Source organism: Myotis daubentonii, chromosome 7, assembly GCF_963259705.1.
Source record: "Myotis daubentonii chromosome 7, mMyoDau2.1, whole genome shotgun sequence".
Taxonomy (NCBI): Eukaryota; Metazoa; Chordata; class Mammalia; order Chiroptera; family Vespertilionidae; genus Myotis; species Myotis daubentonii.
Genome location: NC_081846.1, coordinates 48,335,191 through 48,615,405, shown reverse-complemented (window position 1 = coordinate 48,615,405; position 280,215 = coordinate 48,335,191). Strand labels below are relative to the sequence as shown.

The 280,215-nt window shown below is 40.7% G+C and overlaps 2 protein-coding genes, 1 long non-coding RNA gene and 1 pseudogene across 4 annotated transcripts; 1 reads left to right on the top strand and 3 right to left on the bottom strand.

The window, feature by feature from the left end:
• The first annotated feature begins 14,663 nt into the window (after nt 1–14,663).
• DHRS9 (dehydrogenase/reductase 9) lies at nt 14,664–36,571 on the top strand. 2 transcript variants are annotated; one of them, XM_059704196.1, is made up of 5 exons: nt 14,664–14,813; nt 26,209–26,584; nt 27,720–27,978; nt 31,472–31,635; nt 35,428–36,571. In XM_059704196.1, the coding sequence occupies exons 2-5, from the start codon at nt 26,266–26,268 to the stop codon at nt 35,649–35,651; spliced, it is 966 nt and encodes a 321-aa protein (XP_059560179.1). In that variant the 5' UTR covers nt 14,664–14,813; nt 26,209–26,265; the 3' UTR covers nt 35,652–36,571. The 2 variants fall into 2 exon arrangements, with proteins under 2 accessions (XP_059560179.1, XP_059560180.1); XM_059704197.1 differs by lacking the exon at nt 14,664–14,813 and adding an exon at nt 20,872–20,980.
• A 15,523-nt stretch (nt 36,572–52,094) lies between these two features.
• LOC132238563 (uncharacterized) lies at nt 52,095–53,104 on the bottom strand. Its single transcript, XR_009453825.1, has 2 exons — nt 52,581–53,104; nt 52,095–52,376 (listed from the first exon to the last, which is right to left on the bottom strand). It is a non-coding gene; the product is annotated as an uncharacterized LOC132238563 (long non-coding RNA).
• A 454-nt stretch (nt 53,105–53,558) lies between these two features.
• On the bottom strand, nt 53,559–253,959 carry LRP2 (LDL receptor related protein 2). Its single transcript, XM_059704195.1, has 79 exons — nt 253,724–253,959; nt 214,738–214,860; nt 212,795–212,917; nt 208,292–208,408; nt 195,643–195,753; nt 194,966–195,079; nt 193,635–193,751; nt 192,353–192,505; nt 190,638–190,757; nt 181,485–181,613; nt 179,451–179,620; nt 178,554–178,777; nt 177,233–177,439; nt 174,663–174,865; nt 172,828–172,968; nt 172,035–172,238; nt 170,270–170,462; nt 168,157–168,282; nt 167,232–167,362; nt 164,283–164,420; nt 163,492–163,773; nt 161,959–162,201; nt 159,532–159,651; nt 159,323–159,439; nt 157,315–157,692; nt 155,869–156,117; nt 154,877–155,088; nt 153,946–154,130; nt 152,687–152,915; nt 151,156–151,333; nt 148,016–148,144; nt 144,434–144,600; nt 143,335–143,478; nt 139,250–139,359; nt 134,919–135,096; nt 133,361–133,574; nt 131,595–131,834; nt 128,877–129,065; nt 125,940–126,860; nt 125,652–125,817; nt 125,125–125,283; nt 123,731–124,020; nt 122,589–122,792; nt 121,431–121,673; nt 120,814–120,939; nt 118,010–118,129; nt 114,851–114,982; nt 112,929–113,130; nt 108,599–108,894; nt 107,198–107,714; nt 105,874–106,026; nt 105,230–105,400; nt 102,077–102,300; nt 99,909–100,086; nt 98,745–98,941; nt 97,516–97,761; nt 96,687–96,815; nt 94,816–94,935; nt 93,400–93,516; nt 92,561–92,677; nt 91,594–91,731; nt 88,384–88,506; nt 85,169–85,297; nt 77,788–77,919; nt 76,614–76,745; nt 74,507–74,650; nt 72,610–72,775; nt 70,220–70,348; nt 68,942–69,162; nt 67,995–68,171; nt 64,747–64,866; nt 62,653–62,743; nt 61,749–61,816; nt 61,447–61,564; nt 60,843–60,972; nt 59,277–59,378; nt 57,176–57,283; nt 54,027–54,098; nt 53,559–53,840 (listed from the first exon to the last, which is right to left on the bottom strand). Exons 1-79 carry the CDS (start codon nt 253,797–253,799, stop codon nt 53,679–53,681), a joined length of 13,974 nt encoding a protein of 4,657 aa, XP_059560178.1. The 5' UTR covers nt 253,800–253,959; the 3' UTR covers nt 53,559–53,678.
• Nucleotides 253,960–260,593: 6,634 nt separating this feature from the next.
• Nucleotides 260,594–261,999, bottom strand: LOC132238841 (interferon-induced protein with tetratricopeptide repeats 1-like; annotated as a pseudogene).
• Nucleotides 262,000–280,215: the final 18,216 nt, after the last annotated feature.

The following is a 280,215-nucleotide window of genomic DNA, read 5'->3' as shown; positions in this document are numbered from 1 at the left end:
ATAAAACCGAAAAGAGAGCTGCAGGATTGTAGATGTGATTGGGAGAAAATTCTCAATAAAATTTTGCTATCTTTGTTATGGCAAAGTTATTGACAACAGTTAAAAGGTGAAAATGCTACGGAGAAAACTGTCACCTCGGAGCCAGAGGGGAGCGTCTCACTGGTCCTAGCACCCTAAGACTTCCTTTGCGTGGCATGTAGACCTAGGGGAAGATGAAGCATAGAGCTTTAGAGCGGGAAACATTGCAGATACAGTAAGTCCTCACTTAACATCATCAACAGGTTCTTGAAAACTGGGACTTTAAGTGAACCAGTGGATAATGAAACCGATTTTACCATAGACTAATTGATACAAACAAGAGTTAAGTTCCTAGGGCATATTTCTGGTCATAAAAACATCACCTACATATTGAAATAAATGTGTGCTCCACATAAATTTAAAAGAAATGAATAAAAACATTATTTTCCAACCCACTTATCCCCAGTTCACTGTCAGGGTGGCCAGAGCCTCTCCCAGCAGCTCAGGCCACCAGGAAGGAGTCCCCTTGAACAGGACCACACACATACATACACCCCACCTCCCACACACACATACATGCACACACACTCATTCAGTCTGGGACAATGGAGACACACCCATTCACCTCACATACTCATCTTTGAAGTGTGAGAGGCAACCAGAGTCCCCAGAGAAAATGCAGACATGGGAGAAGTTGCAATTTCCACACAGACAGAGGCCCTGTCTGGGAATCAATTTTTTCCTCCTCATCAACTTTGTAATGAAAAGACATTGGGTGGAATGATGTTATTCAAGGACATGTTGTTTTTCTTCTCTGACCACCTCATCTTGTAGATGAGAAAAGGAAGGAAACAGCAGCAACCTATCCTGAACCCCTCGGAGGGCTAATGGTGTCTTCCTTTTCTCCTTCAGTCTGGCCCCTGACAGGCCTGGGGGAAGAGGGTATCGAGTTAATCATTCCTAATTTGTTTCAGCAGTGGGCGAGTTTTCTTTATGATTTATGGCCTGAAAATGGGTAAGGTTACATTTCCTGCTGTCCTCCCATTAAAACAACTACTTTTTGAGTGCTTACTATGTGCCAAAACTGTTCTAACCTCTGGGATGCAGGAAAGATCAAAACAGATGAGAATCCCTGTCCTCTGTAATTTACACTCTAGTGGGGCAAGGAGTAAGCAATGAACGAATAAGTAAAACATAAGTGAAGACAAACAAAGAAGGGTTTTCAATGCCAGTAGAATGAGCCCCAGACAGTCTACAACTGGAACTCCAGGTCAGGGGAAGTCTTGCACATGTACACCAATGACAGACTCAAAGATGAGTATGTGAGGTGAATGGGTGTGTCTCCATTGTCCCAGACTGAGTGAGTGTGTGTACATGTATGTGTGTGTAGGAGGTGGAGTGTATGTATGTGTGTGGTCCTGTTCAAGGGGGCTCCTTAGCTTGATCATCACCACCATGGAAATCAATATAAGTTGTAAAAAGCCAGATTGACATAATATAATTGACTGTGTTTTGTGGCTGAAAAATATGTCTAAATTAAAGCTTCCTTGGGTAGTTTGTGTTTTTAAAGCAGAATGTGTAGAAGGATACAGTTTCTGTAGTTTACCTCAATTCAGAGGGAGGTAAAATGGAGCAGTGCAAAGAGCACAAGACCCCCTTTGCTCAGTGGACAGTCTGTCCCCACCCTATGTCATGGCCTTGGCTCCTGGAACTCCTCTAAGCACCACTTGTTGGGCTATTTAGAGTAAAACATTTGACACATGCAAAATTTTATCATGGTCTTCAAAGCATGGTTTCTTCAAGATGATCATGGGGACAAAAGTTGAAAGTAGTGAGTTGAGTAACTTCAATATATATTTTAGATGTTTATATTCCCTCTATAGAAAAAATAACATGAAATAAGACCATTTAATCACACTCTTATCAAGTTGTAATTTATAATTATCGAAATGAGATGTAAACATTGATCTTATCTACTTTGGCACTCAATATATGGTCAGCATTTCTGTTTTTGTTTGCCTCTCTAGTGAGAAAAACTGGCATAGACTATAGACTTCATTCATAAGCAAGTATTTTCTCACATTTTTAGTGTAGTTCTTATCTCTTCCTAAAGGCTCATCATTGTACACATCATGTCAAATACTAAAAGAAAAACTTATAAGGGAATATCAGTAATTGGAGAAGGGAGAGGAATAGGTGAACTAAATAAGAAGGAAAAAAAAAACCCAGAATAAAATTGATTAATAAGTGGTTGTGCCTATGGTGCTGAGTAGACATCTGACATGTCAAATGAACTCATTTCTCACTGGAAAGCAGCAAGCCTGCCTGAACCTTGGGGTGGGTTGAGCTTTCATGCCTCAGCTTCTTAAGGTGATGCATCAGTCTTGGGAACCATTCCTTTGTTGGGATATTAATAGTCAAGCGTAGGTCCTGGTGATCTATGCTAAGTAGTTATATTTTTAAGGTGTGAGTGGTATCTAGTACCCCCTAGCCTAAAGCAAGGCAATTCATTGCTAATACAACCTACCATGCCAACAGTAAACCAGTTTCACCAAATTAGTCAATCATGTCTTTGGACAACAATCCCATAGCCCCATAAATCCAAAATCCAGTTATCTATATAAACTTTTCAATCCAGATGGATGTTGGTAAACTAAAATTTTTAACTTTGAGGGGAAAAGATGAAGGGAGCTACATTATTTTTATTGCTATGTTGCAACTGGCTGTTCAGAGCTCCCCACTTCCACTCTTGCTATCTCTGGGTGACTCCTTAATACATCAGGACACATAACTTGTGAAAGTCTGCTCTAAAGTAGTCAGCTATCTAGACCTGATTCACTAATTCATTGCTTCTCACTTGGGAATGTCACAATTTTAAATAATAATTAAGAGTGATCAACTAGGGGATCCTGGTCATGAGCATCAAACCTCAAACTGAGGTAGGATAAAATAAAAAAATAAATTAATTAAATTTTAAAAAAATCTGAGTTTGGCAGCCTGGTCTGATAAAGATGTCAAGGTGGCTACCATTACACTAGGGACTCTTTCCCCGTTCAGCCCAAGAGTTTCAGCAGACCTCCTGGGGGAGCCCACACTTATCTCTCCCAGGATGCATTACTCATCCTTATTTTTAGACCACAGCCATCCAACCTTAGCTGATTTCCCACATCCTTACCTCCTTATTGGATATGGAAGTGTGGTTGCCTGCACTCTCAGGAATTCATTTCAGACCCTCACCTGTTATTATGGGCATATAAACTAATGACAGTTCTGGTGTTTATTTTCTTTTGGGCTATTATATATGCCTTTATTTTTATTTTTTTAATCCTCACCTGAGGAAATGGAGAGAGAGAGAGAGAGAGAGAGAGAGAGAGAGAGAGAGAGAGAGAGAGAGAGACATCAGTTGATTGCCTCCCATATGTGCCTGGACTGGGATCGAACTCACAACCTTTTTGGTGTACTGAGCCATCCAGTCAGGGCTATGTCTTTATTTTTAGTACTAATAAATGTGGTGTGTGTGTGTGTGTGTGTGTGTGTGTGTGTGTGTGTGTGTGAAGCAAAAGCAAACACATCATGTATCATATTCTAAGTTATAGTACTTGCCTCCAAGTCAGAATTTAAGGACTTATTTCTGGTGATTATGAGGTGACATACTGAAAAGTGAAGAGCCACATGCTGAGGATAGCAGGGTGGAGAGGTGGGAAGAGCATAAGCTTTGATGATATGACTGAGCCACTGAACCAACCCTGAAATGAAATGCTTCCAGATTTCATATAATGTGAAATAATTGCTTTTATTACCTAAGGCATCTTTACCAGGATATTCTTTCCTGTGCAACTAGATCTGTGCTCACTGATATCCCTTATCACTCCTAGATAGCTCCAGAAACTAAAGTGCATCATTACTTCTTGAGAGGATATAGGAAAACACATATCGACAGACACACGCATGCACACTCAATTTTAGACATTCTGAAGATATGATCACAAGGAATTCAGAAAATAACACAAGAAAGTAAGAAAAAAAGAGGAAGAAACAGTCTAAATGACTCTTCAATGATTCATCTCAAATCTTGATTGCAATGACTTCTCATGGCTTCTCTGAGTGATTCCCCCCCTAAGTGATTACTGACTTCCCTCCCTCACCCTGACTGCCGGTGTGTCACTGCCAACTCAAATCTGTTAAAACATGAAACCGTTTCCCCTCCACATCTCTACTTGCTGGCCCTCCTTCTTATAAAATATCTATACTTAACTCAGTCAGCCCTTCTGGGTGACAAAACTGTCCATCCTGGAGCCGTGGTTAACTGCCGAGAAGGCTCTGGTGTGAGAAATGTTGCTGTAACTTAAAGCCTGGATTAGCCACATTTTGCATGACCTTAAGGTTGAGCTGGTTTCTCTAACCACTGCTGAGATTCTTACAGCTAATTAGAGCTAAATTTCCTATGCCATTTAAGAAAATATCAAACAACTAGCTGACTACTAAGCAAAAGAAATAGAGATTGTAGGGATCAACCAAAAAAATACATTCGTTACTAAGATAATTTAGAAAAGTCATTCAACAAACAACTACAACCCACAAGGAAAAAAAATCACACAAGAGATTCTAGAAAGAGGAAAACCTGATTTTCAGAGTTTTAAATGGAGAAAAAAACACAAATGGTCTTTTCAACAAAGGATGCTGGAACAACTGGATACCCACCTACTTCTACTTGAACTTCTACTTAATTTTCAGAGCTTCTCTTATGTCCACTGTTTCTTAAAAATAACCAGCCTACAATAATCCAATGCCCAAGAGACATATTTTGGTGGCAAATTCTGCTCCCCTACACTCATGTTTGGTGGTTTGGTGCTGGCAAATGGCTGTGCCACACGACTCCAGCAACCTAGCCCAGACTTTCTATGGTGGCAGCATTACACAAGGCAGGTTTTTTAGCATGCCCCTGCATCACTTCTGCCAATGCCCCATTTTCTGAAACAAGCCCTATGGCCAAACCCAGATTCAATGTGGGAAGGGACAACACACAAGGGAATGGTTAGGGAGGAGGCTTGTCCATTACTGAAACAATATACCACAAACTTCAACCATATTCAGATGCTTAAATCGTATAAACTCTAGGAATGTATTCTAAGTAAACAATCAGAGGTATGAAAAGACGTTCATTTAAATGTTCTTCAAAGCATTTTTCATGATAATGAAAAATTTGAAGCGGTCTAAATGCTCAATTATAAGAGGTTGGACAAGCATACCCATATGATGGAATATAATAAAACCTTTTAAAAATCACTTAACAAAATAATAGTTATTAATATCAGAAAATGTTTACAATAAGTTGATGGTAAACCTTTTAGAAAGCTGCCATCCAGGAAGTGCTCCCGGTACATAGTAAATATAAGGCACAACGTTCATATGGGACATTTACTTAACAAATGTTTGGCACTGCACTGGAGGGCCACTGATAGCTGGGAAGTTAACCTGCATTAGGAGAGATCTACTTCACCATGAGACGTTATCTGTGCCTCCAGCCGACCAACTTCAGCAGGGGACTATAACAACACCACTTTTACTTTTGGTAAGTTTTGTTAACAACATGGCCATTTCTAGAATGTGATGTTTTGCACTCAGTTTAGTGTACAGGCAGTTTGCTTTCAAACAAATAATACCTATCTTACATATAAATAACAAAGTGTAGTTATATCATGTTTTAAACTTTTTATAATAGAACTAGAAGCCTAGTGCATGAATTCATGCATGAAATTCATTCATCCCCTCAGCCCAGCCTGCACCCTCTCCAATCTGGGACCGCTTGGGGGATGTCCGGCTGTCGGTTTAGGCCTGATCCCAGGGATCAGGCCTAAACCCACAGTCAGATATCCTTCTCACAATCCTGGACCACTGGCTCCTAATCGCTCATCTGCCTGCCTGCCTGGTTGCCCCTAACTGCCCCCCACTGCTGGTCTGGTCTCCCCCAACTGTCCCCCCTGCTGGCCTGGTCTCCCCCAACTTCAGCCCCGCTCCCCCCCCCTCCCGCCAGCCTGGTTGCCCCTCACAGCCCTCCACTGGCCTGGTCCCCCCACACAGCCTGCTGTTTAGTCATTTGGTCATTTCTCACTAACCCCCCCTGCCAGTCTGGTTGTAGGCAGCCATCTTGTGAGGGTATGAGGGTTAATTTGCATATTACCTCTTTATTATATAGGATATTTCAAACATACATAAAAGTAGATTAGTATTCTGATCTCCCATGTACCCTTCACTAGCCCCACCATACATCCATGGCTAATCCTGGCTCAGCCACACCTGCATCCTCTCCTGCCACACTTGTAGATTTTAAAACAATTTCCAGCCATCATATTACTTCATCCCTTAATCTTTCAGTAATTAGCCTAAACAATAAAGGCTCTTTTTTTCTTTTAGCCTCTCCTGGGGATTTTTTTAAATTGATTTTTAAAGAGAGAGGAAGGGAGGGAGAGAGAGAGAAACATCAATGTGAGAGAGAAACATCAATCAGTTGCCTCCCATACATGCCCCAACCAGGGATCAAACCCTTGTAGTAGGAAGTTAGATAGGCATGAGCAGAGCAAGGACAATGGGCCAGGTACAGAAGTCACTAGGGTGGAAAGTCCTGGGTGCTTAACAAGCACAATTGTAAGGTGGGACCTCACCTCCAGGGTGACATTTCCTCCCCTAGCATATCGTTGGCAATTCAGTTTAGACCCCCTGACCCTTCCTCCCTAGAGATAACATCTAGGCCTCAGTTGTATTTCAGCTCCAGGCTCAGAATAGCAGCAAAACCAGACCAATGACACCAAGGCTGACCTCAGGACCAGCTGCATTGGATAATGGCTCCCTCCCCCAGCACCAACGAATCAATCAGTAGAGACCTAGACCCTGAAAGGACACCTGGAAAGCTATTGAATATTCCATTAAGATCTTCCTGTGGGACCTACCCTGAAATCCCTTAAAACCCAGGACCCAGGGCGCTCTCCCTCCCAGGAGCATGCCCCAGCCTTTCTCTTCCCTTTCCCAGGCACCTACCATTACCTTCCTCGCTCCCCAGATCCAAGGGCCCTTCCTTTACCTCTATATCTTGTTTCCTAAACCCATTTCTTCTACAAATTACTTCTTTTATCTCAGTGATTTTACAAATAAATGTTATCTTATAGTTTCATTCTGGGCTCTGAATTCTTTCTTAGCCAGCTCCACAGGAATATGAAGCAGAATCTCTGGGCACTGGCCTTTGTCTTGGCCTTGCTGAAGAGAGATTAGACTTTTTCCACGGTGGGACGGAGACAGAACATTGGAAGTGCAGGGGCAGACATCCCGAATAAATCTTTCCATGAGGCCACAATCTCCTGTGCATGGATCCTTGCAAAGCTTTTGATCCTGAGGAAGATCCTGTTTTCCACCCACAACAGTCACACCAAAAGGAGCATCCACCTCCCCCCTGTTAGGTCTGATCAAATAATTGAATTGATACCCCTTCCCCTGGGAACTGACCTTTTGACCACTTCACAACCAACATTCCCTTTCACTTAGACCATAGTCCACTTGCTAAGACCATTATCCTTCCCCTCGGGGCCCTCCCAGGAGCAGGACCCACCCAGAGAGTTGCCCACTGAAAAAGCCCATCTAGGGTCTTTTAACACCTCTGACTCCCCATCCTTGGGTGCTGGTGCCATATGGGGACTCAGCCCATCTGGTCCCCAGATGACCTAATAAATTTGTAATTCTTTACTTCTTTGGGCCTCTTACGTTCCTTCTTCAGGGATCCTAACACGCTCCTCTTGAGAGTCACATTTTTCTTATTAAGGCTCCCATCTTATTTCTTGCAAGTCTCCCTGTTTCCAGGCATCCCTAGTGTTTCTGGTCCTTTACCTTCCTTCTCACCCACCTCTCTTGCTCCTTTTCAGAACAATGCTCTCCAATATAATACTCCTCACCCTACCTTTTAAACTAAGATCTCTTGTTTGAGTAAGCTAAAAGGTTGTGTGTTCTGCAAATAAGAAAAATCTTTCTTCAAAGAATCTACCAAAAGTTCTCATGACTCAGTCCCTAATAGTATTTCCAAGAATCTTACAGTGTAGAGGAACAAAAGATTAGCCCAGCTTCATTTTACAGTTGGGAGAGTCAGGAAATGACAAATGAGTAACAAAGCTCCTAGTTTTGACCAAGCCTAGCTATGCATTCATGGGCATCATTTACAATTGACCTGCTCTGCTCCAATGTCAAAGGTATTGTTGATGTAGCAAGGGAGACTTCTATAGTGGAAATAAAAGCTGTTCTGTTGATAAAGGGAGGAGATAGAAATTACAAAATGCTCTTTTAAAAATATAAAGTCAAATGCCACATGATTGCCTTTATAGGTGGAACCTAAAGAACAGTATAAACAAAACAAAATAGAAACAGACTCAGATACAGAGAACAGAGTGATGATTGCCAGAGGGGAAAGGGTTTGGGGAACTGGATGAAAAGGTGAAGGGATTGAGAAGTACAGTCATTAATATTGTAATCACTACATGTGGTGCCTGTTGGGTATTGAAAATTTTTGTAAAGTATATGAATGGCTAACCATTACGCTGTACAACTGAAACTAATACAAAATGATATTGAATGAAAACTGTAATTTAAACATTTCAAAAATGCAACAAAAAATTTTAATAAAAATATACAGTCCTAGTACCAATTCATAGTTATTCAGAGAAATGCACTCCACTGAGGGTGACCTTGGAGAGAGGATTCTATTATTATGCCAGGAAGGGGGAGGTCAACATGCACACCCCATGACAGCCTTGGCCCCCACCATCCTTACAAGAGTAGCACCAGCCACACTCCTGCTGGAAGTGCTTTTCTCCATTCGACTCCCATTTCAGGATTATCTGTGGTTTTCTCCATGTCCAGCCCTGTGCAGTTACCAAATGTGTGTCATCTGAGAAGCCCAATGCATGTCATCTGAGACAGCCAGGAATCTAAATATTCTCCTTGTATTGTGGTGTCTGAAATGGGTGGAGAAGGCACCTTTGGAGGGAAACATGGGGGTCTATGAATTTAGAAGGAAAAGGAGTTAGTGTTTTGCAGTATCTAGCCTTACCCCTCTATAATTACCGTTTGTCAACATTTACATTTGCATTTAAATGAAATCCACTGTGCAATCTTCTGTTTTAAAAAGGAATTAGGAAAAAAATACTATGGCAATTCAGTTCTGGATTTTTTACATCACCTTGGATGGCCAGAAGTCTAATGTAGAGTGAGTTCTGAACAAAATAGCACTTTCATAGGTTGTCTTATTACAGAATGGAATGAAGGAAAAATTAGCACTTAAGAGGTGAATTTGAAGGCAGATATAGTTACAGGCCGGATAAAGTGCTGCTGGCAAATGATTCCATTAACTGAACAGCTAAATAGGATCATTTGACCAGAGAAGCAAATGTTCCAACCCTGGTGCCAGGGCTACGAAAACTGAACTCTTAAAAACCTGGGTGCACTGGAATTGAGGGATTTAGACATAGCAAGAGTTCTAGTTCTAGTTCTCAATACACAAATCAGTCAAAACATCTTTTTTTTTTAAGTGTATTTGGTATTGATGTAAGAAATGTCTAAACCTATACAGAATTTTTATGAGTGTTTTTGAGCCAAACTGACAACAAATGCCAGGAGGCAAAATCTCAACAGATTGAGAAAATGGCAGTTTTGCAGCTTATTTTATGTTTGAATCAAAGAAGGGTTGCATGAAAGCCATTGGTGGTAGATTAAGGGGGCAGGAGAGATCAAATCAGGGGATATCTCTGGGATTGGATAAAAAATAAGATGGAGAGACATACCGTTCTTTGTTGTTGTTGTTGTTGTTAATCCTTACCCGAGTTTCTTTTTCCATTGATTTTTATTTTTATTTTTAATTAAATCTTTATTGTTCAGATTATTACATTTGTTCCTTTTTTTTCCCCCCTCATAACTCCCCTCCTCCCAGTTCCCGCCCCACCCTCCGCCCTCACTCCCCACCCACTGTCCTCATCCATAGGTGCACGATTTTTGTCCAGTCTCTTCCCACATCTCCCACACCCCTTTCCCCCCCAAGAATAGTCAGTCCATTCCCTTTCTATGTCCCTGATTCTATTATAATGAACAGTTCATTCTGTTCATCAGATTATTTATTCACTTGATTCTTAGATTCACTTGTTGATAGATGCATATTTGTTGTTCATAATTTGTATCTTTACCTTTTTCTTCCTCTTCCTCTTCTTAAAGGATACCTTTCAGCATTTCATATAATCCTGGTTTGGTGGTGATGAACTCCTTTAGCTTTTCCTTATCTGTGAAGCTCTTTATCTGACCTTCAATTCTGAATGATAGCTTTGCTGGATAAAGTAGTCTTGGTTGTAGGTTCTTGGTATTCATCACTTTGAATATTTCTTGCCACTCCCTTCTGGCCTGCAAAGTTTCTGTTGAGAAATCAGCTGACAGTCGTATGGGTATTCCCTTGTAGGTAACTGAGTTTCTTTCTCTTGCTGTTTTTAAGATTCTCTCTTTATCTTTTGCTCTTGGCATTTTAATTATGATGTGTCTTGGTGTGGTCCTCTTTGGATTCCTTTTGTTTGGGGTTCTCCGCGCTTCTTGGACCTGTAAGTCCATTTCTTTCACCAGGTGGGGGAAGTTTTCTGTCATTATTTCTTCAAATAGGTTTTCAATATCTTGCTCTCTCTCATCTTCTGGCACCCCTATAATTCTGATGTTGGTGCGCTTGAAGCTGTCCCAGAGGCTCCTTACACTATCCTCGCATTTTTGGATTCTTTTTTCATTTTGCTTTTCCGGTTGGATGTTTTTTGCTTCCTCGCATTTCAAATCATTGACTTGATTCTTGCGCTCCTCTGGTCTGCTGTCGGGCGTCTGTATAATATTCGTTATTTCAGTCTGTGTGTGCTTAATTTCTAGTTGGTTCCCCAATATAAGATCGAGGGTCTTATTAGTTTTCGTGTAGATCTCATTAAGTTTATCGGCAGCTTCTAAACAGTTCTTGAGAGACCTTAAAAGTGTGGTTCTGAACTCTATTTCTTCCATTGACAATTTTGTCCTGTTTCTTTGTCTCCGCATTTTGTTATGCTTCCTTGGTGCACCCCCTAGTGGTCTTTGTTCGCAGTCTTATAGATAAATCTTGATTGTTGTAGCTAATTCCAGGGAGGGTTTGACCTCCAGGCCAAGTGGCTATGAGAATCAGCTGTGTCAGCAGTGAGAGAACTTCTGTCCTCTAGGGAGGTGCTAATCTAGCCTTTGCCTGAGGCTATCCGGCAAATGCCTCTGTGCAGGGCTTGGGCGGGGCGGGTCGCACAGGATCAACAGGGTGGGCCGGAGAGAGCAGTTATGGCGGCTCTCAGTCCTGTCCCCAGGGGCTCTGCCTCTCTGAGTCCCAGCACCCGCTGCAAAGCTCGGAGAGAAAGCTGCACTCGCTCTGACCGAAGCCAGACAGTCCCGCTTCTCCTGTTTGAGTCTGGGTCCCTAAAGACTCGCCCGGATCTGGTGCTCAGAGTCTGCGACTCCCTCCCGATTGAAAACAACAACCGCGCCCTCCGCCGCCAGCCCGCTCCGCGCACTCCGCACCTCAGAATTTGACTTCAGCACTGCGCCTCCTCTGAGTGTCCGTGTGCGTTTCTCTTTCCTCCTAGTTGTAGGACTTCCACTCAGCCAGCGTTCCTGTGGCTCTGGGTGATGTCCCTTCCCTTTTTTGGTTTCACTTTTGAAGTAGTTGTTCAAAGCAGCAAACTCCGGCGTTAACCTATGCCGCCATCTTGGTTCTCCTCCATTGATTTTTAGAGAGAGTGGAAGGGAGGGGGAGACAGAGGGAGAAACATTGATGTGAGAGAGACACATCAATTGGTTGCCTCCTGCACCTGCCTGACTGAAGCAGGGATTGAGTCTGCAACGGAGGTACATGCCCTTGACCAGAATCGAACCCGAAACCCTTCAGTCTAAGGTGGGGGGAGGGGATACTCTATCCAATGAGTCAAACCGGCTGGCTAGCGTGACACAGGTTTCTTTTACCTTGGGGGTTACAGGGTAATATTAATAATTATCATGTACAGCATATACTAGTAGAGTTGTTATTCTGGGAACAAAATAACAATGAGGATTCCTGGGATCTGGTGCTAGAGTAGAGAGGTTGTGCCCTGAGGGGGTCTAGAAAAGATTACTCTGATATTTCAAAGGTATGTTATCTTGGACCAGGGGTGGGGAACCTTTTTTCTGCCAAGGACTATTTGGATATTTATGACATCATTTGAAGGCCATACAAAATGATCAACTTAAAAATCAGCCTGCTGTATTTGGTCCAACATTTAATTAACTCACCCCTAACGCCTTGGCAGGACCAGACATTAGTGATTTCTCCGGCCTCATAGGGCCAGCAGGCCGGAAGTTCCCTATCCCTATCTGAGATGCAAAAGGACAATAGGCAGGCTCACTCAAGATAAAGATTGACCTTTGTTAAGGAAGCAACAGGCCCGGGACGTGACTACACACCACGACCTGCTTTTAGTTAGAATGTGTATGATCAGACCATCCTATGTGGGTACTTCAGTCTCTGAGTTTGTAAGGCTCACCATGCTGGCCTCTCCTGAGTTTGTCATGTTTAGTATGTGGTCCCTTTTTTGTCCGTATTGGGATGTTTTTGAAACAGACCTACTCTAGACTAGAGTATTGAATCAGCAAAACTTAAATAGCCTTTCCTTTGTCCTTCGCCCTTCTCTACTTCATGGCTACCCAGGTGCCTGCAACGCTCTCCACCTCTCAGTGACAATAACTTGCTCACAAGAAGGGTCCAATATTAATCATTTATATCTTTCCTCATGTGGATTTAAGTCAATGTATTATTTCTCTAAAAGGTTTTCTCTTTAAGTCTTACTCTGACTTATGGGATGTTAAAGGGGAAATGTATATTTGGCACATGTTTGGTACCCTAATCTTTACCTGAGTAAACGAAATTCTTTTGGAGAAAAAAGATCCCCCACTTAATTTATAGGATAATAGCAATGTCTAGACTTAACCTAGATAGACAGATATATTTATTCATCCACTCACCCCAACTAAATCTTAATAAACTGCATTTTTAAAAGAAGGAACACAAAAGAAGCCTGGGGAATCTGAGATGTATAACCATAAACTGGTATATTAGGAAACTGAAACTAAACAGCTTCAGTGGAGTGTATACCCATCCATCAGCCTGCGTGCCTAAGGGCAAGGTGCAAGCCTGGAGGGGTGGCGAATATTAGCAGCATGACTTCCCCCTCATCACCTGTAACCTCAATACTTTTCAGGATATGCCTGGTCAATTATAATACACTCTGAAACAGATCAACTCTGGGGAGGGACGGGGCGTCCTTTCCTATTCTCAGTGATCTCAGTTCCCATGACCACTTCAGAAAGATCTTTTTGTCATACTTTAAAACACTCATTAAAGTAAGACTCAAAATAAATCCAAAGCCTTGTTTCATTAAATTGTTTTGGTCTCCTTGCTCACCAATAGTTTTAATAAAAGTGGTAATAAAGCCCATATAATAAAAGCCTAACAGCAGAACGACTGGTCGCTGTGACATGCACTGACCACCAGGGGGCAAACGCTCAACACAGGAGCTGCCCCCTGGTGGCCAGTGCGCTCCAACAGCCAACCTCCCGTGGTCCCCCCCCCCCAGTCGGTGGGTCCCAATCTGGACTGGGCAAGATGGCCCCAATTGGCCCCGATTGCCGGCCAGGCCCAGGGACCCCACCAGTGCATGAATTCATACACCAGGCCTCTAGTAAATAAATAAATAATCAGAGACTCATTTCCCCTACCAACTCTCCTAGGACTGAAAGAGTACTAAATCAGTAAAGGCACAGTAACAGGAAGGAAGGAAGGAAGGAAGAAAGAAAGAAAGAAAGAAAGAAAGAAAGAAAGAAAGAAAGAAAGAAAGAAAGAAAGAAAGAAAGAAAGAAAGAAAGAAAGAAAGAAAGAAAGAAAGAAAGAAAGAAAGAAAGAAAGAAAGAAAGAAAGAAAGAAAGAAAGAAAGAAAGAAAGAAAGAAAGAAAGAAAGAAAGAAAGAAAGAAAGAGAGAGAGAGAGAAAGAGAGAAAGAGAGAAAGAAAGGGAAAGGAAGGAAGGAAGGAAGGAAGAGAGAGAGAGAGAGAGAGCGAGAGAAAGAGAGAAAGAGAGAAAGAAAGAAAGGGAAAGGAAGGAAGAAAGAAAGAAAGAAAGAAAGAAAGAGAGAGAGAGAGAGAGAGAGAGAGAGAGAGAAAGAAAGAAAGGGAAAGGAAGGAAGGAAGGAAGGAAGGAAGGAAGGAAGGAAGGAAGGAAGGAAGGAAGGAAGGAAGACAACAAACAACCTAGAGATCATGAACAATAATCACAACTCAAGCCTGGTGCCAGGCATTTTACAAAATGCTTCAATGATATAGTATTTCAGCTCCCTAATTTGGCCAAAAAATTGTCCTCACAGTTAAAGGAAAGTTATTGGTCATTTTTAAGTCCCATCTAAAATTGCTAAATTTAATTTGCTAAAAATACTGTCTTTTGGAAACACATGACCCACAGCTTCATGGCTTTACTTCATCCATAGAAGGCTTAGTCATCATCAAGTGTCACAACACGGGTGACTCACAGAGTGAGGAGGGAGCCTGACACTTCCTTACACATGTAGGTACTCAGAGCACCTCCACTTCCAGAGATCAGCCTGGCCAGAGTGACACAACCCTTCCTTCCCCAGCACAGACGACAGATCGCAATCAGCCCAGCAAGTCCACAGCAGCTTCCACTCCCAGGTCGTCTTTAAAAAGGTAACACATGGCTCAGCTTTGTTATTTATTCCTTCACTGCTCATGTCAATCTTCAAACTGTCTTTGATGTTGTGGTTTAGCCTTTGTCTTTCATGTTGTGGTGACTGTTGCTTTAAACAGAAAAAAATTAAAATGTTGTGAGGCAGTACTGGGTCCACCTCACAATAGAAGTGATCTGAGTGTCACCTGGGACCTAGCCTTGAGCTCCGCAGTCTCTCTTTGAATGTTCTTTAGCTCCCTACAGTTACAATTAAACTGATGTCTAGTTATTTTCTCAGGGACTATTCAGTACCGTCTGTGAAACTGCAGTGAGGAGGGGCTCCAAAACAATAGGAAATCTTAGCTGAGTTTCTTACTGGAACAACACATTTGCTCCCAGCTGCAGGGCTGATGTGTATCTATCTGCTTCACCAGTGCTGTCAGACGTCCGTGTGGAGTTGTAGACGAATGTGCACACACACCAAACTGGTGCGAATGCCTGCTGGGTGCGCGGACAGGGAGATTCCTCCCTGTGCACACAGGGCTCCTGGGTCCCGGGCTGACAGCAGTAAACCTGCTTCAGGTTTTACTCTCCATTTTTATAGGATGCAGTGGTGGATGTTTTCACTTCGACTTCTTTTAAAGGAGAAAGTTGGGTTAGTGGTTTTGTTGCTATTTAATCCTGGCAGCACTTGTTTAAGGCTGTATGATTCAAGCGGTGCTGTGATGCTTTCTCTCCATGGGCTGATTTTAGCAGTTGCAGAAAGAGTTTAAATAAAACACATTGAAATTAAAACTCAGTTTGGGGCTGTACAAATGGCTCTGAAATGTCCTGCTATACTATTTGCTCAAAGATAAGGACTATGCTTATCTTAGTATCCTTTGGCATATATTAGGTGCTCTAAAAATATCCTTGGCTAATTGCTGCATAAAATGAAATTGAAATGTTATATCATCTTTGCATTGTATTTTTGAGATTTGAAAACTGTGCCCAATTTTTAGAACAAACCTCAATGTTTAAATGTAAGAAAAAATTATTATTACATACATTTCAAATGGGGAAAATGGAAATTGGTCTTAAAACTCTCACAACAAATTCCATTTTCTTAAGATACCATCTTTAAAAACTCAGATCTTTTCTTCTGCTGAAAGATAACTATGATTGAAAGAAATATATTGAATATTTGAACACACTTTCTGCATCTCTCTATAGCATTCTCCCTAGATTCTAAGCTTTCTTTGAAGCCTTGTAACTATCATGTATAATAAGATACAATATATAATCTCTTCCAGTTAGCAATTTTAAAAAAAGGATCTGTGGCTTTGACAATAATTCTTAACCTGCCAGTACTGTCAGGGGGCATACTGACAAAATAATAAGCCCAGGAGGGACTGGGAATAATTAATTAATATTTATGGGTGTTATGGTGAATATAAGTTAAGAGTTTTGAGAGGAGGCAGGAGGAAATCAGAGATACTTTTATCCTTAGAACTAAAAATGCCAAGCATACATCCAGCAGGTCTTCTACACTGAGAGCGGCTGGCACGCCTCTGTGCAGAGACTGAATGAGTCTGCAGAGGAAGAACTACTTCTCCACGCCTCGCTGGCCCCCCACCGTCATCCCCCGCCCCCACCCCTACACAAAAGGCACGCAGAGTACCACAAGCCTCTCTCTGCTGCAGGAAGCAGGATGCAAGGGAAATGTACTGGGTGCAGGAGCTTCTTCATCCCATTGAGTGAGGGATCAACTCCATATAAGTAGCATCATAATCACTATTACTGTCATTTTAATCAGATCCTCAAGAGAGCATTTGTTGCTTAATGTAAACATATTCCATGTAGAACCCCTTGGCTCCATCTCAAATTTTTAAAAAAATGTTTATTTTTATTTTTATTGATTTCAGAGAGGAAGGGAGGGGAATGAGAGATAGAAACATCAATGATGAGAAAGAACCATTGATCAGCTGCCTCCTGCACGCCCCCTACTGGGGATTGAGCCCACAACCAAGGGGTATGCCCTTGACTGGAATCAAACCTGGGACCTTCCAGTCCACAGGTCGACGCTCTATCCACAGAGCCAAACTGGCCAGGGCTTCATCTTAAATTTTTATTGAGCTTTCTGGTGCCTAACTTAAACATTTTTTCCCCATAGAAACATAATTCATTAGTCATTTAGCTTGTGTCATTTGGCCCAAATGTGTGTGTGTGTGTGTTTGGCCCAAATACATCAGAAATCTGTGAAAGGTTACTTGGGTTTTAAAAAACACAGAATTTCTTACTTCATTGAAAAAGGAAAAACAAAAATGAATTCCAAGGTAAGTTACCCAGATTTACAATATTTAAATGTTCAAGAGACTGACATGTCTAGACCACTGTCAGTATTAAGAAAGCCTGTGCAAGAAAACCTCAAAAATAGAGTATTTTAGAAAGCAATTGTTAAATGCTCTCTATTGAATGTAGATAAATAACTTAATTGTTGATTCAAGTTAGGCCACGGTTACAATAAATTAAAGGTAAATAAAGATGGTACAGATTCCTATCAGTGTTGACAGTTTTAGTACTGCTTTCTCAAACAAAGCCCTCTGTGGACCTATGTGGAAATAAAATCAAGTGATGTAGAAAGAACTCAATGTTTCATATAAAAAGTATACTTCATAATGCCATCGAGACATTATTTTCCATTTGTGTGTGTGTGATTTATTGTTAAAGGGCAGAGGACGATGAATAAAGGAAGTGAAATCAAAGGATCTTATTTTAGATTTTCTACTAGGAAAAGAAAGCCAGAAAGAGAAAGTTAGAAGAAGCAGAAGTGAGCATGGACAGCAATCAAGTTGCAACATTTTCCCATAGCTGCAGTCCGCTGGCTACTCTTTAAGCACTTTGCATGGCAAATGAAAGAGAAAATTACTTCTCCTTTCTCTGTTCCTTTGGCACCTTTGTGACATGGTAGAGAATTTTGATGAAGTATCTTCATTCTTCCTGTTGGCTGATGATGTGTCCATCTCTTTGTAGTTCTTCCTTCTCATTTTACAGTTTAGTTCAGAGATGGAAGTTTTAGTTCTAGCCATTCTCTGGCAAATAAACTTACCTATGATACCTATCCTACTTGGCTCACAGAGCTAGTTTGACAATTAAATGATATAAATATTACTTGAACACTTTTCAAAAATTTCTGAAGTTATCTAATTGGAAGTGTGAATATTATTATTATTATTATTATTATTATTATTATTTATTCCCTGATAACTGAGAGGGCTCAAAGATTAATCCGGTTATCACCAATCCAATTCTGGAGTTAGAGTGGAAACTTCTTTCTTTTTATCCTCTCTTTCCTTCCACAGCATGTATTTAGTTAATGCCAAGTATCACAAAAGACACTGGCCATGTAGAAGGGTGTACACACAGCCAGACTTCCAGAGCTGGGGATCCAGGGGGCAGCGGAGCAGAGGATGAAAGCGTGATGGTGGAGTAGAATGGCCTAGAAATCAGTTCCAGAAACAGACTACAACTGTATCTTAAGCCAATTAACCTGCTTTTCTGAATTTGTTTCCTTGTCTGTAAAACGGAGATCATTTTATTATAAGGTTTACATGAGATAAATATTTACAGATCTTAGCAGAGGGCCTGGAACACGGTAAGCTTTCAATAAATTATAGCCATTCCTATCTGATGCGGTCACCTCTTTACATGGGTTGGTCTGTCTAGGAGCATATTCTGAACTCTGTAGAGTCAACAGGCCACCCATCTGCAGGGCACCCCCAGAGGAGTCTATAGTGACCCAAACTCAAAAGCTTCAGCCAGAATGTAGGCCTCACAAATGCAGCGAGTACTAATTTAGTAATTTCTAAATTCAAAAATAGTGTCTGGTGCTAATTCAGTTTTGTTCACTGCTTCCTGTCCTCCTGATGGCAAAAAGGCTTTTATTTTAATCCTAGAAATTAATACTTACAGCAGCAGGATATGAGTACCATTTATAAGTAACAAAACTTTTCTGTTAAGGCCATTAAAAAGTAATCTCTCATCAATACGGCATTACCAAGGAATTAATGACTGAGTTTCCAGAAAAGCAGTTCTGGATGCTGTGAAGCTCTGGGCCCCAAAGGTGAGGAAGCTCTAGACCAGTGGTTCTCAACTTGGGGTGATTTTGACCCCCAGGGCACATGGCAATGTCTGGAGATATTTTTGGTTGTCACAACTAGGGAGAGGGGGCTACTGGCATCGAATGGGTAGAGGCTGAAGGTGCTGCTAAACATCCTGCAATATACAGGACACGTAATTTCCAGGCCAAAATATCCAACCTGCTGAGGTTGAGAAACCTGTGCCTAGATATGAGCAGTACATAGAGCAGACCCTTCACACAGTGAGAGCCACTGATCCTGACATCACCATAAAGGTCTTCCTGCGTAGCAGGCGTTTAGTCATCTTAGTTTGCCAGGCACGCTCCAAGGTCGCTATTATCTCTATTTTACAGATAGGAAAGTAGAGTCTAAGAAATGATAATTTTCCCAAAGACCTTCTGATGATAGAGCAACTGGGACTGGACTTCTGCTAGCCAGATTCTGAGGCCTGGGCTCCTCACCTGCTCTAGTGTGTGCGGGTGTGTCTATACGTGTGTGTGCTCATGTGCATGCGTGGTGTCAGTCCTTGTTGCCAGATTTTACTAGTGAAGTGGCTAGTGCTCATTGTGGCTTAAGAAAAATCTCCATGGCCAGTTCATCGGAGGAGGCACATTTAGTGCTGCACCTGTCCTCAGGCACTGCGGCCTGGGGCTGCAGATCTGCTTTCTCTTTGTTCCCAAACTTGCCCAGTGCCTAGGCTCACAGCCACGGGGTGCTAAGAGAACTAGGTTATAGACCGAGGTGCTTATTCCCTTGAACCAAGAGATTTGTACTTTACTAAGCAGTTTTCTGTGAGATAAATTGGAAGATAGAAAAATAAGCAAGCAACCCAAGCAACTAAGGTCAGTGTCCTGAGTCTCTGAATTGCTGGGATTAGGGAGCCATGTGGAGGTGACCACAGGGGCAGGGTATGGTTGAGGCAGCCCTGTTAGTCACTGTTACTCATTTACTTCTCGGTGGTCAATGAACCAATGGGCCGTCAATCGGCTTCTGTGTAAAGGTCATGTTCCCAATGACTCTGACCGAGGGCTGCTGCTCAGCGGTGGCATCGTGGCTAAAATACTATTAGAGGTCAACGTTGGTTTTTAGCTGACTTGGTCCAATGACCTAGAGCCGTGGTCGGCAAACTGCGGCTCGCGAGCCACATGCGGCTCTTTGGCCCCTTGAGTGTGGCTCTTCCTAAGCCTTAGGAGTACCCTAATTAAGTTAATAACAATGTACCTACCTATATAGTTTAAGCTTAAAAAATTTGGCTCTCAAAAGAAATTTCAATTGTTGTACTGTTGATATTTGGCTCTGTTGACTAATGAGTTTGCTGACCACTGATCTAGAGGAATGTGAACCTTAGGGACTGAGGAAGAACCAGTATTTTTTTAACAATAATATTTGAGTTAAGGATAGGCTTTGCAAAATTCTAGGTCAGGTTGGCAGTCCCTTGGATGCAGGATGCAGGCTGCAGGCTGGGACACTAGCATATGAAATGACCCTGAGCCCAGAGGTGAACCTCATAAAGACAACACAATTTTTTTCCCCTTTTGTTATTGATTGATTGAAAGAGAGAGAGAGAGAGAGAGAGAGAGAGATCAACTTGTTTTTCCACTCATTCATGTATTCACTAGAGGTCCAGTGCACGAAATTTGTGCACAAGGGGGGCGGAATGGTGGTCCCTCAGCCTGATCGGCACCCTCTCCAATCTGGGAGCCCTCAGGTGATGTCCTACTGACGGCTTAGGCCCACTCCCCGTGGTTCTCTGCTGTCTGAGGGGCCCGCTTGGTCGCTCCCGGGTCGCTGCTGGTGACGGCTAAGCAGGCCCTGCTCTCAGCGGCTGCTCCCCAGGACTGGAGAACTCCAGTGGGGCTGAGAGGATTGTGCGCTGCCATCTTGTGGCTATGGGCACTGCCATCTTTGTGTCAGAGTGATGGTTAATTTGCATATTACTCTTTTATTAGATAGGATTGGTTTCTTTTCGTATGTACCCTAACTGGGAATTAAACCTGCAACCTTGGAACATTGGAACAACATTATAACCAACTGAGCTAACTGACCAGGACCTGACAACACAATTTAATGTGAGCCCATCTTTAACAACTAAAATGCTCCTCTCTGTTTTCTTGTTACTAGATAAAAATGGGTTTGGCTAGGTAAGGAGTAGGCTGAGAGGGAGATGGAAAGGAAGGGAAGAGAAGAGAAGAGAAGGGAAGAGAAGACAAGAGAAGAGAAGAGAAGAGAAGAGAAGAGAAGAGAAGAGAAGAGAAGAGAAAGGGAAAGGGAAGGGGAGTGGGAGAGAGGGGAGGGGAGGGGAGGGGGGAAGGGGAGGGGAGGAGGGGGGAGGGGATAGGATGACTGCTTTGGCTTGAGTTTTTGTTTTTCTCCAGAAAGTGTGGAGGTGAACTTACCAGAAAGTAGAAGGCAGAAAACTTGGTGCACAAAGTCACTAGATACTGAAGTCCTGGAGTTCTTACCTATTTCATGCATGAGACACAAAGCAATCCAATGAAGTCTTTTCTTAGAAAAATGTTTTATTTTCCCTTGCCAAATTTTCCACCTTTTATTTTGAAATAATTTAGAACTTATGGAAAAGTTCTACCTAGATTTTCTAAATATTAGCATTTAATCACAGTTTTATTCTCATTCTTTCTTTATGTACATATATATGTGTTTTTATATGTTTATTTGTGTACATATTCTTATTATTTTCTAAATTAGTTGAGTGTAAGTTGAAGACACAGTGCTATTTAATCTTCAAATATTTCAGTGTGTATTTCCTAAAAAGCAGGACACTTTCAAAATAATCATAGTAAATCTTCAAAATTGGAAAACTAATATTAAGGCAATATTATTTATCAGACCTACAGATCTCACTCAAATTTCACTAGTTGACCCAGTGAAATGTTCTTTTAGGTGAAAGAAAAAAGATTTTCTGGTCCAGGATCACGTGTTGCATTGGGTTGTCACATCTCTTTAGTCTTCATTTACCTGGAACAGTCCTCAGTCTTCCTTTTCCTTCATGACTTTGATGTTTTTGAAGAGTACAGACCATGTATTAAGTAGAACTGAAAGATTTGTCTGTGCATGATTAGCTTCTGGTTATGCATAGGTGTGCTCTGCATCCTTCCCAGTGTAGCACCTGGTACAGTTCTAAGTCTTTCTTTTAACAAACAAAAAAAAAAAATAAATACAAAGTTCATTATTTGAGATCAGAATAAAGGAGTGAAGTGGAAACCATGCTCCTGAGAAGTCGCCGTGATGAGACACGGAGGCTTTGCAGGCCGCTTCATGAGCTCTTGCATCATGGTCACGGTGGTAGCCGTTTCTCAACTTCGCTACAAGCTGCAGCATCTCCATGCTCCAGGGCAGTGGCCGGCAAACTGCGGCTCGCGAGCCACATGCGGCTCTTTGGCCCCTTGAGTGTGGCCACGAAGTTTCAATCGCACTGTACGTGCGGGCCCGCACGTGGTATTTTGTGGAAGAGCCACACTCAAGGGGCCACAGTTTGCCGACCACTGGTCCAGGGCTTCAGGCTGACATCACTAGTAACTGTTCCTGATCTCTGAGCTTCATCCTTCCAGGCCCTCACTCCCCCACAACCACTATAACCATGTAATCCCTGATTCCCATATTACACTCCTTGTTTCTATCATTCTTATAGTGACTCTCATTTTATGATCACACTCAGACTGACACAGCTGTATTCCTATCTTTCTTTGCCTTCCTGACTTTGAGGGTTCTGAAGAGTGTTCCATACCAGGAGGCACATGACCTTGGTTTGTCCCATAACCAGTGGTATTAATTTTTATTTCATATGTAGAGATTTTAAGGAAATTTTATATTTATAAATTCAACTAGTGTATGTTTTGCTTAAGTGTGGCCTGGATAAATAATCTTTGAATAAATCAATATTGACTGTATTCCCTGAATGGAATCTGTAGGCTTCATTGCAATTCAAATTCCATGGAAATTATTTGAAAAAGGCAAATTCTCATGGGGTTTAATGTCTCCTAGAGACGGGAGTGGAGACTCTGTGTTGTCATGTTTTGCCAGGGGCAAGCATAAGGGGAGTAACAGTAAAACAATGGCTTACCTTTGTGAAACCTTCTACACTGCACTTTTACATGTAAGTTGATTCAGGTGGTGGTCTGTTGGATTTCTCCACTGTGAAATTACTATTGCTCTTTTTTTTAAGTTAGTATGCATCTTATGGGGAGATTCTTTGAAATTCTATAATTATTTTTTTTTTCTCATCAGAATTTCACCCACTAGTTTTAGCATCCATTGAACATTCTTGCCTGAAAAAATTGGTGGTTTTCTAATTCCATCATTCCTTTTACATTTATTAGTTGGAATATTAGTTCTTCTGTAAAATGAGGCAAATAATGTGCCCTGTCTAACTCACAATGTTGTTGAGAGGATCAAATGAGTTAAAAGTAAACGTGCAGTGGAGAAGGCTTCAGAAAGGCGAGCCATTGTTTTATTGTGACTCCCCTTATGCTTTTCTCTGGCAAAACAGGACAACACAGAAAGTCTCACTCTCTGCTTCAGGACACATTAACCTGTGTGAGCATTTGCCTTTTTCAAATAATTTCCATGGGATTTGAATTGCAATGAAGCCTACAGATTCCATTCAGGCAATGCATTCAATACTGTATTTAGTTATTTGATAATTATTTACCAAGGCCAAACTTAAGCAAAACACTATTCTAGTTGAATTTATAAATATAAAATTTCCTTAAAATGTCTACATAGGTAATTTTATAAAAATTAGTTACACCCCCCACCCCCAAATTATACATTTTAATGTATTTATATATTCGAGAAGGGGAAATCCTGCTACGTGGACAGTGATTTGCAACAAATCAGTAACTCCTACACAGGGAAGATTTGGAGAAACTACACCAAATTATTAAGTCAGTATAGTCTAAAAACTTGACTGCTTTAGAAATAATCACAGCCATACCACAAGAATCAACTAGTTTGCCCAAACCTACCTTTTTTTGTAGGTTAATCCTCACCCGAGGAGATTTTTCCATTTAATTTTTAGAGAGAGTGAAGGGGAAGGGGAGAGACAAAGAGAAATATCCATGTGAGAGAGACACATTGGCTGGTTAGCTCCCATACACACTACAACCAAGGTACATGCCCTTGACTGGAATCAAACCTGGGACCCTTCAATCCACAGGCCGATGCTCTATCCACTGAGCCAAACCAGCTAGGACCAAACCTACCATATTTTAATATTTACCTCTGAATAATTTTTATCAATTGACAGGTTTTTTTTACTCTTTCTTTCTTTAGCTATAGGTCTTTTGTTAGGGGGCGGAAATGAAAGCAGAACCTAAAATTTCCTTGAGAAGTGAAGAAGTTACATTACATTGAGTCATTTTTCATCTGAAATGACCTGTTCCTTATAAAGCAGTAGAAATAAAATTGTCTGTATGTGTGCACATGAGTGTGTGTATGTTTAATTTTATCTCTCTGTGTGTGTTTAAAATCCTTATTATGTGGGGAATATTTATATGCAAAGGAAAAAAACTAGAAAAAAACCCATAAAATATTAAGAGTCAAATGTGATAATCATTACTTTCTCTTTTTTTCTGCATTTGCTAAATATTTTTTACCATGAGCACAAGTCACTTTTACAAGCTGAAAAAAAAGAGCAATTTTAAAAAATGATTCAAAGGAAAAGCCAGAAAATCATTATATATATTAAAAAGCCCAAACGAAATTTATAAAATTTCTTGGCCTTGCCAGTACTTTTTGAACACAGTGTCTATGAGCAGCCATGATTCCAGAAGCATCCATAAAGCCTAAACTTGAACTCAGGGCCTATCTATCCATTGTCCTCAATGAGGTACTTAAGGCCTCTCTTGATTCTAAGGGTGTTTCCGGGTCAAGGGTAAAGGTGTGTGTGGACCTACGGCAAAGTGAGGGAACTCTGAGGCTCCATGGGGGAAGGAATAAGGTCTTTCTCACATGGGATATTCTCTGTGGCCTCTCTTCCTTCCATAAGCAGAGAGAGCCAATACAGGCCATGGCTGCTCCTCTGTGCGGGGGGACCTGATAAGCTTCCTGTGGGCTGCCTTATAGCTGTGAGGTAGGAGGCCTGGGCTGCCTTGATGCACAGACCTGAGGCAAGTAGGCAAAGCCCTACAGCTCTTATTCATTTCCTCCTACCAGATGGCTTGCTCTTCCCCAGACATCATTACCCACAGTAAAAGTAATAGGGTTGGCTGTCTTTGTGAATAACACTGTATGATATATGGAATTTTATATTCTAAGATAGTCTGAAATCTTTTCCTGTGATAGTTTTGATATTACACTTCCAAATTAATATTATACTTGTTTTCAATGAGATAATGCCTCCTTCATCCACAACTATTATTTTACTAGAGGCACAACGCATGAAACTCGTGCAAGGGTCTTGGCCCTCACAGCCCCAGCTTCATCCTGAAGGTCGCCCGGAAGGTCGTTAGGCTGTTTGGTCTAATTAGCATATTACGCTTTTATTATTATAGGTAGCCAAACCCTGTACAATATTTAGTGGACCTTTCAAGGTGGCATATACATTTAAATGGTCAAGACTATAAAATTCCTATAGTACTGTTTCTTTAACATTTGTTCTTAATCTAAAAATAATTGTGAGAATTCTAAATTGCTGCAGTAAGTGTTCATGAAATAATAAAATTTTCTTTAAAAAAAAAAAATTAAAGTGATTTATGCCCAGGGTTCTCTCTGCCTGTTTGATTTTAGGCCCGAGGTTGTCTCCAGTCCTGACAAAATTAGTTTTCCAGGTCAATCTCCTGCATCTATGGTCAAAGCCTCACAATTTTAAAGTATGAATTGGCTCTACTTTGTCCTCTGTACATGTGATTTTTTTTCTCATTGGAAGCTGGAATCCAGAGATGTCAGAATCTGAGGATTACTGATTGTGGTTTAGGATTCTGTGCCCTTGGCCATCATCTGTCTTTCAATCTCTTCCTATTCATCTCACCTTCTCTCAATGAACTCACTGGGCCTTGCACTTCAACACTGTCTGCCACTGAGTTGTAAGGGTCTCAGAGTTCTCTCTCTCTCTCTTTCTCTTTCTCCCGCTTACTTTTTTTTTACTATTACTTGGTTAATTTTTGTGTAACTTTAGAGAAGTGGTTTAGCACTTAAATGGCCATCTTCCTAAGCAAAGGAGTTGTTTTAAAAACTATGTATCCACTCAAATGTCTTAAAATACCTCAAGTTCATCAATCCTGGGTCTGATGCTTTGATGGTCCTAATTTGAATTTTCTTTCTAATTCTGTACACTCAGGACAACATCTTATTTTATTGTTCAAGAAAGAAGTAATCTTGTGGATACAGGAAAACAATGCTCTTATGGGTGTTAGCCCTCCTAGTCCTTTGTGGTTTTCTATGGAACTATGCTGGTAAAAGACAACCAAAGATTGCAGACATCGCTGATAAGTACATTTTCATTACTGGCTGTGACTCGGGCTTTGGAAACTTGGCAGCCAGGACTTTTGATAAAAAAGGATTTCGCGTGATTGCTGCCTGTCTGACTGACGCGGGATCAACAGCGTTAAAGGCGGAAACCTCTGAGAGGCTTCACACTGTGCTTCTGGACGTGACTGACCCAGAGAATGTGAAGAGGACTGCCCAGTGGGTGAAAGACCACGTTGGGGAAAAAGGTGAATGACGTGGGGCTGGGAAGAATGGAAGGGGTGTTGCGAAGTAACTACAGCCAGTAAAATGTGTTTGGATATTAAGTGGCCTTTCAAGAAAATGTCTCATAAATGCCCACTATACACTGGAGAAGATTGGAGAAATCTTAGGATAGCCCCTGAATAGTCCCTGGGCGTACAGGAGAAACACAGCTCAAGCTATCCTCAGTCTTAAGTCCCACTGGTGAAGGTAGAACTGAGGTGGGCGTTTAACTTTTCCTGGTCTTCTCCAGTGAAGTGCTACTCTAGCCACATACACAGCAAAGGAACTTGGGGTTAAAATCTACAGGAGAATATGGGAACAATTCCCAAACTGTCATCTGGATACCTGAAATCTGCTTCTCACTGCAAAATGGCCAATGTAGAAAATGGTCTCAGAATTTCAGTAAAGGTGTCTTTCATAGTCATGGTAGAGTAGTGAGCCATTGGGCCTCATTCTGCTAAGGTGGCAGCATTCTGAACTCGAGGACTTTTACTGGCTTGAATGAAGTTTGAAATATTCTCATGGATGAAGATATTTAATAGGCCCACAAATGGAAAAAAAAAAACCACAAATGTTTTTCTCTAGCACATCTTCATCATATAGTTAAGAGTCTATTCCTCAAAAACAATGGTTTGTTAGACTCCACATAATTTTTAAAGCTTGAATTCCAAACACCTTTGCACATATTAAATGTTTCCCAATATAAATAAGCCAAGTGAATGATGGAATTTTTTGCCAAAAATTAAGGTGAAATAGATGGATGCAGCTCTTCATCCATATAAATAGTTTATCAATATGCTCTGGCCTTGCCATCTAGAAAGGTAGAAAAATAGACCAATTTATCTATATCTGAGATTAAAAAACAAAAAGGTCTCACTGAGTAGCAGCATTTGACATTCAGAACCAAAAAATAGAATAACTGTGATACTGGCTTCCAGTAACAGAAGTTCAACTATTTCAATTCAGCCTCCCACACTTCCTGCTGTCACTTCCCAAAACTGTAGAGCATTTCAAAGCAAGAGTATGACTAGAGGAGGAAATGGCACCATTGTGAAAAGCAGAGGTTATATTTCCATTAAGGATGCTTCTACCACGTCTCCTTTCCTTCCTCTGTTCTAGGTCTCTGGGGGCTCGTCAATAATGCTGGTGTTCTCGGCGTGCTGGCTCCAACCGACTGGCTGACGGTGAAGGACTACAGAGAACCCATAGAAGTGAATCTGTTCGGACTCATCGACGTGACCTTAAATATGCTTCCCTTGGTCAAAAAAGCTCGAGGGAGGGTTATCAATGTCTCCAGCATTGGGGGCCGTCTCGCATTTGGTGGAGGAGGCTATACACCATCCAAATACGCAGTAGAAGCCTTCAATGACAGCTTAAGGTAAAGCAAATATATTAAGAAATAATAGCAGCTAACATTTATTGAATGTTTATTATGTACCAGACATTCTATTTAGTGCTTTAAATTATTCCCAATATATAGCTTATCACAAGCATGTCAAACTCAAAGGCTAACCCCGGCCAGGTAAACAAGGTTTAAGTTTATGTGCGTTGCAAAAAAAACAAAACACACCACAGGTTTTTTTCAATAGAGACATGCTGAATACAAAGGGCTGAAATAAATGAGTAATCGTTAACATAAAACAATAGAACATTTTAGTAAAAATTAATATTTTTTTCTTGAACATTAACTTACCAGACACTGAATAACTACACAAATTAATAAGCATAATGCAAATAAATCTAATTTTCTTGTTCTCTAAAAGCGAAATATTTCCTGTTGCTCACACCAAGACTAATGACGTGGCAATCAGCTGCTAAAATATTCACTGCTAGTATTAGTGGAGAGAAATGGTGCGCCTGCGCGTAAGGCGCATAAAGGGAAATGAACGCAACATGATTATAGAAGTCAGTCATTAGTGAATGTTGTAGTTCATTATTAATAATTATGTAGGATATTGTAAAAATTAAGTTACAACATTTTTATTAAAAAGTTTCTTACATACGCTATATTGGCTGGGCCCCAAAAATATTTGTTGCAGGCCACGAGTTTGACATGGTTGGCTTATCACATCATTTGGTTATGTGTGAACCCCTGAGCTCAAAACAAAGTACCAGTTTAACAAATAAATGCCCCAACTCAGTGCCCCCCAAGCATGTGTGAGGTTTACAGGGCTTCTTAAATCTGTAGGTTTATGTATTTTGCCAGATTTGGGGAGTTTTCAGCTATTAATTTTTTCAAACTTTTTTTGTAATCCAATCTTTCTTCTCCTTCTGAGTCTCTATAACACAAACGGTAGAACTTTTGGGTTGTCCCACAGATCCCTAAGGTTCTTTTCACTTTTTCCATTGTTTTCCTCTCTGCTGTTCAGATATGTCTAATGATCTATCTTTAAGTGCACCGACTTTCCTTCACTTTTATCCTGCTATTGAGCCCAACAGATAAATATTTCATTTTGGTTATGGTATTTTTCTAGTGGTTCAGTGGCACTTCAAAACATGGTCTTCTCCCCTCCCTTGCCTACTAACATCTGCATTTTAGAGTTCTTAAATAGCTGCTCCATGCATTCTGTCCAGGTTTTGTAGCTACATTCAGTGGGAGAGACGGGGGAAGTAGTCTATCTTACTTGGAACCAGAAACTGTCACTTTCAGTTCAAAGCCCCTAAATTGCAAGAGGTTGTATCAATCAAGTTTCTGGTAGGAAAGGGAGGACATTAAAACTGGGTAAATGGAGCAGAGTTTACTTAAAGGACTATTGGCAAGCGTGGAGTCATGTAGTGAAATCCCAAAGGGTAGTGTAATGTCCAGGGAATTAATGACAGCCGGGGCATCTCTACCCACAAGACTGAAGGGAGAAGAAAGGGCAGTTTCTAGAACCTGCATACATAGAGGCAGTCACCTTCAGTTGAGGGATAAAATTAACCAGTGTCAACATCACAGGAGTAATAACTTGTCCAACCTCTTCCCATTGCTTCCTCTGCTCTTCCTCTGTTGCTCCCAATTGACTGAACCAAACAGAAGCTAAAATATAGTTAATGCAGGCAGGCCTCCCAGCGTGGAGAGCAGACACAGGTTGGAGGACACAGTGGAGCAAATGGAAAGTATCCAGTAGAGTGTGCTGTGACAGGCAAGAGAAAAGATGAAATTACATACAGTCTTTTCTTCAATTCAACCATTTATTTATTTAACTAGTTGCAGGTACATGTTAGAGTTATGATCTACACCATGGATCTAGGTGCAGCTTACTAGTAAAAGGTTAGAGTATTCTATAGAGATTAATAGAGACAGAGCAACTCCATTTTGCAATTTGGAGTCAGGTTGCCAGGTTTGATTCTTTCAGGAAATAAACACACAAGACAATGTCAGAACAATGCTTCTTCAATGTTAATGTGCATATGAATTGCCTTGATCTTTTTCAAATGCAGGTTCTGATTCAGTGGGTCTGGGGGTGGGTCCTGGGTTTCTGCAGTTATAACAAGCACCCAAGTGCTTGCTGCCCCTGGTTGAGAGATTACACTTTGAGTAGCAAGGTCATGGAGAACCTCCATCAGTCTGCTTGGTTGCCCTTTGGTTCCACTCTCTCAGCAACAGTATCATAATAAAATGTTAGTACACTTAGAGACATACTTAATTTTAAAAAGATATTTCAACGGAAGGGTTTGTGGGATTGCAAACGCAGCTGGGCTATGCCTGAAATTAATCAGTAGAGAGTGTTCCTAAGTTTCTAAGTCATGGAACGAGAGTTGGAAATGGTGTTGTGCATGCAGGCCACAGTCCAGTGGCAGCTCCAGGAGGATTTGGGGGCAGCTGTCCTATTGGGAAAGGGTTGGGGCTCTTTAAAGCTGTATTTGCCCAGCAACATACTGGTTTCATACTGGTTTTACTCACCTGGTAAGGTTAGTTGGATGACTTAAAGCCATTTGTCCCTGGAGGATGTTATTTTCATGAGTAGATGGAGAGGAAAGTCTTCCCATATGCCCCTTTAGCACTGATACTTTCCAAACCCACAGGAGATCAGAAGATAGACGAGAAAAATACAATCAGGTTGAAAAAATAATCTTTTTCATTTCAATGCAAGCAACGTACCCTTAAAACTATTTCAAAATCAAGCTAATTTGCATTTTTTAAAAATATACTTCAAACTAAACAATAGGTGTGTTACTAGAAAGCCAAATATAAGATCAATTAAATCATAATTTAAGGTTACTGGTAAAGTTCTTAGTAAGTCTTATGGTTGGTAGAGTCTTCTGTAAAATGAATAATTACTTCCTTATATACTCTTGATAGAAATATAAATTAAATATAGGAAATAATTATTCACATAACTGGATTTAAAGAAACGGGGACCATGATTTCGCCAAAACCCTGTTGCCTGGTAAATGCATAGGTTTGGGTTTTCTGCAGTGAAATGATGAAAGAGCTTGCTGAGTGGCCTAGGGAACAGGTTAGTCAAGTCATATTGTGTCCCTCAGCATATCCTCGTTCATGCTGCAGTCTCCTCACGTTCCTAGAATGGAGGTAAACTTGTCCAGCCAGACCAGTCATCGGTCAATTTCACCATAAAGTATGCTATGTACTGAAAAGAAACCTGTCCTCAGCCCAAATGCTTGTCAATTCGATGAGAGTAGGCTCAGGGGGAACACTGGGCTGGGGGTGGGTCTACCCAGGTCCCTGTCCTGTTCTGTCACTAAACCAGCCCTCACTTCACCACCCTGACCTTCAGATCCGCAAACTGAGAGGGCAGAACAAGAAGCTCCTGTCCAATGCACCTGATTCTCTGATCCCGTGAAAAGTTTCACAAGAGAATGTCACGAGCATTTTCCAAATGAACCTCCACTGAACATCATCAATGGCTTGTTTGTTTGTTACTCAGACGGGACATGAAAGCTTTTGGTGTGCATGTCTGTTGCATCGAACCTGGATTATTCAAAACAGGATTATCAGATCCAGTAAAGGCTGCTGAGAAGAAATTTGCCATTTGGAAGGACCTGTCTCCAGATATCAAACACCAATACGGAGAAGGTTACATTGAAAAATGTGAGTTTTGGGGATGGACCCAGGGTCCTCTGGGATTCATTGTCATAGGCAGTATGCAGGAGACTCAAACATATATTTAAAAAATGAGGTTCCATAGTAATAGTGATCTTAAATATGGATCAGGTGTTCCTAATAATTCCAGTGTCATCTCTTGATCCTCTGAACATTTACTAAGTGCCAAGTTCTATACTGAGCACTTTATAAATTATGTGTATCATTTACCCCTCAAAAAAACACACAACACTATAGGAATAGTAAACAGAGGCTTGGGAAGGTGAAATGCCCTACCCAATGCAATACAACTTCTCCTGGTCTTCACCTCTACCCAAACTCCTCTACCAATCAATCACTTAACATTGTTCCAGGATTTATGGAGGTCCCAAAATATAAAGACTTAGACTCTGACCCTTAACTAGCTTATAATCTAGTTGAAAACAAAAAGTAACCAAGAGAGACTGTAAAACAATGAGACTGTACAGCATAAAGAAAATCAATCCTTTACTTCTTAGACATAACCCTATAGTCCAGAAGGGTGCTGTATGGTGTGGTCTCTAATTGCCCAAAGAATTCAGACCAAGAAAAAGAAAATACTGGCTGAGAAATCTTTATGGGACAGGTCAGGTTTGAATAAAGCCCGAAGTACAGGAAGGAATTATTTGGGTAAAAACTTTCTGGAGCAGGAATGCACGGGGAGTGGAGATAGAAGAAGTAACTAAGTCCAGAGACTGAGTCAGGGATGGAGAAATAATAATGTGTACTTGTCCCCACTATAAGAACTTTACATGAACTTTCATTTAAAATGTTTAAATAAAAAGTAAATAAATAAAACGCCCAAATAAACCGTATGAAATAGATACCACCTTAATTTTATAGAAACAGAGAAGTAAGTTGCCCAAAGTTGCAGAGTTATATAAGTTGGAAGTACTAGATTTAAACACAGGTAGCCTGACTTTGCACCACACTATAATGTCAACAGGCATTAAGGAGCTGGTTGAAGTTCCTGTATCAGGATTGTGCCTCCACCTCAAACTTCCTGGCCCTGCCCCACCTAACTTTGTGTCACTCTATTCCTCCAAGCTGCAATCCAGCCTCTTCATCAATGGGCTTGGTAAGACAGCCAACTGTGGTAAGGTTCAAGGCCAGTAGTTCACAAGGTGGAGCAAAGACCAAGGCAGATCCACCTAGGGAGGTTTTTAGAATGACTGACTCACTCAACCACCCCACCCACTACACATACACACACACGCACACACGCACACACGCACACACAGATGCAAACATATACACATATACAGGGTGTCCCCCCAAAAATGAATATGCACTTTTAATTATTATAAAGTCAGTGTTTATTAACATACAGTTCATTTTCAAAATTTAAAATAATCCGCAGAAATGAATAATTTTTTTGTCAATGCCTGTTTTCAAACTAATGACCATTCTGATCCAGCCATCACTGATAACTCGAAGCAATGGAATGGCAAACATCAAGAATCATTTTGTTCAGTATTTATGTGCCCTTGATTCTTCGACTGTTGCCTTGATTCTTTGACAGCTTTGTACCATAAACTTTATCTTTTATGTATCCCCATAAAAAAAAAAGTCTAGCAGCACTTTAGGATAAATTTTCTTTGTTCAAAGTTTAGTCTGGCTTCACCCATTATTTCAAGTCAGTTAAACCTGAAAAGGAGTGAAAATTAAGTGAATTATCAGCTGTTAATATAAATATATACATCATTGGGGGACACCCTAAATATCAACTGTAACTTCTGGTCTGACAAACCTCCCAGTGCTGACATGTCACTATAGATTTAAAACCTCTGCCATTAAATACTATTCCTCACTCACCAACTCTGAAGGTTCTAAGTAGATTCAGAAACAAAATGCTCTTTCAAAAGTGTTCTCTCCATTTGATACTAACATTGATACTTTATAAATGCCTATGAGTATATCACCAACTTCCATCTCAAAATTATTTTTGCACTAGCCCCTGGTTCAAATGTCCTGTCTCAGAAGTACCATGTGGCTTTGAGCCCAATGTTACACTGATTGTTCTTTTTAGAGTTTTCCAAGTCAGGTTTTGGAGATCAGCCAGACTCACTGTTCCGAAGTAGACCACAAACTTAAGCTCACCTTTCGTTGTTTCCCAAGCTGGAGTAATAGGAGTTTAAAATAGCCACTAAGGCTTATTAGGTAACCTCATTTAGACTCTTTGATCAACTTGTGGCTACTGGGGCCTGAAGTTGAAAGGAAGATTTAAAATAATAGTTTTCTTTTGAGAAGACACAACTCAGGTATGTTTTTTTCTTTTAAAATATTTTTATTATTTCAGAAAGAGAGAGGGAGAGAGGTACATCAATGATGAGAGAGAATCATCTATCGGCTGCCTCCTGCAGGTCCCACTGATGACCGAACCTGCAACCTGATCATGTGACCTTGACCAGAATTAAACCTGGGACCCTTCGGTCCCTCGGCCAATGTTCTATCCACTAAGCCAAACCAGCCAGGACCTCAGGTATGTTTTAAGAGCACAGGAGGCCCTAGCTGGTTTGGCTCAATGGATAGAGCATCAACAGACTAAAGGGTCCTGGGTTTGATTCCAGTCAGTTGAAGGCTTGGTCCCTGGCCCAGGTTGCATGTGGGAGGCAACCAATCCATGTGTCTCTCTCACATCGATGTTCCCCTCTCTACTCTCCCCATACCTTCCACTCTTTCTATAAAACAATGGAAAAATATCCTTGGGTGAGGATTAGCAACAACAACAACAACAACAACAAAAAGAGCACAGGAGGAATGTTCCAAGTCATTACCAATCCCTTGATGACACACCAGCCTCTTCAAAAGTGTCTTAGCTCATTACTCAAACACTTCACTTACCTGTGAAGGTGGATCTCTTCAGCTTCCTGAGTCAGGGCTTTGGAGTGATGATTCTCTATTTATTCACTGGATTACAGAGGCACATGACACATGAGTGCACGCACACACATGCTTAAGTGCACATGCATTCCCACATTTCCTGTAAACATGGGACTCCCTCGAAACACACCCAAAATCAAACCCATAACTCCGTGGGCTCAGGAGCCTCATATACTTTATGACATTGTTTCCCTTGTTGCTTTAAAGTAGTGCCTCTCCGAGTTTGGTCTCTGGACCAGTGCCATCAGCATCACCTGGAAACTTGATAGAAATGCAAATTCTTGGGCCCCACCTTACACCTGCTGCAGGTGGGACCCATGGATCTGGGCCTTAACAAGCCCTCCAGAGAATTCTGCTACCCACTCAGTTTTGACAGCCAACGGTCTAGAGCAGCGGTTCTCAACCTTCCTAATGCTACGAACCTTTAATACAGTTCCTCATGTTGTGGTGACCCCCCAACCATAAAATTATTTTCGTTGCTACTTCATAACTGTAATTTTGCTACTGTTAGGGATCATAATGTAAATATCTGATATGCAGGATGTATTTTCATTGTTACAAATTAAATATAATTAAAGCATAATGATTAATCACAAAAACAATATGTAATTATATATGTGTTTTCCGATGGTCTTAGGCGACCCCTGTGAAAGGGTCGTTCGACCCCCAAAGGGGTCTCGACCCACAGGTTGAGAACCGCTGGAGAAAGTATTGCTGCGTTATTTCCTGATAAATAGATAGAAACCCATCACAGTGGGCCTCTATTATAATGGCAAATTCAAAATTCCCACTAACACATCTTCCCCTTTGTACCCTCACCTCTACAGACTCCTTTTCCCCTTTCGCCAAAGAGTAAACACACTTGTTCTCTTTGTACAGGTATGGACAAGCTGAGGGGCACTGTTTCCTTTGTGAACGTGGACCTCTCCCTGGTGGTGGAGTGCATGGACCATGCTCTCACAAGTCTCTTCCCTAAGACCCGTTATGCTGCTGGAAAAGATGCCAAGACTTTCTGGATACCTCTGTCTCACATGCCAACAGTGTTGCAAGACTTTTTATTGTTGAAACAGAAAGTAGAGCTGGCTAATCCCAAGGCAGTGTGACTCAGCTAACCACAAACGTCTGCTGCGGGCTATGAATTTGGCTGATATCAAGGACATATCTCCTTTTTAATTTTATTCCTTACCTAATCCAACCTGGACTCATTTAGATCATGCTTCTTTTGATAAATGAAGAGATCCCACCAACCCTGGTGCTATCCCAGAGTCCCTTCTCAAGCCTTCCTTGAAAAGAAGGGCAGGAATGGTACCTGCCCAATATTTAGACTTTGCCTGCTTGGTCTGATGTAAGAAAAATGTAAAGGTTTCCCCATCCAAAATGATCTCTACCACTGCTTAACTCATACTCCCCACCCCCATTCCTGAATGTTTAATATATGTCCCTTATCAAAATGTTCAGAGATAACTAGACTACTTTCATAAGTGAATTAGATGTGTTCTGTTATCTTACTGAGAATAAGACTCTGAAGGACTGGAACTCCATTCTGTGAGCTTTGATGGGGCAGGAGAAGAAGGGTTATGAAGTGTTATGTGACTGGTATAAGTTAAAGGGCAGCTTGGCCCTGGCCCTAAAGACAGTTCATCTGTTTATCTCTAATTTCTTCTGGTTACATTAACCACCAATCAACCCTCACTCGATTTGTCCTTGGAACTGAAGTTCATTAATGTTGTTTGCCGGGGCTCTTTCTTCTCACCTTGAATTCCCAGACCTTGGCTTTTTACTGCTTTAAAATTTTACTTTCGTCAAAACCGGTTTGGCTCAGTGGATAGAGTGTCGGCTTGCGGACTGAGGGGTCCCAGGTTCGATTCCGGTCAGGGGCATGTACCTGGGTTGCGGGCACATCCCCAGTGGGAGATGTGCAGGAGGCAGCTGATCGATGTTTCTCTCTCATCGATGTTTCTAACTCTCTATCTCTCTCCCTTCCTCTCTGTAAAAAATCAATAAAATATATTTTTAAAAAAAATTTACTTTCATTTTATTGCTTTAAAAATGTCTGGCCTGCTGCTCTCTGACCTTCCAGGGCTCCAGGAAGACTTTTAGAACCTGAAAGAACCTCCTTTGCTGAATTTCAACCATTCTAGTACTGTTTGGGGGCCTACCTAATAGTATTATATCCTTTGTTCTGCCTAGACCTGCTTTCTTTGCTCATTTCTCCCAGTAGTTACAATTGTTAACTCCCTGTTTCATCTAACGAAAGAAAAGTTCTACTTAAATGAAAGCTTCCAAATATGATAGCACCTCAAAATAAAACCAAATATTTTCACCCAACAGCTTTCAAAGCTTTTAAAACTAAATGAAAAGGTGGATGTTTGGAGTATAAAAGCATAAGTCTCAACAGAAGCACAAGACCAGAGAGGGAGGTGATAGGAACATCGGAAAGCCGCTGCACCAGGAGGCTGAGGTGTGAGTTCCTATATCTTGCCATTGCTTATGTTCTTCTCTGTGCTCTTGGGAAAATTATTTTTATCTATAATATTTTTGGAGACATATGTGCTGGGAATTCTTCTAAGCACTGGCCTGCAGTATGGAACACAGTGGATATGGTCCCTTCCTTCACAGAACTTACTATCATCCAAAAACTGGGAGCCACTACTCAGGATGCGTTGGAGGAGCTTCTCCAGGAACCTATGACCAAGACGAACGCAGATGCTGTCTTCTACCACCTCTAGCCTGGGGGAATCCTTCCTCATTTATTTTGGAGGAACCTGGATAATCTCTTGGACTTTCATTCTGATCTGATCTAAAAATGCACCAGTGTCCTGTATGTAGACACCCACAATGTAAACAGATCTGAAGTCTCTAGCTCCTTTACCCCAAATACACTTTCCCAGTCCAGCACCAACTACTGTTAATTTTGTCTCCTAAGGAAATCTCAAGTCCCTCTACTTCTCGTCACCTTCAGTGCAATCATCTGTTCAAGCTTCCGTCATCTCTTATCTCAACGTAGCATATTCATCCCTGTGTACCTTCAGAGATTTTCCCTCACAGTCAGAATTGTTCAAAATTGAAATCTGATCGTTCCACTCTTCTCCTCGCCACCACTTTCTGAAACCCTCGAATGTGTTCCCATTGCACTTCGGCTAAAGACTAAAATGCATAATATGCACTACCTTGCCCTGGCACTCCTCACGAACCTCATTTTAGGCTGCTGTCCTCATTTTGCCACCTCAGGGTCTGTGCCCATGATCCTACCTGGAATGTTCCAATTTTACCTGCTTGTCCAGTTTCCTCCTCCTACAGATCTCATCTTCTTCCTTGGAGAAGCCCGTACAATTCCAAATTCTGACCACCACCTTTTCATCCCAGCTAGGTTCCCATCTTATACATCCCACTGTGTCCTGTAATTTACACTTACCAACTCTGTAATTATTTGTGTGGTTAGTTAGTTTATATTAGTCTCCCATATCAGATGTTAAGTTCCACGAAATCAGGAGCCATGGTGTTTGCTTATTTTTGTATTCCCTTTCATAGTACATTTGGCACATAGACCTGTGTCCAATAAATATTTGTTGAATGCATTCAGAAATCAGCCTCTATCAGCCTTTCTGGCGAAGGGGCAATCTATCACTTAAGGTCAAGCTTGCCACCCTCATTAGTTGTGCCATCAATGTGTCAGTTCATTTAAAATCCTGTAGCTTCCTTAAGCCGTTGAGTGCTTCTACAGGGACTCCTTACCTATGGTTTCTCAGAGACTATTCAGTGTTGCCATAGTGATTTCTCATGACCTGCTAGTCCAGAAACACTGCGGTGGAGCCTCCCTCCATGGTGAGCCGTCTGGGACCCAGTGGTCACAGAACAAAGAGCTTCAGGGATCATTGTATCCATTTCTCTGTCTGTGGACAGGACATGGCCAAGCCATCCAGACTGAAGAAAAGCTCTTCAATTTAAAGTCTCCCCAGAAACTCCATAACTTCTTTGGCAACCCAGCCCATATTTAATGAGGAGAACTTGTAAGAAAAGTGATCAATTTGGGATCTTTTCCATACTATTAATCTCAATAATTCTCAAGAGCATGAGAGATTATAGTCTCATCGGTAGAGGAAATAGCTAAATATTCTCAAAATGAAAAGCTTTTTAATATCTATAAATCAATTGTGACAACTTAAGTGCAGCCACAATTTATGAGGATGAGGGAGGGGAGAAGGGAGGAAGGAAGGGAAGGAAGGTAAAATTAGACAGTGGGTTTTAAAAGCCAAAATGCTTTCTTAAACTTCATTCAGGGTGTGGAGCCATCCTAAAGGAACAACTCTGAAATTCTGAGTGTTGAAAGCACAAGACAAGCCTCCTGGCCAGTGATCCCCTGTCAGCTTCTGCATGCTCTTGGACCTTTGAGAAAAATGATAACCAGTGTATATAGACACTTCTCATTTTCCTACTCACTTTCCGCCTCCTGCTGCTAACACCCTTTTAACAAATAGGGTGTTTCTTCATGAGCAGAAATGTAAACAGCTATCTCCATACTTTACAAATTGCAATGTATATTCTGAATAAAGTAAATAAAAGTGTCTGGTCAGAAAACTCTCTAAGCACTCAAGTCTTCCTTGGGAACCCCTGCTCCCACCGGCCACTTCACCTCCAAAGTGGACTGGAATCTGACCTGAGTTCTGTCCTTCACAGGAGCACTTGTTGTCATTGATTTAAATAAAGACACAAAGGCAGGTTTGTAAACCCACCAGGGGAATACATGAGGTGATAGAATCTGGATCTAAATGTTTCTGAGTTCTAACCATGGGTTAACAAGATGGAGTGATAGCGGGAGAAACCCGGGGCTTTGCTGTGGCTCCCAAAAAAGCAAGCATGGGATCCAGAGCCACATCGTGGAAATGATTGAGGTATTTTATGCAATAGACACCCTAAGTGAGTCAACAGAGTGATGCAATGCTATGATGTAACTGCCTACCCCGACCCTGTCCCTGCAAGGAAAAAAAAAGAAAGAAAGTAAATGATGTTTTGATCTTGGTTTAAATTTTAAACTAGCAACATATAGAGCAAGGTTGGTGATGGTTATGTGTACTTGCAACTGCTCAGAGCATGGTAAACTTTTGCCATTGCCGCTGGGAAGCTCACTCTCATGTAGCCACAGACATGCCAGAGAGGGTGGCCAGAAGATCAAGGTTATCTGAAGATCAGTTTAGCTGCAATAGAACTAAAGACTCTGCAGTCGTTTTCTTGGAAGAAGAGCTTGCTGGGAGACAGGGCAGCCCACTTGAAGGGCCCTCACAGGAATTCAGCTCATTCCAGGTGGCATAGAATGGTGTCCTTGACCAGAGTCATGGAAGGAAGTTACATAGAGTTCAAGTTTAGCACCATTTAAGGAGGAGTTCTTTGGCCAGTAAGAACTTGACAGAATGGCAAGCACAGCTGGTGGGCAAGCACAAGAAAGACAGCCCTTTTCCTTCCCAGGAGTGGAGATGCTGGGAAGGACTCAAGCAATATGAGGTCAGGGTGGCTGACTTGAATGACATTTGAAGATTCTCACAAACCTAAGATTCTGTGTTTGGGGCCAGAAGCTCTCCTCAAATAGAACACATCCTAGTATATGTAGAATTTCCAGTCTCTAAAGCCTGAGGAAGACACAAGGCCTGGCATTTTATTTCCTTAAGCCTTTGAAAGCTTGTCTTAGCCTTTGGCAAGGAGAAAGGAGAGAATGAATGCTCATGGGGGAGATAATAGACATCAAGATGAACTTGAGAAAAACTTCAGTCTAGGCTCAGAGGTAGCCCCAGGGTCAGCACAGGGAAGGGGAGGCTTATGTGGCGTTGGCTTGGCAGAATCACGGAGTAAAAGCAATCTTAGGAGCTTATCTAGTCCATCTTCTTGCTTCTAAGCATCTTTCCCAGATGACTGCCTTTTAAAAATTGTGATAAATCTGTCTAGAATTGATTCACGAGTGGTGAAGAACAAAGACTCCTGGATCACGTTGCTGGAGTCAAACCTCATTTCTTCCCTTAGCATTGGCTTCACCATTGGCAGGTCACTTAATTTCTGTAAACCTTAGTTTTCTCATCTGTAGACTGGGGATAACAAGAGTGCCTACTTCAGACAGTATAAGAATTAATGAATTCACCTCAAAGCTGAGTGCTCAATAAATGTTAGCTACTGTTATTTTCATCTTGTTGGCACATTTTGTTAGCTTAGGTACATGGCAGAACTTAGCTGTAGGTCAGCCCTATCTTGGCCTGGCATTTGAAATGGATTGGCCAAAGACAAGGACAAGAGCAATTTTTGTTCTTAATTTTATAAGTTTAGTATGATAAGAAGGGATTAGACCTCCAAGAGAGTACTCAGTGATGAAAAGTAGAACAGCCACACAGAACATCTGCTGGTCACAATTTCCTCGGCATCCACTGTGTGGAGAGTCCTACCTGATGTGCTGTCATTACAAAGGACCAAGTCTGAGCCCTCGCTGGTTTTACTCAGTGGATAGAGCATCAGCCAGTGGACTGAAGGGTCCCAGGTTCAATTCCAGTCAAGGGCACATGCCTGGGTTGTGGGCTTGATCCCCAGTGGGGGGCATGCAGAAGGCAGTCTATCAGTGATTCTCTCTCATCATTGACATTTCTATCTCTCTCTCCCTCTCCCCGCCTCTCTGAAATCAATAAAAATATATTTTAAAAAAGGCCTAAGTCTGAGGTGAAGGACTGGCTTGACAGAGCCTTCAGTTACTTGAAGGTGTTAGAGTCAAGAGTGGCAGAGTTGCAGGGCCGTTCAGATCTTTGACCTATCGTCTCATTTTAAAGAAAAGAGAATAGAGACCCTGAAAGGTAGGGAGACTTGATAAGATTATCTGTCAGATTACAAAAGAGCAAGGAAATAGGCTTCCCCTGTGGTGAGAAAGATAAGAGAGTTCTATTATATAGAAGGAAGACTGACCCCAGAGAATGACTAAATAAAAATCTAAGAGCCCAACATCATTGTCCCTCAAGGGCTGCAGAAATGATAATGATGATGATGATAATATCACCAAATATACCTAACACTGAGCAACTACCACATGTATGGTACTGTGTTAATTGCTATGTATATATGATTACCTCATCTTAATTCTCATACAACAATATTACAAAGTGGTTACAAAGAAAATCAGAGCTCATATAGGGTACTCAACTTACCCAGTGCCTAGAGCTGGGGAATAGCAGTGAGGACCATAGCGCCTACTTTGGATAGCCTCTTAGAGGCAGCCACCAGCAACAGAAGCTTGCTCTGTGAGTATATATTTTTAGAACATCCAACTCAGCAATAAGAAGTTGTATATTTTTTTATCAGTGAAGTATATTCATGTGGTCTTCCATATAGAGTTTGTGAAGACTAACATTATCAAAGGTAACCACCACAACCATCTTGGTTCTCATACAAAATCTTTGGTGACATTGGTTCTGGTATTGCTTGCTTTTGTGCTACCGTAAACTTGCTGAAATCTTCACTTTTCATCAAGATAATGACATAGCAGTATTTCCTCTTGTACTTTTCTAGTAAGGTGCAATGAAATTAAGTGGCAGGAAATACTGTGGCTAGGTGTTGAACTTGGGCTTAAACACTGCAGAATAAATAAATGGGGTAACATAATGAAAGGTTCTGGTCCTTCTTTAGGTGACAAAGCAGTGCCTGGGGATGACAAATGAAACATTGCTTGGAGAACCTGACTTATGGCACTTAATGACAAATGTCTCCATTTGAACCCAAACTAAGAGCATACCAGGGGCACCCCATTTGGGACAACCCTCAGCTCCCAGAAGCAGTGTGCTGGCAGAAGAGAACATGGGAAGATGACTGCATGTGTAAGTACTGGCATGTTTTCTAACAGTTAGCATGCATTTGGCTCTAAATTAAGAGACAAGCATTTCCTCAGCACCTTCTGTTTTCAGAGCCAAGTGGAGGGCTGGCAGAATTGTGACAAGATTGCTTAAGACCTCCCTCTACATCTCATCCCTAGGTGGTTAAAGTAGCAGCTGCTCTTCAATTGCAGCAGGAAGTGAAGTAAGGCCACCTTTACTTCTGTAAATTGCCAAGGAAACTTGTGAAAGGTACATTATGAACCCAAGATAAGTTAATGAAGAAAATGTGAATGAATAATAGTAGACATACATTTATTGAACAGTTTTTATGTGAATGTGCGCCATAATGCATTATCAGATATCATTTCCTCAGCAACCTTATGGTAGGCACTATTATGATGCCTCATTTTCCGAAGAGAAAACTAGGGAATTAGGAGAGGTTGAGTATCATGCCCAAAGACATGCACAGACACACACACACACCTGAGCGACCTGGAACTCAGTGCTGGTGCATCAGACACTAGTGGGTGCCCTGCTGCCCCTTCCCTTACACACGAGGCAAGTTTTCAAAGTGATCTATTCATGTGTTCTAATTCACTCCCCTTTCTTTTAAGGCTACAGTAAAAGAAGTAAATCAGTAAAATATTTCTGCATTTAACTCTACCATGTAGGCTTACCACTGATTCCTCTTTCCTCCCTCCTTAGTAAAACTGGAGGGCAAAAGAGTCCTTTCTCTTTTCTTTCTTTCTTTTTTCTTTTCCTTTTTTTGTTTGTTTGTTGTTTTTTGTTGTTGTTGTTGTTGTTGTTGTTGTTAATTCTCACCCAAGGATATTTTTTCCCCATTGATTTTTAGAGAGACTGGAAGGGAGGGAAAGAAAGAGAGAGAACTATCCACTTGAGAGAGACACAATCGATTGGTTGCCTCCTGCACGCACCCTGGTTGGGGCCGGGATCAAACCTGCAACCCAGGTATGTGCCCTTGACCAGAAATCGAACCCACAACCCTTTGGTGCCTGGTACTCTAACCACTGAGAAACACCTCCCAGTGTAGAAAAGTCTTCTAATCCATCTGGGCTCTTCTGTGATAGAAAGCTGCCCCAAATAAAAATAAAAGTAAAAACTAACCAGATTTGAAACCTGTTAGGAAAATATTTTGATGTTACATCAGAGTGACTTACTAGGAAAATCTATTCCTGACTTTTAGTGAAGCCACAAGCACTATGGCAGCCAGGGGAGAGCTGTGGCTGTTGCTGTCAGAGAGTCTGTTGGCAACTCCAGGGCAGCCCATTAAGCAAGTGCATCACCTCATTTGACCGCTGGCTTGAAAGCTCAGCAGTTCCTCATAATCGTCAAAGAGCAAATGGCCACATCTCAGCTGGAAATGGTTGCGCGAGCTATTTCAGGGTCAGGTTCGAGGGAGATTTACTGTTTAAAATCAATGAAACCAGCAAAAAAAAAAAAAAATAATAATCCACAAAACCTCACAAATCTTTATAATATCTTTATAGGTAGAAATAGCACGTTCATGAAGCCAGCCCATGCCTGTGTGTCGAGGCAATTGGATCTAGGAAGCTGTTTCAAATGTGGGGTGCGGGGCAGGGAAGAGACACAGGGGACTAGGATTTACTGAGAGGCACTTCCCACCTTCTCATCCTCACAGTAACCGGGAGCCACCTTATTCCCGCCCATGGTGAAGGGGCCGCTCTCCTAAAGGGTAAGTGCTTGGTGCAAAGTCACACTGTCTGTTAGTGGCTGAACTAGAGATTGAGCGCTAGTATCTTTAGTTCCCAAATCCAGCCTGTCTCCACAGTATGGGCCTGGTCTCCGTGCGGTCAGAGTGAATGAGGAGCCATGGGCACTGTTGGCTCTTACTCCTAGGGGTCTGGGTGCAGGACAGCATCCAGGGGACTGGATAAGCCACATTCTGAAGCCGGCTCCCTCTGTCCTGTTACTCCCCACAACCTCCCCGGCCCCAGGCACAAATGAAATTGAGATTAGCCCTCCTTCCCCTGCGCTGTTTTGGTCAGAATTAAAAACAAGGAAACCCACTCTGCCACTTGGACACCAGGGGGCGCCTGGTGCTCACAAAATCCCTGGGATTTCCAAGAAGGGTCCTGCAGTTCCTGTTTATGTTACTGGAACGGAACATAATCTATCCCTCTACCTCTAGGAAGTGTCACTTCTAATGGATCAAAATCTACCATGTTTTCCAACACACTCGTGTCTTTGTTCAATAGCTTTTCCTAATGGAGAAGGCTTCCTATTAGACCACCTGAATCCAATATGCCCGTAGCTCAGTGCTATGCGAAGACCGTGTAAGAACAGATCCCTCTGTCTCATAGAAAACCATCCTCCTCCCAGCCCCGCTACTGCTGGTCTCGGGGATGAGCCAGTACGCTCTAGCCGGTTTGGCTCAGGGGATAGAGCGTGGGCCTGTGGACTGAAGGATCCCAGGTTTGATCCTGGCCAAGGCCACATGCCCAGATTTCAGGATCAATCCCCAGTAGGGGGCGTGCAGGAGGCAGCCAATCAATGATTCTCATCATTGATGTTTCTATCTCTCCCTCTCCCTTCCTCTCTAAAATCAATATATATATATTTTTAAAGGATAAGCCAGTATAATACAGATCACAAGCAACCAATGATAAATGTAACTTTTTAAAAAGGAGATAAAACATACTCCAAGGCACAGAAGGAAAATTACCCCCACCTCCAAGGCCTTGCCCATCTCCTGTGCCCATCGCTGGCTGTGCTTACATGTCTGAGCAAGGGGTGAGGATGGGTGAAGCCAGCCACTTGGAGAAGCTGTTGTGCTTCCCGCCCAGAGGAGCCCAGGGAGCCGCAGAGAGAAGGGGAGTGGCAGGGTGTCCTCATCCTGCAAAGCCCCCTGCAGAGGCCCCAGGTGCCCCCCACAGGCTGCCTTTCCAAGCTGGGCTCTCGGCAACACCCTTTGAAATCCTGTGCTGGCAACACAGGTTTGACATGAATATGCAAATAAGAACACTCACGTCTCCCACTGCATGCCTTTGGATCTTTTTAAAAATTCAGCCACTAACCATGACTAACAAAAAATAGAGGAGAAAGAAAAAGTGGTCTGACCTTCCCTTCGTTTCTCCCACTGACCTTCTTGTGCTGGAGCCAAAGCACTTTTCAGAAGAGAGAGAAAGACGGCTGGGGTCTCCATGAGGAGATGGGGCCGCTAAGTGCTACAGACACTTCCACCTCCCCTCTGACAAAAGCTGCGGGGTGGATAAATGGGCACCACTCAGCTCCGTCAATCAGCCGTCGTTGCTCCGTTTTCACTGCCACTAAGATGCATAAAAGCTAAAGTTGGCCACAAAGCCCCCATCAACGTATCCAGGGAAATCATGGCGAGGCTTAATGAGTACTGTCTGTAAACTTGCCAGGCCGCTAATTGTGCGTATCATTTCCTTACAGCCTCTCCATCCTGTCACTCTGGTCCCAATAATCACTTTGGCTTCCATACTCCTTCTTTGTGTGTCCCCTCCCCTGAGACGGGCTTGGAGGGAGGCACCTCAGGGGCAGGCGCGTCTCTATAACAAGAAGCGACAGTGAGTTTGGGGAATGTGCCGGCTGACCGTAACCATGAAAGAGAAGTTTGCATCATTCCCCACCGCTTTCCCAAGGCAAGGGCGAGTGGTGAGGCCCCCCTGTCCCCACCACACTGAGGACAGGGGCCGGCACACAGCAGGTACTGACGCACTGACCCACCCTGCCTGTGGGGAAAGGGACATGTTTAAATAAGGCCTGATTCAACTGTCAGACCAAGCCCAATACAAACAGCTGAATGCTGACGAAACAAAAAGCTTGTTTAGAAGATGAATTACACCCGTATTCAAAATTCCTGGCACCCTTTGAGAGGAATTAGCATTTGGGACATTTCTCAGCCTTGATATTGGTAAGTGGGGGATTTCAACCTTTTGCCGCAAGGAGAGGGTCATGAGAGGCAGGGCGGGAGATGGGGCCGAGGCTGTACTTTATGCGCTGGAGCAGAACCGGACGAGGTGGCCTTGCTGTCAGATGGAACGTGATCATTGTACCAACAGGAATGAAAGAGAAACCCTCCCAGGCCCCAGGCTGGTTGGCATGTCCCCAACCCACACACACCCTTCCAACAACATTCTCCAGCTCCCAGCCCCAGATTCTCCTCCTGGTTTTGATAGCTGACCTTGACTTGGGTATGAAGCACAAACAATATGCACCTGCTGCTTCTTAGGCACCACCCTTCCCAGAAACCTTCCCTGAGCCTTCAACACCTTTTAATGTTTCTTGGGCTTTATCTCCTTATTGAGATCGGCACAGGTATTAGGAGTCACATGTTTTCGACGGGAAAAGTGAACCCAGGGACCACACATGACCTTCTCAGGGCACAGAGGATCAGCGCAGAGGGCAGCACTGGCGCGAGAGGATCTCCAGGCCACAGTTAACTCCCGATTGAGGGGACGTGCCCTTGGCCCGTGTCCTTTTGTCTCTCCCTGAAGATCATTTGAGTCACCTCAGGGCCTTAGAGCTTCCACTGGGCTGTGGACACACGTGGCTTTTTTTCTGGCAAGTCTCCTGATGGGGTGGGTGCAAGGGTGTGGGTGGGGTCGAAACCACTTGTTAGTTTTAGGCTTAGGACTTACCTTTTAACGTCTCTCGTGCAATTTCCCCCCTCCGCCTTCATCATCGGGATTAACTGGGACGCGCTGGCATGCTTTTGAGAGATAACTTAATGTTTTATAATCTGTCAAAGGAACTGCGATGCTCTAGAGACACACAAGGTCCACACAGCACGTTGGGAGCTCTGCTCGCTGGGTCAGCCCCCAGTGCCCCGTGTCTCTTTCCCGTTGGCAACAATTCCTAGCCTTCTGACTGAGGGCAGGAAGGGAGAAGGAGGCGGTGGGAAGCAAGCCGGCTGTCCTTTGGGTGAAACTCCATCAAAGCAGTTTGCTGCAGCTCACGAGGGGAGGCAGGGAACCAACAGGACACAGTCTTGCTTTATGCAACCTGTTTGGTCCATTAACATTTTGCCCATCTGACCTGCTCCTCATGAGAGGGGAAGTGGGAGGAGACCCGACACTGAAATCCGTAGGTAAATCCCCACATTTTAAAAGCTGTGTGTTCCAGAAATCTCTTTGTAAGAATAGCTCCAGTTCTGAAAGGAGCCACAGAGGTTACACTCAAGCGGGTGGGTGAGGCTCTAGGTCCTTCAGGCAACCCGGAGACTGTCGGGACCTATGTCTCCTCTCTCAGCCGCCCTCATCCCTGTGCTGACCAGGTGAGTCCTCCACTGCCGAAGCGTGATCCGGTCATGGTCCACCATCCCCCGCACCCTCCCCAACCCTGATGTGGCCCCAGTGTCTGCTCTCCCAAGTGAGAGGGCCCCGCCCACTAGCATGATCAACCTTTGATGGGATCCCTAAAAAAGGACTTCCTTCTCTGGGTTTCTTGATCACCCATCATGTTGTACGTCTTTCCTTGGCCTTCCCTGCCATTTAATGTCTTTCCCCAGGCATGTGCTCCGGGCCCCTTAGGCGCCTGGCTGGGAGAGAATATGAACACTTACATGGCCACTCTTGCTGCTGAAACTCAGCTAGAACACTTTCTAGAATGTTTGCACCCTCCAATTTATCAAATTTCCTGCCATGGGGCTGACTGTCAGCTCTGCCTCCACTCTCCCTGGGGGCCTGCCAAGTCTTTACTATGCAAACAGAACTCCCAATGCCCACCACCCAAAACAAGTCCTGGTTTGCCTGGACTGATCCAGGACAGGGTACAGAAAGGGCTTCGTTCTGAGGCCTAGCCCATTAATCATATGTTTGGAACTGAAAGTAAATTTCTCATGGAAACAATGTGTCATCTGGAGGTTGGGTCCCTGTCCAGCTAGCGAGAGCCCATTGAACCAAGTGTGGCTCAGCTGTACAACTAATGCAATCAGCTCTGTTCTGTGATTTGGCTACAGAAGTCACACAACCAAGAGAGAGGGGAATATAGAAGAAAAAAAAATAGGAAAACATCTTTCTCCTTTCTTGCATACAGGGCTGGTCCTGGGAAAGTTCCTAAAACAAACCAAGCACGTAGTATCTTTGGCTTCCTGCCATCTCTCCTGTGCACCCCTCCCCCGGGACCTAATGGCCCCACTCAAGCATTCTGGGACTCCCGCTGTTTGAAATCCCTCAGCTAGTCACCCCTCCCAGGCTGGCCTACGCCAGAGCATTCTGCAGGCACCAACATTAGACCTGCTGCTCCACCTCACAGACCCTCTAACAAAGAGGACCCCACCCACCAGCAAGATAAGTCTGAGCCCTCTCTCTGAATTGTAGACGGAAGGCAGCAAAATCAACTCTTGATCAAGTATGAGGCTGACTGTGCTTTGGCCTCCCACGTGGGGAAGCAAGGATGGAGGAGCTCCAGGCCCTGGGCTAAGTGGTATGTACTACGTAATTCATTCAGCAGGATTTGGGAACTAAGAGCAATGAGCACTAGGACTATCGCACAAATGAAAAAGGTCACTGTCCTCATGGAGCTTACATTCTTGTGCATTCTCTCATTCGGTTTCACAATTACCTAGACCCATGGTCGGCAAACTGCGGCTCGCGAGCCACATGCGGCTCTTTGGCCCCTTGAGTGTGGCCACAAAGTTTCAATCACACTGGTATTTTGTGGAAGAGCCACACTCAAGGGGCCACAGTTTGCCGACCACTGACCTAGACGCTTGCTACTGCCATGTCCTGTGACCCTGAACTGGAATAAGCAGGTTGGAAAATCATTACCTTACTTGTTTTTATGAATCTTTCTTAAGTGTATATATAGCACACATTTTAATGTCTAATATTAGGAGTGTTTGGGGTCTTTAGTTAGTGCTTGGTGATGTTTTTTGCGACCAGAAATATACCACAGGAATTTAACTCTTGTGTCTATCAATGAGCCTATGGTAAAATTGGTTTTGTTGTAAGTCGTTTTGCTTAGAGTCGCAGTTTCCAGGAATTTTCACACGACGTTAGTGGGCCCCCTGTACTGTCTACAGAACAGCACGTGCTGACTGTTGGGTGGACACCAGCTACCAGAGCCTGGGCTCAAAAGGCCAGAACCCAGAGTGGTTTCGTGAGTGGCTCTCAGCAGCCCTCTTCTGGACAGGCTCACTGGTAAGTTTTAGGGATTAAGTGACACGGAAGATGGAGCTTCCTACCTACATCCAGGTGGACTTTTAGTAATGTCTCCTTTCTTCTCAGGAATCTTTCTGGAATGGTCTGATGTTAACTCTTCAGATGTCTTTTAAACAACATTTTACCATCTTAGTCAATCAAACGCCTTTATAAGTCCCAGGAGCTTAGAAGAAGAAAAAAGTCAAGCTATAAGGGTCAATGGTGCCTATGGTGACCAGCACAGCATCATACGCATTAACTCCTCTGAGCCAGCCTGTGAGGCAGGCAGGACAAATGTATGCCCATGACATCATTCCTCTTTCCCTGCAAGCTCCAGATTCATTGAGAGGATTTCTTTCTTGCCTTAGCCTTAAAGTACTTCTTTTACAGTCATGAGCCACATAATGACGTGGTCCCACAAGATTATAATAAAGCTGAAAAATTCCTATGGCCGGGTGGCATCGTAGCCATCACAGCACAATGCTGGTGATGCTGGTGCAAAAAAATCTGCACTGCTAGTCATATAAAAGTACAGCAATACAATTATGGAGAGTACCTAATAGTTGGTAATAGTAATAAATGACTATGTTACTGATTTATGTATTTATTATACTACACCTTTTATCATTTTAAATATATTCTTTCTACTTATTAAAAAAAAAGTTTGCCCTAAAACAGTAGCCACCTCATACATCTTCACTGTGCCTCCTTATTGCATCATTTTCTCTTGTGTTTGATTTAACTTCATGTTTGTATAGTAACAGGCTTATAGAATAGGAGCAACAGGCTATACCATCGAGGTTTGTGTAAGGGCATTATATGATGTTCCTATAATGAGGAAATCACCTGACAATGAATTTCTCAGAACATATCCCCATTGTTAATCAGTGCATGACTGTATTTATTTGTGGAGCTAATGTTCATTCAGCATTGATTAAGTGGCAGGTGCAATAGTAGGGGCTATGGGATACAGGAGTGGAAGCTAGCCATTGTCCCCGATATACTAGTACTCACACAGGGTAGGAGAGAGATTCTGGAAGGACGATTATAATGTGTGACAAGACTAGAATGGAGGTGAAGTTGGAAGGTCTGTTAGAGTGCAGAAAGGACATGCATCCACTTGATTAAGGAGAGACCGCCCAGGAAATTACAAATAAAAATTAGGATAGGTTAGCTAACTGAGCTGTTTGACTCCACCCTCCATTTCGAAGCAGAGCTCAGAAAAACTCATATTTGCCTGCCTCTTTTGTTTCCCGGGAACCGGCGTCTTGCATAATCAGACACAGCAGGAGGCAGACCACTAATAGTCAGCCTGTCCTGGCAGATTTATTTCTCTACAGAATAAGCCAAGGCATTGGTTTGTTATGTATGTAAATGCTAACAACTCATGCAAAGAAGAAGTTACTGCTAGTGGCAGCTAGTCAGGGCTGGCTTGGCCCTTCATAGCGGGAGAAGCCAGCACCCACTGGGAAGGAGCACCCCAAAGCCAGTCCAGCACAAGGAGGTCCCTCATGTGAGCGAAGCCCTCTCCTCCAAGAGCTTTTATCAATTTGCATTCATGTTAACTGAAGGCAAGATAGTGGTGGACATGGGCCAGCATCGATTTCTCTGCCTTCAATAGCCTCCAAGTCACTGCAGGCTTCCTCTGGACAGGAAGTTTTGCTAAGAGTTAAGAAAGGTTTTAGGACTAGGAAGCTGCTGGGCAGTAACCCAGAAATGAACTTAAGCAGGAAACTCTCAGAAAATAGATTCTCCAGAATAATTCTTATTGAGCTTAAAGCTCCAGACAAATATGAAAGCTGGCGATTGCCAGCATTTTCAAGAACAGGTTCTCTCGGCTCCTTTTCAGTCCTGATATTCAATTCCTGATACAGCGCTCACTCCCCAGAGTGAGGACATCAGAATGCACCCACTGACGTGGAATCCCAGTTTGAACCAAACCCTCCCCAGCTGGGACCATCGCCACGACCCTCAGCAGTGGGTACTTAATGCTAAGCCCTGGGACACAGTTAGAGACAAAATGGGGAACCTGGTTCCCGGCCTAGGGTATAAGGAAGGAAAAGGCGCGGTGGGACTTGGCTTTGAAAGGCAATTAAAGGGGCTGCCCACTCAGAGTCCAGGTGGGAACCTAGAGGAAGTCTTTAGGCTGGCTTATTTTTTTTTGTAAGAGAACTCCTATTAGGTAAATTACAGAGGTAGAAAAAGTAGTTCCTAGAAGAAACAGGCTTAGGAAACAAGTTCTAGAGGTAAAGGAAGGGCACTTTGAGCTTGGGAGTGAGGAAGCTAATGGTAACGTGACTGGGGCCAGAGGGAGAGGAGAAGAGGGAAGGGATGGGAAGGGCATGGGCTTGCTCTGGCGGGGCGGGGGGAAGGTGGGGGGGGGCAGGTTAGCTGACTCTTCTTTCTGAGAGCTCCCCCGCCGGGCCCATTGTGGCTGAATGCTCACAGTCCCTCTGCTTCTGCCTGGACCCTCTCTCAGGTTCCCTAGCACTCAAAGCCCCAAGCTCTCTGCACAGCAAAACACAAGATTCATAGCCCAGGCTTGAGAATTACACAAAAGAAGTCTGATAAAATACACATTTATTAGAAAATTTTCAGCAGCATCATTTCCATTTGCTTTTCTAATCAAAATACATTTCAAAGTAATTACAATGAGCCCTCAAAATTTGAGCAACAAATATTTTGAGAGCTCAGGAATAATATAATCAGTAGTACATGTTTCATTCATTCGTCCATCCGTCCATTCATTCATTCATTGTTTTTAAAATGTGCAATATTAGCACAGAGAACCAGGAATGCTACTTATGACAATGGGATATTCCTGCCATTGTTCTGGTTGTAGAGACTAGACCAGGGGTGGGCAAACTTTTTGACTCGAGGGCCACAATGGGTTCTTAAACTGGACCGGAGGGCCGGAACAAAAGCATGGATGGAGTGTTTGTGTGAACTAATATAAATTCAAAGTAAACATCATTACATAAAAGGGTACAGTCTTTTTTTTTTTAGTTTTATTCATTTCAAACGGGCCGTAGTTTGCCCACGGCTGGACTAGACCCATTACTCAAGGGCAGAGCTGGACTCTACAGTGCATTCTGATAGAAATGTATGATTTAGCCAAAGAACCTTACAAAAAGGCTCGATAAGAACAGTTTCCCTTTCTATTCATGTTCAACTTAGGAAATAAATAGTCATTATAATGATATTTTCACACACAGAAACAAAAACCCAGTTGAGGCCTTGCTTAGCTGGTAGCTGTTTCGCACCTTACTTTATGAAGTCACAGATTTGGTTTTAATAATTCAACTACTGAGCTCGTGTCTAGGGCAGGTGACCACCTGAGAAGCCAGGCCAGGACATGAGTCACCCTGTGGTCCGTCAAGGGAAACAAGTCATTCGATTAGACACAGACTCTCTGCAAACTAACTTGTGCTTAACGACATGGGATTTTTTCATAGACACGACAAATAAAAATGTCGCCTTGGTGACTAGTGAGATAACGTGAAACAGCGTTCTGGTTAGACAATGCAAATACGCGGGAGGGAGAAATGAAAGCGCTTTTTCCACCTTCTTGCATTAGCTGAGGTGCAACACACAGTGCCCTCTGCCAATGTGCTTATTAATCAGGTTACCGGTGATACTGAACATTAGGTGCTGATGTGTAAACATGGACCTCATGGTGGGGCCCGGATTCCCTTCCTGGGCAATTCTACAGGGAGTACGAGTGGAGCCTCTTCTTAGACTCGGCTAAGGACCGCAAGTCCATCCCTCTCCTCATTGGGTCATTTTCTGGGGTGACCGCCGACCAATTCAGCAGGTAGTTTCCTTAGCAAATTTAATGTTGTGATCACCTTTCCCAAATTTACAAATGTACAATATATTTATAGCATTACCTTTAGATAGAGCTTCAGTGCAAAGATATACATATAGTACATTGTGATAATTATTTTTAAAAATAGGAGATGGCATTAAGTAAAAAAAAAAATAAGACACACAAGGCATAGTTTCCACAGACATTTCCAACTACAGGTGAACAGGGAAAAAATATATTTTTTAATAAAGTACTGAATGTTAACATTTTTTATCTGTTTGTAAAAAACATATGTGCAAAAGTGTGTTCCTAATTATTCCCTAAATAACTGTAGCACAGCTACATCTCGGAGTCCTCTCTAACAAGGGTTGCTGTGTCTTTAAAAGTGTCTTCTGTGGCGGTATAGGCAGGCGCTGGGGCTCCTTTCGCAGGCACTTTCGCAGGGGGCGAAGGGGATGGAGGTGGAGTCCCAGCAGCACTTTCCTTTTTCTCGTTCTCCATCTGAGACCACAAGGAAACACGAATTAGCCACTTACTCCCCCAACCTGACCAGAAACAGCTTTGTGTAAAGAAGATGGATCTTTGCCAGTTTGCTCAGAATATTCTGATTGTATGTCCAAGTCAGCCAAGCAAGTGATTATTGCTAAGAAGGAACACCTGTGCTAAGAAAAATTGTTAAAAAATTACCTCTGCGTAGATTGGATTTTCAAAGTTGGTAGTTTGTTTCAGTTTTCGTTTGAAGATATTCCACTTTGTTGCCTAAATGAAAAAGAGGAATCAGAAAACCTTCAGTAATTTTTTTATGGGTTTCCTCCACCCTCCCCACCTCCACCCCTGTCTAGGTTTTAACATTTCTTCTCACTGAAGCAAAAGGCAATTTGGGAGCTAGGACCATGTGACCTGGCTCATGTGGTGAACGGTTCAATTCCTCTTCCAATGGTCCCTGAACAGTAACTGAAACTCTTTGGGCTCTTTTCATTGAATAATTTTAAAACATTTCCGTGGTTTGAACTTTATAGTTCATAGGATGTGTATCTATAATATCTAGAAGCTTTGATAGAGATAGGGAAGAGGTTTCTTCTGGGGCTGCTGAAATTTTAAAGAAAAAGTCATATTGTAACTCATTTCATAAAATATCTTGATCCCTGGTCAACTCAAGCATATCCCTTCTTCCCTCGTCATTTCCTTCTGTAATTATAGTAATAACAGGGATAACAAACACAACTAACATTTACTGAGAGCTTGCTACGTGTCAGGGACTTTCTGTTGAATCTTCCCAATAATTCTGTGAGCCAGGTGCTCTTTATTATCTTTATTTTACAGATGACAACATGGAGTCACAGCAAGATTATATAACTGAATTGTAGGTAGAAGAGTAGGCAAAGACTACAGGACTCAGAGCCCATAAACAAAAGAATCCCAAGAGAAATCATCCTAGGCTATGATGGGCGGGCCCTGTCTTGCTGAAAAGTTGCTGGTGGCGGCAAAGCTGGCACAGGTCTGGCTGCCCGATGAAAGTGGACAGGGAAGGGCAGACAGGGAACAGACAGTCTCTCAGGTAGCTAAGGTATCTCATTTTATGGGGTGCCTCTTGCTCTGTGAAAATAGGAGACCAATATGCAGAGCGGGGAGCGCCTGACTATAGGAGAAGTAGAAGAGACCATTCCCTTCAACCCACATTAAGTGTGGACCTATGCTACACATGGCCACCACCAAGGGGAAGATGAAGGCATTCGTGTCAGAGCCCACCCTCTGGAAACTTACACTTAAATGGGAAAGGCCCAAACTCTTAAAAGTCATTGCTTTAGTATGGAATGGCTGCCTAGAATTAAGCAACTACTAACCAAAGAAATGGTGGTGATTTTCATTTTTTAAAATATATATTTTATTATTGACTTTTTTACAGAGAGGAAGGAGAGAGATAGAGTGTTAGAAACATCAATGAGAGAGAAACCTCCTGCACCCCCTCCCACCCCCCACCCCTGCCCCCACCCCCACTGGGGATGTGCCCACAACCAAGGTACATGCCCTTGACCGGAATCGAACCTGGGAACTTTCAGTCCACAGGCCAATGCTCTATCCACTGAGCCAAACCAGTTAGGGCATGATTTTCATTTTTATATCCTTGGGAAATCCAATGCAGGTCAACACGACTTTTAGAAAATGACAGAGCTTAGGTATAGTTCATGTTCTTTGAGTCACTTGAGCAGATTTACTGATGAAAGATAAATTTATGAGCCTCTTTGGTACATTAATGTCAACCTAGGGCAGTGATGGCGAACCTATGACACGCGTGTCAGAGGTGACACGCGAACTCATTTTTTGGTTGATTTTTCTTTGTTAAATGGCATTTAAATATATAAAATAAATATCAAAAATATAAGTCTTTGTTTTACTATGGTTGCAAATATCAAAAAATTTCTATATGTAACACGGCACCAGAGTTAAGTTAGGGTTTTTCAAAATGCTGACATGCCGAGCTCAAAAGGTTCGCCATCACTGACCTAGGGTGATCCTCTAGGTCACCTTCTACTTTTATTTTGACCTGAACAAGAAGAACAAAAGTTTGAGGTACTGAGAAATAAGGATTATATAAAGTGATAAAATTTCTAACTACCCTTAGACTTGTGTTCGTTTGTATTACTTCACAGAAGAGGACATAGAACTTTAGAACTGAGACATTCAGATCCTATTGTTTTCAGCCTGGCATCACAGTGCATTGTGGGACACTTGATGATACTTAGTGGACAGGAGCCAGGAATTCTAAAATGCCCGAAAATGCATAGAATAGTTTCATACCACAAAGAATCATCCCAACCAATTTGCCAATGGTGCCCTCAAGGGGAGACATTAGGGACTCTAGTGCTCAGAGGTAAAAGAGTTTGCTCAGAATCAAACAGCTAGATCTCAGATACCTTCTTATGTGTCCAAGAAAACTAGTGATACAAAGTTTTACATAAAGCCCTGGCTAGTTTGACTCAGTGAATACAACATCAGCCTGTGGACTGAAGGGTCCCAGGTTCGAGTCCAGTCAAGGATACATGCCAGGGATATGGGCTCTATCCCCAGTAGGGGGTGTGCAGGAGGCAACCGATCAATGATTCTCTCTCATCATTGATGTTTCTATCTCTTTATCCCTCTCCCTTCCTCTCTGAAATCAATAAAAACATTTTTTTAAAGTTTTACATAAATTTATTTATTGAATTTCTCTCTGTAGACCAAATCTAAAAATTTCAAGGGACTATAGGAATGATAGGGAAGCTCTATATAATGGTTAGTTTTTTCTTTTAATCTCCAGTATTAAACACTGTGTCTGGCACAATGAGGGCAATAATGGTTGGACAGTGGACAGATAGATGAAGAGGGTATAAATTAGTGCCATCTAGTGGTGAACATAGGTGACAGTAGTAGAACTAAGAACAACATACATTATTAAGGGAATATGTACACTTAGAAAAACTACATTACGCAGGAAAGGAAAGGGTCTTTTCTATGTATGTATCCTTGACGCAGGGAGCTCTTTATTAATATTCAGTCATTCTCTCAAATTAAATGCCTCTGGTCTGAAGATGCTGGACCCAGAAGTCTGTTGCCCTTCTCTTCTGTGTGATCTCCCATGTCACAAAGAACATCATTCCCATCTCAGTGTTAGAATGTAGATTTATTTGGTGGGGAAATGTTAACATAATTTCTCAAAAATTATCTTTATTAACTGCCTACACATCTTGGGCTCTATGAGCCTATTGGGGTCTCCCTAGTTTGCTTAGGATAAAAAAACCCCAGCAATTCCAAAGTCCTCTCCAAATCCCATGTCATTTCAGAGATTAGCCCATTACCTGAGTTCCTTCAGCACTTGGGGGAGTTGGCTTTGTGTCTGGAGCTATCTCAGAAGGGTTTATGGGACATTCATAGTTCTTGTTCTCCACATTTTCCGATGCAGTCACCTGCGTAAACATTAGAGGCCGTTATCCAGTTTTGAAACAATTTTTGCTGTAAAGTTTCTTATCGAGTCCTTGGTTCGGTTTTGCCCACAGACAAGGTCAGGCACCAATTTTATTATAGGAGGCTAACCTTGGAAGCCAGGAATAAATTCCCCTCCCATTTCCCCAGAGTCAGGAGCACCAGCCACTAAGTCATCTATCTCATGCCTTAATCCTGGGAGGCAAATACATCCACCACTGGTCACACTCTCGCTCAGTAACAGCAATTTCTGTTATTATCTCCATGCCCCCTTCTTCCCACTGTGGACCATAGTTTGGGATAAAAGATACTCTGGTTGTACATTGGCAGCCAAAATCAGCATAAATTATTACCAAACTCATTAGTAAACTAAGAATCTTATCTTTGGATATTTAGAATAAAATTAATAATTTCAGCAGACTGCTTAACAGGGGTTACATTTTTATATTTTTTAAATTTTTTATTACAGTTTACATTCATTATTATTCTGTATTAATTTCAGATGTATGGCATAGTGGTTGAAAAAAATCATGTACTTTATAGAGTGGTCCTCCCAATGTTTCAAGTACCCACCTGGCACTACACATAGTTATTATGGTACTATTGACGATATTCCCTATGCTGTAATTTACATCTCTGTGACTATTCTGTAACTACCAGGGGTTGCATCTTTTAAATGAGGTATAATGGAATTACTAGTAATATTCCTCCACACATTCCCTCTTAAGCCCAAACTACCATGGATATATGTATAATCAATAAATTACAGGATAGAAATTCCCTCCTTTTCCTATATTTTTGCATTCACCCCCTTCATTTCTTCTTGAACTTGGGTATGTGTTTGTAAACATGGCCTCATTTTATTTCAAGTGAAAATGTCAAATTAAATATCATATTGATCTTACCATGCAACCAAAGCTTTGCTACCTGGCTGCCAAAGGATTAGGTGAAATGCTTTCAAGATTCAAACATTTCTGATCTTAAGGAAGCTATTCATAAAATAAACATTCCTATCTTGTGTTAAAATGTACCATTATCTTGTGATTACAAAAGAAGTTTAGGTGTTAACACTAAAACTGTATTTCACTGAGGCCACAGTGGTTTTGACAAAGGAAGCACAGGCTAACCTCGGACACGCACTGGAAGTGGTGTTGGGGCTCCTTCTTAATGAAAAGTTTTTCCCTTCATGCATACACTGCCTCATCTCCCTGCTCCTCTGCAAGATAAGTGAGCAGTGGGGCTTCATCAAAGAAATGTCAGTATCTGCCTCTTTGGAGATGTTTTTACTTTTCAGAAAAGTATGAGAAAGGCAAGCATCGGGAGATCACCTCAAATCACACATTTGTGATACCAGTAAGAACCCAGAGAGTACAGCCCAAATCTCTGCATGATGACCTGTCGATCATTCACTCATTTACTTCTCTAATATTTATAGGGAGCCCCGTGAGTCAGGCACTGTGTTTGCCAAGCCTCTGAATGGATTCAGAGTGCATCCTCTTGCTTTGACCACTCAGAATAAACAGGGTCTCGCCAGGCCGGTGTGGCTCAGTTGGTTGGGCGTTGTCCCATGCACCAAGAGGTTGCTGGTTCGATTCTGGGTCAGGGCACATGCCTGGGTTTTGAGCTCAATCCCCAGTGTACAGGAGGCAGCCAATGGATGTTTCTCTCATCAATGTTTCTATCTCTCTCTCCCTCTCCCTTCCTCTCTCTAAAAATCAATAAAAACATTTTTTTTCCCAAAATGAAAAGGTTCTTGGTCAGCACCCCCAGAATGGTTGCCAAAAATCAACAACTGTACGACAGAACAGGATTCTGGTTCTATTCAGGTCTCATGTCCTTGGGTCAGTCTTGTGACTACAGATAGTGAAGCTGAGGACTGGACCACATGCTTCCTTCCATTTGGGGAGCATTCATTCCTCAAAAGAACAAGGTCCAGCAGTCGTAGCACCTGAAAGAAAGGCCCGTGTGACGGCTCACCTGGGCTTGCGGAGCCTCTTTGACAGCACTGTCCCGGGTTGCATACATTGGGTTTTCAAAGACTATGGGCTGCTTCCCCATCTCCATGGTAAAGTGGTCACTCTGGTAAAAGAAGAAAGGTTATGCCATACTGACCTGATTCACACATACAGGAAGGTGTTCTCCTCATGCCGAGAGGCATGCTAGGTGCTATGTCAAATTTTCCCCCAAATGGCAAAAATACGTAAATAAATAACCCCCAGCAGAGATATAAGACCTATACCCAGCAAACCACTATGTAAAGCAGTGATTTTCAACCTGTCTCATCTCATGGCACACATAAACGAATTACTAAAATTCTGCAGCACACCGAAAAAGAGATATTTTTGCTGAACTGACAAAAAAATAGATATAATTTTGATTCGTTCACATCAAATGGCTATTGTTGTGTTGGCTGCTGTCATTTTTTATTTTATTTTACCAACTAAAGGAAAAGAGGTCAGTGCCCCTGACTAAATTATTAAGCATGGCATGTTTTAAAAATTCTTGCGGCACACGGGATGAAAATTGCTGATGTAAAGTAACATAATGGACTAACCAGTCAGCTCAAGAAAATGGAAACACTCTTCCTATGTCTAGGCATCTTAATACTTGGGGGTTGGGTTTGAACAACAGAGAAAAGGGTGGGTAGTGGAAAAAGAGCAAAGTAGAGAAGAGGGAGGGGGAAAGAAGGGATAATTGTGTGCTTTTAGGCAGGGGCAAAAATGAAAGCTTGGGGGAAAGGCAGAATGCTGAAACTGCTTTCCCTATACAGTGGGGCCTTGACTTACGAGTGTCCCGGCTAACGAGTTTTTTGAGATACCAGCTGTCTCTCGGCCGATTTTTTGCATTGAGTTGATAGAGTAATTTGAGTTAACCAGCTCCTTAACGAGCTCAGTCTCGGGAGGAATTAAACTCCTAAGTCAAGGCCCCACTGTACTGATTAACCTGTACTAGCCCACTCATGAAACATCTATTTGGTCCTCACAGGAGGCATTTTGCAGGTGGAGGCAGGTATTATTGTACGCATTGTGCAGAGCGGTCGAGCTCCATGCCTATTAATACATATTTAGAAGGAAGCAGAGTTATTATTGCAACCAACTGCTGACTCTAAAATCACTGTTTATTCCATCACTAATCATTGGTGGGAAAATAAACAACACCAGGGAACATGTAGTTCCTTATTCCTTCCTTTAAAAATACAAAGATCATCAAATAAGAAGAGAATATCATGCTCTCTTTCCCCTCCTCTCCCAAAAATCTGTTTAAGATTCTAATTAAACTTAATTGAGACTGCTTAGGATTCCAATTCAACAGAGTGGCACAGAGCAAAAAAAGTTTCAACTTTACCATTTTTCGGCACATTTCTGTCTGCAACAAACCTGATGTTTCCTAGTTTGTATGTATAGTGAAGAGTTTCTTCTGAGAGGCATACAATTTTGTTTTTGTTTTCTAGCTTAATTTTATTCTTTATTTTTTAAAAAGTGCTTCTTTTGTAAAACAGTAAAAATGAGAACCTCCACATAGTCATTTTGAAACCACACTCACCATCACCATTGCTCTGTCAATAGCAGACTCAGGGCCAAAACCAGACACTCCAATATCCATGTTAACATCGGCCCCTGATCTGAAGGTCACCCCATTCCCAGTTTCAGAGGATTTGACCAGACTGCTTAAGCTGAAAAAAGAAGCCATCGAAACAGTGTTATTGTTTTTTTTAACAGCCTTTTGCAAGAGTACCCTTTCCTCCATATTGCTAAGTCTTACTAAAAGGAAGACAGTTCAGGGTTCCCACTCTAGTGCATCCTCTGGGCCCCCTGGAAGTGGCAAAGCTTGAGATCTAACAGAGGGCCAGCCTCGCCCGTCACACAGCCGACTGCTCTCCGCCTAACCTGAATGCCCACCAGCAGGCACAACCACGTGGACTAGAAAATGTGATTTGCCTTCAGGTTTCTTTGAAGCACTTGATTAGGAAGTTGTGATTTGAAGTGACTGCTTTAAGTTCCCTCCCTTTGGTTTCTGCAGAACAGGTGAGCTATGTATTGTGCTTTTTTTAACTTTAAAAAAAAAAATACACAACCAAGTTCGTTGTTTTCGCGTGGTCCCAATCACACAGGCTTCTAAAATAAATGCTCCACATAATGGAACTGACCTTGGCAGCTTGGGCAGAGAGGGCAGAAGGGAGCCAGTCTTCCTGTAGTGGAAAAATCCTAACGCTGCCAGAGCTCCAATGATGATGATCAGGATGACTGTCAACAGCACGGCCATTGCTGCCATCGAGGAGGGGAGAAGAAGCGAACACATTAACATGGGAAGGAGAAGAGCCAGTCTTAGCTGTAGAAGCTGGGGACTAGCACCATCCATTCTTCAAAGACTGGGTCACACAGAATATAAATAGCACTCAATTTAGGCACTGGGAAGTATTTCCAGATAGCTCATATTCTTCAAACTTACTTGTTCCTGGAGAAATGCCTTTTGAAAGCCCTATTTCACAGTAATTTCCCATGTAGCCACTGGGACACCTGAAAGGAAAAGAAGAATTGTTCACAAGATGTTGTGTTCTTAGGCATCTACTGCAATTTTATAAGCACATCTTGAGGTAGAGAGAAGTTTGACTGAGTAAATTATATGTTGAACAATATATCTCGCATGACTTCCATTTATTCTGCCAAGAGTGGAAGAGCAGAATGAACAATAATCTGACTTTGGAAATTCACTTTCAATGAAATAGCTGTGGCATCTATAAGGTCAATCTCATCAAATAAACCTATTGGTGTCTTCTCTAATCCATCAGCCTTTTCCTTAAGGAGTAAAAATGGAAACCATTTTGTGTCCTTTCCTTTGATGTGATTTCATTACTTTTAAATACCTCCATTTATCTTGTTCTGTGTTAGAGCTTTCTCAACAATTCTCTCCTTCCCGAGTCTTGAGCTCAGTCTCTGCCCCTCATGTATGCCTGGTCTTAAAGCAGCTCTGCTGAGCAGCCCCTCTCCCATAATCCAGTTGTAATTGACAAGACCAGATGAGTAGGAAAATGTGGTAGTTGTCATTTCTCTAACTCCTTTCTCCCCACAAGGGTGGCCCACAATGCTGTGGTACCTCCTGGGAGCTTGTTAGAAATGTGGGATCCCTGTGAATAAAATGGATGGGGCATTGGATCCAGACTCCAGGTGGTCCTTAGGTGCCGTACAGTTTGAGAAGCACTGCCTTAGTTGTCTGTGGATTCCCCAAGGGAGGGCAAGCTGGTTAAGATGGGATAATTAGTGAACTGGCAAGGTTCCTATCTTTGTTTTTCTATAAGGTCTAGAATTACCCCAAAAGCAAATCCTATAGCTCAGACCTCAACATTCAGACTTACTTGCATTTGGGGAGGTCATTCTCATCAAAATAGCAATTTCCTCCGTGCATACACCTGCATGGGGGCGGCATGGTGATAGGATTGTCCACAGCTGCAGAAAGGGAAAGCCATGCACGTGTTAGTGTCGGCTGTACTCAGCAAAGCACCCACACTAGGCAATCCTGCTTCCAGCCTAGGGTGGGGGTGGGGTGGTTGGGGCAGGACGTCTAATTACTCTCCCTATCAAAACCTTCCCTTCCCCTTCAGTCAGATGAATTTCCTTATCAATAATAAGGTCTTGGAGAGTAACATACATTTCGTGGGAAAAGGAGGCAATTTATATAATTTCACTCAAAAACAATTAGACCCCAGCACATACATTAATAGTTCAAAGGAACTATGGTTAAAAAAAAAAAAGTTTCTTAGGAATTCCCTTCTCATTCAAATTGTTCATAATTCTCTTCTGTCAACCCCATTAAGATCAAGAGTTCAATTACACCTCCAAACTTCAACTAAAGGCTCCAAAGTATCAGCAAGCCATTAACCAATAAACAGACATGGAGATGCTTGACAGACAGCTGGTTAGAGACCTCATTTTTTAAGTCTTCCAAAACTGCCCTTGCTCTGGGTCCCTGCACCTAAGTACTCCCCGGATGTGTCTGATGGGTCACTGGTGTGTCCATGTGTAACACTTAGAAGATACTCAATAAGTACTATGTGTTTATTCAAATACCGTTCTGGCACAGTTACTCAATTTGAGTCTCTACTCAAAGGACTCCTTATCAGAGAGGCCTTCTGGAACTCTCTATCCCATCCTACCCCACCCTCACCCCTCTTACCCTGCTTTAGTTTTCTCCTTTCACCACCTGACATCATATATTTATGGGGTTCTCTATTTATTGTCCTGTTAGGATATAAGCTTAACAAGAGCAGGGAATGTGTCTGTTTTGTTCACTATCTCCAACCCTTAGAACAGTGCTTAGCACATAGTAAGCACTCAGTAAATATTTATCAAATAAATTGATTAATATACCAAACCAAGACCACATACAAATGACTACCATCATTAATGTGCTACCTTTGGTTCAAGTTCTTTTAAATGAGAATCTTAATATAATCCACTTGGCAATTACATGTAAATGAGCAAAGTAGTAGATGAAGTGACAACCTAGACATCGCTCCTTCAATGTAAGATTGTAATAAATGTCAGAACACCCATCTACAGCATAGAATAAGTCTCAAAATATTGCAAAATAGTGTAGTCTTGCCAGTATTTCCCCAGTATCACTGGGATAGGGGAAGGGAGGCCGAGGGATGCAGTTTCTTTACCCTGAGTTCATTCTATAAACCTGCCAACATTTCAGCCTGGTGGGGAAGAGTCACAAGGTAGTGCCTTAATGCTCTTTATCCCCCACTGTCTAAAACTGGGGGATGTGAGCCATCAAATGGGCCACTAGTGAACAACAGCAGTATGATTTTTTTTAAAGAACTTATCAAGTACTGGATACTAGTTATAGACACTAGTTATTCCCCATTGCTTATTAGCTCCTTAACTTAAGATCATTGAAAAAATGTCTTGCCATGCATAGATTATCCATAGCATTTCCTACTCTGGCCTCCATCTCCCAAAAGCACAGGTATATTTTATAATGTGGTCCTTTGTGATGGTCAAAACTTTGAAATGAGCAAGTGAGGAAAACAGCCCTCCCCTCTATAAGCCCCCAGCCCCCACTTCAGGAACCTGGTCCTCCACCTAAAGGAACCCAGGTAAGGCTGAATGGATTCAGGGGTGTAGTCATCCAGGGTCGGTGGGAAGGGAAAGAAGGCCGTACAGAAAATTCCATTTCCAAAATGTCTTTGCAAAACAACACAACTATAGATGTATGGGCACTGAACCTATCTCTGAAGTTCTTAGCAAATAATTCTCAGAAATCATCGGGACACAGTTCCTCCATCTCTCGTCCTTCCTCCTAGCCATCACCGCTCCATTGTGCAATGGACCTAGTACACAGGATTCTTCAGGCTCCTGGAGGAGGTGAAGCACGGATAGGGAATCTCCTAAAGAAGGCAGACAGCTCTCCCAGGCCCCTGAGGCTGTCCAGGCAGTGCCCCTACCTGCATCACACTCAGTCATGCTCCCCTCCAAAAAGGAGGCGCCCTGGGGACAGGCACAGCTGTATCCTGCGGGTCTCAGGAGGCAGAGATGGCTGCAGACATTTTTACAGCGGTTGGGCACTGAAAAGCAGATGAGAACCTCGGTTAGGATTAAAGGAGGAAATGATGAACCCAACCAAGGATATGCCCATCGACCGAGTTGTGGCCCTAACAGTTAACATCCCAACACCTCTAGGCCATGTGCCACCTGGCCATTCACCCTCATTTACACTGCCAGCCCCTGCCACCCCACCAAAGTGACACAGTCCCTCCCTGTGCCCTCCACCCTACTTCTGCACCACTCCCATTTTCTATTGGCATCACTATCTCCTCTTTGCCCTGGCAGGTTTGACAGATAGGTGCCTGATCACTCGAAAACTAATCAGTGCTAAGCAATTTGAGATAGTTCAAAAAACCGCTGAGACTCCATTAATACAGCAGCAAGATTTATCATTTGAATAGGTCAGAATGCGTGGTCCATCCCAAGCATATACTAGATATGATTTCCACCTCACCCTCCAAGGAGAACTTCCTTCTGGGCTTCAGTTTCCTTATTTGTAAGACAAGGGGATTTTGAGCCGTGATTATCAGAATCAGATGGGAGCTATTCACAAGGATGGTTGCCCAGTCACAGAAATTTATATTTACATTATTCTGGGATAGGGCTCCATTACCACTGTTAAAAAGTCCCTCACATAATTACAGAGCCATCTAAATTCTATCTTAGCATATATTAAGATTTATCAAAGGATTGGATGATCTCTAAATTCCTTCTCACACTGACATTCTGTGATCCTGATTCTCGGTCACCTAAAATGTAACTATAGACAAGGCATGGCGATAAATAAAATAAAAAGGCACATTCCAAAAGCCTAATTCAGAACCTATCCCATTACCATTTCTTCAGCTCTCGAGAGCAGAGCTTTCAAACTTTAATGCCATACAAAAGGCCTGGGGAATCTGACTCTAAAGGGCTGGGCATGGCCTGAGAACCTGCATTTCTAACCAGCTCCCACAGGCTACCCATGCCACTGGCCCATGGCCCACACTGTGAGCAGGGCCTGGAGCAGGGATTCTCAAAATGGGGTCCTGCAACCAGCGACTTTAGCGTCAGTTGGGTACTTGCTAGAAAGGCAAACTTCTCAGGCCACCTCCGGCATGTTAAATCAGAATTCCTGTGGATGAGGCAGCAATATGTCCAACACGCTTTCTAGATGACCCTGACGCAGGCTAAACGAGGAGAACTATGGGTCCAGAGCAAATGTAACTGGCACAGCTGGAGCTGGGCCTCTGGCTTACACAGCAGCGCTCAGCACTTTCCAAAGCGGCCAGAGCCTGAGCTGACTGATGCTTTTCCTTCAGGGAGAGTCTCCAGATTCTCCTCTGCCTGACTCCTGGGCAGCCATTTCCACGGGGGCCAGAGGCTCGCCAGGTACCTGTGCTCTGCCTTTAGAACCGTCCAGCGTGAGAGCTGCAGGAGCGCTTAGGACAGGAGAGCTGGGGTGCTTTGGAAAAGGGCTGGAGAACCAGCGATCACTAGCAGCCACACAAGGCAGTGAAGCCTCAGAAAGGGCATGTGCCACCAGTGTCATCTCCTGGGAGGTTTATCCCTGAGTTCCAATTTGTTAAGTCTGATTCGGGGTCTCAGAGGATCAGTGAACTTAAGGGGACCTCAGGCTCCACCTTTGTTTCGCATACAGGATGGGAAGGGAAGCAACTTATCGAAGGTCCCCCCATGACAGAATTCAACCTGGATCGAGGTATACTGATCACAGCTTGACCGGAAAGACGTTGAGCTCTGGGTTCAATGGAATTGAATTTTAAAATCATTTCTAAGTTTAAAACGCATCTGCTGGTTGTGCAACTTGGGCATATGAGTTACTGAATCTCTCCTATCCTCAGTTTCCTTATGTGACACGAGAATCTGACATTTAGAATTTAAGAGTCTATGTCCTTTCCTCACTTCAAAAATGTCCCTTCCCTTTCACCTTACAATGAATTAGAACACAGGTAACCTGATGAAGCGGGAACCAGAACTAAGAAAATAGGAAAAAGGGGGAGGGATGGAAGTGCACCTGCCGGACAATCTCAGACTAAGGCTCACACAGCCCAGGATAAGACTAGCCTAGTTGCAAGGAATGGGTCAAACTGATGATGTCCAGGAAACCTGCCGGGGTCCAACCCCAGCAGGTCCAGGGGTCCCCAAAGGTGTGGACAGAGTCGGCGAAGAAGGAATGACACGGAGACAGCGTTCAGTTGATCAGCAGCCTAGCCAGGATCTCCAGCCAAGTTCTGGTCTCGATCTCCAGAGAGGTTCTGCTTCGGATCTCCAGCCAGGTTCTGTGGCCATGTTCCCTTGCTAGGTTCTCCAGCCAGGTTCTGTCCAGGTTCTCCAGCCAGGTTCAGTCACCGGGTTCTAGTCAGGTTCTCTTGCCATGTTCTATAGTCAGGTTCAGTCCAGGATCTTTTGCCATGTTCTCTCCAGTGAAGTTCTTCTGTCTCCAGGCTCCGTGTAGGTTCTGTCTTCTGAATTCTCTTCTAAGCTCTGTCTCTTTCTGTCTTGTTACATCTGTATTTATACCAGTTGATTCAATCCTATCAATCTCTATTACAAAGGTTAGGGCGTTTCTTATCTCCATTCCAGGGAGTAAAGATTATGTAGCTTAAGCATGATTGTTTGTAGTTAAATTGATTAATTACCCGCCTGGCACTTAGTTGAGGGGTTTTATTCCCTCCCTAACTTCAGGGGAAAATCACTACCTGGGGATTCAACCTTTCTCGGAGAGGTGACCTTGGTTAAAACACAGCGCCAAGAAGGTGAGCAAACATATTAAGAACCGTATGCCATATATGCCAGGTCCCTTGAAACAGCAAGGATGGACCGGCTCCCGGCAGAAACCCACACTGTGACTTGTTAACGCAACTCATAGTTAGCAGGGGTCTCATGCCTGCTGGATGCTGTGGCCTGGAAATACATACCCATAACTCCAAACGGCAAGGACTGAAATATTGTTACTTCATATCTGCTTGTGGCATAAATAATTTCATCCAACCTCCAATAAAAACCACACACACACACACACACACACACACACACACGCCTTTCATGCACCAAGAGATCAGCCTATTATAATCCACGACCATTTTCCAACACTATAGCCATTAATTTGAAAGAATGAGGAACCTCGTATTCCAAGGTTAGTGGTTACCTGACTGATTGTATCTATGTTGATGAAGGACTCGAACTTGAGTGAGCCAAGGGCTCACAGTCATCATTTTCTCTTTCTTGTCTTGCCCAAATTTATCTTGTGTCCATACTTCTCCTTTATCCTTCGATACCCAGTATAACTGGCCTTCAAAGATGTCAAGACTGTAAGGGTCCACTGCTGCTTATCCACAGGTAGAAAGAAAAACAGGTTACTGAAAAGAGAACCTAACCCCACCTCTGTGTCAGCCTTCATTCTGTGTGAATTAATCACTAATGCAATGCTTGACAATCCAGAACAGTCAAGCAGACTTTCTGTACACAAAACCGCAGAAGTATGCTCTCTTGAGAGATCAAGATAACAAAAATTAAACTAGATGAGTGCCCACTGATTAATCCCCATGGTAGGGGACTTGCTCACTTTCAAGTTGCTGATTTTATTTTACTTTTGGAAAACAATTTGTATGGCAGTGAATTTTTTTTCCTTGAAAACAAGACACAGCTTATCAGGAAAACCTGGTATGTGCTGGATTCCTGCAGTTCGACAATCTGGATAAGAAAAAATATGTTTGTCTCCTTCTAGGTGTTTCCAGTTGTGCAAAATGAACAATCCAGCATGATAAGAACAAATGTGTCTAAAAGTGGTTAGACATGGGTTAGCCCGGTCCATAGGACCACCTCCTCTCTCAAGGTAACCCAACTGGAACCTTAATCATTTTAATATCTGCTGCTGAGAGCATTTTTAAAAAAATTATGTAAAAAGAACTTAATTACAGCATTGCTAAGGAGTTCATTTGCATTTAAATCAGCAGCTGAGAGCTGGGGAAAGTGATATTTAAGAATTAACATAAACCACTTCTTAAAATTGGAGTTCCTTTCTGAGAAAATAGGCAAAGAGATTGGAAAGATATTAATTGATTATTGAACATTAAATTCGAACTAATTTCTAACCTGCACTGGCAACAATTCTCCTATCAGTCCCATCATATTTTATGGTTTCAATCGTTTTTTCCTTGAAGTCGCTCCAGTAGATTCGGTCATTGTTCAAATAATCAATAGAAAGACCAGTCGGCCAACCGAGGTCCTCGCGGACCAGGATGCTCCGATGCTGCCCATCCATCCAGGCTGACTCGATTTTCGGTTCCTTGCCCCAGTCCGTCCAGTACATAAGCCTGTAACAGAAAGTCTCCTCATTGTAGCATTTCATCTAGGGAGGCTCCTCCCCTGAAGTGGAGCATGGACTTCCCACAGGAAAGCCAGCTGTTTTTCTTAGAGCCCTAGTGCTAAGTAATGCTGTTTTTACACTTTACTTGAGAAGACATAGAGAAAAGGGGCAGCCAGGGCACCTGTGATCTCTCCTTCCTGAAAACTGCACCTTCTCAATAGAAACTGGGCAGCCCTGCCCAATGATATACACCCAGACCCTTTAAAATATATACATCATTAAAAAAGCTGTTCCTTCTTCAAAAAATATTTAGTGAATGCCTCTGTGCAAAAAGCACTCTTCTGGGTGTGGGATGGCTCCGAGATCAAACAAGGATTCCTACCCTCAGGGAGCTTACCATCGAACTCTTTTAAAAGGCATCATTTTGCATCCAATTAAGGCTTAATTATGAAAGAATTGAGTAGACCAGGGATTGTGCCACTTCAAATCCCTAGAAAGGATCAGGCAGGTAAGATAAATGCATGGAGCAGAGTAGTTATACACATGAAGTGAAGGGCAGACAAGGTCTTGTCTAAAAATTCCAGGCAAAACTACCTCAAGGAAGACATACCGACCTAGTGTTATCACTTCTGATTTTTCAAGTACCAAATACAGATTTTTAAAACTTTAAAAATGTAAGCAACTCAGTAAGTCAAATATGCTTATGGGCCATATTAGCCTACCAGCCACCACTTTGCAGTCTCTAGTCTAAACCAATCATCAGGTATAGATCCATCCTTAAATTCTTTTGAGGAATGTGTGGAATTTAGATTAGCTGGGGTCTGGAAAATATGTGGCCAGAGGCCTTCCCCTTACACAGCATAGATCTGAAGCCTGGTTGGTCCTAAATGATCTTTAGGGCATATTATAATTCTTGAAAATAGTCATAGATGTCACTCCAAAAAAGTCAAAAGACAATTTTAGTGCAATTAGGAAAAAATAATCAAATACATGTAAATTTTCTTTTTTTTTGAGAATCTAAGTAGAAAATATCTAGAACATTAAATGCTCCTTCAAGTACTTACCCTAGTTTGGGATTCACAACCACGGCAGCTGGTTGATCTAGTTGGGTGGTAATCAGCCACTTTCTGTACCTCCCATCAAGTTTAGCCACCTCAATCCGTTGACTCCTGGCATCCGACCAGTAAATATGCCTGAATTTAGAGGGACAGTGTTAAACAACCAAAAAGTCTAGACTGGTCACTTCTAGGAGTTCTGAGGGTGAGAACATTTAGTTTGGAAATCCCGGCTGGCATGACAGCTACTCAGTTGCTAGTGACCTGGGCATGGTCTCCCCCACTGGGGATTGCCAAGGGGACATCTGTGGAAGGTTACAAGTGGAGAAGAGAGGGGAACGGGGGAACTCCTGCTTGATCAGTCAAAGCAGCTGAATCAGCCAGGATCAAATGATGATGGACTCACATCTGGCATTCTTACGAGACATGTACTTCTAGGTAGAAGCTTTAAGCAATTTTTGGACGGCCCTTTCATTCTGATTGCCCATGAGTCGGCTTCCTCCTCAGCCAGGAACCCCATTGGAATCGGTAGGAATCTGGCATCATTTCCAAGGATGAGTGGAAATAGCCTTTCAAAATAACAAACTCAGCCAGGCCATCCTGCCCCTTCCATCCTTAAACTTGTGGCCATCCTGTCCTTCTTCCATCCTTAACACTGCAACCATCCTGCCTTCTCCCATGTCTAAGACTGAGGCCATCCTGCCCTTTTTCCATCCCTAAGACTGCAGGTCTCAGTCCCTCCCAGGCAGAAAGATTTCTGTTTCTTAATTCACTCATTCATTAAGGCTGAGAAAGAGGTAAAACTTCAAACAGGAAAACAGATCTGGCATTGCCTGCTTGGTTTTGCGGAGGAAGTGTTGAAGTCAAGAGTTTCAAGTTCCTAATTCGCTGAGGCCTAGATTCATGGCAGAACATGCTAGAATACGTCTCCCCTGTTAGCCTCCAGCCACAGTGGGGACCTCATTAACTTCAGAGACGTTCAAATCTTCCAGGAACACCAGACAAGTTGTTTAAAGGTAAAAATTATTTAGTATGACAAGTGACTCTCCATTCTCCCCGAGAGGCAGCAAGCCTAAGCCTTCCCTTGCAAACATTTTCCCACTGTTAGTTCACTTTCAAGGACAAGGGGATTCTATGAATGCCTGAGCTCTGGTTCTAATGTTACCGCTTGCTACCAATGTCACTCCAGTGCAAGGCTCTTCCATGAAGAAGGAGCTTACTGACTTTTCCACATCAGTTTGCATCTCATGCATCTACCTTATGACAAACCATCCAAAATGTGTGGCTCTGCTCCCTGGGGTTCTAGAAAACCTAAGAGGACAATGGAGCTGATATATCTATTAACAAACAACCCAAAGATTACAGCAAAGTCAAATTTCCAATCTGTTTAGACAACACAGTGTGCCCAAAACTCAAGGTGTGGATTTTTCCTCCCTGAAATAATTACCAAGGAGAAAAATGTTTCATCCCAACTGCTTTGCTGGGAGAATTGTGAGTATGTCTCATTTCTTCACAAAATGAATAGTTCTGCCATACCACAAGATAATTTTGGGATCCAGAACACTGTTGGCAAGAATGTTCTCCTAGATATAAATATAGAGTCTTCACCTTTGTTCTTTCCCAGACTCTTTCATGGCACATCCTATATAATAAAAGCCTAATATGCTAAGTGTCCAACCGTTAGACCAGTTGCTATGACGCACACTGACAACCAGGGGGCAGATGCTCCAATGATAGGTTAGCTTGCTGCTGGGGTCCTGCCAATTGGGACTGGGCGAGAAGGGCCGGAGACGCCCTGGAGTCCTCCCAAAATCCCTCCCCAGCCCCAATCGTGCACCAGTGGGGTCTCTCAGCCTGGCCTGCACCCTCTCGCAATCTGGGACCCATCAGGGGATGTCAGAGAGCCAGTTTCTGCCCAAACCCCGCAGACTAAGCCAAGGGACCCCACAGGTTCATGAATCCATGCACCAGGCCTCTAGTATAAAGAAAATGGTAATATTTATAGGGCACATTGGTGTAAGCAGAGGTGGCTGCTGTGGCTAGAGCAAGCCCAGGCATTCTCCAGCTGTACCAGTGGCTGAGTGTACCCATATCCGGGTCCAGCTTAACTCATGTGCCCAGGAGAACAGGAAGGAGCTCTGACCAGGTAAATAGAATGGGCAATAGGGGAATATACACTAAACCAGGGGTCCTCAAACTTTTTAAACAGGGGGCCAGTTCACTGTCCCTCAGACCGTTGGAGGGCCGGACTATAGTTAAAAAAAAAACTATGAACAAATTCCTATGCACACTGCACATATCTTATTTTGAAGTAAAAAAACAAAACGGGAACAAATACAGTATTTGTATTTGCATGTGGCCCGCGGGCCGTAGTTTGAGGACCCCTGCACTGAACTTACCTTCCAACCCAGTCCACTGCTAATCCATCTGGCTGCATTATGTATTTCAGGCCCAGGTCAATTACTTGCACATGGTTGTTACTGCCAGATTCAAAGTTGGGGATGTAGGCACGTTTGATAGCACCAAAATTAGAGCCATGCCCTAGCACAGTGTAATATATGACACCTGCAGAGGCAAGACACACACGTCAGTTTTATGTTAAGAACATCAGGTAAGAGAGGACCTGGGGTCTAGTTAGATGAAGTACTGTTCATTTATTGACATCTATACCTCCTCATTGCTCCTATATTAGTAATAATTCAATTACACCCATATGATCAAACCTTAAAACCTCTCATACTTGAATAGCTATTAGCTACACATACTTCAATTGGTAATACTGATACAGACTTAATTGTTTTTATTTAAAGGTAATTCATTAAAACATATTTCAGCCAAGAGCCTATTTACTCTCGTTAGGATCAAGTTCTAGTTTCCAAAATAGAACAGATAGATAAACCAGGGGCAGGCTGTTGAGAGTTTGAAATCATACAAAATAACAGTGACAATCAAGGAGCCATGCAGATGTGAAGTCTTATTTTATGTACAGACTAAAAGACAGTAGGCAGCAGACATTTTGAAAAGCATAGGACAATTGTGACTTTTAAGGCATATACTTTCCTAGGTATATACTAGTCTTAGAAAGCTTATTGTATTGCATAACTGTGTGAAAACATAATAACAAATCATACATTGCCCAGTTATTGATAGTTTGCAAAGCATCTTCGTATCTATGATTTCATTTGATCTTCAACATAACTCTCAGAGGCAGGCGGGCAGAATGAGATTTCTGCTCTTACTTTACAAATAAGAAATGGTGATCCAGCCCTAACCAGTTTGGCTCAGTAGATAGAGCGTCAGCCTGTGGACTGAAGGGTCCCAGGTTCGATTCCAGTCAAGGGCATGTACCCTGGTTGCAGGCACATCCCCAGTGCGGGGTGTGCAGGAGGCAGCGGATCGATGTTTCTCTCTCATTGATATTTCTAACTCTCTATCCCTCTCCCCTCCTCTCTAAAAAAATCATTAAAATATATTTAAAAATATATAACAGTTATTAAAAAAAAGAAAAGAAATGGCGATCCAGAGAACTGTTACAATTATTTAAGGTCACAAAGCTAGTAGATGAGGGAGACAGGCATAGAAGGCATGTTTCCTGACTGCTGCCTCATGACCATGTCCCACACACCATTCAGAGACATGAAAGGCTCCACATAAGCATTATTCAATTTTTCATTCATTAAACTAAGTTTTTTGAGCACCTACCATGTATACTTTACTAGATGTTTGGTCAGGTGCTAGGCATGTAGACATGAATTAGATTCAACCTCTGGTTCCAAAGAGCACACGGTTAAGAAAGAGGTTGGGAGAAAAATATGTGGACAAATAACTATAACTCAATGTAACCCATGCTTTAGGAAAAGCATGTATAAAATGTTACTGGTTCAGAGGTGACCAATAACAAAACTGTGCCAGGAGGAATTACGGAAGTTGTCACAGAGGAGGTGACATCTGAATTGGGTCTTTAAAGTTTCAGTAGAAACCTTCCAAGTGTATAACAATAGGGAAGAACAAGATCTGTGTGAGCAAAGACAAGGTGATATTAAACAAAGGGCTATGAATGGTCCCATCCCTTTTCCTGGGATGGGAAAAGGTTCAGTGAGAACTTAGGAAAAGTTGGCTGGGATTCATGGCCATGCTAAGGTATCTGGATAGAAGGTATCCACGCTGGATAGAATAAGCTTCTGCTTCCACTCACACAACAAAATTGACTCATTACAAATAAACCCCGAAGTTCAACACCTTATAAATCAATTAATTCCATTAATATCAATGACAAATACCCAAGTTCATACTCACTGAGAGCTATGCCCTCAGGATCCCAATCATAATCGATAGCCTGAATATGTTCTTGTTCTTCAAGATAATCTGCGTACTTCTCAGATGAGAGATTATATTTTCGAATTCGCACGTTTTCAGGAAGTAGCAACAAAGGGGGGTCACCTACAAACAAATGAAGGGCTGCTTTATCTGTTTGTTATCTACCTGAACTTTTTATATATATAAAGTAGGTTATAAAATAGCAGGTATCCTCCCCCCTTTAAAAAAATGAGGTTTTATAGGAATCTATCTCCTATAGAGCTATCTATCCAACTGGGTTGCAAAATCCATGACTGCGGACATTTTTATCTCCATTCAGGTGGAAAGCTAGCATTTCTATTAGGGGCATTATCCAGTCTTTATTCTTTGTCCTCAGTGAACAACACTTTAGAGCAAGGCAAGACTGAGACTCCCTAGAAAGTGTCCTCTTTTCCACTATTTTTTGTTCTTTATTCACCAGCAATAAAACAGACAAGATGGCAGACATTCAGTCTCACAGAAGAAATACAATTATGTATAGTCTTACTAAAAGCTTACCAGAAAGTCCTCATTCCTAACTCTTTACTGACAGATTTTATGATTCTTTTAACAGGTAATCAGCTCCATGACTCAATTTAGCTCCTAGCTAATGACAAAAAACAGCTTGTTCTTGATTTAAAAAAAATTTTTTTTACCTAAAGCAGCTATTTTAATGGTGATCCTGAGTTGCAGTGTCTAAAATTTTTTATTTTATATACTTGCCTAATGTCAATCAAATTTAATTTAAGTAACTTATGGAAGTTTATTTTATAAATTTCCTATCTTGACATTATTATGTTTTATATGAATATTCTAATTTATTTCAGTCATCTCCTTAAAAGATTGAAACACTTTTTAAATTTGCTGCTTAATTACCAGACCAACTGTTCAAATGCCTTTGCCCTAATTTTCATTCAGTATCAAAAATGTTTATAGAGTAAAACACTTAAGTATGGTAGTCAAATGTATGCAATAAAAGTCCAACTTGTATGAAGAAATTAAAGTCATTTTACCTTTAATTTTCAAAGTAAAATGCCACTTTTTTTTAATCAAATTCCTTAAACCTTAGTACAAACTTTAAATTCAAATCCGTAAGATCATGAAATCCTATACCCCTTAAATGTGATATACTGATTTCAATCAGACCCCTGGAAATTTGGACTATAATATTTCTAACCTAACAATCTTTCTCTTTTGTACATTTCTATCTAGTACTTGTTACTGCTTTTTGTAAAACTAATTCTCAGATACTTGAATTAACTAAAATGCAGAAGTAATGATTGAAATTTTGAATGTGCCAGGTTTTCTGGCACATTCTTTCTGTCTATGATCACTAGTCCATGAACAATAAAATAGGGATATGTCAACAAGGTGTCTTTGATGTTCCTCAGTTGAATGTGACTTTGTTTGTGATCCATCTTGAATTACAGGGCCTCAAACATTGATCTCAGTAGAGTGGAAGTCGGAGAGCTTCATTAATTTCCTTATATTATTGACCATCCTATAAGAATGCTTTTATTGCCCTAACCAGTTTGGCTCAGTGGATAGAGCGTCAGTCTGTGGACTCAAGGGTCCCAGGTTCGATTCCGGTCAAGGGCATGTACCTTGGTTGCAGGCACATACCCAGAAGGGAGTGTGCAGGAGGCAGCTGATTGATGTTTCTCTTTCATCGATGTTTCTAACTCTCTATACCTCTCCCCTCCTCTCTGTAAAAAAAATCAATAAAAAATATATTTTTAAAAAGAATGCTTTCATTGTTTGAATCTTCTGGAAGGTGACATCTTTCCTACCTTCTGAAGTTTTTATCAAGGTGGACAAGAGCCTAAGTCCAGAATAAAAAGTAACACCTGACCCTTGTTTGAATCCCTAATTATTTGTTGGGAAATTGTAATTTTTGTTTTAATCTAGCAAGGGATGAAAGAGGAGAAGAGACAGGATGGGTGTTGGAAGATAAGTCACTGATGAATTAAAAATAAGACTTTAAGTCTAAATTTATTTTCTGGTATATTGTACTCATCAGCATTTATTTCTCTGAGTGTCGATCAATCCTGACATGCACCCATCATACCATCAGCTTCACACCGATTTCCATGGATGCCACTAAAGAACCTGAAGCCTTCGGCACAGTAACACTCATAACTTCCTTTAGTGTTTTGGCAGTGCTGTGGACACGTCGCAAATTGCTCACACTCGTTGATGTCTGTAGGCAAAATAAAACCAAATATGCAACATCTGCTCCCATCCATTCTTTAGAAACCCTGCTTCTTTTTAAATCTGTATTCACAATGAGGACTGAAAAGACTGCAGATGAAAACAACAAGCAGATACCAACGTTTGTAGAACACTTTCCATATTTCTCCTATTTAATCATCCAGAAAGACTCTATGAGGTATGGATTGTTATTAAACCCAAAGTCTCAAAGCTGGTAAGCAATGAAAACAGGTTTTAAACTGAAGCAGAACAAACATTTCCCTTTGGGGAAGGAGATGTTGTCATCACCACTTCCCCTTCTGCCAACTAACTTCAGAAATGGGAGTAATTGATTTGGTTTTTCAATTGAGTTCTTAAGCTTCAGCTTCCAAAATAACTCTTCCAGTCATCTGAGTATGGCACTTCATGTGTTAGAAACAGTAAATTCAAATAATAAAAGAAACTTAAAATCATACTCTAACTTAAGAGCTTGAAGAGCTATCTTCTGACTATACCTTTAAACTCATTCATGTCTGACCTAAGTAGGTGTGTAATATATATGCTGTTCGATTTAAGATAAAAAATTAAGGCGTGTGCTTGTTAAAATAATTTGATCTCACATAGTGATACGATAAACAGCCATCATCACTGAAGCATTCATAAGTCATATCAATTTCATAGATATTACTGAGGATGAGCTATCTGCCTAGCACCCTGCCAGGCACTGATAAGATAGTATAGAAAAAAAGCACTTGGATCCCTGAATTTTTGTGTGTTTTCTCACAACCCAAAAATTTAATGAGGAAAATACATCTTGATATTTGTCATCTATGGCTATATATATTTAATTACTTTAAAACATATAACCAGATTGAGAACGGATCACCACACCTAACAGTAAAATTACTGGTGCACCTGAGTACTTTAATGAGCTAGAACAATGAGTTTAGTCCCATTCAGGGAATTAAATGGTGGTTTAATAATAGAGAATGAGTGAAGAACATAAAAAGGATAAGGTTCTCCTAATAGGAATTGGAGGAAATATATTCTACCATCACAGGAGTTTCTGTCTGAAATACTGGCTTTGAACCCAGGTCTACAGGAGCAGATAAATCCTCCTTCACTTAATTGGGTACAATTTTGTTCGCATAGATTTTCAGCACATGATCTTTCTTTTCCTTTATCTGAAAAACAAAATCACAATATTACAAATGGAAGGTATAAACCAGGCCAATCACAACTATTCTTTGCTAAATAAGTGTTAGCCAGAGCACAATAAAATACGTATGTTAGTCATATGTATGCTAATAGAACAATAAATTGGTATACATGGAGAGGAATTTTGCAATCCTATCTAATAAAAGAGAAAAATGGTAATTGGCGTACGACGATACCCTTTTCGTTGGCTAATCAGGGCTATATGCAAATTAACTGCCAACTATGATTGGCAGTTAACTGCCAACTAAGATTGGCAGTTAACTGCCAACAAGATGGCGGTTAATTTGCATATGTAGGCACAATGCAGGGAGGCGAAAGGGAAAGCAGGAAGAAGCCCCCTGCCACTGACAGTGATCAGAAACCCAGGGGGGAGCTAAGAGCTGGGGGGCAGGGCAATGGCGGCCCTGGGGCCGCCTTTGCCCTGCCCCCCAGCCATGATCGGAGAATTAGGCGCCTTTGCCGCCCTGGCCAGTGATAGCAGGAAGTAGGGGTGGAGCCAGCAATGGGAGCTGGACACGGTCAAAGCTGGCAGTCCCGGGAGCTAGGGGTCCCTTGCCTGGGCCTAAAGCGAAGCCCACGATCGCGGGGCTGCTGCAGCTGCGGGTCCCCGCTGCCCGGGCCGGACGCCTCAGCCAGAGGCGTTAGGCCTGGGCAGGGGCGGAGCCTGCAACCGCGGGGAGCTGGGGGTCCCCTGCCCAGGCCTGACACCTCTGCCGGAGGCCTCAGGCCTGGTCAAGGGGCCCATCCGGTGATTGGTGATCGGAGGGTGATGAGGGTCAACTCCTCTGGCCGAGGCATCAGGCCTGGGCGGGGGGCTGAGCTGGGGATTGGGGGGATATGATGGTCCCCTTGCCCAGGCCTAAAGCCTGGGTCAGAGGCGTCAGGCTTGGGCGGGGGGTGGAGCAAGCGATCAGAGGGAGATGGGGGTCCCCTGCCCAGGCATGATTCCTGGGCCAGAGGCCTCAGGCCTGTGCGGGGGCCAGAGCCAGTGATCAGGGGGAGATGGGGGTCCCCTGTCCAAGCCTGACACCTCTGGCGGAGGCGTCAGGCCTGGGCAAGGGGCCGATCCTGCGATTGGAGGGTGGTGGGGGTCAACACCTGAGGGCTCCCAGTATGTGAGAGGGGGCAGGCTGGGCTGAGGGACACTCCCCCGCCCCCACACACACACACCCAGTGCACGAATTTCGTGCACCGGGCCCCTAGTATGTATATATCAAGGATTTCAAAATATTCATACTTTTACCCAGTTATTCCACATTAATAAATTTTTCTCTCAAGAAGGAAAAAACATATGTATTATGATTTATGTTTAAGGATTACAATATTATTTATAATGAGAAAATTTTGAAGGCAACTTGAGTGTCCATTTAACAATAGGGAATAAATTATGGTGTACTGTATTTTATCAAATCTAAGGTACCTCTAGTGCACCATTATTTTATGCAACACTAAAATAGAAAAGATCTGGGACTTACACTACGGCATGTTATCAATTGTAAGATGTATCCTGGCTTCAGAGATATTAACAGTGAAACTAAACATGCATTTTAGAATCAATGTTTATTATTTATAATTATCTACAAAATGGATTGTAATGTAATCATTAAAATTCATGGTTTCAAATGATACTTTTGACCTAGGAAACATCTATAGTAAAAATGGAGAAAAAAGATTGTAATATTATTTAGTATAAAATATTTCTTTAAAATTTTTAAATATCAAGAAATACTTTTTTGCACATGTACACAAAAGTACAATAAATTTGGAGATTAGTTCTCTTTTAACGATGTGATTCACGTGATTTTTACTTTTGATTGTTGATATATTTTCTGGATTTTATAACTTTCATAATAAAAATAATCATCTAATAGTTTATCTTTGTAGGGCCCATATGAATGACTCAGTATTCCTGCTGTTCTGGGGCCCAGATCCTCCAGGATTGCCTTTTAATAGTTAGGACTCTACTCAGGACACTCTGTTGCTCATCACTGTCCCCAGTTCCTGTCTCTGCAAGTATCTGTCCAAGCTATCTGGCTTTCATTCTTGTCATTCTTATCAGTTTGCTTGTTTTATCCTGAGTGATAATGGGGGGTGGGAGGGTTTGGGATGGGAAAGGTGGTTTTCTCCATAAAAGATTTAAGTTTCATCTATTTCTGAAATGAAATGTGTCTTCATCACAGGCTTAATATTTTAGTCAAAGTGACTGTGGTATCTCCTGGCTCAATTCTTTCAAATCCAAATAGGTTTTTTTAAAAAATGTATCTTTATTGTTGATGAAAGTATTACAGATGTCCCCTTTTCTTTCACCATTGACCCCCCCTTTATCCCATCTCCCCTCCCCCGACCCCCGACCCCCAGGCCTTCACCACACTATTGCCTGTGTCGATGGGATATGCATATATGCATATAAGTGCTCTGGTTGATCTCTCTCTACCTCCTTCTCCCGCAGCCCCCACCCCCTCGCCTTCCCTCTGAGATTCGTCAGTCTGTCCCATGCTTCTATGTCTCTGGATCTATTTTGTTCATCAGCTTATTTTGTTCATTAGATTCTATATATGAGTGAGATCATGTGATACTTGTCTTTCTTTGATTTGCTTAATTCACTTAACATAATACTCTCCGGTCCCTTCGTGCTGTCTCAAAGGGTAAGAGGTCCCTCTTTTATAGAGCTGCATAGTATTCCATAGTACAAACATACAGCATCATTGTTATCCACTCAGGTAGATTTTTCTCTGTCTTCTACAGTAGGCAAAGAAGTGAACTTCATCACTTCTCAGAGTCCCTTAGGGTACAGTGACTATATATGTGGTTTAAATAAACTAAAATCAGGGAGTTTCAAAAAAGCCACAAAATAAAGCACAATGGCATTCAATGGAATGCTGCCCTTGGAGTTCATACTTCAAAGCTGTACACATGAAAGCCTTATAATAAAGCCAGAACTGGTTTGGCTCAGTGGATAGAGCATCAGCCTGCAGACTCAAGGGTCCCAGGTTCGATTCTGGTCAAGGGCATGTACCTTGGTTGCGGGCACATCCCCAGTCGGGGGCGTGCAGGAGGCAGCTGACCGATGTTTCTAACTCTCTATCCCTCTCCTTTCCTCTCTGTAGAAAATCAATAAAACGTATGTAAAAAAAAAAAAAAAAGAAAGCCTTATAATAAAGTCTGAACTCTTAATAACTACACATTGATAAATAAGTCTTTTCAGATTTTCTATTTCTTTTGGAATCAGCTTTAGTGTTTTCTGTCTTTCCAAGAATTTGTCCGTTTAATCTAAGTTGTTGAATTGGTTGACACAAAGTTTCTCACAGTATTCCCTTATTATCTTTTAAATTGCTGTAAAACAGGTACTGATGCCTCCTCTACATTGCTGAACAAATGTGACCTATTTTTATTAGCATACATACCCTGGGCCCCATCACATACCCTGGGCCCCATCACATACATACCCTGGGCCCCATCACACACCCTGGGCCCCGTCACATACCCTGGGCCCCGTCACTTACCCTGGGCCCCATCACATGCCCTGGGCCCCGTCACATACCCTGGGCCCCATCACATACATACCCTGGGCCCCGTCACATATCCTGGGCCCCATCACATACCCTGGGCCCCATCACATACATACCCTGGGCCCCGTCACATACCCTGGGCCCCATCACATACCCTGGGCCCCATCACATACATACCCTGGGCCCCGTCACATATCCTGGGCCCCATCACATACCCTGGGCCCCATCACATACATACCCTGGGCCCCGTCACATACCCTGGGCCCCATCACATACTCTGGGCCCCATCACATACCCTGGGCCCCATCACATACATACCCTGGGCCCCGTCACATACCCTGGGCCCCATCACATATCCTGGGCCCCATCACATACCCTGGGCCCCATCACATACATACCCTGGGCCCCGTCACTTACCCTGGGCCCCATCACATACCCTGGGCCCCATCACATACCCTGGGCCCCATCACATACATAACCTGGGCCCCATCACATACAATCCCTGGGCCCCATCACATACCCTGGGCCCTGTCACATACCGTGGGCCTCATCACATACCCTGGGCCCCATCACTTACCCTGGGCCCCATCACATACCCTGGGCCTCATCACATACCCTGGGCCCCATCACATACATACCCTGGGCCCCATCACATACAATCCCTGGGCCCCATCACATACCCTAGGCCCCATCACATACCCTGGGCCCCATCACATACCCTGGGCCCCATCACTTACCCTGGGCCCCATCACATACCCTGGGCCCCATCACACACCCTGGGCCCCGTCACATACCCTGGGCCCCGTCACTTACCCTGGGCCCCATCACATACCCTGGGCCCCGTCACTTACCCTGGGCCCCATCACATACCCTGGGCCCCGTCACTTACCCTGGGCCCCGTCACATACCCTGGGCCCCGTCACTTACCCTGGGCCCCATCACATACCCTGGGCCCCATCACTTACCCTGGGCCCCATCACATACCCTGGGCCCCATCACTTACCCTGGGCCCCATCACATACCCTGGGCCCCATCACATACCCTGGGCCCCATCACTTACCCTGGGCCCCATCACATACCCTGGGCCCCATCACACACCCTGGGCCCCGTCACATACCCTGGGCCCCATCACTTACCCTGGGCCCCATCACATACCCTGGGCCCCGTCACTTACCCTGGGCCCCATCACATACCCTGGGCCCCATCACTTACCCTGGGCCCCATCACATACCCTGGGCCCCATCACTTACCCTGGGCCCCATCACATACCCTGGGCCCCATCACATACCCTGGGCCCCATCACTTACCCTGGGCCCCATCACATACCCTGGGCCCCATCACACACCCTGGGCCCCGTCACATACCCTGGGCCCCATCACTTACCCTGGGCCCCATCACATACCCTGGGCCCCGTCACTTACCCTGGGCCCCATCACATACCCTGGGCCCCATCACTTACCCTGGGCCCCATCACACACCCTGGGCCCCATCACATACCCTGGGCCCCATCACATACATACCCTGGGCCCCATCACATACCCTGGGCCCCATCACATGCCCTGGGCCCCGTCACATACCCTGGGCCCCGTCACATACCCTGGGCCCCATCACATACCCTGGGCCCCATCACACACCCTGGGCCCCGTCACATACCCTGGGCCCCATCACATACCCTGGGCCCCATCACTTACCCTGGGCCTCATGTGCATTATTAGGCTCTGTCATCTCCCTCAGCTCCAAAATCTGTGTGTGATTAGGGGCTCTAAGAGGTTAAAAAATTTCCAAACCAACTGCTCCCTTGCAAATCCTGTCATGTTAATACTTTTTAAATGTACATAATCAAATACTTCACTATAAACAAACGAACAAAAAAAAACTACAAACCCCACTGAGAAAGTACATGAAATAAAGGGCAAGTCAACTTCATATGGTTGGTTACCCATACCCCTTTGCTCAATATAGGAGCAAAGCTGCCAAAACGTCTCCGGGATGCCTCAGGAAAAAGTGATTAAAGCCCAAGAAGTTGAAAGCATGTGGCACTAAGGTGACTAAGACATGGGCTCCTAGAGTTTGAAGAACTCCCTCCTTTTTCCTCTAAAGAAATCAAGCTGGTTTGGCTCACTGGATAGAGCATCGGCCTGTGGACTGAAGGGTCCAGGTTCCATTCCAGTCAAGCGCATGAATCTCAGTTACAGGCTCCCAACCCTGGTTGGGGTCAATCAATGTGTCTCTCTTATATCGGTGTTTCTCTCTGTCTCTCCCTTTCCCTTCCACTCTCTCTAAAAAGTATCAATGGAAAAACATCCCCAGGTAAGGATTTAAAAAAAGGAAAAGAAAAAGAAACCCAGGCCTGGAGAAGTCAGTATTTGCCTAAAGGGGCACAGCGAGTGGCAGAGGAACTCAAGGGCAGCTCTCCTAGCCCGGAGTCATGGGACTGTTCAGGTTCTGCCTCTGTCACTCTATGTGACTTCAAGCACGTTACTTACGCTCTCTGAGCCTTATTATGTAGAGGGACATAATAGCAGCGAGCCAATGGGGCTAACTTGAGTGACAAGTTAAATAATATGTGTGAAAGCATTTCCTAAAAACTATAAAGGACTACAAAAGTGTGAATTATTAACATGACATTCCAACATTTCCATGACAATATTCAGATAGAGCCATCCCTTGATTGTGTTTGTCACCTTTTTCCCACACAAACTTCTCCCTCTACTTTAAAAATAAAAATAAATGTTTCCTTCCAAGGTCCCCTGTGACATTCTCATCTTTACCAACTATCCTTAGAGCAGCGGTTCTCAACCTGTGGGTCGCGACCCCTTTGGAGGTTGAACAACCCTTTCACAGGGGTCGCCTAAGACCATCCTGCATATCAGATATTTACATGGCGATTCATAACAGTAGCAACATTACAGTTATGAAGTAGCAATGAAAATAATTTTATGGTTGGGTCACAACATGAGGAACTGTATTTAAAGGGCCAGAAGGTTGAGAACCACTGCCTTAGAAGCTTTTCCCCTAAGTGCCAAGGATACTGCATTTGGCTTAAAATGAAAAAAATGTGAAGACAAACAACATATGTAGCTGAGAGGCACCCAGTGAACTGGGAAGAAGTACTCTGCAGCCCTGGCCGGTTTGGCTCAGTGGATAGAGCTTCATAGCCAGAGGACTGAAGGGTCCCAGATTCGACTCTGGTCAAGGGTATATGCCCGGGTTGCGGGCTCAATCCCTAGTAGGGGGTGTGCAGGAAGTAGCCGATTGATGACCCTCTCATCATTGATGTTTCTATTTCTCTTTCCCTCTCCCTCTCTGAAATCAATAAAAATATATTTTTAAAAAAGAAAAAAAGTAGTCTGCAGATAGGTAGATCGGAGTCGGGTCAAAGCCTAGCTAAACCTCTTACTGAGAGAAAGACATGGCCATTTTATTTAACCTCAAAGTTGGGCTTCTCATTTGTAAGGAGAGAGAGAAGGAGAGAGAGCTCATAGGATTGTTAAAAGAATGAAATGAGATAGCACATGTAGTGTGTAGCACTGTGTCTGGTATAGAGTAAGTGCTCAGTAACAGGCGGCTGTGGGCTTGAATGCAGCTCAGCGTACACAGTCAATTAAAGAGAAGCACGCAGCTATCATCTACTTTATGTTACTCATGCTTTCACTAGGTAAACCTGAATTGACACAATGAAATATAAAAATAAGTCTTTACTTACTGCAACCTGTTTCATCAGACTGGTCACCACAGTCGTCAACATCATCGCATGCAAGGTGCTGTGAAATGCATTGCCTGTTGCTGCACTTAAATTCATCTTCTGCACAAGGTCTCGGGGTCGGACCTACACCTGTAATTTAAGAACGAATTAAAGTCAGAACTTTTTCTTCTGTGAAACCAGAGGCTTCCCTCTGTGGCAGGGACAGTGGCTACTCACCAATAACCTCGTGCTTCCCGACATTACCCAGTCTCCCTTGCAATTATGTTAGGACCATGAGACTAGTTTTGGTCAATAGATTCTGAGTTGGAAGTGACATGGGTCATCCTGGGCTGAAGCAATTGAAAGCTCACTTGTCCCCCCCACCCCCCCCCCACCCCACCCCCCACCCCTTTGGCAACCCTGAAAGCCATGTGTTTGAGGCGGCCTCTTAACAAAACATCAACTATCTGGTCTTGGCTTCACAATCAGGAGGCAAGCAATGAGGACACTGATGTTGGAGGCAGGAGAGATGGAGACCTGGGTTATGCAATGGTAAGGCTGTCACCCTGGAAACACTGGAAGGCAGACCACGTGCTAGCTGCACTTGTCAGTCTCAGGAAAGAGGTTGGAAAACAGAGGGTTAGTGATATACACTGCTTGCCATCACCTCAGTCTGGCAAGGCAGTATAAGAAAGAAATAAGCTCAGGGAAAAAGTGATTGATTTACAATCAGAACTGAAAGAAAGAAAAGTCCAGAAATTTGGAGTATGGGAAAATCTGATTGCTTTTATATACCAAACAATAAGAGTCTAAAGTTTAAAAAGCTTTGAGACACAAAGGCCCAGTAAAAGCTTGGTTGGATGAAATGACTGCCCATTCATTTTTCACGATGGCCTGAATGTAACTGACAAACAGTTGAGGCGAAGGTGCATGAGGGAAACAAAGAAAAGAAACAAAGCAGATTCAAGAACTATGTCTCGTAAGAATCACTGAGTGAGGTTATTGGCAAATACTGGTAGATCCAAAGCCTGCTCAGTTTCTGAGAGAAATACACGACCAAATAAAACAAAATACTGTGATTGAGACTCAAAAAGCTCTTGGGCCCTGAACCTTCTATAGCCAGGGAGTGGGCTGAGAAAGCTGTGCAGCACCTAAGAAGGGCATATTTCCACTCCCTCTTCGTTTGAAAAGGACAATAGACAAGGAAACCCGCCCAAAGGGTGGAGGCAGAATCAGTAAGAAGCAGTGGACACAGGTGCTCCTTCCAGAGCACAGCTATCACTCATCAGTGAACCTCCTGTGCTCCCATAGAGAGAGCCCTCATAATGTCCTCAGAGGGTAATCAAGTCATTTGCTCTCCAAGTCAGTGTGCTTTTGAGAGTGAAAGGGGCACTCTTGATAATTCTACCAGGACAATAGGCATAAATCAGGACTGTCCTGGGCCAAAGTGTCACCTTAGCCCAGTGGCTTTTCAGAATTCTTAGGACTGGTGACTACAATGAGTCTCTAATTCTTCCTTCCCCAATGTGAATATTTATTTCTATTATGCTGCCCCTGTTCTAGCATTGTCTATTGGGGGGAAGGCGGTGGGGGTGCAAATAAAGTTGGTCTATTGGTTTATGGGTCTCCAGACCAAAAGCAATCACATCCAGAATTGGTGGCATGACTACTGCCCAGTACCCAGAGCTCCTGGATTTCAGTTACTGATGGGACCATGAGTTATGTCCCGTGGGGATAGGTTAAGGGTGTTCTCCAAGTGTAGGAAGAAAAGCAAAAAGGGATTTTTAGTGGCACAAGGACACATTATGGTAGAAATAATTGTTCACTAAATATCCATGCACTTCCCTGCGTTTCCCAGTCTCCTTTGCAGTTCCAGCCAAAGGACTGTGAACACGAAATGTCTGTCACTTCCAGGCGCAGGAAACTAAGAACCTGTGTGCCTCCTCCACTTCTCTCTCCTGTCCCAGCATCCAGATGGCATAATAACTGGATGAGGGAGGGTAGCCTGACCTTCATCAAACTTTACATGAGTGAAAAATCACTCCCTGCTATTTGAAGCCATTGAAATGTGGCCTAGAGTGACGGCTAGCAATGATTCCTCTGACTGATGTCCTGCTCCTTGGGCAGAATAAGTATTTACTACCTCTTTTTTCCACTCTTGAACTTGACCACATGCTACAAATGTCTTGCTCCATTAAAAAATGACATTTGTAGTAGGTGAAGTGGGACAGGAAAAGGTGATCAAATTGTAAAAAAAAAAAAAAAAATGTTTTAGCTTCAAGTTTTCATCCTATTGTGCTATGCCTCAAATAAACATGTCAACAACATTATAACCACATGTTCATCTTTACTGAAAACAGGGAGAACAAGTGAACTTGGCAATAGTGTCAGAGTCCTCTCCAGCACACTGTCCTCTCTGGGATGCAAGCTGGCCATAAGCATTCTAAGGCCACATTAATACAAGGGCCGAAAATAGAAAAATTAGGCATTTATGTAAATTTTCCCAGAAGATATTCTTTTAGGGAAAAAGTAACTGGAGTCAAGGGAAATAATTTTCTTACTGACTTTTTCCTAGATAAATTAAATTGCCCAGATAATTAATCAACTCTCCTGTTCAATGGATAGATTTTAAAACATTCTCAAAATGTAAAAGCACAGATTTTTTCAATATTAAAAACATTAAATTCAGCCAGTTTGAAACTTCTATCTTAAAACAATCCATCATTTTTCTCTTCTGAGCAATAAATTTTCATTTTAAAGAATATTAGACAAGCTAACACCAGTGTTGCCATATTTCATACAGTCTTTTCAGCTTTGCATTGATAAGTTCACAGTCATAGTAACAATTAATAACTTTAGCCCGAAGAGTGGCCAAGCCTCATCTTTAAAAACAAATAAACCATTAACCTATGAGTGTGACTCAACCAGTATTTCATATTTCTTTCCATTTTCTTAAGAGAAAAGAGGAGAGAAATAAGAACCGAATATTCAAACAAAAACAGAAATTATAAGGGACTTGCCAACAGCTTGCTCAAATGAGAAAGGAATAAGTGGGGAAGGGTTGCATCTGAGTAATGCATGTTTACAAGGTCTGGTATAAACAATTATGTCGGCAGAGATCTGCAGTCATAGGTGCAGCGCAAGCCTCTACAGAACAAACAGAAATCCCAGAGGTACATTTTGAAGATTGCAGACAATTTTGGGTCTTTAGTTTTCCCTTCTTTCTTCTGACTTACAGTTTTCCGCTTTCTCATCACTTCCATCTCCACAGTCATCCATATGGTTGCACATCTCGTGACTATAAATACAGCGATTGTTGTCACACCGGAAACGGTGTGGTGACTCACAGGGAACACTCACTAAAACAAAAGACAGAAAAATAAAAATACAGGTTAAGAGTAGAACATAATGTCAATTTCTATAAAAGGCCCATATGTCTGCACCACATTTGCTTGATTCAGCCATTCATTTGTTCATTCAATTCACCAATAGACAAATACTAGTATACCTTGAGTATCTGGTATACACCACAGTGCTGTGCTAGACATCAGCATCAATGGGAAACAAGAAAGCCACAGTCCTTGTCCTCATGGAACTCTCTTTCTAGCAGAGAAATGGACTTTACAAATTAACTATTCAACTACAACTGTGAAACAGCCACAAAGGAGATATGCTATGGAAGCATCTCCTGAGGGTACGTGATCTATCTTGGGGATAAGGGGTCAGAAGAGGCATTCACAAGGGAAGAGTCCGAGTCAGAAAAGAGCATGGTAGGTTTGGGGCCTGAACAAAAGGTCTCTGTGGATGGAGCACAGAGTGAGGACAGTAGTGGACATGCATGAGCTCTTAGCCTCAGTCAAGAGGCCATTGCTTGTCCCTCTGACATCAGTTGTCATTGAGCCTCCAGAGAATGAAGTTTTACACAATGATGGACTCGCCTTCCTGAATTCCCTCATCAATTACATTTAAAGTTGACATCTCACATTCCAACACAGATTCATTCTGTTATCCAGAGCTGGTGCTGGTGCACCTATGCGGAACCCAAGGGTAGAACCCAGGTCCCTTACTTATTTGGTACAGGAGCATGGTCCTCTATGCATGTACCAGGAAGTCAGTGAGCTCAACACACATGTGTGTTCTCTTTTCACAAGGAGGTCTTGGGCTGTTTGATTCCCTTCTTTCTTTGTACCACACACAGGGAGCAAGAGGAGAGACTTATAATGATGTTGGTTATGGGGGGGAGAGGGAGGTCAGATCCAAGAGCTGGTTCTTGGAAGTACAGTTAATAGAATTATTTGTTATGAAAGGCAAGTGCAACACAATAAAATAGTGTTGGTCATTTTTTAATGTGGCTGTGTCTCCACCTCTCCAAAGTTTAATTTTACTAGCTATGGGCACTTTACCTTATAGAGGGAAGCAACTTCCTAAGTACTTCTTCTTTGAAAGTTACATATGCTTAAGATATTTTTCAAGATTCATTAAATAAAAACAAAACATGGTTAGTTATTAACAAGAAAAGAAATGGTGCCCACCCGGTGTGGCTCAGTGGTTGAGCATCGACCTATGAACAAGGAGGTCAGGGTTCAATTTCCAAGTCAGGGCACATGCCCAGGTTGCGAGGTCAATCCCCAGTATGGGGCATGCAGGAGGCAGCCAATCAATGATTCTCTCTCATCATAGATGTTTCTATCTCTCTCTCTCCCTCTCCCTTCCTCTCTGAAATAAATAAAATATATATTTTTTTAAAAAGAAAAAAAAAAGGTGGCAAGAAAAATGTAAGGATGCCACTGCAAAAATATAATGTATGCTAATTACAGTTCTCTAAAGGGAAGGAAATATTCTGATACATCATTTTCCAAAGTCAAATCCCTGGGCTAAAAACGAATAGTGATGGATCTAAGAAACCAAATGGAAAAGACGATATGAACTCCAGAAGCAAAGAGCAGCGGAGTCAGGCTAGGACAGTGATGGCGAACCTTTTGAGCTCCGCGTGTCAGCATTTTGAAAAACCCTAACTTAACTCTGGTGCCGTGTCACATATAGAAATTTTTTGATATTTGCAACCATAGTAAAACAAAGACTTATATTTTTGATATTTATTTTATATATTTAAATGCCATTTAACAAAGAAAAATCAACCCAAAAAATGAGTTCGCGTGTCACCTCTGACACGCGTGTCATAGGTTCGCCATCACTGGGCTGGGAGCTAATCAATAGTTTCAGCAGGAGTGTTTCTGGGGGTGCCTTCTCCTGTGTTAAGGGCTTTTACTTACAAAAAATTCTTAATCCAAACCTTGCTTCAGAATCATTTGTAGGGCTTATTAAATGCAGAGATTGGTAGGCCCTACTGTCAGAGACTAGGTGAGGCAGGTCTGGGGTGGGCCCATGACTTCGCATTTCTAACATGTTCCCAAGAGATATGATGGACTCTCCCAGTATAGGGAGGTAACTTTGAGAACTACTGTCTTAGAGTCTCAACAGTGACTCCAAACATGTAGCAAAATAATTTAACAACACCTGTTTTCATTCACTTTGTTAAAATCAGTAGTTCTCAACAAGGGATTACATTAAATGCTAAGGAGCTTTTAAAATAGACATCTTCCCACGCCCCATCCTTGGAGATTCTGGTTCATTAGGTCCAAGCCTGGGTCAGGGCCAGAGCATGTGATTTTAAAACACTTCTTCCCAAGTGATTCTGATGTGAACCCAAACTGAGATTCACTGGTTTAAAACATAAATATGCATCATACAACAGAAGGGAATTTGATGGTCTTGAAGTATTATGAAGGAAAGTGACTTTAAAGATGCACTAGTCTTACAATCACCTATTGTGTTCTATGAAGCTCTAGGCCAGTGGTTCTCAACCTTCCTAATGCCGCGACCCTTTAATACAGTTCCTCATGTTGTGGCGACCCCCGATTTCATTGTTACAAATTGAACATAATTAAAGCATAGTGATTAATCACAAAAACAATATGTAATTATATATGTGTTTTCCGATGGTCTTAGGTGACCCCTGTGAAAGGGTCGTTCGACCCCCAAAGGGATCGCGACCCACAGGTTGAGAACCGCTGCTCTAGGGGTTTGGAAGAAATACTTTGAGGGGCACTGGAAATAGCATGGAGTAGGAGAGGTACAACACCCCGACCAGACTCCAGGCACAATAGATGTGCCTCCAGTTATGCACAATGGGTTTCTAACTAAGACTTCTTTAGAAGAAATTGTGTTTTAAGGCCATAAAATGTTTAAAACCATGGATGTTTGCCCAACTTTCTCATGTCCCGAGTAGAGAACTAAACAGGGAGGCCAAGTGAAATCACAGTGAAGCAGATCATGTGTCCCGTACTCAGAATTATGCAACTGCCTCCAGGAGCACATGCTCCACATCAGAAACAGGTTTTGCCAGACAATACTACTCCCACGCACTCCATTTCCCTCCCTCTTACAGCACAGATGAAGTTCTTCATCGGAACCATCGCCGCAGTCGTTGTCACCATCACATATCCAAAATGGCTGAATACAGACGTGATTTTTACATTCAAACATAACAGCTGGGCAGTATGTACCGTTGGGAAAGCGAGTGGCTGTTGGTGGGAAGACACATATTTAAATTATTAGAGGAGTTACTAGCTTTGGAAAGTTGACCTTCTTTTGCTCCTTTAGCTCTTTCCATTATCATCTGCTCTTCCTTACTCATCCAGATGTACTGTGGCCTTGAACTGCCTGAAATTCTGATGAAATATTTCTGAAGGACAGTTGTCCAAGCCCAATTTCCAATGACCTGAGTCATTCTGTGGCTAGCACTGGACTTTTTCTTTAGAGGTAAGGGCAGAACCTCAGCTCTACTGCTGATGCATTTATGTAGTTAGTCTCTTTGAAAGCAGGTTTTATGACAACCTCATCATCAACAATATCTATCATGAATATTCATCAAAAGTTATTGTTTATTCAGTAATTTATTAAGAGTAAAACGTGAATGATCAATCATTATTGGCATTACATTTTAAATCATTTTTCATATGCTATCATGCAATTCAAAAAATTTTTAACACCGTAAATTCAGTAATCCAAGTTCTCTATACCCATTTAGTCATTGTTCAAATATTTTTTTACCTGCAATTTTTTACCCAATTAATGATTTGTATAATAGCTGATAATTATAAATACTTTTGGTAGCACAAATACTTACTATATTCTTTATTTAAAATATTATTAATGCCTTGAATGACTACTGTGAATATATATGGATATGGGGACTCAAATCCCAGGTGAACTGATAATTATCACTGAGTGCTAAGTAGAAAATACCTATGGCCTTTTAATCTAAGAAGTGGTGGCTGACGAATAGGTAGGGTCTAACTGTCATATCTGTACAATTCATATAAGCAGTGCCACAGGTGTAGAGGAACTTACGACAAACAGCTTCATCAGAGGCATCCAAACAGTCACTGATTCCATCACACCTCAACTCGTCGGGCACGCAGTGTCCACTCTTACACTGAAAGTATCCTGGATGGCAGGTCCGCATCTCTGCAGAGAAAAGACTGTCATTCTCAGAAGGCCTTGGCATTCTCAGACAGGTATTAGCTCCAGGGGGAGTAGTAAGAACTCAGTCAAATTCCAATCCACACCCTGTCACTGGCTCTCAACAAACCCACAATTTACAGTTAGAATAAACAATGAATAATCTCTCAAAATCATACCTCCCCATTCAAGGGGCGGAGATGGAAGTACCTATTTCTCTTCTATCTCTGAAGTTTTTCCTCATCAATCTAAATTCCCCAACTTTTAATGTTTGCTGACTTTTCTCAGACCCAACCCTTACTCGGTAAAGAGCTATGAAAATTACATGGGGTTTCTAGTTCCTATTCCAATGCTTTGCCTTCCATACCAGAGAGCTACAGTACCACTCCCCTTAGGGCCACTTGCTGGGGAACAGTAGGAACCAATGCTTTTATTTGTTTACTAGGCTGATGCAGATTAAAGTCTGCACCTAGGAAATGTTTAAGTTAAAATAAGACTTTTAAAAAATCTCTTGCTTTCCCCCCTATTATTATTTATCTAGACTACTATAAGTTAAAAATGAAGCATAGAAAAACAGAGCAGAAGATTCTATGCAATGCTAAGGTTTATATATTATGTAAGTTACACAAAAATCATTTTACTCTAAAAACCTTACAAATAGTCTGTCAAATGTGCTGACTTTAGTACAACACTCTACAGAAGGCCTCCCAGAGAACTGTGACAGTTACCACAGTCCCGCTCATCCGAGTTGTCTCCACAGTCATTGTTAAAGTCACATATCCATCGAGAGGGAATGCATCTCTGATCGTCACACCGAAACTCACTCTCTGAGCACTCCCGAGGGACTGAAAAGGAAAACCACATGGCCATCAGTGGGTACCAGGAATCACTCAGCACAGGTTGGTGAGAAGGCCTAAGAGCCCTAGGTGCCCAAAGCTCTCTGGGGTCTCAAGTCACAGAGGTCTGCTTGGACAGACTGTCCATCCGCCAAAAATAGACTTCCCACCCCAATGTTAACTCAGTAAGAGGTGACTTAATCTAAAGATAAATTTTTATTTCATGAGGCTCTAGACCAGCCGTGGGCAAACTATGGCCCGTGGGCCGGATCCGGCCTGTTTGAAATGAATAAAACTAAAAAAAAAGACCGTACCCTTTTATGTAATGATGTTTACTTTGAATTTATATTAGTTCATACAAACACTCCATCCATGCTTTTGTTCCGGCCCTCCGGTCCAGTTTAAGAACCCATTGTGGCCCTCAAGTCAAAAAGTTTGCCCACACCTGCTCTAGACCACCTCCTACAGGACTCAACATAAACTTTCTTATAAACAAGAAGATGACAATTGGATTGCCCTTTTGTATAAGAAGTTTATGGTCAATTGATATTTGTGGTGTAATCAGTATACTGATGTTCTCAATTGCCTACGGCAAATAATAATCACTTCTTACTTCCACAGGGTGACTAAAGTTAGAATGTATTTCATATCAGTCAATCTGAAATTAACATATATTTATGAGTCGATGGTGTATGTTCAGGAAAGGCTCTCACTAAAACTGTTTTCAAAACACATCTAACTATTCTATCTAGTTTGGTGTGATCCGGATGTTTGGTTTCCTTACCTTATCCTTCCTGTCTAATTTCTTATCGTCAGCACCTTCACTGGGAGAGAGGAATCAAAACCTGACCTCTTATTTAACCATTAGACCTAATATAGTCACTATTCCAGGTAGGATGACCATCTAAAATACAAGTTTCCTTTCCTCTGCTATTAAGGACATTTGGGAGCAAGATCTTTGAATTAGCAACTTTTCTTATTGTATTTCTCTTGGTCCTGATTTATTTCTATTCTATTTATCATATTATATTTGCCCTTTATTGTAAGTCACCTGAAGTTCTTTTTGGAAAAAAAAGTTGGGTGTAAATAAATTCAACAAACAAAAGATATACTCAGATAAACATCCTCATCCCAAAGTTTGATTATAGGCATCTCAGGAGATGCTTATGTCCTTAGTTAAAGACAAAGTAGAAATGTACCAGTTAGCAGAAGGAAAGGACCACTGGCATAGACAGTTGAATTGTGGACAAAAAAGCAGACATCACAGCTCTGGTGGCACATACAGATGATAGAACCCTGAACACTCACCACAGCTTTCCTCATCTGAGTGATCTCCACAGTCATCATGCCCATCACATTTCCAGCGAAGAGGGATGCATAGGTGATTATTACAGCGGAAAAACCCCACAGGTTTGCACGTCATCTCCTCTGCAAAGCACAGTCATTGCAAAGACTTCAGAAGCCAATGGTCAAGAAATGCCAAAGGGCCGGAGCTCCAGTGGCGCAATCGGTTAGCGCGCGGTACTTATAAGAAATGCCAAAGGAGCGATGGCTTTCTTATGAGAATTTGCTACCATATTCTCAAAGCTCCCAGAGGGAGGAATGCCAGCAACACTCACTGTCAATAATCCTCTTTTGGCTGAACCTATCCTACCACTTGAAACTCAAAAGAGAAACATCCGTTCTCTTTTGTAGAAACAGTTGTTTCTTTCAGTTCCTTTCAAGGTGCATGAATTCGTGCACTGGGCCCCTAGTTTCTTAATAATGCCTTCCCTGATTACTAGTATAGCATCCTTTGGGATGAGATTTGAATTGGTATCTGGCTTGTAATTTGCAACGGAGGCCTACACTGGAAGAGTAAGTGGTGCCACCAGCAAACAGAACATTTCTATCACATTGTCTTCACTTGATTAGATTCAGTTTTATTAAAATAACCCATTCTCTTCCTAACTGTTCTTCCAACTAATCTAACACACTGGTAGTCATTTTGGTTTCAAGTTAGAATATATGCCTAATCTTCATAAATTCCATTAATTCATTTGGCTTTTGCCCATAAGTTATTTCTTATTGCCAGGGTGACTACAGCTGAACAATAGATGATATTGAAAGTCAGAGAGACATTCAGAATATAAAATTCTCCAAATAAGAAACACTGACTTTGAAATACCCTTTTACATGTAGATGCTAAATCTTTTCTCTAGCCTCATCAATTTCAACCAATCTAAAAGAGCAGATAAACAATTTAAACTTATCAAGTGTAAATAAGGATTCAATTTAGGAAAAGTTTTACAAGTTCCTAATCTATATATAAAAAACCCTAATATGCAAATAAACTGAATGGCAGAACCGAACTGGTCGCTATGACATGCGCTGACCACCAGGGGGTGCACGCACAACATGGTGGGCATCTGTTGTGGCTGTATGGTAGAGCAGGTGAGCGGGGGTGCCAGACAAAGGTGGGGTGCCTATCGCTGTCATCGGAGCAAGCCTCTGGTGGTTACTGAAAATTCTTAGCTCCCGCACAAGATGGTCCCACCGGGTGCTTGCACTTGCTGCCGGAGCCAGCCCTGATCACCCCTCAGGGCTTCTCCACCTCCCCCTGCTCCTGAGGAGCAATCGGGGCAGCCACTGCTGCTAGCACCCACTGACAGTGCCAGCCCCGCTTGTACCTGCTGCTGGTGCCAGCCCCAATGGCTCCATGCTGTCAGTGGGTGTGAGTGGAGCCGGTGCCATCAGTGCATGGGAGCGGTGGTGGCAGGAGCAGTGCTGCCTGCAGACAGGGGACCAGGGGCCATGGCAGGGGGTGGGGGGGCGAGTAGGGGTGCAGAGGATGGGCCAAGACCCACCCCTGTGCCCACCACAGCCTCACGGCCCATGGTTCCTTTCAAGGTGCACGAATTCGTGCACTGGGCCCCTAGTTTCTTAATAATGCCTTCCCTAATTACTAGTATAGCATCCTTTGGGATGAGATTTCATTCAAGATGCTATCAATTAAACTTCCCAAATAACCCTGTAAAATGCTATAAAAATGTAACATGTTATTAGAAGAATCAATAGATAGTCTTTTTCCAGGTGTAAACAAAGGCAAGATTACATGGGAAATCCACTCTCATCTTCTGATAATAGCACTGGACACTTACATTTTCTTGTCCCTCCCACTTCCCTGCAGCCCCTCCTACCACAGCCTTGCTCATCGCTGTTGTCCCTGCAGTCATCGACACCATTGCACACAGCCAACTTTGGGATACAGCGGTAGTTTGTTTTACAGCTGAATTCTGTATGGTTGTCACAGCGATAGGCAGGGCCCACTGAAAAGAGGAAGAAGCAATGTCAAAACCGAAGTCTCAGTCCTGCCAGGAAATGGCACCAAAAAATACCTTCCACTGTCACATTTAGGAAATGGTGCTGATGAGTATCAACATCAACTACATTGACTCTGGCAACATGTGTCTGTTTTAGGTGTGAACTGTTCACCAAGGAAGGAAGTTTTCTCTTACTATTACTCATTTGCATTTTCTTTGTGGGAAGAAAAAGGACTGGGTTTGAAATTTAAAAACTGGGGTTGAGCCCTAGCTGGTTTGGCTCAGTGGATAGAGCCAAATAAAACTGGGTTTGAAGTGTCAGCTCTGCCACGAAATAAAAAAAATGACCATCCATTAAATGTGAACCTCAGTTTCCTCATCTGTAAAATGGGAATTAGTAACACCCACATTCCTGACCTCAGATATTTCTCAGAGGCTCAAATGAGAAAGTACTAGAAGTTCTCATCATCATATTCTGAACAGATAGACATTCAATGTATTAAGAGGAGAAATCACTGCATTCAGAAACAGGAGTCTGGCTCAACCTGCAGGCCACAGGTTGTCTTGCCATGCCAGAGTGAGCAGAGAAAGCCAAGAAGGGTGTCCCACAGGGATGAAACAGGAGGCTCAACATCTCTCAATCCACACAGAGGTTCTCCTTGTTTTGTGCCCCTGGTCAGGCCATGCCCCTCCTACAGGCACTTACTGCATTCATGGACGGGCTCATCCGAGTAGTCTCCACAGTCATTGTCTACATCACACTTCCAGGTCTGAGGGATGCAGTGGCCATTGGCACACTTGAAATAACCAGAAGGACAGGTCCTGCTGGCACAGTGGGAACTGTCTTCATCTGAGTCATCCCCGCAGTCATTCACTGAGTCACACTGCCAGGCTTCTGGGATGCAACGTTTGTTGGCACACTGCCATTCATTGGACTCACACTTGTGGTGCTCTGCAGGCAAGAGCATTTGGTTATCAGCTTGGAAGGTGTCAGGAATAGAAGCTACTATTTTACGCTGATAGGTCCTGGAGAACTCAATCATAATTTATTTTTAGAGGAATTATGTCCTCATGCACTTACTACCAACAGTACTACTACATGGGCAATTGACTATACCGTCTCTTAAATTATTAAATATCTTTTCTTGCATGCAGAATTAGGGGATAAGGACTGAATCACTTATACAAAATGTATGGCCTACTAACTTCATCTTCCCAAGTCCCTATTGCCCTAATGGACAATGTTTTTCAAAGTTAGTGTTTAAAAAACATACAAAAACTTTGTGTTTGTTGCTGTTGTTATGTTGTTATTAGATTGGAGGGGTTTTTTTCGGTGTTTTTTTACTTTTTAAAAATGGAAACATAAATAAACATTACAACTGAGAGTCCTGATTAATATGGGGGTAGGAAACCCTCATTTCCCCCCAGTGTTAGCTGTCGAAGAGGATTCTACGTATAGCATATGGTAAAGAAACACCAATACACTCAACTATCTACCTCAACCATTTGCCTTGTAAAGCCCTTAGGTATTCTTAAAAAAAAAAAGCCTTTATAAAAATAGATATAGGGTGGAGTTTTCTCTTAGGACATTGGACTGGATTTTAAAAGGTTTATGACATTGCCTGGCCAGGCGTGGCTCAGTGGTTGAGCATGCACCTATGAACCAGGAGGTCCCGGGTTCGATTCCGGTCAAGGGCACATACACAGGTTGCAGGCTCAATCCCCAGAGTAGGGCATGCAGGAGGCAGCCAATCAATGATTCTCTCTCATCACTGATGTTTCTATCTCTCTCTCCCTCTACCTTCCTCAATATAATCAATAAAAATATATTTAAAGAATAAAAAGGTTTATGACATTCAGAAAATCCCCACAGAATCATTTGTACACAGTCAACTATAGAAATGAGCAAAGAAGGCATAAAGCAATTCAACATACCACAAAGAACGAGGTCTTCATCAGATCCATCAGGGCAATTTTGGTGAGTGTCACATAGGAAGTACGGACTGGTGCAGTTGCCATCCCTGCACTGGAACTGTCCTAGCTGGCAGTAGCGCTGTGGGCAAGTGGGGGGTTCATCAGAACCATCCAAGCAGTCTTTCTGTCCATCACATTTCCACCAGATAGGAATACACCTGCACGAAGAAAATATACCGCTTCTCTTAGCAAAGCCCCAGGAGTGGTGGGTAGAGGAGTTTTCAATGGTTATCTGGAGAAAAGAGGCAAAACTGAATTCCAAGTAATGATATGCACATGCCTTGAGAAGAGAATCAGTTAAATCTTGGTTACTGTGGGATATTTTCAGAGAAAACATAATTAGATGAGATAGAACAGGTTTGTTAAGATTCAGATACATGCTGGAAAAATGCTTTGAGTATGATGATTAAATTCTGCCACAACAAACAGTGGAGTATGCATTTGGAGCTGTGGTTCTGGTATCAGTGATGGTCTGGAATTGTCTGCCTGGCAATATAAAAGACATTGGATATTGGTTGGGAAGTTGAAGGTCGCTCACATTTGTTGAGCGCCTAAGTCATGATAGGTATACGCTAGATTCTTAATCTAAGACATCTTATTTAATCATCAAAATAATCTGCCATTGAATCTTAGATGCTATGATTTGCATTAACACGTGTCCTCACCCCACTCTCTGACCCAGTCCCAAGTCATCAATAATCTGTGGCCATGTTTCACAGCAAACACATGATCAAAAATGAATTTGCATTTATAACCCTGGATCCTCTGGCAGAGTTAGCGAGGAAGCTAGGCCAGTGTACATGCAAAAGACAAGAGAACTTCTGTCACTCTTGAGGGCTATTTTTCAGTATACACATATCTAATATATATTGGCCCTGACACTTAGGACAATTTATTAGAAAACAAAACAAAACAATAACATTGTTTGCTTCCTTTCCACAGATATAAAAACTTGCACTGGTTAATAAGTTCCTTCCATTCATGGAAGAAATGATCTGAAATTATAGACTGTGGTGAGGCTAATGAACCACATTAATTAGCCAAAATCTTGATTCATTTGAAAATTCCCGTCCCCTGGAGCCTTAAAGTTCAATGTGTATCCCAGGGATGGAGAGACAGCCTTACTTCTCATTGTTAGCACAGAGGAACTGGGTGCTAGAGCACATGGGCAAGCAGTGCGTGCTGTCCACCAGCTGGATGGTCTTGAAGTCATCTGGACACTCGCAGGTGAATCCACTCCCTCCTGCTTGGATGAGGCAGAGATGAGAACAGCCACCATTGTTGGTACCACAGGGATTATTCACTAGTGAAAGAAGAAAGAAAATATATATGTTCATTCACTGAGAGAGGCTATCAAGCACAAATGAGCTGATTACCCACTTCACCAAACTCATCACCTCTCAGTAAGAAAAGTCATTATCCTAGTTTCATGCTTTTTCCACAAGTTCGTAAATAGGACAGATGAGAGAGCTGCACAAGCAACACTGTGCTTTGAGAAAACTGATTTGTATGCTACCAGAAGTGAGATATACCCACTGGTATTTTGGGGTAGACCTTGGAGAGTAGGTAGGGAACTTAGCTTACATTCATATATCCAGAACCTAAGTTAAAGTTTTAATTTCCAGCAGATGCTATATTCTCTCATTCTAAGGATACAGGCAACAGAATTATGGCCAAGGATGAGGTGAATCGATAAACTGAGCGGCATCTTTACTAATTTTCTGGGCTGCCACTTGGAAATAAAGACTAATTTGAAAAAAATAATAGAAGAATACTAACTTCTAGAAAGAAATACTGAATATCTTTATTTTTCCAATTATTTTTCTTATTTCCAAGTTTACCATATGTTTTAGAAAAACACAACCACCATGCAGGCTCATAAAATCCATTATACCCTCAAAATATACTTTTGCTAGACTATCTGTGAATCATATGACTTTAATTGCATGAAGGGGAAAATTAGTTCACAAATAAATAAAAACAAGTTCCCTAACTTATGATACACTGAAATGTGTTGTTCTTGACATTTTGACCTTCCAGAAGACAAGCAAAACATACATTAAATACAGAACACACAAATGTCATATGCATATTGACATTTAATATATGATGTTTTATAATTATAAATTTCTTTTAGACCAATCATTCCAATAGATCGATCTTAGTATTAAGGAATTATTGTTATAACTACATCTATATAATTATAATACATCTCTTAGGTATTAGAATTTATTGTGTCTATATAGGAAATGTTCTTATTTTTCAAAAGTGCTTCCTTAAGTATTTAAGACTGAAATGTGACGATTTTTTTAATTCACTTTAAAATACTTCAGTACTTTAACCAAAATTGACAAAGTAAATATGGGAGTATAAAAACTGTTAGTCCTCACCATACACAAAAATCCAGATTGATTTTTAGGAATAGAGCCACTGTTAAGAAAAAGAGTTATAAGCAGCCTTTTTAGGAGGGGAATAAACTCTAAAGATATTCCATACCCTCAGCTTTCAACATATGTTCTGTAGAAAAGATTAAGAAGTAACACCATTCCCTTTATAAATCATGAGGTTTATCCTATATAATAAAAGGGTTATATGCAAATTGACCCTAACAGCAGAACGACTGGGAATGACTGGTCACTATGACACACACTGACCACCAGGGGGCAGATGCTCAATGCAGGAGCTGCCCCCTGGTGGTCAGTGCACTCCCACAGGAGGAGTTCTGCTCAGCCACAAGCCAGGTTGATGGCTGCCAGTACAGCGGTGGTGGTGGGAGCCTCTCCCGCCTCCTCAGCAGCGCTAAGGATGTCCGACTGCAGCTTAGGCCTGCTCCCCGCTGGCAAGTGGACATCCCCTGAGGGCTCCCGGGCTGCCAGAGTGATGTCTGACTGCAAGCTTAGGCCCAATCCCCCAGGGAGCGGACCTAAGCCAGGAGGTGGTCATCCCCCGAGGGGTCCCAGACTGCGAGAGGGTACAGGCCAGACTGAGATACCTTCCCGAGTGCACAAATTTTTGTGCACCAGGCCTCTAGTCTATAATAATCTATAATAATAAAAGGGTAATATGCTAATTAGACCAGATGTCTTCCGGTCATCCTTCCTGACAAAGCTGGGTCCAGAGGGAAGCAGCCCTGGTCCTGGGTGCTGGAGGGAAGCCAGTACTGGCAGCCAGGGGATGGAAGGCCTACTCTTGCATGAATTTTCGTGCATCGGGCCTCTAGTGATGAAGTATACAAGAATGTCATGCACAAGAACCTAAAGCAACTGTGTCAAACTTCTGGATCATCTACTCACCGATTGGCTGCCTGTATGGATGATATACATGGATGTCATACGGTCTATGTGTTGTGTTCACCAGCATCATTCTATCTGATCCATCATACTTGTTTCCCTTTTCAACTGTCCTTGTATTCCAATCTGTCCAATAAATAGTGTCTTCAAAAATGGTAATAGCAAAAGGGTGAGACAGGGTTCCATCATACACGGTGTGTCGATTTTGGCCCTCCAAATCAGAGTACCTGGGGTAGGAAAAGAAAGTCAGTCAAAAGAGTCCCTTCGTGTGGCTCATTAGTTGAGCATGGGCCTATGAACCAGAAGGTCACGGTTTTATTTAATAAATAAAGGATATTCCGACTGAACTAAGGATGTAAAAGTTGAAAAGGCAATGCCTTAAAAATAGGGATGGCCAGAGAAGTTTAAATAATCACAAACTCCTAGCCACAGCTGTTTTCCTACACATACAGCTAGTTCAGCTATCGTATGTTCTCCATTAAGCATCCTTTTGATATCCTGGGATGAAACCGGTTTTGTTTCCTAAGTCATTGGAAGAAATCAGAGGATAACAATACAGAGCTGGAATTCTGCCTTCTCGTGAACATTTTGGGGGAGAAGCTGTTCTAGGAGACAGCTGGGTTCTCAGTATAACCTGAGCGGCATATACTAGCTGAATTAAATTATAGGCCTGCAGGTTTGACTATGCATATACTGGCAGCATATTTATTATTATTAATCATCCCCTGGGCACTATTAATGAATACTTTTCCAGATAAATAAACCTCCAAAGGAGGTTCTCTGATTTCAAGATGTCACAAGAGCATCCACAGCCAACTATCTAGGTCCTGCTAGTTCCATCTAATTCATTTCTCTGAGTCTGTCAGAATAATTTTTTAACATATTCTTATTGATTTCAGAAAGGAAAGGAGGGAGAGAGAGAGATAGAAACATCAATGATGAGAGAGAATAATCGATTGGCTGCCTCCTGCACACCCCCTGCTGGGGATAAAGCCTGTAACCTGGGCATGTGCCCTTGACTAGAATTGAACCTGGGACCCTTCAGTCCGCAGACACTCTATCCACTGAGCCAAACCAGTTAGGGCAAGTCTATCAGAATATTGATATTTTAAGTATTTTTAAATTTTGGAGCTAACTCTAAAAACTCAAACAGGAGGTGAAATGAGCTAGCAACTAAGAAACTTGATAATGCTAGCCATGTGATGTCAGAAATACTCTCCAAAACACCATGATTGATGGTAACTTATAAAAAAAGTTGAAGACCTCCTTAGCCTCTGTTAATAAGACTGTAGATAAATAACCAGAACTTAATCACTATCTGTGGGCAAAGGATCTGAATAGACACTTCTCCAAAGGATATGTGATAACACATCCCAACATGTTCAAGAATGAATTATATGTTCCATAAAAATGTGTTTACTTATGTAGTCCATGAAATGTACTTCTCAACACAGGCATTGCTACCTCTCCAAGAGTTGATCAAGTCAAAATGGCTACATGAATATTAAAGATTCATTCATTCCCAGATCACAGTGCCTGATATTAAGATTGGACGTTTAAGCAGTAACCTACTGCCTCAATTTTAGAACCCAGCTACACAAATTTTATAAAAAAGGGAGCAGAATATTAAGTAGCTAAAAAATTCCTTTATGCCTTTAAAACTCCTTAAAATACTATGTGTACACTGTCTATTTCAGTTAAACCTCCAAACATTCAAGACCAAAAATAACCTACAAGTCCTAAAGGACTAAGAAGAACCTACAAGTCCTTTCCTACTGACCCCTAAACATATCTTAAAACTAAAATCATTAAGGTAATTCCACTGAGCTCAAAACAGGTGTTAGAGAGAAGCAGAGGTTGGTGGCATAGCCTATCAAAACAATTCAGTGTCCTCTGCTTTCTAGGATAGGAATCCCAAAGAGTCTTCATCTCATGAGTCAACAGGGGAGAAGTGTAAGGAACTGTCCCAGTTAACTATGATTAACTATGTCTGCCATGAGCACAGGATAGAGCACTAGAATGTGTGCCACGTATTCTTCCCTTCTTAATGGCATGTTCCCAAGAGAACATGGAATGGGAGAACTTCAAACATTTCCACACTGACTTTGGCAGTAAAATAAATTGAAAAGAATGACAAAATCTTTAAAGGCCTTTTAAAATAATTCTATTGAGTTAATGACAATTCTATGCTTTTGAATGTAACAGCCTATTGAATGTATCTGGGTACCTGTTCATAAATGTTTACCCAGAAGACATTACTACAGTCCACCTAGAACAGTGATGGCGAACCTATGACACACGTGTCAGAAGTGACACGCGAACTCACTTTTTTGGTTGATTTTTCTTTGTTAAATGGCATTTAAATATATAAAATAAATATCAAAAATATAAGTCTTTGTTTTACTATGGTTGCAAATATCAAAAAATTTCTATATGTGACACGGCACCAGAGTTAAGTTAGGGTTTTTCAAAATGCTGACACACCAAGCTCAAAAGGTTCGCCATCACTGACCTAGAACATAACTAACAATGCCCCAAAATAAACATGTACTGGTTGGTTAAGAAAGGATATTACCCTTTTTACAATGAGTATTTTTCATTGAACAGTATAATATTTAACACTTTTTAATTGCTTTTACTAGAATGATTTGAATGCATTATCATATTGAATAAACGTCAACAAATTCTAAGGCTATATAAAACACATCAATTTACTTATCAATGAATGCATTAAAGTTATATCAGGGAAAATCTTTTTAACACTTTGTTCTTTTTTCACATGCTAAAACGTATTTATTAACCCTGTATTTGGGAGGGAAGAGCAAAATAAAGGGATAAGGAATTAGGATAGATTGAGCACTAAACTATCATAGAAGAGAGATGACTAGCTCCACTTTTTTAGATGTGAAAACAAAAAGAAAACAAAAAAAAGAAAGCACCAGGACAAAAACCTGATCTGTATGACTTCAAAATTCACTCTCCTTCTATTGTAGCATACCACAGAGCTCAGTGAATTGCCTATGGGCAGTTTTAGATAGAAGTGACCTCAGAGTGATCTCCAATTCACAGGCCAATTAGAAGCTGCCTGGCAACACATGTCCTGGTGTTTGGCATAAACAGTTACCCAGTTTGCTTTATTCTTTTCTGTATACGTACTCAATGTAACCCAGGTGAGCATCTGCCCAATAGAGTCGATCATTGGTGTAATCAATGGTGAGGCCATTGGGCCACGCTATCTTGGTAGAGATAATCACAGATTTATTGACTCCATCCATGCCTACTCTCCCAATGTATGCCCTGCGGGTCCAGTCTCCCCAGTAGACATACCTGTTGGAGCAAACACAAAGGGTCAGTTCCTGAAGCCAAAAGAAGTCAACAGCCAAAAGACATGGCTCTTTTCCAATTAGATAAAGTTTACATTCTAAAAAAACTATCCTAAGAAAAGAGAACTAATAGAAAATAATCTAAAGGGGGAAGATATACAGATAATGCTCAAGAATGAACATGATAACTGGGGATTTCAGTGGACTTGGAAGGGAAATTCCAGTAAAGGTGGGTTATTTTTTCTTTTTACTATTTTTTTTTTCATGCAACCAAAACATGTGACTTAAAAAGTGAAATAATGAGTCATGACAATGAAAACAGAAAAGCTCATGAATATTATTTGAATAAGCCATGCTACTAAACCATTTACCAGGTAGAAAAAGCAGGAGACAAATCCCAGCAAGATATTGGCCTTGAGATAACAGAGGCAGAATAAGGGCATGAAAGAAGAGCCCAAGATTACAGGGAGACAATACCCATATTGAGGGTGAAGGACAATTCCTCTGGGATTATCAAAGCAGAAGGTGTTGTTGGCATCCAAACAGTGTTCGACCAGCCTGCGGTGGTATCGACCATCAAGGTCGGAGACAGAGAGGCACTTCAGGTAGGCATCCACCCAGTAAAGTTTTCTGAAATGGAGAGCCCGGAGTTACTCATGCAGACATTTTGTTTGTGAAACAGTGCAGTTAACCACCCAACTTCCTATCCAAACTACCCTGGAATCACACATACAATTCTTAGGAGGCACTTTTCCCCAGGCAAACAAGGGCAAAGAGGAAAAGTTGACCTTCCTACAATGGGGTAATGAAAGATGAAATATGTGCTACAATTCCACCTTTAAGATGATGTCACATAGGAAATTCTGGGGCCACACCTCACACAAGGATTCTGGCTTTACTTTCTTAATACTTAGTTCTATTCCTGCAAATCATTAATTGCTCTGCTTTTTTTACACCTGGTAGGGCCATAAAATACACATATTCACAGTCAATGTTTTATTAATTATTCAGCAGGCACTTATTGAGCACCTATGGCAGGCCAGCTACTACGTAGGTAGAACTAGGGAGCAAACTCCCTCATCCCCATTTTAGGATCTTTACCCTTAAGGTTGTCAAATAGAGAAGTGGAAGAGTCCTCTGTAGGACTGGGCTGATGGTGGCATAACATTAGCAGATATGGTCCTGCTCCAATCTGTTAACCACAAAGCCAACTACTTTATGCTGCTGAGTATCTGACAGATTCAACATTCAACAGAGGTGTCAGGAAGTGTTGCTGACTCTATAAAGTTTAATTAAAATATCCCTAGCTTACCTTAAAGTTTCTAGGACTATCTCAAAACAAAAGTTTCAGGTTAGCTTTCTGCTATTTTGTAATCAGCCCAGTCTGGGAATGACTAGTGAGATAAGACAGACTGTGAACTCAGGATAGCAGGGCTGCTCAGTACCCCCAGGGCCTGGTCCACTCCACAGTGACTGAAATTACCAGTGAGTGCATGAATCATCCTTTAACATCATCTCTAGTTAACTGAGTGGCCAGGAATAACAGAGCACCCTTCTCATTTGTGATACCCCTCCCCAAAAAATGATAGCATACATTCTGAAAATCACTAGATTTTAGGTTCTGTGGTATCCCATTTAAGTATTAGGTACACAACAGGAAAAAAAAAATATGCAGAGGCATTAAATGTATCCACATATTAACCAAGTTGAAAAAGATCAACTCCCTGTTAAAAAGAAAACATATGTTAGAAATGTTTTAAAAAAATTCTTTTTAACTTTTAAAAAACTCCTGTTTTCTTACCTGGCAACCCAGTCTACAGCCAGGCTTTCTACACCTGGTAGTTTGTGCTTCGTGATTGTCTCCCTGTTTGTCTTATTCAGAAACATTCTCTCGATGATGCTTTTCTCTATATCAACCCAGTATAATCTCTTTTCTACTCGGTCAAAATCCAACGCCACAGCATTGCCCAGTCCTTGCAAGATGAGGGAGTAAAAGGAGCCATCTATAGTTAGGTTTCTCAAATAATAACGGTTGCTGAATATGAGATAGGGCTCGATGTTACTGTTTTGCCGACAGCTCTTTCCATCTGGTTCTCGGATGTAGCCTGGGGCACACTTACAGATGTAAGAGCCCATTGTGTTCTCACACTTCTGGCTACAAACAAAAGGCGTCTCCTTGCATTCATCAATATCACCACAAGTCCGCTTGTCAGACATAAGCTTGTAACCAGGACGACAAGAACAATAGAAACTGGTTAAGGTGTCTGTGCAGTTATGGTCGCAGACACTGAGTGTAGGGTCATTGCATTCGTTAATGCCTGGAGATAAAACAAAGTTATTAGAGAACATAAAATGTCAACAGTGGATTCACCATAATGGCCCAAAGTCAACATTTCCACTCTGAAGCACCAATTCTTAATCATGCTAAATATAGACAGATAATACGGGAATTCTCAAGGCCATAGATTAGTTTTTTCAATTTCCTCTCCAACTTAATCACTTTACCAATGATTCTAACAACTAATACAACTAACAAGCTTAAGTTTGACTCTGAATCCTATACCGATATGTAGCATCTTCCATTTCAGTGATGCGGCTACTCATGCCATGGCCAATTTCAGGCCACTGGTATCTGGGAAGAGATGCACACATTTGGCTCTCATGGATGAGCCACCCAGCACTCCATTGGGTGGGCCTTTGGCCTGTGACACATGGCCAAACTAACGAAACTATCTACACAGGGAGGAGAGTGGGTTCTTATTAATCTTATATTTTATAAATTCTAAAGTAGTTGACTTGTGGGGGTTGGAGTGAGGAGGAGGTTAAAACTCTCTCCTTCAATCACCTGAGGATGAAGATGAAGAACAGGCTAAGAAATCCCAGCAGAGGGGCAAGCTCAGGTAGCAGGTCATTCCAAGGATTCAAAGAGAATCAATGCTGTTAGCTACTGATGGTCTGACTGTGCTCATCTTCTGTTCTCTGTAATTAACTGCCTAACTGACAAATAAGTCCAGAAACATTTGTGCACTAACCTTATGTACTGAGTAATCCTTCCTTCCCTTTGATAGACAAGAAATAGTAATGTTCTGGTAATTTTCTACTTAAAGAACAGACTGGAAAGTCCTGATAAGTCATAAAGGGTTGAGACTCTATATTCAGTCTCTCCATTTTCCTTTTCCCAAATCTTCTGTTATATACTCACCACATCCTTTCTCATCACTGTTGTCTGAACAGTCATCTAGGTGGTTGCAGACTTTCACCATCTCGATGCAATTCCCATTATCACACTTGAACTGATGAGGGGGGCATGTGGTTTCAGGGACATGGCACAAGTGCTCCAGCTCGTCAGAATCATCTCTACAGTCATTAACCCCATCACAGACGTAGGTTTTATAAATGCAGAACCCATTCTGACAGGTAAACTGATTCTGATTGCAGGTGGGGTATAAGCAGTTCCTTTCATCACTGTAGTCACCACAGTCATTGTGCCGGTCACACCTGTTAGGAGACCCAGTACAACTCTTGCAGAGGTTGACAAGTCTCAACTATTTCTTCTACCTGAACACCAGGTTGAACATTTCAATAACAATATCTCCAATGTTATTAGTCTCCCTCTACCAGAATCTTCATCCACCCACCAATCTCCAGCAACTGAGGAATATAATAGTTAGCACTCCACACAACTTCCCCAGATGCTGGTTGTTACCATTGGAAATGTGGGCCTATAGCTATTTTTAAAATTGCATTCATTTTTCCCCAGTTGATAAATTAATTAAATACAACTTTTATAATTTTGGTGTTCAAAATACCCATTCATCAGATAATGAGTCAGCATATGGGCATAAGAAATGTCCTGGGTAGCCATATGCCAGAAGTGCTGACACTCAAGTAGATACTCATAGGATGAGTGCTATCCTTTATAATAAAAGCCTAATATGCAAATTGACCGAATGGGTGGAACAACCAGCGGAACAACCAGTCGCTATGACATGCACTGACCACCAGGGAGCAGACACTCAATGCAGGAGCTGCCCCCAGCCCGCCACAGCAGGTGCCAGCAGGCCCCAATCCCCCCTCCGATCGCCCCACTGGTAGCTCCACAGATCGGCCCTGATCACCAGCCAGGCCTAGGGACCCTATCCATGCATGAATCTTGTGAACCTCTAGTATATTATAAATGATGATATTATTTGATGTGTCCTCTAAGAACACATATCTTCCAATTGAAATAATGTTTAGCAGTCGTGTTACTTCCATCTTTCATTGTAATACTCCTGCCACCTACCATGAGATGAGAATAGTAATGACTATGGGAAAGATGAAAAACTAGTAGGTTAGCATGGACTACTGTCAAAGGAAAAAAAGCATTTCATAGTTCTAGAAGCTATTTTGGGATCCAACGTTCCTAGGCATCATGAAGACAATAAAATTTCCTACAACTCTGTGAGCCAGACGATTCTTTCTCCTCTACATTGTTCCAAGATCCCATGAAAGTCATAATTACTGAAGGGGGCCCTGCTAACAGTAACAAAACTCATCATAAGTATAAAAGCATCTTGAATAAGGATAGGCAGAAATAATGTTTGACAATTCATAAAAGAGCCTAGGAGTTGGAAGCAGAGCATTATAAGACGTTAAGGTATCAAAGATGAATGTGGTCAATTTTGCAATGGCTCTATGGTCAAGTCTTCTAATTAGCACTCTCATCCACAAACCTAGGGCACTGCCAATGTGATTTATACCAAAATGTGAACATGTAACTGTAAAGAAAGCTACAATCAATGCAAGCTGGCTCAGCCCCATTTGGTCTCCTCTGAGAGCTATTTAACTCATTTCCAAATGATTTAAGATACCAATGCTTTCTTTCCTCTTGTTTAGATGCAATTCAAGAGGAAAAAGTAAGTCGCTTAGGCAAGCAAATCACCAGGTTTTTAGACACAATTGTATGTCTGTATTCCAGTGAGCTGCTCACAACTTAGTCATATCTAGGTTCTTCAGCCAACATCAGTAATGAGTCAAGAGGAAAAAAAATCAATAGGAAATATGACCACTGTGCCAAATGGGGAGGTAGACATTCTGACAAGTAAGCAAAAATGTGCACATTCACAATGTACTTAGTGGAGGCTCCTGGCACTCCAGGCAAACAAATTTGGAGCTATTTTAGACCCTATAGCTCAAGTTTCCAGACAAATAGTATCTTTTCTCTTCTACCATAGCCCTTGTCAAAAGCAACTCAGAAGGCTCAGGGGAGAAAAAAAAGAGAGGAAGGAAGAAAAGATGAATGAAATCAGTTGTCTGGTAGGGCAGGTAAGTTAGAGGCTAGTTCATAGTAATAATGAAGGCAGAGCTCAGAAAGCCCAGAAAGGAAGTGAAATAACCTAGAATAACTTAAGAACTGATATAATTTTATTCCCTAGATCCTATGCCTGGGTTTTCAGAATATATGCAAGACTGATGGTATTAAATATTAATTGGATTCAGAAGAACCAAATATCAGTACAACATAAATCTTGAGCAAATAGGGAGAAAATATAAAGATTATTCACTTCCTTGCACAAAGACAGCATCTGAAGATCACATCCGTATAAGTTAAATATACACAAAGCAGATTTAAATGCAAGTTCACTAAAGAAAGGAGACAGCTCTGCCTCCTGACGTCTGCAGGTTGTCAGTATTCAAACCGCCACCTCAACACAACGCCCGTATTGGCTCCACTGGGGGATGAGTCATCCCATAAGAGGACACTTTTTAGACAACTTTTATCTACTTCTTTAATCACTACCATTTTTAGTCATAATGTCAAGTCCCTGCTCCTTTCACAACCTTCACAGGATGACTTCACCTTCTCCGGCTTCCTCGGCACCACCATCGTCAGCGCATGGTTCTGCGCCCTGCTATATTCCAGGGCTGCTTGCCCCTCAGCAAACAGTCCCAGGAGCTCTGCTGCTCTGACCTTGGGAAGCTTCATATATCTTTTCTGTCTCCTCTCCTAGCAGGCTGTGAGCTGACAGATCTTGTTCTCTCAATATACATGTGCAATATCTCTTCTTAGCTCCAGTTCCGTGTGTCTGAATGCCGAATACATATTTTCACCTCAGGAAATCCGAATACATCAAACTCACCATCCATCTTGAGCAAAGTCCCTTCTGGACTCTGCTATTTTATTTTAATGTTCTTACTATTCTCCTACTCCATCAGGATTGAAACCTGTATATCATATTTCTTCTCTATTTCCCTATCTAAAAAGTTGCTAAGTGAAGATAATGAGATCTTAGGACACACACAAAAAAATAGAAACTTTTTGAATTGCTCATTTTGGAGAAAATAATGAGAAATCAAACACCATAATATTATAGGACAAGTTCCCCCAAACTGCAGGCTGTGAGCTGAGTCTGATTTACACAGTGTTATAAATTTAAAACTTGTTTCCAGCATTGAAAAATCTGAATATTTCATATGAAAATCCAGATTTCCGACTTCTCTTAAAAAAAAGAGAGAGAGAGAGCATAGGCGGCCTGGCTCTCCTGCCGCTTCTGCACAATGCTGAGTGCTGGAGCATATGCTCTCATTCACCTCACCTGTCTCTTGCTGTTGTCTCCCCTACTCTGAGCCCAAGGGCCAAGCTCCATTTATCATCCTACTTGCAACTCATTTTTCTCATATAGCAAAGAAGAAAGTGAAGCATTTCTTACCCCCATGCCTCTATTCCAAATGGAAAATCAAGAGGGTCATCTGCTTTAAGGAAAAAGTTTTCTTATATCAAGTCTACTTCATTCATATCCCAGGCCCCTGTGCAAGGTCACATGATGTCTTTCATGAGCCCTAAGCACTTGCATTTTCATGAGCCCTTTCCTTCATAAAATAGTTAAAGTTATATTTAATAATAACATTGGTATAAAGGCAGATATGTATATTAATATTATATATTAGAGGCCTGGTGCATAAAATTTATGCACTGGGGGGTGGGGGGGGGGTGTCCCTCAGTCCAGCCTGCACCCTCTCCAATCTGGGACCCCTCAGGGGATGTCCGACTACCGGTTTAGGCCTGATCCTACAGGCAGTCCAACATCCTTCTCACAATCCGGGACTGCTGGTTCCCAACCACTCACCTGCCTGATTACCCCTAACCACTTCTGCCTGCCAGCCTGGTCACCCCTAACTGCCATACCCTGGAGGCCCAGTCCCCCACAACTGCCCTCCCCTGCCAGCCCGGTCACCCCTAACTGCCCTCCCCTGCTGGCCTGATCTCCCACAACTGCCCGCCCCTGCCAGCCATCTTGTGGCCGCCATCTTGTTACCACATGGGGCGGCCATCTTGTGTGTGGGCATGATGGTCAATTTGCATATTACCTCTTTATTATATAGGATTAAAATTCTTTCCTTGATTTAAAATGTCTCTGTTTTTCCTTCTGGTTTTAAAAGAAATCTAAACATTTTCATAGACCACTGAAGCCACCATGCCTAATGGATAAGTCAGCTCTAGCCCCATGGATGTTTTAGGTTTTGGGGGAAATTTTTAATCCCCAATTCACCTGTAGGAGTCAGGGATACACTGTCCATCATTACAGATGAAATCGTTTCCAGAGCAAGACCCCCGGGTGCAGTTCTGCCGCTCATCATAGCCATCAGTACAGTCTGCGTCGCCATCACACACCCAAGACTGGGGAATGCACCTCCTGGATGGAGGCACGTTGTTTACACAGAGAAACTCAGAGCCTGAGCATCTGTGTCTCTCTGAAACAAAGCACACACAGATCAGAAACTACATGAGAGCTCATTCTAGCAGACAAATCCTCTCCAAAACATTATTTCTCTTATTTTATGTTACTTAATAGTCTAAGGCAGTGGTCGGCAAACTGCGGCTCAGCAAACCACGGCTCACGAGCCACATGCGGCTCTTTGGCCCCTTGAGTGTGGCTCTTCCACAAAATACCGACTTCTGCGCATGGGCCATGAAGTTTCAATTGCACTGTACGTGTGCGCCTGCACGTGGTATTTTGTGGAAGAACCACACTCAAGGGGCCAAAGAGCCACATGTGGCTCACGAGCCGCGGTTTGCTAACCACGGGTCTAAGGGATGAAAGGAAATTAGGAGAAAAAAGGCCAACAAATCATATTGCTATGGTAATAACAGACCATAATAAAAATACTTCCAAAATTCCATTTTAATTGCTTTGGACCTTGGATTTTTTTTTTCCAGAAGAAATAAACATAATAAAAATCTCAGTTTTCCATAAAATTAACATCATATTTTTCCCTTAGGGCTACAGAGAAAGACTCCCATTTTGTTAAGTGGATACCAAAACAATGCCTTACATTTGGTAACATTTTTAGTTTACAAAGCGTAACCACACAAACACAATGTGAGATAAGCATTTTTATGTGAATTCTACAGATGAGAAAATTAAAACTCAAGATGGTTAACTAGATGGCTCAAAGCCATAGAACTTTCCAAAGGGCTAGCTGGGGCTTCAAACCTATCTAGGTCTTTTTTTCTCCAAATGTAGTGCTTTTTAAACTATATTATAGCTACCACTTGAAGTAGAATTAGAGTATATAGGAGGACAAGAGCATCAGAGACCATGACCCTGTTAGGAAAGAGGTGAGGTGAATTATATAGTCATTAATGCCTCCATATAAAAGAACAGCTGTTTTACTTAGTCTTATTGTGGGTGAATGGGAGACAAAAGTTAGGGGGTCTTGGTGAAGGGAGTTGGGAGAAAAGCACATGTTGTAATCCATGTTTGTGCAGCTCCAAACACCCATTTCAGTGAATGGAGTGTTTGTGGAGCTATGGACCACCAAAGTCACTGACATGAAGTTATGATCAAATGTAAACATCAGGGAGCCATTGTTCTACCATAGAAAGACACCTTAGCTAAGAGTTAGTCATGCTCTATTGGTAATGAAAAATGGTGTTCCATAGTCTGTTCAATAGCCCTTCTCCAAATAACAGCTCTAAGGCAGCTATTTTCAACTGGTGTACCATGGCACACTGGTGTGCTGAAAGAATTTTAAAATACACAGTACCTGGCTATTTGGTCAGGGGCACTGACCTCTTTTCCCTTAGATTGTCAAATTTTAAAATGGCCATATTTTTTAAAGAGCCAATACAACAATAGCCATCCAGTGTGAATGAATCAAAATTAGGCCTACTTTTTTGTCAGGTCAGTTGAATTTTAGTAGTTTAGGTATGCCATGAGATGAAAGGTTGAAAATCACTGCTCTAAGGAAATAAATTAAACTGGAGGCATCATTAATTGCTACACTGTAAAAGCTGCTATTAATTTTAAGTGTGGTAAACAGAATTCTCCTAATCTGTTCTAGAAATGCAGGACATTATGTCCCTCAGCTAAATGGAAGAGTAAGAAAATAAAATTTAAAATCATTTTTCATCTTTTAAAAGCACTTAAGTACATGATATCAAAGAATTGCACTCATTGGTTGCACTTACCACAGTGGTGTCTTTCATCCTCATCACTCATGTCCCCACAGTCATTATCACCATCACAGATCCATTCTGTTTGGATGCACCTCCCACTGTCACACTTGAACTCATCACTCAAGCATGTTGACTCAGGGTACACTACAGACAAAAATAAAAAGCACCCTCGGTGAAAAGAACAATTTGCAGTCCAGTAACCATGAAAGAAGGCTGCTATAGCATGGGTCTAGAACACTGCTTCAAATTCTTTAATCATATGCCCACATGTTCCTACTCAACTAACCACGTTATCATGGACTCGTAAACCAGGAACCCCACAAAATTAGCCTAGGGCAAAAGAAAATTTTATTTTATTTAAAATACAGCACAGAGATAACAGTAAGAAGAAATAGGACCTTTTATAAGCTGGTAAAAAGGAGTGTAAATTGGTACAGTCTTTTGAAGAGACATCGCCTTTGACACAGCAATACCACATCTAGAAAGCTAGCCCATAAGAATCTTCCCACATTCGCGCAAAGAGGTTTCTAAAAGGATGACGAAGGGGTTCAGAACAGGCCTCTCTGAGATGTGCTTCTTTGGCATGTGGGTTATTTTAAGCTGAAGGCAACTGAGACCCTAGGGACTCAAGAAAAACCTTTTACCTCTCCTTTAAATAAATTGGGGGGGCCCTTGGCTATAATAACAGTTATCACCAGAAATAACATTTAAGACCTATCCATAAGGTAGAGCAAACTTCTGATTACTGCATAAATACTCTTTTTATCATTTTCTGTATGACTTTCCTACCCTCTGAAGCTCCAAGAACCTTTCCCTCTCATCCTTAGCTCAGAATACCATATATACCTCATTTTCACTTTCTGTCTCTAAACCTCTCTCGAGTATATGGGGTTCCCATACATAGGTATGCAATTAAATCTGGTTATTTCCTGTTAATAATCTATGCCATGTAAATTTATTAGACCAGCCAAAAGAACTTATAAGGGTAGAGAAAATTTTCTTTCTCTCCCACAATATGCATTCCAGCATTATTTTTCAAAATAAAACCAATGAAAACTACCTAAATGTCCATCAGCTAGGAAAGAGATAAAAGAAACATGGAACATCCATACTTGAGAGTAATATTCAACAGTGCAAAGAAATGAGGTAAGTTTATATGTGCTAACATGGTGACAAGATGTTGTTAAGCTAAAAAAAAAAAAAAAAAAAGTAGGGCAAATTGCAGAAAAATGTATATAGTAAGATCTCATTTGTGTGTTTTTTAAAAAATATATATTTTATTGATTTTTTACAGAGAGGAAGGGAGAAGGATAGAGAGTTAGAAACATCAATGAGAGAAAAACATTGATCAGCTGCCTCCTGCACACCCCCTACTGGGGATGTGCCTGCAACCAAGGTACATGCCCTTGACCGGAATCGAACCTGGGACCCTTCAGTCCACAGGCCGTCACTCTATCCACTGAGCCAAACCGGTTAGGACCCATTTGTGTTTTTTAACTATCTCTCAGGATGTGTGGGTAAATGTAAGATGACACCCACCCTTAATAGTGATTATCTCTGGAGAGGAAGAGTATTGAAGAAGGGTGAAGAAATGTGAATTTTACTTTTTTATATATATATACATATTATTATTTCTTAAAAATAACACCACTGCATGATATGAGAATGTATTCATTTAAATGTCAGGCAGTTGGTACAAACTATTACTATGACTTTGGTTTCCATAAATATGGAACTCCATTATTTTATTTATGGATCCTCAAAACATTATGTGGCCTTTGTTTCCTACAAGACTTTCAGTGTTGGGAAAAAGAACTTGGCAGAGAATTTCAAATAATCACTCTCCAACTATCAGCCACAGAATTTAAACCTGAGAGAAAATATAGGAATAGAAAATCCTCTCAATTCAGCTACAAAATTATGTGAATGGTCCTAAGAAAATATCCACAAAATAAAAGTTTTATATAGAATGGTATCTACTGCTGTGGTGTTTTTTAAAACATATTTTTATTGATTTCAGAAAGAAAAGGAGAGAGAGAGAAACACCAATGATGAGAATCATTGATCAGCTACCTCCTGCACACCTCCCACTGAGGGTGGAGCCCACAACTTGGGCATGTGCCCTTGACAGGAATCGAACCTGGGACCCTTCAGTCCACAGGCTGATGTTCTGTCACTGAGCCAAACTGGCTACAGCTTTCAGTGATATTTATAATAGAGGAAAAATGTAAGAAATCTAAATGCTTAAAATAGAGGCGATTAACTCAGTGATAATCAGGGGAATATTATAGGGCCATTAAAAAAGAGTATAAAGACAACATAACAAGGGTCACAAACTTTCTCTTAACCAGCCAGTAAATATTTTAGGCTTATAGGCCATATGGTCTGTGTCTCACCTACTTGACACTCCACTGTAGCACAAAAGAAGCCATAGACAATATGTGACCACATTCTAATACAACTTTTTCTATAAAGACAGGAGGTTGGCCTGTGGGCATAGTTTTCTGACTGCTATTTAAAAATATGATTTGACAGATTTTAAAAAATCAATGTAAAATATTGAATCAATGTAAAATATTGAATCTAAAACATAATTTTACAATTATGTTTTTAAAAATGTACAGAAATATAGATTGGAATTTGCAAAAGTAAATAGCAGCCTCCACGCAGTAAACAAGCACAAAAGGGTCTAGGAAAACAAAAGCGTCCCTGGAACTTCTTGGAAAGCTCAGATGGCTATGAGACCTTATCATAAGCTGGTACATGGGCAGAAGAAGAAGAGGATATGTGACCATAATATTCCCCTTGCCCATGTATGTGATGATTCCAATCACTTTTGTATCCTCCCACAGTCATATGGGTCAAAACGCAACCAAATTCAGAAATCCCAATCCAGAGTCAATTTAAATTAATAAGCTCTCCAAGCCAGGCACCATATTAGGTGCATCACCAACATAATCTTATTTCATCATTGTCAAGCAGCAGCCCACACCATGCACTGCACTAACACATTTTTAATGAATGTTTGCTGAGTGATTGCAGCATCTCAGCTGAGAGCAGGAGCAGGACATGGGAACATTAAGCAGCCACAACTGTCATTTGTGTTTAAAGTACTTGGAAGAGTTTCTCTAGCTGCATCGTCATGCTTTTCATGCTTGCCTACTCTCTTACCACAAGTGGCAGGTTCATCAGAGCCATCAAGACAATCTCTTTCTTGATCACAATACCAATGGTGAGGAATACAGGGTCCAGATGTGCAGTGGAACTCACTGCTGCTACACGAGTGACTGGCTGTAGGAGAAGAGAAAGAAGATAAAACCCATGAACAAAACACCAGCTTCTTCTCATCAATCTTAACAACCTGCCTATATGTCTCAACTGAATAAACAGTTGCCAAGAAAGGAGGCTGAGGCCTAGGAAATGGGATTTTGTATATGCACTTTCCATGGGGATGGAGGGTAGGGGAGAGAGAAGGCAAACATACTGCCCAATGTTCTGGAATATTTTTCCTGGATTCCATAAATCCCCAAATAAATTATATTTGTTAGAAATACCAAATAACTATCCCTTTGATACATGAAATCACAAATTATGTAAGAAAAGACTTGTTTCTATGTTTTCTGTGATAATATAAAGTTAAATTCTATTGAAATAATAATTAAAAGCAAAAACAGCAATATAACCATACCTGAGCTCACCCATACACAATCGTTAGCCATGTTAAACCATCATTCTAGAGAGTTAGCAAAGTTCTGCTCTTATTCATCTTGGTATATGGGGCTTTTATCTGAGTAAAATGATTCTACCTATGTTTGAATGTTGGTTCTTTTCTCAATTAACTGTAGGTAGCTCTGGTCAAATGTATTTTCTAGATTGTTATGTGGGTATAAACCAGAATCAAGTCTTATCATTCTTCTGATCTACAAGCTTCCTTGCTTTGTCCCATTATCCTATCTAATAAAAGAGTAATATGCAAATTAACCATCACTCCATCACAAAGATAGCGGCAGCCACGGAGCTGGAGCGAGCAGGAGGCTTCAGTTGCCCCAGCGATGGAGGAAGCCAAGCTTCCCGCCTGCCCTGGCTGGCCCCAGCTCCGCTCAAGGCTACAAAGTTTCAATTATAGAAGATAAATAAATCCCAGATACCTGCTTTCAGCCTGTAGCGTGGCCAGCCTGAAAACAGCCCTCAGCCCCCCCCCTCACCCAGGCTGGCCAGGCACCCCAGGGGGAACCCCCCCACACCCTGAAGGGGCTGTGGCCAGCCTGAAAATGGCCCTCAGCCCCTCACCCAGTCTGGCCAGGCCCCCCAGTATGAACCCCCACCCTGAAGGGGCTGTGGCCAGCCTGCAAACGGTCCTCAGTCCCTCACCCAGGCTGGCCAGGCACACCAGCGGGACTCCCCCACCCTAACGGGGCTGTGGCCAGCCTGCAAACAGCCATCAGCCCCTCACCCAGGCTGGCCAGGCACCCCAGTGGGGACCCCCACCCTGAAGGAAGTGTTGCCAGCCTGAAAACAGCCCTCAGCCCCTCATCCAGGCTGGCCAGGCACCCCAGTGGGGACCCCCACCCTGAAGGAAGTGTGGCCAGCCTGAAAACAGCCCTCAGCCCCTCACACAGGCTGGCCACATCCCCATGGGGTGAGGGTCCCCACTAGGGGGCTTGACTAGCCTGCAAACAGCCATCAGCCCCTCACCCAGGCTGGCCAGGCACCCCAGCGGGACCCCCAGCCTGATCCGGGTCACCCTTCAGGGCAAACCAGCCGGCCCCCACCTCTGCACCAGGCCTCTATCCTATATAATAAAAGGGTAATATGCAAATTGACCCTAACAGCAGAATGACTGGTCACTATGACACACACTGACCACCAGGGGCAGACACTTAATGCAGGAGATGCCCCCTGGAGGTCAGTGCGCTCCCACAGGGGGAGCTCTGCTCAGCCACAAGCCAGGCTGACGGCTGCGAGCACATCGGTGGTGGTGAGAGCTTCTCCCACCTCCTCAGCAGTGCTAAGGATGTCCGACTACAGCTTAAGCCTGCTCTCAGCTGGCAAAGTGGACATCCCCTGAGGGCTCCCGGGCTGCCAGAGAGATGTCTGACTACCAGCTTAGGCCCGATCCCCCAGGGAGCAGGCCTAAGCCAGCAGGTAGACATCCCCTGAGGGGTCCCAGACTGCGAGAGGGCACAGGCCGGGCTGAGGGACAACCCCCCATCCCCCCCCCCCGGAGCACACAAATTTTTGTGCACCGGGCCTCTAGTATCTTATAATGTACCAGGGGAAAAATACTTATAAGCAGAGGTCCCCCAAAAATCAGCAGTAGCTCCAATCTGCATGTCCCTATCTGATGGCTGCATCCTGAATACTGCTTCTTGCTGCTGTTACTACAACTGACTCCTGCTCTTGAACTGTAGTCTGGCCTGATGACAATTACTGAATTCTTAACTCATGTATCTATTTACATTAATAGTCTCAAAGTTATCAAGCTTAAGAAAGGGCTTTTAATTTGAGCTACAAATACAAGAAACTGTTTGATTGAACTAAATTACTAAATATGAAATAAGGGTTTCTGAAATTTAAACATATTTAAAATTAGAAAAATTCTTTCAGATACTAATGGTCATCATAATCATATTAAGTGTAAATGTAAGGGCTTAATGTGTAAATTCTGCCTGGAGTTCCTACAGACAAAAGGCTTTCAACTCTGGGAGAAATGGCTTTGCATTTGTGGAAGGTTACGTAGCAGGGCAGGTCTCTGGAGGAAATATTTGGAGCTGGGCCTTCAGCCAGGGAACAGAGAGAAGGGGCTTCTTAGGCCCCTCCAATCACATCCTGAAGTAATTGCCTACTGCATCTACTTACAATGTCAATTAGAGATGACAAACTGAAATGAGCCCAAGCACCCAGGCCATGTATCTTTGTATTAGCTCAAGACATGCATCCCCAGAACCACAGAAAGAGAAGCAGGCTTATATTACCGCAAAAAGTGGGGTTTTCGTCACTCATATCTCCGCAGTCATTGTCTCCGTCACACAAGTAATGATGAGGAATACAAATATTTGTACTGTGACACTTTGTGAATCCAGGCTGGCAAGTGCGATCAGCTTGAAAAAGACAACCAGATACACATTTGGAACATATCCACCACACGTGTACCATAAAGAATGTTCATGTTAATGGATCTATTGCAGTATTCAAACCACCAGAAGGGAGACTTTTTCAAAGCTATTCCAGAGGCATGATCTGTGATACTTATGTTACACCAAAGATTCTAGTGTAAAAAGAGATATTCCCAGCTGATACTGCAAGACGGAGAGGAGAGGCTTGCTTTGTAATCATTTCATTATTTAACAGCACCACCAAGAGTCCCAGTGCTTGGTTAAAGACATTATGGCATATCCACACAATGGAGTAATATGTAGCTATGAAAAGCTATATATTGATAAGAAATGATGGTTTGATTTCCAGAATAGATTGTTCTTAGTTCTTTGTGGGGCTTTATTAAAGAAAGCCCTCGTTTTCATATAGAAATTTCATCTCCCATGATCCAAGATTTCAGATCCCAAAGCACAAGAAGTACTTAAGGTGAACTTACGGCAATTTTTCTCATCTGAAGTATCATTATCATGGCAGTTGTTTATACCATTGCAGACAAACTGAAGAGGTATGCACCTTCTATTATTGCAAGTAAATTCTGTGGTGGCATTACACGCAATGAACAGGCACCCTTCCTCATCACTGTTGTCACCACAGTCATTGTAGTGATCACAGCGATAATGATATGGGACACATTTCCCATTGTCACAGGTGAAGGCTGTCGAATGGCAGGTGTGAAAAGCTAAGAGGAGGGGGGAAAAAACATTGAGAAAACCTCTTGATTAAAACATCATCCTAATTTCTCAACAGATACAATCAAATAGAACAGACACTTAGAGATTACTTTCCAAGGCAAAAACGACTGCATGTAAAGTGAGATAACACTTTTAATTAGTTTGATTAAGCAAAATATGATATATGGTTTTAACAAATGAAGTATTTTAAGCAAATGGCAAAAATCACTAAATTTCTCTATCATCTCAATTTAAAAGGTTATTTCAATCACAAAAAAAGCATGTAAATACAGTTTCTTTGGGGAAAATAAAACTCTTCGCTCCTACAATGTACTAGAAAAAGGTAACTAACCTCAAAACTTCCTAAGAAAGTGTTCTATGTCTTACACCACTCAGATGGAAGATGAATATTGGGAGTGATTTCCATATAATTATTGAATTAATCATCCTTCTGCTATTTAAATTAATAGAATGATAATAGTCACCTATTGGAGCCCTTAGTTCCATGCTAAGTCATACTTAACATGCATCAAGCCTCATGTTGTGTTTTTTCATATTGTTTCTCTTACATCTCACAAGAACCCTAGTAATAGCTCCATTTTACAGATGAGATATCTGAGGCTCAGAGAGGTTAAGCAATTTTCCCAAGGCTATTGAGATTGTGTAAATGGCATAGCCAGGTTTTTAATTCAGCACCTTTGCTGAATCACTACCAAGGGGCTTCCTAATTAAGCTATTCCATGGCACATATATCAGCTTATATGTGATTTAGCAGAAATGCAGTCTGGATTCTCAGAGTAAATGCTTTTTAGTTCTAACAGGATGCCTGAGGCACAAATTACAAACCTATTCACACACAGCAACAAACACTTGACATAAAGACAATGCTAGCTCCTAACAAAAGCTCCAGTGGCCCAACTCACCACACACGCTTTCCAGCTCATCACTGCCATCACCACAGTCATTGCTGTTGTCACATGTCCAATGCTCTGTGATGCAGCGCCCATTGAGGCAGGTGAAATTGGAACCAACACACCGTACACCATTGTCCACAATGCAGTGCTTATTGTTGTTGGCCAGATACCAGTGGCCCTCCTGTGGACACTGGCACTCAGCACCATTTGGACCTGAAGAAAGGTAGGCCCAGAAAAAGCAGATTTGTGTCACAAACATTCATAGTTTCTCTTCCAGAAAAGCACTTAGCAACAGCTTCTATATTAAATGTGCTATAAGACAAGCCACGGAAACTGCTCCCATCAACTTTTCAATGATATTCTGAGTCATTTTTCTATCAAGAAGAGCAACCACCAATTAATAAATGTGCCTAATTCACCCTAATCTTTACAGTTCCTTCCTTTTTAGAGCAGCATAGTATTCCATTGTGTAGATGTACCACAGTTTTCTAATCCATTCATCTACTGATGGGCACTTAGGCTGTTTCCAGATCTTAGCTATGGTGAATTGTGCTGCTATGAACATAGGGGTGCATATGTCCTTTCTGATTGGTGTTTCTGGTTTCTTGGGATATATTCCTAGAAGTGGGATCACAGGATCAAATGGGAGTTCCATTTTCAGTTTAACACCCTAATCTTTAAAAAACTTCTTGTCTACACTGAAACTATTGCAATGATTCTGCCTCCTCAGAAAATCTCAAAATATTGGTCTCCAAAGGCACATCTTCCTGTGAATTTGTTGTTCTCTATAAACCCCACTAGGAAGCGCATCATACATTATCACCAGAAATATTACAAACTATAGCTAGTACCTCCTAAGTGGAAGAATTAAATCCCAGACCCCCAACTTTATTTCTACCTCCATTAAGCTTGAGTCAAAAATGCCTTCATAAGGAGACTCCATATTAAATAGAAAACAACAACAAACAAACAAATAAAAACTGTCAGTCTTCCTATCAACATACAAACCCCAAATCTATTTTTTGAATTACCCTGAAATCAAGAATTTGGATTTCACTCTCCTTTTAGAGCTGAATATCCCTTCAGCTTTCCCTAAGTTGTCACCAATATTATTACTCTCCTCGAGTCTACCTTCATGAGCAATGCCTTACCTGGTGCACAAACATGGCTGCAGCCCCCGTTAAACTGGTCGCAAGGATTGCTACACTGCTGTGGGTGATCCTTCACAACAACACGAACACTCATAAGCCGGAATGGAAAACTCGTGGTCATTGCAGTCTGGCCCGATCCATCATATTTGTTAACTCGGTAAATTTTTCTTGTGGACCAGTCAGTCCAGTAAATATACTGGCCATTGATAGTCAAGCCAAAAGGACGCAAGATTGTGATGACAATGACCTCACGCTCCGTGCCCTTTAGAGTGCTGCGTTCAATCTTGCGCCTAAAACAAAGTTTAAAAAAAGAAAAAAAAGAAAAAGAAAATGCTGGAATCCAGAAAGAGTTAGATCCTCAATTGGCAGTGCAATGCCCGGGCCTAACCATTGCTTTACACCATTGACTTTCTTTCCAAGTAGAGCATATGCCACAGGCAATGTATCTTCTGATAATGGGAGGTCTTAATTTGCTTTATCAAACAATGGTCTGTATAAATAATTAATTTCCAAATATAATCTACAAGTAATCCCATAAAAAGGACCAGGCTAACATTAATAACAGGAGAATATTGTGAAATAATATATGTAAAACATAGAACTCAGTGTTTAGCACTCAATAGTCACTCAATAAAATGTTAATTACATTTCCCTTCCAACTCTCTAAATAAATTTTTTGACATGTCATTTACTGAGTATCTTGACGTGGTTACCAGGAATAATCCAAATTTAGACACAAAACATCAATATTTTGTTTCAAATGAGAAAAAATGAAGATCAGGTTGTCAAGTAGGCAGTGTCCCAGGGCCAAAAACATAAGAAAACAGTCAAGAGAAATGAAGATTCCTGAGATGCAGATACCAGCCGTAATAAACAAAATCATCTCATCTCTTCAACTATTCCATTAGGGTGATGGGAATGTGAGTAATTTCAGGAATACTTGGAGAAGTTACATATGAAATTAGAGCTGACAAAGTATCTAAGGAAAACATTATGAAAGAACCTATTTGAGAAGATAACTGAAGTCAAGACTAAAGGAAAACATTTTTATAAGATACTAAACACTAACGCCCAGAGAAAACTTCATATTAGTATGCATTTAAATGTCATGCATATTTTATTGTAATCACATGGGTCTAGTAGATTATAAATTGAGTGATTAGATAATTCATCTAGTAATGCATCTTTAGACGCCTTTTAGTTCATAATTAGTCAATCTCATAACATAGATCAATTTTCACAGATACATTCACCAATCTAGAATATAGTTCCTAAAACTGTGACTCTACATTTTGGCTATGTCTATCTGGCATTTTATATTTTCATTCCATTAAGCATTCCATTGTAAGTGGGAGGAAGAATCCACACCTACATGAATAACTAAAGACACATACAAACTAGCATCTGCCCAGTAGAGAAGGTCTTCCTCATGGTCCACAGTGAGCCCACAGGGCCAGACCAGGCTGCTGTTCACAACGGGTTCCCGAAAGTTGCCTCCCACTGTGGCTCTCTCGATTTTGGCATTAGGGCCCCAGGAACTCCAGTAGATATACCTAGTCATCCAAAGGGAGTCATAATTAATTCATCACAAGGAACCTCATAATCTTTACTTGAAAAAGAATGTAAGCCATCTTCAACTGCAAGTTGACATTAATAAGGCAAATGTAACCCTATACCATCCCCACCCACACAACTTGCCCAAAAGGGATGTCCTGAGTCAGAGCATTGGGAGTATGCTGCCAACGTGTCTAGCATCAGAATGAGCTCCTTCTCAGGTAGAGTCACTCATGCTCTTTCACCCTTGTTACCTAGTGTTACAAGCCCAAAAAATGTTGGCCCTCTATGAACATAAAATAATGCCAGGCCCCTCTCCCTTCAGAAGCAAGCAAACAGAAATATAATAAAGAAGATGATGGCATACCCTCCGCAAGGATCTAACACAACTGCTCTTGGTTTTGTAACGTGGGCTATCACAGCACGCTGAGACCCATCCTCAGCCATGGAGTTAATTGTCTGGTTGGTGTAGTCACTGTAATAAATTCTTCTATTGATCCAGTCAAAAGCAATGCCATCAGTAGTCCCTATATCTGAGGATACATCAACAAACACACATACATTAGAGTCTCAATATGTATTTTAGATTCACCGGGTCATCCATGTGTATTGCTCTCACTGTGTCCAAGGTAGGCTACACCTGGAGTGCTCTTACCTGAAACAACGACAGTGGGAGAACGGATCCCTGAATTAAGGTTTATATATGAAATCTGGCCATGGCTAGCTTCTAAATTTTGTGTAAAGTAAATTCTGTTTTCGATGCTGTCATAGTCCAGGGCCATGACATGTCCTCCCACACTTATTGCTTGGAAAGGCAGGCTGTGATCTTCAGGATCCAAGTGTAAGCTTCCCAAGGAATTCTCCAAGGCAAAGATGAGGAAATTTTCTTTTGGAATGACACAGCTTTTCCCATCATGGTCCAGGGTTCCAAAAACACAGCTACAGTTTGGAGTGTGCAAGCCAGGCATAGCAAAGCAGAGATGGGGGCATCCACCATTATTTTCCAAGCAAGGGTTGTTGTTGACCTCTGTTGGTGACCGGGGTTGGACACTCTGGTCAAAGACGGTCACATCTCTTAGCCAATCGATATTGTCCCTTATCACTGCTGGCGGTTCTGTGTTCCCTGGTTCCTTGCTAGCTTGGAAGATTTTTTTTAAGTTTCTGTCTACCCATATGATAGAATTTCCAAAAACAGTGATGGCATAAGGAGTTGGGTAACGACTGCCATAACGGATCACTTTCAATTCCTTTCCCTCAATATCGATCCTTGAAATTACATCTAAAGTATCATCGACCCAATAAACATAGCCGTTGTTATGGTCTACTGCTACGCCCCGAGGTGTGACAATGCCCTCTGATACAAGCACTGTCCGATTTGTACAGTCAAGAAAAGCACGTTCAATCTTTGGGTTTTGTCCATAGTCAGCCCAGAAGAGGTATCTGTTCTTGGGGTCTACAACAATATCCCTGGGCATATCCACTATGGCTCTAAGGAGAACACGGCGGTAGGTGGTATTGATCCGCAGAACTTCTATCAGTGATTCAGACTCAAAAGCATTTATGAAATAAAGATTTTCTGTTGGGGAAAAAAAAAAGAAAGAACATATTGATGAATGGAAAACCAAGAAGAAAAAAGAGGATGCCTCTTCAAATTCAAAACGAAAGTATGTAAGGTTGAAGTTTGGCTCAGTATATATTGTCTTTTCCAAGATAATAAATGTCTCAGTTTAGACTTAGAAAAATGATTATTTACTCGGGATCTAAAGAGATTGTTTCTTCAAATATAAAGAGAATGTGCCTATCTTCAGCTTCTAAAGCACATTAGAATTCACAGCAAATGTCAGAACCCACTTTCTACTGTAAGATACATTTTTGCCCTGGCTGGATAGTTCAGTTGGTTAGAGCATTCATCCTGATATGCCAAGGTTGTGTGTTCATTCCCCAGTTAGGGCACGTACAAGAAGCAACCAGTGAATGCATGAATAAGTTGCCCAACAAATCAAGATTTCTCTCTCTCATCAATAATTTTTTTAAAAAGGTGTATTTCCAAGAATGTCCTTCCTTTCCTACCTGAATATTTAACACCTGAATCTTCAAAGACTCTAAATATACATCACCATGGTAAACCTTCTACTTCAAAAGGAGTAAAGAGGGACAGTCATCAGGTTGTTGATCAATGTTATCATGCTCCTTATGCTTAGCATTAACATGAGGTCTTGTCCTAGCCATTGTAACTAGCATAGATATTTTCTTCTAAGCCACCGAAACAAAAGTGCATTTGCCTTTGAGCATTACAGAACAATGTAAATACAAGGAGAAAAGGACCATGATGGCCCAGCTGGTGTTGCTAAGTGGTTGAGCATTCATTCACCTATGAACCAGGAAGTCACGGTTCAATTCCCAGTCAGGGCACATGCCTGATCTCCAGTGTGGGATCTGCAGGAGGCAGCCAATCAATGGTTCTCTCTCATCATTGATGTTTCTATCCCTCTCTGTCTCTCCCTTCCTCTCTCTGAAATCAATAATAAAAAAATAAAAATAAAAAGACCATGATGTTAGGACAGTATAATAGAAAGTGATCCCTAATGGATTCCATGTAGTTGAAAGTCTGTTAAACTATCTACCAAGGCACATCTACTTTGTTCCTATATCAGACTCAAACCTATTCTAGAGAAATCAGGCCAATATGCAGCTAATGATCTTCCTCTTTTCATTTTCTCTCTCTAATTGGACTATAAATATATTCCAATCTGCCAATCCAGGGTTGGCAAATTTTTTCTATAAAGGCTTGTTAATAGTAAATAATTCTGGCTTTGCAGAGTATATGGTTCTTTCACAAGCACTCAACTCTGCCATTGTGACATGAAAGCAGCCATAAACAATACATAAACAAATGGGCATAGCTGTGTTCCAGTAAAACTGAACTTACAATAGGCAGTGTGCTGCATTTGGCCCATAGGCCACAGACTACTGACCCCTGCTTTAACTATACACGCAGTAATAATATAGAAAATTCATAATCAAGAGTGAGATTTAGGAACCCAATTAAAGCCTTATCTAACCATACTACCATATTTACTATTTTCAATAAACTTTTATTATAGTACCTGTGATTTTTATTATAATATATTTTAATATTTCTATGTGATGTCTACTTACCAAGCTGGATAACACTCAGTGATACCTATTTTTATAGCATGGCATTATATTCTAAAAAGTATAACACATTTAACATATTTTATTCTCAGTGTACCATTAAAAATTAGTAGTATTTCAAAGTTAAGCTCATGAAACAAAGCAACTAAGTTAATGTAATATTGGGTCAGGCATTTCAATAGAACTACAATAAAGAAAGTACCCAATCAAGAGGATTTTATAAATTGACAAGAGGAAGCAATTAATAATTTGGCAATTAAAATTTCTCAAATATAAAATAAATACTTGCCATTTCATAATTTAGATTATATTTTAATATCAGAAAAACAGATCTGTACATGTATAATGTTAGGCTAAACTTTCTAGAATAAAATAAGGTGATAGAGATACAAATATAAAAAGGTTTTTCAATAAAATCAGTATACAGCTTACCTACCTGCTACCCAGTCCACTGCAATACCCCGCACTCCATTTTCTCCTATCCCTTGTGTAATGATGTTTGTAAAACTAGACCCATTGGGTTTGATTCTACGGATTGCATTATTAGATTTCTCAGAGATGCTAAAATCACACCAATAAATAAAGCCAGAAGATACATCAACATCCACATGCAGTGCATTTCGTCCTAGAATGTTAAGAAAAGATCATTAAACAAGGCCTTAGCTGAAAGTAGAACTTTTAAATGTCTGTCCTTCCCCTCAAACCCTCATTCCCAATCCCCTGCTCTGACTATCCCCCCATTACAAAATAAAACTATTTGATTCCCAGTGGCAATATGCAAACCTACCATCCAGATGTTGGTTTCTCACATTTCTCACAATAAGGAGCACTGGCTCCAGGGAGAAATGGCCGATTAAAGTTTTGGAGTGGGAAGGTATGAGGTGAACCTGGAACATCTTACGAAGCAAGGAAGTACTCAGAATCTAATGGCACCATGTCAAAAGAACACAGGCAGGCTGCCCAGCCGGTGTGCTCACTGCTTGAGCATCAACCTATGAACCAGAAGGTCACGGGTTGCAGGCTCTATCCCCACTGGGGGGCATGCAGGAGGCAGCCAATCAATGATTCTCTCTCATCATTGATGTTTCTATCCCTCTCTCCCTCTCCCTTCCTCTCTCTGATATCAATAAAAACATATTAAAGAAAAAAAAAGATAGAAAAAGAATATAGGCAGCCACTTTAAGAGGTTCTCCCTGGCCAACATGGATCAACTGGAGCCTCAGAAGAGTAATTATGTCAAATGATTTATAACACATTGCATTAAAAAAATAAAAGTTTGAGTCATGGTGATAATAAATTTTTTAAAATTCTAACGGGGTAAATAGGACAGCTCTCCTAGAATATTATCTTATAAATGTAGAAGAAATGCTAGAATAAGAAAATCACCATTTTGCAATCCTAATTAAATAATCATTTCAAACAGGAATCATCAATGGCTGCTAAAACCAATGGGTAGCAGGCACTTGAGAAGCAAGATATTCACAGACTGCTAAAGTGTGATGCCAAAAAATTTCATACAAATTACAAAGGGAAAAATATACCTTTAAAAGGTAGGCATTTTATGGTGACTTCCTTAACCAAGTGATCAAGTTTAATATCACTAAGAGAAGAACAAGCTGACATTTTTCTTCTTTTTCTTTTCTTCTTAATAAGATTCTATATCAAGTACATAGCATCACCTATGAAGTATTCTTGCCAAATGTGTTCAAATCCAATCCAATCAAACAATTAGGCCTAACTTTCATTTCATGGGAAATGCAAAGTAAAACTGACTAACAGGTTAAGTGACAACAGAAGGAAATAATGAGACAAATCCTCTAAAAGTCAACCAGTCTGTCACTTTAAAAAAAAAATCAGGGGCAACTACTACCAATCAAAAGAAACTAAAGAGACATTCCAAATATAAAGCATGAATATTGATTAGCTCTTGGCTGCAACACAACAGCTATAAAAAATTTTCTGAGGCAAACTACAGAAATATAAACCTGAATATTGATGACAATGTCCGTACAGGGTGGGGCAAACGTAGGTTTACAGTTGTGAGTTCATGAAACAAATTTATTCTTGCATCATTATTTATTAATTATTGTATTCTTCCCATATGAACAACTGTAAACCTACGTTGCCCCACAACCACACACAAATTGAGAGCTCAAATGTGGTGACAATTGTTGAATCTAAGTAAGAGCATAAGAATGTTTAACTGTATCTTTCAACTTTATACACTTGAAATTTTTCAAAATGAAAGGTTGGGAGAAAAAAATTATTGATTTTATAGTATCTTTACAAGATGGTAACATGGATTCATTACTTTTTAAATATGAGAAAACAGAGATGTGTCAGGAACATGTCATCAAGCAGGAGTACGTGTGGTGCCAGACACCTTCATCATATGCTTTTCTACCTCTTCTGACCATTTCTCCCAATGTTCATTCCCTTCACCCTTTGTCTTCCCTTTCTACCTTTTATTGCTATCATTAGCCCGTGACACATTCCTTCTGAAGCTACTAAAATCTTAGTTCCTCTTTTGGTAGCATACATCTAGAAACCCCTGGGCTCACCTCGGAAGCGAGTGATCATTTTATACATTCACCGTATATAAGCCTAAAGTGCTACAAAAATATAGTTATTAAGGAGAGACTAACACGTTCAGCTCATTTATTTCAAGTCATCAAATATATATTGATAATGATATTTCATTATCACTCTAAATAATAGTATAATTTCTACCCTAAATCTCCATTAATCCTCAGAATTAGGTCTAGTTCTTCTGACCACCAACTCTGTAGTACTTCTTGCAATCTTGTGCTACATTCTTTATTGTTCTAGGACTGTCATTCTCACTGTGGTCCAAGGACCAGTAACATTAGCATGCCCTGGGAACTTGTTAGAAATGCAGATTCTCTAGCCCCACCCCTGACTACTAAATCAGAAAATCTGTGGATAAGGTCCAGGTCTGTGTTTGAACAACCGTCCAATTCTGATCACACTAAAATTTGAGAACCACTTGAGGCTGAGCCAGTTTATTTAAAGGGAAAGAAAGACAAGATTCATTATATGTTGAACCCATACATGGAAAAATGCTTTGCAGCACCAAAAATTTCCATATGGCACCTGATGGAGTCAAATCTTACGTATACTGTACTCGGCATACCTTGGCCTGCCACTGGCACCATGGCTTCTGAATGATCTGACAGATCCAAGCTAAAACCTCTGATTGCAGACAGCATTGAAACAACAATGAAAGAGCTGTACGGAGAGCAGGTCTGATGATCAGGATTGAGTTTAAATCCAGTGGCACAGGCGCACGAGAAGAGTCCTCCCGGTACAGGCAGGCACATCTGCTGACAGGCATTCACGTTGTTGCTACAGCCATTTGAGGATCCAGCAGAGCCTAAATGAAATAAAAATTAGTGACCCTACCTACTTGCCTCTCCATCTCAAACTTTTAAAATTGGGTCACCAAATAATTCATTATAAAAATTAATAACAAAATATGGGGGGTGGGGAGAGATTAACCAAAGAACTCATATATATATATATCCCCCAATAGACACAGACAATAATGTGATGAAGGCCTGGGGGTGGGGGTGGGAGCAGGGAGGAAGGGGTTAATGGAGGGGAAAGGGGAATATTTGTAATACTTTCAACAATAAAGATCAATTTTTTTAAAATATGGTATCTGAGTTCACAACTTAAAAACAATACTAGAAAAAACTAGAGCTTATACAACTAACACCTAAAGGTATGAAAACAGAACCACGGTTGTTATTATATAATAGAGAATGGAGCATCAATTAATTGTATTTCTTCCACAAATCATGCAAGAATTAGGGTGATCAGTATACAAATTCTAATCTTTTTTTCCCCCTCTTAGCCTAATGTACTAGCATTTAAAATTATATTAATTTAAATATATGATCAACAATGTCATAGGTATTTGTTATAAAATATCCTAATAAAAGAGTAATATATATATTAACTGTCACTCCGCGACAAAGATGGTGGCACCCATAGTGGCAGGGGCAGGATGCTGGCATTGCCCCAGCAATGCAAGCCCAGTGTCCATGCCCCAGCCACATGGAGGGTGCGGAGGGGCCCCGGCTGTGCAGTGAGAGGGGAGGAACCTCGGGCCAGAGGCCAGGGCGAGGGATGCTGGTGTGGTTGCAGGCTGGGCTGAGGGACCAGCCCCCCCCCCCCCGCACGAATTTTGTGCACCAGGTCTCTAGTATTACGTAAGAGTATTGAAAGGTGTTTTTTCCACATGCAATAAATATAATACCAGTGACAACTAAGGTAATAGAACAGCAAATTGTTTGATAATCTTTGGTCAGAGACTAAAAGCTATAAAATATGTCAAAACTATAAAAATAATCTTTAGATACTAATTTAAAGGGGAAAAACAAAAGTTAGATTATTTCTGGAAAAAAACTAGGTTAAAATAGGCAACATCTAAAAGTATTCCTTTTAAAATTAAAAATTCTATCCTTTTAACACTTTCCCAGCAGTCATCCAATTAATACATACTGAGCAATATGCCAGAACTCTTCTAGTTACTGGGTAGAGGGCATGAAACAAGACAAACAAAATGACTGTCCTTATGAAAGTTATATTCTAATGAGAAACTCAGGCAATGAACCAATAGACAATATGTCAGTGAGTGCTGTGAAGCAAAAGCAAAGTAAGGAGTTTAAAGTGATGGGGGAAGAATGGGAATGAGCTCACTCTGAAGTCAATCTGGCCTTCCAGGTGATAGATTAGTCTCAGACACTTAGCCATTCTTAAGACATGGTTATGATTTTTAAAGTATTTGGGGTAATTTCAATTTGCATGCATGGGCATGTACATTGGTCTGTGTGTGTACATGTGAATATACATTGTACATCCATGGATGTGTATGTTTCAGTGACAAATACTTACTGCGTCTGTGGTAAACTCGAAGTCCCCTCAGATTTGGAGTATTATCTCGCAAGACTACTTTGTTGGCCCCAGTGGCCTTGTCAACTCTTTCAATGACCTCATAATGCTCATCAGTATAATAGAGGAAGGAACCGTAGACAGCAATTCCCCAGGGGTGGGAAAGATAGTTTACCAGGACCATTCGATTGGTGCCATCCACGTTTCCCCTTTCAATCTAAAAGATCAGAATTTTGTTATTGACTGATTCATAGTAAAATGAGAGAAACTTTTAAAACTAATATATCTGACTCTGTACTTTACAGAAATTTTTCATATCTATTTCCTGATTTGATAGCCACAACTATACTAAGCAGTTGGTCAGGCAAATGTCACTGTGCCCATTTCATTGATAATGAAGCTGGAGTTCAAATAAGCCAATCAATTTTATCAGGTGGCATGGTGAAGAAATGGGTACCAAACCTCCTTCATCCCTAAATGTGATATTCTGGCCAAAGATACACAATCACTGCCTCCTCAAATAAATCCAACGGTGGGCCATTACACAGGAGTTGACTGACCCTGCATTTAACATCATCAACAATTTCTGCAATAGGGATAGAAAACGTGATCCGTACAGTCATAGAAGATAGTAGGACTGGTGGGGCAAAGGGTAGTGTTGGTAGAGCAGGACAGGTAACAAGCCTTAGTCAAAATGACTTGGTAAACTAAAAAAGAACACACAAGAATGAAGTTCCTTCTGGAAAATAAATAACAAGTGTTTGCTTCTGGAAGAACAACAAACTGTAGACATAGCTGGTCTGATTTCATTCCAAAAACTTGTCTCAAGTGCTTCCTCTGTGCCAGGATCTGAACTGAGTACTGACAAGAGAGACAAACGAGGTCTGGCCCACTGCCTCACTGGACACGGGAACCCAGCAGTTGCAAAAGCAGGTTGTGCCTTGAGAACTGACAGAAGTTCCAGAAGGTTGAGCACAGGAAATAAGGTTGGAGGGGATCTGCTGAAGAAGTAATCTGGAGCAGATTAGCTGACCAATTCAGTTGAAGTGTTTGGAGCTACTCCTCTAGGCCAGCGTTCTAGGCTGAGCGGTTATCAAACCTATTTGTTGTGGTTTTATGAAGACAACATGTCTCAATCATGAAAGCAGGTCCGGTAATGAGGGACATGGTCTAGTCAAGGCTAGAGAGAAGTGGCTCAGAGTCGGGGAGGTGGCAGAAAAAAGGCTGGGCTTGAGAAAAGAGGCAGAGGACAAGGATTTGTAATGATTAAGTATGAACATGGTTATTAGAGTGAAGGAGAAATAGGAGGTTCTAGCCCGGAAGAAAGGATGGAGAGTCACACCACTAACAAGCTCACAGATTCAGAAGGGCAGAGCAGAAGTAGAAATGGGAAGGATGGACATGGTGAGTGCTGTGTGGGTCATGCTAAGTTATATGCAGAAATCATAGCATGTGACAAGAGCTTTCTCATCACTGCACACATTCCAGACAACTCAGAACAATCAGTATCAGCTTCACAAGCTCCGCAAGGAAGACCAAGAGACTAAAAGGATGCTCATACCACTCCCCTGCTGGTGACCGCCCAGTAGAGTTTCTGATCCTCAATGTCAAGAGTGAGAAACTCCAGGTGTTCCAGGTCTCCAGTGAAGAGGGTCTTTGGAGATGTGCCATCCATGTGAGCACTTGCAATCTTCGCAGGAACTCCACTGTCAGTTCCTTGGTCTGACCAGTACAGTTTCCTACAACCATGAAAAACACCATCATTAATGAAATAGAAGGTGGCTTAGAGTGAATGGCATCTGTATCTTAAATATTTAAATTAAAATGTATATTTCTTTTCCTCAAGATGCACATAATTCAATGGAGGAAGTCTGATACATCAATATTTTTTTAAAAAAAAAACCACAATGTGGAGGAGTACTTAACCAGAATCAATGTCTATATATCTCCTAGCTATTATTGGGGCAGAGGCCATTTTAAATAGTATCTTATCCAGGAGGATATCATTCACCATTAGCAGGTGATCCTTTAGCTTTGTCAAGTAGGTGGAAGGTTTATGACTAAGAAGGAGCCTACATCAACAGGCAATCGCTTTCAAAGAATCGCATATTGCCCAGTACCCAGAGGAGGACAAAGCTAATGTGAAAGTTGTCGAGTACCTTCCTGCTCTTCTCAGGCTTCTTATTTAATTCTCCAAATCACCATCTATCACAAGGCCATCTACTTTCTTATCTAATCTGACTCCTTTTATGAAAAATGCAAAACAATAGAAGAAAAAATAATACTTTTCTGAGAATGAAATCCCATTGGCATGCTGATATCAGGATATACAACTTTTTCCTGCCTTTCCATTTCACAATGATCTAGACTCAGTACATTCACATGAGCCCCAATCACCACAGAGAATTTCCAAGTCCATGATATATGAAAATTTATCAAAATATATGAAGGGTTGGTTTCCACTGAAGACACACTTCTAGAATTGAATCCAAGCTTTAATTTCTTTCTATCTCTTCTGCTATAGCCACAATAGACAATCCTCTTCACTTTTCTCACAAGTCCTTAACCTTCTTAATTCCAATCACCTTTATTTGCATACATCTTCCACTACCAATCCATAATCATCCCATGAACCTCATCATCAAGTCTAAACTTCTCACCCTCTAACTTCTCAAATTCTGAAATTCTCTGCTTTGACTCTCCCATCTCATCCCTGCTCCTATTTTATTTCTCCTATTGAGCTTCTTTGCCCTTAAAACTTGTTTGAGCTCCCAAACCTCCAGTCCTTCTATGCCTGAACCTCATCTGTAACCATTTACCATTTTTTTAAATATATTTTATTGATTTTTTACAGAGAGGAAGGGAGAGAGACAGAGAGTTAGAAACATCGATGAGAGAGAAACATCGATCAGCTGCCTCCTGCACATCTCCCACTGGGGATATGCCCGCAACCCAGGTACATGCCCTTGACCGGAATCGAACCCAGGACCCTTCAGTCCGCAGGCCGACGCTCTATCCACTGATACGTTTCTATACAGTTTCGGCATCTGTAACCATTTAAATAATATTCTTATTTATTCTCTTGATCTCCCATTGTGCCTACCTTGCTAAACACCAAACCTGCATTCCTGTCATTATTTCCTTTCTCCTCTCCCATTCCAGGTTATCAAAAGTTTGCTGAACAAAGTTACAAAACTCTTGTGTTCTGAGTTCACTAAAATTTAAGCAACCTAATCTTAGCTGAGAATAATCATCCCTAGTTCACTGTATCATGTTCCCCTTATCAATTCGTTCAAAGTAATTTCTACTGTCATTCCTGGCCCGTAATTTTCACTCTCAATTATTTCATCAATGATTTTTCATCTGCTCTTAAAAATATGCTCATGTTTCCCTATTCTAAAATTTTTTTCCTGTGACATTTTGACCTACACTTGTTCATCTTTTTCTAATTTTTCTTTTTTTTCTAACTTTTCAATACCAAACTCCTAAAAGGAGTAGTTGCACTTCCTCACCATTCTTTCATTGTTTAGCTCCTTTATATTTTCAGTGAACATCCTCTCTCACATGTCACCAGCAACTCTATAATTACCTCAACCCTTTATTAGTGATCATCCACAGAAATCATTTTCTGCAGCACCTAATTCAATAAAATTGGCTGTAACCTTCTGAAGATTTTTCTCTTTACTGAACATCCAAAACATTATATTCATGAGTTTCTATCCTGTTTCTTCTCCCAATTCCCCTGACAAAATCATTGCCTCCCAATCCAACTGGCCTTCTCTTAGTAATCTCAACATGGCTTCCCTTTTCTGCCCCTGCTCTTGACTTTCCTTCCTTCATAGAATGGAAGATATCTTCAAAGCCAGCTCTACCAGGTGAAATTCTATGTATCTTTTAAGACCAGTCCAAATAGAATCACCTCCATCAAGCTGAAAATTTCTCTCTGCAGAACTCTCATCCCAATTTTTTTTTTGTCTCTCTTATGGCTCTTAATCATATATACATCTGGGTAATTGGTATTTAAGCACAGGACTTATCCAATTTACCAAGCTATAAATGCTTGAAGTTACTAAAGTTATAGATTATGTCTTTAACAATCTTTGTATATAACCCTGACCTTGACAGGGACTGCTTTCACTTGTCAAAATCAGTGTCTTCCTCTTCTTTATTGGTAAAAAGCTGGCTTCTTTGCAGTAGGCTGTTGCCATATGACTGAATTCTAGCTGAAGGAATGTGAGCAGAAAAAGTAGTATGTACTACTTGTAGTGTGGCCCATAAAAACTACCCAGCACATTCCTGAATGCTCTTCTTTTTACTGCTAAAAAGAGTTCAACACCCAGGATGACCTTGACAGTCTCCAACTGAAGACCTGATCAGCCTGGGTCCCTGAATGACTGTATAGGCAGTGGCTCTCAACCTGTGGGTCGCGACCCCTTTGGGGGTCGAACGACCCTTTCACAGGGTCACCTAAGACCATCGGAAAACACATATATAATTACATATTGTTTTTGTGATTAATCACTATGCTTTAATTATGTTCAATTTGTAACAATGAAATTGGGAGTCACCACAACATGAGGAGCCATATTAAAGGGTCGCGGCATTAGGAAAGTTGAGAATCACTGGAATAGAGCTTCTCCCACTTTCTACCCAAACTCCACTGCCCAAGTGAAAGACAAATAAACTTCTATTTTCTTTGAGCCATTATACATTTTGGAGTTTGTTTCAATAGTTAACTGATCCTACATAACAGACCACCCAATAATGGGAGTTTGATGAATAAAAATGTTTGATGAATGAAAAATACATGTGTTTGAGTTTCAAAAGTAGAACTTTAAATCTAAGGTGTCCTTCATCTAGAAAGGATAACTGAAAACTAGGGCAAGTCAGCAATCATCGAATAGAATTTTTGCTTTTAGTAGCCTTTAAAATTGAGATTGATTTGCACATCATCCTTACTTGAAGCAGAGAGCTAATATAAATTACTTCTTCAGTTCCCTTCCAGGCCTGAGAATCTGCTGTCAAGCAGAAAATCAAAATACATGTGTGATGTTTTAACTGTTTTTTTAAAAAGTCAGTGCTCTTATTTATAATTTATTATTCTAGTTTATAATACAGCATAAAATGAAATAACTAATCAAAGAGACCAGAGGACTCTAGTCCATATCACTAATTTCATCTTATCCTGTTCTCCCTGCCCCTGTCCTCTTCCACTCCAATCCTGACCAATCTTTCTGAAATACAGACTTGGTTCCATCACTTCCTTCCTCCAAATCTCCTGCTGGCTTCTTATTTCTCTAAAGAATCAAGTGCAACTCCTCAACATGACATGAAAGCTCTCCAAGATTTGTTCCCAAAAGACTTTACCTGCTGTATCTCCCATCTGGTGAACTGCCCCCTGCTCTAAGCCTCTAGCTCCAGCTCTTTGCACAAGGACTATAAATACCACCCCCACACTTCTGCACCTTCAATGCTCAGTTGGCTTCAAGTACCACTCCCCAGTTGCAACCCATTCTCCACCTACTTAGAAGCCTTCTCTTCCTACAAAGTCTTCTTCAAGTGTTATCTAGCCCCTTAAAGTTTTCCACATTCACTCACAATCAGAATGTATTGCTCATTCTTATAATTCTATTTTTAAATCCCTGAAATTCTTACTTATTTGGAATTAATCTTCAGTCCAATGTGGGTGAACAAAGAACAAAATATATATTATATCCTTCACATTAAATATACCACAGAGCTATTTCTCTTCCTCACTGAGATCTATATTACTCAAATATTGGCATATGAAATCAGAAAATGTCCTAGGTCTGAAATCTTCCATTTTATCAGATCATAACCTTTACAAGAATGGTGCTGTATAGCAGGCATGTGCCGTTTATTAACACTCACCCGTTAGCAGGATCAACAGTAATGCCAACTGGAAAACCAACTCCAAGAGCTGTCCCATCATTGGTAATCAATGTTTTCCTGTATCTGACATCTCCCCGGAGTGTCAAAACCTATAGCATAGAGTCACTTGTTAGAACTGGATTTCATAAGGGGAAAAAAAGAAAGCTGAGATGAAGGAGAACTTAAGACACAACGAATTCCAAAGCATGATTAGGGACAAATGGGAGTTATGGAAGAGGTTCAGTAATTCCTAATTGCATTTCTGGGCTCAAAGAAAATCCTCTCAATAGAAAATGAGAGCAAGAAAAGTAAAATCACCTCTCAAATTCCTATTTTCAATTCACCTAAATTTCAGGAGGGGAAATGTATATAAAGAAAAGACAGACTCAAATGGGGGGAAAAGAAAGAAACTACAAAAACTGCCCTTAGAAAAAGGAAATTTTGAAAGACAAATGGGAATCCCATAGCTCTCATGCATCCTAGTAACCAAACCATAGCACCCCGTAGCCCATCACTACAAACACAGTGTGAATTCACACAGACTTAAAGTGAATTCTGTTCCAAATTAACAGTCTGAGTTAAAATACAGGAGTTCAAATCCCTGCCCTGCCAGCTCTGACTGCATGACCTAAGACAAGTAAATTTATCTAAACTTAGTTTCTTTGTCATTTCAATGTGGATGACAATGGCACCTTGTACATAGAGCTCACAGGACAATGAGGTAACACACACATGGTAACTGGCACAAGTGTGTTTAATAAATGTTTCCTGTTTTTGTATTGGTCCACTTAATGGGCTAATCCTGTGAGGTAGATAACATTATGCCCATATTATAGAAAAAGAGGCCTAAAAGATATAGTGTCTTTCCCAATGCTATCTATTTTTAATTATTATTGCTATTATGTAATAATCACAATGCTAAAGAACCCTGACATCACAGAGAAATATGGATTACTGCACTAGAAGCAGTTTTTCTAGAAGCAAGGCTATTTTAATATGCACCTGAGATGGTCTGAGGGGAGAAACAAGTAGTAAATTAGAAAATGTCTGTTGATTTGCATGAAGGTGTTTCTATAAAATTGTTTTTCAGTGCAAAAAGTTATTTGTGTATCTGTGTTTATGTTTTTCTCTCTGTTGCTACATGTATTTCTCTTTCTCCCCCCATCCCATCTCCCCCACCCACCCACCCCACCCCCACCCCCACATACACACATTCTCTCTCTCTCTCACACTTCTCTCTAAAATTTTCTCTTCTCTGATAACTTTCTTTTTCTCCTACTTGGACTAAGATAATTTTTCTCTTTTCAATTTGCCTCTTTCTACTATAATTTCTCTCCTTTTCCTAGGCCTACAGATCTCTTTATTTCAAAGGGAATTTCCTTCCTTGTGGAATATGTCAAGCCATTCTGTCAGCCTCACTTTCCAACTAAAAAAATTGCTGTTAGTGAATGGGCTCACAGCTACCCCTAGTGGAAAACAGTTTCTCAAATGTTTCTCTTTTATCCTGAAATGGGAATTGAACCTGAATTACTCTTGTGCTGGAACGGATATTGTACAGGTAAACAATGAACACTATTCTTGTTTTCTTAAGCAAGCTAACTTTCTCCTGGAAGAGTCACAGTAGATATCACCAAAGGATAAAAACAATAAAAAGACTAGAAAGGCAATTTACCTTTGAATCATTATTGTCAGGGGTCTTTATGGATATTCTAAATATATTTGTGACTTGAGGGAATTAGGGCACTGTCTTCATAGGCCACCTTAGTGTCATGAAGTACATTTCCTTATTGAGCTACTAACCCCATTTTACAGGTAAGGAAAGAGAGGCTCAGAGAAGATAAGTAATTTTCCCAAAGTCTAACAGCCTGTGAGGAAACACACCGCTCTCCCCAGTCACAAAATGCATCTTCATATCTCAGGGTTTTGAATAGAGTGTTTTTCTCTGTCTTGGCTGCCTCTTCCCTACTTCTTCATTTGACAGAAATAAATATTGGTCATCCTTTAAGACTCAACAATAACCTCTGCCCCCAACCACACAACACTTTATATTCACTGCTGGTACCATACAGTACTTATCACACTGCAGCAAAAGGACTTATGTGTCTGGCACTCAGATGTGTAAATTATTCAAAAGCAGGAAAAAAAATGTTTTGTTTATCTTTGAATGTCCAGAACTAACCATGGGACTGATCCATAGAAATCATTTACTTGTGTTTGTTGAGTGAATGGGCAAGCAAGTCAGGCTCAAAGCAAGGCCTTTGGATTTCAGAGCAAATGATCTTTTCTCAGTACCTCACTGCAATGGGGAACAATTACAAACTTCAGGTTTATATGGCTAAAGCAGCCTTACCCATACGGATGTCAACTGGTACCTCTCATTCTACCTAACACTTTTGGAGAAGACACATTTTCTGCTAAACTATCAGTCTAAAAGGGAAGGCCCCCATTAACAAGGCAAGAGACCAAGAGATAGAATAAGAACAGATTGTCATTTGGAATTAAGACAGCTTTGCACTGAGTAGTCTAGAGAGATGTAAGTTCCATATTAAGGTTCTTGGGCTGTAAATTTTGCCTATGTTTTGATGGCAGGTGATATTTTCAGTTGACATAATGAACAAATATCTTCTGTCACTGACAAAGGGAGTTAAAATCGGGCCAATTGCTGGAGTTGTGATTTGTAACAGGGCAAAGTTAGAGCACTTCCGAGTTAAGCCAAATTCTTAACGTCTATGGACTTCAGATTGTTATTTTAAAAACAAAAGGCTTGCCCTTGCTGGTTTGGCACAGTGGATAGTCAGCCTGTGGACTGAAGGGTTCCGGGTTTGATTCCAGTCAAGGGCACATGCCCTGGTGGTGAGCTCAATCCCCAGTAGGGGGTATGCAGGAGGCAGCCAATCAATGATTCTCTCTCATCATTGATGTTTCTCTCTCTTCCTTCCTCTCTGAAATCAATAAAAATATATTTGTGGGGGGGAAAACAAACAATGAAGGGCTTGAAACAGATGAGCCTCCAAGTTTCCCCTCATGTTAAGAGTTGATGATTCTACCCCGCTTAATAAATTCTGGGGGATTAATGTTTGTGCATATTGCAAATGTCCCGCTCAATGTAAATGGTTAATACACTTGCCTGCACTTGGGAATGTAGTGAAGATTAAATGAGATGATGTTTGTGGAAGCCCTTTGTAAATTGTAAAGCACTGGCTGACGTGAGCTCCTCCTATCTGCTGTAAATTAGCCACCTGGTTGCTGTATGCCTTCCTCATCTGTAGTATTTCTCTTTCTGAATGTTCCAAAGAGAACAACCTTACTAGCTGGTGCCTGATCCAGCGCAGTGATTGTCACTCTACTCAGCGTTACTAATTGGCCCTCTCACAAGCCCCTCCCTTTGCTTTAGGAATTTTCACTTTCAAAATTATTATAAATTAACCCCCCTGCCCCCCCCCCCCCCCCGCCCACACACACACACAGGTTTCAACTTTGTCCCAGAGTGGAGAAAATCAATGCTAGTCAAGTTACTTCTGATCTACTTCATGTGATTTCATACCTACACCCCATCTAGAATTTCTTCTGGGAATTAGAGTAAAAAAGAACAGTTATCGCAGAGAGGAGAGTATCAAAGAAATCAGAATCAAGTTCCTACTTTCGGTTTCACTGTTAGGAAAACTATATTGGAGCCATAGAAAGATTTCCATCTTAGAACAGAGCTAACCTATAAATTAGGTTTACTACTAAAATAGCATTGAAGATTTGATGAGAAGAGATAATGAAAATTCCCTGCTATTATAATCTTTCTTTTATGCTGAATTCTTACATCATTTTTATTTATTGTTTTTACAAAAATATCTCAAATCCTCCTAACAGGAACAAGTTAGCATTGATATTTAGGAGGAAACAAAATAGGTCAGTAAAAAGTTTCAAAAATTTATTTTTAAGTTGGTTTTCCTCCTTAGCTTTGATACAAATAACTATTCACTTTTGTTTCTGCTTAAAAATAATTTCAAAATTCCATGAAAGTATTTCCTGAGAATAGATTTTACATGAATCAGAAACTAGTGTTTGTGTACAGAGTATTATGGAATCATTACCTCAATTGACTGAGTTCCAGGATTGGTGTAATAAAGGTTTCTTGATATCCAGTCTAAGGCCAGGCTCATAGAAGCGCCCAAACTAGACAGAGGAACAAACACAGTCCTGTTGGTGCCATCTGTCTTCACTCTGTGAATTTCACCCTAGAAAGAAAGACATGGAGAAGTGAGTTGTTTCAAGGCCACATCTTCTCCATGAAAACACTTCCTTCACTGTGGCTACTGCCAGCTGCTGTCTCTTTAAACTCCTCAGACTTGCAGAAACGGCCAAGGTTCAGCACCATTGGATGGCCTCACTGTGTACAATGCTAATGCCAGCCACACTTTGAAAACACTGATTTTTAAGTGTGTCACGGGAATACACAAGGCTCACCATTCAGACTATCTCTGATACTGGCTACAGAGATTTATTTGTTAATTACCACGGGCCAGAGTCATAAAAATAAACCAAGTCACAGGTGAGAATCAGGAGTATGTTTTGCATAGTGGGGAGAATAGCAAACACATAATCTTCTCTCTCTCCTCATTTGTATTCTCTCTGCCCCTTCCCCACCCTAAAGGGTGAGGAGGGGGCACAATGGGAAAGTGATTGGAGAAGTTTTCTTTTTATTCTCGAGGCAAAGATTTGAATGAAGGCCCCAGCAGTCACAACAAATGCTTTCCTGGAATCCCTAGGGAGCGCCTGCTTTTTGTCTTGAGTTGTGATCATTGTTGTTAGTCTAATATCTTCTACAAGCTTAAAGCTCCTTAAGAACAATCTTTGTGACTGCTGCTTCTAGGCATGTATTCTGCAATTGGAATCAGCTAGTTCAGTGCAGGGCAAACAGTAAGCACTTAATACGTACTTGCAGCATGAATAAAAAATGCCCAATAGCTTAAGTGTGCTTATTATTCTAAAGCTAAAGTGTTTTCTGATCTTTGCTCCAGGACAACCTCCCATTTATATCCCTCACTGAATCAAAAAAAATTATTTAGTGGTAATTTAGTATTACTGGATCATTGCCCTTTTATCCACCCAGCAAACGTTTGCCTATAAGGAGGTATCAGTGCAGGCTCTGTGAGAACAATTTACAGATTTTGAATGGTATTCAAAACTTACTGGATTCTCAACCCAATAGATGAATTCCTCTGTATCATCAAACTCAACATCATAACCGTTCTGTATCCCTGATATAGGAACCATAGCATCATTGCTCTTCACCTCAGGATTAAGGGAGATTCCAAAAATTACACTGCGTCTTACAGTTATTAAGAAAGGTTGATCATCTGTGAAAATAACAGAGTATCAGTCAAAATTATATCCCACTCTTCCCAGACACTTAGAGTAATGAAAGGCAGTGGATTGTTACCATTTAATGAAATAAAATATAATTGCAGCAATAAATATAATGTACAATATATATTATATCCCAAATGGCAGTGACTATGTCTGATTTACTATTATGTCCCCAGAGTCTGGTATATAATAATTGCCTAATAAATATTTGTAACTAAATGAATGATCACATAAATGAATAAATGTGTGGGTGCATAGGTGAATACATAAACAGTATCTCTCAAAAAGTATCTGTATATTGAAACTTAAACATCCTCATAATATTTTACTCAAACTATCAGTTCACTTAGTCTCCTTAATACAATGAAGTACTTTTTCAAAGATAATCTTATCCTAGCTATAGTCCCCTTATTGAAAAAAAAAATCTAAATGAATGAAATTCAAGAGTGGGTTTGTTTTATCACTAGAGGCTCGAAGCACAAAATTCAGGCACTGGGGGGGGGGGGGGCGGCGGTGGGGAGGGTGTCCCTCAGCCCAGCCTGCCCCCTCTCACAGTCCAGGAGCCCTCAGGGGATGGATGTCCTACTAACTGACGGCTTAGGCCTGTTCCCTGTGAGCCTAAGCCACAGTCTGGCCTCCCTCTGTGGGCTGATCAGGGGAAGGCATCACTCCCATCACCCCGCTGCTGCTGCCACTGCCAGCTGCCAAGGTGTTTTCATCAACACGGACTCCAGTCCCTTCACCATGAAAAAATGACAACTTCCTTTAGGCATTTTCAAGATGTCTCTTTCATAGGATATGACATTTCTTTCTTTTTTTTTTATCCTCACCTGAGGATATGTTTCCATTGATTTTTAGAGAGCTTGGAAGAGAGAGGGAAAGACAGAGAGAAACATCAATGTGAGAGGGACACTTCGATTGGTTGCCTCCTGCATGAGCCCTGACCTGGGCCCCGGCCAGGGAGGAGCCTGCAACCTAGGTACATGCCCTTGACCAGGAATCTAACCCAAGGCCAGTTGGTTTGCAGGCTGACATTCTAACCACTGAGCATGCTGGCCAGGGCCATCTGCTTTTTCCCTTAACCTTATCACATAAGCATTTCCAAAGATATGCCAGACACAGAGTAAACACTACTGTAAAGGCCAGGGGTCCTCAAACTTTTTAAACAGGGGGCCAGTTCACTGTCCCTCAGACCGTTGGAGGGCCGGACTATAGTTTAAAAAAAAAAAAACTATGAACAAATTCCTATGCACACTGCACATACCTTATTTTGAAGTAAAAAAACAAAACGGGAACAAATACAATATTTGTATTTGCATGTGGCCCGCGGGCCGTAGTTTGAGGAACCCTGGTAAAGGCTATTGAATATGTAGGTCAAGTAAAATGTTTTCATCTACAATTGTTAACAAGTTCTCTAAGCTTCTTGTTGAAAAAATGTGTAACTTTCAACACACATTGACACTTAGTTATCCAACTGGTACAGAGAAACCATTTGGGAAACTGAAAAATTTCTACCTCACTAAACTCAGCCCATGGTAAAACCACTAGTGGAATTTTTGTGAAACAACCAAAGGTACTATGTAGAGTTGACATTTATCAATCACCATCATATAGTAATACTGATTACACCAATCCCCAATGCACAGTTCAAGAATCTGTGGTGAAAGAATGCTTTGTATCCAAAATGTCTATAGCCCAGTTTAATCTTCTGCTGAAAGACAATGAGGACACACTAAATTAAACAATGTCAGCAAAGATTAGCTTCATAATAAGTCTGAAGAAAAATTGCAAATGCCAATCCCTTTGTAAGAATTACCAATAATTAAAATCTTTCATCAGGGAAGTATCACTGCAAAATATTACATGGAATAAGCCTACATCTGCATAATCTGTAAACACCATAAATTTCCTAGACTCAGCATGTATTTTCCATTTGAAAACTAAATCTGCCTCTAGATTAGGACTCTAGTTTCTCTTACTTTAGGAATTTTTTATCATTAAACATTCAGTTTGAACTTATGTACAGCCATTTTTATGAGCAGCAAAACACATTCACTCCTCTTTACTGAGAAATGAAAGAAACTTGAATTTATAACTCTTTAGATTTTTAAGCAAAGGCGAATGATTTTTTAAAATAATTTATTATAGCCCTAGCCTAGCTGGTTTGGCTCAGTGGACAGAGCGTCGGCCTGCGAACTGAAGGGTCCTGGGTTCCATTCCAGTCAAGTGCACATGCCCAGTTTGCGGGCTCCATCCCCAGTAGGGGGCGTACAGGAGGCAGCCGATCAATGATTCTCATCATTGATGTTTCTATTTCTCTCTCCTTCTCCCTTCCTCTCTGAAATCAATACAAATGTATCTTTTAAATAGATGAAGTGCAAATTCCAGAAGAAATCTCTTTTGGAGATTGACTACACCTTTTCCTTTCTTTCTTACTCCCTAAAGTACTTAATATAACCCTTCACATATTCTTCAACCAACCCAGTAAAATATCTAGGATTAGATAAAGATTAAATTGCTCAAATCATCACTTAAAATATTTCATACAGTGGAAACATATTTTTAGAGTGTCAGATAATAATAGTAAAGGTATTGAAACTGGAGTGGGAAGACCTAAGCTACAACACTCATGATTGGCTATTGGCTATGAGAATAAAAATGAGATCAAGATCCTGAAAAATGAAGCCATACAGTAATGTCAAGACAAGTACCATATAATTTCACTCATAGGTAGAATCTAATGAACTAAACAAGCAAAACAGAGACCGATGTATAGATAGAGAGCAGGCTGACAGCTGTTGGGGATAGGGGTTGAGGGTTGTATGGAGGAGTGCGGGGATTGAGAAAAAAAGAGAAAACTCATGGACATAGACAGTGGCATAGTGATAGCTGGGGGGATCGACAATGGAGGGGGCACAGGGAGGATAAATAGGGATGGACACAGACTTGACTTGGGGTGGTGAACACACAATACAATGTACAGATGATGTGTTGTGGAATTGTGCACCGGAAACCTGTATAATTTTGTTAACCAGTGTCACCCCAATTAATTCAATAAAAAGAAAAGAAAAAGACAAGAATTTTTTAAAAAAAAGAAGAATTTTGACTTAAGTGCAGAATTTGGAACTTTCCATTACCATAGCTTGTCTAACTGTAACCAGGTAAGAGAAAATATGAAGCTAGGACTGTTGAATCACATGCACACATAATATTAGCTTTATATTCAGAAACTATATAACAACTGAGTACTCAATTAAGTCACCCCATACACATACACTCCCCAGATACTGCTGAATCAAAGGGAATGCAGCACACACTCCATCAGCAAGTGGTTTACAGCTTACACTGAATTGCACAGACTACGGCAAGGCCACCGTCCGGGCACACTTAAAGGGCATACTGTACCTCTCAGACAAGTGACAGAATCAGGAGAGAGACTCCATCCAGAGGGACAAGCACAGGAGTAAAGCTGTGGCCTCTTTGAGGAAAGCAGGCATAGGTGGCTGCAGGGGGCAGAGGCACAGGAATTTACATCTGCAATAGAAAGAGAAGTAAACATTGCTGAATGGAAAAATCCCACATAGAAGTATACAGAATGAATGGGCAAAGAAAATGTGACATATTTATATATACACATACACAATGGAAGATCATTCAGCCATAAAGAAAGGAAATCCTGCCATTTGCAACAACATGGATGAACCTGATGGCATTATGCTAAGTGAAATATTATATCAGAAAAGATATATGCTATATAATCTCACTTATATGTAAAATAAAAATAAATAAAAATGAACTCAGAGAAAACAGATTGGTGGTTGCCAGAATCAGAGGGTGGGGGTGAGTGAAATGGTGAAGGTGGTCGAAAGTATTAGCTTCCAGTGATAAGGCTCATTAATTTTGAGGATGTAATACACAGCACGATGACTATAGTTAACAACACTGTACTGCATATTTGAACATTGCTGAGAGTAGATCTTAAAAGTTCATCACAAAAATGTTTTTGTAACTGTGTGTGCTGATGGATGTTCACTAACTTATTGTCGTAATCATTTCACAAGATATACATATTTCAAATCTTGTTGTACAGCTAAAACTAATATATGTCAAATTATATCTCAATTTAAACAAGTACATTTTTATTTTTTTTTTGTTTGTTTTTTTTTATTGCTTAAAGTATTACAAAGGGTATTACATATGTGTCCTTTTTTTCCCCCCCGCCCTTGACAATCCCCAGGCCTCCCCTACCCCCCAAGTGTCTTATGTCCATTGGTTATGCTTATATGCATGCAAACAAGTCCTTCGGTTGATTTTCAAACGTGCTCTGTCACACTATTATTGTCCCCCAGAGGCCCCTAGTATTTGAAGACACAAGTACACGAAGTTACCTCTGTAAGTCTGGGTATTTTCCTTGACTCTTTTGGCCTTCCCTAACACCCAGCTTTCATCATAAAATTCATAAGAGGCAAAGAAGGAGGAGTGACTTGCCCAAGGTTACAGATCAATCCTGTCAATACCAGATTATGAACTAATAGCCGCTGAGTAATCCTGAGCTTAGTATGGAAATATGATGCTAAGTATTATTGTCTCCTGGCCTGACCTAAAAAGACCTTTTCACATTAAATGAAATTAAGGTGTGTGTCCCTATGTGACCTTTACAATTACGCACTGTTGACCAAACTTGGTTACATAACAATCTTTTATTTTTCTAATGATGACATCTTTGTGTGTCTCTGCTCCTTGACAAGAGTGATCCTGTGTGTATCCCAAGCTCACAGGATGTTCTCCAGACCTTACATGTTCTTATTACATACCCTGTCAGATCTATTAATCCATTCATTCGCTCCAAAATGTTAAGCCTTCACTATATACCAAACACCATTCCACACACTGGGAATACTGTAAACATGGGACAGATATTCTAGCAAAGGAGGCAGAACTAAACTCATAAACTGTGTGATTTCAGGAGGTAGAAGAGAGTAAAAGGAGAATAAATGGTGACGGAAGGAAACTTGACTTGGGGTGAACACACAATACAATATGCAGATGATATATTAGAGAATTATACACCTGAAATCTCTATAATTTTATTAAGCAATGTCACCCCAATAAATTCATAATAAATAAATAAATAAATAAATAAATAATTGTGAGTGTCAGACCAGTGTGGTTCAGTGCTTGATCATCGACCTAGGAACCAAGAGATCACAGTTCAGTTCCTGCTCAGGGCACATGCCCAGGTTTCAAGCTTCATCCCCAGTAGGGGGCATGAAGGAAGCAGCTGACCAATGGCATTTCTCTCTCATTGATGTTTCTGTCTCTCTATCCCTCTCCCTCTCTCTCTAAAAATCAATAAATATATATTTTTTAAGTTAAAAATATAAATAAATAAATTGTGTGATTTCAGAATATGAGGATAAACAGCAAAATAACTATGAGAAGGAAAGGCTATTTTAGGTAGGGTGATTGAGAGCCAGCAGGAGCATTTAATAGAATCCTAAATGACATGAAGGAGCAACTGATGTGGAAATCTAGAGGAGAGATATTCCAGGCAGGGGAAAAAGCTAGTGCAAAAGTTCAGAGGTGGGGCCCGACTGGCAAGGCTCAATGGTTGAGCATTGACCTATGAACCAGGAGGTCACTGTTTGATTCCAGGTCAGGCTGTGGTCTCAATTCCCAGAGTGGATGTGCAGGAGACAGCCAATCAAAGATTTCTCTATTCATTGATGTTTCTCTCTCTCTCCCTCTCTCTCTCTCTCTCTCTCTCTCTCTCTCTCTCTCTCTCTCCCTCCCTCCCTCCCTCCCTCCCTCCCTCCCTCTCCCTTCCTTTCTGAAACCAATAAAGATATTAAAAAAGAAAAGAAAAAGATACAATGACTTAAAGATACGATCCCTGGGAGGCAGGTGGGCCTAAGGCAGGCATAAACTCTGCAAAAAGTTCAGAGGTGGGAAGTTGCCTGGTATGCTTCAGGACACAATGAAATGCAATGAAGTCCGATGTGACAAGAGTAAGTAAGTGGGAGAAGAAACCAGGGAGATTACAGGGGCCAGATTCTGAATGTGATGAGAATCCACTGCAGAGTTATGAGGAGAGAAGAGTGACTTATTCCTCCTCACACTACCAAAGTCAAATTTTTAAATCACCTCTCCACCTACACCAGGCACTCCAGGAAGATGGGGTAGCCACAGCAGAGCACCTACAGGGCAATGGTGCCATAATAAATAAGTCCTAAAAATAGGTGGTAGTGATAAAAGGGACTGTGTATCTGGTCTATGCTGTATTTGTCAGCGGAGGAAATTGAGACTCAGAAAATTCACAGAAGCAGTAGCCAATTGCTAAATAAAATGATACAATTTAGACCTGCTGCTGTTACATACAAGATTTGAGTTTTCCATGGTAAATAAAAGTAATGGAAATGTTAGGACAAGAGTAGTTGGTAAAGCGGAAAGGAAAATTCATTGCATTTCACATTTCCAGAAAAAGTGTTTTCAAGCTATTTTCAGGCAGAGCGTTTCTCTGTCTCTCTCGATGGTCTCTCATTTACCATTCGGCTGTTTTGCAGGATGAACCGCAACAATCCCAAGAGGCTGGTGCACATTGTAAATGGCAACGGCCTGTTGCCCTCCGTGCCACTTGTTGGCTTGAGTGACCTGCTCAGTTGCTCGGTCAGTCCAGTACACCGAATCTTCAAAGATGGTCAGGGCATAGGGATGCCGCAGAATCTGCGAGGCAGAAGAGAACAATGAGATCTCACCCAGAAATAAAAACCAAGGGAAACAAAGTAGAAAAGGATGCTGAATAGATGGTTTCCTTCAGCATGTAATCTATAGTAAAAAAAGCATAATATGCAAATCGACCAAACAGCAGAACGCCCGTCCAGGAGACCACGCTAAGACACGCACTAGCACCAGGCCAGCCAAGATGGGTGTGATGTTATTGGTCGGGGGCCCACCATCGCCCCACAATTGCCCTGCAGAGAGGGAGGCCCAGGCCAGGGGCCGGGCGGGCAGTCAATGCGAAGGGGGGAGGGCTCCGCAATCACCCCAAAGAGGGAGGCCCAGGCCACCCTCTGAGGGGCAATTGATCAGGGGCTCCGCGGAATCAGGGAACCAGAAGCAGAAGCGGGCAGTGCCAGGACAAGGCGGGTGTAGGCGGGGGTCAGGGCCAAAAGGCAGCCAGGACCACGGCCACGAGGGCCCCAGCAACCGGGGCTGCAAATGCCTACCCTTGCATGAATTTCGTGCATTGGGCCTCTAGTTATTTAATTAAAACACAGGGAAGTCACTATTCAAGAGACAGACTAAAATTATACTGCTTGACCTCTCTCCCATTATATCACTCAAAATCCTTTCTCATGCATGTGTCATTTAGTCTTCATTTTTAGTCTGGTAATTACACTGGGCACCCATTTACAAATGAAAGCAAAACTGAAGCACAGAAAGTGAAGTGCCGGGTCTGGGGTCCCCACCACCCCATTATCATCTCTCCTTCCCCAGTGCAATTCCCACCGTCTTGTTCTGCCTCTCACAGATGTACATAAATCTGATACAGCTTAGATGCATATTTTCTGAAGGTGGAGAGGCCCTCCCAGGGTCTCTTCAAGTCACAAGACTGTAAATAATGACAATCTTAAATAGAAGTCATTAATAGTTCTTTGGAAAAAAATACATTTTCTGTATTTTACCATAACTTGTGAGAATAAAATCCACAGAATTTCCTAAATAAAAATACAAAGCACATAACAGGCTATGATTAATTGAGAATGTAAATATAATTAAATTGTTACTATTTGTTTAACACTTTTTAAAGGTACAGAAGCAACAGATTAGCACCTACAAATCAACTAAATTACACGAGCAATCTGACCATGAACTAAAATAAAAATACACATTTCAGTTAGTAAAAAAAAAAAAAAAAGAAAAGATGGATTGGCCCTTATTCCTGTTAATATGCCCCGGATTGGGCATGCAACGTCTATAACACAAAAATTAAGTTCTTCGTATTCTTGTTATTCTGTCTGCTTTCCACTCAGTCACTATTATAGTTTCCGGGTTTTTTCCTCACTACCAACTTACCAAATCACTGGCTATCACCTGCCTCCGATGTTGTCCATCATAGTCACAAAAGTCTAAGTAATCAAGATAGGCATCCAAGAAGTAGAGCAGTCTGTTGGGGTAGTCAATAGTTAAGCCATTGGGCCATAAAATCTTGTCTTGGACAATAACAGTGCGCGAACTGCCGTCCATGCTGGCTCGCTCAATACGAGGGTGATGGCCCCAGTCAGACCAGAACATCAGATGTTCACTGTGAAAAGAAACTAGTTACCAATCGGACAGGACATATTTCAACACAGAAAAATAACTTGTCATCTCAAGTAACAGGACATCATATATACACTCTACTTAAAATAACTCATTTCCAGTTCAGAATATATGCACAGAACTTATTCTTTCCTCTGAGCATTGCAAAGGAAAACTGTAAATATGATGCAACCACAAGCCACCTAGGTGTTTTTTTATAATGTTCATAAAACATGCCATACAGTATGACTCTGAAATGTCTCAATGCCGATTCATGTTTCTGTACAATCCAAAAATATTGGATCTAGAAAAATCCATCTGTCCTTGACTTTCTACCCTGTCATGTTTAAGAGGGTCAAATTATTTCTCATCAGAGATTCATCATAAATTTCACTGGAGTTGAATCTCTGCAATATCTAGAAGTCTGTATCACACTGAACATAATTTGCCCAACTTGTCATCCTGCAGACAAGAATCTAAGTTAGAGAATCTAAGCAAATTCAAGAGAGGAGGCCTGCAGAAGTTTCTAAGCATGTGGGAGAATTTCTTTTTCTTCCCTTTAGGAACAACAGGAAAAAATTTTCTCCCTTGTATTACATAAAAGGGAACTCTAGGAAATAGCATGAAACCAAAGCAGAAAAATCTGGCTTTTGTTATTATTTTTTTTTTAATGAAACCATGAGGTATCAAAGTTATAGCAAGCTGGCCCATCTACGGCATATTACTGTATACATTCATTAGAAACTTAATTATATAATTCTACAACAATCATGTCAATAATTGTATTGCCAAGCTAATAAATCAATGCAGTCTGAAAGTGAACAATCAATTGCCCTTGTGTACTTTATGGCAAACACTATTAAAGATAAAGAAATGATAGCAACAACCAGTTGGATGCCTACCACTTCTATAGAGAAGTTTAAACAACAGGTTATTTTAAATTTTATAATATGCATATCAGTGACATCCTCCTCCTATTATTTTTCCTTCACGATAATCATGTCAGGGCAAGATCATTGAAAAAAAAGTCTTACCTAAGTCTGGGATCTAATGCTAGTCCCCTCGGCATTGTTACATTTTCACTAATCAGCACAGTCCTGTGGCTCCCATCCAGTTTAGAGACTTCAATTGTTTGCAGAGCATAGTCTGTCCAGTAAAGATTGCGACCCACCCAATCTACCACAAGACTTTCAGTCATGGTGGTGCCACTGTCAAGTACCTAAAGACAAAATTGAATAAAGAGTGAATTCTAAAGGGAATGGGTGATAACATGAAAATCTGGAATACAGCATCTAATTTGCTCTTGTGAGCATTATAAAATTTTGTCATCCCTTATAGATAACTACTAATCAACACTACATTTTTATAGGAAAAACATACAAGATTTTGTAGAATTGATTGAACTAGTGTGTAGTTTCATTTTGGTTTCAAAGTGTTTCCAATTAACAAAAGCTCTATCCATTCTCTAAATTGGCAATCCTATGAAAATTTATAATGCCAAGGTATCAAAAGTAATATCTTGATTAAGTGCTAATGATTATAAAATAAAGTTCTAAGGGGCAAAGGAAGCATATCCATCAAAGGTCAAGAAACAAATTGGGAGATAGACTGAAAAACATAACTAAATTAAAACTATGAAAAGCAATCTCTTAACTCCCCTGGCACTTCCTTCTGCTCTCATACACCAGAAAAAAAATTGCAAAGGGAACCTCATAGATTTTGTGAAGTCTCTACATCATGTGGCCTGGAATTCAAAACAATGGATCTGCCTTCGGAGACCACTTCCTTATCTAAAACACGCATAGATTTGGAGTTGTGAATGTCCAGGCCTCTTGGGTACAATACCACCCAAAGGGGAATATGAGAGCTACCTAGTACGCAGTAGGACCTTCTCTCATTGGAGAGTAATAGCAAAGAGACCCACAACAGTGGAATTAGGCCAAAGGTCAGTAGAAATGTACTTACTACTTTTCTGTCTGTTCCATTTTGAAATGCACTCCAGATTTTGCCCTGAGTTCCATCAGACCAAAAAACACGACCACTGACAGAATCAAAATCAACAGCTACAATGTGAGAACCACCCTCGATAAGTGCATAGATATTGTGGACCTGGGAGGTGATATTGTCAGCAATAATTTGGTTCTGACTTGCCACAAGTAACAGAAGACTTTCAGATGCTGTCAAAGAAGAAAATGCAAAAATGTCACTGATTCTGGAAGAAAACAAAGCTAAAGCATCTCAAATATTTAATGAAATGCTTTGGTAACAGAGGAAGATGTAATTCCAAACTATAGTAATGGCGAAAAACAAAAATCTCTATTAAAAAATTTTTTAATCATTCCATGCCTTGCCGAAATAGTTAGCTGATTTGCACGAGTATTTAAAATAAGCTTTTTCTGAAATATTTTCTTCCTTTAATTATATTGTCTAAATATCAATATGGAGTGAACTATACTTGCATTCTTCCTATTTCTAGTTACTTTTATACTTTGCTTATCTTCTTTCCTAAATTATAGGCTTCTAGAAAGCAGGAATCATGTCAAATAATTTTTCCAAAGGCATCCAGCTGTGTCAGAGACATCTAATTATCTCACAATATCCCCTCTACTCTGTTTTAGCCCTCCTTTATTTGGTCATTTAAAGCAGCTGAATTAATATCCTAATATATAGTGTAATGACTTTCACTTAATAGAAATTGAGCTAATATTGGGCAAATTGAATGCATTATGCTCAATATATAAAGATATTTAAATAATGTAAAAAACATTTTGATATTATTCTAAATAATTTTTAAAAGCATCTTCTACTGTATATGTTTTGACCTCCATTTTCCAAAGTACAAGATCCATCATTTGACTCCTAATCAGCATTTCCAAATATCAATATAACACATTTGATCTTAAGCTTTGGGGTATGTTGTTAACTGGAGTTAGTTCACTTTCAAGTTCAGTCATTACCTGTAACTTTGCAAGTCTTCCCATCAGTGTCTAACATGTATTCTTTATCACACCAGCACCGGAAAGAGCCTCTTGTATTGTAACAATGCTGGCTACAAAAGCCTGGATTATCACATTCATCTATGTCTTCACAGGTCTTAGAATCATTAGCAAGCAGGTATCCCAATGGACATAGGCATTGAGCCCCAAAGGGCCCTTGAACACACTGGTGAGTACAACCAGCATTTAAATTTGAGCAGCTCTCCTGGTCTAGAATAAAGAAAGAGAATAAGAAAGGGGAAAAGTGAGGAATCTTTGTTTCTTTGGTTCACCCTGCTGCAAATATTTGTCATATAGTCTAGGGCTACCTTCAGCATAATACCCAGGTAAGAGCTGAGAGCAGCACTCACTTGCATGAACTCCACAGGCTAGTCAGTGTCTGCTCTGATAGACCTAAGGATTTACTATTCTTCACATCCATTGGACTTGGACCATTTTCTTCGCTACACCCCTCTATTATAATTCCATTTAGTCCAATGTGAGAAACTTGAGGAAATATTGGTGACATCAAGAAACACAACTATCATTGATCAAGCATGCAAAGACACCTAACTTACTTCTCATTTGCTTTCTGTTATTCTTCTACCCATATAGAAATAGAAGATAAGACTGACATTATGAGCAAGGGCTGGAAGGTTTATGGAAGTGAATAAATGGAAGGGGAAACACAGCTGGAACACTAGAGAGCACAGGTCCACAAACATCATTCCTTAGTTTCAGAGCCAAAACAGCAATGCCTGAAGCCACCCAAACATAGCTCGCATGCCTGGGAATGCAAATGCCCTCTATTTCCATGTAACTTATTATAAGAGTGATGGTACAAAACATGCACTAGAAGGGGAAGTAAGTCAAATTGATTAGAACATTTTCAGCACAAACACAACACATATAAAATCATAAAAAAGAAAAAATACTTTGCAATCGTACCTGGCTGAGGTTCATCTGAGAGTGAGCATTGATTAAAGAGGGAAGAAAGAAAGGACAGTAATTAGGATTACATGCCAATCACAAAGTTCTAATCACAGCAAACACAAATCCCTGGACTTCATTTGTTTTGTGGCAAGTTCTGATTGAAATTAGAAAATATTAAAGTTAGAAACTTTTGAGTCCATTACCAATAGAACCAAATTTAATTAGAGAATCTAATGGCCTCAGTTAGACTTATTTTTTTAATGATTTCATAAAAAGAAGTACAAACACAGAACCAAATGCAAAGGATTTAATGAGAAATATTATCCAGTGATGATTTATTTGAATCATGATGCTTATCCCTACACAGATTTGAACTCAGAGAGGAACTGAAATCCCTTCCTCAAAAGCTACATGTTGATTATGACAATGGTGATGCACAGCAGGCTGCTGGTCAGAATGAACTGATGGCCAGTAAACTGTGGTCAGGGAACTTACTGCAAAGTGGGGACTCATCTGTCCCATTGGGGCAGTCAGAGACGCCATCACATATTGCAGTCAGATTCACACAGATGCTATGGCCAGGGCACTGCCATTGCCAATTGGGACAGTGAAAGGCTTGAGTAGGGCAGTCCTTCTCGTCACTCATATCCCTGCAGTCATTGTCCCCATCACAGACCCACTCTTTGTGGATGCAGTTTCCATTGGCACAAAGAAAATGGGATGGAGAGCAGGTCTTGAGCACACAGCCATTGTGCTCATCAGATCCATGGATGCAGTCTGGATGCCCATCACACTCCCAGGTCCCTGGAATGCAGAGACCATCTGATTGGCACTGAAATTCATCTTGGTGGCACATCCCGGGAGGCCTGGTTGCTAAAAGAAAAGCACAGGGAAGATAGGCTTGTGAATGCAATTTATAACTCCTTTTATATAATCCCTATAGGAAATGGTTTTGGATCAATGATAGGTTTATAATAATGACTAAAATAAATATTAAAATGTAAAAATGATACACAGTGTACCCTCCAACATTGTGGTAAATAGAAAGCTTTATGTGTCTGATTAGTTGATCTGACAACAAAGAACATGATGCACAGCTCTTGAATAGAAGATAAATTCCCTCAGTCAAAAGAACATTATATTTCCTGCATTTCTTATGTTCATTCAATTACAGAATAAATCATAAAATACAGCTGTCTCTTTATTAAAGAATCACCAGAGCATTTCAATTGTACTTAATTAGCTATGGTTACTTTGAATTTCATGTGTTCAATAATACATTTGGATGTCATAATTATTCCTCAAATAAGCTGTATCCAATTAAACCAGCACCCATTAAGCAAAAGGTGACAGTAAGCCCTTAATTCTTTGCAAAATTTCCACTGTTGATCAAGTAATTCTTGAGAGATAAGAACTGTCTCCCTATTTCACAGGGGTAAGCCCTCCTACCCCCAACCCCCCAGGAACCTAGAAGGGCAACAGCAAGTCATTAGTACCTGGAACTGTAACCTCAGATCATCACAGAAGTCTATGTTTCAATGTGACATAGGAAAATCAGTGACTAAGAATTTCTGGGTGTGGTGCACACCTATAAAGCATGTAACCATTTTATTTAACTTTTCTTTTTATCCATAGATTTAAGCACTTCTTTTCTGATTGAGTAGAATTGACAGAAACCTACTTTTTATGGTCCAAAATACCATTATTCAAAAAAATACCATTATTCAAAAAAATGACTACTTCACTGACAATTTTTTTACGAGTTTAAAATCCACGTAACACAAAAAGTAGGCAATTGCAAACACTGTTCATTATAGGTTTCCAGCCTTTGTAGACTGTAGGTCTATCAATTTATATTCCACAAAGTTTTCCTTGAACCCCCTGAGCAGAAGGAATTTCTATTCTCTGAGCCTTCCTAGAATTTTATCTGTATCATTTCTAAGGCCCTTCTAACTGACCACCTTGCTTTATTATCTCTTACTTTCTATAATTACTCTTACTAGACTTTACAGACAAATACTTAACATATATATCTTAGCAGATATTCAACCAAAAAACACTGAAAGAATAAATTCATTAGAGTCAATATCTAATTCTGCTCCATATCACATCCATACCATGATTTGACTCTATATTGAAATTTAAAAGAAACCATTAAAACACCTTTTTATATGCTAAGTCTCAAAAATTTGAGACACACTAATTTGGGATAACCTAGAAAAACTTAGTAGAAAAACAAAAATATCTAAGAAATAGTTAAACTACCTAAGAAACTATGTGAAAGTTCCCATTTATACAACTAATTCACAAATCATACATCATTACGTGGTAATGTGTTGGCAACTTCATTATTTGTTTAACAGTGCATTCCTTCGACAATACTTTATAATTCAGACTGTCTTCCCTCCGGTTTGTCTGAGCTAGAGAAAATCTGTGGTAATATCAATGCTGATAGAATGAAGTGATTCCTTTATCGGAAACATGCTGGATCTATGGTACTTACGACAGTCTTTCTCATCAGAGTGGTCGCTGCAGTCAAAAACACCATCACAATGATATACGTTGCTAATACACTTATTCTCACTGGCACATTTGAATTGAGAAGCAGTGCAATTAATTACTAAGAATGAAAGAAAGAAAGCATTAGAAATCAGCTCAATGAGACTGGGATTTTTCTAAACAGCATGAATAAAAAGATAGCAATCCTCTTACCACAACCATTCTCATCAGATCCGTCAACACAGTCCTTGTCCCCATCACAGACATAAGCCAGGTCAATACACCGATGGTCAGGGCAATGAAACTGACTAGGCAGGCATGTCGCTGTAAAGTCTAATATCATCCAAAAACAAAGCCAAATAACAGTTTATTTCTTGTTCAATGTGTAGCAGAGCCAAATTGAAAAATGCTAAAGAAATAGATGTTATCCGAGAGATGCAAATCAAAACAGCAATGAGGTACCATCTCACACCTGTCAGACTGGCTATCATCAACAAATCAACAAACGACAAGTGCTGGAGAGGATGTGGAGAAAAAGGAACACTTGTGCACTGCTGGTGGGAATGCAGACTGGTGCAGCCACTATGGAAGACAGTATGGAGTTTCCTTAAAAAACTGAAAATGGAACTCCCATTTGACCCTGTGATCCCACTTCTAGGAATATATCCCAAGAAACCAGAAACACCAATCAGAAAGGATATATGCACCCCTATGTTCATAGCAGCACAATTCACCATAGCTAAGATCTGGAAACAGCCTAAGTGCCCATCAGTAGATGAATGGATTAGAAAACTGTGGTACATCTACACGATGGAATACTATGCTGCTGTAAAAAGGAAGGAACTCTTACCATTTGCAACGTCATGGATGGAACTGGAGAGCATTATGCTAAGTGAAATAAGCCAGTCAATAAAGGAAAAATACCACATGATCTCACTCATTCATGGACAATAGAGACCATTATAAACTTTTGAACAATAATAGATACAGAGGCAGAGCTGCCTCAAACAGATTGTCAAACTGCAGCGGGAAGGCCGGGGAGGGTTGGGGGGCAGGAGGTAGGGGGGTAAGAGATCAACTAAAGGACTTGTATGCATGCATATAAGCATAACCAATGGACATAAGACACTGGGTGATAGGGGAGGCTAGGGGACTGTCTAGGGCGGGGGGATAAAATGGATACATATGTAATACCCTTTGTAATACTTTAAGCAATAAAAAAAAAAAAAGAAATAGATGTTATTTTAATTGTACATGTGTTCAAAATTCCTTCAACTTAGCCACATCGCCAAAGTCAAACCAGCAAGAGCACTCAAAATTAAGACGGTTTTTTTTAAAAAGGAATAAAAAGACTATAGGTGAATCTCAGAAGGAAGGGAGAGGGAGGGGAAAGGGATTAACTAAAGAACTTATATGCAATATTCATAATGAATCAACACAGACAATAGTGCAGCGAAGGCCTGGGGAGGGGGCAGAAGTGGGGTGGAGGGGATCAATGGGGAAAACAGGGAGATGCCTGTAATATTTTCAACAATGAAGATAAATTTAAATAGTAATATTAATAATAATAAATAAATAAACTAGGCTATAAAAAAATACCATGAGCAAAGTCAAAAACAGTGATTACACCCTGAAAGTAGACCACACTTAGAAAGTTAGTTTGGACTAGGCTACACTTCATGATTACTAGTAAGTCCAGGACTCCACCAAAGCTAAGCCATGGAGCCCAACGAGGCAGCATTTATTAGCCTGACCTTCATGCTAGTAGCAATAGAGTATAGACTGATCATGATAACTGGATTTAATCCAGAGTCTAATCAGAACAATTCTAAAAACCGAGGGCCTGCTTTGCTGAAGAGACCCAGCCAGAGAATCGAGTGTGCTGGCTGCCCATCCACTGATGAAGTTGTATTAAATATCCCATATAATAAAGAGCTAATATGGTAATTAGACCGAACAGCAGGACGACAGTCCAGACAAAGCTGGGGCTACGAGGGCCGGCCGAGGCTGCGAGGGGCCGCAAGGGGCTGCGAGGGCCGAGCCCCTTGCACAAATTTCGTGCATCGGGCCTCTAGTAGACTTATAAAATTTGAAAGCCAGAAGGGATCTCAAAGCTCATCTATTCCAGAAGGAAAGTGACTTGCCTAGTCATGCAACCAAAACTAGAAATGACAACCTAAAGAAAATTAGAACTGGCAAGATAAAAAGCAGATGGGTAAGATTAGTGGTAATTTAAATGTTCTGTGCCTCTATATTCTATTGCCTTCTTCAGTATCAAATGAAAAGAAAAACAAGAGTAAAATATCTGGATATATTTATATGATTTAGGGGGAAAAAGAAATTTGTTTTAAATATCTGAATAGTTAGTTGAGAGATCTTTTTCAGTTTCTATCTGGGTATTAGACATCAGAGATAGTCCTCGTTTTGCTTCCAAAAAAACTCAATATTTGGGAGGAGTGTAAGCCTCCCATATCTTTGCTCTAAAGCCTTTTAATACAAGGATCGACAGATAGAATAACAGTAGCTAAGATACAGTGGAAATTGTGTGAGCCTTAGAGGAAAGTATGCAAGGCCTACTGATGGTTTAAATCTATTTACTAGGATGATCAATCAACCAAGAGAAATCCATTCAAAACTTACTGCAGTGCTTCTCATCAGATCCATCCCCACAATCATTATCTGTGTCACAGACCCAGTTGAAGGAGATGCAGAGGTGATTATCACAGGTGAAGTAAGATGCAGGGCAGGAGGTGAGTTCATGGGTGGGGCAGTTCTTCTCATCACTGCCATCCACACAGTCACTGTGCTTGTCACAGCGCCAGTGTCCAGGGATGCACTCTCCTCCGAGGTCACAGGTGAACGCTGACGGTGAACAGGAATTATCTATAACAGAAACAAATTGATCATGAAGACACTTGATCTTACAGTCTTTTATATGAGTTCTTGCCTTGTAAAGGCCCAATTCTTCTCCTTTTTCAATAGGAACATTATGCAAAATAAGGAGAAATGTGCATCATTCAAATGTTCCTTCTCCTTTCCCTCCTCCTCCTCCTCCTCCTCATCATCATCATCATCATCTGGCATTTACTTAGCAATGATCATATTCCAGGCACTTTTCTACATGCTTTATGCTTTTTTCTCTCTCTTAATCCTTACAAGAATACAGTGATGTACACATAATTATTTGCATTTTACAGATGAGGAAACTGAGGCTATGAGAGATTTAGGAATCTGCCCAGGATTAAAGCATAAAGTGTGACTTTAACGCCTTCCCCTTACTTTTAAAAGTATTTCCTCCAGTAACAATTTCAAATTCGGTGTACACATTGCATGGTGTTGAAGAAGAAAGCCAAAAATATGTAAAATAAAGATTGTTTATGGAACACACACACACACACACACACAAATCTCAGACTACAGAAAGCTTGACAGTGTATCATGTGAAAAATGCAAATTAATAAAATGTTCCAGTAAAAATCTGCACCTTTAGAAAGAGGAAAATAATACACAAAAGGAAGAAGATTTTAGAAATTTCAGAAAAATGGGCATGTTCATTTTTCAAATGTCACTCTTCTTTTTCTCTAAAAAGACACAAGTTATTATTACTATTAATCTCACTTTGGTAGAAATTTCTGAGATTTCAACAGTCCACTATCTTTTATTTTTTAATGGAATACTTTTGTATTTTTTAATACCATTTATTAAGCTCCAAAATTTATAAACTAGGTTACCATAAAAAGAAAAATACAGAAATAAAGAGCACCATTTCATTCCTAATTCATTTTAAACCAAAGGAGGGGAGGGTGGAATACAGCCCATGAGATTTTCAAAAGCTATTAGTATAAGTACCTATTCTGTGATAACATTATCTCAGACACTAAAGATTCTATCTTTAGTTCGTTTTTATTTGACTTTTTGAGAAGCTTGACAACATGTGAAAACTCTGCATTGGCCCAACAGCCAATGTCAAACAAATATATTTTACTGAAGGCGGTCCAAATCAATGTGAGAAATCATTTGCAACATTATCTCTGAATGATATTTATTGTTCAGCTTCCTAAAATTTGAAATCTTTCAAAATACTTTTTCCCTTAGAGATACCCCATGTTTTCTTGTCCAGCCCGCTTCTTTCTATTCATCCCAGAAATTATCTCCAGCCTATAAGCTACTTACTTGACGTGCCACATAGGTGCTCATCGCTGTTATCATGACAGTCATCAATGCCATCACAGCGGTAGTAGCTGGGCACACATCTGCCATTGTTACACGGGAAGGAAAAGGAGCCACATTGCTCCAAGGGCGGTTCGTGGGAAGGGTCTTCCACGCACGTCAAGTGATTAGAAGTCAGGCTCATTCCATAGGGACAGCCACACACCCGCTGGAAATTTGGCACCGGGAAGCAGAAGTGGCTGCAGTCCCCATTTGGGTGGGTGGGTCGATTACAATAGTTAGAACCTGAAAAAGCAATGTCCAGAGATAGCGAGTTCATCACATGTCCATTAGGTTGATCACAGGTATAGTTTGTGAAGAAAAACAAATGGGAAAGAAAACTTTTCAGGCCCAATATCTAAAAGTACCTTCCTCTTGGAAATCAGCATGCCAAACATAACATTCAATATGAAAACAGAAAAGTGCTAAAATGTATTTCTTCCAGCAACACTCTTAGAATTAGCAGAGTTGAACAGAGATATTTTTTTTTATCTTTAAATTCTTTATTAGTTAAGGAATTACAAATGAGAGCATGAGTTGGCGGGGGGAGGGTGGGGGTTAATGGGGGGGGGGGGGAATGAGGACACATCTGTAATTCCTGAACAGAGATTTTTTTAAGTCTTACAGCATGAAACTATCTGGGTGATAGGAATATAAAACTATCAATATCTATATTAAGCAATAAGTACTTAAAGAAAAAAAGGATCTACTGTATTAAATACATCCATAGAAAAGAGCGTGGCAGCCTCACTCACCAATCTGGATGCTGTCATCATATGATTTCACATGCATTATATTACTGATGCCACTTCGGATAACGGTCATCTCTCCACCATCCGTTTTCCTGACTCGGACAATAGCACCCAGTCTCCAGTCAGTAAAAAATACATAGTCTAAGAAGAAACACGGGTGATTAGTATTTTTGTCACAGCTCACTTTTAAATCACTTAAAAATATGCAATAGGTTTGTAATGCTTCTTGCAAATGTCAGAAGCTTCTCCCATAAATACCTGTAATATGTGTGAGTAGTCATTTTCCATGACTTGTTTCTCTCTAAAAAGGACTCTTCATGAGCCTGTGTATCTATTAGCCCTAGGGTTCCTATTCAGGCAGACACGGATGGAGCATTGTGATGGCATTTAATAGCAGTTAGATTTAGGCTTCCATGAGTGTAAGTAAAACATTAAGAAACCTCAGGATTCTTCTAGAGAACACTGGAGGGTGCCCCATAAGACTGAGTTCTTATCCAGCTAAAGGACGAACCTGATCAGTGCTACTGGGCAAATACTGAACTGTGTGAAGGCTCATTTTCCTTTGAAAACTAAGGCAATAGACTATAAGTCATCTCTAAGCTTCCTTCCAGTTCAAAAATTCCATATCCCATGTCTTAATGACAATATATTTAAAAAAAAACATTTTACACTCAGTTTTAATAAAAACTGTTGAAAAAGAAAAGTACAGATCTAGCCCAAAAAGGAACTTTCAAGATATGTTTGGGGGTCAATAAAATTATCCACAGAAGTGTGCCTATACTTACAACCACATTCATGTTCCAAGAAACTCAAAATAGTAAGATAAAAATCATGTAAGATTCTTAACATCAAAAATTTAATCATACTCACTTTACACTACCAAAGCAGAAAAGTAAACATACACATTGTGATAGTTTCTAACAAGAATTAAGTCAAAGTGGATTTTCTCTTTAACAACAGCATAACTAACTAAAAATTCCAACTAACCAGATAATGACTGAGATGACCCAAATTTTATCATTAGACCTTTTTCCTTATCTATGGTCTAATCGATGACTCATCAGTCCCTGGACTCACTAAATATTATCTAGGCTGCCTGGCAATCTCAGTCCCCCACTCATGAAGGAATTTTACTACACTTAAATACACAAGAAATCCAATAAACCTTTCAGTCCTGTGTGGTGTGACCATCAAGCAAATCTAGCCTTTGTTAGAAAGATGTATAATTTCCAGAGTTGCACAATAAAAGAAATTTCCATAAGACAGTCCCGATAAAGGGCAATGTTGGAAGAAACTATTATTATTATTATTATTGTTGTTGATGTTGTTACTATTATTATTATTTTGAGAATGCTGTGCTCTCATGGGTTTGCACTCAAAAAATTTTTTTCACACTGATGAAACCAAAAGTCACTGCAACTGCATTTTTATTCAATCCCAGAACATTCCAGCAAAGAGCAGATAAAATTTAACGTTTTCATAGTGTTCCTGTGTGACAGCAAATATCATTATTGAAAAGGGAGTGAATCTATGGAGGGGGTGAATATAATTGACTCATCAAAAATCTCATAAAAGCATTGCTTAAATACTTTTAAATACCATGCACTCCTCCGCAGATAAACAGACAGCAGGATGGACTACGCAATATATTTACTAGCTATTCATTCCACACTATATGCATGTGAGAAAGTCTTTGATTTATAGTCTGTGTCTAGCTTTTTTTAAAGCACTGAGCTAATTATTCAGAGTAGGAGGTTTCAACCAGGGACACAACTAGCATTATGGGTAAGGCCTTTGGTTGATCACAAAAGGGCACCCCCCAAACTAGACTACTTATGATTTGTCAAACAAAACTGGGGTAGATTTTAGTCTCTCCTCACCCTCTTGGCCTGGCTGTTGAAGCTATGCAATTATTCACGGAACCATGTCTTCAAGACTAAATAAATCTCCAGTTTTATGTGCCAAGCTACATTCTTATTCCCAGCAACTCAACTCAAAATTGCATGCCTACTACACTCGAGAGTGGAGTTGAGCCCTGGCTAGTGTTCTCAGTGGTTAGAGCACTGGCCCCTGCATGGAAGGGTCATGGGTTCGATTCCCAGTCAAGGGCACGTACCTAGGTTGCAGGTTCGATCCTGCATGCAGAAGGCAACCAATCAATGTGTCTCTTACATCGGTGTTTCTCCCTCTCTCTCTTTACCCCTCCCTCCCTCCCTTCCACTCTCTCTAAAAATCAATGGGAAAAATATCCTTGGGTGAAGGTTAACAAAAACCAAAACACACAAAAAGTTATTTTTAAAAAAAGAGGGTCAAAGGGGGGAAATAAAGGGGACATATGCAATACTTTCAAGAATAAATATGTTAAAAAAGAAGAAAAAAAGAGGAAAGCTGAGAGAAGGAAAACTGATACATTAGTGTGATCACTGTTAACATTTCTATATAACAAAGATGATGTTACCCAATACTGTGACAAAAAAGCTTCAGTTATTCAGTGAGTATACAGTTGATGAATATATATAATAGTTTTTCCACAAAAATTCTGAAGAGGTTCTTGCAACCATCAGAGAATGAAATGATACAGTGTTACTACAGCTGTTACTGTTTTATTCTTCAAAATGATGAAGGCCGTAATTTACTATTTCTTTGTTTAATACTTATATAATAAAGTACTTGGTATGTTAAATTGTATAATATGTGTATTCTATAATGTGCTATACCCATACAAGTTGTCGATATTATTATCTAACAGTATCTTAAACAAGAAATATACTCTAAAAGTGAACTATTCGATCAAAAAAACAAGCATTTTGTCTATACATAATAGCAGCATTTTCATTTTTGTATTCTAAAGTGAGATTTACCAGAATTGTGAGATGGCTAAATGAGGGCGAGTCTGCTATTACAACTTGGAAGGATAAAAGCAGCACACACTTTCATCACTTCAGAACATACCTTGAAAGACGGTAAGTCCAAATGGATGTGTCATCTGCTGTATATGGCCCAGGACTCGTCTGTCTAAACCATCAAAGGTGCTGTGCTCAATTTTATCAAATAAGGCATCTACCCAGTACAATCGTAAAGCACTAAAATAATAAAGTATTTAGTTAGTTGTTATCCAGAAAATAGCAAATGAGGGTATTCAAAAACAGTATGTTCCATTGACACATTTAATAAACATTTTTAAAATAAATTATACTCAATAAAATTCAAGTTTTATGCATCCCCCCCCCAAAAAAAAGATATAGCTACTTTTATGTAGTGATTTTCAATTAAGTGTCTTAGAAAACTTGAAATGTTGTCGAGTTAGGAATTTTTCTCCTTGTTAAATAAATAAATGAAGAAAAATATTGGTAGCTAATTATGTTTGAAAAGTTAAATACCTTTATTCCCTTTTTTCTCCTATAAACTACTTTGGCATATCTGTAAGCTTATTTATCCTGTCACTTTTTCCTATATTCCTAAATAGATCATCAATTTTTTGAGAACTATATCTACTTCAAAAGTTCTCCCAGAGTAAATATAGACAAATATACATTTGATTGACACCAAAGATTTCCTAGCCTCAAGATGCTCCCTCTAACAATTACACATGACCTCCATTTCATCAAATCCCTATCCTACTTCTAATGAGGTTTAGGCCTTATCTCCTCCATACTGACCTTCTACAAGGTCATATCATTCTGCTCCTTTAGCAATTTCCTCAGAATATTCATGAATGTGGTAGTTTTTGTCCCAGCAGAAACTGGTGTCTTTTATGTTGTTACTAGGGACGCAGTGCACAAATTTGTGCACCTTGAAAGGAACTGTGGGCTGAGAGGCTCTGGTGGGCATAGGGGCGGGCTTGGGAACTCAGTAATTTGGGATGATTCCTACTTACCCCCAATCAATGGCCAATCCATTGGGCCACCCAAGAGTAGTATTTACTATAGGCAAAAGGTTAGATCCATCACCCCACGCTCTCATAATTTTAGCAGGACGGAACCAATCAGTGAAGAATATATACCTAGAAAAAGCAGTGATAAATCAAAGATGTTAACACTGGGACATATTACATACCTTAGAAAGATTTAGCACAAGCACAGATTCTCCAGGGACTTGCTGCAGATAATTTCATTTTCTTTATATGCTATTAGGCTTCCATGGGGAGAGGGGGGCAAGTATCTGTTTATTAAGCATATTTAGTATACAACTGATCTAATTCTTAATTAAAGGTTCAGTTTTCAATATATCACCAAATCCACAAAGACAAATAACATGAAATGGACATCCAGAGCAGAGCCACTGTACCAGACATAGGACCTACAATTATGTCATCAAGTATATTTTTTTTAAAGACACAAATTTAAGTTACATTTTAAATATTCCATGTTGTTCAAATGAAATAATAAGCTGTGAGCAAGAAAATGATTTTCTCTCTGGATTTAACATCCTGGATCCACTACACCACTCTTCAGTCACCTTCCACGAGGAATAGATTAATTTGTAGGCAAGCATTTCATCCCTAATGAAAATGACTCTTAAATATTATCTTACTCAGAACATCTCTTTTTATTCTAAGGAGCAGCAAAAAGGTAAGTTTTGGGTGGGGGAGGGGAGGTTTTTTCTTTCATAAGAGCCTTAGGAATTAAAATTAGTCTTTTCTGAAATATGATTTCATATTATTTAAATGGAGTCATTAAGAAAGGAATGTAACAGCTTTTCAAAACCAAATGCTAAAAATTTAGTTTAACATAAATTCATTCAAAAATCAACAATTTAACTCTCTAGTCTATAGGGTAATAAAATTTCTTATCAATAATATCGGTTTTCTTATGTTTACTTCATAAGGAGAAAATTAAAATATAAAATATCCTAGAGACAGCATACAGAGTTATTAGACACAGGCTTTCCAGTCAAAAAGGAATTTAAATATTACCTGTTGATTAAAAAGTGTGGAACCCTCACCGTGATTGAGCATTGACCTATGAACCACAATTCCCGTCAGGGCACACGCACAGGTTGCAGGTTCGATCACAGTAGGAGGCGTGCAGGAGACAACCTATCACTGATGTTTCTCTCTCTCTCTCTCCCCCCCTCCCCCTCCCCCTCTCCCTCTCCCTCTCCCTTCTTCTCTGAAATCTTTAAAAACATACATATTTTTTAAAGTGTGGGCTCCTGAGCAGGTTACTTTATATCTCTCTGAGCCTCAGATTAATTATCTCTAAAACAGGCATTATATATACCCCACTCACAAACTAGCTTTTGGATTAGATGACATTATACATGTACAGTGCTTACTATGTGCCAAGTGAACAAGGCTTTAGTGAATTATCAGTCTTTTTTTCTTCTGTTGTTCCATTCAAATACAACAGGTGCTGGGACTTGGGTGGTCTTATGGTGGTGTAGTGTGGCAGGATTCCAAGCAGTCCCACCCAGGACCATCTTGCAGACCCAGACCCATGCTAGGTACCAGCAGGGGCCTATGGCACCCCACCAGCTCCTTGCTCTGCATTAGGTGAACTTGGGTGAGTTTTCTTGGAATTCTGGACCTCCCTGTCTTAAAGTAAGGGGCCAATTTTGTCTGAGCTGTCTTTTTCTCCAAAAAATCCCTGAGGTGGAGCTAAAGATTAAGGGTTAAGAGAACATAGACTAAAGATAAGAGTCAAGATAACTAAAGGGGAGGGTGGTTTTTTTAACTTTGGCTTTTCAACTGGGATTGCTTAGTTCTGCTGTATATTCACTCCTTCCCTAATGAATCTGTATCACATTGTTTGGTCCCCTGCAATTGTGGGAGAAAAACAACCACTTCTATTAAGACTAGGGAAGCTGAAACTAAGAAAGTTTTTTGAAGGAGATGAAGTGATTACTTAAAGGGATAAAATTTAAGGTGATTTCAATTTATATAGTTAATCTTTTATTTGCTGAACTTGCCAAATCCCTATGACATCACTTTTCATTAACTCTAAAAGCTATTCAGTTTCAAGCTCTCAGGAAAACAAGAACACGCTTACCCAGCAATAGGATGAACTACGATTGATCGGGGGTTATTTAAATTCCGGATTATTTCCCGTCTCGATTTATCAGCTAGTCTCATGACACTCACGCTCCTATAAGAAAGGTCTGTCCAATAGAGATTCTTTGAAATCCAGTCAAAAGTCAAACTTTCAACACTTTCCACCCTGTTAGCTGTGAGAATTTCTCTTCCTGTAAGTTAAAATATGGACATGGTTTAAACTAAGCATATTTTAGACATACATTTTCCTCCTACTGCATATATAAATTTCATGTCAGAGTTGGAGCAATTTCAGTAACATTCAAAATTCTTTAACAAAAAACAAAAAAAAACTGAGCTACAACATGAGATGAACCTAGAATATATCCATACCCAAAAGTTTAGATCTCAAAGAATGGATATAATTCTGATACATAGAACCAGGAATGATATGACTTGAGTTTCCTCCCTTGTTCGAGGAAAAAAAATTCTCATTGCAGAACATCTGAAGAAGAGATACCTGAGTTCACATGCACACAAACACCACCCTCAGACAGCTCTGATAAACCGACACTGCCAGGTACGACTGGGGGATATCTCTGCGGTATGACCGCCCAGCCCTCTCATCAACAGCCTTTCATAGCCACAGAGTTGCCAAGTTTGGAAAAGACCAGCAAAAATACCAGAAAGGAAATTAGAACTAGGTACAGGGAAAAGAAAAGAAAAAAAAGACCACTTTCTTCTTTGTGAAATTTTTATGCCTTTTCTCCTCTTTTCCCTTTTCTCACCATAGAAAATCTAAATCAGGGTAAAAATTTCACCTCTTTCTTTCAAAGTAGGAAAACCAATCATTGTGCTTTCTCCACTCATTTTCCAGAAAATTGTAAAACATTCCACCAGAATAGATTTAGAAAACACAATATTGCTAATAGTACTACTCATAATAGCTTATATTGAGCACTTACTTTGAGCCAGGAACTGGCCCACATACTATTGTACAGATGAGGAAACTGAGTCATAGAGAAGTAGGGACACTGTCTTCAAGGTATTTATAATAAAGTGGGAGAGAGAGGGAGGGAGGCAATTAATCCAAGAAGCAAAAATAAAATAGTAATGGGTGCTGTGATGGAGGAATGCACAGGATGGTATGAAAACAGTCTCTGAATGGAGAATATGGCAAGTTGACAGTGTGGAGAAGTGTCCCAAAGAGAGTGGTGAATTGAGGGGCTATAAGAAAGCAAGGACAGGGAGGGAGGGAGGGAGGGAGGGAGGGAGGGAAGGGAGGGAGAGAGAGAGAGAGAGAGAATTTCACATGTCCCAGAGCATGGCTGGAGGTTTATGAGTTAATGAGAGAAGCTAAAAGAGTGGAAGGAATAGGGAGAGGATGGAAAAGGTGAAGTGGTCATGTTCCTGAGGCAGGAGGTATGTGAGAAATGCGATTAAGGTGTCTGTGTAGATACATTGATTTTCAGGTGGTTGTGGGATGCCCAAAAGGCAATTGGCATCGTGAATCTGAACCTCAGAAAGCTTGGGTGGAGATTTTTATCAGCACCTGCAAGAAGAAGCCTTCCCAGACCTTGCCCTCATTCCCCAGGTTAGGGGGAAAACATTCAGTAAATGCCCTATCAGAAGTCTCCCCACACTGATTTATAATTCCAACATAGATGGCAATCAAAGACATGATTGAAGGTCTTATAGTAAAGGATCCTGCTTAAGAAGTGAACGCAAAATTCTCCTAAGCAAATTGTATTTATTAGCATTATTACTGAAAACAGAATTCTCACCTGTGCCATCGATCTTTTGTTTATAAATCATGTCTACTGATGTGTCTGAAAAAAAGAGTGTTTTCTCCTGGGCATCAAAATCAATTCCAACGAAGAAAGAAGGATTTCCTGTCACTGGAACTATGACATCTTCCTGGGTAGAGATGGTGAATGGGATTCCTCGAACAGCCACTTCAGATGAAAAGATCAGGAATTGCTTAACAGCTGTAGGAGGAAGGACACAGCGTGGTCAGCCACAGCATGATTCTTACCCTCTCTGAATTCCATACAAATTACTTATACATCCATAAAGCACATCTTATACTTCTGAAATAAACATAAAAAATAAACCTGCAGCCCAGTTGTCATGGCTCAGTGGTTGACCATTGACCTATGAACCTGGAGGTCATGGTTCTATTCCCTGTCGGGGCATATGCCTGGGTTGTGGGCTCGATCCCCAGTAGGGGAGTGCAGGAGGCAGCTGATCAATGATTCTCTCTCATCAATGATGTTTCTATCTCTCTCTTCCTCTCTGAAATCATTTTTTTTAAAAAGAACTCAAAATGAAATCCTAGGGGATTTCAAAAGCAGAGTTAAAAAGGTAGACAAAGATTTTGGGAAGGAGACAAAAGAGAAAAGGAACCCCAGGAAACCCTAGATGTGGAATTAAAGGTGAATCCCAAGAGATAGACATGTTGCTCAAACACAGCTCTGTGAATAAAGGGGAGAGATGCCTGCCGAGATAGCCCGAGTCCAAGAGCAGCACATAACCCTGTGCCACCTTCCAGAAAGACAGTCCAAACCAATTTCTTACCAACACAGCGGTGGCCATCCACATCCAGGTTGAAGCCAAAGGTGCATTTGCAGCGGTAACCCAGGCCGTCATTGTCGGTTCTGTGGCTGAGGACACAGACCTGTTCGCAGCCTCCATTGTTATCTCCACAAGGATTGCTGGCTGGAGGAAAAAATGCACAGGGTAAAATCTCAGTTAGAAATGTGTAATTATCCCAGACACATGAAGCCACTTTTGAGCCCTGTAGGTGAAACAGAATAATGGGTTTAAAATTCAAAGACATTGCTACGGGTTGCTACTATATATACTCACCTCTACTAGGTAGATGCACTGGCCCTCTCGATTTCACACTCTCAAACTAATGGTGGCAAAAACAAACAAACAAACAAACAAAACAAGATTCCTGCAACTGGATAATTTGGGAGGTCCCTTTTCCCCAATAATTGTGTTTGCTAGCCTCAATGATTGGAAAATAACTGCTTCCTTCCCCCCCCCCCAAAAAAAAAAAATACCGTGTTATTTTACCATTCACAAGATACTAGTATAACTATCATTCACTGGATGCTTACGCTGTAAGTAAACCAACTTACAATCAATGACTCTAAAAGGTAAGTAGCAGTACCCCAATTCCACAGAAGAGGAAATCAAGTCTCCAAAGGATAGAACAACTTGCCCAAGATTATTCGGTGGCCCGCCAGCTATACTAAATTCAGATCTGACTCCAAAACCATGCAAGTTTGCAGCACAAACCCATTTACACTTCCAAAAACCACCCTCAAACACAGGGACCTTGGGAAGCTCACAGTACACAGTGCTGCCACAGCTAAAAATGTTTTATGTGCTTCTGAAATTATCTTCTTGGCCTTTGACTTATTCCTTAAAATAGTCTATCATCTCAGGTGGATTGATTTGGAAAAACAGCAGCCAGATATCCCTCTGAAGCAAATAACAGAAATAAGCTGAATGATAAAATTGGACAATATATTTTGTCAAGGGCTCATGCACTGACTATTCCAAATAGAAATTTCAGAAATGTTTTCAGATACAGTATGCATTTTCATATGAAGTGTATGTTTTTCAAGGAGGACTACATTGAAGGATATTCATCTGAATGTTTTGGTTCTAATAGATGGTTTCTTTTTTTAAAAAAAAAATCAACCTAATTATAGTCTTTCTCCTTCAGCCAGGTGGGATCTGACTCAAAGTGGCAAGAGTTGTGGTTTAGGAGCGATTTGAGATCCGTCACTTAACACAAAGAGTTTCTGAGTGAAATGTCATTCTCAGAATGACTGTTCACTAATATTAAGCTTTCTATAATTATAATCTAATTTTTCATATTTCTTTTAATTGATATACAAGCAAATACTTATTTCTTTTTACTTACATAGTGACCAGAGTCACCAAATCCAATTTGCCTGTGTCAGACCTAATGCAAACCAAGGGACAGGTGTCTTACATGTACAACAGGGCAGAAGGGGAAAATGGCTCTGACAATACTTAGGCATGTCATTATCTTCTTCTGGGACTCGGTTTCCTCAACTGTAATATTAGAGGGTTGAATTATAAGATTCCTCCCAGTAGAATGAAGATAGTTATTTTGGTTTGGTTTGTTTCCCGCTATCACCCCAGGATCTAGACAGGATCTGGCACATTACAGTGACAATAAATATCTGTTAAATTAATCTCTAAGTTCCCCGCAGAGTCAATTTCAGAAGATTTAACTCTCTAGGTAACCATTCATACATGTGAGAATACCACCCAAATCTCATGAGATCCCCCATTATTAACTTCATAGCTTTGAGAACACCTTTCTTCCAAGGCCAGTGCCTAACAGCGTCTACTGCCGTGGGGCTTACCATGGGGCTGCCTGAGGGAGTGGAAAACAGTCACTCCAAAGGGCCTCAGGGAAGACTGGTAGTACACTTGTGGGTTGGTCTCCGTGAACTTGTTTGCCTTCATTACAGCCATCTTTGTCCAATCTGTAAAGAATACACTATCTTCAAACAAGCTTATGCCAAAGGGATGAGGAATGCGTGAGCCTCCATGAAGCACGGTCTTCCTGTTACAAAAGATATATAGCATACAATTTTTTGTTTGTTTTGCTTTGTTTTGATTAAAAGTCAAATTAGTTCAAGCTAATGCATAAAAGGCTAAATAATGTCTTGTTGCATATATAGAATTTATAGATAAAATAGATATATTTCCATCTACATTTGATAGAAGGATTGTCATGTCTCTTGGAAAAGACCCTTGAAACTTAAATTCCAGGCCCAATCCTAACTTGTTGTAGATTTTTTTTTTTTTGAGAAATTACCATTATTTTCACACTTGCTCTTCATTCTTTTAAGGTTGCCCCACATAGAAAAGGGCTAAGATGTGACATGTCATTTTGAAATCCATAGGTGAAAGAGTGTAACAGGGATCAGATGGTAGAGGATGCCTTCCACATTGACTTCACACTGGACCACTGACCATTCCTCAGCAATAGAGTGCAGGTCAGTGAGTACGAGAGTTCAACCAACAGCAAACACTCAGACCTATTCTTGGTGTCAATCTAGTGCTGGGGTGGGCAACCTTTCTTCTGCCAGGGGCCATTTGGATATATTTATAACATCATTCGAGGGCCATACAAAATTATTAACTTAAAAATTAGCCTGCTATGTTTAGTCAAATATTAATTAACTCACCCTAGAGCCTTGGCAGGGCAGACCAAATGATTTCTCGAGCCTCGTACAGCCCGAAGGCCTGATGGAAGTTCCCCACCACTGCTCTAGTGAGAGCAAAAAACAGTGCTATACCACTCTAAGGCTCTGCTAGATGAAACTCTCAATTGATCATACAGCATGTCCAGAGTTATTTAAATGGGGAGAAAACATAAGTGAAAGGTGCCAAACAGTGCCTGCCAGGACAACATCCACACGAATGATAATTCAGTTAGGCCATATTTTAAAAAGTGAGGTGGAATATAACCCAAGGAAAAACTTATTTTTTTTTTTATCCTTTTGGCACAATAAGACAAAGAAAAATCTGAGCAGCCCCTGAAAACTGAAAAGCACAATAGAACTCTAAGAAAAGACTTGAAGATAATAACACTGGAAATACGATAGGAGAGAAAAAAAGAAGAAGAAGAAAACTAAGGTGGCAAGTTAGCACACACTTTGAAACATTCAATAATGACATGGTGCATTAAGATTGGAGAATGGTTTTCTTTTCCAGTTAGCAAATTCCAGAACCCTCAATGCCACCTGCTGGCAAAGCAAGAGGCAATGACTTTATGACTTCAGCCATACTGGTGAGCTTTATTATCTCTTTGATGTTTCCTCACAGGCAGCAAATTACTCACATCTTTCTGAAACTCTATTAATTTTTATCTTTCATGTTTTAGTTTAACCTTAACATAAAATATTTGGATTATATAATATAATGGTGTGAAAGAGAAAAAAATAGGGCATTTTTCAACTGCTCATATATGACTTATCGGGTTAACGAATATTTTTTCATTCAATTAATTCATACTCTCACTATAGGAAAACAGTTTAAATGATAAAAAGTCATAGCCTTAATGTCCAATCACTTGATTTAACCAAGTAGAGAGTGTTCTAAGCATATATAATCCACTGGCAAACTGTGAAACCATCCTTACGAAAGAGATAAAGGAGAAAACAAAACTATAATATGCCTTTCATTGAGAAGGCAATAAATCCAGTCATTTTGAAAATTTTTACTGGTCAATTTATTGGCTGAATGCACAAAGTAATTTATCTTGTCAATTTTAAGACCAATTTTTGAAAATGCCAAAAGGAAAGGATCTAAAATAGTTAAAAATTTAAATAATATATTGTTAGCATTAATCAGACTAATAAGATGAAGAAAAATATATGCCATATTCTATGTTCAAATATTCTGTTTATGTAAGTATCTTTGAAGTATATCAAGTAAAAATACAAGTCAGAATTTCTCTTTGAAATTTGAAATATATATATATATATAAGGGCAGAGTAAAATCCAATTAATTTCCACCAGAAAATGTTAAATAAATAATAAAGCATTTATTTATTGGGGGGATATTAGAATGCTTAAAGACAAAGTTGTCTTTAAAAATAAACCGTAAGGGACCCAGAGTATAATGTTCCTGGATATAAATGAACTCAGGAGTTAATGAAAACAATGTGCTTTATCTAAGAGTGAAAGAGGGGTTGGGAGGAGAAATCAAAGAACAATGTTCTAGGTAATATTTAATGACTGTACTATGGAACACAAAGGAAGTTAAAACTCAGAGCAGGTCACCATGCGAATGTCAACACAAAGGTCATTCAAGCTATATTGTCAACCAAACCAATATTTTAATGATGCTCCTTTGGTGTCCCTTTCCATAAATTTTACGTACTTTCCCTAAACTCATAAAGTTATAAAAAGTACTTCTTACCTTTGAGTTCCATCATAAGTTACAGTCTCAATGTAATCAAACCGGGAGTCAACCCAGTAAACACGCTTTAATACCAAATCCAGAGTTATCCCAGCAGGCCATCCCAGCTTTGTTTTAACCAAATCTTTACGATTAGTGCCATCCATGAAAGCCCTTTCCACTGTAGGTCCACCAGAAAAGCTGTCCAAATCTGAGAAAAATAAATATCTATAAAAGAAAAACAAAAGATGAAAGAAAAGAGTCAGTTATTTTACAAGCTTACCTGAAATATTTGTTTATTTTTGTTTAGATCAATGGAAATTTCCTCAAGCTGATTAGAGAACTGGGGGTATAAAATAACAGAGAAATTAAAAAGCATTAAAAATCAGAAACTAAGAAGGCCAATCAGGAGAGGCAACAATTCCAAATAACAACTACTAAAATGCACTAACATGGTAGCCTAAAAATTCATATCCACCCTCCTAACTTTCTCCCCTGTCCCCTGGCTTTTTCACTTCTATTTTTTACATCCAAGAAAGCTTACAAATATATTTTATCCATTCCCAATTCTAAGGCTTAGTCTATAGAACATATCCATTTTCAAGGAAGAACAGCAGGTATCAGGAAGTAGGAATGAGTAATCACCGTTCACCAACACTGTAGTAGTCTCAAGTTTATTCAAGGTTCCTAAGACAGCTGAGAAAACCTAAGAGAAAGCTACATTTTCCATAACTGTTCTCAAATGTGGAGATCAGTAATATTTGGATGTATACCTAGAGAAAAGTAAGCATTATCCGTCTTACTGGATTGGTCCACACTAAACTTGTACTGCATTATTAACATTGACATCCCAACCCCAGTCTGTAACAAACAAAAACAAAAACAAAAAAACACAAAACACCTAAAAAAGGGGGATAGTTTGGATCTTATTTCCCCAATTTAAAAAACTTTACAGCCAATTCATGCTAGAGTGATCATCTTAATAATAGTGAAACAACAGTAATATTTAGTTGTAACAATATTATTAGGTTGAGTCAGAACAGAGTCCAATCTCTCAGCCAAGCGAATATGGCAAACATTAAGAATAAAATTCATACACCTAAAACATCACATTTTCAGTATTCCATATGTTTTAGGATTACATATCCTCAAATGAGGTTCTATTTAGCCGACTCCTTTACAGCTTCTATGAACAGAACTACAAAGTAAACATGGGTTCTAGAGCACAGAGCCTAAAAAGAACTCAGAATTAACCGTCAGTTAGTCCAATGGATGTCTTATGTATAGGGAAAGAGATAAAACTCCAAAAATACTGGAATCAGTACGTCTTCAGATCACTTACCCAACAGTTGGGTCCAGGGCAATTCCTCTAGGATGCCCCAAGTTTTCCGTTATAAGAATAACCCTGTGGCTTCCATCCAAATTGGCCATATCTATACGGTTAACCTTGGTCTCCACCATATAAAGTTTATTATTAATCCAGTCCACAGCCAGATTCTCGGGATCATCAATGGAAACATTGATAATTTCTTCAGTGTCTAAATCATGAATATTAGCTGAAAAAACCTGAAAGAAAAACCCAGGTTATTACACTTCTTAAAAATTTTATACAACTTAATTGAATTAGAATTTTAATTATGGTACAAAGAAATGTAAGAGAGAGAAATAAAATTCCATGTAACTCTTTAGGAGTCTCTAAAATTTATGTTTTAAAAATCGCCACCACATTACTCAAAGTTGAAGTTAAATCCATCACACTTTCCAAATAAGTCAGTGTAATGAAAATTTGGCTGTTAGTCAAAATACTGTCAATATTTGTTACCCAACCCTCGATTATGATTCCATTTAGAAGATGAAGGTAAAATCTGATTTTTATCATACAGGAAAGCAGAGTACTTTTTACATTTTAAATGATCAAGTTTCAAAAATTACTACCAAATATCTATCCAGTTTTGAAAGAATGTCTACTATTTCTTTTAATTAGGCTTTTGGACTCCATTTCGAATAAAATTAAAAGTTGCTCAAGGCTAATCCATATAATAGACTGCTTTGTTTAATGGGTCCCATGTAATAGTATAGCATGGAAAAAGGTGCTGATTAACATAAAATATCTCAAGGGCCCTTTTTGTTAGAAAACAAAGAAACTTTTCCCTCTTCTCCCCCCAAAGTAAAAAGCTATCAACACTTTGTGCTTGGGGTTCTATCAGCTCCCAAGTATGCTCCTGAAATTTCTATTTACCGTATCTAACACCGTGTCAGTCCAAAAGATTCTTTGTAGGTGATAGTGAAAATCCACACCCACAGCCACTCCACGATGTTGAGATTCTACCAGGACCTCAAAGGATCTTCCATGAATATCACCAATTAGCAAATCTCGCCCATTGGAGAAGATAACAGAGGCCTCACCAGCTAAATGTGAAAAAGGAAGGCATTATCACTCCTTCAAATGAACAATGATTACGTAACTTATAATTGGTATGCTTTTCAGCTTTTTCAAATATGTTCTATGTATTTCTTATTGTAAAATAAACGTCTGAGGCAGGCATATAGGTGTCATTCTACCCATTTTATAGATGGGCAAACTGAGGAACAGATTCTTAATGAAGTGTCCAAAGTCACAATAAATTAGGAACAGAGGCTGCCAAGAATTCAAGTGTCCTGACTACTAGTCCAATTCACTTTCAATTCAATTGAGGGGAATATATCAGATTTTTTTCAAGAATCCTAGATGAAATAAGCACTTTAGCCCAGGTGTAATTTTAGATTGCGTAAAACACACAATTACTGGGAAATCACATGGCAATGAATGATCTAAATCTGCTATATTTATATACTCACAAACATGAAAAATGAATATTATACATCACAGTCAAAGGAAAACAAACAAAACTCATAGACACAAACAGTGTGGTGGTTATCAGAGAGAAGGGGGTGGAGTAAAAGGGGTCACATATATGGTGATAGAATATGACTTGACGTTGGGTGGTGCACACACAATACAATGTGCAGATCATGTGTCATAGAAATGTACGCTTGAAACCTACATAATCTTCATGTCAACCCAAAAAATTTAATTTTAAAAATTCTTTCAGCTTAAAAAATGCTTTCAGTTTTAAAAAATTGATATAAAAAGTCTATCACTAGGGGACTAGTTAAGTAAATTATGTGCATCTAAAACAATGGAATATTAGGTCACCATTATGCTACTAGTCGAATGAGAAAGAGCTCTCTGCATTGATATGGAAAACTCTTGAAAATATATTATGTAACATTAGCAAGATGCAAAACTATGTAAAAAATAGGTTTCAATATATTTGTATGTTCTTGCTTATGCATTCAATAATCCCTAGAATTGAAATAAACAGTGATTACCCATGAGAAAGTGGAAATGGAAACTGGGCATATGGGAACAGATGAAGAAGATATTTTACTATTTACTTTAATTACTTCTTATACTTAAAATTTTTGATATATGAACATATTATCTATTCAAAAATAAATTTATTTCTTAAAAATCAGCAGTACCTAAAAATTAATGCACAGCAAAAGTAGTATTTCTACTCAAAAATAACTAGCCATTCATCAGTCATATGAGCAGATAAGTTTCAGAAGGCCATCAAAGGCACTTCAAAATCAAGTGGGGGAGCGGGGGGGGGGGGGGGGGGGCAGACTGGGAAAAGGAGTAAAGTTGAAATCTTCTTACCCAGAAATTCATAGTGACAAAAAATGCTTTGGGAGAGTAATCTTTTTTAACAGATTTTCCCCAGGACTTTTCTCTACTATAACCTAGTCGTACTCTTAGATTGATTCCAACAAAACACCCAGAAAAAAAGGCATTTTCACAAACTGTAATCCAAATTTAGCAAGTCCATTTTGAACCATCCCTAAATCTTGCATAACAAAATTATTTCTATATATACTTGTCACCTACATTTGTGGTAGATAAACTAATTAAAATAATGGATGCTCCAGTAGGTCAAATGAAGGCATAAAATTTAGTCCACAATTAAATGTGGTGGGTGACATAATAGTCCAAGCCCAAAGTGAACAAGCAACCAATAAAAAAACTATTAATGATCACCATTAATTCACAAATTAGTCCCTAATCATTCACGTTGACCCATTCTTCCGGCAGCAGGCGCCACTCTTGATTTGTGATGATTAATCCTTCCATCTGCATAAATGCTGTTATTTCTTTTGTCATCTGCTCTGGGAGCAGGCTATTAGTCACAAGTATAGTGTTCAGAGATACAAGTGTCCTTCTTTTACTCACAGGAAGTATTGGCTTTGCAATGCCGCTCATGCTCCAAGATATAGCCTTCTGCACAGTGGCACTGGTGATGGCCTACTCGGTCTTCACACATCTGGTCACAAACTCCCCATACCTGGCAATCATCAAAATCTGCCATGTGGGAAATAAACATTTGCAATTATGTTTACCAACATTTCTTGACCACCCTCTGAAAAAAAAAAATTGGACAAGCTGTACTGGAATATGGTGATGACTCTGTCTAAATATACACCCTCTGAAGGTAGCACAGAATCTAGACATACAATAAAAAATAGGAATTCAGAGCAGGCATCTGTAGGGTGGGGAAAATGCCGGAAGCTGATTCCAGCATGTCATAAATGCAAGAAGTTTCATCAAAATGTTGATGGAACCTTGAGGATTGCCTGCTGGAAATGGCTAAAGGCATTTTTCCAAACCTGAAAAAGATGCATAAATGATTGCTTGCTGCCAGACAGCTGAGGGCATTTTAATCTACATGTTATTGCCTCCTATTGGCCAAACACCTGAACTGCCGAAGGCAGTTCCTCCAATCTGACAATGGATTCTATATACTAAACCTTGCCTTTGATATGTATATCTACCTTGCTTTAGGACAGTTTGTGTTAATAAAAAGCAAGGGGTCCAGAGAGACAGCAGAACTTGGTTCCTACAGCCAAGCTCCTCTGGCCCCCCCCAAAATGCCTTCCAAAATTATGTTACGTCTCTAGACTCTTTAATAATTTACAAAGCAGCCCTTCTCCAGATTCCTGCACCCTTCTAGATGCTGGACAAGACCCCTAGCAGGAAAACCCAACGGCATTTAAATAAGTTTTTTAAAATTTACATGAAGACAACTTTACAGAAGATGCACAGCACTGTCTGGATTCCTAGCCCTGTGGTATTGCATTTCACTTATTAATGTTGCTTTATAAAATATCTGAATATTGATGTAAATGCTTCCCTGTAAAACTTTCCTTTTATTATATGGTAACTAAAATGACCTGCAACATTTTAAGTGGCTCAATGGCCACTTATGATTAGTGGTTACCATACTGGAGAGCACAGATATGGAACATCTCCATCACTGCAGAAGTGCTACTTCAAAAATGTAAGACCTGCCTTATATGCAGCCCCTCAATACGACACAAATCTGTGACACAATAAACTATTTGGAAAGGTCTCTTTACCCAAGTTTCTTCTAATGTCAAAAATCACCCTGGCTACTGTGGCTCAGTGGTTGAGCGTCGACATATGAACCAGGAAGTCAAGGTTCGATTCCCTGTCAGGGCACATGCCTGGGTTGCATCCCCATTAGAGGGTGTGCAGGAGGCAGCTGATGAAAGATTTTCTCTCATCATTGATGTTTCTATATGTCTCTCCCTCTCCCTTCCTCTCTGAAATCAATGAACCTTTCTTTAAATCATAACCAAAGTGAAATTAAAATCATTTTGACATGGAAAGTACTTCTCTTCAGCTTTTCATTAACTTATTACTCATTCGTTTAATCACTATTTATTGAAAGTACATTACATGATAAAGCTCTGTTCAATGCCATCGTAGTCCCACTGTGTAAAACAGTGATTCAAACCCTGGCTGGGTAGCTCAGGTGGTTGGAGTGCCATCCTATACAGCAAAAGGTTGCATGTTCTATCCCCAGTCAGAGAACATATGGGGTACAACAGATCGATGTTTCTATTTCTATTTTCCCCTTCCTTTCTTTCTCTCTCTCTCTCTCTCTCTCTCTCTCTCTCTCTCTCTCTCTCTCTCTCTCTCTCTCCCTCTCTCACTAAAATCAACAAAAAACATATTCTTAGGTGAGGATTTTTAAAAAAAGAAGATAAACCCTTTTTAAAAAGTGACTCAATATAATTGACCTATAAACAATACAATATAGAGGAGATAACAACACATACTATAAAGAGTCTTTCTTAAATTTAAACTATAAATCTTAAGCGGTACAGAAATTATCCTATCTTTGGTAGACTGCTGCCAAATATTTCATTTGACATCCACTCTTCACGCTCCTTCACCCCACCCTCTTCCCTGGAAGGATGACCTCCACAGCCTATTTCCACAGGGTTCCCGTGCCATGTAAATTAGAATTCCTAAAACTACCATAATCTCAAGTCTAGAATTGTCTAGATTTCTGGATCTGATTATATTTACAGCAAATGTCAGAGTTTTGAATTGGATTCTACCACACCTGCTGGATGAACCCACCATCTCGTGACTCCTTAACAAGAAAGCTCAAGAACGTCATGGGAATAAGCTAATGGTCCTAGTTTTCTCAAACATAACAACATGGGCCAGAATATTTTTCTTTCCAAGGATTGTAACTATTTAAAAAAAATTGATCCAATTTGAACATGACAAGATAAAAGGACATATGACTACATAAAATAGCCTTCATTCATCTGTCTCTTCTGTGCCCTCCCCTCAGCCCTGAGAAAATGGCACCTGAGGCTTCGCCTCAGTAGGAATGAAAGTACAGGACATTCGCCCTCAAACTTCCAGAGTGTCATGACCTCATTTGGAATGCAAGACGGATGAGACTATGCTTAAGGGTCTGAAGTCACCTTGGAGCAGGGAAAGAAAACCAAAAGTAGAAAAGACGTAACTAGGATTCTGTGGGTGCAAATACCCCTCCTATCATGTGGGCTATCCGTACTTTAAAAGTTAGAATGTGTGTATACATCCCTGTCACTTTTAGTGACTGAACAAAACTATATTCTCCATTTGGAGAAAAATAAAGGCTAATTAATATCCATAGTCAATTAGACTTAAAGGCAAGAAAGTAGACTTAAGTTGTTGTTTTTTTAATCCTCACCTGAGGATATTTTTCCATTGATTTTTAGAGAGAGTTGAAGAGAGAGGGAAAGACAGAGAGAAACATTGATGTGGGTGAAACACACCGATTGGTTGCCTCCTACATGTGCCCTGACCAGAAAGGAGGCTGCAACCACAGTACATGCCCTTGGCCAGAATCAAACCCGGGACCCTTCGGTCTGCAGGCCAACATTCTATCCACTGAGCCAAACCAGCAAGGGCTAGACTTAAGTATTTTCATGAGCATAGGAAAGGCATTGGAAACTATATAAAACACTAACATTGCTTTACAATACCCACCTCCCACCCTGTTACTTTTCTTTCCTTTTTACTCTTTGTCCCTTCCAACTAACAAATACTGGTTTGAAAATAATTCAAAAATCCCTTTTTAGCTTAGACCCCCTTGGACACGCTCTGATCCTTTTGGCTGTGTGAAATCCCTCCAAGCTGAATGACCTTTATGCCCTAACTCTGCGCCACAATGTCATTCTGTCAACAAATAGTATGTCCTGTCAATCAGAAACAATAATCCTGTAACTGCCTCAGCACACCGCCAGGTCAAGACTGCCAGCAGCAGATGAATGGTGGAAAGACACGAGATTCCGTGTCAGGATTATTCAATTTTATTTTTGATCATGACTGAGGCATTCACTGGGGAGCCATGTCTAAGATGAGAAATGTTGCATAGGTTTTCAACACCTGATGCCTCTGTAATGAGTCAGACACACAGAGGATGACAGCCATACAGAGAGTATTTGTCGAATTAAAATGCTTGAAAGAGCAACCCAGAAAGATTTGAAGATGGTGGCACAGGTAAATGCCTGTACTCACCGCCTCCCACAACTACATCAAAATTACAACTAAAATATAGAACAACCATCATCCAGAACCACTGGAAAGCTGGCTGAATGGAAGTCCTACATCTAGAGAAGTAAAGAAGAAAGCACACTGAGACTGGTAGGAGGTGGGGAGGCATGGGACGGGCTGGTACGGCACCCACATGTGCCGCTTTTTTAATCAGGAGGGAGGTCATCTCTGTGGAGGCCGCCTGGAGAAGCAAGGGCTCCCAGGCCCACACCAGACCCCAGCCCAGGATCCCAGACCTGGGAAAAGAAGTGCCTATGGGCAGTAAGAACTACGGGCTGTAAAAACCAGTGAGGATTGGGGCTCAGTGACACAGAGGCTGCTGGAGACCCAGCTGTTTCCCTTAAAAGGCCGGCACTACAAACGGAACTTATAAGGTCCTGCTTCTTCTGAGCTCCAGCACCAGGGCGAGGCTCTAGGAGACACATAAAAGGAGGAACTGGATTATTGGGTCAGGAACTTGGTGGCAGCTTTCTTCCAGACAGAGGTGCTCACAGGAACCATTGTTCCTATGCTGGGACCTACCAGGTCGCAGGGCTGACTGACAGCCATTTCTGTTTACTCCACCCTGATGATTCCCTAAGACCCCACCTCATCCATTTAAAATCCCACCCCAGCTGTGTGCAGTGGCTTTTGCATATGAATGGCCTGTTCTTGCTCAGGCTAAAATCTGTCAAACAAGCTGCAGCTGGGTGAGGGAACCCCAAACCTATCAATAAAATGCCCAAGACCTGGCACCAGCACCGGCCTGTCTTGCTTCATAGCTGGGCCTCATCTGGGCACTTCCAAATCCGATACAAAGAGGAGGAATCTGAAGATCTCTCTGTAGCTCCTGCTGGGTGGCCCCAGGCAGTGGCTGATTTTGCACCTCCCTGGAGACCCAAGAGCCAGTGTACCCAGTGGTCAGTGTCAGACCATACCAGATTACAACTCTACACAACCATAAGCAACACACTCAAGGGGCAGACTCAGTGAGCACCAAAGCCTCACTGAAGCAAGTCTGGCTCCAGAGGGGTGTCTCCTACACAGCAGCTCTCCCACTGTAGTCACAGCTAATCCTCACAGTCCATTGGCCTGGAGGTCAATTCCTCCCAGAAACACCAATAGCAATCACGTCTCAACTACGAGACTGTGCTCACAGCCCATAAAGAGGTGCACATAGAGCTCCCAGCTCAGGTGACTGGGGAGGCTGAGCCACTGGGCCCTACAGGACACCTACTACACAAGGCCACTCTACCAACTCAAGGAGATATAGCAGTTCTACCTAATACACAGGAACAAACACAGGGAAACAGTCAAAATGCGAATACAAAGAAACATGTCACCAATGAAAGAAATGGAAGAAAGCAAACTACTAGATATAGAGTTCAAAACCACGGTTATAAAGTTAGTCAAGAATCTACTAGAAACCTCCAAAAAAATGCAAAAGGACCCGTCAGAAATTAAGCACATGCTGACTGAAATAAAGAATAATATACAGGGATTCAACATTAGAGTAGAGGATTCTGAAAATCAAATCAACAATTTGAAATATGAGGAAGCAAAAAACACCCAACCAGAAGAGCAAAAAGAAAAAGAATAAAATAATCTGAAGATGGTATAAGGAGCCTCTGGGGTAACTTCAAGCATACCAACATCCGGATTATAGGGGTGACAGAAAAAAGAGAGAGAGCAAGATATTAAAAACCTATTTGAAGAAATAATGACAGAAAACTTCCCCTACCTAGTGAAAGAAATAGAGTTACAAGTCCAGGAAGCACAGAGAGTCCCAAACAAGAGGAATCCAAAGAGGACCACACTGAGACACAGCATAATTAAGGCAAAAGACAAAGAGAGAAACTTAAAAGCATCAAGAAAAAAAAAACAACAGTTACCTACAAGAGAATGTCCATACAATTGTCAGCTGATTTCTCAACAAAAACTATTCAGGCCAGAAGGAAGTGGCAAAAAATATTCAAAGTGATAAATAGCAAGGACCTACAATCAAGACTACTCTACCCAGCAAAGCTATCATTTAGAATTGAAGTTCAGATAAAGAGCGTCACAGACAAGAAAAAGCTAAAGAATTATATGAAATGTGGAAGTGTATTCTTTAAGAAGAGGAAGAAGAAGGAAAAGAAGATCAAAAATATAAACAACAAAATGGCAACAAATACATACCTATCAACAATTGAATCTAAAAATTAAAATAAACAAATAAGAATCTAATGAACAGAATAAGCTGGTGAATAAAATAGAATCAGAGGCATGGAAATGGAACAGACTGATGATTCTCAGAGGGAAGGGAGTGGGAAGAGATTAAACAAAGATCTTATATGCATATATGCATTACCTATGGACATAGACAATAAGGTGGTGATGGCCTAGGGCAGGGCGGGAATTGGGAGAGGGGGACAAAGTGGGGGAAAAGAGGGACATCTGTAATAATCTCAACAATAAAAATTTAAAAATAAAATAATAAATGTAAAATAAATTTAAAAATCATTTAAAAAAAAAAAAGAGCAAACCAAAGCAAATCTTCTAAAAGCTCAGCTGAAGTAACTGTAACTGGTTTCATAATGTCATATGTTGAAACGAATGAGTTCTCTTTACAAAAAGAGCAACATATAATCTTCTTTGAAATAAATGTTAACTCAGCTTCAAAACTCAAGGGCAACAGATACATTCTGGAAGGACAGGGAAGGTCACAGAAAAGGTCTCTGCAGGTGGCAGGGACTCACATTTACAAAGGCCCTCAAATGTAGACTTCTGAGCTGATCACCAAATGAGGTTATCTGTGCTAAAGTCCCAGGCACATACTGAAGGAAATGAAAGATGTTCATCATGGAACTTAAAACCAGTGCCCCAGAATCAGACCACACTGCTTCCAGTGTGCTATGAACTGAAGGCTTCCTATAAATTCTGAAATTATCTTGTGTATCATATTGCAATTTTCTGTATTACATTCACTAATAGGTTCAATAGAAAAACCATGCTCTGATGTTTTTTCACTTCTTAATGGCTGCAAAAAAAAATTTTTTTTTGAAGTGGCCTAGATTTCTGGCATATAAGAAGCCCTAGACACTTGGAAATATAACCCAAAGCTTATCACGGACTTAGATCTTGGGGAAAGATGTTGGAAATTGTGCTATCTGGACTCCAGCATGAGAAGAAAAAAAGAAGCCTGAGAACAGGGTGTGGGGATCACAAGACTGAACTATGGATTCTGAAAGAGTAAGTCATTTTTACTGAAAAGATATAAGGCCTATCAGGTTCCGACTGCAAGGCAATCTAGCCCCAACTCCTCTCTGGGGATTGAGAAAGGAAAAACAGAGAAAAGCTGATGTAATACTGAGAATGCGGCTTCTGGTATTTCTGTCGGAATTCCTTTTCTACTAAGAGGCAATGCCTGGACAACTGAAAGACTGGAAATCGGATTGGCAGCTGGGTGGCAGTCAAGGGGGGTGGGAAGCTGACATTTGCCAAAGACAAAGGAGCAGCCTACACTTACAGATGAGCTGCCTCACAGCAATGCCAGGGAGCACAGGCAGGGGTTCCAAAGTCAGTTAGCCACCCAACGAAGGACATTCGTGTCAAAGGTATTTTTTAATTTCTTAAGTGCATCCCCAGTGTAATGATAATGATAAAACACAAAAAGGGTTCTGCAATCTCATTTAATGCCAGCTGAGGGTCATAATGGTTTATTTATAAAGTGTTTTGAAATTATTAGAAATTTGGGGGTTTCTTAAATAATTCTGAGTAATCTCTAAGTCCTCAGGATCTCTCGCACTGGCCTAGATAAAGCACTTGATCTTAAGATGTCTTGTTGAATGTAGTTAAGAGGAGCAATCAGATCATGGGCAAACTTTGGGACATGGTCCGTGATATTAGAAACCAAATATTCCCCACTTTGAACACCACAAGGACAACGCCAATTGGATTGCTTTACCAGACCAAAAAAAAGTCCCATGTTTTTTGGCATAACAGGTAAATCAGCCCCATTAATACAGTTCTCATTAGCACTGAGGAATAGACTTTCTCAAGAGTTCCAAGTTTAACTTGTTAAACCAGAGTTTATTTCTGATTTTAAAAGTTTTTCTGATTATGAGTAGTTAAGATTAACCATAATTATGCAAGAACAATTAAGTTGGATACCATGTGCTTAGACTAAAGACTGAATAACTTCATTGGGTTTATCCAACGTCAGTCTTTTGGACCAAATTAAATGAATATTTTAGAAATTACTTCAGAAGAGACACTTTTATAAAAGTATTTCTTATGTATGCCATGTTTGCTTTTTTCCAGAAAGCCTTGAAGAATCTCAGATTTCTAAGGAATACCAATGAACACAAATATCCTGGGAAAACTAATTTTAATGAATCATTTCAGTTGCTTTCCAGATGCCTTTTCCCAACACCAGCAAAAACAAAGTTTTTTTCATTAAACCTCTATGGTCACTTTCTGCTACTACATGTATTCACATATCAAAAATTAGAAAGAAATAAAAGAAATCAGAGCATTAAAAAGTCATGTTTAAATCTTGAAAACCTGAAAATTAATGACTTGGCCATGTCTACTTTTCCCATCATAAGAGCCCATCCTAATCACTGGTGCCTAGTTCAATATGAGCCATCAGCTGGAAGCAACATGATAGACTTTGTTCTTTCTCTCTTTTTTTAATATGTTTTTGTTTATTTCAGAGAGGAAAGGAGGAGAGAGCGATAGAAACATCAATGATGAGAGAGAATCATTGATTGGCCGCCTCGTGTGTGTGTGCGCGCGCACGCGCGCACACACACACACACACACACACACACACACACATGGGCATATGTCCTGTCTGGAATTGAACTGTAACCTCCTGGTTCATAGATCAATGCTCAACCACTGAGCCACAACGGCCAGGCGAGTTTGTTCTTCTTGAATGTTAGCTTCAAGTAGAGGTAAAAATCAATGGGATTAACAACCAGCAGAGCATGGGCCAGTGTGGTCAGTGTAGCAGTGACCTCTTGACCTTCTGCTGTGTGCCACTCTTTAGTTGCTGGACCCGGGAGAGGTTTGAGCATACTAGAGAAGAAGCCAGGGGAGCAGGGTAGGGCACTTCATGGAGTTGAAGGGAACAGCTATCTACCAACCGCAAGGAAGTATTCCAGTATTTAATAACCAATATGATTGTACCAACCCTGCGTCCAAATTTTTAAAAAGAAAATACAAAAGACTATTCCCATCATCAGGTAGTAGGCAGGTATCCATGTGGCCAGTCAACTCACTCATCACAAAACCACTGTTTTGCCTTGTGTACCTCACAAAAACTCAGAATTAAATAAAACTCCATATTGTTCAGGTGTTCTGTGAGGACTGTTGCTCTTTGTTATACAGATCATACTCCTATCCACAAGCACAAACTCTTTTTTGTCAAAGATCATAGACCTCATCAGTGTGGCAAGCACTGTGATTAAAGACCATGTGTTCCCACCTGCCACTTACCGACACATTTCCGGGTGTTATTTTGGTCCACGACATAACCTGGAGGACAATAACACGCCCCTCCAAATGGTGCCATGTGGCACTGATACTCACAGCTCAAGAAAGGACACAAACTCACATCTAAACAGAGAAAAACACTTCGTTAACTGAATGGTCACCTCATGGTGATGGAAAAAACTTATATTAAATTAAATTTAAAGAAAAAATAAATGAATGCTCATTTCTGAACAAGACTCATTTCCTATGAAGTAAGTACTGCTTCTTTCAAACATAAAAGCTAAATAACCATTTAGTCAAAGCAAAGAAAATCTGTCACCATTCAAGCCTAACTGCAATTTGTGGTATGAAAGTTCAATTCATCTTTTTTAAGAAGTTATTTTTAAAGTTATAACTATTTTAGGTCATCATAAAAGCTATTTATGGAAAAATCAGGTCATAAGTCTATCTTTGTCTACATAATACAAAGGATCAAGAATTCCCAAGTGACAGAATTGAAAATAACACCAAAAACATTAACTGTGGCTACCTAGCTTCAAGTAGTAGGATTTCAGGCGACTATTTTCTTTCTGTCAAATTTTATATTTTCTATTTTATTTTGTACTATTTTTGTTTCGCGCTATGACTATATATCTCTTATTAAGATTTTCAAAAAGGGCCTCTAAATGAAATGGGGTGACAGGGGGAAGAATGCCATGTAAGTCTCTGTATATTTAAACATTACATGTTTTTTCCAAGGAGGGAAAAAAAAAAGAGGCCTTAGGGTTACAGGTACATAGTTGCTTCTAGGCAAGTACTGAATACTTTAGAATGCACCATTGATGAAATCAAAGTCATAAATTGTTATTCTCTTACGGGACAGTCAGCTGTCCAGAGTTCACGGGTTGATGGTGGGGTGAATATTCTACAGCAGTGGTTCTCAACCTTCTGGCCCTTTAAATACAGTTCCTCATGTTGTGACCCAACCATAAAATTATTTTTGCTGCTACTTCATGACTAATGTTGCTACTGTTATGAATCATAATGTAAATATCTGATATGCAGGATGGTCTTAGGCGACCCCTGTGAAAGGATCTTTCTACCGCCAAAGGGGTCACGACCCACAGGTTGAGAACCACTGTTCTACAGCAACAGAAAAAGAAGAAAAATAACTCAAGTATATAACCCAGGAACCAGAAACTTCTTTTTTGAAAATAATCAGACAAGACTTTTTCATAATTAGAAGCGAGGGAATAAAATCTTCTTTAGAGTCATTAAAATTGGCATTAAAATCATTGTGCCTGGATAGAAGAAGAAAAAAAAAGCTACAGATATTTGAAGCACTTCCTATCAAGAGGTGGAGCCTATCTCTTCAAACCATTGACGCTGTACTTGGCCAAGTGACTTGCTTTGGCCAATAAGCCATGACATATGCAGAGGCTTAAAAAGAGCTTGTGCACTAGGGTTTGCCCTTTCTACCACCACGTAAACAAGCCTGGACTAGCCAGAGCTTTTATCGCAACAACCTGACAAGGGAGTGAGCTGGTCTAGGTCAGAAGAGCTCCCCAGGCAACCCACAGAACTGTGAGAAATAATAAATGTTTGTGGGTTTAAGCCAGTAAGTCTTGGGACAGCTTGTTATGCAAACACCAACTGATATTCTCTATATTTGGGATTCTGTCATTGAAAAAACAGAAGCATATTTATCTGAAAGATCCCAGATAAATTTCCATACTCACCACAAGGTCGTAGCGCAGTGGCATTGCCTTCATCTTCCCCTGACGGACAATCTAAAATTCCATCACAGACCTTTGTAATTGGGATACATTTTCCAGACTTTGGACAAGCCCATTCACCTGGGTAACATTTATGAAAATGATGAGGACTGCTTTCTGTGGAGAGGGAAAAAAGAAAGTTACAACCACATGAGAAATGAAGCCGGTTATTTTTATTTTAATCCATGGTTAAGAGAGGATATAGATCAGGTAGAAGTCTCAAATGGCCTATATAGTTTCTAATTCTACTGGTGAACTTTTTTTGAGCTTCTAAAGAGTGGCAAAATGGAATTATTTAAGTTTCACTCTTTCTGGGGGAGGCAGCCCCCAGCCAGGTTATAAAAGTAAATTGCAAGTATGGATCTGGATTATCAACAAACTAGATGAATAACCCCTAAAGGAAGGTTCAGTTACTTAAATCACAAATTACAGAAGAGAGGGTATTAAGGTAACACCAGGATTTCTGAGTTTTTATTTTGTTATTTTGGTTATTTCCTGAGTGAAACGTCAACAGTGTAAGAAAACTATAACTCAAATGTAGGAAGACTACTCGTTGGGACACCGAAATGTGAAATCACTGCTGCTATATCTGGGGCTGGCACAGTATAAGTAACTTGCTTTATGGTGTGGGTGTTAGTAACTTCTGAACTATTAGAGGTATTGCAGAGTGGAGAGAGTGACGATTATTGACAATTTCCTTCTCACAGAATCTTTAAACGCTTCCCTGGAGAGCAGCCCCTCCTGCAAATACCAACCCCTGGCTCCATCTCTCATGGTGCCTCTGTGGCCTCTCTTCCACCACTGGATGTCACTCACTCTGATTGGAAATCAGAATTTAAAAACAAAACAAAACCGAACTGAACTTTTACCAAGATTCAAAGTCATTTTTAAAGGTTAGGTCAAAGGCGACTCACATTTCCCCCAGTTTTCCCTTCTCCATCGTACTTCTTTGCCATATAAATCGAGTTAAAATAAGCAGTCTTATAGGGAAAGAGTAAGCTATCAAAGGGGGAGAGGTTACCCTACTATATTGCCTTAATAGTAGAAGGGAGGAAATTATAATATATGCTATATCTGAGTTCTGGGTCTTTTTAGTGGAGTCTCTTGCTTCCCCACCCATTAAGTCCCTTAAATCCCAGACAATTCTGAGACATGCTTGACACACAGATAACTTTCAACAAGGAAAATCGGAAAAACAAGTTCTGGAAACACTTTAAGAAAACACTTTTCAATCAGAATCTCTTACCACATCCATCTTCATCTCCATTATCTGCGCAGTCGTCGTCTCCATCACAAACCCAGTCTTGATTAATGCAGTGGCCATTGGGGCACGTGAACTGGTTGCCTCTGCAGGTCCCGTAGTCTGGAAACAAACCACAGCTGTACTCCAAAGACCCAAAGCACTCGGAAAAATTCATAGTGCTCACCCCACTGCCTAAACGGAGCTCCTAGAAACTGAAATGTCTTCATCAATTTAACAAGGTATCTTGACAAAAATGAAGAAAAGAAGGAAGAGAAGGGGGGGGAATAAGGAAAAGGAGCAAAGAGCAGCTCTAGGTCCGGGAGGTGAACTCAGGTGCCGGTCTATGTTTCTCAAGATTAAAAATAAGACAGTACTAGTAGCTGTAGGTTAACACAGAACAGAGAATGCAAACCAATAAAGATGCCACAGACATGCCAACATCTAACATTCTCCTACTTTACCACAAGCACTGGAATTGCTATTTAGGACCAAATGATTCTTAGTCACCTACTCCATGATGTCATGTTCTTCTTTAATAAGGTCTCTAAAATAAGCCAAGGCACCAGAAAGGAAATCAGACATGGCTCATAGAAAATTAGGGTGATATTGAAAATACTGGATTACCCCTACAGCATGGGTGCCAATTCATCAAAATGGGTGTGGAGAAAAATCATAGATTTTAGTAAGTAAATGACCACAAAAAGCTGGCAATTTATTGGAATTAGTAAAACACTCTCAGAGACTTCAAGCTATATATTCCAATAAAGTGAGTCCATAGGTGGCAACAATAAGAGAGAGATGGCTTGCACTGCAAGCAACAGCATGGAAAGAAAAGTAGGATCAGAGTGGGAAAGTGGAAACAATGAAAGCCCCCTGCATCACAATAAAACTCTTCTGACCCTCCAATTTCAATGGGGTAAAAACTTCAAAGTAAAGAGGAAAGTGAGGACCGTTGCTATTAGGGACCTTCTCCTTTCTCTCACTGGACTATCCATGCTATCAGACCCATTCCTGAGGTCTGGGTAACCTGAGAGTCCAGTGATACAGTACACCCTGTACCCTTGTAGCCTAAGGAAAGAATGCAAACTGTCCATCAGCAACCCTTCAACTCTACACAGATCCTTGGGAGATAAAGGAGCCCAGGTCCAGTAACACTGCTGAGGCTCATGCCATGGGCCCTAAATGAACTTCTGGCTCCATCTGCCATCAGACATAGTGACCTTTTTGTTTGAAAAGAGTGATACATTGATAGGATGTTGGGGGGCGGGGGGGTGGAAGGGGACGGGGAGAGAACCACTCCTAACACCAGGACCAGCTTAAGGAAATCACCGTACTGCAAGAATGTTCATCGCTGCCGTCTTTACAATCTGGGATGTGGTCACAGACGTAGTCATGAGAGAGGCACTCCCCACTGCCACACTGAAACTGGTTGTGGGAACATCCTTCAGCTGGGACACAAGGTTAAGAAGGGAAAGAAAAGAGAGAATTTCAATTCCACTGTAGCCATTTAATCTCATAGGAAGATTCTGACTCATGTTTAAAAAGAAATTCTTATTTTTCAGTAGTATGCTCGTAAATGTCTAAAAACTGCCCCAACTGGTTTGGCTCAGTGGATAGAGCATCGGCCTGCGGACTTAAAGGTCCCAGGTTCGATTCCAGTCAAGGGCATGTACCTTGGTTGCGGGCACATCCCCAGTAGGGAGTGTGCAGGAGGCAGCTGAATTGATGTTTCTCTCTCATCAATGTTTATGGCTCTCTATCCCTCTCCCTTCCTCTCTGTAAAAAATCAATAAAATATATATATATATATATTTTAAAATGCCTAAAAACTAGCTCTCCAGGGACAAAAAGACCCTGAATTATATTGTTTGCTAGTTTCCATGATGTAAATACTCCCACCATGGCTGACTTCAAGCTTCCAATATGAATTCATTGAACACGAACTTGAGAAGAGATATCCATGATTTGCCAATAGAAACCAACTTCAGAACATCTTGTGTACATTACTTACTGCAGTTGTTTTCATCAGAGAAGTCTCTGCAGTCAACTTTCTTATCACATCTCTGACTAGTGTTATAGCAGGCTCCATTGGCACAAGTAAGCTGCTCACATGTTGGGTATCCTAAAGGAATAGAAATAGTTCAAAAACCTTAAATTAAGACATTCCTATAACAAACACTGCTTGAGTGACTACTATATGCTAACATTAAATGCTGAGCATGTATTGGTAAATAAGAGACATGGAGATTACAGTTGGCCTCATGGAGATTGTGGTTGGATAAGAGAAAGAGACATTGATCAAATAATGACACAAATAGCAAATTACAAACTGGGTTATATGCTAATGTAGGAAGTAGAGAGCTCTGTGAGGGTGCACAGTAGGGGGTCTGGGAGACCAGGGAAGTCTTCCCTGAAGAACTGAACTGCTTGTGATCTCAGAGATGAAGAATGAGAACGAATCTTACTTATTTCAAAATGGAACCTTCTTTTATGTAATACAAATAGCATCTCAGGAAACTTATGTGTCTCCCCACATGCTTTGGGAAGTGAAGGGCTGTTTCTTTCACTGGAGGATCGTAGAAAGAAAGCAGGCCTAGAAGTCAGGAGACCTGGGACCTGGAGTACCACCCAGTAGCCATTTACTCTTACTCAAAGCTGCCTATCCTCTCTGCGTCACCACTTCCTCATCCATGCATTTGGATAACTTACTTCACATGATAAAGAGCCTCAAAAGACAATGTCTAGTATAGTACTTTAAAAAGAGTAACGTGCTCTACAAGCATGAAAAATCATTATCACGTTATGAACACGTGGTCACCTCACTGCTATTAACCAGATGCTTAACCCTGGTTTTCTAGCGTGCAGGGGAATAATCAGGATGTCCCTTGCAGGAATAACATGCTGTCATCCCCAGACTTGGAACATGTATTGTTTTTGATGATCCCTGGCTTCATGCTGTCAGCTGTTTATCTGTTTCCCCAACAACATAAGAAAACCCTTTGAGAACAAGGATCCTGTCTTACTCACTTTAGAGTCCCCAACACGGAGATTGGGCCTTAATATGCTCAAGAAATGCTCGCTATTGCTATAGAGTTATCACAGTGACCTTTTTACTTAAAAATCTATTAAAAATATGTTGGAATTCCGCCTTTTATGACTTTTTATAACCTCCTTCTCACAAATATACCTTTCTTGGTTTGACTTTTTTTTTTTTTTTTTCATTTGGTTTGACTTTTTTCCCCATTAAAGATTGTTTAGGGGCAGCTTCATCCATCCTTTCTGAAAACCCTTTACAACTCCCCAAGGGTGCTGATTTAAGTTTAAATACCTGTAAGAGGGCTATGATGATTAATTGTAGCTCTCCCCGTGCCCACTGCCTGCTCTAGGGACTCCCATCTGTTCTGCCCCGGAAAGAAAGGGATAGCTTAGTTGCCTCAAGAAGGGGCTGATATCAAGAAGATGATACTTCGGAGGGAGTGGGGAGCAACTGGCAGGTATAGTGGGGTTGCATATGTAATAAAGTACAAGCTGTTACAAAACCTGGAATAAAAAAAAAGATTGTTTTCATAATGATTTTGGTTGTCTTCAAGATTCTTTTTAACTATGGAAAAAGTGTGTCTTAGTTAGGATCTCAAAGAACAGAGCACAGTCCCACTTTGAGGCTCAATTTTGCATTAAGAAGCCTATTTGGGGTTTCATAGACAGATTCTTCAGATAATTCTTTGGATAGTCCCAAAGTCTCCTTCAAGCAGGGGCAGTGCACAAAATTCTCTGCTGAAACTAAATTAAACTTGTCTAGTGTTAACAAGTCATACTTTTAAAAAGGATAAAGTCTGAAGTAATATTTTTCCATTTTGTGTACAGTGAAGGAATAAGCCCAAATATTCTCATCTCCAGAAGTTCAAAAACTAGTCTATTAAGTGTCTTTAAATATCTAAATTGCCAAAGTTACATGTAGTCAACCATGTATCAAAGTGGAAGGTATTTTAAAATAACTGATTAACATTTTAAATTTTTCTGAATTTTATTTCTTAATAGTCCAAGAATCAGCTAATGCTTTGGGTTATTGCTGTCTTTTTATCATTGCCATGGTATGCACTGCAAGTGTGCCTTCAAAGGGTCACCCAACTTTGTTTATTAATTCTCCCTTCAAGAGATGCAAGAGGCCAGTTGAGTCAGGCAAGCAATTCCCTTCCTCCTGTGTGCTGGATAGCTTGTAGAGTTAGTATGTTATCTACCCTTTTAAGGGCAGCAGCAAGCAGGAGAGGAATCTCAGAAAATTCAGCTCTTTGCAACAGATAAGATATCTGTCAGGAGGGAAATTTATTTGGGCTTGGATTGTAACTAGCTCTTAAAGCGATTATTGTAGATATGAAGGATCTGGGATAAATATGCTAGGCAGATCTCTTGTTCTCCCCATCCTGCTTTTCAGGAATCACTGCCATAAAACTGAAAAGGGAAGAACTAAAACAGTATCCACTGACATGACTAAAAGTTTGCTGACATGGCTCATCCTCCCCCCAACAAACAACAGGCCAGCTTGATGTCATCAGGGAGAGTATGGTGATGGTCAGAGGTCAGTAGTTTGACACTCGGAATGAGGAACAAACAGCTTTCTTGTCTCCAACCTTGCTGATAACGAATCTCCCTCAGTCAGCTTAGGACCTGCCTCAACCCCTGCCCACCTTCTGGTCTCTTCTGTGCATAGTTAACTGAAGGCATATAGGAAAGACTGCACAGAGCTACCTGACTTCATTCAACACTGAAAATATTTGGAAATCTCTTTTCCAAGGTACTTCCCCCTTTGGAGACCCGCACAGAGGGAACAAGTCCAAATTGTTCACACTGAGCAAAGTAAGAAATGAACTGATTCTTCCTTAAAGATTTTTATTGCTAAAGATGTTAATGAGTTTCAAACTACCCCAGGAAATAACAAGTCACATAACTTTGGGGTTGGGGGATATCTAAAATCTTATTTTTTGGTTTATTTGCTTGTCTGAGTCTAGCCTTATAAAGTTTCTTCTATGAAGCAAAGCCATCATGTAGCTTAAATGTCCTGCAGGATTTTAAGGACAAGTACAATAAGAGAGGAGTTGATATACAAGAACACCAGGGAATTTCATCATATGTTTTGTCTTAATGGAAAAATTGACAGGTAAGTATTAACTAAGCCCCAGACCTCTTAAGTTTACCTGACACAAAAATGCGAGGACACCCTGGCACACCCTCGCTCACACCACCTTTGCTCTCTCCCTTCCTTACTTCCTCCAAATTCAAAATGACACATGTGCAGGTATGTTCCCCCCAAATTGGAAGTTGCTCCTAAATATACATATGACATCTGCACTTTAAGATTTTTAAAATTTTTTTCTCTGCTAAGGATTTGGTTTGAAGCAAGAAAGTTCCATGCTATATAGTTCTGTTTATACAATCAAGGAGGAAGATGTGGTTTGAGGATCTCCCAGAACTCCCAGAATGGAAATCATTCACAGCAAAGTAAGATGCAAATATTAGGCACTACTCTTTATTATCTTGATAGGAAGGCTGTAAATACATTCTATTGTCAGAACTTGACAAAATGGCCAAAAAGAACATAGAAAAGAAGATAAACTGATTATAAAGAAAGAGAAGGCACCTTAAAGGTAGATTATGAAACTTACTCCAAGATTTAAAGGAAAACAAGAAGTTACTGATACAACCTCTGCCCAGACACCTAGGACTTTTCAAGGTTCTCGAATCATCATTTGTAAGTTACTAGGCAGGCTAATCTAAAGTAATGATTTGCCAGAAAAAGTTTACTAGTTTGGCCACCAGTACTTAGTTGCAAGTACTACCCACAAAGTTAAATAAGCACTAACAATAATAATAATCAATAGCATATACTGAACATATGTGCCATATGTATGAACTCATCTCAGTCCATATCAACCCTATGAGGTTGATACTATTATTACTCCCATTTTATAGATTTATATTTCATAGATTTCATACATGTGCCTCTTTGAGGCACAGAGAGGTTATATAATTTGGAAAAGGTCATACAAGTGGTAACTTGGAGAACCAGAACTCAGTCTGGCTGTAATCTGGCTCCACAATGCATGTTCCTACAATAGATAGAACTATTGCTAATAAGCTTCAAAGTAATAGAAAGAAGCAAAAAATTACAGACGAATGAAATTGAATGAAAGTAAATAGAAAATCTTCAAAAAATAATCTGAAAAGAAAGAGAAGTAACCCAAGGGGGAAAGTTTTTCTTTCTTCCATTCAGTTTCCCATTCTACCTTAGGAAGTCTGGAGAAGTGAGGCCAATTCTAGATTTCAACAAGTTATGGCATATTCTAACGACTTCAATCAGGTATAATTTAGGAATTCCAGGAAACCCTGGGCTAGGAAGTACCAGGACAAAAAAGAAAGTCAATAAAAAAAAAAAAAAACACAACAGACCACAAAATCTCAGGAGACTCACCCTCCTCTCCTATCCGCCCCCCTCCATCCCAGCCCCAATTTCAAGCCCCTGATGTGACTGTCATCACAGACTGGTACCTATGGAATGCAGCAACATATAAGAGAACAACAGAGAGGCATTTCCTGCTTCTTCCTCACAATAATTTGAAGTTGTTTTCAATAAAAAGCATATACATAATAAGATTTATAAAAAGGAAACAGCCATTCCATGTCTTGGAAAAAGAAAGCAAATATACTCATCCGGAGGGATAGTAGATTGGACTGACATCAAGTTTAGTCTGAGCAGCTTTCAGGAAACTGAAGTCAAAAATGGAAACATTGGGTTATCTAGTTTTCCTTGCTCTGCTCTCCTTGAACTACTGGGTGTTAAGTCCCAAATCTCATTCTGGTCTCTATCCACACTGACCTGATCTTACACCTAAACTAGAAATGTGCCTGACAGGTGGAGTAGAAAGTCCCACAGCTTTTTTTAAAAATATATTTCATTCAATGAATAACTATTGCATACCTATAGGAATACTAGGTGCTAGAGATAAAAGGATGAATAAAGTCCCTACTCTCATGGAACTTATATTTTACTTGGAACTTACATTTATGGAAAAATAGCAGGGTAGAATGATAAAGAGTGACAGTGAGGAGTAGCTCTCTGATAAGGTGATATTTGAACAAGAACCATAAGATTTAGCAAAATGAAGGTCAATGGTGGCATTGACAAGAATGTTTTCAGGAGACCAGTGGAGATGAAGGACTGTTTTCAGTGAATTCAGGAAGGAAAGGAGGAGAGGAAATGGAGACTGATTGAAGACAACCCTATGTAACCTTACTGGAGAAGGGAGCGGAGAAATTGGGCAATAGCTGAGAGAGATCTTAGGTGGGAGATATTTATAATGTGCTTGAATGATGGAGACTCAGTCGAACTTCCTCTCTTTCTTCAAGGTGTCAGGGCTCTGAATCCTATCTCAACTATAAGAATATTAAAAAGATACATCTGTGATGTGATATGTAAGATGGGGTCAGTCTCTGCTTCTGCTTTCTCACCTCGAGTAGAGAGGGGATAGTAAGAGCAGGACTCGCTGGGTAGCTTGCTTACATGTGGAACTGAGTTTGAAGAACAAATATGTTTTTCACAAGCCGTCACAGTCCACAGAGTGACTTTAACCATCCTCTCTATTCCCCTCCCAACTGTTCCCCTGGGTAGAGTTTCAGCAGTTAGATATATAAAGGAAAATGTTTAAATTCTAAAGAACAGAAAGTCAATAGAAATAAAACTTCAGGGACAAAGCAGCCCCAGTTGCAGGCAGACCAAATACTGCTGATTAGCAGCAAGAAAGCCTTCATTGTAGCAGGGATTTTGCCCTTTCTTTGGCATTCCTAAGTAACAAAAGAGAAGTGCTACAAACCAATGATAATTAGCAATAGTTTTACACCAAAATCATTCTAGTATGGTACTTGATAAAAGCAAAATAATCTATTTACTTAAAAGGGGGAAATTGTACTATTTTTGAGCAGCCTGAAGTCACTGAAATATATTAACTGAATGACCCATAATTGCTGCATTGTTCTGATGTTTATCTTAGACTCTGCTTGAATGGTTTTCCTTGACGCTAATCCCATTAGAAGTAAATGGACTGCAGTTTGAATCTCTCTATTCCTTAAAAAAATATTTTTTTTAATTGAGAATTTGTTTAATAGCAGGTACCATTTTACAGATGGCCAGACCGAAGAGTAAAATAACTTAAGGGAAAATGAGCTTTAGCCTGTTTCACAGATTATATATATTCAGAAATAGTTCTCAAACAAATAACCAAAACTATAGCAGACAAAAAGACCAAACACAACAAGAAACATTTATACTACAACCAAATTTATTCCAAGGATAATCTTTTTATTGGGAGCTTAATACCCTCGCCTTCCTCACCATCTCACCCATTCTCTTACCTCCCCTCTCCCTGCCTCCCCAGGCGGACTCTTACACACCATTCTTTGTTCTGTAAAAGGAACGGCTGGAATGGACACAAGGTGCTCTGTCTTGGAACTCTATGATTTGATCTTATAAGCTTGAAAGGGTGGGGACTATAACCTAGGGGTTTGACCTGACAGGCATGACTATCAACTACAGAAGCAAGCTTCCTGATCCTTTCAAATAATTGGGGTAAAGAATTAGTCCTTCTTTGGAGCTTTTCTAATATCCATCACTATATTTAAGTGGTTTCTAGGTGCTTACTAGTAATGTATTAAGACCCATTCCTATAGAAAACCTATTTCTGAGAAATAGAAAAATATAAATTATATTCATAAGCCGATTCTAATTTTGTCCTCAAGTATTGATTCCTATACATCATGACTGCAGAAACAACAGAAAAAAGTGTTATATCTCACAAAATGATTTCTAGCCAAGCCTCATTTAATCCTTGACCATGTAGGAACATTCTAATTTCAAACTACTAATAAATAGTTGCTATATAATTGAAGTGGCACCTAAAATAGTTAAATAGGCCCTGGCCAGGTAGTTCAGTTGGTTAGAGCATCATCCCGATATATCAAGGATACAGGTTCAATCCCTGATCAGGGCACATACAAGAAATAACAATGAATGCATAAATAAGTGGAGCAAAAAATTGATATCTCTCTCTCTCTCTCTCTCTCTCTCTCTCTCTCTCTCTCTCTCTCTCCCTTAAAATCAATCAACATCCCTAACTGGTTTGGCTCACTGGATACAGCATCGGCTTGCAAACTAAAGGGTCCGGGGTTTGATTTCAGTCAAGGGCACATGCCAGGGGTGCAGGCTCAATCCCCAGTAGGGGCCATGCAGGAGGCAGTCGATCAACAATTCTCTCTCATCATTAATGTTTCTATCTCTCTCTCCCTCTCCCTTCCTCTCTGAAATCAGTAAAAATGTATTTTTGAAAATTAATCAATAAATTAAAAATAACAAGTACCTCCATGACTAATGGATTTCAACGAAGATCAGCAATGGCTGCTAATGTCACTACTATTAGAAATGTATGCCTTACATATAAAGTATGTTGCATACACACACATGAAAAGAAATCCTTGCTCATCTGTGCAAGCCTCTACACTAGCGCTGTTCTGACCTAGAGCAAGGAAAGGCAGGACATTTTGCGTTAGAGAATATTTGGCGTTGTCTGGAGACATTTTGGTTTGGGAGTTAATGCTGGCTTCTAGTGTAGAAGCCAGAGATACTGTTAGACTTTCAATAATGCACTAGACAGCTCCCCACAATAAAGAAATCTGGCCCCACATGTCATTAGTGCCAAGGTCAAGAACCCTTGCTCCAGATCTAGCTACCAACTTCCAAAAAATACAGAGGACAGAAGAGCATGTTAAATGACATCAAGGGATACAATGAACAAAACCCAGACTGTGGGAAACTCCAGGACAACTGACTTGGTTTCATTAACAAATAAATTGCAAGGAGTAAAAAACAAAAATGGGAGGGAAGCTTACAAATTTTAACACAGCAACTAATTCTAACAGATAGATTTTATTTGGATTCAGATTTAAACAATTACACTATAATAACAAAATCATTGAGAAATTTAAAGCATTAACTGGTTATCGATTATTTTAAGGAACAGCTGTTAACTTTTAGGTGAGATCATGATATTGTGGCTGCGTTTTACTCCTTTTATTTTGGAGATAAATACTGCTTCAAAATAAAGGGGAAAATTGCCCTAGCTGGTTTGGCTCAGTGGACAGAGCATCGGCCTGCAGACTGAAGGGTCCCGGGTTCAATTCCGGTCAAGGGCATGTACCTCGGTTGCAGGCTCAATCCCCAGTAGGGGGCGTGCAGGAGACAGCCAATCAATGGTTCTCTATCATCATTGATGTTTCTCTCTCTCTCTCTCTCTCTCTCTCTCTCTCCCCCCCCCTCTCCTTTCCTCTCTAAAATCAATAAAAATATTTTTTTAAAAAAATAAAATAAAGGGGAAAAGAAGAAAGAGCTACAGGTAAGACAAAATTAGCCATGAGTTGATAATTAATAACGATGAGTACAAAGAGGTTCATTATATAATTCATCATGCTTTTGATTATGTTAAAAATCTTTCATAAGCTTTAAACAATAACTTTTAAAATAATAAAAGAGTTAAGTAACCTTCAGACAAAAATAGTTTGTAAACTTTCATTACTAAAGAAAAATATTCTGAGAGCCCCGGCATGGGATTTAGACTAGCATTAAAGTCCCGCCTCCTCTACCTTTGCTTCTTAACAATCTTCACAATCTCTAAAATGGAGATGGCCATCACATATGGCTTGTAGTTCTGATGTAAAAATTGCATAAGACAGTAATGGGTGTTTGGTGAGCAGCAATTCCCTTTCCCACTTCACACAAGAGCTCCAAGAGGGAACACAAAATGAGTCCATCCTGACCCCTATACTGGCACTTTCTAAAGACGTCTATCCAATCTAGGCCATTTGTTTCCTTCCTGTTCGAATCTGGCTGTGGCCAGGAGATCAAAGCACTAACCAGGAAGTATGAAGATGCTTTTCTTAATTTCCTCTGATTGGTCAAATTTTTTTCACACTCCTCCCTCACTTACACATAATAAATAAACAAAGTAGAGAGGAATAGAAAATAGTACCTCATTGTAAAACCCCTTACATGTGTGAGGTTCATTTTAGGGCCACGAACCCTGAAGGGTTCATAACTTGTATAATTCCAGAAACAATGAGCTATAAATCGGGTTCTCTTTCCTTAACAAATCCTCCTTTCACCAGTTACTTGTGCTTTAAAAAAAAAGAATACAGAAACTTGATTAAAAACTCCTATGCAGATATTTTATAAAACTCACTTCCTTTCCTTCATTCCTTTCTCTAACAGCTGCCTGCACACTGTACCCTGCCAGCTTTTTGCCAGAAGTTCCATTGGCAAAGTCGTCAGGCAGTTGTACTGGTGACTTTAGACTTGGAGGCAGATTATTCACATGGAATAAATCCAAACAATCTGTTTCGACGGCCTTTTCTTTTCCCTGAAGTAGCATTTCCTTCATTCCCATTGCACTTGCAATAAAGCACTCATTTTTATCCACTTGTAAATAAGGAATAAAGACACGGACTGTTGGCTGGTGGCACAGACCTCTGGTTCTCTCTTAAACTTGCACAAGGTAAAACCTTCTCCTTCTGTGAAAAAGGTCCTTCATGAAGAATAATCACCAGACTTGGAACCGGAAGGCGGGTTGAGCACTAGCTCTGCCACACATCATACGACCTTGAACAGGACACGCTACACTTCGCAGTTTTAGTTTCTTTATTTATTCATAATAAAGTATAATAATACCTGTTGTGTTGTCTTCATTGAGAAACCTAATAACTGGAGTTTATGTAATGTTATGAAGTTTACAAAATATAATATAGTCATGTGCCATATAATGACGTTTTGGTCAATGACAGACCGCATACAAGACAGGTCTCATGAGATTATGATGGAGCTGAAAAATGTCTATTGCCTCGTGACATTGTAGCCATCCTAAAGTTACAGTGCAATGCATTACTCATGTGTTTGTGGTAATGCTGGTGTAAACAAACCTACTGCACTGCCAGTAATAGAAAGGTACAGCATATACAATTATGGACAGTACATAATTCTTGATAATGATGATAAATTACTATGTTAGTGGCTTATGTAGTTTCTGCACTATACTAGTACTCTGCTATCATTATCTCAGAGTGTGCTCTTGGTACTTTAAAAAAAATTTTGCTGTAAGTAAAACAGTATGTTATGTTACGCAAACAGCTGCCTCACACACCTTGTGTCTCTTGATTGCATTATTTTCTTTTGTGCTTGAATTAATCTTGTGTTGTTTGTACAGCAACGTGCTGTACAGGATTGTAGCCTAAGAGCAATAGGCTATATCACGCAGTCTAAATGTGTAGTAGGCTACACCCTATGGCAGCGGTTCTCAACCTGTGGGTCGCGACCCCTTTGGGGGTCAAACGAACCTTTCACAGGAGTCACCTAAGACCATGGAAAAACACATATATAATTACATATTGTTTTTGTGATTAATCACTATGCTTTAATTATGTTCAATTTATAACAATGAAAATACACCCTGCATATCAGATATTTACATTACGATTCATAACAGTAGCACTATTACAGTTATGAAGTAGCAACGAAAATAATTTTATGGTTGGGGGTCACCACAACATGAGAAACTGTATTGAAGGGTCGCGGCATTAGGAAGGTTGAGAACCACTGCGGGTTTGTATCAGTACATTCTATTATGTTTACACAACGAAATCACCTAACAACACATTTCTCAGGACATATCCCCATCATTAAATGGCACATAACTTTATATGATTTACCGTTATTATTAACCAAAATATTTTCTTCACTTGCCTCAATAAAGGACCTATTGTTGGCTTAACAAAAAGTCCTTGACTCGCGGACTTGCTCTTCCATGACATCCAGAAACACCCCATCATCTCTAAAATTACCATTGCAAGGTCTAAATTCCCTGCAAAATTTCTAACGTGAAGGGAGACCCAAACTAGGGGCAACATAATCTCTTTCAAAAGAGAACACTTAATTAGGAAATATACCCGAAGAGAACTGTGCCAGGAACTCAGCTAAGAAATGGAGATACAAAGACAAATAGCATAGACTCTTCTCAAAGAAAAATAACATACAAGGAACAAAACACTGGAGGGAGGTATTGTTTTATAAAATGCAGTGTGATATGATGTGCTCTGCAGCATGAATCTGGGTCTGTTTGGGTCCAGGCCTCTCCTTTTCATATATATAAGTATTTCTTCTATCAAAATTCTCAAACAATAGAGAAGTGCCATGAAAATAGGCTAAAATTTATATCTTTAGATGGAGCCATGATAACTAAGAAGTTTATGGTCAAGGTTTCTAATGTACATAAAATTTGCCTACCGATGATCTGAATATTGACTTTATAATAACTCTTTGAAGTTTGAAACATAAATTTAAGAGCAAAAGAAAGGAAGTACCATAGTATGAGAAAAAAAAAATGGAAGCACATAGTAAACTTCTAAATTCCAATATACCAAGAAGAGAAATGTATAAAAAGTGTCAAGAGAAAATGTATAAAAAGAAAAAAAAGTTCTGGATAAATTCATAAATGATAGACTTCTAAGAGGTTTTCAGACTGAGTTTGATGAAACATAGGACTGACACAGTAGAAAAATTCCTATATTCCTGTATTCTAACAATCCTATATAATAAAAGGCTAATATGCAAATAGAAGAAACGGTGGAACGACCAGTCTCTGTGACACGCACTGATCACCAGGGGGCAGACACTCAATGCAGGAGCTGCCCCCTGGTGGTCAGTGCACTCCCACAGGGGAAGCGCCACTCAGCCAGAAGCCCTGAACCAAGTTCACGGCTGGCAAGCGCAGCAGTGGTGGCGGGAGTCTTACCCACCTCCGCAGCAGTGCTAAGGATGTCCTACTGCAGGGAGCGGGCCTAAGACGGCAGTCGTACATCCCCTGAGGGCTCCCGGACTGTGAGGGGGTGCAGGTCGGACTGAGGGACCCCCTGAGTTCACAAATTTCATGCACCTGGCCTCTAGTTCTATATAAACCTCAAGAGAGGCAGATTACTCTTTACTTGTTTGTAAGTAGTGCCTTATGCACCATGATTGCACTCTCTTATTTTGGTTATTATAATATTTAAACATTATACACAGAATTCTGTGATTTATATGCCTGATCTTGTTGTGATCAGTTACAAACTGATATAGTATGCTATCGTTCTAGGGAAAGCCAAATATAACACTTGTCCAAAAGCAATCTGGAAGAAAAAAAAAAGTCCATAAGAGCACAAAACTAATGATTAACGAGACATTTGACTTACATATTTACCATAGTAATGTAATGAAAGTTATAATTAACCAAACTGGCCTTCGTACTCAATGTACTCAATGACTTTTCAGGATTATATGTTAATGTTGAAAGTTTCTTAATTTAAAAAATACAGAAAATTTATGTACTAAGGCAGGACACACTCAGAAGGTTTTCATAAAAATAGACTTCTATCAGAACATCACCTCTAATCCACAAAAGAATCTGCCAAGAGATTTCAATAACAAGAGGCATATTGTAGGCATTTCTGTCCATCAACAAATCTAACAAGTTGCTTAAAATGCCAAAGGGACAAATGTGAAACTAAATACAGTGCAAAGACTGAAAGGGACTCACGGCAGTCTTTCTCGTCAGTTCCATCTGAGCAGTCTCTGACGTGGTCACACATGTATTCTTTTGGAATACATTCACCACTGGAGCATGTCATCTGATGGCTTGAGCATGTACTCCCAGCTGTGACGGGAAAAAAATGTTACTTTATAATTACTGCCAAACGCAGACCAATCCACTGACATTTTCTAAAACAAAGGCAAATAGAGCATACATTGAACATAAAATTCACAGGGTCACAAGGTAATTCATGCACCCAGCTAACCCAAGGAAGGGAACTTACAATACAAAAGCGAAGGTATTATTATCAGGATACTATCAAAATGTCCATAGAATCATATCAGCACTCAAGCATGTTAATGTAGATAGTTATTTTATCAACATGTATTGATAATACAATGTACTAGTAGGTTGATGAGCTGCATGATAAAGAAGATGAATAAAATAAGTATTTTGGCCCAGCCAGTATGGCTCAGTGGTTGAATGTTGACCCATGAACCAGGAGGTCATGGTTCAATTCCTGGTCAGGGCACATGCCCAGGTTTCCGGCTTGATCCCCAGCAGGGGACATACAGGAGGCAGCCAATCTATGATTCTCTCTCATCACTGATGTTTCTATCTCTCTCTCCCTCTCCCTTCTTCTCTCTGAAGTCGATAAAAATATTTTTTAAAAAAAACAAATTTTACAGTTATAGGTATTAATCAAAGATTGGTAAGGTTCCCCTCATTGAAATCCTGTTTAAACCAGAAGGAAATATTTCTGAAGGGTAGGAATATGGTGATTTTATTGAGTTTTCTCTATTACATAAGTTTTCTGTATTGCACATGTGTCAGGAGTTTTTTTCGTTTTTGTTTTTATTGTTGAAAGTATTACAGATGTCCCCTTTTTCCCTCATTGACCTCTCCCACCCGTCCCCACCCTCTCTCCAAGCCTTCACCACCTATTGTCTGTGTCCATGGGTTATGCATATATGCATACAAGTTCATTGGTTGATCTCTTCCCACCTGCCCACCCTCCCCTGCCTTCCTTCTGGGGTTGGATAGTCTGTTCAATGCTTCTATGTCGCTGTAGCTATTTTTGTTTGTTAGTTTATGTTGTTCATTAGATTCCACATAGAACATGTGTCAGTTTTATAGAAAAGGAAAATAATTTAAGCTAGTTTACATTTTATCCTATGTTGATTAGGGTAGGTAAAAGCAGGACATCATTTTATTAAACTTGCCTTCAGATAAATCTGTATATTAATACCTCAAGTATCATGTGAAAGCTATTCTGCAAGTCTCAGGAAATATCATAAGGTTTTTTAATTTCCACATAAAAAGAAAAGCATTCAGGGAATAACGTGATCTCTAATAATAATAATAATAATAATAATAATAATAATAATATCAAATGGAAGAAAAAATCTCCCCTAGAATTTTTAATTTCCTATTCTGTATTATTGAAAAGACACTTAAGTTCATCAAAATTTGATTTTCAATAAAATCATATATCTGTTAAGGCATATGCCATCAATACATACCCCAAAAAAAGCTTTCTAAAAAATAAATCAACAATGACAGCTTTAGAGTGAGTACTGAAAAATTCAAACATATAAAGATTACCATGTGATAAATATTATGTAAAAAAATTTAACAAAAATTACTATCCTTAATCAATCATCTCTTGTTCCTTCTTTCTGTTTAATAAAATAGTTTCATTACAAATATGTCATGTAAGTCTCAAATAGCAAACAAAATTTTTCCAGTCAGCCTATTTCTGACACTTTGGCAGTATGATTTCATATTTTCTCCCAGTACCTTATATCTGTAGGTTAAATTTTACTTCTATTAATAAAAGTATAATAGATCAAATTTTCTAGAAGTCATTTAAATGTCTGAATTCTGCCCACAATTTCAAGTGAATAAGATTGAAAAGCTTAATATTTTCTGAGTGGTAGTATTTATTAAATTTCCATATAATTTATTTAAGTATATATTGCCAATTTCCACATAAAATTAAAGAGCTTTTTTTTCCCCCTGAAAAAGCAAGTGATGGGTAGTCTTCTCTTTTTCTTCTAAGAATAGTTTATTGATTATTTTAGAGGGAGAGGAAGGGAGAAGAGAGAAACATCAATGTGAGAGCAGAACATCAGTCAGTGCCTCCTGCACGCCCCCTACTGGGAATGGAGCCCACAACCCAGGCATGTGCCTTGACCGAGAATTAAACCAGTAACCTTTTGGTGCACCTGATGATGCCCAACCAAGTGAGCCACACAAGCCAGGGCAGTGATGGGTAATCAAACAAAATATGAAAAAATGAAATCTAGTGCAGCCCGGCTGGTGCAACTCAGTGGTTGAGCATCAACCTATGAAGCAGGAAGTCATGGTTTGATTCCCCTTCAGGGCACATGCCTGGGTTATAGGCTTGATTCCCAGGAGGCAGCCAATCAATGATTCTCTCTCTTCGTCAATGTTTCTAGCTCTCTCCCCTTCTCCCTTCCTATCTCTGAAAACAATAAATATATATTAAAAGTAGATATTCTTCAAAAAACTAAAAATGTAACTCCCATTTGACCCAGTGATCCCACTTCTAGGAATATATCCCAAGAAACTAGAAACACCAATTATAAAGGATATATGCACCCCTATGTTCATAGCACAATTCACCATAGCTAAGATTTGGAAACAGCCTAAGTGCCCATCAGAAGATGAGTGGATTAAAAAACTGTGGTACATCTACACAATGGAATACTACGCTGCGGTAAAAAAGAAGGAGTTATTACCATTTGCAACAGCATGGATGGAACTGGAGAGCATTATGCTAAGTGAAATAAGCCAGTCAGAGAAAGATAAATACCACATGATCTCACTCATTTGTGGAATATAATGAACAACATAAACTGATGAACAAAAACAGATCCAGAGACAGAGAAGCATCGATCAGAGCCAGCCGTGGGCAAACTACCGCCCACGGGCCGAATCCGGCCCGTTTGAAATGAATAAAATTAAAAAAAAAAAAAAAGACCGTACCCTTTTATGTAATGATGTTTACTTTGAATTTATATTAGTTCACACAAACACTCCATCCATGCTTTTGTTCCGGCCCTCTGGTCCAGTTTAAGAACCCATTGTGGCCCTCGAGTCAAAAAGTTTGCCCACCCCTGGATCAGACCGTCAAACCTCAGAGGGAAGGTAGGGGAGGGTGGGGGTAAAGGGGAAAGATCAACCAAAGGACTTGTATGCATGCATATAAGCCTAACCAATGGACACAGACACCAGGGGCGTGAGGGCATGAGTGGGGGGATAGGGGGTAACATGGGGATAAGGACACATATGTAATAACTTAATCAATAAAAAAATTAAAAAATAAATAAATAAAGGAAAGAAAAAGAAATAAAAATAGATATTCTTTCTAAAAAAACATAGTGCCAATATTATTTTAATTATCTTGGCTTTCTTTTTAATTAAACTGAAGCCCAAATCATTCTATATTTGGTGCTTAAGATTTCAAAGGGTTTACAAGGAAGCAATTAAAAGTTCATTCAAATGTAGAGAAATGATGAATTAAAATTATGTAGTTTCATCAACCAATCTAGTGCTGGGATTCACCTAGTCGTCATTACACAAACATCTACTGAGGGCCTATTATGTCAAAAAGTGCACCAACAATGGGAACATCAAGATGATTAAGGCACAATCCCTACTCTCAAGGAGTTCATAGCTTTCTGGGGGAAAACAGTGATGAAAGTGGATTATAGGTACACAAAGAATTACAAAGGAATCACTCTGGGATGGGATATGAACAGGGACAGCTTCCTTGAGGAGGAACACCTTACCTGGGTCTTTAGGAGAAGCAGCAGTTAGCTAAGCCAAAAGAAAGGAAGGAGCATATGGAAATGAGCATTCAGGCAACAGGCACAGAAGCAAATGGTCAGGACTCTGTGTGGTGCGCCCAAGTGAACTACACAAGCACTGCCCTGAACCCTTTCAATGTCCAAAAATGCAGCAGTTACTAATAACTGCTATTATTTTCTTTGTCATGGTAGCTCATCCCGCAGTGGCTTTGGCAGCAGTCACTGGAACAGCCACCAATAATGCCTCCAACAGACCTACCTACTTGCTCCACTCAACTGAAATTAAGAGAGTTCAATACTGGGGCAGAGGAGGTGGAAAGTTTGAAAGTAGAGTGTGCTGCTGGATTAAAAGGACCATCCAAATGCCAACCACACAAATGAATACCACACCCATCGATACCAATAAATGCTTCGTTTCTTTCTTGAGTGTAACATAATCCAAATTAAAATCTAGGAACCTATCTAGCCATTTCCAAATTGCCAGGGTATATTTATAATTCTCCAGCACATTCATTGTCAAACAATCTGAGCGAGAATACTGGCATAGGCTGCATTGTTGTGTAAGGCTCAACTCAGCATTTACAAAGGATCGTCCCATTATGTTTTGTATTTGTATCAGGTTCGTTTTTAGATGTCCAAAGGACCAAAACAAGATTCCTCCATAAACACTTACGGCAATGCTGATGTTCATCTGAGCCATCCTCACAGTCCTGCTCATTGTCACACACCCAGGAGTTAGGGATGCATAACTCTTTACTCTGACACTGGAAATAGCCCGGCTGGCAAGTAGCGGGAGCTAAAACAAACCAGAAAAAGACTCATTATGTCAAACAACCACCCTATTATACCAACAAGCAATGCTTATTTCAAAAGCCTATATATCAACTCCTGCTCAATATATTTGATGGCAAATAGTAAACAACCCTATACTAGAGTGTGTGAACTCCAGTCAGAGTTCACTATCAATCTCAGCAATAGCATCACAGCAAACTGATGATCCAAAGCAATATGAAAATACAGAGAATAGAACAGCCAAACACACATACATACAACAAAGGTATGACAAAAAAATATTAAACAAAATTTTTATTTAAGTAAAAGCTAGCCATGAATTATTATTAAATTATCTGAAATGTTTTATGATAACTATAATAATAGTAAAGCATCATGATGAATTGGAAAACTCTTGAAATCTGGATAAAAAGACACAGAGCCACATAACTATTATTTTTACAATTTACTTGCTTTAGGATCTTTGGCCGGTTCTCTGAGCCACAATGTATGCAGCTAAAATGGAAGCTATACTTATCTTATCTCATGGGTTGTTACTGAAAACCAAATTAAATAATGTATGTGAAAGCACCATATAATGTTTGTTGCTATCACTTTTGTCATTGGTATTGCTATCATCACTGTTATCATCACTAAAATATAATAACCTCTGAAGAGTTGTTGGTATGACTGTTCATTTATTCCTTTATCTCGGAATACACTCTTATTGCTCTTTGGATTTAACATAAAATGAACTCAGTAAGCCCAGAAGAGGCAAAACAAATAGCACATGATCATGTCTCTACAAATAGAACTACTCTCTTGCTCAAGGTATGGTTCACAGACGAGCAGCGTCAGCATAACCTGGGGGTTTGTAAGAAATACAGAATCTCTGCTCCCACGTCAATCGTATGGAATCCAAATCTGCACGTTAATCCATTTGTGCGTGCAAGTTTGAGAGGCACTTCCCACTCTCCCTCCCATTTTCAAATGCATTGTCATCCAAACATTACCCCAAAGTTTGACTCTTCTGTTGTGCCATAGTATGGTCAACATTTCAAAACAAAATTACTTTTTCACCCGCTTTCCTGGTTTTTGGATGATAACCCTTATCTGTGCACCTATCAGAATGAATGAAATTGCAGGAATGTGATTGATCGCCTGTGGCAATCTGGGAAAGCAATGGATATAAGGGTTGGATTGGTGCACCAACTGGGGAACCTTTAATAAATGACTTACTTCTCTAAGCCTCAGTTTTCTAATATGAAACTTACCTCAGAATATTGCTGAGAACTAAAAGAAAAATATGTGTACTAGTAAGTGATTTTATCACCTGTTAATTTGGGGGTTTATGATATTATCATGTTTTTAAATAAATTTTCTAAAACATAAAATCACACTAGCCATTTCTGTGATCTCTTTATGATAATTCACACACGTTGTACTACATCCTTTATAGTAAAACAGACTCCTGGAGTTACAAATCACCGTAGTTCAGGTAGCATTGTTTTTTTGTTTGTTCTTATTGGTGCACAAAATTTCCAGAGTGAATAATCTGAAATAGTCACATACTGGCTTCAGAAAACCACTTCCAAATTGGTTTCCATATCAAGGTCACATGATAAAAAGGAAAATAGAAACTGATGTCAATTGAGCCCCTTCTTCAAAGGGGAGTGAAACAATTATTAATACCATCAGTTTTCTATTCAACCACACAGATCTCAGCAGACTTGCACCAAGTCCTGTATCTATCACTAAAGACACAACCTTTTTGTTACAGCTGAAATCCCCATGAAGGATTTGGGTTTCTCAAAACAGAGCTTAGACTACCCACGCCCCACTTACGGCAACCAATTTCATCAGAGTCATCCAAACAGTCTTTGGTCCCGTCACACCTCCAGGAAGCAGGAATGCAATGCCCATCTTCACAGCGAAAATGTTCACTGCCGAAATCCTCAATGTTACATTCTGCAATCCCACAAACAACAGAAAACCAATTTTAAAAAAAACAACTATGCCACACAGATATTTCAAAGAAGAAATACAGAATTTTTTAATAATGATGAAAAATCATTCACTAATTAGTAATCAAAGGAATATGCTATCTTATAAAATTAGAAAAACATTTTTATAATGATTATATCCTCGATCTTAGGGTCTGCAGGAAGGTCATTTTTATACATGGCTGGTGACTAGAGTATATCTGGAAAGCAATTCAACAACATGTATCTTGCTTTTTTAAAGTGCTTATCCTGTAACTTAGTATTTTTACTTCTAGGTATTTTTTCTAAGGAACTAGAGATTTATATCACTTTATTACTTATAATGAAGAAAATTGAAAACCTCCTAAATGTCCAATGATAGGAAAATAAATGTCCAATGATAGGAAAATATTTATATACTGATATTTTAGGAACTCATTAAAATGATTATGAAGGACTGTTAAATGTTTAGGAGAAATATTTGTAATGTAATGTAGCAAAGACAAAGATGCAAAATTTTGCCTATAACAGAGTCATATATGGAGGTGGGCATGAAGCATAAAAAAGACCAGTGTGGACAGTGGTTATCTTGGATTGATAACATCAAACATTATGAGTAACTTTTCATTGCTTCACTGTGCTTTTTTCAGTTCTCCACCCTATATTTTTATTAAAGTGCCTTCTTATTATTATATCATCTAGAGCAATTTATGGTCCCCTCATTCTTAGATCCAGATCAAGAGCTTTTTGTTTTTTTAGGAATTTGTAAGATGCCAGGTCTATAATCTCACCTCTACAAAAAAAGTTTAAAAAAAAACATACAAAAATATTTCTTCCGCCAACCAGAGTGCACAAACTTGGCACCAAATGCTGCCACATTTCCAAGTGGCCGTGATTATCCCGTGTTGATACCAGAGAGAGTGTAACTTAAACAAGTTCATTTCATTTAACCAATATATCCTGTGCTTTTTCTGGGTCTCCCCAGGGGACTAATTTGGCAGTTGGAAATCCTCTGAGCTTCCCCACATATCTGACCAGTAATCTCCTCATGCATGATGTGCCAAGTAGAAAATTTTTTAGAGTACAGCCAACACAAGCCCAACTTGGAGAAGACTCAAAATTATTCTTTCACAAACCCAAGGTGAGAGAGAAGTAATTTGGGATTTGGAAGAATAATTGTATTTTCCCCCATGTACTTAAGCAATCATGCTAAATTACCCGTTTCAATTTTGGGCTCATTAACCCCAAATCAGGTAAATATACAGATCAATTGCCTACTCCTAAAATAAATAAACAATGTGCTATCCTGACTTGTGCAAATGCAGGCATATCAACAGCATGACATAAACATAGTTAAGTGATCTATTCCTAGGGGATATAGGCTACTTTGTTCATGGAATGTTCAAATCTGATTGTCTGTTAGTGACATCCTGATTTATAATGTATGCTGCAAATGGTCAGAAACTTCCCTTGGCTAAATGGTGGTACCGAGTGGTACAGGAATACGTACACCCAAATACCTTCTATAGACTAATGCACGATGGTGGTTGGTGGTGCAGGTCTGGGGTTGGTGGTGCAGGTCTCTTATCAACTACCTTTAAAGCACAACAACCTCCCTTGCAAAAATGCCCCTAAGGAATGTACAAATTCACTCTGGAATCCCAGAACTTCTCACTGGATTTTATTCTACAAAGCAATATTTCCATGGGAGATTAGGGGCTTTGGAGGTTTAGCTATTAACACAACATATATTAAATCACTTTTATCAATTAGGTCTATTGTTAGTAATCCAACATATTACATTTGAAAGTTCAGTACATTTGTCTCCCTTAGTATCTAATAACTTCAGGTTGAAGAATTATAACAATCTAAAGGTCAGTCCTCTTACAAAGAGCTTAATATTGATATGGGAAAAGGAAAAGCATAAACTTAGAAACTAACTATTCGGAAGAAAATTCAGAGCAATATATTGCCTGTCTTGAAAATACATATATTTAGAAATATTTCTTCTTTTTCCTCAAACAAATTCAAGTTTATTTTTAGAAATGTTAAGTATGCTAGTGTAATCAGATGGCTTTTGCTATGTGAAAAATCATCCCAAGGATTTAATGGCTTAAAACAGCAAACATTGATTTAGCTCCTGATTCTGCTATTTAACAGTAGAACAGTATTTCTTAAGCAACTCAAGTCAGATTTTAAGGTCTGGTTTTTGTTGTTGTTGTTGGTTTGGTTTTTTTGATAAACTACAAAATTAAACACACACACACACACACACACACACACACACACACACACACACAAAATAGACACCCAAAACATATTTTTAAAGCACCTCAAAGCCAGTTATTCAAAATCAATCACATAAAATGTAACCCAACAGGGGAAGTTTTGCAATTAACTAACTCTATAATTAGTGCCTTTTACATTTGATCTCCCAAATAGTTATCTAAAGTAATATATCAAACCCAATTTACTCAATTTATCAAAATATCCAAATGAAAAATCATTTGTCAAATTCACTTTTTTAATATTAACTTCCGTGCCTGTTATAACTCCCAAATGATTAATATTCTATCATTGCTGGGTAATCTCTTGGCAGTCAACCAATATGCTCCACTCGTGTCAGAAGCCTGTCATTCATTCTATTATAAAGACAACATGTACTATTTAAAAAACAAACTGCTGGAGAAACAAACAACAGTATGATGATTACCAGAGGGGAAAAAGGTTGGGGAGGTAGAAGAGGGTAAAGGTGGGGGGAAGGTAAATAGTGATGGAAGCAGACGTGACTTTGGTGAACATACAATACAATATACAGATGATGTATTATAGAATTTTATACCTGAAACCTACACAATTTTATTAACCAATGTCCCCCCAATAAATTCAATAAAATTTTTTTAAAAACTGTTGGTGGCCTGGCCAACATGGCTCAGTGTTTAAGCGTTGACCTATGAGCCAGGAGGCCACAGTGAGATTCCCAGTCAGGGCACATGCCTAGTTTGCAGGCTCAATTCTAAGTAGGGGACTGTGCAAGAGGCAGTCAGTCAATGATCCTCTCTCATCATTGATGTTTCTCTCTCTCTCTCTCTCTCTCTCTCTCTCTCTCTCTCTCTCTCTCTCCCCACCTCTCTGAAATCAATAAAAATATATATTTTTAAAAAACTACTGGTGAATAGATCTAGATCTGGCCTGATAAACAGTTGCAGGTGCCCCTATTTTCTGAGTGTTTTATTTTAAATAAGTAGCCTTTATTTACAACCTCTCTAGAAGTTATTAGACACTATCTACGCTTTAAAGTTCAATAACTTGAAGTGCAAACAACAATGGAAGTGGGGGTGAATTTCATACACTAGAACCAAACAAAGTTTATGGGAGAAAAAATCTAAGTAGAGCAAAACTTAAAACTTTCTTCAACAAATGGTCTCTAAACATCCATATTCAACCAAACCAGTTTTAACCAAAAGGTAATTTTGCAAACAATAGCCTTAAATATTTTTCCTATAATAAAATATAAGGAAGAAAAGATCATAATGCATGCTGGGAGAAAAAAAAAAACTTTTATTAAGAACCTGGCAGCTATTGATGAGGAACCTTTAGAACCAAATGGACACCCTATCTCCCCAGTACTAGCCTTTCCCAAGAATAAAAATAGATGGTGCAAAGATGACAAAAAAAATGCACATGTGGTACTTAAATGCATGCACTGATCTAAGCACTTCGCCAACATTATCATTTCATCTTCATAACAACCATATTAGATACCATTATTATGAACATAAAGAAATTGAGGCATAGAGCAGTTCAGTAACTTGCCCAAGATCAAACAGAAAATATGTACAAAGCAAGGATTTGGACCTGACAGTTCTGTTCCAGTATCAGTGCTATATTGACCACTGCTCTATGTTTCCTTTCACACACACACACACACACACACACACACACACACACACACACACAAAATCTACCAAACTCAAGAATAAGTATAAAAATTTGACAATTTTCCAAAGTTGCTATCAACATTAATTGAATTCATTAATTGGGCTGGTATGGAATCCATAGCATATGCTCATATAATTCAATTGGAGACTAGTGGCCTACCTGGCAGCAAACATTGCACGTAAAAATTCTTGAACTTAGGAAAATTTGCAACAATCAAAAGCAATTCAGGGAAATTTAAGAAGGCGGGGGGGGGGGGGCCTATCTCTTCAAAAAGACTTATATTAGATATAAGGATAAACTTATTTTCCCAACCTCATAGAGCCCCCAAGCTGCCGAAAAAACAAAAGTAATTCGTTCTTGAGAGAAACCAAGATGGCAGCATAGGTAAACACCTGAAATTGCTGCCTCGCACAACCACTTCAAAATTACAACTAAAAGACAAAACAGACATCATCCAGAACCACAGGAAGGCTGGCTGAGTGGAAATTCTACAACTAGAAGGAAAGAGAAAAGCACACTGAGACTCAGAGGAGATGCGGAAAGTGCGGAGGTATGGAGGCGCACACTCGGAAAGGGCTGGCAACGGAGGACGCAGGTGTCTTTTTCAATCAGGAGGGAGTCTCAAGCTCCTGACTGCTCTGAACTCCAGTTACGGGGAGAAACTGGACTGTCTGGCAGCGGGCGGAACTCGAGGGCGGCTTTCTCTCAGAGGTGCTTGCAGCTATTACCGCAGGACACTGAGAGGGGACACTGAGACCCAGGGGCCTCCTAGGACAGGGCTGAGGATCAGCTATAGCTGTTTGCTCCACCCTGTTGATTCCCTGAGACCCCCCCCCCACCCACCCAAACTGTTAGCAGAGGCTTTTGCATATGAAAGGCCTAGCCCTTTGAAGATCTAAAATTACCTAACAAACTGCAGCTGGTTCAGAGAGACCCAGAACATCCAAAAGAAGGCCAAAGGCCCCACAGCAGCTTGCATTGCTTCACCACCTCATCTGGGCACCTCCAAACCCCAAACAAGGGAGAGGAATCTGCAGATTTCTCCATAACTCCTGCTGGGTAGCCTCAGGCAGAGTCTAAATTAGCACCTCCTTAGAGATCCAAGAGCCCTTGTACCAAGTGGGCAGATTGGGACCATCCAGACTACAACTCCTCAGATCCATAAGGGACACACTCAGGGGGCAGAATCAGTGAGCACCAAAGCCCCACTGAAGCAAGTGTTGCCCTATAAGGGTGTCTTCAGCACAGAAGTTCTCCCACTGCAGACACAGCTGATTCTCACAGAACAATTGGCCTGGAGGTCAATTCCTCCCAGTGATACCAACAACAATCAAGGCTTAACTACAACAAGACTGTGCACACAGCCCACAAAGGGGTGCACCAAGAGTGTCCAACTCAGGTAATTGGGGAGGCTGAGCCACTGGGCCCTATAGGACACCTAGCACACAAAGCCACTCTGTCAACACAAGAAAGCAGCCAAAATGCGGAGACAAAGAAACAGGTCACAAATGACAGAAATGGAGGAAAGCAAACTACTGGATATAGAGTTCAAAACCACACTTTTAAGGTTTTTCAAGAATTTTCTAGAAACCACCGATAAATTTAGTGAGACCCTTGAGGATATGTAAAAGGACCAACTAGAAATTAAGCATACACTGACTGAAATAAAGAATAATATACAGAGGTCCACCAGCAGACAACAGGATCCCAAGAATCAAGTCAAAGATTTGAAATACGAAGAAGCAAAAAATACCCAACCAGAAAAGCAAAAAGAAAAAAGAATCCAAAATATGAAGATAGTGTAAGGAGCCTCTGGGACAGCTTCAAGCGTACCAACATCCGAATTATAGGGGTGCCAGAAGAAGAGAGAGAGTAAGATATTGAAAACCTATTTGAAGAAATAATGACAGAAAACTTCCCCTACCTGCTGAAAGAAAGACTTACAAGTCCAGGAAGCGCAGAGAACCCCAAACAAAAGGAATCCAAAGAGGACCACACCAAGACACATCATAATTAAAATGCCAAGAGCAAAAGACAAAGAGAGAATCTTAAAAGCAGCAAGAGAAAAAAAAGTCAGTTACCTACAAGGGAGTACCCATAGGATTGTCAGCTGATTTCTCAACAGAAACTATGCATGCCAGAAGGGAGTGGAAAGAAATATTCAAAGTGATGAATACCAAGAACCTACAACCAAGATTACTTTATCCAGCAAAGTTATCATTCAGAATTGAAGGTCAGATAAAGAGCTTCACTGATAAGAAAAGGCTAAAGGAGTTCATCACCACCAAACCAGTATTATATGAAATGCTAAAAGGTATTCTTTAAGAAGAGGAAGAAGAAGAAAAGGTAAAGATAAAAATTATGAACAACAAATACATATCTATCAACAAGTGAATCTAAAAATCAAGTGAATAAAAAATCTGATGATCAGAGTAAACTGGTGAATATAATAGAATCAGGGGCATAGAAAGGGAGTGGACTGACAATTCTCAGGCGAGGGGCGGGGATGTGGGAAGAGACTGGGCAAAAATCGTACACCTATTGATGAGGACAGTGGGGGGGGGGGGGGTAAGGGCAGAGGGTGGGGTAGGAACTGGGTGGAGGGGAGCTATGGGGGAAAAAAGAGGAGCAACTGTAATAATCTGAACAATAAAGATTTATTTTTAAAAAAGTAATTCGTCCTTTATAAATAGGCATATCACAAGCTTTCTGGTCTAAGTGTTGGACTAAGAATGTGCTAAGATAAGATATTAGAGTAACAGGTAGTGCCTAGAGGAGGGAATAAGTTGTGTGTTTTTCCAGGATGGAGTAGAACACTGGATTGAAAACACCACTTCTGTATATTATACAGCCTCTAGCTCTGGGCACACAGGAAATAATTAATACATATTCATCAGGTAATAAAGATTCCTCTTTATAAAATTCAATCTCTTGGGATGATTATATATCAGAGTTATATAAAACCACCAAGGAGGCAAATAATGAGACTTCAAATTGGAATTTACTATTTTAAAACTATACCAAAAATGAAATCTGGGATAATTTAAAATAAGAGGAATATTCAGAAGTTTACAAAAAGAGAAAAATATTGAGTCACATTAATAACCATCTCATTATTTTACCCTTTCCTTGTAAGTTTCTCTTCTGGCTCATGAATTCTCTTCTTAAGAGAGAATGGCAAGTCAGTCAAGAGAACATTACGGAAAGTTAACAGAGTAAGGTCATTTCTATGGCGAATCCTATTTTCCTGATAGATCCTTTTAATATGTGCTGGTCCTTCCAGACACTTGGTACTCTTTTTAATAACTACATGAGCTGGGCTGGCATGGCTCAGTGGTTGAGTGTCGACCTATGAAGCAGGAAGTCACGGTTCAATTCTTGGTCAGGGCACATGCCCAGGTTGCGGGCTCAATCCCCATTGTGGGGCATGCAGGAGGCAGCCAACCAATGATTCTCTCTCATCATTAATGTTTCTATCTCTTTCTCCCTCTCCCTTCCTCTCTGAAATCAACAAAAATACATGAAAAAAAAAATACTACATGACATTTTAATAGTACCACTTCATGGAACTCAAAGAGACAAATAAATTTAAGAGGCAATTCCTTAAGTCATCCATACTTTTACTTCACTTTTTCTGTACTTTATTTTTATTCCCTTGATATTGATAAACATATTTCTGATGTTTATAAGTTGGGTGATGGTTCACTATAATTCTCACACCTTATGCACACCAGCAAGGCCAGTCCTCTTTTGAACATTTAGTTGCTTGCTTATTTCCAAAACTTTACACTTCAGCCGTGACAGCCAAGGGTAACAAATTGTGTGGAAGACCTTGCTCTGCCTAATGTCAACTGGTGGAACCGTCAAGGACTCAATTGCTGGAACTGAAACAAGACATGCTCAGCAAACCAACCTAGCCTCTCTTTCTGTGCAGTATTTTTGCTGCCTGGTTTTATAACAGACCACTAAATAGGTAGCTAGAATTCGTGTGTGTGTGTGTGTGTGTGTGTGTGTGTGTGTGTGTGTGTTTTCACCCAGTTTGCAAACCACTGAATTGACTGCTCTTTCCAAATTATTGTTTCAGAGCCCTGATGTTTTGATAGAGCAAAACAATAGTAAGAGGACATTTCAAGAAATCAAAGACTTGGAAGCAAAACCTACAAGACAATTGATAAGTGATCATGTACACACATCATTTAAGTGCAATAAAAATAAAAAAGAACAAAAGAATGATTCAGATTCAATAAAGCCCCAAAAAAGTCATATCTACTAAGTGCAAAACATTGTTGTAGGGTTTGTGGAAGAAATAAAGAAAGCTAAGATATGGTCTTTTATTTCATAGAGTTTATAAATTTATTTATACATTATAAATTAAGTAACCTTGCAACAATAACTGCTACTAATTGAGCACTTGCTGTGTCCGGCTTTATACACATCCATTAGACACTCTTAGACATATTATGAAGTGGGATTTGTACTTATTTAATAGAAGGGAAAATTGAGTCTCAGGGACATTAATAAGTTTCCCCCAGGGTCACAGAGGTAGAAAATGTCAGAGTCTAATTCAGAACAGGACCTGTGTGATTCCAGAGTCTACGCTCTTTTTCATCCCACTTCCCACAAAACAAATGACACCTTTCAATCACCTAGAACTTACTATGTGCCAGAAGTATTTAAGTGCTTCCTATATATTATCTCGCTTGTCTTCACAACAACCCTGTGAGATAATATTGATAGCCCCATCTCATAGATGAGGAAACTGAGGTTTGATTAAATCTCACAGCTAGTAGACAGTGGATCGGGAATTCACATGTAGGCAGTCTGACTCCAAAGCTATGCCAAATGACAGCAGATGCTTTGGTTCCACATAAGCAGCAGAGACAATTAAGAACTAACTGGTCTTGGGGAGAAAAAAATTAACATCACAGGCTAGAGTGATCAGAGGAGACTTCATGAAGGAAAGCAGCACTGCACTGGGGTGTTGGGGATGCGCAGGAGGGACCAGGCAGTGTGTAGGGCTCAAACAACTTGAGAGAAGCCTAGCATGGGTGAAGACCTAATGACCAGGCCTCCATGCACAAAGCACAGAGAACCTCTTGTAGAGTGGTGGACAACAAGGCTGGGGAGATGGAAAAGAGAGAGTCTTGAATACCGAGCAGAGGAATGGGATGATCAGCCCTAGCCAATTTGGTTCAGTGGACAGAGCATTGGCCTGCAGACTGAAGGATCCCGTGTTCGATTCTGGTCAAGAGGACATGCCCATTAGGGGGCGGGCAGGAGGCAGCCAAACAATGATTCTCTCTTTCATCACTGATATTTCTCTCTCTCTCTCTCTCTTCCTCTTCGAAATCAATAAAATATATATATTTTTAAAAAAGAACAACATGATCAAATGGATTACGAGTAAGAAGCCTTAGAAATCACTAGTGCCAGTAACTATGTTAAAACTAAAGGTCCGCTCTGGGCAGATGCAAGCCTGGACTAGGATGCAGACTTTGGCCATGAGAAGGATTTGGGGCTCCACTTCATTCCCCAGAACCCTGCCCAGAGCATGAGCTCAGTGAGCAGGCTGGTAGGCAGCTCACTAACGGGCTACTAGCAGAGATGGGCTTCACCTTGCAGCCCCTCTAGTTGTCCCAGGCCTCTGGTTGCATGGCAAATGGCCAACATGGCCCACAGATGCTACCAAAAGTGCTCTATTGTCCTTTCCCCGCCGTCCTCCCCAAGCTGAATGTGACTGAGCATCCAGCCTACATAATTCAGTCAACCCTCAAAATAGTCAGTTGATCTCAAAAATGGCTTAAATAATTGCTTAATTTTAAAGTGTCTTTTCCATGGTCAAAAGCCAGCAGAATAATGCGATGCACTATCAAAGTAGCCCCTCAATTCTGAGAAGTGGGAAATTAAGTTTCCACCTTTTCTAATTGAGCTACTCTTCTCCATTTTCATCTCAACATTAGCTACCTGCCTTTCTCCTCTTCCCCGAAGTCTCTTATATCCATTTATTTTTCATTGAGGTACTCCTACCCCTACAACCAGTGTCAATCAACTCTGCAGAGCATTATCTATAAAACTTCACTTCTCGGGAGTTCTTGAGAGGATGCTGGGCATATAGGGTGAAGCAATTATTTATTCAATTGCCCTGGGCAAAGCAAGATATATAGTGTCCCTGGCCCCCACATGTGGAATTCCAGTAGTGCCCATCCCCTAGTCCAGCCGTGGGCAAACTACGGCCCGCGGGCCGGATCCGGCCCATTTGAAATGAATAAAACTAAAAAAAAAAAAAAAGACCGTACCCTTTTATGTAATGATGTTTACTTTGAATTTATATTAGTTCACACAAACACTCCATCCATGCTTTTGTTCCAGCCCTCCGGTCCAGTTTAAGAACCCATTGTGGCCCTCGAGTCAAAAAGAGTCAAAAAGTTTGCCCACCCCTGCCCTAGTCACTGTAACAACCCTTTACACGTCCAAACACCCCTGGAGAGTGGCAGTACCACCCCTATTTGAAAACAACTTAGAACCTCTAAGCAGCTTGGACATTCAGAGCTCAAAACCTCTTAACCCATATGAAAGAGATCATCTAAGAAAACCCCTATAATAAATTCTTCCCTTCTAAAGATAATAAAAATTTTAAACAGCAATCCCACTCCCTCCCACCCATCAATAAGAGGGCCTGGGATTGGGCAATACCAGGCTGCAGCTGCTAGTACCAGCAACTTGAAATGCACTCCCCTGGGAGTGTGATAAAGAATCTAAGTTCCAAGGAGGCCTGTTTCACCCTGGAATGCTCCACAGTCTGTCCACAGGCTTCCCCACTGGGAAGGGGGGATGGGGGGGGGGGGTCGAGCGGGGAGGAGGCAGAGTTGAGGGGGGAGTCACACCAGGAAAAAAAAACAAATCTAAAATCCTCAAGCAGTTCTTCATTAATATAAAGGATTGCAACTATAAAAAATAAAGTCCTAAATACACCTGCTTTATGGTGCAACCTTTCTACATCTATGCGTGTAATTACCAGAACAGAAAATAATTTCTTCAAATGTCCTCTCCCCATCCCTACCACATACACTCACTATATATATATATTCATGTAAGTGCCTAAAACATTCAAAAAAAAGTCCAAGTTTTTACCAAAAATGCTCAGCAATGAAAACTTCCTGCCAGCAAATACCCAAACACTGAAATGTATTAGTCTTTATTGCTACTTCCCCCAATAATTCACGCAGTGCTTTCTCTATCAGCTAAGTCTGCTGAGGTTACTATAGATGAACTCCTCCTCCGCATGGAAGAAAAATAAGGCCTTAGTCCCCACTCCCCGCAAGGGTCTAATTGGTTATTTACTTCTTTAATGGCCAAAGAGCTACACTTATGTAGGATGTTGAAAAGAACACTATCCAAACAGAAGAAAATTTAAGAGTCCGCCTGCTCAGTAAATAAGGGCCCAATGAATCAGACTACTTAAGAAAAGAGTAAAATGCCCTTCAGCACTTAATGATTTAACACGCTTATACAGAAACTATAAATCACCCCCATTTAAAGAGCTTATTTCTAGCCCAAATTGCCAAAAGTATTCCTATATGGCTTCGTAATTAGCAATATAAATATTGGAAAATGGTTCAATGAAATCAAACACTCAAAAAAGAAAGAGACATTTGTGAGAAATAAGCAACTATATGCATCTCCATGCAGGCAGCTGTCCTGCTTAAGGCTTATAAATGGTGTTACAGACCCACTATTAACCCAAACACAGCATTTATAGACAGCATCAAACTGAGGTTTTTCTGATTAATTAGACCCAAGTGTTGAACCATAAATCAAATTATGTGTTAAAGCTTCAAGAATCTCTTTTGGTCAGCTTAGCAAGCAGATTAACATCAGATTATCAAATAAACAATGGCTTGATCCTGGAAATTACAACAATAGCAGCAAAAGGAGAAGAAACTGACTCCCAGCTGGTGGATTTGGTAATTCTCTAGTCATAGGCTAAATCATTCGTAATTCTTGACCGAATTGTGCAAAACCCCACAATATTCCTCTTCTCTTACTCCATGTTATTTAGTTATTTAGTTTAAAAGCCTGTTCTTGGATAATAAGTACTGATAATTAACCATTTGGTAAACTAAAGTCAACATTTTTAATAAAAAATATATTGTCATTACTTTTTTAAAGAGCTGGTTTGCTGGTGTTTTACAAAGTGATTTTGTATTTTTTTTCCTCTAGAGACAAGTTATATCTCAGAAAGGATTTTATAAGCAGAAACTCTATTCTTCGACAATGACATGACATAGAGAACAGAAGAAGCAGATACAATTAAATAACCAAAAGAAGAGTGATAGTAGGTGTCAGTAATTTATTATGATTCTACCATGAACAGAACATTATTCTAAACCTTAAGCTCCTAAGGCAGGAATAAATACTTCTGTAATCCCAGTGCCTAGCACAGTACCTCCTAGTACCCAGATGACCCTCAATAAATGAACAATATATGATGTATTAAGATATATGGGTGAAGCCAAGATGAGTTCCAAAAGATAAAGTCTTGAGATCTTGATGATTTGTGGACTTTTATAAGGAACCCTGCTGTCTAAAGTCTGAAAACAGTTCAACAATTCAATAGTCATTTTCCATGCTGACCTGCACGAAGACTCTAAGAAGTCAGCCCCAAATCCTCGGGAGCCTATTTATAAGTTCAGGTCATTCTCTGCTAATTCAATGCAGAATGAGACCGCTTTCCCACTCCCCCATATTATGCAAATATTACATTTATATCCAGCATTACTCTGATGTGGACAGTACTGCCCCCCCCCCCACAAAAAAAATAAATAAATAAAGGCTACACAAGAACATCTGATTCGACAAATCAAAATTTGTAATTTTTACTATAAGCAATTTGCTAACAACATGATCATGATTTTAGTTTCCCTATACAGAGTCAAAGGTAAAGCTGATTTTGTTAACTTGGGAATCTATAAAATAGGACCTATTATATTTGCAAAGATTTTCAAGGTAGAATGACACTGGATTTCTTGTGTCTCCTCTTATATTGATTTTAACAGATTGAGCCAAAGAGAACTTCAGAACATGCCAAGCCAACAGGTTATCTATCACACCAGGTGTCCTCTGCCCTGGTTTGTTCTGCCTGGGCTCAAACAGCATTTATAGGTCTCCAAATCACTTCCAGGCTCCATAAATGTCATCACTTCATGTTACAATGTGATTGTGATGACTTGAAACAACTCAGTAGTTTGTTGACATAGAATCAACAACATTATATTGTCATCAACTGATATCTATGTGTAATGAAATGGTGTTTGAACTTCTGACTATATATGGTGAACTTATAATGTCCCAATATCAATGGCAGGTTAAATAGAATTATGAATTCATTAGCAATGGATTGCCAGAAGCAAGAAGAAAAAGGGTAGAGTATATTTCCTAAGATATTGCCTAATCTGTATTTTAAGTAGTGACAGTAAAAATTTTTAAACCATCTATTAAAATAGAATCTTAGGATTTTATGGGAAAAAGTAATGGTTTCAGTACTAAACTGTACTAGGAAGTACATACAATAAAATCTCTAATAACTGACACAAATAATTAAAACCATTGCTTCCTGAAATTTTACCTATGTTACACTTTTTTAAAAGGCAATCACATTAAGAATTTGGCCAAAAATAGAGTTTTCAGTGGCTGTCTCAATTCTGGAAATTTGGTGACAGTCCTGAATTAGACAATGAATAAATGAGTGGGACCTTGGGTATTATAATAATTAATTAGATTTAGTAATAAATTCAGACTTTTTTATAAGAGCTAAAATAAAAGTGTAATGGAAGAGTTGGGAGATGGGGGCCCACTAGAAGAGGTCAAAGAGGGAAAAGGGGTCATATAATACTTTCAACAACAAAGATTTTTAAAACAAAAAATAATCCTATATAATAAAAGTGTAATATGCTAATTAGACCAGACATCCTTCCAGACGACCTTCCGGATGAAGATGGGGCTGCGAGGGCTGAGGCAGAGGCAGCCACCCCGGTGGCGGGGGCTGAGCCCCTTGCACGAATTTTGTGCATCGGGCCTCTAGTAATAAATAATAAAATAAAATAAAATACTAATGGAGAAAATACCAGATTAAGAGCCAAGAGGCACGTCAGTTTCAAACCTTGCAATAGCATTGACCGTCCCCAAATCAAACTAAACTCTAAATTCCATGAGGGCAGAAACTGTTCCTCTCATTCCCATTGAATCTTCATTCAACAAATATGTGTTGCTTAGCTGACTCAGCTTGGTGAATTTGGATTTAAACTGATATGCAATTTCCTTACCTGCAAAATTTCTGACCTGCAAAATCAGGTTCTGGTGAGGATTTAGCACAATGACTGAATTCAGCAATCCCTCCATAAAGAGCGGTTCCCTCCTGGGCATTCCCACCCCTCATCCAATTCTAACATTCTAGGAAATAAAATACTCAAGGATCAATACCTTCGCCAAATAAGACCTGTTTAGTCCCCCTTTCCAAAACCTTGCTTTTAGGAGCCACTTTGCTCCTAGGAGGCTCAGAATTGAGAACAAGAATGTATGGTGGTTGTGTTGCCTCCTGGTGATGAACAAGTATCCACTGGCCCAGTCTGGAGTCAACAGCAAGACTAGACATCAAGATTTATTCCAAGAAACAGAGGTCAAGCTAGAGCCAAAACCAAGTCTGCCGTTGTTGTTGTTTTTTATCTTCTTCATGCATTTTTCTATTTTCCTACAATGAGCATTTTTACATTTTTGTCTATTTTAAATCATTCAATCTCAGATGATCCTGTGGAGTTTTTATGTGGAATATTTTAAGTGTATAATTTCAACACCAAAAAATAATTGAAGATAAATATACAGGTTTTCCCAGAGCAGACCTTAAATCCTTACACTGCACATTAAACTTGGACATAGTTACCTTTTTATAGTTATAAAAGGATTCCTATTGACCTCAGCTCACGCCTCAACATATGGCAGAGAACTGGGGACATGAAGAAAATCAGGATTTTAGTCAACTGAAACTAAGCTTTCTAAGTTTTCCATTTAGAAAGTTCAGAAACTCTGCAGGTCCTAGGTTCCAAAGAATGACATTTCAAATTCCTCCCAAAAGTGATAAGATATTCATTAACCTAGTTCTCTAAACTTTCTCTTATGGATAGAAAAATGCTACAAACATTCTTTAACTAGAATTATTTGTGATAATGCCTTTACAACACATCCACAGGAAAACTTGACCATTTTAAGTTGTTACCTTCTTTCTGATTGAATGAGAATAGATTTCTGTAAACCTAGACATCCAACCGCTCCTAAAAGGAAGAATAAAATATCCCATTGCTATAATCCCAGCCCTAGGCTTCCTGGTAAGAAACAGAGAGACCATACAGCCCTCCTAACAAGTCTCCACCTCACAGAGCAGAGGCTCCAAACTCAATTCAACCCAACAAACATATGTTGAAGTCTTATCTGAGTGCTCTTAAGGAGGTAGAATAACAACTGCTAGGACACTACCAGCCCAGAGCAATGTGGCTCTCAAGCAAGCAAATACAACCATCCCATTTCCTGCCAGAAACTAAGTGAATCCAGTTTTCCAAGAAAGGTTATGTTCACTGTTTATTAAGACCACTCAACACTTCACTACATTTTGTGGGTAAAGTTACAAAGAGGGGAAAGCAACTTAAACTTAAAAGGCTCTTCTGATAGCCCAGGAATGAGGCGATTAGGGTCTTATCTACTTCAATGGTCCTACCTCTGCTTCATTTCCCCACCCTTGTCTAAAAATCCTTTCCTTCCCTCTCCCTTGGATTCCTATATTGTGGCTGGAGTTTTCGTGGCTTTCTACCTGGCCTGCATTGACAATGAATGACCTTCAAAATCTGCTCCCAGTGAACTGACAGCAACGTTTAAGGGATTTTTAAAGCCCTTCCATGGATAGTTGCACTTTCGGCAGAAAATAGGAAGCCCTCAAAAGAATGAATCTTCTCACTGTGGCATTTTAGGCATTCTCTAGTGCCCAAATACCTTCCTCGCCAATTTGATGGGGCAGATTTTAAGTGGATACTGTTTCTTATCAGAGCTCCTGATACCGTACCACATAGGTGGTGGGACCTGTACTAGGCATCTTTGCTGATACCAGAAACTCTTCAGCAGCATTTTTCCATACAAGCACAGACCAGTTAAGGGCTTTCCAGGAGAACTTGGAGACATCTCTGGATCAATGTAATTTGTCTTAGATAAATCTATGCTGAAGAAAAAGGCCCTGCAGCAATATTGCGAAAGCAATGATTTCAAAGGCCTAGAAAAACAAGTAACAAATGAACATGACTTATTGAAACACTGTAGTTTGGGTTCTTTTGTAAACTGAAACCCCTTACTCTGCTGTTTATAGCCAAGAACCCCTTCCACTGAAAACACAAGATTCTCCAATTCTACCCAGTGTGTGTGTGTGTGTGTGTGTGTGTGTGTGTGTGTGTGTGTACATGGTGCACTTTAGGAAAGCATATCAAGTCGAAGAATCTGTATTTCCCTCCTTCCATTCAGCCCAGCATATCTAAAAGCCAACAGTTCTCCACAGAAGGTTAAGAAATAAAGTCTGAATAACCAGGTAGCTGTATGCTTGATATGCTACTCTACAATTGGGATGGAGAGGTAAGGAAGGGGAAAGTGAAGACTGCTTAGAAGCCAAGCAACTTTCCAGAGGTAAGCCCCTGGAGTCATGCAGCCTGGGTTCAAACCGCAGCTCCACCTCTTACTAATACTATGGCAGGCATGTTTCATTTTCATGCCTCAGTTTCCCCATCTAAATATGGAAATAATAAGGGCTCCTACTCATAAAATTAATATGAAGATAGAATAAGGATTATGGGCTTGGTACATGAGTAAGTGTTCAACCAATGAGAGCTATTGTTACTATAGTTGACCAAGTGTTTTCTGATACTTTAAACTCTACATATTGTCTCCCTTTGAAATTTTTAGTGTTTTTTTTTTCTGTTTCATATATACAGGGCAAAAATAGGTTCACAGTTGCACTGTGACATTCTTTTGAATTAATAAAGCTCTTGTAATAACCATAACCTAAATATATTTTGCATTATTTTTTATCTTTTTTAATTTTATTTTTCAATTACAGTTTGCATTCAACATTATTTTGTAGTAGTTTCAGATGTACAGCATAGCAGTTAGACAGTCATATACTTTACCAAGTGTTCCTCCCACTATTTCAGGTACCTACCCGGCACCATACATAGCTATTACAATATTATTGACTATATATTCCGTACTGCATGTCTTTTTCTATACGAACAACTATAAACCTACTTTTGCCCAACCCTGTATTTGCTTATACTCTAAGACTTCTATATTCATAATCTGCAACCCAGTTTGAGAATCTTTCTAAATTAACCTAATTAGAATGATAGCTGATCCTCTCCCCTGCCAAAATAAAGTTGATTCAAGACATAAATTTTACATTATCTTATTAGTACATTATACTTTTATTTTAAATTATACTCTCTCCTTAGTAAATATTTCTTATATCCCAGGTTCACAAGAGACAAAAATATCTATATTCAAAATAAAAGTGAGCTAAAAAAAAATAGAACTTAATTCATAAAGATAGGCAAGTTTTCATGCACTTTCAAAAATACATCACTACTTGGTGAAATAAATTAACTTTTTGCTAGTTTATCTCCCTGTTTTATAATATCTTTAAGATGTATCCAACACTTACATTTCAGGAGTGTTTAAAATGCTTGGTAATAGCCCTAATCAGTTTGGCTCAGAGGATAGTGTCAGCCCGTGGACTGAAGTGTCCTGGATTCAATTCTAGTCAAGGGCATACACCTCGGTGGTTGCAGCCTCTATCACTGTCTCTGGTTGGGGTGCATACAGGAGGCAACCAATTGATGTGTCTCTCTTACTCTGTCTTTCCCCCGCCCTTCCACTCTCTCTAAAAAATCAATGGAAAAAATATCCTCGAGTGAGGATTAACAAAAACAAATAAATAAAATAAAGATCTTTTTTAAAAAATGACTTCATATTTAACTAAATAAAATTAACCAGTTGCCTAAACACAGATATCTTAGTCCAAAGGAGTTGACAGTGGCAATATTTATTGGATTCTGAGTTAGACAATATGGAATTACTAAACTCTGATATTAATATCTACAATCTAAAACTTCTCCTCAGTTCCCCTTAAGTGTGGAAATTGTTTTAACTTGACCTTTTGAAAAAGACTAAGCATGAAGGAAACAGAGACCACCTCTCACGAAAGGAAAAGTCCTGCGATTTTCAAAAAATAATCTGCTAACAGTATCACCACTATAGCAACTATTAACAAAAGGGAATCTACACTAATAAAAGGGTAATATGCTAATTAGACCAGATAGACCGGCCATCTTCTGGTCATCCAGTCCTCCTTCCCGACAAAGCCACGGTGGCGGGGGCCAAGGCAGAGGCAGTTAGGGGCGATCAGGCCGGCAGGGGAGGGCAGTTAGGGACAATCAGGCCGGCTGGCAGAGGCAGTTAGGGGTGATCAGGCCGGCAGGCAGGTGAGCAGCTAGAAGCCAACGGTCCCGGATTGCGAGAGGGATGTCCGACTGCCAGTTTCAGCCCAATCCCTGTGGGCCAGCAGTCGGACATCCCCCGAGGGGTCCCTGATTGGAGAGGGTGCAGGCCGGGCTGAGGGAACCACCACCACCACCACCACCCTCCCCCCGCCCGTGCATGAATTTCATGCAACAGGCCTCCAGTTCTGATACGAAGAACCAGAGAACCAGCAGTATTTATAAACTCAAAATCAAAGACTCGCAGATGCATATATATGGTAAACATCTCTACTATAAAAGGTCTTTACTATAAAGTTAAAAGACAATTTAAGTCTAATTCCAACATTCTTTTGGTGCATGCTATGTGCCTACAATTTCCTTCCTATCCTTAGAATCATTAAAAATAGGTTTTTATCTTTCTTCCATAGGATGGTCCTTGAATATTTGAAGAGAGAGCTAGCCACTGTTCCCCTGATTCTCCTCCAAACAAAAATCCCCAGTCTTTCCATCATTCCTCCCATAACATGATTTCCAGTTCTCTCATCATCCTTGTTTCTTTCTTCCAAATTCATTTCAAAATGTCTATGTCTCTCCCAAAAAAAGTTGTCCACAAAGCTGAACAAATGCCCAGTGTCACCTGGTCAAGACCACAGCAGCCTACCTCAATTTTCATTCCCCTTCCTCTTCAGAAACAGAATACCAATTTTATTCAGGTGAACAATCTATAATAATAAAAGTATAATATGTAAATCCACCGAATGACTGAACAGCAGAACAACCATCTGGATGACCTTCAGGATGACCACTCTATGACACACACTGGTGCCAGGCCAGCCAAGGCAGGTGCGATGCGATTGGTTGGGGGCCCCATCATCGCCCCACAATCGCCCCGCAGAGGGAGGCCCAGGCCACCCTCTGTGCAGCAATAAATAGATCATGGAGCCCTGGATGGGTGGGCAGGGCCTCCTTCTGCAATCTGGGAGCCCCACAATCAATCACCCCACAGAGGGAGGCCCAGGCCACCAGCCAATAATGTTGTGGTAGGTGCGCGGGGCTGGCCAGCAATCACCCCTCAGAGGGAGACTCAGGCCAGCCAAGCAATCACATCCCATGCCTGTCACCTGCATAGGGAGGCGACCGGTGGCAGAGGAGGGGAGGGGCAACGCTGCACAGATGGCAAGCAGTGGCAGCAGCAGGGGCGGGGCCAGCTGCTGGCAGCCAGGGGAAGGAAAGCGCCGATGGACCCTGATCGCAGGCCAGGCCTAGGGACCCTACCCGAGGGTTCCCAGATTGCAGGCCAGGCTGAGGGACACCCCCCACCTCCATGCACAAATTTTGTGCACCGGGCCTCTAGTGTGTTTATAAAAGGCTACATTTCCCAGACTTCAGTTAAGTGTGGTCATCAATAAGATGAAATACAAGCAGTAGGGTTATGTAGGACTTTCAGGAAGTCTTTTTGAAAGAGAGATAGCACACCCTTCTTTTTCCTCCTCCATTCCTACTATCTAGCCTGGAGCAGAGATGGTTATGGCTATAAAAGCTATTTTGGACAATGAGGTGAAGTTACGGATGGAAGCCACCAGCAGAGAATAGCAGACTAGGAAGGTAAGTGCCTGGTTCCCTGATGATACCATGGAAATACCAAGTAGCCTACTGCTGGTTCTATAAGAGACAAATGTCCATCTCATTCAAGCCCAACAAAATCCTCTTTACAACACCAGTCCAGATTAGAGTGTGCCTATCACCTCCATTAAATGATGGAGTTGCTTTACTACAATTCATATAGTTCTTTTAACTTTCCATTAACAAAAGATTTCTTGAGTTCCAGCTCATTCAGGGCTCTATGCCAGACACAGAATATAAGAGGAGGCAGGCATAACTCTTAGCATCAATGGTCCTATTCTAGAGGAAGAGATAAAATACATACATAAATAATTGTAATTCATGGTATGATGAGAAGTGCTGTAAGAGAGGTTCAGATAACATTCAGTGGAGATCAAGAAAGGCCTGTGGAGGAAGCTGCACTTACGCTGCAGCATGCGGGTCTGAAGGGAAGGTATGCCTGGCAGAGGAACAAACTGGAACTGGCACAGAAGCAGGAAAGTGTAAGGCATGTCCAAGAAAGGGCCACATTCTTCATCCAATATCACTGATACATGCCTACAAATTATGAAGATCGTGCTTGCGGCAGATTGCCTTTTATGTGAAGTGAGAAACAAATTTGCAAATCATGACCCCCTGTAAAGCCACCATGGAGTCAATTCAATTCACCAGACATTTACAAAGTACCAGTTGTTTGATCATCAAATAAGAATTTCTCCCAATCCATAAAGCCACTCTAATTTTAAACAAATGTCATCAAACATTTTTCCTATTTTAAAAAACAATTGGAGGAGAAATTTTTCTAATATTCTACTAAACTGGAAGAAATGTTTCCAAATGTGTATTTTGAAATTTAATAAACTATAAGTACACAACACAAATGTATTTCTCCTTTCCTCTTATTATTGATGGATTTATTTTATTAAATTGAGTATGGGTTCAATAAAAGTCACAGAATCAATCATGTGGGGAAAAATAGAGCATTAGAGTTCAGTGCACAAGATCTAGAGCCAAACCTCCTACCCTGCCTCAGTTTACTCATTTATAAAATGGAGATAGTAATAGTATTTACCTCCCTGACTGCCACAAGCATTAAACTCTATAATTATGGGGCCTATATCAGAGGCATGTAGTAAGTTTCAGGAAAATGTCAGCTCTTACTACCAGTATTATTCATCCCTGCATCTTTGTTCACTCCCTATCAACCAAAATGGGCTCTCAGGGAGAAACCATTAGCATTTGGGATTGGACAATTCCTTGTAGTGTGGAACTGTCCTATGTATTGCAGCTGGTTTACCATCCCTGTCCTCTGCCTTCTTACATGCTAGCAGTGACAGTCAGGCATCGTGACAACAAAAAATACCCCCACACACATCCAGATGCTCCCTAAGGGAGCTGCACCAACTAGGAATCAATGAGCTAAACCAAAGAAAACATCACACACCATGCCCAGATGGCCAATAAGCTAGAACTTCTTCAGACAAGAGGATTCATAAACATCATCACGTTTTTATGAATATAAATAACATATGTGTACATTGAAAAGATATTTCTAATATTCTCATAAACAAAACATATCAACTAATTGAACAAATAATGGAATTATCAAAAAGAGCAACAAATAAAAGCCTTCTCTACATTCCATGGTGACTCTCTCCCCTTCTGGTCACCTCCAGGTCTACAAGTTTAGTTCAACCCTCATCATCTGTCACTCAGATGATTATAGTAATTCTCCAATCATCTGGTTGACCTGATTTTCCTCATTGCAGTAAGCATTACCTTTAGTAAATGGAAGTCAGATCATTGCACTTCCCAACTTATATTCTTCAAAGGCACTAAACTTCTGAACTTGACATACAAAGTCCTTCACAGTCTAACCAGAGTCCCCTCTCCCAGCTCCATCTCCTGCTGACACACCCTCCCTCAACACTCAGTTCTGTGCAGTCTTCCTTGGCTCTTAGCCCCTCGGGCCTACATGACTTCATCACTTCTTTTCCTGACCTTCCATTATAATACCTACCACCTTGTAGCACAATGCTTATTTACCTATCTCAGTGGTCAGCAAACTCATTAGTCACCAGAGCCAAATATCAACAGTACAACGATTGAAATTTCTTTTGAGAGCCAAATTTTTTAAACTTAAACTATATAGGTAGGTACATTGTTATTAACTTAATTAGGGTACTCCTAAGCTGGCCTTTGCTAAAAATGTCCTCAATCTGATTGAGGTACATTCGCTGAGGTCAACCCTTTCCAACTCTCCCATCCACACTCGTCTTGTAGCCAGTCTCACTCAACTCATGCATGTGCGCCCTATTCTTGCGTGCCTGCACGTGGTATTTTGTGGAAGAGCCACACACAAGAGGCCAAAGAGCCGCATGTGGCTCGCGAGCCACGGTTTGCCAACCACTGATCTAGACGAGTCTCAACTGGGCTGACTGGACACTTCAAGTCTCTGCCACGTATCTGTTCCATGCCAGTAGGCTACCTCAGGAATGTCCTCATGGAGATGACAGAAACACAAGAAAGAGCAAGGCCTCTCGAGTTGTAGACTTAGAAGCACCATACTTGCACTTCTGCTTCATTCTATTACCCAAAGCCAGGCACATGGTCAAGCCCAGAGACAGAGGCAGAGGACACTTCAAAGTTAAATGCCCAAGGGGGTGGATGCAGAGAGGGTAAAAGATCATTCAACCCATCAGCAAGACCTATCAATTCTACCTTAGAAATACTTTCCACGCCTGACCAATACTCCTTCTACCTTATTGCTACCACCACTTCAGTTCACCATGATCTCTCTTACCTATCACCACCTGACTGCTCTGTCCAAATCTTTCTTGTCCATTCCTTCTCAGGCCATTCTCAATGCAGCAACGAGAATAAACTTAAAAAGAAAACCTGCTCTGACCACTCATTTAATTAAGTCTGCCAAATGGTTTCCTATTGTTCTCAGGATAAAGGTGAGAATCCTGACTAAGGTCTGAATTGTTTTCAATTTTCAATTGAGGGGTTATTTTAAAGCAAATAGGTGAACCTGGTGAAAGGGAGAAAGAGAGTGAGGAGGGAGTGTGGGAAAGAGAGGCTTTGTAATGACTTCCATGTGAGGACAGCCTGGGACCCCTTTCTCCAACCTCATCTCCTTCCATCCTTTCTTTCACTTTATGGCTGGAACACATCACAATTCCCCAACTTGTACACTATTTCAAGCCTCTAGGGTCTTACTTGGACTGCTCTGTGTCCAAGTAGAGTTCTTTATCCCTCCTTTTGGTACGGGTTCAAAACCCTCTGCCTTTCTCCTTTCCTTCTTCTAGGGAAAAAGAGGAGAGGAGAGCCTTGAGTGGTTTGGCTGAGTGGATAGAGTGTTGGTCTGCGGACTGAAGGGTCCCAGGTTCGATTCCAGGAGAGAGAGAGGGAGAGAAGGAGGAAAATATTTCCCCTCCTTAAAAAAAAGCTATGTTTTTTCCCCCAGCAAGTTCTATGGATAGAGAATTTGACAAGTGATTCCTGTATTTCAAAAGACCACAGCATGGTGGCTGCTCTGCTGCACTGACCTAACTAAGAGCTGGTCAACTATGAATGATTTAGCACCAGGTTCCCTGTGGGGCCAAATGTTTACTGTATGTTCACAGGTACCTGAGGGGTAGAAATTACTAAAGCTCATCGTATCGTCCAGAAAACTGAAGCTCAGAGAGGCCAAGTGGTCCAAGGGTACATATCTGAAAAGTGACCAAGCTAAATTTCAAAGCTCTAATACCAGTGGGTATACCAGCACCAGAAAGGGATCAGCCACAAGTTAACTGTTTCCAGGGTAGGTAGACCCTTAAGACTGAAGATTCTTGGGCAGATGAAGAAGGAGCAGTAGGGGAATGGGAGCATAGCCAGAGTTTCTATAATAGTAGGAAGAGCCCAGTGTTTGGCTTGGTAGCTGGAGATTTAAATCTTTATCACTGGCTACAGTTCATTCCCATAATTTAAGCCACTTTCTATACCTTCCAGGAAACTCTAAGAATTTTTCCTTTATAAAATGTGAGTGATTTTAGCATAGAATTTTTGTAAATTTTTAAATGTACTGATTCTTCAGAAATTATTCAAGACACCAAATATTCCCTATATCATCCTTCCTACAATGCAAATCCCCCAAGCGTTCAATGCCTTTAAGAAAATTCGATGGCAGATTTGAGGACATGGGAGATAAGTTTTAAAAGTGCCTGCTCACATGTCTCATTGGAGACCAAGACATAATAAAATCATGTAAGCAGAAAATTTTCAATTATAAGGATTATAAAAAATAAAAAAAAATTAGTTGTATATTTTATGGTGTTTTAAAACTACAGGCAAGCTTTACAGACTAATGCAATCAATATGCCCCAATATTTTTATATTTTCCCTCTAGAGTACTGAAAGTATCCACAAGTTCACTTTCAGCTAACAGCCAAATTGTTTCATTTTATTATATCTTCATTCAGTTTTAACTTAGAAAAAATAAAATAAAACATTTTAAAACTTAAAAGCTCATCCTTGAGTGAGTTTCCTCATTACTTGCTACCCTCCATTCTACCATAATGTCACCATGTATATGCTTACTTACTAAATTTCATTTCCCTAAATTACTTTCAAATTCTGCTGAAATGAAAGAGCAAAGCTGTCCTTCAACCTGACTTCTCCTTTAAACCAAATATTAAAAGTTACCGTGGCCCGGGCCTAGCCAATTTGGCTCAGTGGACAGAGCAGCAGCCTGTGGACCAAAAGGTCCCAGGCTTGGTTCAGGTCAAGGGCACGTACCTTGGTTGCAGGCTCCTCCCTGGCCCGGGCCCTGGTTGGGGCTCATGCAGGAAGCACCAGTCAATGTGTTTCCCTCATTATCAATGTTTCTCTCTGTCTTTCCCTCTCTCTTCCACTCTCTCTAAAAATCAACGGAAAAATATCCTCAGGTGAGGATTAAAAAAAAAAAAGTTAGCTTGGTGTGTTCCTCTCAACCTATAGCTGGTTTAAGAGTTCTCATTTGTAAGAGAAAAGTTGTCAGGGAGGGAATGAGATGAGGAGAAAATCTCTAATTTGTCATCAATAAAATAAATTAGGAAATAACCTTTAATCTAAGAGTAGAATTTACCGATTTAGTCATTTATTTACAAAATTGATGGAAATTGTTAACAAGAAGTTAATTGATTTAAGTCACCTGATTACCAGTTAATTAACCACACTGACTTAATCTTCTTTGAAAACATCAACTCATCATTTACCAAGTGTCAAGGGGTAAATCATCAAATAAAAAATAAACCTCTGTCCTCCTCTTCAAGGGAGATTTCTTGAGTGTGTTTTCTTTGCAGATTCCAATCTAGCAATGGGCCGAGTTTGGGAAATCTTTGTGTGTGTGTGGCTATACTGAAAGAGCTGCCATCTTCCCAGAGCCTTTTCCTCCATTATGATTTAAAAAAAAACAAAAAAAAAACACAGCTTTGCAAGCTTACCATCCATGTCATTCTGAATTAGTTCAAAAATGAGCTAGGTGCCGAAACCGGTTTGGCTCAGTGGATAGAGCGTCGGCCTGTGGACTGAAAGGTCCCGGGTTCGATTCCGGTCAAGGGCATGTACCTGGGTTGCGGGCACATCCCCAGTAGGAGATGTGCAGGAGGCGGCTGATCGATGTTTCTCTCTCATCGATGTTTCTGACTCTCTATCTCTCTCCCTTCCTCTCTGTAAAAAATCAATAAAATATATTTTAAAAAAAAATGAGCTAGGAACACTTATTGAGTAAAAAGTGAACAAACAAAAGGTAATCGAGACTTTCATATGAGAAAGTGAGTTTTTAAAAAAAAAGAACTTAAAACCTACTATTTGTGGGGTGTGACTACAAAAGAATAGCATAAAGGAATTTGGGGGGGAGGTGCATGAACTGTTCTAATTCTGATTGTGGTGGTGGTTACAGAAACATATACAGGTATTAAAATTTATAGAACTATACACATGCAACGTCTATTTTAGTCTGTATTACTTTTTTAAATAAGAATACAACACTTCACTCATGTCAATACTCAAAGCCCATCCCTATGCGAACTATAAAATCTTATTCCTTTTTACAGATAGAAAAATTAAGACCAACCACTTGCCCCCAGCTCAAAAAGGAGAAGGGTGTCCTAAGAAAACCAGTCCTGTTGTAGAAAATCAGAAAGAATGTATCCTATGTGTCTCATGTCTATCCAGTTCTCAATTAGTAGATCCACTGCCTCTCTGCAAGAAAAGCAGAGCCATTTGTCTTTGATCTACTCATGTACCCATCGTGCACGAAGGCTCTGAAGGGAACCAAAGTCCAGGTCACTGTGACAAATGCTGAGACCTCCTTCAGGAAGAGTGCTGGGGCATTAATAAAACACCTTTTCACTTCCCTTCATTTTCTCGATCCTTCAAAATCACAGCAAAACGCTTGAAAATAAATCTGGATTACAGCGGGATTTTGTTGCACATTCACAATCAGCAACAACTATTAAAGACCTCTTTGATTTCCCTTAAGGATACAATATGCATCCTTCTTAGCTCAAGCCCTACTTAGCTCAGGTCCCATGTTTTCTCTTGTCTGCTCTGCCGGGTTTAATCATTTACAGCAAGAAGCATCTAACTTTTGCTGTCTTCCAGTTAGTACATTCAATTTTTAAACCGTGCATTTTGTTTTTCACTAGAATCTCAGCTTCCAATGATTACTTAGCAAATTCTTTCAACACCTCACTGCACCAAATATTAGGGAAGAAGTAAATTTTTATGTCAGAAGTGAACTGGAAAAAAAATCAAAGTTTTGGTACATAGAAATTAACTATTTAGCAATTGGCTTGGAATATGTGTGTTTTACTTTGTTCATTTGCAAATTCTTTTTTATTGCATGCTAACTTAGGAAAAAAACAGGATTTCCTATCAACAGTCGTCATTATGGTCTAGAAAAATTATAACTTCCATGTACATTAAATCTAAAAGCCTCCTCTCAATCTTACCTTGCACTGATGAATCCCTAAGGAATGATTGACAGAGTCTTGCAACTTTATAGCTTTTAGGGTCAATCTCCCCTTTTGTTCAAACAGTCCTATTTCAACTGAGCTAACTAGAGAGAGAGCCAGACTAGAAGGTAAGTAGTTCTATCTTTGAGATCCGTTTGACAGATTCACAACAGAAACTCTCCATAAAGCCATCCTAAGAAAAAACACAAGCAATAATACCCTCCCACCCCCACTCCCCAAAAAACTGATTTAAGCAAAATAATTAAAAGATAAAATTAGCTCCCTATTAAGACTACTTCTCACCACTGGTACCTTCTTCCCGCCTTTCATTCCTCATGAAAACATGCCAGCTTTGGGTCTCATTCTTTCTGAACCTTTCTCCAGCAAACATTTACTGTGCATTACCATCTCAACTACTTCACCTACTGGGGTAAAATTTCTGCATTTTATCAGGAGTTTCAAGACTGGCTTTAATGGTGGCAGAGCAGACATCTTTGACCAGGGTCAGAGTTGCTTGGAGCCCAAAAGATCCTTCAGCACATCCAGCCTGTGGGCAAATGCCTTCTCCATCTCTACAAGAGCAGCCTCCTCAGGCATAAAGAGACTCAGTTCTCACTTGGTTGTTGACTACTTTCTTCTAGGGCTTTGGATAGGAGAAATTAGTGGGAATTTTTTCATTAATACTAAACAACAACCCAGCTCAGTCGGTGTGGCTCAATGGTTGAGCGTCAACCCATGAATCAGGAGATCACAGTTTGATTCCTGGTCAGGGAACATGCCAAGTTGCGGGCTTGATCCCAGTAGGGGGCGTAAAGGAGGCAGCCGATCGATGATTCTCTATCATCATTGATGTTTCTAGCTCTCTGTCCCTCTCCCTTCCTCTCTCTGAAATTACTAAAAACATATTTAAAAAGAAAAAACTAAACAGAAACCTTTAAAAACCTCTGCCATCCCTAATGGGAAGTTAGAATAGAATTCTGACTGTGGGATCTTTTGAACTAAAACATGTCATCATAGAGAAGAGGGCATTCCCAAATAATAAGATGATAATATAGGAGAAAGCCAGCAGACAGGATTCGGTCGGTACCTAAAGAGTATGGAGCAAAACTGAGTTAAAATAGAAATGTACTCTTCTAAACAATACGCTGTTTTTGACAGGCCTATGTCACAGGAATCTCTCTATCCTTTATTGTACCTGATTACATCATGTCTGGAGCATGAAAAGGTCTCGATCAATATGTAACGAATGAATGAATAACTGCCAAAAGTAGCAGAAAAATGTCCAAGAGTTGGGTTGCAAAGGGACCAACCTCTAAAATGAAGTTACCTTGTTATAATATGAGCCTCACTAAATGAGGCTTTGTTTGATAGAGGCATTCTCTTCCACTTGCTCCTACTTATCCACAGTGATAGCATGGAAGAATAAGGGCTCTGGGCTCGTTCAAGTCTTGATTCCACCACTTAGTAACTGGATGGCTTTGGGCAATTACCTTACCTTTCTTTGCCTTGGTCCTTTACTCATAAAATTTGATTGTTAATGAAAAAGCAAGTAAACGAATAATACCTATAAAACACTTAGGACTGTGTTAGGCACATAGAAAGCACTCCAAAAAAAATTTAGCCTTCATTATTCTAGCTCATTCCCTCAACTTCTCTGTCCATGCAGTACATGCATCTATCTGAGTCATTCATCTGCCTCTGGCCCCTTAGGTCATGGTTGTATATGGAGTCCTTGAAAAAGCGGGGTCCAAAGTGAAAAAGATTGTGCCCAGGGACAAGCAGCCCTGGGCATTTCTTGGCAGTTTCAGGCCCTCTTTAGTTAGGCCCATTTTTCCTTCATTCATCAGGAACAAGGTCCATGGACGCCCTGACTTGACATGTTCCTTCCACCATAGTCCATGCCACCTCCCTGAATGGGGAAACCACTCCCCTCTTCAAAGAGGGCTTTTTGTCTGAACAAGGCTGTTTTCACTGTGCCATGGTTTCAGACAGCTTTCTTCTGTGTTCTGTTTAAATACAGAATGACAGTCCACTAACATAACTTCCAAACACTTTGACTTATCTTTTTTTAAAAGCTACTGTAACAAATCTATACCAAAAATAGCAAAATGACTCATTCTGTGTGTACAGGGGATTCTCACAGGGCAACCAGGTGTCTGGGATGTTAGTGAAAAAGAGTGACACAGAATCAGTTACTCTCAAATGCCTTGGGAATCAGCAGTAGTTGGGGGCAGTGAGGCAGAGGAAAGGGGGAAAGTCAAATGAAGAGAAACAGCGTTGCTAAGCCACTTGTTTTGATAGAGACTGCAATGTTCTTTTTTCTCTATCAGGTCTTGATGGGGCCTCCAGGAGCCTGGGGGAATGAAGGGCTGGCAATACCAGAGACATGGTGATAAACCAAGAATGCCCCTTCTTAGTTTTAGCATTCCTGGTGGCATCTATTCATTCATTCTTCTTATATACCAGGGAGGGCAAAAGTAGGTTTACAGTTTTGAAAAACATTTAGATTCTGATTATTACAATGGCTTTATTAACTCAAAAGAATGTTGCAATGGCACAGTGTACTTACTTTTGCCTACCCCTGTACTTATTTAGCCCTATTCTGGACACTGAGGATAAAGCAATGAATAAAAAGGATAAAAATCCCTGCTATGGTGAACTTTACATTTTAGGGATTGAAAGACAAAAGTGAATAAATAAGCAAAGTGCAATGGAAAATATAAATTCAGGAAAGAATCAGAGAAGGCCACACTGAGAAGGTGACCTATGGAAGGCAAGACGCAAGTGATGCATAATCTGAGGCAAGAGCTCTCAGGAAGAGAGAAAGCAAGTACAGAGGCATTTAAGGTGCTCACCATGTTGAGTGGGGGGGGGGGGGGGGGGGAGCAAGGATATCACTGCATCTAGATCAGTGGTTCTCAACCTTCTGGCCCTTTAAATACAGTTCCTCATGTAGTGACCCAACCATAAAATTATTTTTGTTGCTACTTCATGACTGTAATGTTGCTACTGTTATGAGTCGTAATGTAAATATCTGATATGCAGGATGGTCTTAGGCAACCCCTGTGAAAGGGTCGTTCGACCGCCAAAGGGGTCGCGACCCACAGGTTGAGAACCGCTGATCTAGAGCCTTGTGAGTGGAGATAATGTCAGGGAAGTAATATGGAGGCCAGTTTGTTAGGATCCTGTGGACCACTGTAAGGACTTATACTGTGACCTTTTATGAGATGCTAAGCTATAGGAAACACACCCAACGTCTTCTTCAAGGACTTTCTACATGCACTCAGTTCTTTTGGGGTGCACATCAGTGTAGAAAGACACCTTCTCAAGCTCATGCTCTTCCCAGGACAGGCCACATCTAGTAACTAAGGAAGGCCTAACACAGAACACGCCCACAGCCAACTCTTGCTCCACAGATCCCCACTATGTTGACTGAGGCCTTGTCATAGTTCACCTTCTGTCCATCTCTGCTTCCTCCCTTTCCTTCAAGAATATTAATCTTAATTAACATACATCTGCACTCCAAACTTCATCTCAATGTCTGTTTCTGGACAACCCAATTTGTATGTGACAGAAACCAACTGAGTTTTTGAGCAGAGGAGTGACATGACCTGACTGATGTTCTAAAAAGATATTGGAAGTAGAAAGAAGGAGCCCTACCGGTGTGATTCAGTGGTTGAGTGAACCAGAAGGTCACTGTTCAATTGACGGTCGGGGCACATGCCCAGGTTGCAGGTTTGATCCCCAGTAGGGGGCATGCAGGAGGCAGCCGATCAATGATTCTCTCTCATCATTGATGTTTCTGTCTCTTTCTCCCTCTCCCTTCCTCTCTGAAATCAATATTTAAAAAAAAAAAAAGAAAGAACTGATTTAACAGAGTATAATTCAGTGCCACTGGAAGGAATTTACTGTGCCGAGTTATTTCATCTCTGTATTTCAGTTTACAAAAAATAAAAATGATAAGTTATCTAGAATGTTGTTCCCAAACTGTCTGATCCTCAAAATCTCCTGGAAACGCTAAAAAAAAAAAAAAAAAAAAAAAAAAAAAAAAAAAAAAAAAAAAAAAAATCCCATACTGCTGATTTTATTAGTATAGGTTTTGGCCTAAGAATCTATATACTTTTTAAAGCTCCCCAGGTAATTTTGATGATATGCCGAGTTTGGGGAGCAAGCTGACTTCTATCTAGGATCCATAGCAATTATAATATTTTATAGGTTGTGATGAAAGAACGTTTTTGAGAACATAACTGAAATATTCTCAAAGTTGAGTTACCCTGGATTAAACAAACATGTAGCCCCATTTGCCCTGGCAGCTATATGACAATATGGAAAGCCAGACTGAAAACAAAACTGAAACCTAGAGGGGAGTAGAGTCAAGAAAAACACAAAGAAAGAGAACTGGAGCCTGCTGCACCTCACCTGAACCCCTCACTGCCTCAGTTTTCCTTACAGGAGCCAATAAATACCCTTGATTGTTTAAGCCAGTTTGCAGAGGGTTTTTTATTTCTTGTTTCTTTCAACAAAAAGTATCCTCCACACCCTTCCCCACATTGGAATTAAATTGGTGTGGAAGTACACGTAGGATTTTCTTTTTTAGTAAGACTATAATGCAGGTATGATTGACATATTTCAGAGAAAACACTTTTCATTCTTAAATTTAACTTTATTTGAGAATTTCCCTATGAAATAAATTCTTTTTTTATTTTTAGCCTTTACTGGGAAAAGCTTCTCCTTGTTAATGAGATTAAAAACCAAAGAATTGGGCCCAAAGTGACAAGCAGATCTCTGACACTCTAAGACAGGATGTTTTTATAGAAGAACCCAAGAAAGTCTAGCATAACAGAACTCAGAATTGTAGCTACTGTCTTATTCCCCATTTTCAGGTTTTCTCAAAACCCACTGGACCCTCAAAAATAGATATGTTGTAATGTGAATCAGTAGATCAGTGAGTAAAGTTACTAGGAATCTTCATGTGTTATTGGTTGATAGTACATAAACTTAAAAGAAACCTCTAGTGTTGCTTACAAACTTTGATTTCAAAATCTGGACAATAAAAAAGCCATTGTGTCCATGGTAACAGTGGTTTAACTTTTCAATGAACAGAATGGTAATCACATTTCCTCCTTTCATTCATTTCTTACTGTTTCCAGTAACCTTAGGGGTCAGGCATGACCTGAGGGTTAATGACCAAAAGCTTAGGAATTTCAACATGAAACTTCACACTGTCTAACCTGACATTTTCTCAGAGAGACTTATATTTTCTTGCATTATGCTTTGGCATTGTCCTAAGTCAGAAATACTCTAATATACCAGTTAACCATCTCACTTTTGGAATGATAATGTTTCTAGTTCCCCAGCACATGCTATAAGAAATAGATCTAAATTAAAACAAAATAACAAGCAGCATAGAGTATATGTATTTGGCATTTCTGAATTAATCCTGGAATGTGTGAAAGACACCTGTTCTACCATATTTGGAAAAAATCTCTAGGGTAAATGCTAAGGACTCTTGGGGTTGTCTTCATAGAAGCATCTTAATATGTCTCCAAACCCTTCTCTCTTCTCTCTACTCCATCTCATAGCTGAGGTCTAGTGCCTGGAAAAGGGACAAAGTATTAGGAATATAAACAAGGGAGTGAAGTAGAGTATGCAGGAGAAGTAGCAAGGGCCTAGGATTCACTAAAAAAATGAAATCATACAATAGATTCAAGAACTCCTGTATTCTGATCTCTCAGCTCAATTTCCAGAACTTTCCTGTCCATCACAAAGGTCTACTTTAAATAAGAACCCTTTATGCTATAAATAAACCTTCTAGATTTCCTCCTTTCTCCTGTTTTCCTTATAAACTTAAAGTTGCAACCTGATCACATGAACATAGGCACCATGTCTTTTGCCTTAATGTTTCCAATACTTTTCCCCCTCAATTTATTGAGCTATACCAGGACTGCCTGCTCTTGAGTAATTTCTAATTGCCAATAATTTTGCCCTACCCAGTGTAAGGTTGGTTAAGTGTTCTCCTATGCACCAAAAGGTCACTGGTTCAATTCCCTGTTAGGGTGCAGGTTCGGTCTGGATCAACTGATCCATGTTTCTCTCTCACACTGCTGTTTCTCTCCCTCCCCCCCCCTTTCTCTTTCTCTCTCTCTCTCTCTCTCTCTCTCTCTCTCTCTCTCTCTCTCCCCCTTTCCCTCTCCCTCTCCCTTCCTCTCTCTCTCTAAAATCAATAAAAACGTATTTTAGGCTGGCTAGTGAGGCTTAGTGGTTGAGTGTCCGCCTATGAACCAGGATATCAGCTTCTGTTCCCAGTTGGAGCACATGCCAGGTTGCAGGCTCTATCCCCACCCAGTAGGGGGCATGCAGGAGGCAGCCGATCACTGATTCTCTCCCTCTCTGAAATCAATAAAAAAAAATTTTTAACATATTTTTCAAAAATTTCTGTAGCCTTTTCAAGTCTGTCTTTATATAAAATTCAAATAACATGTTTGTTTTATCTGTTAAGGTGTTCTAAACACTTGTTTTCTTTGTTTGTTTTTTTTGTTGTTGTTGTGTTTAGAAAAGCAAGCAAACCCTGCCAGCATGGCTCAGTGGTTGAGCGTCGACCTATGAACCAGGAGGTCACAGTTCAATTCCCGGTCAGAGCACATGCCTGGGATGCGGTCTCAATCCCCAGGAGGCAGCTAATCAATGATTTTCTCTCATCACTGATGTTTCTATCTATCTCTCCCCTCCCTTCCTCTCCGAAATCAATAAAAATATATTTTTTAAAAAAAAGAATAGAAAAGCAAGCAAGAATTTATTGGCCACAGTAAAAATATACTTAGGAGGGTGAAACAAGGAAGGGCTTAAAAGAAGCAGCAGGAGAGCCTAGGCTGGGCTGCCTTAGCTCACTGGGAAGTCAGTGAAAAGGGGGGGGGGGGGGGGAATGGGGCCTTGGAGACAAGTTCAGAGGGTTAGCCCAGGATAAGCTGCTGCTGCTCATTGCTTCCCTGGTTGCAAATCTCAATGGCTCCCTTAAAGCTTAGGACAGTGATGGCGAACCTATGATACGCGTGTCAGAGGTGACACGCGAACTCATTTTTTTGGTTGATTTTTCTTTGTTAAATGGCATTTAAATATATAAAATAAACATCAAAAATATAAGTCTTTGTTTTACTATGGTTGCAAATATTAAAAAATTTCTATATGTGACACGGCACCAGAGTTAAGTTAGGGTTTTTCAAAATGCTGACACGCCAAGCTCAAAAGGTTCGCCATCACTGGCTTAGGGGATGGTGCATGTGGGGGAAAGGGAGGGAGGAGGGAATGGCACCGGTGTGCTACCTGGAGGGAGAGCACATCTAGACACTTGTTGTTTTTGCAGACCAATATCTATTTACCATTCTCTTGGTAGCTTTACCCCAATTTTCCTTTGGGGTCCATCCTTAGTCCATGACTTCAGGGACCAAGCATGTGACCCAAGCCTAACCCATGGACACACTTCATGCCCCTGGATAGAGTGACTGATTCTCCAATGACCTAAGCAGAACCCCTAAGATGCAACTAATACTTTTGCTGAGAATAATTAAGATAAAAACTCTTGTTCTTTCCACCGAACATGACATGAAAGGCTGTGGCTCCAAGAGCCATGAACAATCATCTTATAACACCAGAGGGAACACATTTGAAAACAGAGTCATCTCATAACCAGGAAAAAGAGAAACCAGATCAGTATGATATAGGCTGGGCCTGCATTTTATAATACATTGAGCCAAATGAAATTGCCAATATTTGACTTTTTATAACCTAGATTCTAGGTCCTAAAATCACAGCAATCCCATAAGGTTCCACCTAATAGCCATATCTTTTAAATTATGTATTTCAATAAACTTCTTTTTTGGTTTCAACTACTTTAACTTAGGTTTCTGTCATTTATAAACATGAGTCCAGATTAATATGTGAAGTTGTTATAACCACTAAAATAGCATGTCAACATACACGAGTGCACCATTCAAACGACTACTTGTAAAAAATTAAAATATATGTTTTACTGAATTTCCAAGGTAGTAAGTGGCAGTCAGGAATCAAACCCAAATCTAACCCCAAAATCTCACTCTTCCCCCATCATCCCACAGTGCTGAGATTGTTGATAAATCACTTAGGAAACATTTGCGCAGGCCCTTATGGAACACATACGGCATCAAAGAAATGTCTCCTTTCAAAACAACTACCAATCTGATCATTTTAAAGAAGCAGCCCAAAACTGTGGCTGAGACATGTCAAATCTTTTTAAATTAAATTTATTGGGATAACATTGGTTAATAAAAATTACATAGGTTTCAGGTGTGTAATTCTACATGTCAAATCTTTTTTAATGTTGGTGAAATCCTGACCAGGTTTATTAGAAACTAGTGAATGACTGAGAATCTTAAATACAAAGTTGCAGTTTAATATAAACATGAAATCGAGACCACTTTTTCATTTCTCATCCTCCTTAACCTTTCTCTAGTATTTATACTTCTGACTCCCTAACACACTAGAGACACTTAATAAATGTTGTGGAATGCCACACTGATGACATTTTTTAAAACTCAAGATAATAAAGTTAATAAGATATGATACAACTATTTGAGTTATACCAACAAAGGCTCTATCAAACTTATTTTCCCCATATTAGAACAGAGTTTCACAATTAGTACCTTTCTAGTTGTTCTATATCATGCAGTCAACCATGAGAATCTTTTTCCTTTCAATTCAATTAACTTTTGTAAGCAGCCTCTACTTTCTTTAAAAAAAAAAAAAAAAAAAAAAAAAAAAAAAAAAAACCTTGAAGGTATAGGAATGGTATAGTTCTTATAGGGAATCATCTACAATTAGGTGCTTACTATATTGCTTTCTTTGGGGAGAATTGTGATAACAATTGGTCAGAATGTGATAACTGTCCAGCCCATTGTCAGCTTTTTAAAAAAATATATCTTTAATTAATTTCAGAGAGGAAGGGAGAGGGAATGATAGAAACATTAATGATGAGAATCATTGATCGACTGTCCCCTGCACGCCCCCTATTGGGGATGAGCCTGCAAGCATGGCATGTGCCCTGACCCGGAATTGAACCATGACCTCTTGGTTCATAGGTGACACTCAACCATTGTGCCATGCCAATCAGACCTCTGCTTTCTACATTCCTTCTTCTAGTTACTAGGACTTAACAGAAACTGCAAAGCCAACATTATAATGTGCTTCTATTCACAAAGGAAATGTGTCTAGGTTCTTAACATTATTATTTTAAATGATGATACGTTTTTTTAATTAAACATGATTTAAACCTCAGTGTTCTTAGAGTGCCTGCCTAGAGAACATGGACATGATTAACCATGACCTAATAATTATCTTGAATAAGACTAAAAACCAGTCACGTAGCAGCCTGCACTATGAAATGCAGAAATCTTCAGAAATTGGCTTTGATGGCCAAATATTTTGAAAAGTGGATCTGGAAGTGCAGTCTTTGAGAGTTGGAGCATTGTCACAGTATAAGTTCTGGACCAAGCTAAGAGCACATGATGCATGGCTGCATTAATCTATCATAGTTTTCCTCTTAGGCCTGGGACAGGTGACTCATTCAATTTTTTTTTTAAGGAGATTCACCAAGCAGACAGCTTCAGACCATACCAGATTACAACTCTGCACATCCACCAGCGACCCACTCAAGGGGCAGACTCAGTGAGCACTAAAGCCCCACTGAAGCAAGTCCTGCTCTATAGGGGTGTCTCCTGCACAGCTGCTTTTCCACTGTAGTTGTCGCTGGTCCTCACAGCCAATGGGCCTGGAGGTCAATTCCTCCCAGTGATGCCAACAGCAATCAAGACTCAACTATAACAAGACACAGAGGTGCCCCTAGAGTGCCCAGCTCAGATGACTGGGGAGGCTGAGCCCCTGGGCCCTACAGGACACCTAATACACAAGGCCACTCTACCAATTCCAGGAGACTTAGAGAAGCTCTATCTAATACATAGAAACAAACACAGTGAAGCAGCCAAAACTCAGAGACAAAGAAATCTGTCACAAATGAAAGAAATGGAACTACTGGATACAGTAGTATATATAATAAGTACTATATTTAGGACATGGGATCTATATAACCCTAAGTGCCTCCGAGAGGGTGCAAACCCTCTACAATAATAATAAATCCTCCCTGTGTTCAAAGTAAGAATTATTAACAGTCTCCTCCTGCCTCTCCTCCCTTTCCAAAGATTTTTACAAGACCGGTGGGATTTGCTCGCCTTTCCAGGCTTCTTCCCAGGAAGTCTGAAACGGGCACTGCTAGGAGTTGCTGTATAATTACTTAGTTGATTCTCTCTAAGGAGCTTATGCTAAGAAGTGAGGGGGGGGGGGAGCAGATTAACCATTTGAATACATGTCACGGCCCATCCGCAAGCCCCCCCCCCACCATAAATGGGGGCTTCCACACTCCCCATCCGTCAACCCCCAGTAGTACGTGATCCAGGAAAATCAATTTATTGCTTTGGCTAATCCTACAACAATAGGGGTTTCATTTTCATTGTAGGGCAATTAAGCTGTCCAACGAGAAGGGACATGAGGGGAAATGGGGAGAGGCATCTCTCGCATCCCCACAGACAGATTAGCTCCCGTGGAGGCAGCAGCGTCCGCTGTCTGTCTGGTGGTCGGTCACACGCGGCTCCTGGCTGCTACCTAGCAACGCAAAGCCAAGGAGAGAGCTCGCGGGTTCCCCAGCCTCCTCCTCGCCCTTCCCATTCATCCCTGGTATGTTCTCTCCTCTCTCTCTCTCTCTCTTTCTCTCTCTCTCTCTCTCTCTCTCTCTCTCTCTCTCTCTCTCTCTCCCTCCCTCCTTCTCCCTCTTTCCCTCTTTCCCTCTCCCTCATCTTCAAGCTCGCTCTCTCCCCTTCTCCCCATTATCCTCTCTACTTGTCTTCTCTCTCCTCTTCCCCTCTTACTGTTTTTATTCTATCCCTCTCTTTCTCTGCCTCTGTATCTGTAAAAACGTAAACTGTCCGATAACTTGAGAGAAGTTTAAGGCGCTCAAACCAGAAACTTTCCCCATTCCAGCCCTCAAAACTCTGGCCGCGCAGACGCGCCCCATTCATCAACACAAAAGCTCCCACCACCGGTTTGGAAAGGAAAACCCTGCAAGAAAATGCTCCAGTATATCAGCCGCACGCTCAGCCAATCCCGCCTCCCGGCCTTATCTTGGCTCGTAAATGACCTGTATCAAGATGCGGTCTCTTGGGGGTCACCGCGGGACCAAGTTTCCCTGGAAAAAGGAGGGGGCACTCTAGCCCGCAGCGCGGGCGCGCGAAGGGATCTCCTCGGCGGGCGCTGCAGGTGGAAAACCGCACGGAGCAGCGCCGCGGAGCGCTCAGCCCCGAATAGAATAAGTCCATGGCGCGAGCAGGCTGCGCACTCGCGGGGGCGACCTCCATTCTCCCAGGTCCAATCTCAAAGTGCTTTCCAGAAGGGTCGGGACAAACTCCCGTGGGAACAAAGGCGGATGCCCGTGGGGTGCGCTGTCACCCAAACCAGCGGGACTGCTTTCTCAAGTTTGTGGCTGCTCAGTTGCAAGGCGGGCCACGGAAGGGGGTTCCCGCTCGCCCCTCACTGGGCAACCTGAGCGCCCCAGGGGGAGCAGCCGCCCTGTCCTGCCGCCCACCTCCCACCACCCTCCACCCCGGCCTCGCTCCCCTCCGTCCGCCGGCCACCGCCAGGGAAGTCCGGCGCCCCGAGCAGAGCTCCGCTGGCAGGCTCTTACCTTGGCCGCTGGCCGGCACCAGGCAGGCGGCGAAAGCCAGCAGCAGCGTGCACGCCACCGGCGCCCCGCGCTCCATCCCGCCGACGGCCCGGGGCCTCGGCCTCGCCGTTCCTTCCCCGCGAGGTGGGCGCGCGTCGCGCACAGCAGCAGCGCCTCCGCTCGCGAGCGCTCGGTGAGACCCGCACCTCGGCGGGCTCCTAGTGGCAGGAAACGGGCCCTCCCAGGGCGTCCCGGTTTTCTACCCGCGCCAGTCCCCACCCTCCAGGCAGAGCATAAAGCCCTTTAGACCCGACCGCCCCGGAACTAGCATGCGGGAATCCGGCGGGGCAGGCCCCCTGCCGCCCGGCCCGCCCCCTGCACTTTGCAGCGCTGGGAGGAGTGGGACTCGAACATAAGCGCACACACTCACACACGTACGCATACAGCCTCACGCTCACACAGCTGCACGCGCTCACTAGCAAACGGACGCCGTCTCACACACTCGCGCGCGCACACACACCCCTCAGTCCACGTGCACGCACACTTCTCCGCTACACGCTTCCATTCATACGCGCACAGACTCCTCACAGTCACGCGCTTCCATGCGAAGACTCACACCGACACGCTTACACGGCGGCACGGCTTCCCAGCAAGATTTGCCTCTGAAATGTGCCACCGACACAGTCTAAGAAAAGGAAGAAGAAGAGAAGGAAGGGAAGGAGTCAAGAGCCTGCTGGAGAGATCGGTGGCCATTCTCTGCTCTGCAATTCCTACGTCCTCTAGGACCCCCTGGTTTCCCCCAGAAAGTTGAGGCGCTGAGATGGGGTGCTCTGTGTGTCTCACTAGCTGTGGAGGGGGTTGAATCCACGTTGGGGAGGAGGTTGGATCCTTGTTTAGTTTTCCCTAAGTACCAGCGCTGCAGGTGCCACAGCCAGCCGGCGCTTCTTACAAGTCTGTTCGTTTGGAAGCAAAGTGAAAAGAATGAACATCTCCGCCGTGCTGGTGCCCCTGGTATTTGAAGGAGAAACACGTACGAGGTTCAGAGAAACCCGTGGCTCCCTTCTTTGGGCAGCATTAGACTGGTTGGCGGGTGGGAGGGCGACCCTCCAGGGCACTCAAGTGAACCCCACACTCACCCTCGGAGCATCCTCCTCCGCCGGTACGTGACACCAGAGGCGACAGAAAAAAAGAAGGACCGGTGCAACCTAGTTCCTGGCCCTGGGAGCCCTGTGTGAGGAGGGGATGTTTCCGGGCCTAGGATCGCCCCAGGATCTCCCGCCCGGGTCTCTGGGCCAACTCTGCCCCAAGGCCCCAGGCACTGGGTCCTGGTCCAAAGAGTGAGGAGCCCTTTCTGTCGGCTAAAGGGGCTGTGACCGGGGCGGCCGCCCTGTTTCCATGAAATCCCCGGGCAGGGTCCCTCCATCTCACCCTCCCCAGGGGCAAGAACCTGGCAGTTCATGCCACCCCTTTTTCTCCAGGGCACGGGCCACCTGGGGCTCTGCTACTCCCAATAGCGCGGATCGCGTACCTTCCGTGGGCCTGGGGGGTTGGTGAAGCTTCGCGGAGCTGGGGGTGGGGGTGGAGGAAGAGGGGCGGTGACAGGCATTATTTTTTGGAACACACAAAGAGAGAGGGGCAAATAGACACAGGAAGAGAAAATTAAGATTTCAAAAGAGTAGGGTGTGCGAAAGGGCGGAGAGAGTTCGTGGCTTTCCAGAATTTGGAAACCCAGAGCGCCCTGCTCAGAGCCACTGAAACCTTACTTGGCTCCCAGCACAGTTTAGCGCAGTGCTGCTCCGAGGAGGAGGCAGGACTGGGGACCCGGGGCAGCGGGGGCCGGGAAGCGAGGGGGGGGGGGGGGGGGAGAGACGAGATGGGCGAGAGGAGGGAAACTGCGAGGGGGCGCAAAGCTGCGCTTTCGTCTCCGCGGGTGATTTATGCCGGTTCCGGGCGGCCGGGGCGATGGTACGAGACCGCGCCGGGGTCAGGCCAATCCAGCGCGCTCGGGGGCTGCTGCATAGTCAATGAGCGTCCCCGCACCCGCGGTTACAAAGAGCGGCGGCGGGCGCTGGGGAGGCGCGCGCCTGGGTCCACCGGCCGGCGGGGGCCGCAGGCGCGGAAGGGGGGTCAATCCCGGGACCCGCGTGGGCGCCGGTGGATGCGAGGGCTTGAGCGCGGGCGCGAGCTCCTGTGCGCGCGCGCGTCTGTCTTTTCACTGTAGCCGCCGGGGCTCCAAACATTCCTTTCTGCACTGAAGGGTTTTCCTCATTGTTGTTGTCTTTGTGCTCCTGTGTTGCCAACTTACTGGAATTCCTGACGTGGTTGCGCAGCGGGGCTCGGGCTGACCATCGGAGCCAGCTGCGTTTGTGTACTGGGCCGACCCCGCCGTTAATCCCAGAATAACGCCGGAGAAGGGGAAAGAATGGAGGGAGGACGGGAGGGAGGGGAGGCGATAAAGGTGGGGGATAAGAGACGACTCACCACAAGGTCCGTCATTTCCAACACTGTGTCTGTAAACTCACACATCCATACTCATTTTCACGAGAAAAAAAGAATTTTTTTCTCAAACTCGTGCCATGGAAAACAGGCATCTTTTGCAGCCCGCACCATGCGCGTGTGATCGCCGGTGTCCACAGGTGGGAATGCTAGTTGCTGTATTTGGAGGATTAAATCTAAAGATCGGCATCTGAGAAAGCCCTGGTGAGCACAGTTGTGATTTAAGCCAGCATTGTTTCTATATAATGCAAAAGTGTAATATCTTTATTTTCCACATTTCTCTCTGCATGTGTGCATATAAGACTTGACAGAGTGGTTAGCCAAAAGAGAGAAGAGAGTGCTGAAAGTGAAAATTTATTCTAGTAAATTCATGTTAATTGACTTCCTTGATATAGTTTTGACTGTATTATTTTACTTATGCATATCAACGGAAATATTTTCAGAGCATTCTTCCCTATCCTGGGCCAATTTCTGCTTTCTGCAATGTAATGAAGTTGTAAAATCTCCTGGATTAAAATCCAACTTCAGTTTTCTATTAATTCTACCCAGAAATTCTGTTAACTCACATTCCTTAATCCACTCATTTTTCTCTCAAACCCACCCACTTCTCTCAACCTCGTTACCTGTAGTCACCAACTTCTCTGATCTGAATTATGGCAAGAGCCTTATAAAAGTGCTAGCTGTCAGTTTTGCACACACACACACACATCTATCCATCTATTTCCCATTCTGCAAGCAAATGATTCAAAGTGATATTTCCATCAGACTAGTGCTTTCAAACAAAAGTCATTACCTATTAGACTCTTAGAGGGTTATGAAATCAATTTAGTAGTCATACAGAATTATTTTCAAGTGAAATAGGAACTAAAATAAATTTCATATGAAAAGGATATGTATTGTTTCACTAAACTCTTGTTTCAGATAAATGTACATGTGTGTGTCACCATGTAAAATATATTTCTTATTATCCATCTAGGTTAAAAAAAAAATAGTCTGAGCTCCCTGGCCAGTGTGGCTCAGTTGAGCATCGTCCCATGCACCGAGAGGTCACCAGGTTCAATTCCCTGACAGGGCACTTGTCAGGTTGCAGACTGGATCTCCAGTAAGGAGTGTGCATGAGGCAGCCCATCGATGTTTCTCTCTCTCTCTCTCTCTCTCTCTCTCTCTCTCTCTCTCTCTCTCTCCCCCCCCCCCCTCTCTCCACTATCTCCCCACAAATTACTTATTAATTAAAACAGTGCTCTGCAGCCATGGGTATCTCTCAGGACAGCTGACAAGCACTGCAAGAATGGGGACAAGAGAAAATTCTACCCTAAGAAGCAAAATATGAGCAAGGATGTCCTGCTGCCCACAGTAAGATTAGCTCCCGCCACACACACATGCGTGCAGGGAGGCAACAGGAAGCACCATGGCCTGAGGCTGGACATAGACAATTTCTCCTGGGGCTCAGAGTATTGTACTAGTACATGCAAAACTAGGATTACTGACGTTATCTACAGCGCATCCAATAACAAACTGGTCCACACAAGACCCTAGAAAAGAACTGCATTGTACTCATTGACAGCATACCATATCCATAGTGATATGAGTCCTGCTATCACAGCCCCTGGGCCCCAAGAATGGAGCCAAGCTGACTCCTGAGGAGGAAGAGATTTTAAACAAAAAAAAAAAACAATCAAAGAAAAGTCAGAAGAAATATGATGAAAGGAGAAAGAATGCCAAAATCAGCAGTCTCCTAGAGGAGCAGTTCCAGCAGGGCAAGCATCTTGCATGCATGGCTCCAACTTCAGGCCAATGTGGCAGGGCAGATGGCTCCGTGCTGCAGAGCAAGGGGCTGGATGGAGTTCTAGCTGAGGAAATTCAAGGCTTGGAAAGGCAAACAAACCCCACTCCCTCCTATCTTAGATCATATAATAAAGGTATTTAATGTTCTAAAAATAGCCTATATAATAAAGAGGGAATATGCTAATTGACCGTCACACCCTTACAAGATGGAAGCACCTACAGCCATAAGATAGCAGTGCTCAGCCCCGCCTGGGGCCTCGGGTCCTCCTGCACCCCCCACTGACTGAGGCTCAGGCAAGCAGGACTGGCCAAGGCAGAGGCAAGCCTCAGATGGCGGCTGCCCAGCTGCCCAGGGATGGTCCGAGGCACAGGCAAGCCTCAGATAGCAGCTGCCCAGCTGCCCAGGGCCAGCCCGAGGCTCAGGTAATCAGGGCCGGCTGAGGCTTGTGCTGCTGGCAGTGGCAGCAGCAGAGGTGTGATGGGGGCATTGCCTTCCCCTGATTGCCAGGTCACCTCCCGCCCCTGAGGGCTCCCTGACTATGAGAGGGGGCAGGCCAGGCTGAGGGATGCACCCCCCCCCCCGCCCCCAATCCAGTGCATGACTTTTCATGCACTGGGCCTCTAGTAAAATAAAAATAGATTTTTTTAATAGATTTTATTATTACTTAGGTATGAGAAGGTCAACAGATCAGGAGACAACTGCCATTGAAAGCATCACAGATCCCAAGAGAGGGAATACAGGTCACACCACTGGGGGCCACACAGCGAACCACTGAAGTCTTCACTCAGAGAGAGAAAGGGAGGAACCGTGGACAAGCACCTCAACTATGGTTTCAGAGGGAAGGAATAGGCAGGGTAAGCAAGTCTAGGATTAGCAAGTTTTGTCTTTGAAAATCACTCCCTAGAGAGAATTCCCATGGGGAGACAATGAGGGAGGCAGAAGGTCAAGGCAAGGGGACTCAGACATATTGTCAGGCTGCCCAGAACAAGGTGTGTCCAGCATATGCACATAGGGCAGATGTTAAAGCATCAAGATTTCAGAAATGCAGTAAACACAGCAGATACCACATGGTATTCCTGACAAAAATGCATAACCTGAATCTAATCATGAGAAAGCATTAGACAATCATAAACTGAGGGCCATTCTATAAATAATCAACCTGTACTCTTCAAAACTGGCAAAGGTCATGAAAGACAAGAAGTCTGAGAAACTTTTTAGAGATGAGACAACTAAATGTAACACATGGCCTTGGGTTGGACTTGGACTGGGAGAAATAAAGCTCAAACGACATTTTTGGGGAAATAAGTAGCATTTTCAATATGGACTGTAATTTGGATAATAGTACCATAATATTAAATTGTCTGATATTGGTTGTAAGAGAATGTCCTTGTTCCTAGGAAATACTATTTAGGGGTTCAGGAACATTATTTTTGCAACTTATTCTCAAATAATTCAAGGGGGGGTTGGGTGGAAAGTGTGTGTGGAGGGAGGAGGGCTGGAGAAAGAGTGTGTGTGTTAGGGAGAAAGAAGAAACAAATGAGCAGAGTATGTGGGAGTTTCTTGCAACTTTTCTGTAAGCTTGAAATTAAAGTAAAATAAAATTATTTTTTTAAGTTTGTGAAACTTTGCATTAAATCATAAGTTCCACAAGGACAGTTCCTCTCATCTCCCAGTGTTTGTTCCTATAATTCCCACTGTCTAGAACATTTTTCCCCTCCTAAAACTTTCATCTAGTTAACTCCTATTCAACTTTCCAGTCTCGTCTAAAATGTCTCTTCTTCCAAGAAGTCTTCCCTAATTTCCCCATTCTGAATTATGAGGCCCTTTTTAAAAAAATCTTTATTGTTAAAAGTATTACAAATATCCCCTTTTTTTCCCCTTTGACCCCTACTAGCTTGAAACCACCCCCACCCAAGACCTTCACCAAACTATTGTCTGGGTCCATGCATATATGTGTACAAGTTATTTGGTTAATCCCTTCCCAAGCTCCCACCTCTTCTTTTAATGTAAATACAGTATTTTATTTGCTACAAATCTACTGGGGGGGAAACTGTTATTTCTATTATATAGCATTCACAAAGAAATGATTTCTCTCTTCCTCCTCCTCCTTCTTCCTTTTTTCTCCTCCTTCTCCTCTCTCACCCACAAAGACATATATATTGTTTCACTGTTTTTTTTTAATTAATCCTAAAGCTGAGGATATAGTCTCATTTATTTTATTTGTTGTTTTTGTTAATCCTAACCCGAATATATTTTTTGCATTGGTTTTTAGAGAGAGTAGAAGGGAAGGGGAGAGACAAAGAGAAACATCAGTGTGAGAGAGACACATCCATTGGTTGCCTCCTGCATGCATCCCAACCAGGGCTGAGCCTACAACCAAAGTACTAGCCCTTAACTGGAATGGAACCCACAACCCTTCAGTCCACTGGCTGACACTCTATCCTCTGAGGCACATCAGCCAGGGCTGGTCCATTATTTTCTGAATACAACTAATATTTTACCAAGTTTGAGTAACTGTTCAAAAATTATATCATCATAATTCACTGTGGATTGCATATGTTTCTGAAAGCAATAAGCAGAAAAGATTATTAGTACATGTTAACCTAAAATCAAGTGAAATGTGACAGTGGTCCACATTTCAGTGCCGAACAAGCATGTCCCTCAGAGTTCTCAGAGTGAGCAGCCTGCTCATCATACTCCAGTGCTTTAATCATTTCTCCTTTCAATTTGTACATGATCCCAGGGTGCTCAAGCTTTCTACATCTAATTCATTTCTCCAAATGATTTCTCCAAATAAATACTTTTATCCTTTGCTAATGATGCCTCTTCTATTTTTGGTGCTTTTAAAAAATGGATCATTGCATCGGCTTCAGATTTCCTTTGAAATTCCTGAAACCAGCCATAGTAGAAATATATCTCTTACAGTTTTTCTCTTCAAGGGATTTTATGCATATAACACTTTTTGATAAGTGTTTTCAGCATTTCTATAGTTGCCTGCTTCTATGTACATTACCAGAAGTATATAAGCAATGTCAAATGTGGGTGTTTGTTCCAGAGCAAGTTCAAAATGAGCTCCAGCTAATCCTGTCATTCTGTCAACATGTTCTCTATCCTGTCCTCTAGACTGCCAGTTTGTAGCTTTCTATATTTGAAAAACTTGTGATCTATAGCAAAGCCCTATCTAGTGATGCAGGAAGGCAGAGAAGGGTGTGGCCTGCAAGGCTGTTTTTAAGAACCAAAGAGCTTTATCTAGGAGTCTTTGGGCGGGGGGGGGGGGGCACATATTGAAAGATTTAGGTCCGCTAGGACTTTTTCCATGCTTCTTCAATGTACTTTTCCCCTGCAACTTCTTGTCCTACATCCTGAAGCTTCAGGGTGAGGAGAGCCTTAGTATATGCTTCTTCTGGACTTAGCCTGATGGCCTTTTTAAGGAGGTGCGGGAAAAGTCGCACTAATCTGTGATGCTTTGTTAAAGCTGACCAGACCATAGGTGGTGACTGCATACCCAATGCTGAATTCAGGGTTTTCAGGGTCCACTTCCAGAGCCCTGACCTATGCATCTCCACATTTCAGCAAGGCCCACCATTCTTCCTCATAGTCCACTTCAGGACATTCCATTCTATAGCAGGAGGGACTGGCAAACTTCCTGCAAGTGTTCTCCACCTTCTCCAGGTAGATCTGGGCTTCTGCCAGCCTGCCCAGGTGGTAATACAGCCAGGCATACTTGCCCCAGGTAACCAGCCTTCTCATGTCTGATTGGTTGGCATGCTCTCCTTGGATTAAGTCTTCAACTTTTTTCAAGCTCTCCAGGACTTCCTCATGCTGGCCTTTCAGGTGTTTCAGGCCAGTAGGTTCTGTATTCCCACATGGTTTTTGGTGTCTAAGAACTCAATCTCATTGAGTATCCTTTTTTCTAATTGAGGCATTTCAGTGTCATCAATTAGCAAAGTTTAACATGACATCTCAACTGCTCAAGCCAACCTTTGGCCTGATCTTCATCAGAATTCTTACTCATAGTTGCTATGTATTAGGCAGTAATTCTGCAGTGTTTTGTTTAGCTGGATCCTCTGAGATCTGGCCAGCCAGGAGGCCCTTCTATATGCCCTCACAGCTTTCTTTATTTCCCTCACCCAACTCTTGTCACACTTGTCTTCCCATGGCCCCCACAAAACTTCTCCCTCTGCTGTCAGAATAATTTGGGGGAGTCATGCTAACCATATCAATCACTTGGCTGTTACACTCCAATAGTTTTCCCATTATTCCTGGAATAAAATTCAAAGGTTTTAGCATGGTGTACAAGCTCTTGCACAATCTGACCCATGGCCATCTTTTCAATCTCATATGACAGTCCAGCCACACTGTCCTCCACTTAGTTCCTCAAAAATACTATCCACTTTCCCAGCTTTGAGGGTAAGATTAGGTGAGAGAAAGGCAGAGGTTCATGGGGCTGCCTATATTCCTGATCATGCTCTAGATCTAGTTCCTAACCTAGTATATCCAACCAATAATCCTCCTTTTGCTTGAACAAGCTTGTGTGGATCTCTGCTCCTTACAAAACAGAGGCAGATAGAAACCATCAAAAAAGTGCCAAAATACATCAAGGTATCTGACAAACTAGATCCAGAGACATAGAACTATGGAGCAGACTGATGAATTTCAGGGGGAAAGTGGAGGGGGGTGAGTGGGGGGTGGGGCAGGGAGATTAAGCAGGGAATTTATATGCACATATGCATAGCCCATAGACACAGACAATAAGGTGGTGAAGACCTGGGGGTAGGGAGGGGGGTGGGAGAGGTCATTGGGGGGGAAAGGGGACATATACTGCCAACAATAAAGATTTTTTTAAAAATTGTGAGGATTCCTCAATATCCAACACACACATAAAAAATAAAAAATTTTAAAAAAGCAATCCAAGTTTTAAAAGGATCAGTATATCTCTGTTCCATTGGGACATTTGTCAATATTTGGAGACCTTTTTGATTGTTGGGGGTGGGGGTTCTATTGTCATCTAGGGGGTAGAGACCAGGGATGCTGCTAAACATCTTACAATGAACAGGACAACCACCACCACCACCACAAGGAATTATCTGCCATCAAATTTCACTAGTTCAAGGTCAAGAAACCCTGATTTGTGACAACCTAATCTTTACATTGGATTTCAGACCTTTAGATCAAGAACAAAATCATAAAATCCAATTAAAAAACACTTCTGCTCATTTCATTTTCCTAATAACTGGGCAATCCTTTGGACAAAGGACTATAATTCCATAGGTCAGAATCCATTCAGGAGGAACAGACATTAACATGGGCCTGCCAAAAAGCATGGAGAGGATGCCTATCAGCTCTCACGCTTCAGTGAAGGTTAAGTAAATGCAAACTAAACAGGAAGAATACTTCTTTCCCCTCTTCTCTCTGGTGGACCAACTGCTATTTTTTCTTCAAACCTCAGATCAAACATTTTCTCCTTTGTGGTAAAATTTCCTCCAACTCTCCCAGAGGCCTCTTTCTTTTCTATAACCCCATCCCACCAAACACTAACCTTCATTAGGATACTGTCCACATTCATATCTCCTCCAATAAACGTTGTACTTTTTAAATTCTTTTTTAAATAGACATTTTAATTATAGAGTAGATTTCCATAAAAATTGCAACAACAGTACAAAGAGCTCCCACATATCCCACACACCTTTTAGCATATTATTAACAACTTACATTAGTATGGTACATTTGTAACAATTAATTAGTCATTATTGATACATTATTATGAACTAAAGTTCATACTTTATGCACATTTCCTTAGTTTTACCTAATGTGCTTTTTCTGTTCCCAGATCCCATCCGGAATACTACATTACATGTAGTCATCATGCCTCCTTTGGCTCTTCTTGGTTGTCACAGTTTCTCAGGCATTGTTTTTGTTTTTGGTAGAGGATGATCTAGTCCTGTTTTGAGGAATACTGCTCAGGTATTTTGAATAATGTCCCTTAATTGGGATTTGTCTGATATTTTCTGATGATTAGAATGGAGTTATGGGTCTTGGGGGCAAGACTACAGAGATAAAGGGCCATTTTCCTCACATTTTATCAAGAGTACATACTCTCAACATGACTTACCATGTTGATGTTAATCTTGATCACCTGGCTGAAGTGTTGTTTGTCAAATTTCTCCATAGTAGTCATTCCTTTTCCCCCTTCTCATTCTGCACTCTTTTGTTTTTAATTTATCTTTATTGTTGAGAATATTACAGATGACCCCCCTTTTTTCCCTCATTGCCCCCCTCCACCCAGCTCATGCCCACCCCAAGCCTTTATAAGGAAGTTATTATGGCCAGCTCACACTTCAGGAGTAGGAAGTTTCATACCCCATCTCCTGAGAGTGAAGTGGGGGAATGCTTCTTCATGGATAGATTTAACTATTCACCCCTAATTATTTACTTATTCAATAATTTATTTATATCAATATGGAATAATATATATTTATTTTATAGTTTGATTATAACTCAATACTACTGAATTTATTGCTCAAGTGGTTCTAGCTTTGGTCATGTGAGCTCTTTCAGTTGGCTCCTAGGTCTCTTTGGCATACAGCCATCATTGTGGGGGGGTTGTTTTTGTCTTTGTTTTAAGCACTTCCTTACTTTCTGGCACAAGATGTTTCAGGTTCATCTGGTCTATTTCTACTACAAAATGTAGTCATTCCTCCTCCTCAGTGGCCTAACTCCAATGTTTATCTCACTAACACCATGATACTACCAAAAGCTATGATTAATTTTGTAACACTTTAGCGTCCAGTTTCCATTAGACATCTTAGTTCAGAGCAGTTTACAAATTGGAAATGCCTTGAGAAGAAAAGTAGCAGAGAATTTCAGGCTTGCCTCAATGTTTTCCCTTTCTATCTTGGTCTCTCACTGCTAAATGTCTTGTTCTCTCCAATGCCTTTAAACAGTTGTTTTATATTTTAAAAAAAAATTTTTTTGTATAGTTGTGACTATTCTCTGATACTACACCAAAACTCAAAAAAGTTGTAGTTTCTTCAAGATTAATTATAATACAGAATCTGAAGCCATATCAATGAACTTTTCATCTTCAGTTATATTAAAATCCATTGGTCTATCACTTTGAATGGATTTTGTAATATTATTCATTGGTCTCTTGGAAAATATTAGTTCGCTGTTCTGTAGTTTTTCTAAAAGTTGATACATTTTATTATGAAATTTTTAAAATTACATTGACTAATATTACCACAAAACTCGTCCAAACAAAGTCTTTATGTATTGTTAAGCTAATAAGCTCCCAGTCACAGATATAAGTTTTCCAAAATTCTAATTTCCAGTTGAGAGCATAATATGTTCTTCCTAATGATTGCAGGGCACCTTACTGTTACAGGAACCTCTTTAGTAACAAATACATCACAAAAAGAAAAACTCACTATATTTGAATATCTTGCAAGACAACATTTGTATGATATATTACAGTTTAAATTAAAATGTAGCAATACTTCAGAATTTGTACATTCCATAAACATAAAGGGGACAACTTATAAAAATAATATGAAAATCTAGAAATATCTCAACCTAAAAGGCAAATTAGGTTAAATGGGAAACTTTTAAAAATTAGGATAAAAATACAACCTACCATTAGCAATGTTTGATAAGCAGATGTGCACTGATTCTGCTGCCATCTGATTTCACTGACCATGAGAATTGGTGGGACACTTTTTGACCAGTAGCTCCAAACTTCATTTTTTAAGATTGATTTACTACTTATGTGACTCTTTATGATAAAAGTCCTTACTGTTTTTCAGATTGGAAAATTAGAGCCCTGGCTAGGTGGCTCAGTTGGTTGGAGTATCCAAGAGGTGTGGGTTTGATTTCTGGTCATGGCACCTATCTAGGTTGTGGGTTCAATCCTTGGTGGAGGCATGTACTAGTATATGAGGCAGCTGATCAATGTTTCTCCCTCACATTGATATTACTTTCTCTCTCTCTCTCTCTCTTCCTCTCTCTCTAAAAATCTATTTAAAATAATATATCCTTGGGTGAGGATCTAAAATGAAAAAGGAAATTGGGGTTCTAGAAGGGAGACTTGCAAATTCTTTTCTTCCAGCACTGCCCCTTCCAGTAGGTGGAGAAAGATAAGGATATTTTCCATACCTGAGAGACTTTGCTGCTGCTGCCTCAGAGTGGGCTGGTTTGCATCTGGCTCCTGTCTTCACTAACCAGTCATGGGAAGTCTTCTCTCTATTATCCTTCTAACTTGTTTAGTTATGTCAACCAATAACTAGATAATTGCCTTAGTTATAACAGAAAAGAAAAAGTATGAGAACTAGGATCTTACAAATTAAATTTTTTAAAAAACTTTATTTGCCTTTCATAAAACCCCTTACTTATAATTTGACTCTAATTTCACTACCATGTTACTTCAGTTACTAGGCATTCAAAATATTAGCCTATTGGAAATATTAAACATTCTTATCTTCATAAAATGTTTAATGAAATCAGTTTGCAGAATAGCATGTGCTGTTTTGTTAAAGGATGTGTGTGTGTGGAAAGGGAGAGAGAGAGAGAGAGAGAGAGAGAGAGAGAGAGAGAGAGAGAGAGAGAGAGAGAGAGGAGAGAGAGAGAGAGAGAGAGAGAGAGAGAGAGAGAGAGAGGAGAGAGAGAGAGAGAGAGAGAGAGAGAGAGAGAGAGAGAAGGAAGCATAAGATCAAGACTGAGAATGAATTCTGCTTGAAAGAATGATTACTGAATCATAGCATGCCCGGCCAGCATGGCTCAGTGGTTAAGCAATGACCTATGAACCAGAAGGTCATGGTTCGATTCCTGGTCAGGGCACATGCCCTGGTTGTGGGCTCGAGCCTCAGTGGGGGGCATGCAGTAGGCAGCCAATCAATGATTATCTCTCACCATTGATGTTTCTATCTTTCTCCCTCTCCCTTCCTCTCTGAAATCAATAAAAATATATTTTTTAAATAAAAAAAAAAAGTGCTTAGCACCAAATGGTAGGATTTGGGATGTTTTTTGTAGGTTTTCTATATTGTTTAAATTATCCACAATGAACACATATTATCTTTATGAAAAGAGAAAAAAACAATTAAGTTACTATTATTGGCCATAAGATAGTTTCTGAAGTTTTTTTGATGACCTACCTTATTCTTCATAGCTTAAGAACTGGGTTCTATGAAAAGTAACCTCACAGTGATCTGATCATAAATTCCTAACTGGGTAGATCATAGTGGAAAGGCATGCCCCCAGCCAATAACTTCTTTAGTAAAAGGCTTGTATTTGCCTTAACCAAAGCCCTGTTCATTGTTTCTGTGCATCTAGGTTAACACGACTTTGAAATGCCCCCTTTCAGACCCCTCCTTCTAAAGCGTGACCACCCTCAAGAGAGCACATAGTCATAAATGAAACCTCAAACTGCTATTCTCCAGAGCATTTGAGATCTTTCTCCCTGGCAGACATCAACAGTTGGTTCAAATAAGCTCATACAAACTCTTTACAAGTTTGGATGTCCTTATGTTGACAGGACATTTGGGCAATTTTCTAAAGTCACCAACAAGCAAGTGACATGGCCAGAACCTGATTTACAGTTGACATCCAGTACTATTTTATATTAGTTTCAGGTGTACAGCACAGTGATTAGACATTTATATAATTTACAAAATGATTCCCCCCCCCATAAATCTAGTCAATAACATTGTAATAACAATGCATGGTGCCAGGTGGGTACTACGCTTATCAGGAGGGTCATTTACAAAAATGTAAATGATAGAAAATAAACATTTGAACAATAAGAGAAAGGGAAATGGAAGTCAACAATAGAGAGCCAGCTTTACTTTACTTTCTTGTCATGGGAAAATCCTTTTGGCAATCAACATAGACTGAAAAGTTCCTCCAGGTCGTCTCATGTCTTTGTCCTCCTTTGGGGCTTCCGGATCTCTTGCTTTTTTTTCTGAACACTGGTAAAACCCCTACTTACTCAACTTTCAAAAGGAAATATGTAATTTAAAACATTTATACTCCAAATTAACTCAGGAGGGTTTTTTGTGTAAACCTTCAGGTAAAGGGTTTGCCACATTACACATTAGGCCCTTTCATGACAACAGCATTGCAATGGGTTGACTCTGCTTATGTAAAGTTGCACAATCAGCCTGGCCAGTGTGGCTTGCGGTGAGTGTTGACCTATGAACCAGGAGGTCACGGTTCGATTCCTGGCCAGGGTACATGCCTGGGTTGCAGGTCAGGGCACATGTCTGGATTGCAGGCTCAATCCCCAGTTGGGGGCATGCAGGAGGCAGCCAATCAATGATTCTCCCTCATCATTGATATTTCTATTGATCTCTCCCTTTCCCTTCCTCTCTAAAATAAGTTAAATATGTATATATGTTTTAAAGTTGCACAAGCAAATCCATCACTTTTTTCCTCCAAATTTTTTATAGCTAAAAGAATAAGAGAATAAATAAAATGGTCATAAACCACTTAGGTTTTCTGATTTTTTTAAGCATGCAGCTATGTCTTCTTTTCACACCACATTAATCCTACAAATAATGTTGATTTGGCTATTAAAATGTTTTATAGCAAGTGTATGAAATAGACACAAAGTTGTCTAATGTTTTTTTAATAATTATTTATTGTTGGAAATATTACATATGTCCCTTTTTTCCCCACATTGACCCCTGCCCATTCTCCCACCCCCTCAACCCACCCTACCCTTCTCCCTACCCAACCCACCCCTACTCCACCCCACCCCCCAACCCAGGCCCTCACCCCCCCATTTTCTGTGGCCATGGGTCATCTATATATGCATACAAAGCCCTTGGTTGATTACTTCCCATCCACTCACCCTCCCCCACCTTCCCCCATAAATTCCTGGAACAGAGTGCGGAATTACATAGTCCTTGCCTTCCAGTGACTACTAATCTTGAACGTTTGGCAAACTGCAGACCAAATGCACCAGCTGCCTATATTTTTGTACAGCTAAGGATAGTTTTTGTAATTTTACATGGTTGAGAAAAAAATCCAAAGAAGAATAGCATTTCATGACATGTAAACATGTGAAATTCAAATTTCCGTGCCCAGCCTGACTGATTAGAGCATCGTCTCAATACACCAAGGTTGCAGTTTGATGCCCAGTCAGGGAACATACAAGAATCAATCAATGAGTGCAAAAATAAGTGAAATAACAAATCAATATTTCTCTCTCTCTTTCTCTCTCCCATGCTGTCCCTCTCGCTCTCTCTCCCTTCTTCTCTCTCTAAAATCAATAAATAGGAATTAATACTAAAAATAAATTTCCTTGCCCCAAATTCAAGTTTTATCTGAACACAGCTCTACTAATCCATTGAAGTACTGATTATGGCTGCTTTCCTACTAGAACAGCAGAACTGAGGAGTCACGACAGAGACAATGCAGCCCACACAACCTAAAATAATTACTATCTGGCCACTAACAGAAAGAGTTTGCCAACCTCTGATCTAGAAAGGGAAGTGGAATGCATATGGCTATAACTGTGAACTCAGGCAGGCTGGGCCAAGTACCATGTGAGTGATGCTCAGCCAATGTTGAGTGCTGGGAGGCTGCGAAGGAGAGCAGGGAGACCAAAGAAGGCATTGTGGAGGAAGCAGCTTTCAAACTGGTCCTTGAAGGATAATTGTCACTTCAATAAGTAACAATTCAGAAAAGAAGGTTGTTAACAAAGGCAAGAGTTTCACAGAGAAAGGAAAAGGGAAAGTATAAGCTGGAAAGGGCTCTGGGATAAGACACCCCAACTTTACCATAAAAAGGCATTATTGGAAGCAAAGAATGTGAATACCCCAGTGGATGTCCCCTCTTTATTACACGCTAAAAATCATTTATAACTGCAAACGTCAAATGCTAAATATTGTAGCACTTTAATTCTTAACACTCTCATCTGGAATTCGGTGCATTGCAAAAACTATTAGAGCAAAGTGTGTTAAGCAATTGCATAGTGTGAGAAACAGGAGACACTTGATTGCATTGGTGAGTAGCCACACCATTGGTGATTTGAGTAAAATGGACATGAACTTGCATGATTTGTTCTTGGATGTGTCACTCTACCCAAAAAAAGTCAGCATATTTTAAACTATATTTTCATATGTCAAGTCTACATCCGCATGTCTGGTGACTTAAGAGGCAGCTAACAAAAATGTGCCAGTCTCCAGAAATCCTCGGTGACTGCCAAAATAGATGAACTGTGTCTGTAATCCAAAGGTCCTGAGCGCCCTGGATTGATGGTCACCAGGTAGTCAATTTTTTACCCGTTTGCAAAGGTGTTTTCTTAGTTAAGAACCTTCCCAGCTTACAATCTCTTAGGAAAAAGCAAAGTTCCAACCCTTGGACCCTGAGATGATTAAGGTAACTGTTTTACTTCATAAACCATAGGGGAGGTTAAAAAAAGGAAATGTTTAGCTCTTGCTGCTGCTTTTGTACATATTCAAAGTGTAAGGCGTTTCAGGGGCAAGCTTGGCTGGGCAGGCAGCCCTGCATAAGGGAGCCTTCCTGATGTTATGAAAAGATAGTATTTTCAGCAAGTTCTCCCTCCAGAGCCTCCCAGTAATAAAGCTCCTGCACCTACACAGGCAACCATCACAATTAAGAGCTACATTGCCTGAGTCCCAAATAATTTGATGGTTAGGTCACAACATGAGGAACTGCATTTAAAGGGCCAGAAGGTTGAGAACCACTGCCTTAGATCTTCCAAAGTTTCCTCAAAAATCTGTAAACCTTTGTTCACGAAAGATACTCCTCTGGCCCAAGAACTAGGTATGTGACTATTGGAATAAGAAATCAATGACAAAGGCCACCAACTTTTAGTACTCAAGAAGTCTCATAAAAAACAAATCTAAAAGGGCAGGGAAGTGAAGGAAGGTGTCGCTGAAGAATTATCCATGTAAAGTCAGCTGTTTCAAAGAAGCTTCATTAAAGATTGAAGTTTTGTTTTTAATCATAAAAGACCTGATATAGTGTCTAATTTCAAATCTCTGCAGTGAAGGTGTCATTTTATTTTTGGACTTATGAAGTGTCAAGACCCATTTTGGTCAATGAATTAATTCTGATGAAAAGAGAAGCTCCCAGAATGCACTCACCTATAAAGTTGGAATAATAATAATATCCATCTCAGAGGTTTTTAGTATGACCAAAAGAGATTACTGTGTAAAGTACTTCCTACTGGAAATGGTTCTTATGCTATAATAGACATGTTTAGCATGAACCTTCCTTCTCTTGCTGGAATGTTGACTAGACACTTGCCCCAGCATCATTTCTCTCTCCTTTGTACATAAGTTAAAGCTCAGTTCATTACAGCCAGGAGAACTAGTTCTATGAATGTCAGAAATAGGAGATTGGTATAATAGACAGACCTGTGAACAGGCTCTGCTCTCCTGAGAGTTATCTTCCCTCCCTCCATTAACAAACAGTGCTAACATAAGGCCATGGGACAGAAACTCACATTGATGTCCACGTTGCACCCCAGACCAATTAAATCAGAGTTCTGGAAGGAGGGCCTGGGCATTGCTAATTTTAAAACTCTCCCACATAATTCTAATGTGCAGGCCAGATGGAGAACCCTGACCTTGGGAGTGCTAAGTCTTGGATAATGCTAATAACTTTATAGACCTGTATAGAAAAGATAACTAAAGGAAAGATTGAAAGACTTTGAACCTTCAGTCAATTATTCTAAGATTTCTGTTAGCCTTGTTATGAATTGTATTTGTAAAATATATACCTATGGAAGGGTTTTCTAGGTCAAATCTGTTTTTCCAGTCCAGGGAAAATTGGTTTAACTCTTCTGAACACACACAGAAAAGAGGATTCTTAATACTTACTTGGGGTTTTGCTTTTATTTTACATTTTTCTTATTTTTATTTATGTATGTATGTATGTATTTTTAGAGAGTGGAAGGGATATGGAGAAATAAGGAGAAACATTGATGTAAGAGAGACATATCGATTGGCTGGGGAACCTGCAACCAAGGTACATGCCCTTGACTGGGAATTGAACCTCAGATCCCTTGGTCCACAGGTCAATGCTCTAACCACTGAGCAACCAGCCAGGGCTACATTTTTATTATCCATTCTAGGAATGACCTCTGAAGTATCAGTGACTTTTAAGCATGGCTATTTGAATGCAGAAATCTAGCCAAATAATATAGGAAGCTTTATTCAGCCTGAGAGTCATCACTGACTCTCAGAAGAAATTTAATCAGATAATGTATATAATATGTAGATGAATGCTGAAAATATGCAAATGTACAACCCTTCTCAGAATTTTAGTAAATTTTTTGAAATAACTACACTCTAATACTTCTCAAAACAACCTTATGAGGGAGATATTACCTCCATTTCAACAAGAGGAAGCTGTTTAAGAAATTTTAAGCAACTTCCCCCAAATTCCACGACCTAGGAAATTGCAGAGCAGAGATTAGAGCCCTTATCTGTCTGAACAAAAGCCTAGATTCTTGACTATGAAGCTTGAGGGTCATTCTAGCCTTCTGACAACAGCACCAAAATTCTTTTGCTCCCTTCAACATCTTAACTAGCCCTGGCTGGTGTTCCTCGGGGCTTAGAACACTGGCCTGCGACCCACAGGGTCACAGGTTCAATTCCCAGTCAAGGGTTGCAGGAGGCAGCTAATCAACGTGTCTCTCTCACATCGATGTTTCTCTTTCACTTTCTCTTTCTCCTTCCCTTCCACTCTCTCTAAAAATCAATGGAAAAAATATCCTCGGATGAAGATTAACAAATAAAATAAAAAAATCTTACCTAACCTAACCCAATTCCTGCCTTAAACAGGATTCTCAAACTTGGAGTCCTTCAGGGCCCAGGCTGGTAATACAAATAAATTAATGTGGGTCATTTTTAAAGAACTCACATTGGTCTATACCTAAGCTACTGCTCTGCTTCAGCCAATTACTATCCTGGGAGAAGTTAGTCTTGGCATTACCAGCCTCTAATTTTATAACAGAAGCCAGAAATTTGGATATTTGTGATAAACACCTAATTTTCAAATGTTGGCAATAAGTTTACATTCTTGTTTTTAAAAGAACACTACATGGGACAAATCCAAGCAGGCTGAATGATGTAAGCCACAGTTTGGGGAGAGAAGGGAAACTTATTCAATATATATTTTTTTATCCTCACCCAAAGATATGCTTTTATTTATTTTTAAAATATTATTGTTGATATTTTAAAGAGAAAGAAAGGGGAGGGGGGGGGAGGGAAAGAGACATTGATATGAGAGAGAAACATGGATCGACCAGCACCCCCTTCCCCACACAGGCTCCAACCGGAGATCGAATCCACGACCCAGGTATGTGCTCTGACTGGGAACTGAACCCGCACCCCCTTGGTGTATAGGAACACACCCCAACCAACCGAGCCACACTGGCCAGGGCTTGTTCAATATTCTTATCTTTTTATTTCCAATAGATATTAGTTGCTTTAAGTACAAGTAAATGATTTTCTAGGGCCTAGGCAACACAGTAAGAGGAGTCTGTGGTAGGAAAAAACAGCTCATTAATTAATCAGAGTCTCACTTATACATATAACATGGAAATAACTTTGGTCATCTTAAATCAGATTTTATTCCTTGACAATGGTAAACATATAAAAATGCTGTGTATCAAGTACTGAACATATAAATATAATATGAAATTTATGCATCTCTCCTTTGACAGCATATTTACTGGAGTAATTTTAAGCTAAATTAAAATCAACTCAATCCTTTATGGTGAAAGTTCTCTTATCTGTAGCAGGTCAATGAAGCATTATCAGGTTTAGAGGTATGACAGGTTTTCCTCCGGAAATGACAACTTAAATTAAAAGCCCTCAGGTTGAATTACTGCAAAAAAAAAAAAAAATTCCTATTTTCTAAAATCTCTCTTTAACTTTGACATTCAGATCTCTGAACTAGAGATAGGGCTGGAATGTAGGTGCAGACGGGAGTAGTAGCACCGGAATCTTTTCAATGAAAATGCTTCTAAGCGCACATTTTTTAAAGGAGTTTCCCAATATCATTCAATGGAAAAAAATATTTAATCTCTGGGCTTCAAAATAAGTACTGAGCCAATACTTGTGTCTCCATTTCATTTACACCAACCACCCACATTAATAGCTATAGTAGTCTCCTTTGTCCCTTTGTTTTTGTTTTCTCTCAAAAAAATGTCAAACTGCCCTAATCGGTTTGGCTCAGTGGATAGAGCGTCGGCCTGCGGACTCAGGGGTCCCAGGTTCGATTCCAGTCAAGGGCATGTACCTTGGTTGCGGGCACATCCCCAGTAGGGGGTGTGCAGGAGGCAGCTGATCGATGTTTCTAACTCTCTATCCCTCTCTCTTCCTCTCTGTAAAAAATCAATAAAATATATATTTTTTAAAAATATCAAACTCATAGAAACAGAGAGTAGAAAAGTAGTTGCCAAGGGCTGGGGTAGGGTAGGTGAAATAGGAAGAGGTTGATAAAAAGGTACAAAATCTCCGTTAGAGATGAATAGGGCTGAGGATCTAATGATCTAATGTATAACATGGTGACTATAGTTGATAACACTGTGTTGTATGACTGAATTTACTAAGAGAACAGAACCTAGACGTTCTCACACACACACACAAAAAACGGTAAATATGTGGGCTGATGGATGTGTTACTTAACTCAATGGGGAGAATCTTTACACAATATATATGTATATCAAATCATCATGTTGTACAGTTTAAGTATCTTACAATTTTGTCTATTAACCTCAATAAAACTGGTAGGGGGAGTGGAAATAGGGAGCTAGAGACAGTGGGCCAATTTAAAATGTCAGCAAGGGTCTTGCCATTTCTGAATGTTTCGAAATATGCAAGGAGAACATTTTTCACTGTTAAAATTGATGTATATCTTTTTTAAATTAATGTTTTTCTTATTTGAACTAGAAAAGGGAAAGTGAAATTGAAGGAATTTACACTACACTTCAAAAGGATTTTTTAGCAACTCTGGATGCAAAGAAAAAGAGCAGCTTCATATGGTGAGTTGTCATGTTACAAAAAAAAAAAAAAAAAGGAGTTCATGAATGGGAATACAGAACCTTGAGACACCTATCACTATATTTCTAGAAAGCTAATAGTTGTTTTAAATTTACAATGGGCCAGGTTTTCTATAATTGATTTAGATTTTTTTTAATCTATAAAAGTGGAAGAACTGCACTGACTCTAATGGGCTTAGAAGGATGCCATATTTTCCATGGCAAAGCCTTAATTAAAACTTTTAAAGGTGGAAATCATGGCAAAAGATCAAAGAATGAGAAATAGGTGGCAGACCATAGTCAGTTCTACATCAATAGCACTCAGCTGCCTCCTCCTCTTTTTTCTTGATAAAAACCTATTAATTCCCACTCCCTTCTTTGCTAACATTCATTTCAAGAAAAATATGCTTGGACCTGCCTTGTACATGCTTTTCAGACTCTGAGGAGCAGAAGTGTAGAAACATGCTGAACAGCTGAAATAGTTCTGCTCAACTCATGGCTGTGTGTCCAGCACCCCAGCCCCTCCTCCACCCACATGCAATGTCCTTGCAAAGTTCAGAGAAGGAATTATCCCCTTTAAGGTGGAAAGATCTGATAACAGCAGGGAAGAAGGTTACACAGTGAATCTAACCCTAGGCTCATGGCATAATCAGAAACCTACTAAATCTGTTCTTCCATATAATTTGGGTAAAAGATGTCCATAGGGATAGATTTTTACCTGAAATGTCTCTTGAATAAATATGAGTATGTTGGAGAATCTGGACTTTCGGGAGAGAATGAAAGGATAAAGGTGGAGGATTAAATATGACTTCTAAATTGTGAGCCTCTACCTTGCCACTACTGCTTTCAATTCTTAATGTGGGTAAAACATGGCACTTCAAGGTCTTACATATAGACGGCACTTAGCCAACCTACATCCTTCTAAGTACACTTTTTATTTTTTAAAATATATTTTTATTGATTTCAGAGAGGAAGGGAGAGGGAGAGAGAGATAGAAACATCCATGATGAGAGAATCATTGATTGGCTGCCTCCTGCATGCCCTCTACTGGGGATCGAACCCACAACCCGAGCATGTGCCCTTGACAGGAATCGAACCTGGGACCCTTCAGCCCACAGGCTGACGCTCTATCCACTGAGCCAAACCGACCAGGGCCTAAGTACACTTTTTAAATTAAAGAGTAAAGACATCAATCATTAAGTCTACGTTTAGATGACTTTTTTCACAAATTAATCCATGTAGCCAGCACCAGACCAAGAAACAGAACTTTACCAACGTCCCAGAAAGCTCCCTCCATGACCCTTTCGGATTCTGACACTCTCTTTCCCCCAAAGAGTAACCACTATTCCGACTTCTAACCACATAGATTCACTTTAAGAAATATATATCTTAATGCAATCGAATTGTGTCCTTTCGTGGCTTCAGATAAAATCTGCAGATATGTATTGAAACAGAAGAGCTATCGCAGGCACTCGTTGTTTGACTACTCGACTACACTGAGTTCTGCATAGTGTGGACAAAAAAACGGGCTTCTGTGGAAAGTAACCTCCCAGGGGATCTGATCATAAATTCCTAACTCGGCAGGTCATGGTGGGTAGCCCTGCCCAGGCCAATAACTTTCTCGTGAAGTTATTGGGGTGGGTGAGGATTAACAATAGGGACTTCAGCTGCAGATCTGAAAGGCCAGTCAGACCCTGAGTTTGGAAGCTCTGTCCATTGTTCTTGTGCATCTAGGTTAACACACCTTTGAAATACCAGAAGTAATATCCATGGAAGGGGGCACTGACCCTCAAGAGAGCACATAATCTTGTTAACTATCCTGTCATCTGATCCCTGCCTTGCTTCTCCCACCTCCATGTGATCTTTCTTACATTCCCTCTCATTTCAAATGCATAAAAGAAACTGCAAAACTGTTATTCTCCAGAGCATTTGAGATCCTTCTCTGTGGCACGTGTTGTCAGTTTGGCTCAAATAAACTTATAAAAATTCTCTACAAGTCTGGATGTTTCTTACATTGGCAATAGTAAAATATTATTTTGGAAAAAAAAGACCCTAGATTTAATTCTTGCTGTACCATAATTAGTTATGATCTCGAGGGAATAACTTCTCCATTTTGGCCCTTAAATTTCTCTTTGTAAAATAAGTACACTTAATTAGAAACAGTACAAGTTCTCTTCTGAACAAACATACTCATCAGAATGAAAATCTTAAGGATATATACTTTCAACTATGTATATATATTAACAATTGGGACTATGTATATATATTAACAATTGGGGAAGTACACGCCTCCACCCCACTATTTGGGCAAGGAGGATCCTAGGCCCTGAACAGAGCAGCTGCTGATGGCTGCAGGCTGATTTTCATGTTCATTCTTCTCCTCTGGAAAGTTTATGTACTGACAATCTCTTTGTGAAAGTGTCTAAAAATAAAGGCTTGCACTGGCTGGTATATAGCTCAGTTGATTGAGCGTCATCCTGTGAACCAAAAAGTCACTGGTTCGATTCCCGTCAGGGCACATACCTGAGTTGGGAGATGGATCACCAGTTAAGGTGGGTGTGGGAGGCAACTGATCAATGTTCTCTCACATTATTGTTTCTCTCTCTTTCCCTCTCCCTACCTCTCTCTCTTTAAAAAAATCAATAAACAGGGGAGGGGGGGCGGGGCAAAAAAAATCAATAAACATATTCTTAAAAAATATGCGACTTAAAAAATAAATAAAATAACATAAAAATAAAGGATTGTTCCACCCTAAAAAATTAATTAATTAATTAATTAATTAATTAGTGAGTAATAATGGAAAGAACCATGGGACTAAATACGAATGGGTCATTAGGTGACATTTCTTTCCAAAGGGACACATAATTCAAGGAAATAGAGGAGTTCTATATAAAGCTCCAAAGTAGAGGTAGTTTAACTAGAATGTCCTAAACCTTAATCATCTTTGCAGTTCCTTTACTCAGTGAGAACTCTTTTTTCTTCCCCAAAGTGCTCAGTGCCCTTATTTATCCTTATCAAAATCTGTTAAGATTAGTTTATTCTCATTAATATGTAAAACATTAGAGGCCCAGTGCACAACATTCATGCACTGGTAGGGTCCCTAGTCTCCTGGGCCTCCCTCCCTTCCCCCAGCCAGCCCTGCCCACTGGTTGAACGCCCAGATGAACTCCTGATCAAGGGGACAATTTGCATACTATGCCTTTATTATATAGGATGCTCTGCCTGAATGTTCTCCCTCACAGAAATGTTTACATTTATCAGGACATTTTGATTTGAAGGAGTAGATTTCTAGTTACAGAATTTCAAGTATCAGAGAGTCAGGAGGGCAGGTCCTCTTAGACAAGGAACAACTAAAATCACCCTATTCGGGTAACCATGAGCAACCTTCTCTCCTAATATTAGTGGCCACTATTTACTGAGGTCTTACAATTGGATAACACTGTACCAAGTTCTTTAGAATATCATCTTATTTATTTCCCCAAGCAGTACCATTATTATAATATTTATTTCACAGATGAAGAAGCTGTTAGTTACCTATAAAAAAAGGGGGGGCACTAAATCCCATATTTACCTTTCTGAAAGGCCAGTCAGACTCTGAGTTTGGCAGCAGTAACCATCCAAAGGCAAAAGTAGAAACTAGAGGTCAAAGTCCCTAGAAAAGTCCCAAGAAGGAAATTCGTTCTTCTGGATCATTGGTGGCGGAGGCCTGAGAGGCAAGGACACGGCCACTCTTTTTTGTGATACCAGCACCTCCGGCCCCCTTCCTTTGGGCTGGACCCTTTCAGAACTTGCATTAATGCTTACAAGGCTCTGATAAGTTATACAGCAGCAAGGTTCCAAAGGTTGATTGCCCTGATTGGTGTGCTCAGTGGTTAGAATGTTGGCCTGCCCACCAAGGGTCTTGGGTTTGATTCCCAGTCAAGGGCACATACCTAGGTTGCAGGTTCAATTCCTGACCTCGGTCAGGGCAGGTGCAGGAGGCAACTCATGGGTATTTCTCTTTCTTTCTCTCTCCCCTTCCCTCCCTTCTACTCTCTCTAAAAATCAATGGGAAAAAATATCCTCAGATGAGGATTAACAAAATAAATAAAAATAAAATCGACATTTGTTTTAAAAACAATAAAAAGAAACACTGCTCCCAAGGCCTATAGATCAACCTGCCAGGAGGCCCTGACTTAAATTCATGCCCAGCCAAGGTGTTATTGAAGCTCCTGAGGCCAATAGTAACTTCAGCTGCAAATCAAGGGCATCCTCTGAACATCCTAACAGGGCATGAAACGCCTAACGCTCCCCTCTGGACTCAAGTGCCAACCGTGTCTCATAACTCTTAGAAGGCAATGCTTCGGAGTCACTCCTGAGAGGCCTGTTTTATACTGTTTGTAGAATTATAAAGCTCAGAGGCTTTTCAAGGGCCATTTCCTAACTAAGGGTTCTAAATACTGTGCAGAGAAAGAGAACATAGCGTGGTAACAGGTATCCCCGGGCACTTAACCCCCAAGATATCACTAATGAACCCAAGGGATCCAAAGCCTAATTCTGACAGTGCTCAAAACCAAATTAATTCAAAACTAGGGAAAGCCTTGCACAGTGCTTGGGAAAGGAGGGGATGTTGAAACCCCACAACAGAACACAGCAACTCCACAAAGTTAGGAATCACTGGCTACCTGTTGAAGCTGTATCTCAACACATGCTGATTACATTGGGTTTAGAAAGATCACTGGCATGTTGTCCAGGATGGTCTCAATGTCAGTCCAACATAATGGAAGGATAAATTTGGGGCCACAGCAACCTACAATAATTATAGTAGCCCTATAAATAGGATGACAAATTAAGATCTTAAGCTACTTAATTTTTTAAAAATGAAAATATGATCAATTAGTTCAGTAGCTCAGAAATGAAAGAAATCAAGCAGCATTGTTTTAATTCAAATGATAGGTTGTTTTAAAATGTTACTTGTAAATATCCAGCTTTATCTGATTTTCTGGTACATTACTATGCTATGGTGTGCTGTAGGGGGTCATAATATGGTTGTGGCTTGACTCAAGTGGACACGAGCTTCTAAGGAGACTTATCTGAAGAGAAGTAAGATAAACAGAAGTCAGAAGTATCTTCAAGATTGTTGGAGGGATTTAGAAGGAAGGAGGAGGCAAAAGGGCATCAAAGACTTGCAGACCTTCAGAGGTGAAGACATCCAACTTCTCTAGGTTCCATTTCCTC

Coding starts and splice junctions, on each gene's coding strand:
- DHRS9 (XM_059704196.1), top strand. CDS start 26,266: ATGCTCTTATGGGTGTTAGCCCTCCTAGTCCTTTGTGGTTTTCTATGG. Junction 27,979..31,471: donor GCCTTCAATGACAGCTTAAG/GTAAAGCAAATA, acceptor TTTGTTACTCAG/ACGGGACATGAAAGCTTTTG. Junction 31,636..35,427: donor AGAAGGTTACATTGAAAAAT/GTGAGTTTTGGG, acceptor CTCTTTGTACAG/GTATGGACAAGCTGAGGGGC.
- LRP2 (XM_059704195.1), bottom strand. CDS start 253,799: ATGGAGCGCGGGGCGCCGGTGGCGTGCACGCTGCTGCTGGCTTTCGCC. Junction 177,440..178,553: donor GCCCTGGACCCAACTGTTGG/GTAAGTGATCTG, acceptor TTTCTTTTATAG/ATATTTATTTTTCTCAGATT. Junction 100,087..102,076: donor TCCATACAGGCAGCCAATCG/GTGAGTAGATGA, acceptor TTCTTTCACTAG/TGAATAATCCCTGTGGTACC.